At 42.2% G+C, this 268,400-nt stretch overlaps 18 protein-coding genes and 1 long non-coding RNA gene across 49 annotated transcripts in view; 9 read left to right on the forward strand and 10 right to left on the reverse strand.

Annotated features, from left to right (window-relative positions):
- LOC115172591 (calcium permeable stress-gated cation channel 1) overlaps positions 1 to 6,327 on the forward strand; it is a 37,843-nt gene extending 31,516 nt beyond the window's left edge. Inside the window, exons 17-24 of the mRNA XM_029730166.1 lie at positions 467 to 553; positions 669 to 734; positions 851 to 1,013; positions 1,102 to 1,207; positions 1,683 to 1,850; positions 2,005 to 2,117; positions 2,579 to 2,668; positions 2,799 to 6,327. Coding sequence (XP_029586026.1) covers positions 467 to 553; positions 669 to 734; positions 851 to 1,013; positions 1,102 to 1,207; positions 1,683 to 1,850; positions 2,005 to 2,117; positions 2,579 to 2,668; positions 2,799 to 3,002 — 997 coding nt within the window. The 3' untranslated portion in view covers positions 3,003 to 6,327. The remainder of the gene's footprint in view (positions 1 to 466; positions 554 to 668; positions 735 to 850; positions 1,014 to 1,101; positions 1,208 to 1,682; positions 1,851 to 2,004; positions 2,118 to 2,578; positions 2,669 to 2,798) is intronic.
- A 3,492-nt stretch (positions 6,328 to 9,819) lies between these two features.
- Positions 9,820 to 18,531, reverse strand: LOC115172592 (neuroglobin-1). Of its 5 annotated transcripts, XM_029730168.1 has the most exons (11): positions 18,257 to 18,531; positions 17,865 to 18,135; positions 17,638 to 17,759; positions 17,370 to 17,537; positions 17,166 to 17,265; positions 16,912 to 17,043; positions 13,987 to 14,127; positions 13,520 to 13,764; positions 12,878 to 12,986; positions 12,576 to 12,695; positions 9,820 to 12,419 (listed from the first exon to the last, which is right to left on the reverse strand). In XM_029730168.1, exons 8-11 carry the CDS (start codon positions 13,615 to 13,617, stop codon positions 12,267 to 12,269), a joined length of 480 nt encoding a protein of 159 aa, XP_029586028.1. In that variant the 5' UTR covers positions 13,618 to 13,764; positions 13,987 to 14,127; positions 16,912 to 17,043; positions 17,166 to 17,265; positions 17,370 to 17,537; positions 17,638 to 17,759; positions 17,865 to 18,135; positions 18,257 to 18,531; the 3' UTR covers positions 9,820 to 12,266. The 5 variants fall into 5 exon arrangements, with proteins under 5 accessions (XP_029586028.1, XP_029586030.1, XP_029586029.1 ...); XM_029730170.1 differs by having other exon boundaries at positions 13,520 to 13,757; positions 17,638 to 18,135; XM_029730169.1 differs by lacking the exon at positions 13,987 to 14,127 and having other exon boundaries at positions 17,638 to 18,135.
- Positions 18,532 to 18,898: 367 nt separating this feature from the next.
- LOC115172130 (uncharacterized) lies at positions 18,899 to 19,807 on the reverse strand. The gene is made up of 2 exons (XR_003871389.1): positions 19,686 to 19,807; positions 18,899 to 19,330 (listed from the first exon to the last, which is right to left on the reverse strand). It is a non-coding gene; the product is annotated as an uncharacterized LOC115172130 (long non-coding RNA).
- Positions 19,808 to 20,138: 331 nt separating this feature from the next.
- LOC115172594 (basal body-orientation factor 1) lies at positions 20,139 to 57,712 on the forward strand. Of its 3 annotated transcripts, XM_029730175.1 has the most exons (17): positions 20,139 to 20,395; positions 21,065 to 21,108; positions 21,903 to 21,961; positions 23,728 to 25,203; positions 25,305 to 25,412; positions 25,513 to 25,595; positions 25,682 to 26,669; positions 47,928 to 48,180; positions 48,276 to 48,341; positions 52,187 to 52,330; positions 52,437 to 52,517; positions 52,729 to 52,799; positions 54,985 to 55,129; positions 55,747 to 56,240; positions 56,350 to 56,454; positions 57,270 to 57,335; positions 57,416 to 57,712. In XM_029730175.1, exons 7-17 carry the CDS (start codon positions 26,623 to 26,625, stop codon positions 57,513 to 57,515), a joined length of 1,572 nt encoding a protein of 523 aa, XP_029586035.1. In that variant the 5' UTR covers positions 20,139 to 20,395; positions 21,065 to 21,108; positions 21,903 to 21,961; positions 23,728 to 25,203; positions 25,305 to 25,412; positions 25,513 to 25,595; positions 25,682 to 26,622; the 3' UTR covers positions 57,516 to 57,712. The 3 variants fall into 3 exon arrangements, with proteins under 3 accessions (XP_029586035.1, XP_029586036.1, XP_029586038.1); XM_029730176.1 differs by lacking the exons at positions 20,139 to 20,395; positions 21,065 to 21,108; positions 21,903 to 21,961; ... (2 more) ...; positions 25,513 to 25,595; positions 25,682 to 26,669 and adding an exon at positions 47,658 to 47,789 and having other exon boundaries at positions 57,267 to 57,335; XM_029730178.1 differs by lacking the exons at positions 20,139 to 20,395; positions 21,065 to 21,108; positions 21,903 to 21,961; ... (2 more) ...; positions 25,513 to 25,595; positions 25,682 to 26,669 and adding an exon at positions 47,658 to 47,789.
- Positions 29,845 to 42,029, reverse strand: LOC115172595 (ectonucleoside triphosphate diphosphohydrolase 5). The gene is made up of 13 exons (XM_029730179.1): positions 41,252 to 42,029; positions 40,752 to 40,831; positions 40,251 to 40,394; positions 39,792 to 39,867; positions 39,143 to 39,178; positions 34,647 to 34,735; positions 34,463 to 34,542; positions 34,280 to 34,341; positions 33,983 to 34,084; positions 33,060 to 33,203; positions 32,785 to 32,841; positions 31,697 to 31,812; positions 29,845 to 31,574 (listed from the first exon to the last, which is right to left on the reverse strand). The coding sequence occupies exons 1-13, from the start codon at positions 41,529 to 41,531 to the stop codon at positions 31,491 to 31,493; spliced, it is 1,350 nt and encodes a 449-aa protein (XP_029586039.1). The 5' UTR covers positions 41,532 to 42,029; the 3' UTR covers positions 29,845 to 31,490.
- Positions 57,702 to 72,288, reverse strand: LOC115172593 (methylmalonate-semialdehyde dehydrogenase [acylating], mitochondrial). Of its 2 annotated transcripts, none has more exons than XM_029730174.1 (12): positions 72,144 to 72,288; positions 71,396 to 71,437; positions 71,181 to 71,255; positions 68,492 to 68,653; positions 65,124 to 65,202; positions 64,573 to 64,875; positions 64,251 to 64,372; positions 63,309 to 63,498; positions 62,671 to 62,852; positions 62,379 to 62,558; positions 58,843 to 58,941; positions 57,702 to 58,544 (listed from the first exon to the last, which is right to left on the reverse strand). In XM_029730174.1, the coding sequence occupies exons 1-12, from the start codon at positions 72,180 to 72,182 to the stop codon at positions 58,440 to 58,442; spliced, it is 1,578 nt and encodes a 525-aa protein (XP_029586034.1). In that variant the 5' UTR covers positions 72,183 to 72,288; the 3' UTR covers positions 57,702 to 58,439. The 2 variants fall into 2 exon arrangements, with proteins under 2 accessions (XP_029586034.1, XP_029586033.1); XM_029730173.1 differs by having other exon boundaries at positions 71,396 to 71,440.
- A 232-nt stretch (positions 72,289 to 72,520) lies between these two features.
- On the forward strand, positions 72,521 to 76,412 carry gstz1 (glutathione S-transferase zeta 1). 2 transcript variants are annotated; one of them, XM_029730181.1, is made up of 10 exons: positions 72,525 to 72,813; positions 72,993 to 73,055; positions 73,138 to 73,189; positions 73,292 to 73,359; positions 73,465 to 73,545; positions 73,702 to 73,827; positions 74,078 to 74,153; positions 74,250 to 74,302; positions 76,046 to 76,095; positions 76,212 to 76,412. In XM_029730181.1, the coding sequence occupies exons 2-10, from the start codon at positions 73,038 to 73,040 to the stop codon at positions 76,336 to 76,338; spliced, it is 651 nt and encodes a 216-aa protein (XP_029586041.1). In that variant the 5' UTR covers positions 72,525 to 72,813; positions 72,993 to 73,037; the 3' UTR covers positions 76,339 to 76,412. The 2 variants fall into 2 exon arrangements, with proteins under 2 accessions (XP_029586040.1, XP_029586041.1); XM_029730180.1 differs by lacking the exon at positions 72,993 to 73,055 and having other exon boundaries at positions 72,521 to 72,813.
- A 13,500-nt stretch (positions 76,413 to 89,912) lies between these two features.
- Positions 89,913 to 93,836, reverse strand: LOC115172597 (protein TMED8). The gene is made up of 6 exons (XM_029730182.1): positions 93,687 to 93,836; positions 92,537 to 92,648; positions 92,205 to 92,304; positions 92,003 to 92,090; positions 91,472 to 91,765; positions 89,913 to 91,352 (listed from the first exon to the last, which is right to left on the reverse strand). The coding sequence occupies exons 2-6, from the start codon at positions 92,644 to 92,646 to the stop codon at positions 91,135 to 91,137; spliced, it is 810 nt and encodes a 269-aa protein (XP_029586042.1). The 5' UTR covers positions 92,647 to 92,648; positions 93,687 to 93,836; the 3' UTR covers positions 89,913 to 91,134.
- Positions 93,837 to 94,207: 371 nt separating this feature from the next.
- noxred1 (NADP-dependent oxidoreductase domain containing 1) lies at positions 94,208 to 100,204 on the reverse strand. Of its 5 annotated transcripts, none has more exons than XM_029730197.1 (7): positions 100,185 to 100,204; positions 99,902 to 100,066; positions 95,568 to 95,764; positions 95,294 to 95,474; positions 94,977 to 95,131; positions 94,666 to 94,864; positions 94,208 to 94,470 (listed from the first exon to the last, which is right to left on the reverse strand). In XM_029730197.1, the coding sequence occupies exons 2-7, from the start codon at positions 100,054 to 100,056 to the stop codon at positions 94,254 to 94,256; spliced, it is 1,104 nt and encodes a 367-aa protein (XP_029586057.1). In that variant the 5' UTR covers positions 100,057 to 100,066; positions 100,185 to 100,204; the 3' UTR covers positions 94,208 to 94,253. The 5 variants fall into 5 exon arrangements, with proteins under 5 accessions (XP_029586057.1, XP_029586058.1, XP_029586060.1 ...); XM_029730198.1 differs by having other exon boundaries at positions 95,568 to 95,768; XM_029730200.1 differs by lacking the exon at positions 95,568 to 95,764 and having other exon boundaries at positions 95,294 to 95,430.
- Positions 100,205 to 100,315: 111 nt separating this feature from the next.
- On the reverse strand, positions 100,316 to 128,181 carry LOC115172598 (autophagy-related protein 2 homolog B). Of its 13 annotated transcripts, none has more exons than XM_029730187.1 (43): positions 128,095 to 128,181; positions 127,075 to 127,465; positions 126,810 to 126,966; positions 126,490 to 126,642; positions 126,292 to 126,394; positions 125,974 to 126,136; positions 125,707 to 125,886; positions 125,479 to 125,590; positions 124,710 to 124,859; positions 124,434 to 124,576; positions 124,214 to 124,325; positions 123,567 to 123,810; positions 122,647 to 122,809; positions 118,721 to 118,813; positions 118,286 to 118,474; positions 117,832 to 118,105; positions 117,624 to 117,732; positions 117,314 to 117,518; positions 114,785 to 114,927; positions 114,490 to 114,653; positions 114,079 to 114,254; positions 113,811 to 113,961; positions 111,662 to 111,861; positions 109,783 to 109,863; positions 109,535 to 109,641; positions 107,826 to 107,918; positions 107,669 to 107,739; positions 107,505 to 107,581; positions 107,241 to 107,411; positions 106,816 to 106,948; positions 106,510 to 106,715; positions 106,183 to 106,412; positions 105,844 to 105,997; positions 105,528 to 105,719; positions 105,175 to 105,276; positions 104,933 to 105,011; positions 104,579 to 104,798; positions 104,352 to 104,421; positions 104,021 to 104,103; positions 103,734 to 103,855; positions 102,324 to 102,478; positions 102,040 to 102,189; positions 100,316 to 101,898 (listed from the first exon to the last, which is right to left on the reverse strand). In XM_029730187.1, exons 2-43 carry the CDS (start codon positions 127,234 to 127,236, stop codon positions 101,668 to 101,670), a joined length of 6,273 nt encoding a protein of 2,090 aa, XP_029586047.1. In that variant the 5' UTR covers positions 127,237 to 127,465; positions 128,095 to 128,181; the 3' UTR covers positions 100,316 to 101,667. The 13 variants fall into 13 exon arrangements, 12 of the variants coding, with proteins under 12 accessions (XP_029586047.1, XP_029586048.1, XP_029586045.1 ...); XM_029730188.1 differs by having other exon boundaries at positions 125,494 to 125,590; positions 126,804 to 126,966; XM_029730185.1 differs by having other exon boundaries at positions 113,811 to 113,958; positions 126,804 to 126,966.
- Positions 128,182 to 128,489: 308 nt separating this feature from the next.
- Positions 128,490 to 131,963, forward strand: gskip (gsk3b interacting protein). 2 transcript variants are annotated; one of them, XM_029730203.1, is made up of 3 exons: positions 128,490 to 128,625; positions 129,316 to 129,552; positions 129,662 to 131,963. In XM_029730203.1, exons 2-3 carry the CDS (start codon positions 129,316 to 129,318, stop codon positions 129,818 to 129,820), a joined length of 396 nt encoding a protein of 131 aa, XP_029586063.1. In that variant the 5' UTR covers positions 128,490 to 128,625; the 3' UTR covers positions 129,821 to 131,963. The 2 variants fall into 2 exon arrangements, with proteins under 2 accessions (XP_029586063.1, XP_029586062.1); XM_029730202.1 differs by having other exon boundaries at positions 128,531 to 128,625; positions 129,313 to 129,552.
- Positions 131,964 to 139,227: 7,264 nt separating this feature from the next.
- On the reverse strand, positions 139,228 to 141,540 carry npc2.1 (NPC intracellular cholesterol transporter 2, tandem duplicate 1). Its single transcript, XM_029730210.1, has 5 exons — positions 141,426 to 141,540; positions 140,715 to 140,814; positions 140,403 to 140,510; positions 140,147 to 140,319; positions 139,228 to 139,937 (listed from the first exon to the last, which is right to left on the reverse strand). Exons 2-5 carry the CDS (start codon positions 140,797 to 140,799, stop codon positions 139,851 to 139,853), a joined length of 453 nt encoding a protein of 150 aa, XP_029586070.1. The 5' UTR covers positions 140,800 to 140,814; positions 141,426 to 141,540; the 3' UTR covers positions 139,228 to 139,850.
- Positions 141,541 to 141,616: 76 nt separating this feature from the next.
- LOC115172603 (iron-sulfur cluster assembly 2 homolog, mitochondrial) lies at positions 141,617 to 143,649 on the forward strand. Its single transcript, XM_029730209.1, has 4 exons — positions 141,617 to 141,755; positions 142,321 to 142,495; positions 142,721 to 142,836; positions 143,049 to 143,649. Exons 1-4 carry the CDS (start codon positions 141,676 to 141,678, stop codon positions 143,221 to 143,223), a joined length of 546 nt encoding a protein of 181 aa, XP_029586069.1. The 5' UTR covers positions 141,617 to 141,675; the 3' UTR covers positions 143,224 to 143,649.
- Positions 143,650 to 144,018: 369 nt separating this feature from the next.
- Positions 144,019 to 210,992, reverse strand: LOC115172602 (echinoderm microtubule-associated protein-like 5). Of its 4 annotated transcripts, none has more exons than XM_029730205.1 (45): positions 210,517 to 210,992; positions 195,210 to 195,369; positions 188,427 to 188,525; positions 187,938 to 188,006; positions 170,627 to 170,812; positions 169,607 to 169,742; positions 169,357 to 169,365; positions 168,769 to 168,970; positions 168,109 to 168,246; positions 167,640 to 167,896; positions 167,161 to 167,373; positions 166,879 to 167,046; positions 166,094 to 166,200; positions 165,833 to 165,951; positions 165,423 to 165,609; positions 164,112 to 164,217; positions 163,591 to 163,684; positions 160,283 to 160,383; positions 159,990 to 160,183; positions 159,593 to 159,704; positions 159,282 to 159,409; positions 158,380 to 158,521; positions 158,097 to 158,249; positions 157,348 to 157,479; positions 155,148 to 155,236; positions 154,616 to 154,792; positions 154,285 to 154,486; positions 153,981 to 154,107; positions 153,599 to 153,613; positions 153,103 to 153,111; positions 152,807 to 152,885; positions 152,314 to 152,443; positions 150,444 to 150,542; positions 149,976 to 149,996; positions 149,235 to 149,408; positions 148,896 to 149,104; positions 148,341 to 148,498; positions 148,038 to 148,152; positions 147,758 to 147,946; positions 147,417 to 147,589; positions 147,117 to 147,279; positions 146,886 to 146,989; positions 146,185 to 146,338; positions 145,537 to 145,637; positions 144,019 to 145,339 (listed from the first exon to the last, which is right to left on the reverse strand). In XM_029730205.1, the coding sequence occupies exons 1-45, from the start codon at positions 210,711 to 210,713 to the stop codon at positions 145,303 to 145,305; spliced, it is 5,934 nt and encodes a 1,977-aa protein (XP_029586065.1). In that variant the 5' UTR covers positions 210,714 to 210,992; the 3' UTR covers positions 144,019 to 145,302. The 4 variants fall into 4 exon arrangements, with proteins under 4 accessions (XP_029586065.1, XP_029586064.1, XP_029586067.1 ...); XM_029730204.1 differs by having other exon boundaries at positions 169,342 to 169,365; XM_029730207.1 differs by lacking the exon at positions 169,357 to 169,365.
- Positions 210,993 to 213,936: 2,944 nt separating this feature from the next.
- On the forward strand, positions 213,937 to 222,235 carry LOC115172605 (tetratricopeptide repeat protein 8). Of its 2 annotated transcripts, XM_029730211.1 has the most exons (13): positions 213,937 to 214,174; positions 214,881 to 215,001; positions 215,220 to 215,283; positions 215,466 to 215,715; positions 215,852 to 215,896; positions 216,007 to 216,092; positions 216,197 to 216,284; positions 216,540 to 216,650; positions 216,895 to 217,034; positions 217,201 to 217,375; positions 217,571 to 217,693; positions 221,009 to 221,092; positions 221,229 to 222,235. In XM_029730211.1, the coding sequence occupies exons 1-13, from the start codon at positions 214,061 to 214,063 to the stop codon at positions 221,343 to 221,345; spliced, it is 1,518 nt and encodes a 505-aa protein (XP_029586071.1). In that variant the 5' UTR covers positions 213,937 to 214,060; the 3' UTR covers positions 221,346 to 222,235. The 2 variants fall into 2 exon arrangements, with proteins under 2 accessions (XP_029586071.1, XP_029586072.1); XM_029730212.1 differs by lacking the exon at positions 213,937 to 214,174 and having other exon boundaries at positions 214,185 to 215,001; positions 215,498 to 215,715.
- Positions 222,236 to 226,744: 4,509 nt separating this feature from the next.
- Positions 226,745 to 236,814, forward strand: nek9 (NIMA related kinase 9). The gene is made up of 23 exons (XM_029730213.1): positions 226,745 to 227,373; positions 228,077 to 228,254; positions 228,469 to 228,524; positions 228,679 to 228,749; positions 228,913 to 229,018; positions 229,721 to 229,852; positions 229,999 to 230,109; positions 230,314 to 230,378; positions 230,515 to 230,565; positions 230,656 to 230,848; positions 230,960 to 231,104; positions 231,214 to 231,414; positions 231,576 to 231,622; positions 231,804 to 231,965; positions 232,084 to 232,192; positions 232,386 to 232,547; positions 233,379 to 233,546; positions 233,640 to 233,699; positions 233,834 to 234,018; positions 234,119 to 234,280; positions 234,367 to 234,471; positions 234,653 to 234,706; positions 234,854 to 236,814. The coding sequence occupies exons 1-23, from the start codon at positions 227,191 to 227,193 to the stop codon at positions 235,025 to 235,027; spliced, it is 2,880 nt and encodes a 959-aa protein (XP_029586073.1). The 5' UTR covers positions 226,745 to 227,190; the 3' UTR covers positions 235,028 to 236,814.
- A 7,206-nt stretch (positions 236,815 to 244,020) lies between these two features.
- On the reverse strand, positions 244,021 to 247,309 carry LOC115172607 (transmembrane emp24 domain-containing protein 10-like). Its single transcript, XM_029730214.1, has 5 exons — positions 247,046 to 247,309; positions 246,468 to 246,588; positions 245,792 to 245,865; positions 245,018 to 245,144; positions 244,021 to 244,836 (listed from the first exon to the last, which is right to left on the reverse strand). Exons 1-5 carry the CDS (start codon positions 247,223 to 247,225, stop codon positions 244,715 to 244,717), a joined length of 624 nt encoding a protein of 207 aa, XP_029586074.1. The 5' UTR covers positions 247,226 to 247,309; the 3' UTR covers positions 244,021 to 244,714.
- A 14,219-nt stretch (positions 247,310 to 261,528) lies between these two features.
- On the forward strand, positions 261,529 to 264,553 carry LOC115172608 (proto-oncogene c-Fos). 2 transcript variants are annotated; one of them, XM_029730216.1, is made up of 4 exons: positions 261,529 to 261,786; positions 262,477 to 262,704; positions 263,024 to 263,131; positions 263,243 to 264,553. In XM_029730216.1, the coding sequence occupies exons 1-4, from the start codon at positions 261,646 to 261,648 to the stop codon at positions 263,906 to 263,908; spliced, it is 1,143 nt and encodes a 380-aa protein (XP_029586076.1). In that variant the 5' UTR covers positions 261,529 to 261,645; the 3' UTR covers positions 263,909 to 264,553. The 2 variants fall into 2 exon arrangements, with proteins under 2 accessions (XP_029586076.1, XP_029586075.1); XM_029730215.1 differs by having other exon boundaries at positions 261,531 to 261,786; positions 263,240 to 264,553.
- Positions 264,554 to 265,654: 1,101 nt separating this feature from the next.
- The window catches only part of LOC115172610 (jun dimerization protein 2), an 8,186-nt gene continuing 5,440 nt past the window's right edge, over positions 265,655 to 268,400 (forward strand). The window contains exon 1 of the mRNA XM_029730217.1: positions 265,655 to 265,888. Within this exon, the coding sequence (XP_029586077.1) occupies positions 265,801 to 265,888 (88 nt within the window). The 5' untranslated portion in view covers positions 265,655 to 265,800. The remainder of the gene's footprint in view (positions 265,889 to 268,400) is intronic.

Consider the following 268,400-nt stretch of genomic DNA (forward strand, 5'->3'; position numbering starts at 1 on the left):
TCGGTCTCTCTCTCTCTCTCGGTCTCTCTCTCTGTCTCTCTCTGTGCACTACTTCTCTAGTCAGGTTGTCATAGTGATCTCTGTGGAGATAATGATATGCACAATGGTCACTATGCACTGAGGAGCAGAATAGCTCTGCATCCGGAGGAGACAACCTCACACGGCACCTATGAGCACCGTCTCTTTACATAACCGCCCCCACCACCCACCCATGTGTTGTGAAGGCGTGGTGTGTGAACGACTTAATGCAAATCAAATGTTTACAGTTATTGGTGTGAAAAGCTCTGCTCGTGGTAATGAGCCCACTATGAAGTCCCTTTACATTTGAAATAGAGTAATACAATATTTTAATGTTGCTTATTGAATATGAGGGAGTGCAATTGTAACATATACTGCATGTTCCAAACATGTGTTTTGTAACTGCATGTCCTCTGTTGTAATGTGGTCCATGTTGTGGTGTCCTCAGATCCAGTGAGAACCAGATCACCATGCATAAATGCTTTGTGCTGCTGGTGTTCATGGTGATCATCCTGCCCTCGCTGGGTCTCTCCAGGTATGGATATGGAAACATACATTTATAGTTTCCTGCTATGATCATTACAGAGATTACACAAGATCCAAGATCCTATACTTACACTCTAATGTGCCTGTGGTTCTTTCATCTCTAGTCTGGACCTGTTCTTCAGGTGGCTGTTTGATGTCAATTTCCTGGAAGACAAGAATATAAAATTTGAGTATGTTTAATTGTTCTGCCCTCTAATGCCATGGTACCATGCTTAGCTGGCATTGAAATAACTGCCATATACAGCGAACACGCTCCTAGGCTCTGCTTCCTCTCCTCTGTGTGCAGGTGTGTGTTCCTGCCTGATAACGGAGCGTTCTTCGTGAACTACGTGATCACGTCCAGCCTGATCGGCACGGCCATGGAGCTGCTGCGTATCCCAGCTCTGATGGTGTACGCTCTGCGTCTCTGCTTGGCCAAGCCCGGGGCCGAGCGCATCCACGTCAAACGGGTGAGAGGAGCAGTATTTGACTGTATTATTTGTGTGAGTTATTGATGTGACTTTTCTTTTCAAGTGTGTGTTTTGTCGGTCTCTCCAGAGCCAGGCCTATGAGTTCCAGTTTGGTCTGCAGTACGCCTGGACCATGTGCATCTATGCTGTTAGCATGACCTACAGTATCACCTGTCCCATCATCATGCCCTTTGGTGAGTGTGTGTTTGTGCGTGCCTCCTCCTCCCTGTGTGTGTGTGTCCGCTCAGTGTGGAGTGGAAGCCTCTCTCCTGCTACTGTAACATTGGTCACCTCTGCTGCCAGCCTGGTGCAGACTGTGTGAAGTGAATGTGCTGTAGTCCCAGACACTCAGACACAGCGAGCTGGGAGCCAGACGCCCACTTTACTCCTGTCTCTGCCCAGAGCCGCAACAATCCTTTATTTACTACTACTCTCCAGGCCTTGACGCATGCCTTCCACATTGTATCAGTCCTGGGCTCAACTGCATGCTGTCTTTAACCTGTGATTCACACTGTAGCCCAGAGTTAAATTCCAGTAAATTCCGAAGTCAACTGACAGGAATGGGAATTGAATTGACCTCAACCGTGCTTTAGACGGAAGTTCACAATATTATAATAGGTGATTGGCTGTATGTCCTCATCAGTCGGCACTGTAATGTCTGTCTCTCAGGGCTGCTCTACCTGATCCTGAAACACATGGTGGACCGCTACAACATCTACTATGCCTATGTGCCCACCAAGCTCAACCAGCGCATCCACACTGCAGCCATCAGCCAGGTCATCGTGGCGCCCATCCTCTGCATGTTCTGGCTCCTGTTCTTCTCTGTGCTCAGACTGGGTGCGTACTTCCTGGCTCCTGTTACCGTAGTCTATCAAACGGGCCAATACATGTGGGCTAGCCACTGTTAATCAGATATAGCTTAGTGGCTGCTAGAGTGGTCATATGGTGGTAAAGTCTTGATTGTGGTTCTTCTCTTTCCATTGTGCTTCAGGCCCAGTGCATCCCATCACCCTCTTCACTTTTGTGTCCCTGCTCTCCTGCCTTGCCTTCTCCCTCCTTGGCCTATGCCTTAGGAAACAGCCTGACAAGTCATCAAGCTACCAGGTCAGCTACAGTATTAACAATGGGACATAGTGGTGTTTTTAATTTTATTTTACCTTTATTTAACTAGGCAAGTCAGTTAAGAACAAATTCTTATTTACAATGACGGCCAAACCCGGACAGCGCTGGGCCAATTGTGCGCCGCCCTATGGGACCCCCAATCACGGCCGGTTGTGATACAGCTAGGAATCTAACCAGGGTCTGTAGTGACGCCTCTAGGCTCGCAGAGCCTTAATAGCTTTTTTACGATAGGCCTAATCAATGACGTTAGAGTTTAAGTGCTTCAACCATAGGCAATGTCTTTATGGGAAGTGGTGTTTAAGCATCTGCTGTGGCTGTGCTGGTGAGGTTGAATCCCTATCATTTTTTAAGTGAGAGATTATTCTTGACCCCTCCTGGACTTCTGGTGGGTATGGAGCACAGGCCCTCAAAGGCTAAATGACTTCTGTGCGATTGTGTTTCAGATGTCTGACCAGGTGTCTGCTGACCAGCCAGCAGAAGGGGCCTTCGCTAATGCAGAGAGAAGCTCCACCCCCTCCACCACCCCATCTAATGTACCTGCCTCCCTTCAATCACACCACTCTCTCAATTCCTCACAGAGTTGTACAATATTCTCATAACAACAAGATCTGTATGGGTAAATCTCAGTTGTAGTCATTAGTAACTTTTCTCTGTGTCCCTCAGCTGTTTGTGGCATCTGTGTTGCTGGAGCCGGAGCTAGGCCTGACCCCGATGCCCTCCCCAGCCCACCAGGGCTACGGGACCATGGCCAGCTCCCAGGACCGGGAGGAGGAGGAGGAGGAGGACCAGGTTGAAACCGTTGAGACAGAGCTCCAAGAGCCCCCAGACCCCTACTACGCCATGGACAGCCCAGTGTGTAACCAGTGACCCCCGCACCTCCATGCCTACGCCTGTGATATAAGGGAGCGAAAGATGCCACAATGCTGCATATTTACCTTTTAACCTCAGAATCACATCCAACTGCCTCAGCCCCTCTGACTGGACCATGTTTGTGAGACCATTTGGATTGTGTCTTTGGAGGTTCTTTGGAACCCAAGGCTGAAATAATTTCTTCCTCAGCCCTGTGGCGGGGATGTGGAGAAAGGATGCAAGTGGCCTTCTCTCCCTTGGTGTACAGAAGTCAAAGTGACCACACCACAACATCTCTCAAAGCTGTCATCATAAATGAACCATACGGAGGATACTTCAAACAAAAGTGCTGTCGTTTTCTGACTTACTGCTTCATAGTTTTCTCCCTTTCTCCCCTCTATAATTTGCGTGGAATGAATAACTAGCGAGGAAGAACACTGGGACAGGAGTAGGGATGAATTTCACCAACTCAGTGGGTTTTAACCGACTGACCCTACTAGACAGAGTGGTTTTGGCTCTGGTGTGGTAGAGCTCCGTGAGGCAGAGGGTTAGGGTTGCGGGTTGTAATCAAGCCATCTGCAGTGAGAGAACAGGACAGACGGATGGAGGGCAGAGTGGATCTGAGCTCTAACACTCCCTATGGAGGAGACGGCACAAGGAACCCAATGGAACCTGACACTATTGTATTTGTTTGTCAAGGTTGTTATATTTGCTATTCTGTAGAGGGGCAGGCTGTTTGTTTAATAACAATGTATTTATGGTGCCATCCCTTTATTGTTTATTATTGTTTATAAATATTACTGTGAAAAAGGTGTCTTGTTGGACAAGTCCAGGTAGTCAACCATTTCAAAACATGATCTCCAATTTACTTTGATTTTATGTTTTGCATAAATGTCCGGCAGCAAAAAAATAGTCAAGAAAAAATACTAATCGTAGTCTATTGCATCATGTTTTCAGTAGTCCAAAGCAGTCCTCTCCACTGCCTGTTGACAATGCTTTAGAAGAGAAAGGATGTCTGTTCACTGAGTATAACAAACTCAACAGCTTTCTCTAATGCTGCATAAGACTCAGCTGACAGTCTTACAGTAACCTTTGCTAGTGTTGTATTGCGCGTGTTTTGCTGCTCGAAGGAGAGGTTTCCTTGCCAAACTGAATGTAAACTGATTGTGGTTAGTAATCGTGCTCTCTTGCTGTGCCTTGAAGAAAATCACCCTTTCGTCTAGCAATCCAGCATGGCCTGAAATATGCTGCATGGACTGAACTAAAGACCAGGGAAAAGATGAAGACAGACTTAAATGAACAAACACACACAGAGTAGTGTATGACCATAGTTCTATCAAACGCCACCCATAACCAGCTATTATCTTACTCCCATCATTTGTGTGAGCAGCCATCTTCCTATGAATAGTTCCCTCAACCAATAAATACGCAGGGTTTAAATAAGTATTATGCAAAATACTTATTTTCTGTGTAATTTGAGTATTTTCAAATAATGTGGCGAAAGTCAGCTTCTATTTAAAGTATTTTCAAATAATTTCCTATGAATTGCTTTTTATTTTAAACTATTAAACATTTAAAATTAAAATAATACCCCTAGGACCAGGTTCTGGTAAAATATTTGTATTTGAAAATACAATTGTCTGTATTTGAGTATTTTCAAATACTTTACAAATGTCTTTTCAAAATGCACTCTAATATTCAACTGCTAACTTCTAAATACCTACTTCAAAGTGCATTTGAAAGTAATTTAAATACCCAGATCTGACAAGCAGTGTGCTCTAACAGACCACTGAGCTAATGATGTTGACTCATTATGTGCTGACTGGATTTGCTAGTCTCAGATGTCTTTAGAATGTTGTTTTTTCCCCCAATGGAATCATTTGGATTGTGGCTTAAGGTGTCTTGTTGTGGGTGTCACTCTCTGTCTGCAGTTTCTAACTGCTGTATTCTGTGATCATATAGCCAAGCTCTTTGTAGATGAATTTGAAACTTGTTTCTCTGGTGTCTTGGCCCTTCCTACAATGTTATGATAAGTTATTATGTTCGTTATGTTTGTCATCATGCAGCTATTGTGGTTCCTGGTTTTTCCTGAACCCAAAGAAAGCTACAGAATATATAGAATAGTACTCCAAAATTAGAACTGTAAAATTGTTCGCTTAAGAAATGTCACCCAAAGATTCAGATCCAGTGTACTTTTTAGTGCCTCCCTGGGAAGGTTGTCATTTTATAGTCATTGAAGTATATTCTTGATATACCCTGATGTCTTTATTTTGTATAATTTTTGTTGTTATTATAAATAGTGTTTGTTAGAAGTGGTTTTGTGAAACGGACAGAATATTATAGGATACATCTAGTGTGTCTTATAAAAATATAAGTTATTTGTTTAATTTCATTGGGAAACAGAAACGGATCATCCCAAAACGAGTCACTATGTTATGTTCACAGTGTAGGCCTACGCTACCATCTGAGATGTTAACTGTGGAGAGCAACACAGTAAAATCAGTTTGAACAGCACATCAGAGAAACCCTAAACAAGAAAGTGCATCAGCTCACCAAATGTGTGCTCTGGATTTCAGCTTTAGCGTGTCGTTTCACCGGCCATGAAGTTCATATAATAGGCGCTACTTGGTCAATCCGACGTCTGCATTGGCCGTGCAGCATTTCCAGCGGTACGGCCTCTTCAGAAGTCAGGGCATTCATACTTCTTGCGCTTCGTGGAGCAGCGCAGAGCTGTTGTCAAGGAAGTGAGTTTGTGTTTATACAGGACCTCCCGCCCCCACCTACCGTCAAACAATCATGTAAATGCGGAGCTATATGGAGCTCTTCATTGCTACAAAATTTGAGAGGCTACGGTGATGCAGTACAGAGCTCAATTTGGCCTCTGCATTCCTCCGTAGGCTCTGCAATTGCGTCACATCATCCATACGGTGTCTGCTACCACATTTTCAGATCAAGCATAAATTGTCTCTTCCTATTAAAACATGTTAATCAATCATTTTTTTAATGGTGGTCACAACGGTTGAGTAAACATCAAAAAGAAAGCGTGGTTCTTTATGTTCCAAAAACAATGAGTGGGGGGAATGTACTTGTAAAACTCACTGAGATTTGATTCCAAATTAGCTGTGTTGTACCTCTTTGTCATTTGTGCTCATACATCAAATGCTCTTCACATGGGTGCCCTGGCTCTATTTTGGGCATACAGTGGTTTTCCACTTAGGCCAAGCTCTTATTTTCATCCTTTAGAGGAAACTGGCGTGTCCTTACTGAAGTACTACTTATAGATTTCTTTGAATCATTTACTTTTGCAGGGAAATAAAGTAAAACAAACATTCTGTCATCTTGATGTAAATGTGTGGCTTGTTTTTCTTTTTGACCTGAGGTTGAGGAACAGTGGGAGAGTGTGTAGCGCTGTCCTCTGACCGGACAGGCCTGAGCTGTTCTGTGTCAAATGTCTTTGAAGTGCTGTGAGTGCAATTCAAGTTGAATCCATGGCCGCTAGTGCCTCACATCTTGTGTTACAGGGAACAGGCTCCCTTTTCTCCTCTGTCTCCTGTGGTCTGTAGGGAAGGGGATAGAGTCACAAGTTCAGCAGAAGGCGCGGCGCTTCCGGTCAAGGAAAAAGCCAAGGCGGACCTGCTGAGAGTTGACCAGGCTTTTATAGTGGTTTTTTTATATGGTGTGGTTTCTCATGCTGGCCATGAGAAAATGTAGTCTACAATTGACAGAGGCTCGTTGTCCAAGCATGTTTGGATATTCAGCAATGAGTGCAAGTTTCTCACACAGGGTCCAAGAGAGAAGGTTAATCTATAGTACATTGGTCAATTTGCCATCATTTAGAAACATTTTCATAAATGGGTATTGTTCTCAAACTATTGTCCTCAAATGTTCTGATTTGTAATAATGTATGTGCCATACTAAACATTTTTGCATCAAAAATTATATTTTACACTTCCTTTTCAAAATCCCCAGTTTTGTCAAAAGGCATTTTAATGGTCAGCCTGTTGGTGCTGAATCGAGGTTGTGTGGGGAATGAGTTTCTCTGCTGATCAGATTTGTTCACAATGACCATGAATTTGCCTGGCAGCACTATGTCCCATTGTTAATAGGAAAGACTGCGCCCCGGTCAGAGCTGCAGAGACAGGGTTAATGCATGCAGGTGCTCACCTCCCTGATGACCCACTGTTTGGAGAAGTGCTTCTGCATACAAACTAGCCCTGGGACAAGCCTGTGTGCATACTGGAGACCTCATTGGTCCTGTAAGCTTCATGTGGGGATTGTAGGTCGAATAGGGGCAACTCATTGAATGAGGCTGCCTGTCGCCAGAGCAGGGTAGAGGAGAAAGCTGAGTCTCCAATACCACTGAATAACATTGCCCTTAGTGCTGTTTAGGACAAATGTGCATCAGCATCCCTAAAATCTACGCTTGGTGCGTTTATCAATAATAATTCATTTACAGAGACTTTAATAGGGGGAAGATAAACCTATTATTCTGATAAGTTTCTGTGTGGGATAAATCACTGCCATTATGACCCTCATCGAGAGAGAGGGAGAGATGTATAAAACGCCTGACATTTTCCCCTGTCACCACAGGCAACTGCTTGGAGCACGCTTCTTAGTGAAAGGTGAATTCCTTTGGGTGTGTGGCACAGAGCTTTTCCCCTCATCTCAGATGCTCAGAATAGAATGTCTCTACCTCCTGCAGCCCACCATATTGTCATTTCCCCCACGGCTTATGCTGCCTCCTTATTTCCACATGCAAATTCCGCTTAATCAGTTGCTGCTGTTTTCTATTTACATATCTTTAGTTAAAAATTATGTAAAGAAAATATAAGCTGCGCTTTGTTTTTCACCCCCAGATTGCATAAGTTTACAGTAGACTTGTAGACGCAGGCTATAGTTGTAAGTGTACTCAGACAGATGATCAGTGTGTTCCAGGCCAGGCAGGGCTTTGAAGGCCAGAGAGGGGGGACAGTGCTTGCTCTCAGATCTTGGAGGAGATCGATGTGAGATCCAGTGTGGAGCTGTGAAGGTCTTGGCAGGCAGCGTGTCACAGAAGGTGGAGCTCATTAGAGGAACGTTGTCCTGATGAAATGCCACTGTCTCCATCTCCCAGAAGAGGTGTCAAGACCTGTTATCTAATGCAGGAGAACAGTGCCATTAGAGGGGGGCTTCATCTGAGTGTTACCATGGCTTCATACTTCAGTTAGAATATAACCTTTCTAATGTTTAGACTGCAAGTCAGTCAAGAGATCCTACCTTACTGGAACAATGTTCTGTATCCCTGCCTGTACTTTTTAGTGGAGCAATCTGTACCAACAGAGAAAAACATAAGCGCTCTAGCCAATTGAGACACCTCAAGTTAACTGGGAAGTTGGTTGTAAACTCTAAGCTTTCAACTGAAAATATTCACCTGTTTATGACATGTTAACAACACTGTAATACAACTGTCATGAAACAGCCGACAGAAGTGCTATTCCTCTGGTTGCTAAGGTAAGTGTTGCCGTGCAGCAGTGGTGGAGCCATCAGTGCTCAGCTGCCTCCAGGCTGGATGATCTTAGAGTGCTAACCTGATTAGCCCCAGTCTACTAGCCCCCTCCATCTCTCTACAGCCCCCTTCTCCTCTGTATCATATATCAGCCGCCCGCCAGCCAGCACCACTTGAGGAGAGTGTCTGTCTTCCTTCCACTTTGGACCTTTGCTTAACAGTTTCCATGACAACATCCAATCCCCCTTCATTCCAAAACACATTGCGTGGCTGTTGTCTTTTCTGCCTGCTTTTCTCCCTCAAAGTCTCAGGACTGATCCTCCAGCAGCTGTCAGGTATGGTACTGTACAATGTCCTCAAGTGGCCTCATGGGACAACTGTTGATCACTCTGGTGTACAGATACTTACCTCAATTATTCTGTATCCACCCATCTCTTGTGTATACTTTACTATGGCAAGTGGCCAAACCGTCTCTATACCCCTACATATGCCACTGGGTTGTACAGATGCTGCCTCACAAGACCTTTATACCTATAGTGGAGGTGAATGCGCCATAGCAATCCACAGCAGATCAGCTCCATGTTATGTGATGAATCATGTGTTAAACTAAATGTTTTTCTCAGCTCAATCCCCTGAATTTACACCCCAGCCTAAGTGTTACTCCCTTTGAGTCACAGTAGGACAGGCAGTGACTAGCATCAATCAACCAAAATCTCAGACAGAGAAGATGGAGAGCGCTGCAGAGAGACAGATTTGGGACATGTCAGTTACTGCTTTATCACCAGAGCAGACAGCCAGCTCATTGATGTGACTTTTACAATAATGCAAGCAAATTGAATATGCGAATGCTTTGTGGGATAAATTAACCCAATGTGTTGAATGGAGTTTGGGCAATCTGATACAGTACATAACAACTTAGTCCCCATCTCTCTGTCTCTCATCTCTCTCCCGTTCCCTCACGCACGCGCGCACACACACACACACACAGAAAGCTTCTCTTAATAGTTAAACATTTTTATACGTCTGCATTTTAAGGGCAAGAAAGCACATTAGCCATGTAGCGGCTAAGAGTTCTTGGAACCCTGGAGATGTGATGTATGTGACATTTGCATGATTAAGTGGGATGATATTCACTCTGCTCTCTGGTTTTCAGATGAAGTCCCTCTCATCTCTATAGCCACAGGGAAGGGGCCAGCCAGAACACTGATGTTACATAATCCCAAGGAATAGCCAACCAGAGCGAGAGAAATTGTGCATAGTGTGATTGATTACAGACCCTGAACTCAGCATTACTACCATCGCACTGACAAACAAACCAATATAGTGGAAGAAAAACAATAAACATTGTCATCTTTTTTCAGTAGTATGTCCACAAAAGATCACCTTTATTTACTATTAATTGAGTAAGCACACAACACATTACATAAGTATAGGATGGGGTCCATTTTACGAGCTGTTTGGTTGAGGGAGTATGTATTTGCATTAAGTGTCACGTGTTTTTGGTTAAAGGATAGTTGAAATCATTGCTGTTCACAGCTGAGTTGATGAGGTAGACATTGAGACACTCATAAACAGAATATCATGTTATTTAAATGTACCAATGCAATTCACACATACACACAAAACAGGCCTACTCTCAAATCTTTGAAATAGAGACAATACACACAGCAATCTGCCTAGTGCCATGTATAGACATATTAGAAAATGTGTTAAACTCATAGGTCTAGTTTCCTAGATTCAGATGAAGCTTTTTCTTGAACTAAAAAGCACGTTCAATGTAGATTCTCTATTGATAATGCTTTTTGATTCAGGGGAAGGGTTAATCTGGTAAGGGAAACTCATTATGCTAGTTGGAAAGTGGGAGAGAGAAACAAATCTGAATTAGTAGTGCTGCCATGGCCTGAAAATAAAGCTCACAGGTGATTGAACGGAAAGATAAAGTGAGATCTCCTTTAGAAATGGTTGTGTATTTAATGCCAACAGACATCCTTTTAGGGATCACACATTGATAATATGGCAATTATACCGATTGAGGAGAAATGTCTCTCTTACATTTATCATGACTTAAGGATAAAAGCTCACTCATCAAGACTTAAAATGCTTAAGAGCCTTGTCCTGCAAATTAAAAGGAAAATACATGGATTTTACATAAATGTTGTGGTTAACGTAACAGTTTGAAAAAACTGTGTTCGCAATGGCATATAGTCATTCACACACGTAAAACACGTAAATACAAAAATACATTGTATAAAAGTAATCTCAGACTGAAGCAATATTCACCACATATCAGCAGATTAGATATACAGTAGTGTAGTGTTATTATCAAATACTTGGTGTATTATAGCTAACTTGGCATTGTGACTTTCAATGTACAGGAAGATAACGACTGATACACACTGTATAGAAACATATAGGTAAATGTGTTCATAGCAGCAAAAAGGACGTACACATCTCTAACTATCAATGCTTACTACTTCAGGTAGGATGTAGTGAAACTTGTTTATCAATAAATGCTTTAAGGTTGTCCACAGAAAGATACTCCAAGCTCCAAAAGCACTTAACATTGCAGTACTATGAGCATAATAGGGAAGAAAAAAATGTATGAATAAATCCTGGCTTTGTCAATTACCTACTGGGTCCAAAAAGCCAAAATAGACTACTACTATATTTCTGGCCTGTTTACAACTTATGATAGCAATATTTACAATATATAGATACAGTATGTGGTTCAACACCACTTTACATTTACAATTAGTGAAAACTGAATGAGCTTAAACTAAGTCAAGCCCAAAGACCCTCAAGCAGATAATCTACTGTTGAGTTCCATTACATCAATTAGCTAGAACTCAAGAGAGGAGAATAACCATTTATTTTAGAATAAGTAACAGTCAGTTGAAGCCTATTGAAATATTATGGTAATACACATATGGCAACGTGAACTGTACAACCTCTACTGTCAGAGGAGAGGAGAGTGCCACATACACATTTCAGACAAAGGTGCACATGGACACCCTAACAGTCATAGAGATCACATAGAAAAGCTTTAGAATACATGAACAATTCTTGTCATTTTCTGCTGAGCATCATCAAAAGTAATGTGTTTGTTAATAATACCAATGACTTTAAGAATCAAGTTCCCCTCTAAGGATTGTTACACTCCAGGTCATGGACACACACAAAGAAAGGAGAGCATTAGTATGTGCCATTATCAGGTCCCTAGCCTAACTCAAAGATATAACGATAGAATCATGACAATCACTCTAAACAATAATCTTGGACGTACTGTACTTTTGTGATCAATGTTTCTATATCACTGGTTTGATTTGGGAGAGAGCCCATATCGTAGCTGCCCATTCCAGCCAAGTAATACTGCCAATATAGCCAGTGTTTGACAATTGTGTGACTCTAAGATACATCACAAAAACCACCACAATCATTGTAATTATTTGAGTAGATATATCAATGCATTATTTACAAAGCAATTTCAGTTATTACCTTAATTTAACCCTATGCTTCCTCTAATTTGAGGAACTCAAACTGCAGACCAAAGATGGTTGACCCATAACATCCCCACAACGTTATAGCAGCACTCTCTGGCAGCTACAACATCCACAGCAAAAACAGTTAACTCTGAACACCAGGTGATCCGACCATTATTTGTTGTGTCAAGTGTGATAACGCCATTCGTTCACCATATACAGCAATCAAACCTTTATGCTGTGAGTTATACAACCTTACTCCATAGCAACCATGAGGGTGATTAGACAGCAACTGGTAGCAGACCCCAAGTGTATGTTTCAGTCAGTCTTGTGTTCTCCGTTCTTGGCCCATCCTCTGCTCATGGCCGCCACTACGATGGTGTACATGTTGAGCCAGGCCTGACGCAGAGGGGCTGTGTACCCCTGACCCAGACTGCACTGCAACATGTAGAGAAGGGACTCCCCCACCACCTGCAACATACACACACATGCATGCAAATATTATGAATATTGGCATAGATTGATAAATTGTTGCAAGTTTTGTTTCTTAAAAGTTGTATAGTGTACAGTACACACAGTATGACAGTAATGTATTACAGTGAGTGATCAGAGTGACAGTAGTCTTACAGCGAAGGACTGGGTGTTAACCCCGACTGCCTGGTGCTTCTTGCCCAGGTTGAGCAGAAAATCCTCCAAGGTATGGAGGTTGTCCAGGTGACTGACTGCTGCATCGATCACCAACATTACCTGGACACACAAGCACACACACACAAACGCGCACAAGAATGTACGCACATACACACACACAAAACAAAGAAACGTGAACATACACCAACATGCAGCAAGAAGTTAGACATTTCCGTGGATTTGTTTCCATGAATTAGCCATTTAACTGTCAGTTTTAACAGTGATGGTCAGTGCAGAGTTACCTTCGTGACATGGTCCAGGAACTCAGGGCTGGAGAGGCAGTCTTGTGTGGTGCCACAGTTTGTGTTGTAGTGAAAGAGGTTGAGGAGTGCAGGCTCTAGTTCAAACAGTCTGCACAGACACAAAACACAATGCAGTACTGTAGGTGCAGATACTGTAGATACACGTAGTCGTAAGTCACACAATAGTTATGATTTTAATGTCTGGTGTGAGGAAATAGGACTGTCGGCAACAGTTCTTCTCTAGCGTCTGTTTTAGTAGCAGCAGTTCCAAAATAAAGACTATTGCAGCCAGTCGCCAAGCAACAAGTCAAGCCTCCAGTCCCGGTATAGGGAGTGTACGATGCAGTCTCTGTGTTGGTTAAGTGTATTTCTCTCTCCAAGTACTGTTTACTATGGCGACTACATTATTTACACTATATTTGCACTATGCTGGCATATTTTCAGTGTATACAACTGCAAATTGTAATGAATGGTTAGGTTTCAGTAAACTTCCTTACAAAACAAAATGCTGCAGATATTAACAAACACTCTGTTTTGGTACACATACAGTAAAATGAAATCTTCATGGAGGAACACATGCAACTTCTCCTAACTCCTCCATTCCTAACTGCTCAAATAAAAAGCTTTAGCTCAGAACTATACCTGGAGAACATGATGACTCCGTGTGGAACTTTGTTCTTGCCAAGACTCTCCCAGCTGACTCGGATCAGCTCCTTCTCTTTCTCTGTCAGCTTCTCCATGCCCAGGGTCGCTCAATGTGAGGACTAGTTCTCGTTGCAGGAATACGCCAACCTCTTTGCCGGATCAGAGGAAAAGCCTCCGGTCTGGGCAATCCATTACACTGTTGTAGACTCGGCTTGGGAAACCTCTGACGACCCACCTGGAAACTAAGTGTAAGTACAAGAGGGAAGACATAACAGGAAAACCAAAACAATAGAAAGAGGAACTTATGATCGTTGTATGTGCAAATCCCAGCATACCTTGGTTGTGAGACTCTTTTCTCCTCACACGCTACCTGTCTGTGCCAGTGTGTGTGTGTGTGTGTGTGTGTGTGTGTATTTGTGTGTGTGTGTGCAGAGCTGCTTTGGCAGGCACCCTTGTGCACTTACTTGCTCTCTTGCTCACGGTGCATTCAGAGAGAGACAAGTCATCCGCCGCTCTTATCTGTCACACTGACTGCTGTCTCTGTCCCTCCCCCTTTCTCTCTCTCGCTATGCTCTCTCTCCAGCGATGTGGATTTGTTCACCCCACTAAAGAAGGAAAGATTTCTCTCTTTTTATCCGTTGAGTATGTGATGAGCTACAGCTCCTCCTGCAGGTGAACCAAGGGCTGTCAAAAACATCAACCTCCCCACAAATAAACAAACACATATAGGGCGCACCTTGACTTGAACTGTCACCTCCAGAGGAGGCTGGTGAGAGGAGCTATAGGAGAACAGGCTCATTGTAGTGGCATGGAATGGAGTTAAACATGTGGTTTCCATGTTTGATGTGATTGATACCATTACATTCATTCCATTCCAGCCATCACAATGAGCCCATCCTCCTATAGCTCCTCCCACTGGTCATCTCATATAAGGTTAGAGGGCAATGAACTAATGCGGGATAAGTAAACAGTTAATCATAAGCATGATTTTGCGTAATGGGGAATGTCAGACCCCAATTGGGGGCCAAAATGAACATTTTAGAGTTGCTCTTTAACCTTGCTATGAATCTTTCTACCATCAGATAGTTTTATGTCCAAAAACTACACTGAATGAAACTCTGTAGTGCTTCAACCACAGACACTTAATCTGGAGCACTTGAATAATGAAATGTGTGGGAATTTTTATATTGTAGCTGAAGTAATAACAGACTTGAGGGCTCCACCTTTGCAAAAGTATATGGTTATTGTTTAACTGCTTGGAGAGGCGTCTTCTCAGACACTCAGATGACCAAGTCTGGTGGCCAAACTTACAGCATGTCATTACTCCACATAAGAGATGGGTTTTTTCTCAGCCATGCTATTGCCTGTTTTATTGGAATGCTTGCTCAACCGTTTCATTACATAGGTTTTTGCCCACACCTTTAAAGTCGGGATGTAATTAAACAGCCTTGCCCTACTATTCTCTGGGCCAGAGAGGTAATAGTGTTATATTCCATATGATCTTACGCTGTTAGCCATGGCATTCTCTGTGTTTATAGTAACTTCTGTATGGAATACCCAAGATGGTACAAAGCAGTCTCCTGCTGGACCACTGGGGGGTGTAAAGAGGGGAAACATGGTTTCCATGACAACCTCACTGGATCCCTTGAACCTCTGTCATGTGATGTTTGAGCTCTCTTGGAGGTGACTGTATCTGTCATTCAAGCATCTCCAACCGATGTGAACCTTACAGCTGGTTTGATTGATGGGATTTTAGGCCTACTGTACAGTGTAAAATACCATTTAAGGTCCCTCAATGACTTCCATAGCCATCTTTATCCGAATACAGCCAAACATTTGAGGTGGGACTTCACATCACGGTTCTGTGATGGTACCCTCCAAATGACCATATAAACTGGTCTCCATGGAGACAACAAGGTATGGCTCTGGAATGGGTCCTTGCTATCCGGGATCCTTGGGACGTCACTACCCCATTGAAGTTGAAATGTAAAATGGTTATGGTAAGGGTTAAGGTTAGGGTAGGGGTTAAGGTTTTGGTTAGGGTTAGGGTAGGGTTGTCCCTAGGATTCCGGATAGCTGTTAGCCTTTGGAATGGTGGTCGACTGCCAGCTACAGTGTGTCTGCTGTCAGCTTCTTTGAGTGTGTTTCATCAGCCAACTTAAAAATTATATCCAGTAATGTACACACATATTCAGATGTTTCCATCTGGTTAGCAAAATCCCATAAATACTTGGCTGTAACCTGCTTCAGCTCACAGTGGAGGCCAGTATTAAACCCCATTTGATGTGGCAATGGGCAGAGAGCAGTGCACTGACATGCCTTTTGTGATGGCCGATGAATGACTAGACCTATTTACTTAACTGGTACTGTGGCTCTTGAAATAGCCAGAGACCTTAACCAAAGCATCAGAGAAATGTCCATTTCTGACATTTCCTGTCCTTATAGGACCTGTCCATTGGCAAAATATTTATGGCCTTGCATGACAGATTTAATATCGTACTATAATATCCCTTAGATCACTGTCAGCACTTTGATTTATCAGTGAGGGATGACATACTAACTACACCAGGACCATTCAGAATCTGTTGTATTATACTGTAGGCCTACGTTTTGTTTTTAAACTCTTTTTTCCATCTGGTTACTAAGTATCTGTTCTCCTTTGTAATGCCACGCGTATCCCGGCAAAATTGTATATAAGCAAATAAGCCTTTGATAGTCAGTTTTAATAAGGATGAAATATTATGCAGCCATACATTTAATATTCCATAATACCCTGCCATTGTAAAATTCAAAATGACTTATAAATATATAGTTACATAAACCTTTATTCATTTTCTCACATTTGCTCCAGTTAATATCAATTTAAATGCTCCAGAGGCCACATGTCCCTGTTTAGAAAGGTCATAATCCATAACAAACATGTCAGACAGTCAAAGACTGGGTCAACATAGTTAAATTAGACTAGAATTACTTTAGAACATAGTGCTCTTTGAAACAAAATGGCTATATGGAGTTCCATGCCGGGTCGACCTTTTTGATCATACATTTATTTCCACTCTGGTTTTCACGCTCTCTTCCTCTACCTCTTCAATTTTCTCCCAGACGTCTATGTTTCCATCCCTAAATCAGACATGTCGGGTTAGAAAAGGTCTATATTGTAATTACATCAACGTTTTGCTTGGCTGCAGTATTTGTCATCTCTTCACTAAATACTTTATGACAGTCTCCCTGTATTATGTAATGCAACATTGTATAAATGACCAAACCACATGGCGTCCTTGGAGTTCCAGCTGCAGTGGTATTCCTAGTGGTATTACATATTGTATGAATACAACTAACAGTTAGTGGGTAGACACTCTACTACACACCCTTGTTGTCATTGTAGGTACCTTTTCTCCATGTTACTCTCAATACTTCGGTCATCACAATCGTCATCAGATTTGAAGATCGGTGTCGTTTCAAACTCTCATTCAAACCAGCTTCCCTCTGCATAGTCGCTCTGCGTCAGCCTTGGCGTTTTTCTAGAGCAATTACATCAAAAGCAATGGAATAGAAAAGGGGCAGTTAACAGTTCAAAGGCTCTTCTCAAGTGTTTGCAATTCCATAAATGTAGTTTCCAGGTCATTGCAAGCCCATAGTTTACCTGTGACACCTGTTCAAACAGGTAAGGATGGTCAGTGACTCTGGTCTTCATATCCTGTAGCTCCTTCTTATACTCTTTCATCCTTTGTTGCTCAGACTCCCTACAAGTACAGAGCCACATACACATTAGGTAAATAAATACAGTACAACTCTTTAATCAGTCTGTTCTTTTCAGTTTTCATCTAAGGAATTTCCATGTACTCACCGGTGCTGTTTCAGCTTCTCATGGTACACCTCTTTCAGGCTGCTGCGAGGGTCCATGACCTTGGCACGGAGAGCCACTGTCTGCTTCATGGCCTGAGACCTCATCCTGTGTTTCCTCATCAGCTCTGCACTCTCCTGCTCCGTGCTCTCCCTCTGCTCCACATACCTTCTGATGGACCATAGGACAGAGAGAGTAATCCTCATCTTTACTGTGATCTGTGCGAATGAAAGAGACACATCTGATAGTGAAGTTCACAGTTCCCTCTTACCTAATTGCCATACAGCGTTTCCTTGCTGCATCTGTAATGTAGGTGGGAAGCATATCCGTAGACAGCGATGTTAAACCGCCAAAGGAATTGCTTCTCTTCAAAAAGGCACTGACTGTGGATTCCTGAGAACAAAAATAACACAAGGAAACAGACCAAAGCCAAAGTAACAAACATATAATTTCTATACTGAACTAAGTTATATTTGCAGAGTGCTACAGTAAGCTCACTTGTTCTTTTTCAGAGCTGCTCCTGCTTGTTCTTGAGGGCAGGGTTGACGTCCGCAGGTGGAAGGGCTGACACTTGGTCACATCTTTCCTCTGGGCCCTCCTCAAGTCTTCCCTGTGGAAAGCCTTGTGCAGCCTATCAGGAAGGCCAGGACCTCCTTCTTAGTAGGCTGGGAGCTGTGAGGTTCAGGGTTCTCAGTATGAGGTGCTGTGGACTTCCTCAAGTTCTCCTTGGCCCTCGGCTGGATGCATATCGTCCTGCGCAGCTCCTCCTCTACAGAGCATGCAGAATTCAGTGAGAAAAAAACTAGATTTAGAGAGGATAATAATACATTTATAACACCATTTCCTGTACCTTAGCAACATCTCAAGAGATATTGTTTTAGGCAACGCACCTTTCAAATGCTCAGAGACTGCAGGGTCTTTGATTGCTTTAGGTATTGGTTTCCTGACATTGGTGGCCTTGGGTTTTTGAGTCTGTGCCACCATGCTTATCATTTCCATCAGCTTCTCTCTCTTCTTCTCATCTCTCTCTAGGAAGCTGAAGGGCTTCTGCATGGAGAACAGGAAGTCCTTCCTCTGTTCATGGCCTTCCTTCCTCTCAGTGGCGGTTCTAGACCATTTCAACTGGGGGGGCCAAGCTGGGGCCAGTTGTACTGTTAGAGGGGTCCAGTTACATTAGACGTTATTGTTGTCATATCGTTTTCTTCACTGCATTGCAGGCATTAGCAGGCAAAAGAACATGTTCATAATCATCATCGTTGCCACTGTCTAATAACGGATGTAAAAAAAGAACGATAGCAAAAATGCGTTATGTAAAAATTATTTCATACTCCACATTTAGGGGGGGGCACAAGGGGGTCCAAAATTGTTGTCACAGGGGCACTGGACCCCCCCCCCCCCCCCCCCCAGAACCGCTAGTGCTTCCTCTCCCTCTGTCGCACCTGCATCATCTCATCATAGAGGTGCAAAAACACATGGACAAGCACAGGAACAGCACGGAACTTCCTCGGACACTCCGCCTCCTCTTTCTCCTCTTTACTTAGTTGGTGCTGTTCTGTTTCTGTTGATCTTGATGCTGAAGTTGCTGTGATCCTCTCTGTGTAACAGTTGTGACGGATGCCCAGGCTGCAGAGGGTGTGATAGACCTCTCCGATTGTCTGACCTGTTGGGAGGTCCTGGAGTACTAGACCACCTGTCGACGCCTGCTGACAGCATAGAGTTCTGCTGGATCCTTCTCTCCAGGCCCTGTCTCTGTCTCCTCTCTGTCTCCTCTCTGTCTCCTCTCTGTCTCCTCTCTGTCTCCTGCATCTGCTGCTTGTGGGCCTCCTTCATTGCTTGCAGCTGGTGTTGGAGCAGCACCTCTGATATCAGGCAATCCTCCCTGAAAGCCTGATGGTCTACCATGTTCCTCTGCTCCTGCATCCTAGCAGCAGTGTGTCCTCCTGAACCCAACACTCACCAGACAGCTATAGAAAGAAGAAAAAGGAATACATTTTGATTGTATTCCAAAAACACCTCTTCAAGAAACACCTCTCACAGTGAGAAAAACACAGCTATTTTTATTTTCCACAAAACTGACAAATATCAGGAAAGGTTATCTAAACTCCAGCAGCATATGATATGAGCTTGCGCAAGGGTTGCCCTAGCAACCAAACTGCTTCTCCTAACATTAGCAGAGAGGTATGTCTTTGGTGTGAACATAGTACATGCTAAACTGCTGTTTTAGGGCAGAAAAATAGTATTGTTTCACAATGCATAACTACAATCAATTATGAGATGAAAATATAGTGGAATGTTGAAAAATAGATATTAGAAAATAACCTGATGCTCGTGCACGATAGAACTACCGCAGACTTATTCCAGCGCAACATTCTTATCCCCCTCTTCCTGCTTCACAATAAAGACAGTCATATATCGACGTCATACATCCACACACACTGTTACAATGTTATACATTTAGAATTACTGGATAATGTTCAGCAAAACCAATATTTGGCTCCACCCCCTGCAGCCCTCTAACGTTTGATTGGCTGAAGTAAAAGCTTGAGGTATCATGTTCATACATTTTAGGAACACATTTTTAATTCAAGCGGCGTGTTAACTGTATCTCTTGTACATTGTCCTTCTGAGTTTGGTTTTGAATTATGTTTTAATATGAATAGCACCAAAGTGCAGATAACTTGTGAATAAAACTAGTGCGGTTCCTTGTTGTGATTGGTTAAGCAGTACAGGAAGTACCTGCCTCTGTTACATTTGTATAAATATACAACATGGCTGGACTATAGAATGGCCACCGCTGCGATTAGGACATATGCAAGGCGAGTTTAGTCCTGATTAAAAACATCCCAACAATACAGTTGGAGGTGTGTTAGGGTTCGACGAGTGTGTTGCTGTGAATCGTTTTTCAGGAGCAAGAATCATTTGCAGGGGACTCGCGTGTGCAGCAGAACATAGGAAACATGAAAATGAGCTTTATGATGTCATTATATCTGGAGGAGGAATGGTTGGGACCACTATGGCTTGGTATTTAGGTGAGTCGAGGTGATCTCCTGAAGCTGCCAAGAGAGACAGCTCAATCTGCCCCTATAGTTGCCCCCTCTAAACTTCTTTCTATAGCCACAACATCATAAACCCCGCCCATGTCTATAATTTATCTACATAAAATACCATTTTAAACTAAATCTTAACCACACTCCTTAAACCGAACCCTAACCTTAAGTGAAGCACATTTTTTTTTGCCAATTTTTACTTTGTCGCAGTGTCATCTGATTTTGTGGCTGTGTCATCTGATTTTGTGGCAGTGTAATCTGATTTTGTGGCAGTGTAATCTGATTTTGTGGCTGTGTAATCGGATTTTGTAGCAGAGTAATCAGATTTTGTGGCTGTGTAATCTTATTTTGTGGCTGTGTAATCTGATTTTGTGCCTATAGAATTTAGTGGAAACCCCTCTAAAGGAGGAGCCTTCATTTTGCTGCTGATTTACAGCATACCGTATTTGTCTTAGTTCTATGTTGCTTAAGTAAGGTATAATTAAAACAAACATATAGAGGAACTTTTTAATTTCTTGTTCTCTTTAAAACCAAAATGTAGGCTATAACAATGCTTCACTGCTCTGAACATCATATCATTAGATAGTCTGTCTATTTATCATTTTGGACGCAGCATCAATCAGTTTCATAGATCCTCATTATTTTTGACAGGCACGGATCCAAACTTGGAGGGGAAGAAGATTCTGCTGCTTGAGGTAGGCAACAAAAAAGTGATGGACAAGGTCCCAGACGCCTATAGTAGCAGAGTCAGCTCCATCAGCCTGGCTCTGCCACCCTCCTCAGTGGTACACAACCATATTACCAAACAATATTATCATGTTCCCTGAGAAAGTCATCTCTCTAATGGCATTAGCAGATCTGTTTTCCATTGACAGCTAATAGCATCACAAAAATGGAGGAAACCTCTCTGCCAGCAGATACACATGGCTACAATAGTATGAGATTCATAAAGAACAGTAGGAGTGAATAGTTGTTTATATCCAGTTTGGTAGTCAATATTATTGTCAGGGTTGGTTTATCCAGTTCATATGGACAGTATATCTTATCCAATGACAACAGAGCTCTTGTTTAGGTTGCCAGCCTGATGTCTGATTAAGCCTATTTGTGGTCTGGCTCAGTAGAAAAGGTTGTCAGGAGGTCGGTTAGGAATCAGTCCCATTCTGTCTAGTCGCACATGCTTAGCAGGGATCATATCTGGCCTCTAGTCTACATCAGTCATTGATGGGATCCTCTAAACTATTATTCATGTCTCCTTGGGTTTTACTTGACACACTGATGATGAACTGCATGTCAATAAGGAAGTGAAAGTAGTGATTCGGATACCCATCGCTATGTCATGCCCAGTTAAATTGACCTTGCCCACTTCATATCTCATTTGATCAAATTCCTTTAACAAGTCATTATGGGGCTTGTATGCCTCATACATAACATTCCTACATTTTATAGATGAGCATCTTGTATTATATAAAATAGTGTGTGTGCCTTTCAGGTGTTGGAGCATGGGATCACATTATGAGCATGAGATGTAAGCCCTATCAGAAGATGCAGGTCAGTTTTTGGAAACTCCACTCTACCACAAGCTCTAAAGGTATTTTTTGTCTTTGAAAAACCCTTTTATGTAGATCGTTAGAGTTACACCACTATATACTTACTTTCCTTCTCCTTGCATCAGTAACTTGTTTTGCTATAGAGTTTCAGGAAACTGTCATCTCCACTGCCATTTAACCTCCACTCAATCATATACTTTGCTGAACGTGCTGTACAATGCCATTTTCCCCAGGAATGTAGTTGTTCACAACAAAAAGGCAAACGCAATAGTGGTTTAAAACACGCATTTCCTTAATTCCTCTGCCTAATTTATACATCCTCATAGGCCATGCAAATGCAAGGGTGCCCGCAAACCCAAAAGACAGGAGGAGGTACATTTTAAAAAGATGACCAAAACTCCCTGGCTTGGTGAAAGGTTTGGCTTTTCTTCTGGCCTCAGTGGCAGAGTGTTTATTTATTAGGAACACAGTTAATCGGAAGAATAAATCTATTTGGCAGTTTTGACTAGGCATTCATTCTCTGTGTCTACTAATTATAAAGATTCATGTGACAAACAGGAGGCAGGAGATGAAAGATGATGGGATGTATGGATGTCAGCAGCAAAGTGACCCTGTTTTACAGCTGTGGGCGCAGGCTGAGTCCCTTCTGTAAGATGTGGTCAGTTTGTATCAAAGACCAAACCACAGGGTTTCACTCATGGCCAAGGATGTCATCATAAAATACCATATGGTGATTGTGGTGATATACCTCTCCCATAATACCTTAACTGCTCTGCTCCTTTTTCTGCTTGTTTGTTTGCTGATGCATATTACAAGGATAGAGGAGCAGTGCGTTGAGGTTAACCTAAAAAAAGATCCTCACTATCCCAAAAAGTTAACTACTGCCTTAAAAAGGACATATAACCTGAAATAAGGTTTTGAGCAAGGAAAGGTTTCCCTATGAGTCATTAGTAAGCCATTTCCAATGGTCTCTCCCTTGTCTGAGTGTTAGGATGGAAAGATAAACAGGTTTTAAAGCACCCGTTTGGGGATTTCTCCTAGCAAAGAGGACAATAAGTACATAGCAACAAATTTCTTATCAACAGAAGTATTATTTTTCTCCAACTTAAAAACTACTTGCGGTTTGGTTTCATTAAATCTTTCAAGCAGCCAACCACTTGTCACAAGTTGCAAACCCACCACCATTAGTGGTTTTCTGTAGAGTAAAACCCACTACTTTATGTTGGAAAAAAGTAGTTTAGCTGTGTTACTTCTGAAAGATGAGGTCTGTCACCTTGGTAGCAAGCTATCGATCCTACATAAGCATAATCACTTTTCTGCGTTGCATGAACCGTTTCAGAAACCGTCTCAGACAGTCTCAAACTTGATATGAGCCACAATTATGTGTTTTGTTCTGACTCTCAACTGTTTTGGGATACATGAACAAATATTTACTTGCTCAGTAATGTTAACTAATGTGTTACTGTAGCCTACTTATTTGTTGGGCCAAAAATATTGCCATAAATCGACATCACTAATGGCCTTTCATCGTGCTTCAGTAAACTTCCATAGAACCAAGTCAACCATAGAACCAGAAGGGTGTTGGTGACCTTCCTAGAACTTAGTTTGGTACTTGAAGTAGTGGCTGCCAAGTTCTGGCTGCAGATGAACAACTTTGATGTGTTCAGTTCAATGAGGCTGTGCTTCTTTGGCCGGCTAAATATAGGGAAAGGGGGTGCATTTAAAGATAGAGTTGTAGACCACAGGGATAATTGGTCTCTCATTTAGGTTTGGGATGCCTGCTCAGATGCCCTGATTACATTCGATAAGGAGAACCTGCAGGACGAGATGGCATACATTGTGGAGAACGACATCATTGTGGCAGTCCTAACTAAACAGCTGGATAATCTCTCTGGTAAGAAAAGCAGCTTCATGTACAGTCCAGTTGCATTGATGATTTTGACATGAATCCCTCTATGCACCAGCAGTGATGTGACTCTCTCCTTAGGGGACCTCTTGATTCCATTGACATCCTGTTAATGAGCACTGGGTCTGGCAGCTCATGTAATGTCACCACATTTGTTCCATCCTGTCTCTGTGTTTTATTTATTTGTACTTTCCCCAGTGTCTGTTTTTAAAGACCAGTGCAGCTCTTGGACACATCCAGGTTTTTCCTGCTATTTCAATCAAGTGCCATATTCCCTGTGTGCCAGTTAAAGCACTCCATAGACCCAGTGCCATGGGAAGACACGTGCAGTGGTCCAGTGACCTATTTAATATTGACATGTGCTTCCACACCATGAGTGCTGATGTTGTATTGTTGCTGAAATTAGGCAGACTTTTTTGAGGTTCACAAATGAAACTTGAGCACTGCCGTGTGATCGACTGTAAAACTACGTATTTATAAACAGCCTTTTTAACATTTTGCACTAAACAGATTTTCCTTACGTGCATCACGTTGGTCCTCTACTTTCTTTTTTCTTCCTTTGTTCATGATGTTTCTCTGCTTCTGAGGAAGTACATGAAAAGCATGCACTGAGCCAGCTGGTTTTGTAGTAACTCTGCTCTCCAATCACTGCAAGCCAATATTTGTCACTCGTGTTCAGGACTAGTAGTCAATCTGCGGATGGGAACCTCTTCAAGTGGGCAAAGCCAAGCGTAATTCCAGATCCTTTCTTGTTCGGGATGACTGGCTACTGATATTCCAAGAAAGTGGGAGTTTTTAGTGCAACCCCAACATGCTGGCAGCAAGTGGAAAGTGTGGCATGGTCTGCTTGTAGATAAACACTATTAGTCAATCCTATGCGGCAAGCCAAGACCATTTAGAAGATTGTCAATGTGAGCTTCGGCAACTGGTCCCTGCCAGAGAGGGAAACCAGTGGTGTTTTACGAGGTGGTTTGTAGATCCTCCACTGCTTTAGTCACTTACAGCCAAACCTTACTCTCTTTTTTTTCCTTTTTGGAGGAAACAAGTAGCAAAGCCTTAATTAGTGTGACCAATGCTGGTCCTTTCTTGTTTAGTGAAAATAGGGGCACCCATTTGACCTAAAACAATTCTCTGTGGCGAACCCAGGCTCTGCTTTTGACCAGCTTTTTCTCAGTGTTTTGTCTGTCAGATCAGGTGAAGATCCAGTACAAAACCAAGGTGGTGATGTAGACTTGGCCCAAGTCCCACCAGGTAGCTGAATCCATCCCCTGGGTTCAGGTCACCCTGGCCAATGGACAGACGTTTCAAACCAAACTACTGGGCAGTCCAACAGCTGAGTAGTAACTCTTTTGTTTTATGGATGTTGTGAATGTTATTGTTTTTTAGCATTTGACCATGATTCTCTAGGCTATAACCACTGTGATTGGCTGTTTTTCAGATTGGAGCAGATGGGCCAAATTCGATGGTGAGGCAGGAGGCGGGGATACCCACGATCAAGTGGAATTACGACCAATCAGCTGTTGTGGCTGTCCTGCATCTGTCCGAAGTGAGATGTACATCTTACAACCTGTCAATTTCACCAACACACCCTGTATTACCATATAATAACACCTAGAAGGGATACTCATTATTTTCATGTTTTACAGTATATACCCTTCTTATACAGCCAACAGAGAACAATGTTGCGTGGCAGAGGTTCCTTCCAACAGGACCCATAGCAATGTTACCGGTAAGTGTGTATGTACAAAATGCAAATGAGCTTTTTGCTGTTCCTACGTTTTATTTGACATCCCCCCTTCTCTCCTTTGGCTGTAGTTGTCGGGACACAGAGAGCTCTTTGGTGTAGTCGACCAGCCACCGCCGTGCTGAGGAGCTACTGCAGCTAGATGAGGAGAGCTTTGTGGACACCATCAACTCTGCCTTTTGTGAGTCAGGCCTGACCCTACCAAATCAGCTAATGACAATGAGGAACAAGTACCAAAATACAGCAGAGAAAGAAATGGATATCTGATACATCCATATGTGATATGAAAATAACATTTATGAATGGAAATGCTCTTGTTAAAATACCAACAAAAGCACACTGTAAGTGCACCAATGAACCAGTTAGCCAATACCAATGGTTGCACTTGTCACTGTTCTGTCTACACTACATCATACATGTAGACAATGCCAACGTTGCCGGCCTAAAGTTGCTTTCCCAAGCCGGCTATTTTTACTGGTCCTGCCATTGGGGTCACCACGGTTCAGTCATGCTTGCTTTCAGGCCTGGTTCGCTAATTAAACCTGTGGTCTGCCAGTGTTGGTCATTGCTGCATGGAATGGTTTTCAAACTAAGCTAATTCAACAGCACGGCCTGACCAGCTTCTTCTTTTAATTAGCAAGGCTCCTGTAATGCCGCCAAACCATTTTGTTAGAAAGGAAAAGTACACCACTCTGCATTTCTGCACTAGTTTGCATCTTTGTTAACTTCTTCTCTCTAATTGTCTACCACACCCCTCTATCTTTTCTGTACCGCCCCCTTCTCTGTCGGTCTATTCCTCTACCCTCTGTTTCTGCTTCTGTCTTTCTCTGTCTCTTCCTTTCTGCCTTGATCTCTCCCTCTGTCTCTCTCTCCCTCTTTCTTCCTCTCTCCCTTTGTGTCTTCCTGTCTCTCTCTGTCTCTTCCTCTCTGTCTCCCTCTATCTGTGTCGTCTCTGTCTGCCAGTGGCGTGGCCCGGATCGGCCCAAAAAGCCGGGTCACGTTCCACCTGGGCATGGGCCACGCATCAGAGTACATCAGGCACAGGGTGGCCCTCATTGGGTAAGTCAACACTCATCCCGGTGGGACACTGAGTTATAGAACTTCACATCGGTTTGCCTTGGAAAACCGTGACTTGTATTTCACTTGGCATTTCGTAAATAGAAGGTTTATGTGCCCTTATTTACATAAGTATTCACACCCCTTTGCTATGAGCTCCAAATTGGAGTCAGGTGCATTCAATTTCCTTTGATCATCATTGAGATGTCACTACAACTTGATTGGGTTCTTGGTCACCTGTCCGTGTATTTTCTTTCTAAGGAACTACCCAGACTCTGCCTAGAGCTGGTTTTCAGACCAAACTGATCAACCAGACAAGAAAGACCTTGGTCAGGTAGGTGACCAAGAACCCAATGAACACTGACCAAACTACAGAGTTCCTTAGCTGAGATGGGAGAACCTGCCAGAAGGACAATATCTACAGCACTTCACCAATCTGGGCTTTAAGGGAGAGAGCCAGACACGGAAGCCACTCTTGAAAAAAAGAGCACATGACAGCATGCCTGGAGTTTGCAAAAAGGCACATGAAACACAGAGCACAAGGCAAAAGATTCTCTGGTCTGATGAGAATTTTTACTATTTGTCTGGAGAAAACCAGGCAATTCATCCCCCAACTAACACCTTTTTCCTACCGTGAAACATGGTGGTGGCAGCATCATGCTATAGGGATGCTTTTCAGTGGCAGGGACTGGGAGACTGGTTAGGATAGAGGGAACAATGAATGGAGCCAAATACAAGCAAGTCCTTGATGAGAACCTGCGTGAGAGTGCAAACAACAGACTGGGGGTGAATACTTACATTCCAACAGGACAATGACCCCAAGCATACAGCCAATGCAACGCTGGAATGGCTTCTGAACAAGAATGTGAAAGTCCTTGAGTGGCCCAGCCAAAGCTCAGGCTTGAATCCCATTGAAAATCTGTGGAAAGACTTGAAGATTGCTGTTCACCACCGCTCCCCATTTAACTTAACAGAACTTGAGAAAATCAGCAAGAAAGAATGGGAGAAAAATCCCCAAATCCAGAACTGCAAAGTTGATACAGACATACCCAAGACGACTCAAAGATGTAATCACCGCCAAGGTGCTTCTAGAAAGTATTGACTCAGGGGTGTGAATACTTAAGTAAATGAGATATTTATGCATTTCATTCTCAATACATTTGCAAAAAAATTTAAATACATGTTTTCGCTTTGTCATTATGGGGTATTGTGTGTAGATGGGTGATGGAAAAAAATATTAATTTAATCCATTTTGAATTCAGGCTGTAACAAAATGTGGAATAAGTCAAGGGATATGAATACTTTGTTTTATGAAACAAATTTTCTATCATAAATATTCCAATAGATTGTGAAACTGTGATACAGAATGATGCTTGGAAGCTCCCAAAATCATTAACACACAGAGAAAGAAAGACATGCAGGTATAGCGATGTTCATGTAATAACAGAGCATAATATATAACTTTATTAATTTACACTTTTACATTCCATTCACAAAGTCACAGTGGCATATCATCTTTGGAGTCCCGGCAAACTGCCACTGCAGGACCAGTGTACGTGTCACTCGCTTGCAAACGCCATGTTCTGCTCCTGGAGAGAAAACAGATCAAATCTAAAACATCCATTTCCATCCATCCATCCATACTTATCCATCTGCGTATAGCACTAGCAAGTGTTACTAAATCCAATGACTAGCATCTTTCCTGTCTGCATAAAAAGTGGCACAACAAACCTCTGTATGCGATATCTGTAAACTGGGAAACTAAACATTTAATATGGAAAAATGTCAAGCATAACTTTGGGTCTCCAGGGGGGAAAGGCCTTTACAACCAGTTACGGTTGCTTTGGTCTGAATCACTTAGTATGAAATAAAGCCAGTTCACATGAGCGGTCTGTAATAAAAGGGGTGTGAAAACACAAGTCAATACCGCCGTAACGCAGCCCCGGGGCCAGCCTTGCACCCCACCCACACACTTTCGGGTAACGCTAAATTTGGGGCTAAACTTAGCTGCCGTAGTAGTAGGTTCTCGACCATGGAAATTATAGGCAGTGCTGGAGTAAAAAGCCATGTAATCAGAAGAGGGTGGGGTGGGGTCATGGGCAAAGTCAAGGTGGGGATTACTGCTGAGAGATGACCCAACCTTGGGTGTTCAAGAAGAAATCAATTCTACTTGAACAAGTGTTGTGTGATCGAAGAGTTGGGGGTTCACTTTAGTAAAGAGAGAGACAGCATACTTTTATGGCTGGTAGTGTGTTGGTGGCTTGTAGACCGAAGGTGCGTAAGAGAACCACATGGGCAGCGTTAGTTGAGTAGAGTTGTTTCATCAGGTCGATGGCGGCCATCATGGGCAGGTTGGGTCGCTGCCGTTCCGCCTCATATTCCAACAGATGCTGCATGGCCCCTGCACAACACAACACAGAGTTGTGTAAAACAACAGGGGTTACATATCATGGAGCAAAGACTTTCATATTCTGGACCTGAGAACATTTTATTTCAATTTTTGTGGCATTCAGTCAATACATTGGAGCTATTCTGACTTCAAAATAAAACAAATAAAAGATTCACATAACAGGATTTCCATTTCTATGAAAAAGCGATGTACATACAGTCCTTGGCAGAATGGGAGGGGGAAAAAATGAATAAACTTGAGGAAAGCCGGTTCTTTTTATAATCAAGAGCAGCAAGCGTCCTAGCCTGGATTATGGGAAAAAGCTTATGAGAAACTAACCCAGATCCTTCCCGTTAAAGGCCGCCTGGCTCAGGACCTGAGTGAGACAGGCCACATCCCCAAAACCCAGGTTGGCTCCTTGGCCAGCTAGAAGGTGGATGCGGTGTGCTGCATCCCTGCAAAGAAAACTAAAGACCCCCCGTCATGTAAACCTAGTCACTACATCTACGGGGTAGGACCAGAGCAAGCATTCCCTTCAAATAGACAGAAATACCAATAATTGAGCACAGGAATTAACCAACAATTTATTTAGATGCAGTCGATAATGATTTTTATATGACCCTTTTTATACCTTTACAAAATTATATATTTCTGTATTTCATTTTCAATAAATTTGCTAACATTTCTAAAAATAAGTTAATGTTTCGTGTGTAGATAGGTGAGATTATTATTTTTATTTATTTTTATTCAGGCTGTAACAACATGTGGAATAATTCAAGGTATGAATACTTTCTTAAGGCACTGTACCTGTACACCAAGTACACTTTTAATATTGTATTGAAACATACATGTATAATGTATACATGCATTTTACTTGCACCAGGTTTTCATAAAACGTGATTTACATGATCAGTTATCAAGCAGTTCACCTTAAAACTTTGTGAACATTATGCAGCAGAAATAAAGTTTTCTTTTGCAAAGTCAAAGCAGTTACAGTCTGGAAAGTATTTTACTTATACAGGTTTACTTTGTAGTATTATATACAGCAGTAGTTATTGTACACATTTGCTACTGAACATAGCGGCTATTGTTGAATAGGCTAATGCATTGCACGAAGAGCAGTTATACAGCGAAGTTCATTTTGTACAAATTGCACCAGAATTCAAAATAATCAGGATCTGAGATTTAAATATTTGTACAGTTCACAAGAAAATTTCAAACCGTATTAATAAGCACTATGTGTGCCTTGCACCTAGAGCTATATCCGCACAACTGAAATATTTATGGGTTTAATGTCTTTGATATACCTGACATGCTTCTTAGGCTGTATGTATCAGTCTATGGGTGATATAGTACTAGAGGGATATTGAAATGATGATTGATTGCTGAATACAGCAACAAGCCAAAGCTACATTTTAATTTGGAGAGGGTCATGTAGTCTTGTCACGGTTGATCGAACAATGACCATTTAGTGCTCCACTGTAGACAACACAAATAATGCAGACTTTACCAACAGTCAGAAAAACAAAGCACTCACTTTTCTGATTCAATTCAACTGGCCATTCTACACAAAGCCACATCTACTAAGGCTGCACTTTCAAAACATAGGCATCAACGTCATACATACAATAGTATTCATATATCAAATGCAAGACATACTCAGTGAGAACACTACCGTCTCACCCTCTGTGCTTTACTTGCCCCCTGAGTTGTGGCAAATTGGTCACCTCCTTTAACATTGATGAATATGTACAACTCTGTAGACAACATCCAAGCAACAGTTCTCAGCTACAGCATCGGCAGTTAAAGTGTTATGTGCAAAGTATGAGGGGAAACGTTTCTATTTACTTAACTTCAATGATATATTGCTTAAGTCTTGTGAGGGAAAATATCTTGTTCACCTGTCCTACAGTATGATGTACTGGAAATATATTTCCAGATAGAATGAGTTGCAGGCATTCAGAGCTATGACTGAAGGTTGCATTCCTGAAACTTATTTTTTCTCTCCAAATATTCCTTTGTACTTTACAGTGCACTCCAGGACCACAGTAAGCACCAAAGTTCTCTAAATACCTGACTAGTTGCAGTGCTTCTAACTACTCTACATGCTCAAAGGTAGGCAAATAAGACTGCATTTCAGGTCAGACACCCCGAAGGAAGCGTATATATAAACGCTTGCTTTACAAAAATATAGTCAACTCACTAATTATGGATGAAACATACAGTAGAAATAGCTGTCCTTCATTATAAAAAATATAGTGATTTCTTTGTCAACAGTTCTTGGATTATTTGCAGGAGGGTGCTGGGGATGGAGGGGAGGGGTTGGCTGGAGAAGCTTGGCAGTGTTGCTGAGCAGGTGGGAGGGATGGGCGGGGGGGTGCCCCCATTAACAGGCTGTCCCTCTCAGTGCCTGCAGGCAGGTAGAATAGCTGCCCTTAGTGGATGTTGAGGTTGTTGAAGTGATCGAATGTGGCTCCCAAGGCCCAACTTGTCTCAACATTGTTCACCTTCTTGGCGAGCTGTGGATCAGAACAAGAAAAAAAACATACAAAATAAACCATCATGTTAAGTTTTGACCTATTAACCTCTTGGTGCCTGTCCCCTCCCTGTGTGCCCAGTGACCTGTTCCTGACTGTCTCACCTGCAGCACTGTGTTGTCCTTGAAGCCAAAGCCCTCCTTCAACAGGCATGTGATATATGTCATATCCATGCAGAGGAAGGGGCTGATGGGACGGTACTTGGTCATCTTGTTGCACACTTAAACAAAAACAAGACGGCACTATATTAACAACAACTCACATACCACTGACAGAAAGCTGAGAGCACGGGTGGGCGTATATAGAGATATCTTGTGTCATGTTCAAAGTGGGGTCAAGCAGCAGACAACCATTAACCTGTATGCCACATTATAGAAAGCTGGTCATCTTGTTTTGTTTATTTAGTTTGTTTAGCTGACTGAGCAAGGGGGTGTGAGAAGAGTCAAGGGTCTACACATGTTGGTGAATCTGGGGGTGGGAGGCTGAGCCAAACAGACTAGCTGTACACAGCGTGTCTCTCTCAATCTCAGCCCCCGGGTCGGGTTGGGTGTTGTGTGGCTGTCAGGTACAAGAGACAGAGCTCAGAGCTGCCCAGGTCAACTGCCTGCCAACCTGCCCAATGCCAGACGTGTTCATCGAGACCATGTGAAAGTGTTCTCACAATGCAAATAGACTTTACATAACACACCAACTCACTCCTGCTAGCTGTAAATCTAGCACAACACGGGCATTTATTTTGCCACATACTCTAATGGATTAACCAAGGCTGTATGTCCATCTAACGTGTGAGGACACTTTTCACATCACATTACAGTCAATTATGTGTAAATGTCTTAAGTAAATGTCCAAGTGTATATAGAATATTAATGTATTTGTGTATGCTCCAAGAACAGTTAAGAATCAGACATTTCATCTAATGGTCCTTGGTTATATTGGAAATTGCAGAAAAATGTGCCAATGTTAGGTTAGCTGTGTCAAGATGAAGTTTGGCCACAAACAAGGTTGAATATTTGTGTGAGTTCAAACAGCGTGTATTTTTGCAGGCAAACTTTGTGGGGTAAGGAACTGATATTTTGTGAGGCCTTGTGAGATTGTTGGAGTCTAAAATAAACACCAACATTTCTTGATTGTACACTGTGTACTGTATCAATATAGTCGACGTGTCTAAGAGAAAAGCCTAGGACTCTCTCACCTTCTTTGGCTCTCTTCTTGAAGTCCCTGACTTCTACCATACCACCCCGACTGCCATCTGGAAAACAAAAACAAGACTAGCCTACGTTTAGTGATCTGCTACAACAGTTGTCATTTCAATTTTCCAAGCATAATCATGAAAAATGCAGTAAATGTATTTGAGTAGAAAACAATTAAACCATTTATTTTTATTTAAACACTTCATATCATTGAGATTTTACTGGATGCAGACTGAATGGTGATTTTGCAGCTGTCTTGCTCTGTGTGTCTTCTCACCAATGAGGCCTGACTCTACAGCTCTGTCGAAGTAGTAGGAGAAGGCGTAGAAGATGCTGCTGCCCTTTATCTCGAACGGCTGGTGCACGATGCCTTTCACCACCCTCATCACCTCATAGTAGCACAGCTTGTACCCTGCATAGCCTGAAGAGAGATCACATCATTAGTATCTAACACAAGCTGTACTCAATCTTCAAGGTAGGTATCATATTTAGATAACTTTGTAATGTCAGCTTTATGACAACAAAACACCCAATTCAATTGTTAACAATTCAAAATCAGCACCAACAATAAAATATTTATTTTCAAATGAGTGAAATAACTGAGTTCGCTGCATGCTTGTGGTGGAATGCACTGGGAGACCCTGGAGCCTCTTTATGATGTCAAAATGGGGTTGAGGCTATGGGCTCTCAAGAGCGCGACACTCGAAAAACCTTAAAAGTACACTCACAGCACCCTGGGATTGGTTGGTTACAACCAGGGAAACCAAGTGCTGACAAGAGTAGCACTTAGCATAGGCCTGTTGGGTGATCTATTTTTACCACATAATTGTGAGCGGTCAACATCAAGCCTTTTGTTACACAGAGAAATAACATCTCTGGGACTAACCCAGTATCTTTTGGCTACATGACTGTGGTATGGGAGTGTTGCATTATTTGCGGAGTTAACTGACAATTTTCCTCTCATTTAAATACAAGGTTTGCTGTATTATAACTGTTGAAAGTCTGAGTGCAGAGAGAAAGAATGACAAAACATGCATTTTGCACCACAGTGCAGCTGGCTCCAGTGGAAAAATGTTCCCAACTCTTACTCAACTAAACTCTTACATTGAGCTATCTGAGACAGAATAATTGATTTCTAGATTAGAGGATTATTTTTTTTAAATGATGTTATCGAAATGGTATGTTTTATTTTGCGCTTACCATCAGGAATTCCGCTAACTTTGTAAGTGATTCCACCAAAAGTCCAGTCCTCTCTGAACTTCTTGGGTAGACAGGAGCTTGTGAAAACTTTCCACTCCAGACCTGAAAGAATAAACCAGATTGGTTATAGGATTGTCCATTGTCCCCCCGAGGATGACATTTAAATAGTGTGTCTGATTTATAGAAATCTTAAGTGTGTCTTGCAGCATTATACAAATCTATTCATCTGTCATGAACAGATGAATGACTTTGCAGTTAAGCTTGCATATCTAAGTAAATATGCCCATTTTAAATTACCATCAGCTCCCAAAGCCCCAAGAGTTGCCAATCGAGCAGCTACAAGTCCATTTCCAAGGTAGCTGAATGAGGAAAGAAATTCAGAATACATTCATGACAATGCCAAAGTAATGTGAGTATACTGTTTTGCATTGTATGCCATGACATATAAAGTAACTGCTGTACCAATGGTTGATTACTCACCTGTGAGTGTAGAGCTGTAGAGTGTTATTGAACATGTTGATGTTGGCAATGTAACTGGCTGGGGCGGTGAACACTGTTTTCTATGGGAACAGAGAGAGGTGTTCAGTAATATGTAATTAAATAGCAATAGTTCTCTCAATCTTTGCAAAACGTCACTAACAGTGGAGTTCAGTTGAACATTTACCTTTGATTTTGGAAGGAAAGTGATCTGGGTAGATCCTCCACCCAAGTCCAGGATACCCACTGTCTTCCTGGTCTTGGCATACAAGTGACCTAAAGCAAACAGACGGAAAGTCAAACACACAGAATTGGAAATAGAAAACTATAGACAGGATGCTATCCATCATCAACATTATAAACAGAAAGTAGAACATACACATACTGTACATTGACCACATACTGCATTTAGCATTCATTCATATTCTAACCACCCGCCTGAGACAAAGACTGGCATTCTAACAGATGTACAGGGCCTTCAGAGTATTCAGACCCCTTCACTTTTTCCACATTTTGTTACATTACAACCTTATTCCAAAATGGATTAAGTCGTTTTTTTCTACATCAATCTACACACAATACCCCATATTGACAATGCAAATGTGTTAAAAATTAAAAAACTGAAATATCACATTTACATAAGTATTCAGACCTTTTACTCAGTACTTTGTTGAAGCACCTTTTTAAGCAGCGATTACAGCCTTGAGTCTTCAAATCAAATGTTATTGGTCACATACACATGGTTAGCAGATGTTATTGTGAGTGTAGCGAAATGCTTGTGCTTCTAGTTCCAACAGTGCAGCAATATCTAACAAGTAATCTAACAATTCCACAACAACTACCTAATACACACAAATCTAAGTAAAGGAATGGAATAAGAATATATACATTTTAATATATGGATGAGCAGTGACCGAGCGGCATAGGCAAGTTGCAATAGATGGTATAAAATACAGTGTATATATATATATATATATATATATATATATATATATATATATATATATATATATATATATATATATATATATATATGAGTAATGCAAGATATGTAAACATTATTAAAGTGGCATTATTAAAGTGACTAGTGATGCATTTATTAAAGTGGCCAATGATTTCAAGTCTGTATTTAGGCAGCATCTCTCTGTGTTAGGGATGACTGTTTAACAGTCTGATGGCCTTGAGATAGAAGCTATTTTTCAGTCTCTCAGTCCCAGCTTTGATGCTTCTGTACTGACCTCGCCTTCTGGATGGTAGCGGAGTGAACAGGCAGTGGCTCAAGTGGTTGTTGTCCTTGATGATCTTTTTGGCCTTGCTGTGACATCGGGTGATGTAGGTGTCCTGGAGGGCAGGTAGTTTGCCCCCGGTGATGCGTTGTACCACCCTCTGGAGAGCCCTGCGGTTGTGGGCGGTGCCGTTGCCGTACCAGGCAGTGATACAGCCCGACAGGATGCTCTGAGTTGTGCATCTGTAAAAGTTTGTGAGGGTTTTAGGTGACAAGCCAAATTTCTTCAGCCTCCTGAGGTTGAAGAGGTGCTGTTGCGCCTTCACTACACTGTCTGTGTGGGTGGACCATTTCAGTTTGTCCATGATGTGTACGCAGAGGAACTTAAACTTTCCACCTTCTCCACTGCTGTCCTGTCGATGTGGATAGGGGGGTGCTCCCTCTGCGGTTTCCTGAAGTCCACGATCATCTCCTTTGTTTTGTTGACGTTGCATTAGAGGTTGTTTTCCTGACACCACACTCCGAGTGCCCTCACCTCCTCCCTATAGGCTGTCTCGTCATTGTTGGTAATCAAGCCTACTACTGTTGGGTCGTCTGCAAACTTGATGATTGAGTTGGAGGCGTGCATGGCCACGCAATCATGGGTGAACAGGGAGTACAGGAGGGGGCTGAGCATGCACCCTTGTGGGGCACCAGTGCTGAGATTCAGCAAAGTGGAGGTGTTGTTTCCTACCTTCACCACCTGGGGGCGGCCCGTCAGGAAGTCTAGGACCCAATTGCACAGGGCGGGGTTGAGACCCAGGGCCTCAAGCTTAATGATGAGCTTGGAGGGTACTATGGTATTGAATGCTGAACTGTAGGCAATGAACAGCATGCTTACGTAGGTATTCCTCTTGTCCAGATAGGATAGGGCAGTGTGATGGCGACCTATTGGGGCAGTACACAAATTGAAGTGGGGTGACAGGGTGACAGGTAAGGTGGAGGTGATATGATCCTTGACTAGTCTCTCAAAGCACTTCATGATGACAGAAGTGAGTGCTACGGGGCGATAGTCATTCAGTTCAATTACCTTTGCCTTCTTGGGTACAGGAACAATGCTGGCCATCTTGAAGCATGTGGGGACAGCAGACTGGGATAGGGGGAGATTGAATATGTCCGTAAAGACACCCGCCAGCTTGTCTGCGCATGCTCTAAGGATGCGGCTAGGGATGCCGTCTGGGCTGGCAGCCTTGCGAGGGTTAACACGTTTAAATGGCTTACTCACGTCGGCCACGGAGAAGGTGAGCCCACAGTCCTTGGTAGCGGGCCACGTCGGTAGTACTGTATTATCCTCAAAGTGGGCAAAGAAGGTGTTTAGTTTGTCTAGAAGCAAGACGTCGGTGTCCGTGACGTGGCTGATTTTCTTTTTGTAGTCTGATTGTCTGTTGACCCTGCCACATACGTCTCGTGTCTGAGCCATTGAATTGCGACTCCACTTTGTCCCAGTATTGACATTTCGCTTGTTTGATTGCCATGCGGAGGGAATAACTACACAGTTTGTATTCAGCCATATTCCCAGTCACCTTTCCATGGTTAAATGCGGTGGTCCGCGCTTTCAGTTTTGCGTGAATGCCGCCATCTTTCCACAGTTTCTGGTTAGGGTAGCTTTTAATAGTCACAGTGGGTACAACATCTCCTATGCACTTCCTTATAAACTCACTCCCTGAATCAGTGTGAATAGTCCTTATCACGGGTACATCCTGTTTGAGTTTCTGCCTATAGGAAGGGGGAAGCAAAATGGAGTCGTGGTCAGATTTGCCGAAAGGAGGGCGGGGGAGGGCTGTGTATGCATTGCGGAAGTTAGAGTAGCAGTCTTCTTGAGTATGACGCTACAAGCTTGGCATACCTGTATTTGGGGATTTTCTCTCATTCTTCTCTGCAGATGCTCTCAAGCTCTTGTCAGGTTGGATGGGGAGCGTCACTGCACAGCTATTTTCAGGTCTCTCCAGAGATGTTCAATCGGGTTCAAGTCCGGGCTCTGGCTGGGCTACTCAAGGACATTCAGAGACTTGTCCCGAAACCACTCCTGTGTTGTCTTGGCTGTGTGCTTAGGGTGGTTGCCCTGTTGGAAGGTGAACTTTCACCCCCAGTCTGAGAACAAGTTTTCATCAAGGATCTCTCTGTACTCTGTACTGATGCTCCCTTCATCTTTCTCTTGATCCTGACTAGTCTCCCAGTCCCTGCAGCTGAAAAACATCCAAACAGCATGATGCTGCCACCACCATGCTTCACCGTAGGGATGGGGCCAGGTTTCCTCCAGACGTGACGCTTGGCATTCAGGCCAAAGAGTTCAATCTTGGTTTCATCAGACCAGATAATCTTGTTTCTCATGGTCTGAGAGTCCTTTAGGTGCCTTTTGGCAAACTTCAAGCAGGCTGTCATGTGCCTTTTACTGAGGAGTGGCTTCCGTCTGACCACTCTACTATAAATACCTGATTGGTGGAGTGCTGCAGAGATGGTTGTCCTTCTGGAAAGTTATTCAATCTCCACAGAGGAACTCTGGAGCTCTGTCAGAGTGACCATCGGGTTTTTGGTCACCTCCGTGACCAAGGCCCTTCTCCCCCGACTGCTCAGTTAGGCCGGGTGACCAGCTCTAGGAAGAGTCCTGGTAGTTCCAAACTTCTACCACTTAAAAATGATTGAGGCCACTGTGTTCTTGGGGACCTTAAATTCTGCAGACATTTTTTGGTATCCTGCCCCAGATCTGTGCCTCAACACAACCCTGTTTCAGAGCTCTGCAGACAATTCCTTTGACCTCATGGCTTTGTTTTTGGCCTGACATTCACTGTCAACTGTGGGACCAGACAGGTGCATGCTTTTCCAAATCATGTCTAATTAATTGAATTTACCACAGGTGGACTCCAATCAAGTTGTAGAAACATCTCAAGGATGATCAATGGAAACAGGAAGCACCTGAGCTCAATTTCGAGTAACATAGCAAAGGGTCTGAATACTTATGTAAATAAGGTTCTTCTGTTTTTTTATTTTCAATACATTTGCAAGCAAGTCTAAAAACCTGTTTTTGCTTTGTCACGGTGAGGTATTGTGTAGATTGATGGGGAAATATATGTATTTAAACCATTTTAGAATAAGGTTGTAACGTAACAAAATGTGAAAAAAGGGAGGGGATCTGAATACTTTCTGAATGCACTGTAGGTCTGTGGCCACCGAGACGAAGAAGAAGGCTATTGTTTGGGCCATAGGATAGGTTTGAAAAGAAATCTCCTCTTATTACTGCGTAAAAATTGAGGGAATTTTACATGCCATCGTGACCAGATGGTGGCCAACATGACTCAATACAAGACAGTCAGACAAAGACAGGAGTCTTTCACTGCCCGGCAACTGTGTACAGTGTAAACCTCAGAAATGACCCCCCTGACCATTAACACCACCTTAGCAAAACATGAGCAATGCCTTACCTGTCAAAAAGTTCACCGTTACCCAGGCCAGGACTCCTACGAGAGAGAGTCGATGGAGAGTGTAAACATTCACTTGAACAAAATCATGTGCAATTGTTGCCTTTGTAGTCTTGTAGTTGGAAGTTACCATACATATTGCCATTTGAACACATGCATGGAGGACAGACTGAACTGTCAGTTCAGAGATTGGAGTTTTTTTAATATAATTTAGCAGCTGTGTTACATGAGTAATATTTGTCTGACATGGATAGACCAACCCAGGTAATTACTACTGTCTCAGATCTCATGTTATGGCTCTCATAAAGTGAGTCTAATGAATTGCACATCTGATGAAACAGGAGTTAGTGTGGGTATCTTAATGAGTGATGTGGAGGATCACTTAATATTGGGCGTGGGAAGGGAACTCAGACAAGATTATTTAGTTGCTCTATGAGGTAGCAATAGAGCTCTTATAAAAACATGTTATGAGGGCAGAGTTGGTATATACTAACTACCTTGTTTGACAATACTGCAGTGTTTTGCTAATCTAACCAATGTCTGCAATTAAATGATTGAATGAGTTTCACTCTTTACCAACATAACCAAAATACCACAGTAGCATAAAATAAAATTAGAGAGATGTTGGTGACATACCAACAAAATGGCATACCTTCATTTGTTCCATTCATTATGGAGACACTGTTGTTTGGTACAAAGAATGGGGACTCGCCAAAGACTTCCCGAACCTACATAGACAATTTATGATGACAGTGCATATTAACAAAGAACATCCTGAATAAAGACAATAAGAACAAAACATGAAGCTAAAATACCATTATATCTCTTATATCTAGACTCAGGAATCATTCTGAGGCACATTTGTCTGAGAATGACGGAATTTAAAAACCACAAGCATAGCTAGAGTATCCGCATTAATTTAATAATTTAATTTAATTATTCAAATGACATATTCCACTACATTTTGCAGTGATGGCCACCAAAAAGTCGGAAGACTTTTCCCCGTTCTTTCAAGGACACTTGTAAGCACTTAGCGGTTTCTCGTCCCTATCCTTGGAAGGACGCGTCATCCCTGTGCCAAACTGTCTGAGGGGAGAGAAAACGCGCATACCTCATCCAGCAGAGCGTTAGCCTTCTCCTCGGGTAGGAGGCGGAGCCCGGCTGTGGCTTTCAGGACCACCGGGGTCTGCTTCCACTCATGCTCTGGCACCGTCTTCTTGGCCACCTTCAGCAGCGCTCTGATCGTGTTCCCACCCTGAATGGGATAACAGGCATTAACAGATGAGCATGGTCGCCACTGGAACACTTTCAGCATATCCGTGACCAAACTAGGCTGATATGGATATTTCAACAGTGAATGAAGTATATAACGGCATTAACATATTCAGTTGATTAAAGGGTTGATATGTTTTTCCACATATGCTGTTCACATCATCAGGTTTGTAAAATGTAGATCCCAAGAAAGTAAAGATCAGACGTAGTGATAGCATCAGCAGAATCAGTTCATGTAATTATATGGTCTACATCACATTGCAGACTGTAATGTGGACTGTGGACAAACCTCCTAATTCCCCCAATCCCTAAATGAGAAAATGATAGACATGATACATACCTCTTCAGGCTTATCTTTATATGCAGACAGACCAGGCTTCACTGCATGATACATCTCATTGTCCAGAACTGGCAGCTCAACTAAAAAGAGAAACAGTGGATGCATTCAAATGTCAAACAAGATATGAATGTGAAATAACAGAACTCGGTTGCATTTATGTCTGCTTTTAAATTAGCTTTGTTGCCTCAATCACTCCATTACTTTACAATCACTGATGTTTAGACAGAGTAAATACAAAAACAACAAATTCCCTTCTAGAGTCCATTGGAGGTCTGTTTTTAGGGATTTCAGTCACACTAACTACAACTCAGCTGCCTCTGGGTTCCGTTTTGTCCATGCTTGCTCTCTCCCCATGCTGACGGCACATGCTTGTGTTTACACCACTGAGCGAATGACCCAACAGCAAACAGACTCTCTGGGAGACCGCTGATTGTAACGCCCTATTGGCTCCTGAGGTAGAGTGAATGAGATACACAGAAAGAGAGAGAGAAAACACTCACCAGGGTCTTTCTGAATAAACTTGTAGATGTGGATCCGGGTGCCTGTGCTCCCAGCATCGAACATGATTCCATAGAAAGTGCGGCTGTTGACAGGTTGGGAGACCTCAGGCAAGACTTCAGGCACAACTTCAGGCAGGAGGTTTTCGGGCAGGAGGTTTTCCATGTTAGCAGAGTGTTCGTGGTGGACTGTCTGGCGGTGATAGTAGGTTGCCTCCGCTTGGAAGTTCCAAGCCAGAACCCACATGCACATTACTGTAAGGATTAGCATCTGAAGAGGCATTGTTTAAAACCCGAAGAAACACTGATGTTTTTGTAAAAGCTAAGCATAACACGTTACAGTGCCTTTTTCAAGTTAGACTTCTTCAGAGGAGCAGCACAAAATGCAGTGGCAGCAGCTTGCAGAGGTGATGAGAGGGAGGCAACCGGAGAGGCAGAGTGGGTAGCAATGCACACTCAGGACTGTCTGGTCATCTGTTTACAGTATATAAAGACATAAGGGCTTGGTGTGGGGCCACACCATCACAGGCCATCCACCAATCCTGTTGCGTTACATCTCAATTCCTTCAAGTCCCCCCTTCTGAAAGAGCTGGATACTGAATACCTGCTTATCAGAAGATTTTATTCCTAAACTGGGTAACACTAAACCATTTTTTTTCTTAATCTTTAGTGTGCAAACTGGAGCCAAAAATCCCCCTAAAAGAAGAAAGAGGATATATCAAGACATCAAAACGACTGGCTTGCAGAAACTTGCAGCAATGTTCTTAAAATACATTTTATTGGTCTATTTAATTAAGACTTACATGCAAACTTGCCGATTACAAAAAATCCTTCCCTGTATCATGAGTTTTACATGCACACTTCAGTTACTTAAATTTGCCTGATATTTGCTTAATTAGCATGATGTCAGAAATAAGTTATTTTAGAGTAGATTACTTATTTTAAACTCATGTTGCTTGCACTCATTAGTATTTTGAAACAAAACTTTATAACTAAATAAAATATATAATAGTTATTTCATAACTGATTAAAATATTTGTTTTTCTAGTCTTAGTTTTAAAAAAGGGTATAAAGAAAAGTAGATATAGTCTAATATACTTTGGGACTTTATGGTGAGGATATAAAATGGCATTAAAATCATTAAAATTAGAAAACCCCAAATGCTTCAGCAGAATTTTGAAATTCAGACAGAAAATATTAGTCATTGCGGGGTAGAGGAGTTGCAAGATGGATTGTGCATTACCACCTGACAGCCAAAGTAGCGACAGGCAAGATAATTTTCTCTGGGTATGCACAAGTCATTTTTTGTGTGTATTACATTCCGAACCTATCATGACATGTGTGAAAATTACCACATTAAAACATATGCTGCAGCCCTTTAAACCCCAACCAACCTTTCACAAGAGATGTGCAGATGCAAATTGCACTCCAACTTGCATAAATGCTGAAAGAATGTAAGCAATAATCTCACTCCTACTCATCCCTGTGCTAACCACAAGCTTTCCTAGGAAAGAAATTTAAAGCAAGTTTCACAGGAGAGACCATGAAAAGCATGAGTGGCTGCTCTCAGTTTTAGGAATGTGGTTGCCTGGTTGGCAGGCGTCTTTAACCAGTCTATCAGCAAAAGTATTCTAATGTACTGTAATGTTCAAAGTTTCCAGGTGGGAGAGAGGCAATAATCATGGTGTGCTACTGTAGCTCAGCAAAGAGGCCCTTCTATCTCAGAGACCTCATATGAACTGAGCTTTGCACCAGAGTGAGATTTCCTTCACTCAGTCCCCACGAGAAGCTGCAGCAACAGTGAACAAAGACTGGGCTGAAACATGTAGAATTTGTATATTTCTAGATGCAGGCTTGCTGAACTGGTCTCACCCAACTCTGCTTCTGCTACTAATGAAACTGGTTCACCACCCAGTCAGAGGGTGAGTGAAGCATAAACTGTGGAGGCATGTGTCAGCTAGCTCAGCTGGCAGGGTGAAATTGAGCGGGAATGGGGGCGGCCAGTGGTCCTGCAGCAGGACTTGAGGAGGGCAGATAAGAGGTCCACGGAGAGGACATTCCAATCCCGGGACACTCCGCTGTGCAATGCACTGTTCCAACATTGTAATTTGGACTAAAAATATTGCACTTTTCTCCTTCCTTTTTTTCTAAATACTGTGGGTTCTTTTTTCCAATCCTGTGGCTCACCAATATGGTCCGTTCTTCCTATCAAAGCATGCATGTGCTGGACCTCTCATTAACTTTGTGTCAATTTAAGAATATTCTGATCTGGCATGCCATGACAACATTGTAATGCTTTATGAGCCAATTTAACAGGTTGCTGGCTGCTCACACTCAAAAACACAAGATGTCATATTAGAGTTACTTACTCTAGTCCTTACGAAAGCCACGCGTGTCTGCTGTCCCCCCATGCTGCTATCTCCAAAGTCCTTTATGGGAAGACGTATCTTGCCCTGACAAAGACAAAAGTATTCTACTTTATAATTAAGTTTGGCATTCAGACATACAGTAACCTACAGTAAGTACTACTATAGAAAATTATGTACAGTATTTTGATCATTTGCAGTGTTTTGATGGATCTGACACTTGGGAGCTTACTACTTGTACTTATCACACACTATGTTTACAGCATGAGTCAAAACTTACGCCATACCTTCATGATCCAATTACAATGATTTCAGAGGACAGCCATGGTCTGACAAGTTCTAACCAATGGAGGTCAAATAACTAATGTGAGCTGAGCTGCAAAAAGCGAAACTAGAACTGTTCAGTGGTTGTGTTTGAAAACCATGATAAAAATTATATTTTGTTTAATTGACATCTGTTTATTTTTTGTTGTTGTTGAAATAGTTGAGAAAAACAGTAACTTGTAAAGCAAGGTAATTGGTAAATAATATAACAATCTATATGAGAAGTTTTGTTAGCCTATAGGGCTTTAGGGAGGGAGGCATAGACCTACAGAAATGAGGCGGCAGTATGACACAGCACATACTAGTCAAAGGTCCAATAAGAAATCCTCAGTGGTGGCCTATCTTAAATACAACTTTTGATGTTTTGTTGCAACTTCCACAAATGCTTTAAAGCATGAGAGGTGACCCGGGCTTTGTAATCCAAGCCTTGCAATCTATTATTAATATACCGCAATGTTACCCTCAGGAATTTCATGTTTGTGGGTGTCCTACCCCAAAACTCTATTGAAGAGACCTAAACCTTGTCATTACAATTCCAATGATAATGACAGCTTCGAAATGCTCAGGGTTATTTCAGTTCTCTACTCCCTGTCATAGCAATTAGCTTTAAATTTAGTCCCCAAACTCTGCGCATGATGCCAGTGCAAAAAGATATATTCTTAAATTTACAGTAACTACACCCTGAGATTTTATGATTTACTTTTTTGTTCAATGTTTGGTTAAATATTGTTCCTTGGGCACCCTCCAGTTTCTCCAGAAAGCAGAATTTGGAAGCCAGTTCAGCAATGTGGGCTTTGGATTCAAATGACTAACTTTACATTGTTTATTTCAGTTGGTTGAGGTTCTCAAAATCTGCAAAGTCAACTGCAATTTGTTGAATTTTTGTGGATTCTCTGCAATTTATGTAATCCAACAAAACAGCTGTGTGATCCTGATGGCTGTGTAACCTGTCAGAGGTCCAAGGTTCTTCCCAGGACACACAGAACAAAATTCCTCTCAGAGGGGGTGCAAATGTCATTCCATACCAGGGGGTGCACCTCATTCCACATAGACATATGAACAGATCCTTGTGTCATTCGGAAAGTATTCAAACCCCTTGACTTTTTCCACATTTTGTGGAATACCCCATAATGACAAAGCAAAAACAGGTTTAGAAAATGTTGCACATGTATAAAAAAAAAAAACAACTGAAATATTACATTTACATAAGTATTCAGACATTTTACTCACTACTTTATTGAAGCATCTTTGGAAGCAATTACAGTCTTCTTGGATATGATGCTACAAGCTTGGCACACCTGTATTTGGGGAGTTTCTCCCATTCTTATCTGCAGATCCTCTCAAGCTCTGTTAGGTTGGATGGGGAGAGTCACTGCACAGCTATTTTCAGGTCTCTTCAGAGATGTTCGATCGGGTTCAAGTCCGGGCTCTGGCTTGGCCACTCAAGGACATTCAGAGACTTGCCCCGAAGCCACTCCTGCATTGTCTTGGCTGTGTGCTTGGTCGTTGTCCTATTGGAAGGTGAACTTTCGCCCCAGTCCAAGGTCCTGAGCACTATGGAGCAGGTTTTCATTAAGGATCTCTCTGCACTTTGCTCCGTTCATCTTTCCCTCGATCCTGACTTGTCTCCCAGTTCCTGCCGCTGAAAAACATCCCAACAGCATGATGCTGCCACCACCATGCTTCACCATAGGGATGGGGCCAGGTTTCCTCCAGACGTGACGCCTGGCATTCAGGTCAAAGAGTTCAATCTTGGTTTCATCAGACCAGAGAATCTTGTTTCTCATGGTTTGAGTCCTTTAGGTGCATTTTGGCAAACTCCTAGCGGGCTATCATTTGCCTTTTACTGAGGAGTGGCTTCCATCTAGCCACTCTACTATAAAGGCCTGATTGGTGGTGTGCTGCAGAGATGGTTGTCCTTCTGGAAGATTCTTCCATCTCCACAGAGGAACTCTGGAGCTCTGTCAGCGTTACCATCGGGTTCTTGGTCATCTCCCTGACCAAGGCCCTTCTCCCACCAAGAGCCTTGGTGGTTCCAAACTGTGGCATTGTGCTGTGTGACCAAACTGCACATTTTAGAGTGGCCTTTTATTATCCCCCGCACAAGATGCACCTGTGTAATGATCATGCTGTTTAATCAGCTTCTTGATATGCCAAACCTGTCAGGTGGATGGATTATCTTGACTAAGGAGAAATGCTCACAAACAGGTAAGTAAACAGGGAAGTAAAGATCTGGGATCTTTTATTTCAGCTTATGAAACATGGGACAAAAACATTACATGTTGAGTTTATACTTTTTTTCAGTGTATATTATGTTATTCTATGGTGTGTAACCTAGCCCTTAATTATGACTCTCAGATCCATTAGATTACACATAAGTCATAGGGTTAGGGTTTCCATATTTCCGTGCTTGTTCACGGAAAACAGACAGAAGACAGAGTGGACCACCTGTGCTAATTAACTATCTGCTTCTCCAAACATCTGTGTGTAAACGGAAGACAGATGCCACAAAAATACAGTTGGCTCCAACTGTGTTTAAACCAGTTAAAACAGTGTGTATTTTACATTTGTGAAATTACTTTGATGTGATATGAAATTAGAGGAATTTATGTTTCTAGATCCATAGCGCAATTGAGAATCAATTCGCTATTAGATGGAGAATTTGGCTGTTTTGGCTTCCAGAACCAATTCGCCTTTAAACGGAACAAGGCCCTTGGACTATAAGGAGTATCGTTAGGCTCCCTTTAGTTAGTCCATTGTAGAGCTCGCCAGTTTGTAGTCCTCAAAAACAGAAATTAGTTACCTCTGGTTGGTTCAGCCATTCCTATGCAGAAAATGAGTAGGGAAAGATAGGGCTTTGGGATAAGCACCAAAAATAAGGTCCGAGGTTAACACAGGTTTAGGAGATCTTACACGTTCTATGTTCTATGAGATAACATCAGTCAGTTAACATGACCTTTGTGAATTATGAAGCCTTCAGGTGATTTAGGCTATGTGCGGCAGGTAGCCTAGTGGTTAGAGCGTTGGACCAAAAGGTTCCAAGATCGAATCCCGGAGCTGACAAGGTAAAAATCTGTCGTTCTGCCCCTGAACAAGGCAGTTAAAACCCACTGTTCCGTCATTGAAAATAAGAATTTGTTCTTAACCGGCTGGCCTAGTTAAATAAAAGTGCGTTTTCTGATTACATAAATGCTTCAAAATTCACAAAAGGTTATGTTAGCTGATCAAGATTATCGCATAGAACAAAAGCATTAGAGCTCCTATCCCTGTGTTTACCACATTACTTCTTTTCAGCATTTATCAAAAAACCTTAAACATTAATAGTGCTCTCTATAGATGGGTTGCCTGACAACGGTACGAAAAAAGCTTCCATGTGGTAGATGGTGCGTTCAAGACAACTAGGAACTCGGGAAAATACGAAGCCAAATCATGCCGTCAGTGATCTTAAAAACTATTTTTCCCAGTCGGAGCTCGTTTTCTTCCCGAGTTCCCAGTTGTCTTGAACGCACTGATTTCGGATATGTTTTAGTGTGATTGCATGCTCAGTCAAATTTAGCTAGAATAGTTGTGTATACTGTGCACATATGACATTACTTGTTTTTTGTTGTTGCATATAACATTACAGACCTGTTGCAGGTGATTTTGACGTAGGCTGTGAGCATGTCCACACACAGCCAGTGCCATATGACAGCGTTTCTATGGTAACAAAGTTGTAAACACGATTTCCCCAGTGCCTTGAAGTGAAGCTAACCTAGTTAGCCTATACGTATCCCATTCATTCTTAACAGTTAAATTGTAGTATTCGAAACAATGCCCAAGAAGAAAGGAAAAAATGGAAAGAAAAGTAAAGGGTAAGACAATTTTTTCTTTGCGTCGTTATCGCTTGAATTGGCTAACGTTAGCCATGTTAGCTACATGTAGCTAGTTTTACGCACTGTTTGTGTAGCTATCTAATTTACTACAATTCTTTGTCCAAATTGTATGTCTAGAAAAGGAAAGAAAGAAGGCAAACACGAGTCAAAAGTCGATAAAGAGTCTGACATTGAGAAGGCAAAGGCCAATGCTGCTCTTTGGGAAGCCAGGCTGGATGTCACTGAACACTCGCGCGTGGAGTACCGTGAAGCTACCCGCAGGTTGGCACGAGCCAATGAAGAGCTCACTAACCAGCAGTATCGTGCAGAGAAAGACACAGTTGACATAATTGCCTTCTTGAAGAGGAAAGATGCTGAGAAAGAAGAAAAGGTTAACTTTTATCCCCAGATATTTATAATATCCATAATTTATTTTCTTTGGGGGGTTTACTAACATTGTATCTTTTTTTTTTTTTTTTTTTACAGATTACAAGGCTAGAGGGACAACTTAAAAGTAAAAAAAAACAAGCCCTTGAAGAAAATGAACAACTGGTAAGTATTTAGTCTTTGTGAAGGAACAAACTTGGGTAGCCTTCCAAGTAAGTCTTCCATCATTTCAAAGAACAGGGAGTGACTAGACAGTTTACAAAAACAGGTCAGAAATGGACCAGGAACATTAGCATGTTTTAGTAAACATGCTGACATCCCTGCCCAGCATTGTAGTCTATCTAAATCATATTCGTTGTCCTGCAAGCCTCAAGGGTATACATTGTTTGTCTGATGTCATGTACAGCATCTAAAAAATGTGCTGTGTTGTGTCTGAACAACAGTGTTGTTTTTAATCAGGCAGTCCCTATGCTAATTTATAGAAAAAAGAAAACAAACTAAGAAACAAACCCCTACATTTCCAGCCATATAGTCTAAAATTATGGTATATGGTAATGCCATGCAGCTACAGAAAAAAGCGTAATTAAAATGTGCATGGTCTCGAACATACAAACTAGTTTTGATATACTGTAGCCTAAGTTATCCATCCCTCATGTGTCATATGGATTGTTTGTGGTGGTGTGCAACTTTATTTACGTGTTAATTTTGACAGTTGATCTCCACAGACAAAAATACATCACATTGATTGGAGTAAAGATCATAAAAATATCTGTTGCAATGGTTTAACAACAAGGAAATGTGCAGAAATGTGCCGCTTTGGCTAACAGCTGTTTTCCATCTCCATTTCTTACTTCACTGTGGTAAAAATAGGACCCAATAAGCTTTTGAGAAATAAAAGAAGCTCGGTCTGGACCAACTAAAAAAATCCCTATTTTACATGGTACTGTCACATATGCCTATGTAGTACTAATTCTGGAAATACATATTGTTGTGGTTGAGCTAAAGACGTGATTTCAAGACATGCTCCTCAACTCCCTTTGCTCATTGTGAAGTGATAAAATGGTTCATCTTGAAAATTGACTTAGCTAATGGAAACCATTGCATTAAAAGCACTCAAAGAACGTGAGCGCAGTGGCTTTTGTCTCAAAGTAGTCTGACATGTGACTCTGAATGTTGGAAAAAGCAAACAACTACACTGAGTGTACAAGACATTAAGGACACCTGCTATTTCCATGACAAGGACTGACCAGGTGATTCCAGGTGAAATCTATGATCCCTTAATTATGTCACTTTTTAAATCCACTTCAATCAGTGTAGGTGAATGGGGTAGACAGCTTAAAGAAGGATTTTTAAGCCCTGAGACAATTGAAACATGGACTGTGTATGTGTGCCATTCGTAGGGTGATTTAAGTGCCTTTGAACGGGATTTTGTAGGAGGTGCCGGGCGCAACAGTTTGTGTCAAGGACTGCAATGCTGCTGGGTTTCTCATGCTCATCAGTTTCCCATGTGTATCAAGAGTAGTCCACCACCCAAAGGACATCCAGACAACTTGTCGCAACTGTGGGAAGGAAGCATTGGAGTCAACATGGACCAGCATCCATGTGGAATGCTTTCAACACCTTGTAGAGTCCATGCCCTGACAAATTGAAGCTGTTCTGAGGGCAAAAGGGGGGGTGCAACGTCAATATTAGAAAGGTGTTCTTAATGTTTTGTACACTCAGTGTATATCATCAAGAGTTTCACTGGATCAGTGCCATATTTTCATTGCAATTTAAACACTGCATTAGGCAAAGAAAAGACAGATGCATCCATAAGCAAAACTTATGCACAAATCTGGCCATTTGATGATGGAATGGGAGCTTTCTAAAGAAAGCTATTGATAATTTAATTTATCCCTGTCGTAATTTTATAGAATGGCATTTATAGAGTTATCTAAAGAATATCAATTCGGCATAACATTATAATCAAATGGTTGGTAACCTATAATTATGTCATTATATACATGATTGTGGGTGCATGTTTTGCTTGCCTTCAATAACTTCAATAACTTGGGTTGCAAAGGCCATACTTCATCTGAACTTTTTGATTTTCTTCCCAACTATTATAAGTGGTTGTTTTCCTCCTATTCCTGGAAGCTATGGTAATTTTTTTCAGAAAATCTGAATCGGTTCTATTTCTGAAATGGCAAATGCCATGTTACGTACAAATATGAAGTGGATACACACTTAGATGGTGTACATTCTCAAAATGTTCATTGTATACGTAGCTAATAATATTGGTGTATACACTATTTACACCTGCTGTATAAAGTTACATTATTTTCTATGTCTCCAAAATCCAATATGTAACTACAGTTGAAGTCAGAAGTTTACATACACTTACGTTGGAGTCATTAAAACTTGTTTTTCAACCACTGCACAAACTTCTTGTTAACAAACTATAGTTTTGGCAAGTCGGTTAGGACATCTACTTTGTGCATGACACAAGTAATTTTTCCAACAATTACAGACAGATTATTTCACTCATAATTCACTATATCACAATTCCAGTGGGTCAGAAGTTTACATACACAAAGTTGAATGTGCTTTTAAACAGCTTGGAAAATTCCCGAAAATGATGTCATGGCTTTAGAAGCTTCTGATAGGCTAATTGACATAATTTGAGTCAATTGGAGGTGTACCTGTGGATGTATTTCAAGGCCTACCTTCAAACTCAGTGCCTCTTTGCTTGACATCACAGGAAAATCAAAAGAAATCAGCCAAGACCTCAGAAAAAGAATTGTAGACCTCCACAAGTCTGGCTCATCCTTGGGAGCAATTTCCAAACACCTGAAGGTACCACGTTCATCTGTACAAACAATAGTACGCAAGTATAAACACCATGGGACCACGCAGCCGTCATACCGCTCAGGAAGGAGACACGTTCTGTCTCCTAGAGATGAACGTACTTTTGTGTGAAAAGTGCAAATCAATCCCAGAACAACAGCAAAGGACCTTGTGAAGAGGCTGGAGGAAACAGGTAGAAAAGTATCTATATCCACAGTAAAACGAGTCCTATATCAACATAACCTGAAAAGCCGCTCAGCAAGGAAGAAGCCACTGCTCCAAAACCGCCATAAAAAAGCCAGACTGGTTTGCAACTGCACATGGGGACAAAGATTGTACTTTTTGGAGAAATGTCCTCTGGTCTGATGAAACAAAAATAGAACTGTTTGGCCATAATGACCATCATTATGTTTGGAGGAAAAAGGGGGAGGCTTGCAAGCCAAAGAACACCATCCCAACCGTGAAGCACGGGGGTGACAGCATCATGTTGTGGGGGTGCTTTGCTGCAGGAGGGACTGGTGCACTTCCCAAAATAGATGGCTCATGAGGTAGGAAAATTATGTGGATATATTGAAGCAACATCTCAAGACATCAGTCAGGAAGTTAAAGCTTGGTCGCAAATGGGTCTTCCAAATGGACAATGACCCCAAGCATACTTCCAAAGTTGTGGCAAAATGGCTTAAGGACAACAAAGTCAAGGTATTGGAGTGGCCATCACAAAGCCCTGACCTTAGTCCTATAGAAAATTTGTGGGCAGAAATGAAAAAGCATGTGCGAGCAAGTAGACCTACAAACCTGACTCAGTTACACCAGCTCTGTCATGGAGGAATGGGCCAAAATTCACCCAATTTATTGTGGGAAGCTTGTGGGAAGCTTGATGAAGGCTACCCGAAACGTTTGACCCAAGTTAAACAATTTAAAGGCAATGCTACCAAATACTAATTGAGTGTATGTAAACTTCTGACCCACTGGGAATGTGATGAAGGAAATAAAAGCTGAAATAAATCATTCTCTCTACTATTATTCTGACATTTCACATTCTTAAAATAAAGTGGTGATCCTAACTGACCTAAGACAGGGAATTTTTACTAGGATTAAATGTCAGGAATTGTGAAAAACGGAGTTTAACTGTATTTGGCGTATGTAAACTTCCGACTTCAACTGTATATGATTGGTTGTTGCAGGTTGCAGAATACACTCTTAAAATCAATGAGCTGGAGGAGAAGTTTGAGAAGAGATCCAATGAGTTCAGGATGATCCAGGGTGAACTGAAGACTATCAAGGAGTTTCGGAAAAAGAAAGCCCAGATGGAGCAGGAGCTCAATAGTGTGAGAACAACATAGGCAGAAATCTTGCTTGACACCCTGAAGTGCCACTCTTGATTGTGTAGGAGTTCACAGTTCTATCAATGATCATCAACTCTCTACTTTCTAGATTAAAGAAAGCATGTACATTGCAGACAGAGAGCACAAGGAAAGCCTAGCTAGAATGGAGCACAAATTCTTCAGTGAAAAGGTATGATGATAGCTTCAAATTGACACATTATTTTGTACATGCACTTACAGTTCCAAGGAGGTGTTGCCAGTGCTAAATAAACTTGGGGAAAACTAGGATTGCGCTAATAAAAAAGCATTGGATTAAATGGGTAAAGATGTTCAGGTGTAAAAGGCCTAACTGAGCAATAGAGAGGCGGGAGAGAAACAGCGAGTACTGTGTTCCCTTGCAGGTTCGCCTAGAGAAAGAGGCCGAGCAGAGGATCGCCCAGCTGGCTGAGAGGGCCCACAATGAAGCCATAGTGTGAGTGTCTCCGCTGACCAATTACATGCTAATTTTATTCTTCAAACTGCACCTTCAGGTCAAGGAAAAAAAGAGGCAAAATCCATCATTTGTGAGGGAAAACAAGGTTATTGTCTTGACCACACCAGTTTGTCTTCTTCAAGATAGTAGTGTATATCACCTAAGCCAATGATGACATCCCCAGCAGTTCCAGAATGCCTTGCAGGATGGGTGTTCTGGTTTGGAACAGAGTGTGGGGAAGACCTCTGTGCTATATAAACTCAGCAAAAAAAGAAACATCCCTTTTTCAGAACCCTGTCTTTCAAAGATAATCATTGTAAAGGGTTTAAACACTGTTTTCCATGCTTGTTCAATGTACCATAAACAACTAATGAACATGCACCTGTGGAACGGTCATTAAGACACTAACAGCTTACAGACAGTTGGCAATTAAGGTCACTGTTATGAAAACTTAGGACACTAAAGAAGCCTTTCTACTGACTCTGAAAAACACCAAAGGAAAGATGCCCAGTGTCCCTGCTCGTCTGCGTGAACAGGCCTTAAGCATGCTGCAATGAGGCATGAGGACTGCAATAAATTGCAATGTCCGTACTGTGAGACGTCTAAGACAGTGCTACAGGGAGACAGGACGGACAGCTGATTGTCCTCACAGTGGCACACCACATGTAAAAACACCTGCACAGGATCGGTACATCCGAACATCACACCTGCGGGACAGGTACAGGATGGCAACAACAACTGCCCGAGTTACACCAGGAATGCACAATCCCTCCATCAGTGCTCAGACTGTCCGCAATAGGCAGAGAGAGGCTGGACTGAGGGCTTGCAGGCCTGTTGTAAGGCAGGGCCTCACCAGACATCACCGGCAACAACATTGCCTATGGGAACAAACCCACCGTCGCTGGACCAGACAGGACTGGCAAAAAGTGCTCTTCACTGACGAGTCGCGGTTTTATCTCACCAGGGGTGATGGTCGGATTCGCGTTTATCGTCGAAGATATGAGCGTTACACCGAAGCCTGTACTCTGGAGCGGGATCGATTTGGAGGTGGAGGGTCTGTCATGGTCTGAGGCGGTGTGTCACAGCATCATCAGACTGAGCTTGTTGTCATTGCAGGCAATCTCAACGCTGTGCGTTACAGGGAAGACATCCTCCTCCCTCATTTGGTACACTTCCTGCAGGCTCATCCTAACATGACCCTCCAGCATGACAATGCCACCAGCCATACTGCTCGTTCTGTGCATGATTTCCTGCAAGACAGGAATGTCAGTGTTCTGCTATGGCCAGCGAAGAGCCCAGATCTCAATCCCATTGAGCACATTTGGGACCTGTTGGATCGGAGGGTGAGGGCTAGGGCCATTCCACCCAGAAATGTCCGGGAACTTGCAGGTGCCTTGGTGGAAGAGTGGGGTAACATCTCACAGCAAGAACTGGCAAATCTAGTGCAATCCATGAGGAGGAGATGCACTGCAGTACTTAATGCAGCTGGTGGCCACACCAGATACTGACTGTTACTTTTGATTTTGACCCCCCCTTTGTTCAGGGACACATTATTCCATTTCTGTTAGTCACATGTCTGTGGAACTTGTTGAGTTTATGTCTCAGTTGTTGAATCTTGTTATGTTCATACAAATATTTACACGTTAAGTTTGCTGAAAATAAACACAGTTGACAGTGAGAGGATGTTTCTTTTTTTGTTGAGTTTAGTTCTAAAGCCATATGAGGACAGACTAGGGATATACCTTGAATTAGGTGTTCTTTTGTGGTCTATAAACTCTTTTCAACATTGACACTGAATGTGGCATTTATCATCGATTACATTGCCAATTGTAGACCTAAATCTTGGCCATGTATAAAGTTGAAATGCACGTAACCTGTGTTTTCAGACAGAGCTGACATTGACCCAGTTTGTCTCAATTTGGTGACTAAGAGAGAGTGACTCAAAGGAAAATTAAAACCAGATCCTTCCCAGCATTATAAGCTTGGAATTTAATGTCACTTATAATTTTCTCTAGTCTACTACATCACCAGACCGCTCCCTATCCCGCCACCAAACCCAATGCACCACCTTTATGTTGTCTAAGTTACTTTAGACTGACAGATAACAGAGGTGGAAGTGCCAGTTATACCTCAGTTTGGCACCTAACATGAAAAACTGTGCATTCCTTGTTTCCTAAACTAACAGTCAGTTGGATGATGCATCACGTTCAGTGTTCAAGGAGAACGTTCGTCTCAGCGAGGCTCTCAGCTGCCATATGAAGGAGGTAGATGACCTGAGGAAGATGACTGTGTCATTGACTGAGGAAAACACCTCCCTGGCACTGCATAAGGTATACTGGTACCATGGCACGTCAAACAGAGCAGTGGGCATTTTCATGCACTGGCAGCGCCTGGACAAAACCAATAAATTGTATTTATTTATGTGGCAGATCTCCAGTGGACATACAGTATTTTAGATGGTATTTCCCCTGTTTTATTTATTTTTGATGACCCCGTGTTTGTTTTGCTTGCGGCCCCTCTTTCCCCTCACCTCCACAGTACGAGCCAGTATCTCGTGGTTGGTAGGTGTGGTGAGTTTCCACTGGCTTCTGGGTTCCAAGTCATTGGCTTCCCCCCAAGCATTTTTTGCACTGTTTCTCTAAGGCAAATAAATACAGTGTACCATAATCTCATCCCTGATTATGTCGATAAAGCAAGGATACTATGAAGTCACCCCAGCTCAGTATTTCTTCCAATCATTCTTCCATTCGGCAATCATTCTTTCATTCTCAATCCTTCTTCCATTTGACAGTTAAGCCCCGCAAAACATAATCCATTTATCAACATGCCATTTAGTGGCTTTAATGAATTACATTACTTTGGAGAATGCCTTATGTATATTTTCATTATAATCTCAACCCAATTTTAAGACTAACCCCTCAATTCTTCCTATATTTTCCACCCTTAGGAGACCAGTGAGCTGATGATGAAGGAGAATGTGTCCCAGGTAAGGGCCCAGAATGAGGAGATAGCAGAGCTTAGGGGGAAGGTGGGGACGTTGGAGCAGGCCCTGGGGCTCATGGTGGGGGAGTTTGAGAGAGACAAGGAGGAGACGCAGAACCGAGCCCTGGTCAGCACCCAGGCCGGCCAGGTGGAGCTGGATAAGCTGCAGAAGCTGCTGGCCATGAGGGAGAAGGAGATGGGGCGAGTGAAGCGTCTGGCACGCAGCATCGTGGAGCAGCGCACAGAGCTGGAGTGCTTCTTTCAGGAGGCTTTGGGCCAGGTGAAGCAAGAGATCCAGGCTAGCCGGTTGCAGTACAGGCAGGAGGCCCTGGAGGCCTACCGCAGGAGGATGAGTGAGGCTCGGTCAGGCAAACAGGAGTACCCCCGCATCCGCACCTTCCACAAAACCCCTCACAGCACCAACAGTGTCTATACCGACCTGGAAGAGGCAGAGAAGTGGTAAGGCCTGCCTGCGGTCTTTACCACCACTTACCGTACATTTCCCCATTGCTATGGTAGAAACCGTTCCTACTTGGAAATCTATTTTTCCACTACACTTGTGTTTCAGGAACAATCTCCAGAGCAACAAGGTTGACATCTCTGAACTCACATGGGAGCAGAAGGAGAAAGTTCTTAGACTGCTGTTTGCCAAAATGAACGGACAGAAAGCAAGGTAACAGCTAGCTACTACATTGTGTGGGTCCTGTGTTGTCTGCCAGCAGACATGCTCATTGTTAGCTTCCCTATTATCTCATTTCTATTTCTACTGCGTTCTGTTTAGAATGATACCATCAAATTGGAATCATTAAACATGAAAACGAAACCCCTAGCACAATAAAGTGTTGAGAACAAAACACAGTGACACCATAAGAAGCATGAGCTGTGCTGCAGTCTGGGAGAGGGCCTTTATTTGTGACTCCTTTTTAATGTCTTAAACAGCTCTTTTCTCAGCAAAAGAGGATACCATAAAACATCAGTTAGGTTTAAACCAATTTTCTTTTCCGTCCAGCGGCTTAAAAAGAATGAAGAAAGAGTCTGGGCACAATAGTAAAAATAGGGCCGGCCACAGAGTCGTGTGCTTGAAAACAAACATCTGGCCACGCAGATTTGCCTTCAGCCTCTTGGCCCCACTTTACGCACACAAGGGGTTTATTTCGTTTTTGAACGCCTGTGGTCAGGGAACCACCGGTAACATGATTTTCAAATTGAGGGCAGGGGATCTGAATGTATAAGGGGGTATTGGAGGACAGAAATGTACATTCATGGCAATGTCAACATTACCCTGGCATCTAGCCTTGCAAACATACATCATTTGGCAACGTAGGGTGAATTTACAGCAACCCAGTAGAGTATGAATCATGACCTGATGTAACCCTTACAGGGCCTTTCTGCAGTCAACAGCTAGAGAGAACAGGTGCCACAGTATGGTAAAACATGCCTTTTTAAAATGTACAGCATTTCAATGCAACTCTGCAACTTATTTAGCAGGAAACTGAGTCAACCTTTGGCGTTGTCTGCGTCCCCAGAGAGGAACCAGAACGACATTGATCCCGGGTAAGACACAAAAAGATTCCTGATTGTGATTTATCAGACCTTATTGATTTTTTTTTGTTACATAATGACATGTCTTGCAGAATTACAGAGGAGCCGTCCCATGTGACCTTCATCACCCAGGCGTCTGTGTCCAACCTGCCCTCGAACCCCAGCGCCCTGCCGGATATCCAGACCACATGACCTATCCCTGCAGTGTTAATCGGTCTGAGAAATGTGCTGGTCCAAATGAAGTGTCTCTAGAATTATGTGGATGGTTATGTGAAAAATGTTTCTATGGTATTTTCTCATTGTCATCAATTCAAAGCTTACTTGAACTTAGATAGACAGGGTACAAACAGGAGACAGAGACAGATGGACGATAAAGGGTTCAATTTAAACTGATGGCTTTTTATTCAAACGCAACCTGTTCAGGTCTAAATTAAGTACATGAATAACTGCACCACAGCAAGTGTGCATAAAACACATCTCAAATATTCAGATGCACTGAATGTATTGTAATGACCCTGGGTCCCACTTCTGACACCAATGTAATGAACAGGCAGGGAGCAGGTCTCGAACCCTCGACCTTCAAGCCCGAAGTCCGGCGCGCTATCGACTGTGCCGCAAAAGCATGCTCAAGCGGCAGAGTCGATTTCCGCGCTTATAAACCCAGGGTCGTTACAGTATGATTAATAGTGGCATCACATTTGGCAGCAACACATTCATCAACATCATAATGGTGGTGAGGCAGTATATTTTGAACACAGATGTTGCATACATAGAAAAGATATGCGAGTGCTTTACACTGTTTTAACTGCTCCACAGTTATTTGCATTGTTTCCAAAATCGTAACATAGATACCCAGACACATAATTAGTAGAAACGTTCATATAACAAAGGAACTGTCATTCAATGATGAAGCCAAACTATTGATCCACAGTGAGTGAATGAATCTTGAGATACCATTGAAAAAATAAAATCACATCTTGTGTACAAATTCTACATTAAGGCTTGTAAAATGACTATGGGTAATTATCAACTCATGGCGACAGGACTGCACAGTAGTTTTAAAATGTAGCTTCACAAAAGACATGGGGATGTGGGAACGTTCTTTCTCCGGACCCTTTAGCGTCCCATGGTTGGCATGGAAACTGCAGGAGTTTTCACGGTTGAGTCTTCGGCCTTCCATTGTGAAGTAACAGTTTTGATCTGTGTGTAAAACTGGATGCCCTTTAGAAAGCAGAGAAGACATCTATAATAGGATGCTCTGTAACTATGGCATCATGACCGTATTACATAACAGAAATTAAGCTGAAAATTTGGACTCAAGACAATTGGCTTTGATCAGCCATCACTAGTTAAGAGGACTGAGTGTTTTACATCGTTAGTCAGCCACATAAACTCACTGTGTAGAGGCCTCAACCTTCATGTGGACTTTACCCAGCAGTATAACCCCTTATTAGGACCAGTCATACTAACTACTGTATGTCTTCAAACACCTTGTTACCTTATGTCAACTGATACTCACTTGTTTGCCGTAGAAGTTGGTGTCTCCTCTGAAGGAGCCTCGTGAGCCAGTGAAGGAGAACATGGGCAGAGGAACAGGGATGGGAACATTCACCCCAATCTACAAAACACAAACTTCCATTACCGCATTGGAAACAAATACCCCTTCAGAGCAACTGAATGAGTAACTCTGGGAGAAGAAGGTGTACTAAATGCTAGTTCGAAGAACAAACAATGCATGAAAAATGAGTCACAACAAACCGAAAACCATTGCTTGTGTTCACAGTGTTGAAAGCATTGCATGCAAGTGGGACAGAAGAACTAAACAAAACATTTTGTTTTTGAGGCCACTTTTGTTTGTTTTTAAGTCCACTGGAAACTCATGGTTGGTTGAGAATGTTTGAAAATGCAAGAGTAATTTTGGACACGGGAGTCAAGCCTTTTGGCTGAGGGATGGAAAAAACAGCAAACACAGGGCATAGCGGAGGCACGCAGACAAGGTAAAGTATTCACACCCTCTTGACTTTATCCACATTTTGATGTGTTACAGCCTGAATTTAAAATGGATTAAACTGAGATATGTGTCACTGGCCTACACACAATACCCAAAGAGGTATTGTGTGAGGAAAGAAACCACTCAGGGATTTCACCATGAGTCCAATGGTGACTTTAAAACAGTTACAGAGTTTAATGGCTGTGATAGGAGAAAACAGGATGGATCAACAACAAAGTAGTTACTTCACAATAGCCTGTACAGAATAAAAAATATTCCAAAACATGCTGTTTACAATGAGGCACTAGAGTAATACTGCAAAAAATGTGGCAAATAAATTAACTTTATACAGTGGTAAGTATTTGATCCCCTGCTGATTTTGTACGTTTGCCCACTTACAAAGAAATGATCAGTCTATAATTTTAATAGTAGGATTATTTGAACAGTGAGAGACAGAATAACAACAACAACAAAAAACAGAAAAACGCATGTCAAAAATGTTATAAAATGATTTGCATTTTATTGAGGGAAATAAGTATTTGACCCCTCTGCAAAACATGACTTAGTACTTGGTGGCAAAACCCTTGTTGGCAATCACAGAGGTCAGACTTTTCTTGTAGTTGGCCACCAGGTTTGCACACATCTCAGGAGGGATTTTGTCCCACTCCTCTTTGCAGATCTTCTCCAAGTCATTAAGGTTTCGAGGCTGACGTTTGGCAACTCGAACTTTCAGCTCCCTCCACAGATTTTCTATGGGATTAAGGTCTGGAGACTGGCTAGGCCACTCCAGGAACTTAATGTGCTTCTTCTTGAGCCACTCCTTTATTGCCTTGGTCGTGTGTTTTGGGTCATTGTCATGCTGGAATACCCATCCACGACCCATTTTCAATGCCCTGGCTGAGGGAAGGTACATGGCCCCGTCCATCGTCCCTTTGATGCGGTGAAGTTGTCCTGTCCCCTTAGCAGAAACCCCCCCCCAAAGCATAATGTTTCCACCTCCATGTTTGACGGTGGAGATGGTGTTCTTGGGGTCATAGGCAGCATTCCTCCTCCTCTAAACACAGCGAGTTGAGTTGATGTCAAAGAGCTCCATTTTGGTCTCATCTGACCACAACACTTTCACCAGTTGTCCTCTGAGTCATTCAGATGTTCATTGGCAGACTTCAGACGGACCTGTATATGTATTCTTGAGCAGGGGGACCTTGCGGGCGCTGCAGGAGTCCTTCACGGCGTAATGTGTTACCAATTGTTTTCATGGTGACTATGGTCCCAGCTGCCTTGAGATCATTGACAAGATCCTCCCATGTAGTTCTGGGCTGATTCCTCACCGTTCTCATGATCATTGCAACTCCACGAGGTGAGATCTTGCATGGAGCCCCAGGCCGAGGGATATTGACAGTTCTTTTGTGTTTCTTCCATTTGCGAATAATCGCACCAAATGTTGTCACCTTCTCACCAAGCTGCTTGGCGATGGTCTTGTAGCCCATTCCAGCCTTGTGTAGGTCTACAATCTTGTCCCTGACATCCTTGGAGAGCTCTTTGGTCTTGGCCATGGTGGAGAGTTTGGAATCTGATTGATTGCTTCTGTGGACAGGTGTCTTTTTTACAGGTAACAAGCTCCCTTTAAGAGTGTGCTCCTAATCTCAGCTCGTTACCTGAATAAAAGACACCTGGGATCCAGAAATCTTTCTGATATAGAGGGGGTCAAATACTTATTTCCCTCATTAAAATGCAAATCAATTTATAACATTTTTGACATGCGTTTTTCTGGATATTTTTGTTGTTATTCTGTCTCTCACTGTTCAAATAAACCTACCATTAAAATTATAGACTGATCCTTTCTTTGTCAGTGCGCAAACTTACAAAATCAGCAGGGGATCAAATACTTTTTCCCCCCACTGTAGGTCGTCATTGTAAATAAGAATTTGTTCTTAACTGACTTGCCTAGTTAAAAAAAGTTCAATAAAAAATAAAATAAATGTATGTCCTGAATACAAAACGTTATGTTAGGGGCAAAGCCAACACATCACTGTGTACCACTCTTCATATTTTCAAGCATGGTGGCTGCATCATGTTATGGGTATGCTTGTCATCGGCAAGGACTAGGGAGTTTTTTAGGACACAAATAAATGGAACAGAGCATAGCACAGGCAGAAACCTAGAGGAAAACCTGGTTCCAACAGGCACTGGGAGACAAATGCACCTTTCAGCAGGACAATAACCTAAAATACAAGGTCAAATACACACTGGAGTTGCTTACTAAGATGACATTGAATGTTCCGGAGTGGCCTAGTTACAGTTTTGACCTAAATTGACTTATAAATCTATGGCAAGACTTGAAAATGACTGTCTATCAATGATCAACAACCAACTTGACAGAGCTTGAAGAATTTTTAAATAATGTGCAAAGATTGTGCAATCCAGGTGTGCAAAGCTGTTAGAGACTTACCCAGAATTGCTGCCAAAGGTGATTCTAACAAGTATTGACTCGGGGGTGTAAATACTTATGTAAATGAGATATTTCTGTATTTAATTTAATACATTTGCAAACATTTCTAAAAACATGTTTTCACATTGTCATTATGGGGTATTGTTTGTAAACAGGTGAATTTTAAAAACATTTTGAATTCAGGCTGTAACAACAAAATTTGGAATACGTCAATGGATATGAAAACTTTCTGAAGGCATTGTATTTAAGCTTTAAACATTTAACAGGTCCAAAGGAATCCCTTTTGAGTTTAATTTAAGATTTCCCCTTCTGTAATCCTACTAGTAAAATGTATTTCTATGTCCCCCTGTTTTGATAAAAAAGGCACATATTTGCTATTTGCTATTTAAAGTCCACATGGGGCGGGGTGGTGAAGGGAAGAGGGGGTCAGAAGTGTTCGGTTTAGAGCAGAAGCAAATAAGGCTATACTTGCCATGGAAAATAATGGTTGTTGAGTGCATGTTTTAGAATAGAGCTGCAATGTCCTCCTTGTTTAAGGTATAGACATGGTAGAGGGTATGAATGCCTCCATTCTCCCAGGAAAAAGGGACACACACATTGGTCCACAGACACTCACCTGGCCTACATCCACCTTGTGAGTGTATTTGCGTGCTGTGGCTCCGTTGGTGGTGAAGATAGCTGTGCCGTTGCCATAAGGGTTATTGTTAACAAGGCTGATGGCGTCATCCAAGGATTCAGCCTCCAGTACAACCAGAACAGGCCCAAAGATCTCCTCAGTATAGCACTTCATCTGGGGCTAGGAGACAAAAAGGAAATTACATAATTTCAGGATATGGTCAGAAAATAAGATCAGCATACTTTTTGGAAGTACAACCAGAAGATTTTTCCATTTGCATGAACACACTTACTGTGACATTGCCAATGATGGTGGGCCCCACAAAGTTGCCATTCTCATAGCCCTGGACTTTGACGTTCCTGCCGTCGAGCAGCAGCTGAGCTCCCTCATCCACCCCACTCTGAATCAGTCTGTTGACCCTTTCCTTGGCCTGAGGGGAGATCAGGGGCCCCACGTCCACACCTGCCTGGTCCCCTGAGAGGGTTCCCGAAAAACAACCTGCATTGAGAATTCTCCCTCACAGCCACACACACAAACACACATGTACACACAAATACCCCTTCACCCGCAGACACACACAACTGAAAAGCCCAGCCATGGCGAGGGGCCCCCAAAGGCACTCCCTCTAAAATGGCTGTTTAGGTGTTTCCTGTGCAGCCACACAAATTAGTGTTTATGACTGCAAATAAGGGGAATCATTCATTCTTCTCCTCCCCATCAACTTCCCTTCTCAAAGACTTGATGCTGTGAGCTACTCTTAAGCTTTGGCCGTAAATGTTGCCGCAAATTTGCAGCATGAGTGACTCAACAAGCCCTCTCCCAGTTCAGCCCCATCTGAAGTTATGGTACAGCAAGAGGCGAGAGGTGTGGTTAGGGCTCGTGGGTGGCCTCAAGAGAATGAGCAGAGGGCTGGGTGAGAGGTTGCGATACCTGCATTAACTCGCAGAGCTTTTGCACGTTCCACCAGTTCAGGCAGCCAGCTGCGGGCCTCGCCCACAAGGATGGCCGTGGAGAGGGCCATGCAGCGCTGCCCTGCTGCCCCGAAAGCTGCACCCACCAGCTGGTTCAGAGTGGTCTCCTTATTTGCATCAGGCATCACCACACCATGGTTCTTTGCTCCCTACAGCAGAGCATAAGGGTGGGAATCGTTTAGCCTTCTGTCCCTTGATCCGAATACCCATGATCTGAATACCAGGGAAAAGTGATCCAATTCACATTACGTCTCGATCAAACTGACAACTTCATTGCGTTTTGGTACACCAAAGTACATTCATTTCCAATGGAACGCTGCATTGCAGAGGCAGTTGCAGTGAGTTCTGTGTGGTGCATACGTTGGATATATCCAACGTATGCATCAAATTGTATGCATAGACATGACAGAAATAGTAGCAAAAGGTGAATGTTTTTTTGTTGCACACATATCCAGTTAAAATGTTGGATTACATAATGGAAAAAGTTTGACTGCAAAATGTATTATGCAGCATTGATGCAACGACGCTGTCGGTCTGATCGAGGCTTTACACCATGCCTTCAATGTAGTTGCATGCAAATTAGATCAGAGATGGTCTCGAAAGTTCATCCTCTTAAAGAACTTTAGTGAACAAACAATAAAAGTACAATATTGTAAGTGCTTTATATTACGTCAATGCACTTAATTTGTAGATCATTATTGTGGGTATGTGTCAAATAAGATAAATGACACATTTCCACTCAATATTTTCCACAAAGTGTCTGGGCTCTCTGGATCTGAATCCCTGTTTCATCTGTACAGCTAATCAGCCAATGTAGAAAAGAGAAGCAAAGAGGATAAAGTTCAACAATAGTTTTTAAGCCAACACCGCCACCCTCTGTTCATTAATGGCACAAACTCACCATGTTGGACTGTACTCTCTTGCCATTTTTAGATCCCCTCTCATAGATGTACTCTCCGGCTTGGTTAGAGCCCACAAAGCTGATAGCCTTGATGGCCGGATGATCACAGATGAAGTTGACAGCTGGGAAAGATCAGGGCAGGGATTCATTTAGCATACAGCACTGACAGGCCAGCCATAATCTCTCCATTATCTCATTACACTGTAAATGAATGTGAATCATAGCATAGAGACACAATGATAATTTAGTTACTCACATCACCAATGTCTCCAGATATAGCTTAGAGATCAGCAGGTGATGGGACATTTAGCATTTATCTTACCGTCGTGCTGGCCATGGATGATGTTCAGGGTCCCGTCTGGCATCCCAGCATCCTGCAGCATCTTGGCCAACAGCATGGTGCAGGCTGGCACCCGCTCTGAGGGCTTCAGCAGGTAGGTGTTGCCACACACCATGCCCATGGGGAACATCCACAGAGGAATCATGGCGGGGAAGTTGAAGGGGGCGATGCCGGCACACACCCCGATGGGCAGGCGGTAGGTGTAGGTGTCCATGTCTTTTGTGATGGAGGGCAGAGTCTCCCCCAGCATCAGGGAGGTGATGCTGCATGTGTGCTCCACCACCTCTGGAGAGGAGACAGTAGGTGTCATTCAGGTACAGAGAACACTGGGTCAGTCACAGAATGTGTGTGACTATCCCTCATATGGAGACAGTCACATAAGTGACAGACCAAAGAGCTCTTTATACTAGTGACCTAGACACTGAAATAATGCTCTGATTAACCATTTCCTTGGCTGCAACAAGTATTAACAGAGGCTAATAAAGCCTCTCTAAATATTGCCCTTTGGAAAAGCCAGTGCACGTGAGACTTACGCAATCCTCTGAACACATCCCCCTCTGCATCTGCCAGGGTCTTGCCCTGCTCCAGAGTAATGCTCCTGGCAAGCTCTTTCTGGAACACAAGACATACACACCATGAGCTAACACACACTTCAAATCAGTTTAATTTAAAATGAGTAACTCAAGCTAAGCAAAAGCTGCTGTAAACAAATAGTATTTTGTATTTATCTGTATTTGTATTTATTATGGATACCCATCCCCTACTCTTCCTGGGGTCCAGCAAAATTAAGGCAGTTATACAATTTTAAAAACATTACAATACATTCATAACAGATTTCACAATACACTAAGTGCGTGGCCTCAGTCCCCTACTCCACTACCACATATCTACAACACAAAATCCATGTGGATATATAGTGCGTATGTTATCGTGTGTGTGTATGCATGTGTCTGCGCCTATGTTTGTGTTGCTTAACAGTCCTCACTGTTAAATAAAGTGTTGTTTTATCTGTTATTTAAATCTGATTCCATTGCTTACATCAGTTACCTGATGTGGAATAGAGTTCCGTGTAGTCATGGCTCTATGTAGTACTGTGCGCCTCCCATAGTCTGTTCTGGACTTGAGGACTGTGAAGAGATCTCTGGTGGCATGTCTTGTGGGGTATGCATGGGGTGTCTGAGCTGTGTGCTAGTCATTTAAACAGACAGCTCTGTGCTTTCAACATGTTAATACCTGTTACAAATACAAGTAGTGATGAAGTCAATCTCTCCTCCACTTTGAGCCAGGAGAGATTGACATGCATATTATTAATGTTTGCTCTACGAGTACATCCAAGGACCAGCCGTGCTGCCCTGTTCTGTGCCTATTGCAATTTTGTGGGACCTGACCACACAACTGAACAGTAGTCCAGTTGTGACAAAACTAGAGTCTGTAGGACCTGCCTTGTTGATAGTGTTGTTAAGGCAGAGTAGCACTTTATTATGGACGGACTTCTCCCCATCTTAGCTACTTTTTTGTGGTTGTACTTTTCACCCCTTTTTCTCCCCAATTGGTAGTTACAGTCTTGTCCCATCGCTGTAACTCCCGTACGAACCCGGGAGAGGCCATGCATCCTCCAAAACATGACCCTGCCAATCCGCACTGCTTCTTGACATACTACTTGACCCGGAAGCCAGCCACACCAATGTTTTAGAGAAAACACTGTTCAGCTGGCAACTGAAGGCAGCGTGCATGCGCCCAGCCGTCACAAGGAGTCAATGGAGCGCGATGGGACAAGGACATCCCAGCCGGGCAAACCTTCCCCTTACCCGAACGGTGCTGGGCCAATTGTGCGCTGCCTCATGGGTCTCCTGGACGCGGCAAGCTGCGACACAGCCCGGGATCAAACCCGGATCTGTACTGACGCCTCTAGCACTGCGATGCAGTGCTTTAGATTGCTGTGCCACTCGGGAGGCCCCGTATCAATATGAGTTGACTATGACTGTTTAAATCCAGGGTTACTCCAAGCAGTTTAGTCACCTCAACTTGCTCAATTTTCACATTATTTATTACAAGATTTAGTTGATGTCTAGGGTTTAGTGAATGATTTGCTCAATTTCCACATTATTTATTACATGATTTAGCTAAGGTTTAGGGTTTAGTGAATGATTTGTCCCAAATATAATGCTTTTAGTTTTTGAAATATTTAGGACTAACTTATTCCTTGCCACCCATTCTGAAACTAACTGCAGCTCTTCGTTAAGTGTTGCAGTCATTTCAGTCGCTGTAGTAGATGACATGTATAGTGTTGAGTCATCCTTATATATAGACACACTGGCTTTACTTAAAGACACACTGGCTTTACTTGACATATCGTTTGTAAAGATTGAAAAAAGTTAAGGGCCTAGTCAGCTGCCCTGGGGAATTCCTGATTCTACCTGGATTATGTTGGAGAAGCTTCCATTAAAGAACATCCTCGGTGTTCTGTTAGACAGGTAACTCTTTATCCACAATATAGCAGGGGATGTAAAGCCATAACACATACGTTTTTCCAGCAGCAGACTATGATCGATAATGTCAAAAGCCACACTGAAGTCTAACAAAACAGGCCCCAATCTTTTCATTATCAATTTCCCTCAGCCTATCATCAGTCATTTGTGTAAGTGCTGTGCTTGTTGAATGTCCTTCCCTATAAGTATGCTGAAAGTCTGTTGTCAATTTGTTTACTTTAAAATAGCATTGTATCTGGTCAAACACAATTCTTTCCTAAACTTTACTAAGGGTTGGTAACCGACTGATTGGTCGGCTATATGAGCCAGTAAAGGGGGCTTTACTATTCTTAGGTAGTGGAATGACTTTCGCTTCCCTCCAGACCTGAGGGCACACACTTTCTAGCAGGCTTAAATTGAAGATATGGCAAATAGGAGTGGCAATATCGTCCGCTATTATCCTCAGTAATTTTCCATCCAAGTTGTCAGACCCCGGTGGCTTGTCATTGTTGATAGACAACAATAATGTTTTCACCTCTTCCACACTCACATTACGGAATTCAAAATGACAATGCCTTTCTTTCATAATTTGGTCAGATATACTTGGATGTGTAGTGTCATCGTCTGTTGCTGGCATGTCATCCCTAAGATTGTTAATCTTGCCAATAAAAAAATCATTAAAGTAGTTGGCAATATCAGTTGGTTTTGTGATGAATGAGCCATCTGATTCAATGAATGATGGAGCTGAGTTTGCCTTTATTTCCCAAAATTTCATTTAAGGTGCTCCAAAGCTTTTTACTATGATTCTTTATGTCATTTATCTTTGTTTCATAGTTTAGGTTTTTCTTATTTTTATTCAGTTTAGTCACATGATTGCTCAATTTGCAGTACGTTTGCCAATTGGTTGTGCAGCCAGACTTACTTGCCATTCCTTTTGCCTCATCGCTCTCAACCATACCATTTTTCAATTCCTCATCAATCCAAGGGGATTTAACAGTTTTTACAGTCATTTTCTTAATGGGTGCATGCTTCATGCTTATTAGTAACTGGGATAAGCAATTTCATAAATGTATCACATTCAAAGTCTGTTTGCTCCTCATTACACACCACAGACCAACAAATATTCTTTACAACATAGGAATAGTATGGAGGCATTGTGGTGTTTCTTCTTTCTTATCACCTAAGGAACTAGTATCTATCATGCCTAAAAGTGTGCCATTGAGATTAGGGTTCATATTAATCAAATCCATGCTGAATTTGTATGGTACAAAATAATAAAATTATAGGGCATACAGAGGTGGTCTTTGAACCCCAAAACATGACAGAAAAGCAATGTGCATGACGTTAAACGTGCGAATTATGAGATTTGACCTTTGCTTCTAGCGGTATTGTACCATATGTACAACAAGTTCTTGTCCCTGCTACAGACTTACAATGTTGTCCTTGATAAGCTGCTGATAGCGCAGAAAGATCTGTTGGCGTGCCAAGATGGAGGTTTCAGACCAGGAGTGGTAGGACTGTGAGCAGGAGTCCACAGCAGCCAGCATCTCTTCCTGTGTAGCCTTGGGGACGCGGGCTATCACCTCGTTGGTGGCCTGTAACAGTCAGAGGGAAGAACACATTAGTGGGTGAACTGTAACCTGATTATAAAAAACATATTTGATTGGTATGAACTGTGCTCAGCTTGAGCAGATAACTTCAACACATTATGATCTGACACACTGACAAAACCATCAGATAGGGCCATTTCATCAAGAATATTGCAATTTCTTTGACTCTTGAGAGAGCATTAATCTCATTCTAAATCCCTATGATATGAGTAAACTGAAAGCAAAGGAAGGCCGAAGGAGCAAAGTGCCAGCTAACTGACCTTTGAACTTTCATGCAAAAGCATTCTTGAGAATTATAACAACTTGAGATAGATCTCAAGAAAACAGCACACCAATTTATTGCACACCTACAGTACCAGTCAAAAGTTCACACACCTACTCATTCAAGGGTTTTTCTTTATTTTTACTATGTTCTACATTGTAGAATAACACATATGGAATCAAGAAAGTGTTAAATCATGTAGTAATCAAGAAAGTGTTTTATTTGAGACTCTTCAAAGTAGCCACCCTTTGCCTTGATGACAGCTTTGCACACTCTTGGCATTCTCTCAACCAGCTTCATGAGGTAGTCACCTGGAATGCATTTCAATTAACAGGTGTGCCTTGTTTAAAGTTAATTTGAGTAATTTATTTCCTTCTTAATGCGTTTGAGCCAATCAGTTGTGTTGTGAAAAGGTAGGGGTGGTATACAGAAGATAGCCCTATTTGCTAAAATAACAAGTCCCCATTATGGCAAGTACAGCTCAAATAAGCAAAGAGAAATGACAGTCCATCATTACTTTAAGACATGAAGGTCAGTCAATCTGGACAATTTCAAGAACTTTTAAAGTTTCTTCAAGTGTAGTCGCAAAAACCATCAAGCGCTATGATGAAACTGGCTCTCAGTACAGGAAAGGAAGACCCAAAGTTACCTCTGCTGCAGAGGATAAGTTCATTAGAGTTAACTGCACCTCAGATTGCAGCCCAAATAAATATATCACAGAGTTCAAGTAACAGACACATCTCAACATCAACTATTAAGAGACTTCATGAATCAGGCATTCATGGTCGAATTGCTGCAAATAAATCACTACCAAAGGACACCAATAATAAGAAGAGACTTGCTTGGTCCAAGAAACACGAGCAATGGACATTAGACCGGTGGAAATCTGTCCTTTGGTCTGATGAGTTAAAACGTGAGATTTTTGGTTCCAACCGCTGTGTCTTTGTGAGATGCAGAGTAGGTGAATGGATGATCTCCACATGTGTGGTTCCCACCATGAAGCATGGAGGAGGAGGTGTGTGTAACGGCCGTTGCAGGGAGTAGACCAAGGCGCAGCTTGGTTAGTGCTCATCATGAAAATTTATTGAAATGAACACTGAATCAAAAACCAAAGTGCAACAGCTAAACAGTTCTGTCAGGTAAGAATACTAAACAGAAATAAACCACCCACAAAACCCAAAGGAAAACAGGCTACCTAAGTATGGCTCCCAATCAGCGACAACGATGTGCAGCTGTCCCTGATTGAGAGCCATACCAGGCCAAAACAAAGAAATACAAAACATAGAAAAAAGGACATAGAATGCCCACCCTAGTCACACCCTGGCCTAACCAAAATAGAGAATAAAACCCTCTCTGTGGCCAGGGAGTGACAGTGTGATGGTGTGGGGGTGCTTTGCTGGTGACACTGTCTGTGATTTATTTCGAATTCAAGGCACACTTAACCAGCATGCCTCCCACAGCATTCTGCAGTGATACGCCATCCCATCTGGTTTGCGCTTAGTGGGACTATCATTTGTTTTTCAACAGGACAATGACCCAACACACCTCCAGGCTGTGTAAGGGCTGTCTGACCAAGAAGGAGAGTGATGGAGTGCTGCATTAGATGACCTGGCATCCACAATCCCCTGACCTCAACCCAATTGAGATGGTTTGGGATGAGTTGGACTGCAGAGTGAAGGAAAAGCAGCCAACAAGTGTTCAGCATGTGGGAACTCCTTCAAGACTGTTGGAAAAGCATTCCTCATGAAGCTGGTTGAGAGAATGCCAAGAGTGTGCAAAGCTGTCATCAAGGCAAAGGGTGGCTACTTTGAAGAATATAAAATATAAAATATATTTTGATTTGTTTAACACTTTTTTGGTTACTACATGATTCTATATGTGTTATTTCATAGTTTTGATGTCTTCACTATTGTTCTACAATGTAGATATAGTAAAATAGTCAAAATAAAGAAAAACCTTTGACTGGTACTGTATATGTATACTCCTAAAAGTCTAGCTCTTTTTCTTTTACATAATAGTAATGGACCTATAACCTTGGCATTGCTGAAAATGTGGACAATTTTGTGCAGAAACTGGATAAACTGGTCAAAACTCAGGTAACTGATTAACCAGCTAAGTAGACCTTAATCTAGCAGTGCATGCCCATCCAATGTGTTGTTTGTGCATTATTCTGTGCATCAACTAATAAAATACAATGGGTAATACAATTTAGCAGACTATATTTGAGCTCTTTAAGGCCTAGTTACTTACCGGATTGTGAATATCTAACCATTCTGAAGTCTTGGATTCAACGAACTTCCCATCAATAAACAACTTTGTGGTGGGCTGCGGGGAGGCATTTTTAACATGTTCAATTTCTATAAGAAATACAGATGTGTGTGACAGTTAATCCTCTAGTGGTAATCTGTTTGTAGTCATATACAACCACCATAATTCAACTATATTATTAAACTGTTATTACTAACCACTGAGGAGGAGTAACACATGTGCCTGACCTGAAGAGGTACCTGCTGAGAGGAAGCAAGTGGTTAGCTGTAAAGAATAACTAATCCATGAGTTCATGCATTTATTGTGAATAGTATCATATCAAATGTCAGCTCTATAGCATTAGAAGCAAAGGCCTACTACCTACTTCCAGGCCTTCTGTTAGGACGGAAGATTAATGTACAACTATGGCAATCCCAAATATCATTGAAGTGCAACTGGGCTGTGAAGGTGTACCTGGGGATCAATTTTACAGTGATTGTTGTAGGGATTACTAAAAGCCCAAAATGTATCAATTAAACAATGTAGCTGGAGAGCACACATGGGAGTCATAGAGCTGCACAAAGCTTAACAGGCAGCTGCATATGATAAGCACATACTTTTTGCCCATACAAAGAGCAGGAGTCTAAGAAGGAATGGTTCCTTAAACTTAGTGACCTGGAGAATAGTTGAGAACAAGACAAGAGCCAAGCCATATGGCATCTATTACTTTGTAAACAATGTGAAACATTTTGAACACAGGAGGTTGGTGGCACTTTAATTGGGTAGGTCAGGGTTGTGGTAATGGCTGGAACAGAATCGGTGGAATGGTATCAAATACATCAAACACATGGTTTCCATTCCGACTATTATTATGAGCTGTCCTCCCCTCAGCAGCCTCCTGTGCTTTCGAAAGCTGTTAGTGTCTTCATTAACTCTTGGGTAAAGCATTATAACATGAGTTCTTACCCCTTTCTTCAACAGTGATCTCATTACAGTCGTTGCCATGATGAAAATGTGTGTATTGCTTGATTTATCCCAAAAGAATGTCCCAAACCCCCTTCCAGGACCGTGGCCAGGAGACGCACTTTAAACTTACTCCCTCACCTACATGGATTTAAAAGAAGGAAGGGTCTAGAAATATCTGGTCAGTTATTGGCTTAAAATAAGACCGCCCACAAAAATATACATCTTATTGGCTGAAACTACAACGATATTAGCCAATCTCTATGTAAAATTTAAGACAAACCGCCTTTATTAGGAAACACGATCTCAACGCAAGTATTTCATTGGATACAACGCGGATCAGTCTTTTTGACAACTCAACTGGTTCATTTACGTAATGTCTGTCACAGAGTTTATCACCAAATTGTATAATATAGCTACATTGTTACAATGAGTTGGCGCTACATTTATGAAACACGGTGGAATTTATAATACGCGTAATGCAGGGAACGATTGCCAGTTTGTATCATTGCGCATAGGCAAAATCGCATAACTGCCAGCCGTGATCGAAGAATCAGAGTGGATTCTGTGACATGTCATTGTCAAAGTAGTTTATTTGCACAACAGTAATAGTTTATTGTCTCTAGCCTACTTACAACCTGCAATGCGGCTCTCACTCGCATGCCTCACAAAGGTATGCCTATTCTACCAATTCTTGCTTGCAAGTAGACACGTGTGCGATACTAAAATGTGGAAATATTTGCAGAAAGATACTGGGAGAGTGCTTAGTCATAGACCAAAAAAAACAAGGAGGAGGGGTATTTGGGAAAGCATTCTATTGGTTGCTAGAAACTGAGATTTTTTTTTTATTAGCATTAGGAACTTGTAATCGTTGAACGCCAGATCTGTCTGAATACTATGGCAACTCAAACAAAGGTGAATCAATGAGCAAAGTTCAGTAAGATATGATAAAATTGTATTGTTATCACGTCAACTGATTTATTTTTCTCCCCTTTAGCCCATTCTTCATGGATATTTCAGGAGTTCATGTTCTTGGAGGGTTCGAATTGGTAAGTTCCTATGTAGTCTTCTACGTCTCTCCCTACTTTACAGCATTAGAAAATTGTCTGACTTTGACCCTGGAAAGAAATAACCTACTTTGCTTCTTCCAGCTCTTGCTCTGAAAGGTATTGAATTTGACCAAGTCCCAGTCAATCTTATCAAAGATGGGGGTCAGCAGGTAACTTCCTCATACATCATGCTTTTTCATCAGGTAGAGGTAATTAACCTCTATAATGGTATATCAGATATAATGTCCTCACACTGTACCTATTGTATATTTCAGCTTACAGACCAATACAAGGCGTTAAACCCTATGCAACAAGTGCCTGCTGTCCAAATTGATGGCATCACCCTGTCACAGTCGGTGAGTCCAATAATGTTATTGGTTTGTCACTGTTAACAGTTATGTACTTTTTGAGTTACTGATAAAAGTCAAAATTACCTCAAATCTAGCTCCATATTCCCAAAATATAACATTGACTACTGACAATAATGATAAGACCTATCCATTCACACTCAGCTGGCAGTGATCCAGTACATTGAGGAGACCAGACCAGGACCCAGGCTTCTCCCTGCAGACCCAAAGAAGCGTGCCCAGGTGCGCATGATCTCTGACCTCATCGCCTCCGGGATCCAGCCTGTGCAGGTGAGGGAATTACAGCACAAAGAATGTGGGTAAATGAGAGAAAAGAATGCAACAAATTGAAAGCACACCAGTCCACTGCAGATCTCTGACCTTGTTTGCAAAACAAACTAGGTTTACTGTATGGAAGGAAAGAAAAATCAAATGGCAGAACCTCAGACATGCTGATATCATGGTTGAATGACCATTGCAACAATTATGATGGTGATGACTGTAGAGGTACTCAGTCATGTCTGATCATTTTGTATTTCAGAATTTGTACGTGCTACAGAAGATTGGAGCAGAGAAGTTGCAGTGGGCGCAGCATTTCATCCAAAGAGGTTTTGAAGGTGGCTAGAATAGCCTTACATTCAACATGCCACTATAGCTCATCTCCAGACAGCCATTACAGGCCTGACTCCATGCCACTGTGTGTTTCTCCTCAGCCTTGGAGCCCATTCTGAAAGAGACGGCTAGCAAGTACTGCGTAGGGGACGAGGTGAGGGGACACTCGTTCATCACATAAAAACACAGTGGCAGTGTTAAGCTAAGTATCTCAAGTTAGGTTTTTTTATTTTCACACGCACAAGTAAAGTGAAATGCCTTTCTTGCTTGCTCATTCCCAACAATGCAGTAATCAATATCAGTAGTACAAAAAAAATAGAACAAAAACACACGAGAAATAGAAATAAGAACACAAGAAAGTTAGCTATATACAGGGTCAGTGCCAAAACCATATTTACAATGTGCAGGGATACTGGAGTGATAGGCTTAGATTTGTATAGGAGTAAGGTGACAAAGCATCATGGATATGATAAACAAGAGTAGCAGCAGCATACAGTGCCTTCAGAAAGTATTCATACCTCCTTGACTTATTCCACATTTTGTTGTTACAGCCTGAATTCAAAATGGATTAAGTAGATATTTTTCTCACCCATGTACACACAATACCCAGTAATGACAATTAAAATGTTTAGACATTTTAGTAAATTTATTGAAAATTAAGTACAGATATATCTAATTTACTTAAGTCAATACATGTTATAATCACTTTTGTCAGCGTTTACAGCTGTGAGTCTTTCTGGTTAAGTCTAAGAGCTTTGCGAACCTGGATTGTACAATATTTGTCCATTTATTTTTTTTATTCTTCAAGCTTTGTAAAGTTGGTTCTTGATCATTGCTAGATAGCCATTTTCAAGTCTTGCCGTAGATGTTCAAGCCAATTTAAGTCAAAACTGTAACTAGGCAACTCGGGAACATTCAATGTCATCTTAGTAAGCAACTCCAGTGTATATATGGCCTTGTGTTTTAGGTTATTGTCCTGCTGAAAGGTGAATTTGTCTGTTGGAAAGCAGACTGAACCAGGTTTTCCTCAGGGATTTTGCCTGTGTTTAACTCTATTCTGTTTTTCTTATCCTAAAAAACTCCCTTGTCCTTGCCGGTGACAAGCATACCCATAACATGATGCAGCCAACACCATGGTTGAAATATGAATATGGGGTGTGTTGTTGTATTTGCCCCAAACATACCACTTTGTATTTAGTACATAAAGTTCATTACTTAGACTTTTTTTTTGCAGTTTTACTTTTAGTGCCTTATTGTAAACAGGATGCATGTTTTGGAATATTTTTATTCTGTACAGGCTTCCTTTTTACTTAGTATTGTGGAGTAACTAGAATGTTGTTGATCCATCCTCAGTTCTCCCATCACAGCCTTTCAAACTCTGTAACTGTTTTAAAATCACCAATGGCCTCATGGTGAAATCCCTGAGCGGTTTCCTTCCTCTCCAGCAACTGAGTTAGGAAACACACCTGTGTCTGTGTAGTGACTGGGTGTATTGATACACCATCCAAAGTGTAATTAATAACTTCACCATGCTCAAAGGGATATTCATTGTTTACTGCTGAACTTATTTATGCTTGCCATAACAAAGGGGTTGAATACTTATTGACTAGACATTTAATATTTTAATGAATTTCTAAAAATGTCTAAAAACATAATTCCACTTTAGATTATGGGGTATTGCGTGTAGGACAGTGACACAATCTCAATTGAATCCATTTTAAATTCAGACTAACAACAAAATGTGGAAAAAGTGAAGGGGTGTGAATACTTTCTGAAGGCACTGTATATGATGATTGAATGTATGTAAAGTCAGTATGGATGTGTGACGTTGTTCTACAGTAGACCTCACTTTAAGTTGAGGAATTCTTGATTGAACTAAATAATGTTTACCTTTTAGATCTCCATGGCAGACATCTGTCTCGTCCCTCAAGTCTATAATGCTGAACGGTAAGGCACCCTCCATCATTCAGTTAGAACTGGAACAGAACAACACCACAGCATGAGACACATTTTACACTGAACATACAACCCAAATGAAGAGACTTTTTACATTTGCCAAACAGGTTCAAAGTGGACGTTGATCAGTTCCCAACGATCAAAAGGCTAAACCAAACCTTAATGAAGGTAGACGCTTTCAAAGTGAGTCATCCATCTTGCCAACCAGACACACCTGCTGAATTATGTACATGAGAACCCCTCTGACATCTACAGGAGCCAGTAGTGCCATCATCATTGGATACTTCAATAAAATTCTTTGATATGAATCATTTGGTTTCAATCTCGTGACTTGAAATAAGACTAAAATAAAGAATGTTTGGGTTAAGACCATGTATTACTTGTATGATGAGAAGTTGAGTTTGAATATGTACATTGTAACCTCTGATACAGCACGTTCCCCCATCTTGACATATGCCCAACATGACACTGGAACATAGTGGATTTGTGAAGATAAATACAATAGAAAACATGAAAGTGCCCAATACCAGCCCACTGGTATACACATGAGGAAAGTGGAAATGGCTGTCTGCTCTTTGTTTAATAATTGGTTTAGTAAAATAGCTGAAGTTCAACTAATATCATGCAGCAGTTAATTAACCCATGCTTAAAAAACGTAAATTAAATAGAAAGTTCTTTGCTTTCAACACACATTGGTGAGAAAATATCTAGAACACAGGAGAGATGTTTGTTAGATCTGGTGCCTATACCATTTCTCAGATGGGGAGAATGCCACTTGAACATCAATATAAAAAAGTTAACAACCCATAATGTAATGTCAGACACCTGACAACAGTGTGATTAAAAAGGCATAACTTGCACCATAACTGACAATCAACATCCCCCTCCAGGAAAAGAGCAAATCAGGCTAGACTGCTGAAGACTTAATTACATCCAAGCCTAATGTAACAGAGCCATTACACAGAAGAGCAAATACAAAGGACTCAACAGTCCCTGTATGAGTTCTGCCCATGATACATTCACTCATATCATTCAGAATTTGTAAGCCAGACACAGGGATAAAAAGTCACATTTTCCCCCCTTATTCCCCATAAGGCTGTTATATTTTCTCCTTAAGGTCCAGTCTCTTATCTCCAGGTATCTCCACTGTGCACTTCACTGTGTCATTGAAGAAGATCCCGGCGCAGTCTGAGCCCCCAAACCCCAGCAGAGTGCTGTGGGTGTTGGTATGCTCGCCCTGCTTCTGTTTGACAGTGTCTGGAAGGACAGAACCTCCCAGGTTGATCATGCTGTGTCCGGCACGAGGCTTGGCGCAGTGCAGAGGGGATACCACTGAACTCCACATACTGGTGTCTGAAAATAACCTAAAACAGAGGATTTTTATTCAGAGAATTTGAAAATGAATGATGCTGGATTACCATTTTAACTTTCTTGAAAACAAGATAGGGCTGGTTGAGGGTGGACTCACCCACGTTGAAGATCTGGATGTCCTGCAAGACTCCAATAGCACTACAACCTCCACTGACCAGCATCCTGTTGCCTGATACTGGCAGTGATGCATGATATCTGATCACACAGACAAGATAGGGCAACGTTATCACAGTAAAAAGGCATTTCTACATCAATCCATACATCATTGTGTGGATTACAGTAATAAATATAAGATTAACAAATGGCATAGAATTAAATCAGTAATTTAAAAAAGAATGGTCACAATATTGGTCTGTGTGGCAATAGAAACATTGTTTTTCATCATAGTAAATACTTTTTGATGTCCTAGATATCCAAAAGATGAAAAATATCAGATAGGCATTGCGTTTACATATTACAAGGTTGAATAAATATGTTCTCACCCTCGAGGCAGTGATGGCATGATCTCATATTTCACAGCTGTGTACTCCATAAAGCCTTCTGCTAAAATAAAGAAAATTGCATTTGAAGATTAAGTTGTAACTAGCTTTGTGTAGCGTAATCCAAATCACCACTCTTTGTCACAGCCTTACCAAGATGCAAAATGTTGAGGTTGTTCAGGTAGGTTGCAGTCTTCCTGCCACCAAAAATGAGCAACCGGTTGGACAAAAAAGTGCTTAAGAGCCTGTTTTATGTAAACATAAAATGTGTTTGTTAAATAAACACTGTCGTCCTGTAACGGTTAAATACATTAAGCAAAGTATTGTAATAGCACAATGCCTCTACAGAAATATAATCAAGGAACATTGACCCAGATCCCTCCACAATGGATTGGTACCAGAGCTCAAACTCTGGGTAAAAATGTACGGAGCGTTACTGTAGGCCTTGTCTCCAAGACAGCAGCTTGGATGGCACAGGACAATATATAGCGCATTTTAATAAGATGGCACAGGACAAAATCTCTCCCAATTGTTTTTACACAAGTTATCAATATTAGTAAACAGTCGACTCGTCTCACCTATTTCCATTTTCCATAGCGAGTCCTCACAGCGGGATTGGTCATACGCTCCTCCAATGACAATGACCATCTCAGGATCACTCAGACACATGTTATGGCTCCAGCGCTTTGATGGACAAACTGAAAATAAAATATCCTTAATGTTTTATATACAACAGAATATCTGGCATTTGAAATAAATTGCTTATTTAATTGAGAATTCTGTCCGGCTCTGCAATTTGTCTTCATCTTTCCAGTCTTCTCCACAACACTGTTCTCTCTAGATAGCTTTCTTTTCTTGGGACTAGATGCTTAAGCAGTGTCCTTCTGAGGGGTAATAACAGCTTCAGGGGTCCATGCGAAGCGACCCCTTCCCAATCACTATCCGTCTGGGGTTCTTATCCTTCAAATACCATGAAGATAAACACACAGGTGCAATTTATCTCTCCCCTACTTCATGGCCGTGGGAAGATGTTTTGGGTGCTGTCGACAGTTGATTAGTATTTTTCTCGGCACATACAGGAGTAATAAAGGCCTAGTGCACTAATTTGGTGTGATTGGTTTAATTGTATTATTTTTTTGTTATATACAGTACCAGTCAAAAGATTGGACACCTACTTATTCACAGGTTTTTCTTTATTTTTACTATTTTCTACATTGTAGAATAACACATATGGAATCATGTAGTAACCAAAAAAGTGTTAAACAAATAAAAATAGATTTTATATTTTAGAATCTTCAAAGTAGCCACCCTTTGCCATGATGACAGCTTTGCATACTCTTGGCATTCTCTCAACCAGCTTCACCTGGAATGCTTTACCAACAGTCTTGAAGGAGTTCCCACATATGCTGAGCAAACCAGATAGGATGGCGTATCGCTGCAGAATGCTGTGGTAGACATGCTGGTTAAGTGTGCCTTGAATTCTAAATAAATCACAGACAATGTCACCAGCAAAGCACCCCCACACCATCACACCTCTTCCTCCATGCATCACAGTGGGAACCACACATGTTGAGTTCATCCATTCACCTGCTCTGTGTCTAACAAAGACACGGTGGATGGAACCAAAAATCTCCAACTTGGACTCATCAGACCAAAGGACAGATTTCCACCGGTCTAATGTCCATTGCTCGTGTTTCTTGGCCCAAGCAAGTCTCTTCTTATTTTTGGTGTCCTTTAGTAGTGATTTCTTTGCAACAATTCGACCATGAAGACCTGATTCATGCAGTCTCTGAACAGTTGATGTTGAGATGTGTCTGTTACTTGAACTCTATGAAGCATTTATTTGGGCTGCAATTTCTTTCCTTCCAGTGGTGGTCCTCATGAGAGCCTGTTTCATCATAGCGCTTGATGGTTTTTGTGACTGCACTTTCAAAGTTCTTGAAATTGTCCGGATTGACTGACCTTAATGTCTTAAAGTAATGATGGACTGTTGTTTCTCTTTGCTTATTTGAGCCGTTCTTGCCATAATATGGACTTGTTCTTTAACCAAATAGGCATATCTTCTGTATACCACCCCTACCTTGTCACAACACAATTGATTGGCTCAAACACATTAAGAAGGAAAGAAATTCCACAAATTAACTTTTAAGAAGGCACACCTGTTTACTGAAATGAATTCCAGGTGACTACCTCATGAAGCTGGTTGAGAGAATGCCAAGAGTGTGCAAAGCTGTCATCAAGGCAAAGGGTGGCTACTTTGAAGAATCTCAAATATAAAATATATTTTGATTTTTTTAACACTTTTTTGGTTACTATATGATTCCATGTGTTATTTCAGAGTTTTGATGTCTTTACTATTATTCTACAATGTAGAAAATAGTAAAATAAAGAAAAACCCTGGAATGAGTAGGTGTGTCCAAACTTTTGACTGGTACTGTATATTAATTATATTTTAATTGTAATTTATCAGGGGGTGCTGCAGCAACCTCAGGTGAATAGATTGATTTCTGTCTTGTCAGCTTTGAGCAAGGCTTAGCAAATGCTGTCTCCTAGATGTGAGGAGTTGGGGGTTGTAATCTGCAAAGAATGAATCATACATACACTTCAGTTTCCTGTTTTGTTTAATTACCATGCTGTCCCTAGGAGGGGTGCGTCACTTGAGTGGGTTGAGTCACTGACATGATCTTCCTGTCCGGGTTGGCGCCCCCCTCGGGTTCGTGCCGTGGTGGAGATCTTTGTGGGCTATACTCGGCCTTGTCTCAGGGTAGTAAGTTGGTGCTTTGAAGATATCCCTCTAGTGGTGTGGGGGCTGTGCTTTGGCAAAGTGGGTGGGGTTATATCCTGCCTGGTTGGCCCTGTCCGGGGGTATCGTCGGACGGGGCCAAAGTGTCTCCCGACCCCTCATGTCTCAGCCTTCAGTATTATGCTGCAATAGTTTATGTGTCGGGGGCTAGGGTCTATGTTTATGTGTCAGGGGGCTAGGGTTTATGTTTATGTGTCGGGGGGCTAGGGTCTATGTTTATGTGTCGGGGGGCTAGGGTCTATGTTTATGTGTCGGGGGCTAGGGTTTATGTTTATGTGTCAGGGGCTAGGGTCTATGTTTATGTGTCGGGGGGCTAGGGTTTATGTTTATGTGTCAAGGGCTAGGGTCTATGTTTATGTGTCAGGGGCTAGGGTCTATGTTTATGTGTCGGGGGGCTAGGGTCTATGTTTATGTGTCGGGGGGCTAGGGTCTATGTTTATGTGTCAGGGGCTAGGGTCTATGTTTATGTGTCGGGGGGCTAGGGTCTATGTTTATGTGTCGGGGGGCTAGGGTCTATGTTTATGTGTCGGGGGGCTAGGGTCTATGTTTATGTGTTGGGGGCTAGGGTCTATGTTTATGTGTCGGGGGCTAGGGTCTATGTTTATGTGTCGGGGGCTAGGGTCTATGTTTATGTGTCGGGGGGCTAGGGTCTATGTTTATGTGTCAGGGGCTAGGGTTTATGTTTATGTGTCAGGGGCTAGGGTTTATGTTTATGTGTCGGGGGCTAGGGTCTATGTTTATGTGTCGGGGGGCTAGGGTTTATGTTTATGTGTCGGGGGGCTAGGGTCTATGTTTATGTGTCGGGGGGCTAGGGTCTATGTTTATGTGTCGGTGGGCTAGGGTCTATGTTTATGTGTCGGGGGGCTAGGGTCTATGTTTATGTGTTGGGGCTAGGGTCTATGTTTATGTGTCGGGGGGCTAGGGTCAATCTGTTATATCTGTATTTCTCCTGACTTATCCGGTGTCCTGTGTGAATTTAAGTATGCTCCCTCTAATTCTCTCTCTTGCTCTCTTTCTCTCTTCTCTCAGAGGACCTGAGCCCTAGGACCATGCCTCAGGACTACCAGACCTGATGACTCCTTGCTGTCCCCAGTCCACCTGGTCGTGCTGCTGCTCCAGTTTCAACTGTTCTGACTGCAGCTATGGAACTCTGACCTGTTCACCAGATGTGCTACCTTGTCCCGGACCTGTTGTTTTCGACTCTCTCTCTCTACCGCACCTGCTGTCTCTAACTCTGAATGATCGGCTATGAAAAGCCAACTGACATATACTCCTGAGGTGCTGACCTGTTACACCCTCTACAACCACTGTGAGTATTATTATTTGACCCTGCTGGTCATCTATGACCATTTGAACATCTTGGCCATGTTCTGTTATAATCTCCACCCGGCACAGCCAGAAGAGAACTGGCCACCCCTCAGAGCCTGGTTCCTCTCTAGGTTTCTTCCTAGGTTTCTGCCTTTCTAGGGAGTTTTTCCTAGCCACCGTGCTTCTACATCTGCATTGCTTGCTGTTTGGGGTTTTAGGCTGGGTTTCTGTATAGCACTTTGTGACATCGGCTGATGTAAAAAGGGCTTTATAAATAAATGTGATTGATTGATTGATTGACAATATAGACCACTATATGGATAAATGCCTCAGAAAATCAAAAGTAGTGACAGGTCTAGATAATTCCGTAGCAAACTAGTAGAAACCCCTGCCTTTGGAACCCCTGTAACTCACCCTCTGACTCCCAGAGGTGTTGAGTAGAGTATGGGAGAGATGGCTGTTGTGTTCGACTGGGCTGGAGTGTTTTCTTGGGACAAGCTGAGTATTGCTGATGAAACTGGCTTCATTCTTTTTGAGGAAAGAGTTGAATAACAATTGAAGATACTGGTACATTATGTAGATACTGTTTTTATCATTAGACATACCTGCCAAGAGGAATGGAGTATCTGTTCAGTGTTTAATTCATAATGTGACGGGTGTCACATTAACTACACTGAACAAAAATATAAATGCAACATGTTTTATGAGCAGAAATAAAAGATCCCAGAAATGTTCCATATGCACAAAAAGCTTTTTTCTCTCAAATGTAAAAATGCAAAAATTAGTTTACATCCCTGTTAGTGAGCATTTCTCCTTTGCCAAGATAATCCATCCAGCTGACAGGTGTGGCATTAAACAGCATCATCATTACAGGTGCACCTTGTGCTGGGGACAATAAAAGGCCACTCTAAAATGTGTAGTTTTGTCACACAACACAATGCCACAGATGTGTCAAGTCGAGGGAGCATTCAATTGGAATGCTGACTACAGGAATGTCCACCAGAGGTGTAGCCAGAGAATTTGGCCTGGTACAATTGGGACAATCTGCAGTTTTTTGGTGGATAAAAGATGGGATGCCGAACCTTTTTTGTCCTCTGGTCCTTTTGCGAGTCACCCCTTCAGTTTTTCAGGTAGCTATCAGGTTTTTGGTTGTTGAATTGTTTTTTGTGGGCATGCAGCAAACCCCCAATTTGAGCTAGCATTATTCCCAATCTTTATCCTTGCAGTTCACAGCAGAAATGTTTTGTCGGTGTCTTACCCAATATTAGACCTCTGAATTAATCCGAGGTCCTATATTGGGCTATCCCATCTGGACAAGAGGAATACCTATGTAAGAATGCTGTTTATTGACTATAGCCCAGCATTCAACACCATAGTACCCTCCAAGCTCATCATTAAGCTCAAAGCCCTGGGTCTGAACCCCGCTCTGTGCAACTGGGTCCTGGACTTCCTGATGGGCTGCCCCCAGGTGGTGAAGGTAGGAAACATCACCTCCACTCCGCTGATCCTCAACACTGGGGCCCCACAAGGGTGTGTGCTCAGCCCCCTCCTGTACTCCCTGTTCACCCATGACTTCGTGGTCAAACATGCCTCCAACTCAATCATCAAGTTTGCAGACAACACAACAGTAGTAGGCTTGATTACCAATGATGACAAGACAGCCTACAGGGAGGAGGTGAGGGCTCTGGGAGTGTGGTGCCTGCAAAACAACCTCTCACTCAACGTCAACAAAATAAAGGAGATGATCGTGGACTTCAGGAAACAGCAGAGGGTGCACCCCCCTATCTACATCGATGGGACCACAGTGGAGAAGGTGGAAAGCTTCAAGTTCCTTGGCGTACACATCACTGACAAACTGAAATGGACCACCCACACAGACAGTGTGGTGAAGAAGGTGCAACAGAGCCTCTTCAACCTCAGGAGGCTAAAGACATTTGGCTTGTCACCTAAAACCCTCACAAACTTTTACAGATGCACAATTGAAAGCATCCTGTCGGGCTGTATCACCGCCTGGTACGGCAACTGCACCGCCCGCAACCGCAATGCTCTCCAGAGGGTAGTGCACAACGCATTACCGGGGGCAAACTACCCGCCATCCAGGATACCTACAGCACCCGATGTCACAGGAAGGCCAAAAGGATCATCAAGGACATCAACCACCCGAGCCACTGCCTGTTCACCCCGCTATCATCCAGAAGGCGAGGTCAATACAGGTGCATCAAAGCTGGGATCGATAGACTGAAAAACAGCTTCTATATCAAGGCCATCAGACTGTTAAACAGCCATCACTAGCACACTAGAGGCTGCTGCCTATAGCCATAGACTAGAAATAACTGGCCACTTTAAGGAATGGAACTCTAGTCACTTTAATAATGTTTGCATATCTTGCATTACTCATCTCATATTTATATACTGTATTCTATACTATTCTAAGGTATCTTAGTCACTTAACGTTTACATATCTGGCATTACTCATCTCATATGTATATACTGTTTTCTGTACTATTCTACGGTATCTCATTCACTTAATGTTTACATATCTTGCATTACTCATCTCATATGTATATACTGTATTCTATACTATTCTACTGTATCTTAGTCCGTTCCGCTCTGACATCGCTCGTCCATATGTATATAGTCTTAATTCATTCGTACATAGATTTGTGTATATTGGGTATATGTTGTGTAATTTGTTAGATATTACTTGTTAGATATTACTGCATTGTTGGAGTTAGAAGCACAAGAACTTCGCCACACCCGCAATAACATCTGCTAATCACGTGTATGTGACCAATAAAATAACATTTGATTTGATTTGTATCTCTTGTAGCAGGTCCAATCGCCATTGCCACCTAGTGCATGTTCCATTGCCACTGCCAAACAACTCACGGTATTCGGTCTTGGGGGAATGGACGTTCTTATCAAGCAAGACAACCATCTCAGATGATGTTCTGGTTAGCCAGGACGTGAAGCCACAGAGGATTTGGTACTCTGTCTGCCCAAACAATGTACATTAGACCTACATTCATTCGAATTAATAACAATTGCAAAAATGCCCATATAGTGCCTTGCAAAAGTATTCATCCCCTTGGCATTTTTCCTATTTTGTTGTATTACAACCTGTAATTTAAATTTATTTTTTATTTGGATTTCATAAAATGGGCATACACAAAATAGTCCAAATTGGTGAAGTGAAATGGAAAAAATAACTTAATAAAAAACAGACAAGTGGTGCGTACATATGTATTCACCCCCTAAATAAGATCTGGTGCAACCAATTACCTTCAGAAGTCACATAATCAGTTAAATAAAGTCCACCTGTTAGCAATCTAAGTGTCACATGATCTCAGTATATATACACCTGTTCTGAAAGGCCCCAGAGTCTGCAACACCACTAAGCAAGCGGCACCATGAAGACCAAGGAGCGCTCCAAACAGGTCAGGGACAAAGTTGTGGAGAAGTACAGATCAGGGTTGGGTTATAAAAAAATATCCGAAACTTTGAACATCCCACGGAGCACCATTAAATCCATTATTAAAACATTTTAAGAATATGGCACCACAACAAACCTGTCCATAGGACCACTTTAAGCCGTACACTCCACAGAGCGGTGCTTATGGAAGAGTGGCCAGAAAAAAGCCATTGCTTAAAGAAAAAAATAAGCAAACAAGTTTGGTGTTCGCCCAAAGGCAGAGACCCCCCAAACATATGGAAGAGGGTACTCTGGTCAGATGAGACTAAAAAACATTTTGATCATCAAGGAAAATGCTATGTCTGGCGCAAACCCAACACCTCTCATCAGCCCGAGAACACCATCCCCACAGTGAAGCATGGTGGTGGCAACATCATGCTGTGGCGATGTTTTTCATCGGCAGGGACTGGGAAACTGGTCAGAATTGAAGGAATGATGGATGGCGCTAAATACAGGGAAATTCTTGAGGGAAACCTGTTTCAGTCTTCCAGACATTTGAGACTGGGACGGAGGTTCACCTTCCAACAAGACAATGACCCTAAGCATACTGCTAAAGCAACACTCGAGTGGTTTAAGGGGAAACATTTAAATGTCTTGGAATGGCCTAGTCAAAGCCCAGACCTCAATCCAATTGAGAATCTGTGGTATGACTTAAAGATTGCTGTACACCAGCGGAACCCATCCAACTTGAATGAGCTGTAGCAGTTTTAACTTGAAGGAGCTGGGGCAGTTTTGCCTTGAAGAATGGGTAAAAATCCCAGTGGCTAGATGTGCCAAGCTTATAGAGACATACCCCAAGAGACTTGCAGCTGTAATTGTTGCAAAAGGTGGCACTACAAAGTATTGACTTTGGGGAGGGATGAATAGTTATGCATGCTCAAGTTTTCCGTTTTTTTGTCTTATTCCTTGTTTGTTTCACAATAAAAAATATTTTGCATCTTCAAAGTGGTAGGCATGTTGTGTAAATCAAATGATACAAACCCCCCAAAAATCAATTTTAATTCCGGGTTGTAAGGCAACAAAATCGGAAAAATTCCAAGGGGGGTGAATACTTTTGCAAGCCACTGAATATAAGGTCTATATTGCCTGTTTTGAAGGTGCATTACTTGGGAGGGAGATTGGAATGCTGACCTTGTCCAAGAGGCAACAGAGAAATGGAGGAGAGGAGTGTATGGGAAGATTTTGCTCACTGTTTGTGAGGTATGGTCTCCAGCTTGTCATTCTATACATTTTCAATATATACTGAACAAAATAAAAGTAACATGCAACAATTTCAAAGATTTTACTGAGTCACAGTTCCTATGAGGAAAACAGAGAATTTAAATAAATTCATTAGGCCCTAATCTATGGATTTTGCATGACTGGGAATACAGATATGCATCCGTTGGTCACAGATACCTTTAAAAAAAATGGTCCTCACAAGGGGCCTCAGGATCTCACCATGGTATTTCTGTGTATTCAAATTGCCTTTGATAAAATGCAATTGTGTTTATCTGTAGCTTATGCCTGCATGCTGACCACACCGCTCGCGTCGCAAAATAAATGTACACATAAATCATTGCACCCACACTGCTTGTGCGTTTCAATGAGGGTCTGGGTAGCCAGGTTCTAAAATAGAACTTGGGTCTATTTGTGACACATGATGCGCTGCAAGTCCTGCCTCTACCATCTCCTCATTGGTTTTGAAGAGCATATACCCACGTGGGTGATTGAAAGATGAACTGAGGTCCACACTCCACTCCAGTTGGCAGTGGTAATCAGGGGCGAAAATCTGATATCAACTTTGGAGGGGACAATTACATACAATTTTCTCCAGAGCAATTCCTGAGGGGGACACCAAAAGTAGTGCTGTAACACATAGCCTACATTGTAATATGGTAAATGTATATTGAGGAACCAAAGAAATAAGGTGTTTGCCGTACTCCTAACTACCGGTACCCAAAACTACACAACTAATCACAACAGCAATACCATTACCTTTAACAAATCTTAGTTCAGTCACCAGTTTAAGTTGAGAGTGGGGGTATCCATGGCATTTTCCAATTATGTTCCTATTTTACAAGTCAAAAAAATTGAGAACCTTTCATAATGTTGCCAAACAAAGACTCAACAAACTTACCTGAGACTCCCTGTCTCTGCCAGTCTGTCCCTGCATATCTGTCCCCAACTCTGCTGTCTGTGTGCCATCTGTTGCCTGCTCTGCCTAATGACATCATTGTGAAACATTTCCATTAGAATTTCATTTCTTTCTTATGAACATTTTATCAACTAGTCTTTGAGATATTAGGCTACTAGGGTTCTTACTTTGCGTTTTGGTGTACTGAAAAATACTCTGATGTCCGTCTTTTATTTTTCTGCCATTTTTCTACCTGGCTGGCTGGCTGGCTACACACACACACAGTGTGTAGGTTATTTACAGTAGGAGATGGGCTTCTATCATCTTATCTTTTATCATTCTATTTGGGCTTCGATCTGAAAGGTAGCTAGCAAATGTGAAAGGGATTAAAATGACAAGAGTTGACAGCTGTATGAGTTCACCATTTACACAACATATGCTGCAACCTTTTGTAATTTTAATAGTTTGTTTCATATTGGCTGGCTTCCAACAATAGATGAATTTGCAAAGCTAGCGAGCACCAATTCTGTTTCAGTGGTGTTTGCTATAATCTTTGCTACCCGGGTTAAATAAAGGTGAAATAAAATAAATAAATAAAAGTTCCCTTGCAACAATTTAGCTTTTGCAACGAGACCATTAAATATATTTAAGACAATGGTAGAAGAGAGTGTAGTTCTGTTCAGTTTGGACTTCAGTTTATCGCTAACCTTATCGCAGGGACTTTGAAGCACTAACTTACATCATCTGCATGCTGATCTTGGAATAAATTGACGATAGCAAAGATTCCATCTTTGACGAGGCCACATAAATGGAATAGGTACTAGCTAGCTTAATAGTTAATATTTGCGCGCTAGCTCTGCATATTCAGCTAGTGTGTGTGCGCGATTGACTGGATTAACCTCACTTCAGTTATGTTCATTGAGTGCCTTTCAGACAGTAGATACGACCCCTCTGTTACCTTGCCAACTAAGGAACTGGCAGTGGATCAAAACATTGTGAGGCAAAGGGTGGGGGGGTCGCAATCTTTTGAAACTTAAATACGCGCTATTAAGTGTCTATAATCAGCACAATTGCTTTCATTGCGTATTATTGATATTATTTAAATTACATAGTTATGTTTCAGTGATATATTGGGGGGGACAAATCATATTTTTCCAAGGATGGGGGGGTCGTGTCCCCCCCGTCCCCCCCGCGATTTCCGCCCCTGGTGGTAATGCACCTTAAAGTTAGTTGCCAACCTCCATATAAAGTCCAAAGAAGAAGCCTGAAGGTGAGGTTACTAGAAACAAACTCAGTTTACACTTTTATCTGTGGATTAATTGTCAGAGTAGAGGACCTTGTGCATTTCAGGTAAAACAACAACCCAATGTTTATATCCCAGGACAAATTAGCTAGCAGCAGCAAGCTAGCTAGCAAAATTGCCATAAATGTTTAATGCTTTTCGACCTGTCCCCAAATGAATATAGTTGGTTCAGTTTGTTTTGATATTTCAACCTGCATGTCCTGATCATGTCTGGTGTGGGTGGACAAAATCAACATGCGCACGGTCTGGTCAGCATCTACACCGCTCGCACGAGCGTTGAAAAATAAATGTACACATACATGTTATTCAATCATTGTACCCACACTGCTCGCACGCGTCAACGAGCATCTGCGTAGCCAGGCGCTAAAATAGAACTTTGTTCTATTTGTGATGCTCTCCCATCTCCTCATTGGTTTTTAGGAGCGAGGTCCATACAGAAATGGTTTGTCGAGATTGGTATGGAAGAACTTGACTGGCCTGCACAGAGCTATGACCTCAACCCAATCGAACACCTTTGGGATGAATTGGAACGCCGACTGCAAGCAAGGCCTAATCACCCAAAAATCAGTGCCCAACCTCACTAATGCTCGTGGCTGAATGGAAGCAAGTCCCCACAGCAATGTTCCAACATCTAGTGGAAAGCCTTCACAGAAGAGTGGAGGCTGTTATAGCAGCAAAGGGGGGGGGACCAACTCCATATTAATGCCGATATTTTTGGAATGAGATGTCCGAAGAGTGGCCACATGCGTTTGGTCATGTAGTGTATATGCTTTCAGTTCAGAGGGTTATGTTGCACTTAGGTTAACACCAATGCTTTCACATAGAGCCAGCCATTACTGTAACAAGCCTATGCACCGCAAAAGCTTTGATCAAGATATTAATTGGCTGAGACCAAGCTCTCTATACTTGGCTACTTCATAGTACCATGACACAAATGAGGCAGAGCTGTAGAAATGTAACATACCGTAACGCAAATGAGACTCTTTATTGTGAAAACTTATAACAAACAGAAATACATACTGAAAAAGCTGAAACTTATTTTCAGTTGCCTTATATTTTAGCAGCACAATTCATGATCTTTGGAAACATGCACAACACAGACGGATGAGGTACAAACATTTTTGGGAAATTACGTGTGGGCGGCTATAACCAAATATAGAACATGATTAGGTGCATATAGAGCTACAGAACACAGAAACGACACGCACTCAAAATGATCTTCTATCTCTTCTTTAGAGATTGGTGCATAACATTTTACTTTAAAAAGGGACAATCCAAGTCACACATACAGAAATATTTTTAATCTGTTAGTATCTACAATAGTCTCATGTGATTGTCCACCAAGGTCAATCCATCGCCTGACAACCTGCTAACTAAATAGGGATTTGGCAATGTAAATATTGAACCAATTTCACATAATAAAGAGCTTTTTGTGCTAGGGATGGCTTTTATTTGTCAATAAGACAGGCGGTGACCATTTGCTTTAGGATTGGACTGAGAAACATCCAATACACTTTCATCAACATAATTACTCATTCCAATCACAATATGCAGAAAAATAATGGAGTTGTTGTACGGGAATATTGTTTAAGATACTGCACTGGGATCATCATAGAATTCAAGTTGATGTTTCAAAAAAAATATTTGGCAAAATAATTGACATACATGAAGTACACACCAACATTATATGATATCAAACAATGTGAAGACACAAAAAGAAAATCTCCCAGTTCTATGGAGCACCTCTCCTGTTTAAGCTTTTGACCGAGCAAATCATCTTTCTATCAGTGTTCCCTGATTGCTGCCACCACTGAAATTGTGTCTGAATACAATCTATACTATATATAGAATTATACATCTTGAAAATATGGGCAATTTGCCTTAACTCACTGCACAAAACTTTTAAACACACCAAAACATGGCACAAACACAAAGCTTCGTAAAATCTTGCTCTATAAACACAGTAAAACACATGAAAAAAAAAAAAAAAGAATTCGCTCCATAATTCTCTGGTCCTCTCACATTTTAAAAATGGAGCCTCAGAGCGAGTAACACCAGCTGATTGTGATAAAAAATATATGCACCTATAATTAACCCTAAATTATTCTATGGAATCAAAAATAGATATAATTATTTGAAGCGAAGTCATACATTCATATGCAATAGTGGACTGGATCCTCAGGCACTGTAATACACCCTGTAGTACAGAGTCTTATTTCGCCATAGTGAGTAGGAGTTATCAAACTTCAGAAGGTAAGTGCCCTCGCCTGGATACTCATGACTGCCACCTTGCACTGCCATGTGACTGTCCTGACGATACACAGGTAAGATTTCCCCTAGGTTGGAGTTGGCCAATGATTTGGACCCCTTCTCAACATCCCCTGTGTTGACAGGTCCTGCAGGAGACAACAAATAGTCTTCAAGACAACAACCTCAACTAGATGAATACCAGATCTGAGATCAGTTATCAAAGACATTCCAAGCTTTAATCAAACCAAAAGAGATGCTTACTGACCTTCAAGCTCATCTTCCTCATCTTCATCATCACTGGATTCGCTGATGTGGACCGTGATGGCCCGGCTGGTAACAGGGGTCCAGTCAAAGTAGATTCCAAAGCCTATGTCATAGCTATCTGTGGCAAACTCCCAGCACACCCGCTTTCCCTCAGGGACAGTGGGCACATGTACTGTCATAATGTCTCCTCTGTACACAGCCACCACACTGTCCTTCTCCAGTCGCAGCTTGGCCTTGAGCTCCTTCATTGCCATGGACGTCCATGTGGAAGGAGGCTTTAGTGGGGGCATTTGGACTAGAGCACAACCATAGACTATATGTGAGGACAACATGGGAACCAAACCTGAGCAGAGTGTTCAAAATGTGTGTGATAGTGGAGTATCACACAATTAGAGATGCTTTGTCAAATGTACATTTTCAGCATGAGTATTAGTTTATCAGTAAGTTGCGATACAAACATCAGACTCCAGAACATGGATGAAAGATATGAGTTATCTTAAGTGTCAGGAGTTGTGAAACACTAGTGTGTCACCTTTTCTCTCTCCAGGGTTTTGACTATTCCCACTTCGGCTGTTCTCCTCAACATCTCCCCCCATGGCCTGCTGCCCACCAGGAGCCTCCTGATTAACATGAAAACACACACATGCAACAAGTCTATAGGTGCTTCCAGTATATTCATTATTGCCAATTAATTTTATTGCCATATAATTTTTTTAGGCAGACATGATGTTTACCTCAGCTGGCTGGTTGGACCCCTCTGTGTCATTCCTTACATCCATATCAGGGTTGCTTATTGGGTGGTTGGAGTTATTTGAGAGATCTGTGCTCTGGAGCCTGTACACAGACAGATGACCATTCTAATCAAACTTTTAATCACAATTCAACACACAATGCAATTGTGCTTTGAGGCATACATAAAAAAAATAAACTGGCAATGCATTACAAATATTCAACATTTTTGTAATGTATTTAAATTGTATTTAGTTATATCACATGTTTTAGGAATGAAGTACAGTAGCTAAAAAGCTAAATATCAGAGTAGGTATATCAGCAACAGGTGAGTTACCTGTCTAGAGGATTGGTCTCCCAGTTTTTCGACGTTATCCCAGGGAAAGAGGAAACCGACAACGCTGTCAATCTGGATTGAAGCTCCGATGTAGCCTCTAATTTCTCCATCGCTAAAATGAATGCATAAACACTTTTCAGTCTCGCTCTAGGGGTGCATTCGTAAATTCACTCTGGCTCTTTTCACTTTTCAGAGCACTCTCGTCTGTGTGCCAGAGCGCTGAATAACTGACGAATTTACGAACGCTCAACATCCATTGAATATGTCCGGTGTCAGTAAACATTGGCAAAAAAATGTTTTAATTAAAAAGTTTCCAGCAGCAGTTACAGTCACCAACGCTCTGAATAACCAGCTCTGCTAGGGCGAGTAAAATGGTCAGAGTGAGGTGTTCTCTCATCTGTGTCGAAGTAGCTTGCTAGCTAGCCAGTTAATTTGCTAACGCGAAGTGCACATTGAGCCAACCCTGGCACTCCACATAGAATTTAGGAACGCACCCTAAATCGCGTACTGTATTCCCTCCTCCCTATTGCACATACCCGTCTTCGGCACTAAAATGCAGGTTACCATCATATTAGAGGAGAATGTCTGGAAGGCATTCAGATCATGCATCAAAGAAAAAAAAATACAGAAGGATTTAAAAAAATATATATATTATGCTGTATAGCATTGGAAACCAAGACTGTTCTCTGGGCGTGTCTGCCGGTTTTGACCAGCAGAAGTGACTTTTCGTAACAGGATAGGATAACATACACAGCAGGATATGATAATTAGGTTAAGGTTAGGAAAAGCGTTAGCTAAAATTGTCCCCGACGCGACTCGGAACATATAGCTACAACCAGGTCTGCCCTGAGAACGGGTTCCACTAATACGATGCTGCCTAGCTAACGTCAAAATCCGACTGATGCGCGCGCGGTTACAAAGTTACATTGCTAGCTATCTTTTTGGTCACATAATTTCAACATTTGTAACCAATTTGGTTGCTAGTAGCAAACTGCGGAGCAATGACTGCACCCTGCTGAGCTGGACGTATGCTAGCTAGCTAGTATAGCTTTCGTGAAAATTGCTAGCTAGCTGGTCGGATGATCTTCTGACATTCTTTGACACATTGTCACTTGTCAACAAGTTGTAAATAAAAAAATAAAAAACCTACCTCAGATAATCATGTGATAATGATTTGTTGGATTCCTGCTTGGCTAGTTTCAAGTTTTTCTCCGGAAATGTAGCTAACGTTATCTGTCAACTCCGTTCAGACTGCGCAGAAAAATCCCCGTAGGAAAAATAACAGATTTTGGTACTTCCGTAATTTAACGAGTGTGGGCGGAATTTGACGATGTTAATCACGTGATTAACATCATGTGATTAACATCGCACCTGAGGCTACAGTAATATTACCGTGACTGACACGTCAAAATGTTCATTACACTCAGGGAAAATGCAAAGATTTTGTTGAGGGGAAAACTTCATAATTTCGTGTCCAGACCAAGCCACGTCAACTAGGCCTACAGCTTGAGGATTATGATGATGAACACTGAATAAAGCAGTGGCGAAATTATTGCCTGGTGTTGGTTGATGATGGATGGATGGATGGTCCCCATCCTTATTCCTATGCCCTGATGACAACCTGAGATTGTTATACATTTTGAAGGGTACATTAATTGCTCTGATAAAAAATATACTCAATCCCTTTATTCTGTTACAGTTTGAGAGTAAATCAACATCACACAAAATCAGATTTTTTACAATGACTTGGTGTTATGACAGACAGAGTTCCGTCTTTGGGTTTTCCAGTCTCTTTCTTTCCCTTCAGTGGATCCACCATTACTGAATTGTATAGAGCAGAGAGACAACCCTGCATACTGTTATTTCTTGATATGAAGCATGATAATGGTGTCTCCTTAGACTGAACATCAACTAAATTAATCCAGGGGAAAGACCTTGACAACATGGGAGACAAATTAAAAAGTATGGTTAGTTAGCCCAATCATTCATCTGTGGGGTTTTTTTAAGTATATGTTTGTCTTTCTATTCCTGTGTGTTTGAGTTTCAACACAGGTTTCATTAAATATGCAAGTTAACTTTTCTCATAAGAAAAACCCTTTGTACAAAATGTGTGCAAAATGAAAACTCACTCATCTGGTGTCAGGGAAGATGCATAGGAGGAATTGACAAAATTATTCAGGATGAATGCCACAGTGCCTGGACCTTTTAACTGGAACAGCTCATTGATCAGCCCAAGAGCTTCAGTGGATCCCACATTTGCCGCGGTGCACATGTTCAAGAGACTGTACAACAACCCAAACAGCCACTTTGGATCCAGACAGAGCCCACCTAAATATGAAAATGTATCAGATATCCTATCTTGTATGTCTCAATATACCATCAGACATTTACATTTCGTACAGTAAATATGCAGTAAGTGTTCACACCAAGAATTACCTACCTCTCATGGCAAGAGGACAGGATGCATCTATAACTTTTGGGTCTTTCAAAGCCACGGTCACATGACCTCGGGAAAGCCACATGTTGACAGAGTCACAAGCCACAAACTCATACTGTGGTTTGAGAATGAAGCTGTGACCAAGAAGCTGTGCCAATCTTAAAAAAACACAACATAATATAGAATCCAGCAGGTGTGGATGGAGTAATACAAAGATATGAGTTTTTGAGGAAATTTTTTTGGGACAATGATTTGAACAGCAGGTAATATTTCTTGCCAATAACACAAGGGTTTGGGGGATTTTTTAAATTTGTTTTTACCTGTTTAAAGGTACGGCAGAGAGGAAGCTGTACACCAGGCAGTGCTTTGGTATGTGGGATTGGAGTTCTGCACACACCTTGGGTAGGTGAGAGGGAAGGCAACAGAGGAACAGCACATCTGCCCAGGCCACCAATCGCTGGTTGTCAAAGTAACACATGATACCCCTCTTCACAAATTCCTCTGTTATTTACAAGATGAAAATATATTACATTCACTACATTGTTATATTTGTAGTTCATGCCATTTGTTCCTTTCATTTTATTTTTCAATTACCTAGAGTTTCAGGCCTCCTTGAGGAAATGTTGATTTGTGACGGTTTTAGGCCATTCTTTTCAAGAAGCACTTGGACCAACTGTTTTCCAATGTGTCCCCCTCCAAGCACACCAACAGTCAGACCTTTTCCTTTTTTAGATACATTTGATGGCAGTAAAACCATATCTATATCTTCAATTTGTCTTGGTAGGCCAATGCTTTCTCAACAAAAAAGAAAATGGGTTTTACTGTTACTCATATATACAGTACCAGACAAAAGTTTGGACACACCTACTCATTCAAAGATTTTTCTTCATTTTTACTATTTTCTACATTGTAGAATAATAGTGAACACAAACTATGTAACCAAAAAAGTGTTAAACAATTCAGCTCCATCCAAAGATTTTCTATTGGGTTCAGGTCTGGAGACTGGCTAGGCCACTCCAGGACCTTGAGATGCTTCTTACGGAGCCACTCCTTAGTTGCCCTGGCTGTGTGTTTCGGGTCGTTGTCATGCTGGAAGACCCAGCCACGACCCATCTTCAATGCTCTTACTGAGGGAAGGAGGTTGTTGGCCAAGATCTCGCGATACATGGCCCCATCCATCGTCCCCTCAGGACGACTGCACCGTATTATCTCCTTTGCAGAAAAGCATCCCCAAAGAATGATGTTTCCACCTCCATGCTTCACGGTTGGGATGGTGTTCTTGGGGTTGTACTCATCCTTCATCTTCCTCCAAACACGGAGAGTGGAGTTTAGACCAAAAAGCTCTATTTTTGTCTCATCAGACCACATGACCTTCTCCCATTTCTCCTCTGGATCATCCAGATGGTCATTGGCAAACTTCAGACGGGCCTGGACATACGCTGGCTTGAGCAGAGGGACCTTGCGTGGCATGCAGGATTTTAATCCATGATGGCGTAGTGTGTTACTAATGGTTTTCTTTGAGACTGTGGTCCCAGCTCTCTTCAGGTCATTGACCAGGTCCTGCCGTGTAGTTCTGGGCTGATCCCTCACCTTCCTCATGATCATTGATGCCCCATGAGGTGAGATCTTGCATAGAGCCCCAGACCGAGGGTGATTGACCGTCATCTTGAACTTCTTCCATTTTCTAATAATTGCGCCAACAGTTGTTGCCTTCTCACCAAGCTGCTTGCCTATTGTCCTGTAGCCCATCCCAGCCTTGTGCAGGTCTATAATTTTATCCCTGATGTCCTTACACAGCTCTCTGGTCTTGGCCATTATGGGGAGGTTGGAGTCTGTTTGATTGAGTGTGTGGACAGGTGTCTTTTATACAGGTAACGAGTTCAAACAGGTGCAGTTAATACAGGTAATGAGTGGAGAACAGGAGGGCTTCTTAAAGAAAAACTAACAGGTCTGTGAGAGCCGGAATTCTTACTGGTTGGTAGGTGATCAAATACTTATGTCATGCAATAAAATGCAAATTAATTACTTAAAAATCATACAATGTGATTTTCTGGATTTCTGTTCTAGATTCCGTCTCTCACAGTTGAAGTGTACCTATGATAAACATTTCAGACCTCTACATGCTTTGTAAGTAGTAAAACCTGCAAAATCGGCAGTGTATCAAATACTTGTTCTTCCCACTGTATATATACTGTTGAAGTCGGAAGTTTACATACACCTTAGCCAAATACATTTAAACTCAGTTTTTCACAATTCCTGACATTTAATCCATGTAAAAATGTCCTGTCTTAGGTCAGTTAGAATCACCACTTTATTTTAAGAATGTGAAATGTCAGAATAATAGTAGAGAGAATGAATTATTTCAGCATTTATTTCTGTCATCACATTCCCAGTGGGTCAGAAGTTTACATACACTCATTTAATATTTGGTAGTATTGCCTTTAAATTGTTTAACTTGGGTCAAACGTTTCGGGTAGCCTTCCACAAGCTTCCCACAGTAAGTTGGATAAATGTCGGCATATTCCTCCTGACAGAGCTGGTGTAACTGAGTCAGGTTTGTAGGCCTCCTTGCTCGCACACACTTTTTCAGTTCTGCCCACACATTTTCTATGGGATTGAGGTCAGGGCTTTGTGATAGACACTTCGATACCTTGACTTTGTTGTCCTTAAGCCATTTTGCCACAACTTTGAAAGTATGCTTGGGGTCATTGTCCATTTGGAAGACCCATTTGGGACCAAGCTTTAACTTCCTGACTGATGTCTTGAGATGTTGCTTCAATATATCCACATAATTTTCCATCCACATAATTTTCCATCCTCCTGATGCCATCTATTTTGTGAAGTGCACCAGTCCCTCCTGCAGCAAAGCACCCCCAAAACATGATGCTGCCACCCCTGTGCTTCATGGTTGGTGTTCTTCGGCTTGCAAACCTCCCCCTCTTTCCTCCAAACATAACAATGGTCATTATGGTCAAACAGTTCTATTTTTGTTTCATCGGACCAGAGGACATTTCTCCAAAAAGTACAATCTTTGTCCCCATGTGCAGTTGCAAACCATAGTCTGGCTTTTTTTATGGCGGTTTTGGAGCAGTGGCTTCTTCCCTGCTGAGCGGCCTTTCAGGTTATGTCGATATAGGACTCGTTTTACTGTTGATATAGATACTTTTGTGCCTGTTTCCTCCAGCAGCTTCACAAGGTCCTTTGCCGTTGTTCTGGGATTGATTTGCCCTTTTCACACCAAAGTATGTTTATCTCTAGGAGACAGAATGCATCTCCTTCCTGAGCGGTATGACGGCTGCGTGGTCCCATGGTGATTATACTTGCGTACTATTGTTTGTACAGATGAACGTGGTACCGTCAGGCGTTTGGATGAACCAGACTTGGTCTTGGCTGATTTATTTTGATTTTCCCATGATGGCAAGCAAACAGGCACTGAGTTTGAAGGTAGGCCTTGAAATACATCCACAGGTTCACCTCCAATTCACTCAGATGACGTCAATTAGCCTATCAGAAGCTTATAAAGCCATGACATAATTTTCTGTAATTTTCCAAGCTGTTTAAAGGCACAGTCAACTTAGTGTATGTAAACTTCTGACCCACTGGAATTGTGATACAGTGAATTATAAGTGATATAGTCTGTCTGTAAACAATTGTTGGAAAAATGACTTGTGTCATGCACAAAGTAGATGTCCTAACCGACTTGCCAAAAATATAGTTTGTTAACAAGAAATCTGTGGAGTGGTTGAAAAACTAGTTTTAACGACTAAAACCTAGGTGTATGTAAACTTCCGACTTCCACTATATATATTTTTTTTTAAATCGTGCTGAGCTGTTGTGGTAGGTGCACTTGATTCAAAAGTCCTGCGCACCGGGTAGAAAAGTGTTCCCATGAAACAAACTCCACCTACCCGACCGACCGGTAAATCTGTGACTAAATCGAGTGCACCTATGCTCTGCCCAATCGGATAGCTCAAATCACAGTGGCGACAGAGCTTCCATGGCCCTGGCCACAGCGAAGTTTAATAGGCTTCTAACCTACGTAAGATTTAATAACTTTTAAAACCATGACCACAGAGCGACTGTCAACGAATACAGCAAAGAGCTGCCGTTTTTATGAGTGAGTTCATATTCAGCACTGTCTTTATTCAACACTATTACAAAACGCCCTTCTCCGTACTTCCGCTCGGGCTGCAGCTGCAATGAATGAGTAGCCAAGTTTCTATAGCCCAGCGTTTTATTATTATTAGCAGCTCGTCGTGTCGATTTTAATATTAAGGAACATTTAACTTTCTCTGGTCATAGGAACAACATGAATTTGTGCATGAGGCAGATGCGTTGCGACTCGAGTTTCACCATCAAGTGGAAGACGGTGTCCTCTCTCTCTGGTCAGTCTCACCGGAGGAAAGGAGAGAGCAGGGACGGTTGGGAAAAAACGTTTTGAACGGTCATCCAACTCGGAATTTAAAGTCGGAAACTCGGACACCTTTCTAGAGCTCTGACTTTTCGACCTGAAGATCACTGACCTCGTGATTTGATGTTGACTATCAGATGCAGGTACCATACGTCCAGTAAAATAAAAAAAGCGAATATTTTAAATTCACGCTTCACAGTGCCTCACTGTGCTAAACTTATATTTTGTTATCAAAGCTCGAGTTTTGAAATATAATATGGTCTGAGTAACAATATTGGCAGGCCAATCATATAGCCAATATGCTGTGTCAATGTATTAGGCCTACTACCCAAACCTCATTCTTACAAAACTGTTTGTGTGAGGTTAATGTAAAAACAAAAATTAAAATCTGAGCAGTAGAGCTCCGTTTGCTTTTTGACTGCGAAGGTGATCTTGACTCAGACAAGGTTGGTGACCACTGGCCTAGAGTGTTGTACTGTATTGTGTGGGATATTGTGTTGTGAGTTTCCAAGCATACCTCAATGAATATGCAAGTTTGCATAAGAATGCTGCATGTACACATCCACATACAGTCAATCCAGTAGCGCGTGCACGAAGGAATATACATTCTTTTTCATATTCACTTAATCCACACTCGAAGCCAAGGCTGTTAAGATTTACAGTGAAGTCCATCTGAAAAGTTCTGCAGAGTGGAGGATAAAATCAATGTTTCAGTGTTTACTCGACACATTGTATGACAGTGCAATGTTACAATATTGTATCATTATTTACAGAATGGTGTGCGAGTGCAACAAACTTACCAACTCTGTCCCGTTTGTTGCTTGCCCACTGTTTCTATGGTAACCAACCTGTGGGTGTGTCCTATTTGTTTGCCTCCACTGATGACCATTATTATGAAGGGAATAACTGTGGCTTCTCAAGAGGCAAGATATTTCAGTGGACATTAAATAGTTTATTTCCCTTTTAAAGAATATCACATGATTTTAATACAACTTGTGAAGATCAACTGTACAGTTATGTACAATAAACAATATTCTCTTATCACATACGTTACAATTTCCATTACAGTTATAGACATTTTTGCATTGAACCGTTGTCCAAAACAACTCAGGGATGTAGAGCATATTTAAAGGCTGCATCACAATTATCATATCAGCCATCTCCAAAATAAGCACAGATGCCTACAAACAATATTGCAAACATGGGCATGATATTTAAGACTAAGTGGCAGACAGCACAAGACTAAGTAGCAGACAGCACAAAACTAAGTACCAGACAGCACAAGCGGATTTAGGGAAAAGTATAGTGACATTTAAGTGAAATGTGTAATCTAGATGGACACAGACTGCTTCTCAATTTCATATTTATAAAATGTCAATTTAAACATGACCACAAAAAAAATGCTACATAGACAATTGTACCACAAGACTGTAGCCTGCAATGCTCTTATAATGTATTTCAGAGTCACTAAACAGCCATAATCAGAAAAACATCTAGCACCCCCATTTTACTGGTCACAGTTACAACATCAGTTGTAATTGACAATGCTGATCTATACATTTTAACCACAACACACTACACAATGCTGAGAATGTCTTTTAGGATGCTGTCTGCAAGAAATGTTACATAGAATAGTTAGTTATAAAGCCCACACGTATACATGGTACACAGCTTACAGCATCTCGTTGAGATATTAGTGTTATTTGACACAAATTAGGACAAGCGAATGTTGAATATGACAAACTACAGACGTGCTGTACTCATCTCTTTCTGACACCACTCCTCATCTCTGTCCCATGTTAGGATATGATGCACTACTGTTACCATTATGGAAAGATTCAACATTCAAAACAAGCCAGTCCTATCCTATAGCGATCCTATAGCCAAGGTAATCAATTATGATCTACAGTATGGCACAGTGACCTCTGACTCTGCACACTAGCTGCTCTTCCAAGTCCCTCTGTCTAACATATGGTAGTACAACAGCATAATATTACCATGAAGGCACTGCAAGAGAAAATGTGATATAAAAGGTAACACAAGCTGATTCACACTAGCTCCAACCGCCACAAGTCTAATTGTGTTTCATTTACACCGGCGCTGACTTTTCAGCGACACTCCATTTTACCTCAAAAAGTAATTACATCTGCAGAGCCAGATCCTTCCAGCTTGTAATACTCATCGGGCCTTGCAACAGTTGAAGGAGTGTTTTCTTTGAGGGAAAATACACTGCCCTCTGATTCTGAACAACCATCAGTTCAGTCATTGGAAAGCCGTCGGCCATCACTCCTCCCCTTGCCGCCATTTCTGGGATTCTTCCTGGCGTGCGTCTGGGTGAATCTGGTTCCACATGCCCCCCAGCACGTTGGAGGTAGCCTCGGTGGCCATGATGAGAGGCTTGACCACAGATGGGGGGAGCTGCCGAACGACCCCACCCACTGCCCCGGTCATCCCACGCTGCTCGTGCTCACGTGTGGCCGTGTCATAGATGGTCAGAGCAGTGTCCGTGATTCCCTGTGGGGAATACGAATATTGAGCATGATTTATTACAGTCCTGACAGGTAACTTCATCCTGTATTCAATCTTGTAGTGTGTAACACTTTAAGCAGCACTACAAGCAGATGAGATGCAAAATGTTAGCATCATGGAAGTTACCTCTTTTACAACACTGTAAGCATTGGCTACACCTTCCCGGAGATCAACTGGCTGATGAGACAATCTGTAATGAGAGAACTGTTTTATTCTCTTTGTCTCCCTCTCATCGGATCCTGTAGATACCATGTCATAGGCCGTTTCTGCTGCTGCCTGAAGAGCACAAATCAAATAAATAGTTTTGCATTACATGGAGCCTGATAAACTTGTAACACAGAAGTTGAAAATAGATGCAGGACAGTTACAACCTATAGATGTATTTCTGGACTGGGGTGATTTTTCTTTACTTGGATAGTCCGCACCATGCGGTTGGTAAGTTCCAGAGCAGCCATAGCTGTGGAGGTTCCAAAGGAGGCAGTACCACGCTGCAATCCCCGTACAACCCGACCATCCTTCCGGTACTGCTCTATCGGGAGCCACACCAGGTCCCTAAATCCCTGGACTGAACACAAGGAGGAGGAAAAGGAAACGTGTGTTATTTGGTTAATGCAAAAAAGGCTGATTAGATCAGGATTTCTGATTTGACTTTGGTTTATTAAGACATCTACACATTAACATACTCTGATATACACTGAGTGTACAAAACATTCGACCAATGGTCGAAAATGGGTCATTGATGAAAGAGTACTAAGGAGACTGCCACGAATTGTGCAGAGCAACTGATGGGCTACAGTTAGTCAACTGACAGGCCAGTACAAAATTGTTGCCCAAAGACCCATAAAAGAATGCACAACTCGTCATACCTTGACACGAATGGGGTATGGCAGCTGACGACCTTACAGAGTTCCACTTCTTTCAGCAAAAAACAAACTGCATTTGGAGTGGGCTAAGGAACGAAAACACTGGACACTGGAGAATTGGAAAAACATTGCCTGGTCTGATGAATCCTGATTCCTGCTGGTTCACGCTGATGGGAGGACTAGGGTATGGAGAATGAGTACATGCATCCTTCATGCCACATGTGAACATTGCAGGCTGATGGTGATGGTGTGAGGTTTGTTTTCATGGCACACATTGGGCCCCTTGATAAAAGTGGAGCAACGTTTGAATGCCACAGGATATTTGAACATCATTGCCAATCAGGTGCATCCCTTCATGGCAGCAGTGTATCCTCCTGCAAATTGATTTTATCAGCAGAATAATGCCCCATGCCACAAGGCTAGGATTGTCAAGGAATGGTTCCACAAACATGACAGTGAATTCAGCTTACTGCAGTGGCCTTCCCAGTCACCAGATCTCAATCCAGTTGAGCTGTGGGATGAGACAGAACAAGCAAGTCGGAGTGGAGATCCGCTACCAGCCAACTTGACAACTGTGGGAAGCATTGGAGTCAACATGGGCCAGCATCCCTGTGGAACTCTTTCAACACCTTGTAGAGTCCATGTCCCAACAAATTGAGGCTGTTCTGAGGGCAAAAGGTGGTGCAACTCAATATCAGGAAGGTGTGCCTAATGTTTTGTACACTCAGTGCATGTATAACAATAGTCTTTAGGTTGAACCAAAAGCTTAGACTCATTTCCATTGTGGACAAAATGACCTTAGTCATAATATATTGTGTGCTTCTGAGAGGCTTAGACAGAATCCTCTTACAAAAAAACAGTTAGTAATTTCAGGAACAAGCAAAATACTGTCTGAATAATAGGTAAATACATTAGTGCTTCAACACCAGTTTATCAACTTACACATGTCCTACTTACCCAACTGTACCAGCGAGTGGATCGGTCCCACTCCACCCAACAGTCCTGGCAGCTGGTTCTTCTTGATGTCGTTCAGCCATTCATTTATTGCATAGGAAAAGAGCTTATCCACTCCCAACAGTCTGGAAGAAAACCAAGAATGTTCTTATGGTTTCTGCATACTGTATTTTTTATACTAGACATAATAGATTGTGTGTCATCATTTAACATCAGGAATAACCCAATTAAGTGTTGGTACGTCCTGTCATAACAAATCATACTAATATGAAGGTACTGATTAAACCTACCCTTGTCTGTGGCATAATCGCCTTAGTTTCAGCTCAGAGCAATTCAGCTGTGTCAACCCAATCACAATCCCAGCAAACGTTCCCTGAAACAGAGGAGCAGTGCAAGAAACATGTGCAAAATGTGCTACTGCGAGTAAGAAATGCTCCATTTATAAATAATGTGCTTCTGCATTTGAATACTGTCCATCATCAGCGCTTGTTAACCAAAATATTGCGCAATATGTAGGCTGCACAACACAAGTTGTCAAGTCTGTCAACACTGGAATCCCTAATCACAAAACTGAATGTGTTTGTATACAGTATGTTTTTAGAGATTGTTAAAACAACATACTTGCTCCATTGAAACGTGTTTTCCATGGTAATCCAGACGAATAGGAACTTCAGAGGTAAACCAAAACTCTCTGAGGGAAATCAAACACATATTTCATAATTTGCTAGCAAAGCTCAAACACTTCATTATTTGTCTGTAGAACACATATAGTAAGATGAAGATAAGTTATGCCTTAACCCAAATGACATCAGGTGCCTGTCCACCTCTACAGAGTAAGGGACACCTACCTGAAGAAGATGGGCTGGTCAGTGAAGGATGATGCAGTGGCAGCCTCAGCCTCCCCAGTGTCGCTGTTACTGGATAAGGTGAGGCCGTTGATGCTGCAGCTGGAGCGGCTCTGGGCAGGCACAGAGATGATGGGGGCAGGGTCCTGGCTCCCACCTCCATGCTTAGTGAAGCTGCAGGACACCTCTGGGGCAGATGGCTTCTTCATTGAAACACACAGGGCTGCAGACCAACAAATGCATCATTGAGGGTCAACATTTTGCTCGGAGACAAATCATGAAATAACCTATGCCTAAAATCTACTCAATAGGCTACATTGTTCATAATGTACAAGCCTCTAGCCAAGGATATTTTACCTTCTTGATCAGGTGGAGAAAATATCTCAACTTCAGCAGCAAGGTTGGAAAAGAAGTCTTTCAAGAAAAACAATGCATCCTACAAGAAAATAAAAAAGCCAGGGTAATTTCAATAGTATAACTGAAAATGTGTTAAATGAGAGCATGTGAAAGCATTACATTTCCATGGCTTGACATTTTTGGAAACCTCAGAAGGAGGTATGATTAACTGGATAAAACCAGCACGTTTATCTCTGGCTCACTTGATCGATGTTGAGACGAAGGGGCATGAGTGAGACTCGCAGACAGCATTCCAGGGGTGCTTGACCTGTCTCTGCACACATGTGCAGAGCCCGAACTGTTAGCTGCAAGAAAACAAACAAACAAAAATGTAATATTTAGCAAACGTTTTTAGTGACTTACATTCACGTGGGCATACATTTTAAAGTATGAGTGGTTCTGGGATTAAAACCCACTATCCTGGAACCATGCTCTACCAACTGAGCTACAGAGAACCACAAACAAACACATTCAGCATAAACATGCCGTAACCACTATCATGTCTTTAATGTGACCAATCACATGGACATTACTCTACATGCACAATGTCTCTCACCATGTTGGAGTGGGCAGTGCGGGGCATCTCCTTGCTGGAGTAGAGGTACAGGAACTTGTTCATATGGGAGGTGGCCAGTCTGTCTCTGATCTCCAGGTCCTGGACGATGAACACCTGCCGGGACTTAGGCTGGTCCGCCGCCGACCCAGAGGCCACTGGGGCCTGGGGGTAGACTTCATGCTGGAACCGCACCTGGGAAAAGAGCAAGAGGTCCTCAACTCTAGCTTCATACTAAAGGATGCACTTATCATCCCATTTGGCATACATAGCCTACATGTTGTACTGTTACAGGAGAGGGCTTGTGAAGTCCTCTTACCTTGCTGAGCTGGATCTCCATCAGGACGTCAAGGTTCCTGCTCCGCTGGATCTCCATCAGGACGTCAAGGTTCCTGCCCCGCCCTCCTCCGGCCCATCCTCCACCCCTGCCCTGTCTGACTGGGGTCTGGGAGGGGGAGCTGTGTGGGGTACACCTTCAACATAACCCAAACATTAACAGAGGACACTTGATCATCTGTTGCACCTTTCACCATTACTCTACATCCTTTTCTTTCTTTATCCATCCTGTCATTTGACACAATCTCAGTTCAATCACATCTCCTAGTATTGTTGTTGTAATAAAGAACAGTTGAACAGTCCAAAGCACAAACACACTCACCCCCGACTTCTAGCAGGAGAGGAGGTGAATGTGGCGCTCCCAAAGTCCTTCCCTCCGTAGAGGTGCCAGATGACAGAGATCTCCCTGATGAGGTAGCGCACCTCTGGGACAGGGAAGTTCAGGGCTCCCCTGCTGGAGTCGCTGCTGTCCAGGGGCTGGCCAAAGTGGTTGTCTTTGATCTCAATGGAGCCTGGGATCAACTTATTCACCACTGGCTCCTCATCCCGATCCTGAGACAATAAACACACCCTTCACACCAATGCAATAGACAGACTAAATGTACTAGTTATCCAACATGCTGAGTAAATAACTGTATAAGATGCATACTCTTACGTCTGTTCTGGAGCCCGGGGTCTCTAGAATACAGAAGTCGTCGTTCTCTGAGGCCAGGTTAGGGGCAGCGGTGATGAGGGGGGAGCGGAGGGTGAGGTACGTGGGGCTCGGCTCCTGCGGCAGATTCCCACTCTCGTCCGGGAAAAGGAAGAGGTCAGAGCAAGGCAGGTCGAGGTCCTCATTCTGCTCCTCGTGTATTCCTGTAGCGGTTGAGGAGGGAGTGGGACCAGTTGAGTCTAGTCAAACTAACTTCTATGCATTAAGGGAATGTTATATAGTTGTGGTTGTATGTAGTCTCACCATTGCGCTGCAGTGCCAGGATGTGCTGACTGTCTGCCTCCTCCATGGCCTCACTCATCAGGTCCTGCAGCATCTGCTGCTCAGCCTCAGGGAGAAGAGGAGCCTGGGAAGGGGGCCGGCTTGGAGCCTCCGGCTGGCCAGACATAAACAACATTTTAACTCGGCAGACAGCAGAGTCCATATCCTCACTACAGTATTTAGAATCACACTTGTATCTATCTACACAGTCCAGACTGTTCTACTCTCTCAGCAAAAGAGTTTGATATACTGTAATTGTAATGGCTTTGTTGTGTTATAAATGTGCCTCACAATATACAGATAAACCAAATTCTCCACTGACCATTCACTGCTCATCACTCTCAAGGCAACAGTTTGATATAGTGTAATGGCTATGATAAATGTATCTGAGGGGTATAAAAGCTGACCTTTGCACTCTGCTTGGAGCTGGTGCTCTTGGCCTCCGGCCCAGGAGGGGGCAGTAGGTCTCCATAGCTGGCCACGTACTGGATGAGGTTCATCAGAGCAGCACAGGAGTCTGAACACGTTCTGATGTGGATGACATCACTGGAACAGCGCAGCTCAAATCTGGGCTCAGTCTGTTAAAAAACAGTGAGAAGATTGGCTCAACGATGCCGTCTTGTTGTTGGAAACAGGTTTCTCATAGATCAACAGAGTTTGTCAGCTCTTACCAATTCTCTGTCCACTCCAGGTTTGACCGCAGTGATCCTCAGCTCTAATGTTCCCATGTCTACCACCTGCACATAGTCTGGGCGATAACGCAAATGGGTTACTGGTCAGAGCGTCTAAAGGATCTTTGACATTCAAATTGAAAATGTAACAGAAATCAGCTCACCTCGCAATAGATTTACAGAGACGGCATTGCTCTTGTCAGAGAGGAACAAAGCTGCTTCATCCAAAATGATCCTAGAAACAACACAAAATACAGAAACATCCAGTGATACGCCCCTGCTGATTTTATTTCAATGACATGACCAGTGCTGCAACAGTACCTGAGAGAGGAGGATGAGTGGTCTAAGGAGACACTGCTGGAGATGCTGAATGTCTCCACTACCATCAGAGACCTCAGTGGTAGATACAGGGGTCTGCAGAGGGAATATAGCATGTTAAAATACAAACACTGAATACACAGAAAATACAGATGAATTAGGTCATGAACATGACACAGTACATTCGGTAAGTATTTCAGAGTCCATGACTTTTTCCACATTGTTACATTACAGCCTTATTCTAAAAATAATAAAATAGTTTTCCCCCTCAATCTACACACAATACCCCATAACAAAGCAAAAACAGACTTGTTTTAAATATTAGCAAATTTATTAGAAATAAAAAACAGAAATATGACAATCCCATAAGGATTCAGACCCTTTACTCAGTATTTTGTTGAAGCACCTTTGGCAGTGATTATAGCCGCGAGTGTTCTTGGGTATGACACTACAAGCTTGGCACACCTATATTTGGGCAGTTTCTCCCATTCTTCTCTGCAGATCCTCTCAAGCTCTGTCAGGTTGGATGGGGAGCGTCATTGCACAAATATTTTCAGGTCGTTTCAGAGATGGTTGATCAGGTTCAAGTCCGGGCTCTGGCTGGGCCACTCAAGGACATTCAGAGACTCCCGAAGCCACTCCTGTGTTGTCTTGGTTGTGTGCGTAGGGTCGTTGTCCTGTTGGAAGGTGCTCTGGAGCAGGTTTTCATCAAGGATCTCTTTGTACTTTGCTCCATTCATCTTTCCCTTGATCCTGACTAGTGTCCCAGTCCCTAACGCTGACAAACATCCCCACAGCATGATGCTGCCACCACCATGCTTCTCCGTAGGGATGGTGCCTGGTTTCCTCGAGACGTGACGCTTGGCATTCAGGCCAAAGAGTTCAATCTTGGTTTCATCAGACCAGAGAATCTTGTTCCTCAGGGTCTGAGAGTCCTTTAGGTGACTTTGGCAAACTCAAGCAGGCTGTCATGTGCTTTTTACTGAAGAGAAAGTCCTGATTGGAAGAATGCTGCAGAGATGGTTGTCCTTCTGGAAAGTTCTCCCATTTCCACAGAGGAACTCTGGAGCTCCGTCAGAGTGACCATTGGGTTCTTGGTCACCTCCCTGACCGAGGCCCTTCTCCCCAGATTGCTCAGTTCAGCCCGGCGGCCAGCTCTAGGAAGAGTCTTGGTGGTTCCAAACTTCTCACATTTAAGAATGACGGAGGCCACTGTGTTGTTGGGGACATTCAATGCTGCAGAAATATTTTGCTACCCTTCCCCAGATCTGTGCCTCGACACAATCCTGTATTGGAACTCTACGGACAATTCCTTCGACCTCGTGGCTTGGTTTTTGCTCTGACATGCACTGTCAACTGTGGGACCTTATATAGATAGGTGTGTGCCTTTCCAAACCATGTCCAATCAATTGAATTTACCACAGGTGGACTCCAATCAAGTTGTAGAAACATCTCAAGGATGATAAATGGAAACAGGATGCACCTGAGCTCAATTTTGAGTCTTAAAGCAAAGTGTCTTAATACTTATATAAATAAAGTATTTCTGCTTTTTATTGTTAATATATTTACAACTATTTTTTACTTTCACTTTGTCATTATGGGGTACTGTATGTAGATTGATGAGGAAAAAATATGGCTGTAACGTAACAAAACTAGGAAAAAGTCAAGGGTTCTGAATACTTTCCGAATTTACTGTAGTCAGTCAACAGCACCTGTAGTCTAGTGAGCAGCTCCACAGGTGGAGATGAAGGGTGGTGACTGAGGCAGGGGGGTTGTAACCCAACACAGGCTCATCAGACACATTCAGGAAGTCTACGATCTGTTACACACAACCAAGAAACACTGATCAGTCAGGAGTATGGTTCATCTGTTCCAAGGGATGCTTAAGATATGATTAAGATAAGTTGTGGCGTTGAACTGTACACAAACAACACCTTGGATTAACAGGTGCTGAGTTTACCTGGTCATACCAGCACAGATTGAGGGGAACCACTCGGTGCTGGAGTGTGGCCCCTTTCATTCCCACTGCAATCAGGAACTCCTGCAGAGGAAACCCAGACAGTGAGCAAATACAGTTGAAGTCGGAAGTTTACATACACTTAGGTTGGAGTCATTAAAACTAGTTTTTCTACCACTCCACAAATTTCTTGTTAACAAACTACAGTTTTGGCAAGTCGGTTAGGACATCTACTTTGTGCATGACGCAAGTAATTTTTCCAACAATTGTTTACAGACAGATTATTTAACTTATAATTCACTGTATCACAATTCCAGTGGGTCAGAAGTTTACATACACTAAGTTGACTACACCTTTAAAGAGCTTGGAAAATTCCCGAAAATGATGTAATGGCTTTAGAAGCTTCTGATAGGCTAATTGACATAATTTCAGTCAATTGGAGGTGTACCTGTGGATGTATTTCAAGGCCTACCTTCAAACTCAGTGCCTCTTTGCTTGACATCACAGGAAAATCAAAAGAAATCAGCCAAGACCTCAGAAAGAAAATTGTAGACCTCCACAAGTCTGGTTCATCCTTGGGAGCAATTTCCAAATGCCTGAAGGTACCACGTTCATCTGTACAAACAATAGTACGCAAGTATAAACACCATGGTACCACGCAGCCATCATACCGCACAGGAAGGAGACGTGTTCTGTCTCCTAGAGATGAACATACTTTGTTGCAAAAAGTGCAAATCAATCCCAGAACAACAGCAAAGGACCTTGTGAAGATGCTGGAGGAAACAGGTACAAAAGTATCTATATCCACAGTAAAACGAGTCCTATATGGACATAACCTGAAAGGCCGCTCAGCAAGGAAGAAGCCACTGCTCCAAAACCGCCATAAAAAAGACAGACTACAGTTTGCAACTGCACATGGGGACAAAGATCGTACTTTTTGGAGAAATGTCCTCTGGTCTGATGAAACAAAAATAGAACTGTTTGGCCATATTGACCATCGTTATGTTTGGAGGAAAAAGGGGGATGCTTGCAAGCCGAAGAACACCATCCCAACCATGAAGCACGGGGTGGAAGCATCATGTTGTGGGGGTGCTTTGCTGCAGGAGGGACTGGTGCACTTCATAAAATAGATGGCATCATGAGGATGGAAAATTATGTGAATATATTGAAGCAACATCTCAAGACATCAGTCAGGAAGTTAAAGCTTGGCCGCAAATTGGTCTTCCAAATGGACAATGACCCCAGGCATACTTCCAAAGTTGTGGCAAAATGGCTTAAGGACAACAAAGTCAAGGTATTGGAGTGGCCATCACAAAGCCCCAAACTCAATCCTATAGAAAATTTGTTAGGCAGAACTGCAGAACTGAAAAAGCGTGTGCGAGCAAGGAGGCCTACAAACCTGACTCAGTTACACCAGCTCTGTCAGAAGGAATGGGCCAAAATTCACCCAACTTATTGTGGGAAGGTTGTGGAAGGCTTCACAAAACGTTTGACCCAAGTTAAACAATTTAAAGGCAATACTACCAAATACTAATTGAGTGTATGTAAATTTCTGACCCACTGGGAATGTGATGAAAGAATTAAAATCTGAAATGAATCATTCTCTCTACTATTATTCTGACATTTCACATTCTTAAAATAAAGTGCTCATCCTAACTGACCTAAGACAGGGATTTTTACTAGGATTAAATGTCAGGAATTGTGAAAAACTGGAGTTTAAATGTATTTGGCTAAGGTGTATGTAAACTTCCGACATCAACTGCATCCCCGTGTCTGTTCAAAAACAACCTGGCTTTTCTTTCTCAAGCAACTGACTAGTGTTAGAAAACCTGGCACAAGTTATTGTACACTAATAGTAGAATTGTAAGCGGGTTGTACCTACCTTGACATTGCGCTCCATGTTCTGGGAGGAGATCTTGACGGCGACAGACAGCATGCCGTGGTCATCCAGGCCGATGCCCTCCGAGGGGGACGGCCTATCAGGAGCTGCCTCAGAGAGGTAGATGGCCGGCTCCAGCCAATGAGGACGCGTCCTGCAGGGCAGCTTGATGTCGGACACTGGGGTGTCTCCCTCCACCATACCTGGATATAAACCCACAACATGTAACATACACACAGTGGCATCACCATGAACAATGGCATATTTACTCATTTGGAGAGGGGATCTATGAAGTTCCACCTAAAATTTTGATAAAAACGTCAGTTTGACCTGGCATAGCCCTTCACTATCGTACCCGTATACAGGTTGAAAATGGCAGATTTGGACACTGATAAGCGCCTAAATTGGAACGCAGTGGTTGTACAGTAACATGCTATACATGACGTCATATCTTACGGTCGGTCTCAGCTTCACGGCTCTGTATGGGGTTTTGACTGACAGCCATTCTGAACTTGACACCTGCGCCTGACAAGAAGTTGACCCAAATCCTTCCCGCTAATTGGGCAACGTTTGCAAATGATTTGTTGTCCGAGTGAGGGAAATGATGTAAATTACGAGGACTCTGTATTTTCAAAGATGAGATGTTGAGGATTATAATAAATAGCGCTTTGATGTCATACAAGCAAGCTAAACACTATAAGATCATATTTTATAATTTACCTAGACATGTTGGCAATAGAACAAGCTTTCAAATTATGCCCACTTTACCAGATTGCAATTTATAATGGACTGTTTTTTGGATTGCGTAAACAACAGTAATTGTGTAAAGGCGGGATGGAGGGCTGTGTTTAATTATTTTTTTAAATAACTACAAGTGTGCTTGCTCTAGTTCCTTAACGGCACAGCTAGAAGACCTCAAAAAAAGCACCTTATAGTTGAAGACTAAACTTAGAGTGCATTGAAATTACTTAGGAACTGGGCACACTTGAGAACCAGTTAGACCTCTCACTCAAACCAATGTCATTGTTTTGTCTTATGTTGCACTTACCCCACATTTTCCAGGAATATTCTGTCGTGGATGAATCAGAATTAGTTGGGTAACATAGATAATTAAGATGTTTTATTAGTATAATATGCTTATGTGAGATACTTGTCATTAGAAAGTGTCCTTTGGACTCTGGTGTCTTTCATTTGCAAGTTTCCCTTAGCTGGGGCTCAGACACTTGGGGCCCAGAGAGGGGAGAGGTCAGACTTGTCTTCATATGTGAATGTCTCTTTACCTATTCTTAAACCATGTGAAGGGATGGCGTGATTAATGGGGAACCAATTATTTGTCTCCACAATGTCTGTGCGCCGGTCACCCCCCTCAGTGAGCTTGTCCAGGAGTGGGAACAAGAGGTGTTTTACTGAGGATGGGCCACTATGAGATAGCACTGACAAAGGAGATTCATGATGTATTTTGATAAGAACGCCTAAAAAGCATTCCAGAGGACATGCGCTAATGGTTCTGTTCAATACCGTACCAGGGAGGGACAGTTCTAAGGGGACCAGATACTGGTCTATATAATGAACCCTGTTGACATAGCAGTTACTGCCTGCTGTGTTTTATGGATATCTGTCATACAAAACTTAACCTTTGTGACCCATTCTATGTATCTGTGGTTTGTCAATGCACGTTGAAGGGGGTGTATCTTTGCTATAAAATATCTCTGTAGCCATTGTGTAATCACCTTCCTGGTTCATTCGAGAGAGTGCATTATTGAAGGTCAAAGAGGCTTTTGCAAAAGTATCTTAAGTATTAAAGATGTAGTTAACTCGGACTGGTGTGTTTAACTCTCCTCATTTGGTAATGCAGAAATTAGCCACCACAATTCTTACCATGTTACTGAATGTATCCAGAGTATTTTCAGATTTCGTTATCAACCAACGCAGAGAAAAGTACAGTTTGTTTGATTCAGTCTTGTCAGGTGAACTGTTGTGTCCTCAACTTCGGTCTAATAATTTTCCCATAATCTTCAAACTATTCCCTTTTAATTGCTACCATGGTTATGCATATGCTTTCCATATTTCTCCTGTAAGCAACATTTAAATTTAGCATGATCCATATAGGCCAATTTCCACAAGTGTAAAGGGTTAATGTCTCCATTCTTACCTTGGTGATAGAGACAAATGTTACTGTTGTGGAAGCAGATGTAGTGCTGGTCTTTGTAGCCTTCATACTGTGTCACACTGAACAGGACACCATTCTTCACCTCCAACCAGAACTCTCCATGTTGGTTATTAAAAACTGTCCCATCCTGCTGCTGGAAAGAAAAACTAAGATTATTTTCTCATACCAGTTAGCTGGGTATTCTCTGAGGCTGTTTAAATGCAATGTAATTGAGAAATGACAGATCATTGTGACTGTAACTCAGTGTTACCTTTGCATTGGTCTGCAGGGACACTAGGCCAAGGTTGACAGTGAGGATTACAGAGAACAGGCTCTGGGAGGTCTTGCTCTGGGCCTTGGGCTTCTTCTTCCTGCGAGATCTGAAGCACTGCTCAGAGGCAGGGGAGTAGTAGTGCATGGTCTCCTCCTCCAATCCACTGTCCTCCTCTACAGGCACAAAGCACAGGACACCACAGCCATACGAGTAGGCAAGTTGTGGTTTGTTTGAAATGACAGAATAACATTTTACAATGAATATTAGTTATTAGTACTTGGTAAGTGCATCTATATAATACTATTGTACTGAAGAGTGTCCTGCAGACTTGCAGCAGCAGCATATGAAAACCATGAATGAGGATGAGATGTAGCAGATGTTGGTTGTACTATGTGGAGACAGTCTCACCCTCAGGGCCTGTGGAGCAGAATGTGCTGAAGCTGTCTTTGGTGTAGTGTGCAGTGTTGATCAGCTGGCTGGCTACAGATAGCCCTACTCCATACGGAATGTTCTCCACTGTCTCCACAGGCAAGGGAGCGTTGGGCTCCCATAACAGCAGGTCATTGTTTATCCTGCCAGAAGGGGATGGGAGGGTGATTAGTGATATAATAAAATGAATACCATTCACTACAACATTGTAAAGATTTCATTTAGAACATCATCCCTGCCACTGCCAATCACTCATGTTCCCCGTGCACATTACCTGTTGTGCAGTTTCTCATAAAAGGCCTTGTTGGGTAATGATAATTGCACATTTGGCAAGCACAGCTCTAGGATGAAGCGGGAATTGCTCATGGTTTTCTCTTGGAACTCTGTCATCTCAGCCACATCACCAGGAATGACCATCTGAGGAGAGGGGAAGAAATGTTGATCATTAATGTTGCCTTAATTGACCATAATTCCATCCTCCTGATTACAAGCAAAAACTAAAGCAGGAAGTACCAGTGACTCGCTCAATACAGAAGTGGTCAGATGACACGGATGCTACGCTACAGGACTGTTTCGCTAGCACAGACTGGAATATGTTCCGGGATTCATTCAATGGTACTCCCACACATTTACTCGGTATCGGTACCCCCTGTATACAGTTGAAGTCGGAAGTTTACATACACTTAGGTTGGAGTCATTAAAACTAGTTTTTCAACCACTCCACAAATTTCTCATTAGCAAACTATAGTTTTGGGAAGTCGGTTAGGACATCTACTTTGTGCATGACACAAGTCATTTTTCCAACAACTGTTTACAGACAGATTATTTCACTTATAATTCACTGTATCACAATTTCAGTGGGTCAGAAGTTTACATACACTAAGTTGACTGTGCCTTTAAACAGCTTGGAAAATTCCAGAAAATGTCATGGCTTTAGAAGCTTCTGATAGGCTAATTGACATAATTTCAGTCAATTGGAGGTGTACCTGTGGATGTATTTCAAGGCCGGCCTTCAAACTCAGTGCCTCTTTGCTTGCCATAAATGGGAAAATCAAAAGAAATCAGCCAAGATCTCAGAAAAGAAAATGTAGACCTCCACAAGTCTGGTTCATTCAAGATGCTGGAAGAAAGAGGTACAAAAGTATCTATAGCCACAGTAAAACGAGTCCTATATTGACATAATCTGAAAGGCCGCTCAACAAGGAAGAAGCCACTGCTCCAAAACCGCCATAAAAAAGACAGACTACGGTTTGCAACTGCACATGGGGACAAAGATCGTACTTTTTGGAGAAATGTCCTCTGGTCTGATGAAACAAAAATAGAACTGTTTGGCCATATTGACCATCGTTATGTTTGGAGGAAAGAGGGGGAGGCTTGCAAGTTGAAGAACACCATCCCAACCGTGAAGCACGGGGGTGGCAGCATCATGTTGTGGGGGTGCTTTGCTGCAGGAGGGACTGGTGAACTTCACAAAATAGATGGCATCATGAGGATGGAAAATTATGTGGATATATTGACGCAACATCTCAAGACATCAGTCAGGAAGTTAAAGCTTGGTCACAAATGGGTCTTCCAAATGGACAATGACCCCAAGCATACTTCCAAAGTTGAGGGAAAATGGCTTAAGGACAACAAAGTCAAGGTATTGGAATGGCCATCACAAAGACCTGACCTCTATCCTATAGAAAGTTTGTCGGCAGAACTGAAAAAGCGTGTACGAGCAAGTAGGCCTACAAACCTGACTCAGTTACACCAGCTCTGTCAGGAGGAATGGGCCAAAATTCACCCAACTTATTGTGGGAAGGTTGTGGAAGGCTTCACGAAACATTTGACCCAAGTTAAACAATTTAAAGGCAATGCTACCAAATATTAATTGAGTATATGTAAATTTCTGACCCACTGGGAATGTGATGAAAGAAATAAAAGCTGAAATAAATCATTCTCTCTACTATTAACCTGACATTTCACATTCTTAAAATAAAGTGGTGATCCTAACTGACCTAAGACTGGGATTTTTACTAGGATTAAATGTCAGGAATTGTGAAAAACTGAGTTCAACTATACACCTTAGCCAAATACATGTAAACTCAGTTTTTCACAATTCCTGACATTTTTTTTCTCTGGGGTCTTGTCTGATTTCTTTTGATTTTCCCATGATGTCAAGCAAAGAGGCACTGAGTTTGAAGGTAGGCCTTGAAATCTTGAAATACATCCACAGGTACACCTCCAATTGACGTTAATTAGCCAATCAGAAGCTTCTAAAGCCATGACATCATTTTCGGGAATTTTCCAAGCTGTTTAGAAGCAGTCAACTTAGTGTATGTAAACTTCTGACCCACTGGAATTGTGATACAGCGAATTATAAGTGAAATAATCTGTCTGTAAACAATTGTTGGAAAAATTACTTGTGTCATGCACAAAGTAGATATCCTAACTGACTTGCCAAAACTATAGTTTGTTAACAAGAAATTTGTGGACTGGTTGAAAAACGAGTTAATGACTCCAACCTAAGTGTATGTAAACTTCCGACTTCAACTGTATATCCTCATTATTGTTATTTTATTGTGTTACAATATATATTTTTTTACTTTAGTTTATTTAGTAAATATTTTCTTTACTCCATTTTCTTAAAACTGCATTGTTGGTTACGGGCTTGTAAGTAAGCCTTTCACGGTAAGGTCTACACCGGATTTATTCAGCGCATGTGACAAATTTGATTTGATTGATTTGAATTGTCAGTCCTAGCTAAATGTTGATCAATAATTATGTTAAAATTAGTGTTTCAATAATGACGTGTTCCTACCTCCTCATTCTCATACATGACCCGGCGTGAGGAAAAGGGGGAGGGTTCAGCCTTCCCAAAGTCACAGACATCCTTCAGTGAGTGGGCTCCCCCTCCCACCTCCTCTTCCTCACCTGGGGATTGGTCTTCAGCCCCCTCATCCTCCTCAGCAGTCACACGCTCCAGGATGGAGTGGACAGCGGTGGGGTTGACTTTCAGCACCACTCTGGAGGGGCAGGGGAGGGTTAGTAAGGAGTTTAACAACATCTAAGGAATAAGATGTAGGTATGACATGAAGCAGTACAGTACTACATAGACAGATGTACAGTACCTGGGCCAGTCAAACTTCCCACTGTCAGAGATGGTCATGTTTCCATCCATAGTGTGGGAGACCCTGAGGAACCTGCCTGCAGGCTGGTCCTCCTTTTCCTGAAACTTCCCTGTGAAAATTGATGAAAAATTAGTACATGAATGATGTGTATCAAAAATGCTTCTGGTTTTGAGGCTACTCTGTCCGTTAGCAGCTGGATGACACATACCGACTAGCTCCCTGAAGGTGAGCTCCATCTTGGTCTGCTCAGGGGAGCTTTCCCCTGTGAACTCTGTCTTCACCTCCAGGTCCTCCAGCTCCAGGTACAGAACCTCCTTCTGCAGGGACTTCTTAAACCAGGGGCCCCTCTCCTGGTCCAAGCGCAGGTCTGGGATAGGGAAGCGCACCACCAGGCTCAACACAGGGGCGTTGACTGTTATCGACAAGTGGGTGTTGGCCGGAGTACGGCTGTCATCAAGGAAGACCTCTGTAAAGGCCTTGTGCTGTGGGGTGGAAGCAGAAACCAGTATTTGATGTGATGTTGTTTTTCATATTTACTGCAACAACAGTCAGCTCCTTCACACACAAGTTGACAAAAATCTTTACAATGTAGAAATGCTGATATGACTGCTAAAAAGCACTAAAAGAGCCTTGAGACAAAGTAGTGTGAAGACAGTTCTCACCAAGCTGACGTGTTTATTATAGGAGGTGTACATGTGAGAGGCCATCATCTCCGTGGTGACCAGTTTTTGTGGCTGCAGCAGAGAGTTGAGGCGGTCCACGATGCTGATATCCACCTCAGAGCGGACCGCCCCCAACTCCACCTGAAAGTCAGCCTTCCTGGGTATGGTACTCAGACGCACCTGTCCACCCTGGACATAGGAGTGTAAGGGGGTACTGTATCAGGCACTGTACAGAATTAGTTATGTACATTGTGGGCCGAATCCTAACTTGAGATGTAATTTCAATTCCCACACAAATCTCCCTTTGACATTAATGCATAAGTGATGCAAAATTAAGTTTCAGTTACTTGAGGGTCGCTAATTGGGTTGCGGAACTGGGAATCCAATCACAGTGCATTCATTTCAGCTTCTAATCTCACTAAGATGTGCTCTTACCTGCGGCCCTCTGCGTTCAGACAGTTTGTAGTGCAGGTGGAGGCAGGTGGCAGATGGTGCCTCAGCGGTGACAGGGGTGTCAAATGTCAGGAGCTGAGGTAGGACAGACAGAGCGAACATAAATGCATCTCTATAAGCACTGTGGGAGCAAAACTCATGACTCTGATTCCATTTCCATTATTAGCAGCATTTAGGCTGTCCACTTTGAAGAGCTGAGACAGAATGGCTATATAAGGAATGGAACATATAGGACCAGGGCCTGCTACCATTATAACCTATACAGCTGTCAGATGTGGGCGTTATCAAGCAAGAACTGAGATGGAGAGATAATGGTGAAGAACAAGGGAAGCTATTTTCATATAGAGGGAGGGGACTCTATACGTTATGCAAAGACAGAATCCTATAAAGATAGGACTCTGTAATATGAGAATTTTGTATTTTCCATGGAGGGGCTCGGCTCTGTTACGTGTGTAATAGGGTCCTTCCATGGAAGGGCTCGGCTTTGCTACTCTGTATTAAAGTCTATATTGAATTCAAAAGTTCTTGTAAGAGTGTTATATTTTTTAAGCAATATCCCACGACAGCACATGTATGCCTAGATCCCAAAATTGATTTGAACATCAGTTACGATATCAAATCCAATCAAATTGTATGTCACATGCTCTGAATACAACAGTGAAATGCTTACTTACAAGCCCTTAACCAACAATGCAGTTTTAAGAAAATACCAACAACAAACAAAGTAAGAGATAAGAATAACTAATTATTAAAGAGCAGGAGTAAATAACAATAGCGGGGCTATATACAGGGTGTACCGGTACAGAGTCAATGTGTGGGGGCACCGGTGCCAAGGTAATATGTACATGTGGGTAGAGTTATTAAAGTGACTATGCATAGATAATAGCAGAGAGTAGCAGCAGCGTTCTGGGGGGGGCAAGGCAAATAGTCTGGGTAGCCATTTGATTAGCTGTTCAGGAGTCTTATGGCTTGGGGGTAGAAGCTATTTAGGAGCCTCTTGCACCTAGACTTGGCGCTCCGGTACCGCTTGCTGTGCGGTAGCAGAAACAACAGTCTATGACTAGGGTGGCAAAAGTCTTTGACAATTTTTAGGGCCTTCCCCTGACACCTCCTGGTATAGAGGTCCTGGATGGCAGGAAGCTTGGCCCCGGTGATGTACTGGGCCGAACGCACTACCCTCTGTAGTGCCTTGCGGTCAGAGGCCGAGCAGTTGCCAAACCAGGCAGTGATGCAACCCGTCAGGATGCTCTCGATGGTTCAGCTGTAAAACCTTCTGAGAATCTGAGGACCTATGCCAAATCTTTTCAGTCTCCTGAGGCGGAATAGATATTTTGTTGTACCCTCTTCATGACTGTCTTGGTATGCTTGGACCATGTCAGTTTGTTGGTGATGTGGACACCAAGGAACTTGAAACTCTCAATCTGCTCCACTACAGCCCCGAGAATGGGGGTGTGCTCGGTCCTCCTTTTCCTATAGTCCACGATCATCTCCTTTGTCTTGATCACATTGAGGGAGAGGTTGTTGTCCTTGCACCACATGGTCAGGTCTCTGACCTCCTCCCTATAGGCTGTCTCATCGTTGTCGGTGATCAGGCCTACCACTGTTGTGCCATCAGCAAACTTAATGATGGTGTTGGAGTCGTGCCTGGCCGTGCAGTCATGAGTGAACAGGGAGTACAGGAGGGGACTGAGCACGCACCCCTGAGGGGCCCCCGTGTTGAGGATCAGCGTGGCGGATGTGTTGTTACCTATCCTTACCACCTGCCCGTCAGGAAGTCCAAGATCCAGTTGCAGAGGGAGGTGTTTATTCCCAGGGTCCATAGCTTAGTGATGAGCTTTGAGGGCACTATGATGTTGAATGCTGAGCTGTAGTCAATGAATAGCCTTCTCCTCTTGTCCAGGTGTGAAAGGGCAGTGTGGAGTGCAATAGAGATTGCATCATCTGTGGATCTGTTGATGCGGTATGCAAATTGGAGTGGGTCTATGGTTTCTGGGATAATGGTGATGATGTGAGCCATGACCAGCCTTTCAATGCATTTCATGGCTACAGACGTGAGTTCTACGGGTCGGTAGTCATTTAGGCAGGTTACCTTAGTGTTCTTGGGCACAGGGACTATGGTGGTCTGCTTGAAACATGTTGGTATTACAGACTCGGACAGAGAGAGGTTGAAAATGTCAGTGAATACACTTGCCAGTTGGTCAGCACATGCTCGGAGTACACGTCCAAATAATTATTCTGGCCCTGCGGCCTTCTGAATGTTGACCTGTTTAAAGGTCTTACTCACATCGGCTGCGGAGAGCGTGATCACAGTCGTCTGGAACAGCTGATGCTCTCATGCATGTTTCAGCGTTACTTGCCTCAAAGCGAGCATAGAAGTAGTTTAGCTCATCTGGTAGGCTCATGTCCTGGGCAGCTCTCGGCTGTGCTTCCCTTTGTAGTCTGTAATAGTTTGCAGGCCCTGCCACATCCAACGAGCGTCGGAGCCGGTGTAGTACGATTCGATATTAGTCCTGTATTGATGCTTTGCCCATTTGATGGTTCGTCAGAAGGCATAGCGGGATTGCTTATAAGCTTCCGGGTTAGAGTCCCGCTCCTTGAAAGCAGAACTCTAGCTCAGTGCCAATGTTGCCTGGTTGGGGTATGTACGTACAGTCACTGCGGGGGCGACGTCCTCGATGCACTTATTGATAAAGCCAGTGACTGATGTGGTGTACTCCTTAATGCCATCAGAAGAATCCCAGAACATATTCCAGTCTGTGCTAGCAAAACAGTCCTGTAGTTTAGCATCTGCTTCATCTGACCACTTTTTTATAGACTGAGTCACTGGTGCTTCCTGCTTTCAATTTTTGCTTGTAAGCAGGAATCAGGAGGATAGAATTATGGTCAGATTTGCTAAATGGAGGGCAAAGGAGAGCTTTGTATGCATCTCTGTGTGTGGAGTAAAGGTGGTCTAGCTAGATTTTTTCCCCCCTCTGGTTGCACATTTAACATGCTGATAGAAATGAGGTAAAATGGATTAAAGTTTCCCTGCATTAACGTCCCCGGCCACTAGGAGCGCTGCCTCTGGATGAGCGTTTTCCTGTTTGCTTATGGCGGTATACAGCTCATTGAGTGCGGTTTTAGTGCCAGCATCGGTCTGTGGTGGTATGTAGACAGCTACGAAAAATACAGAAATTCTCTAGCTAGATAGAGTATCTCATGATAAGCTGTAGACCACACTACCTCAGGCGAGCAAAACCTTGAGACTTCCTTAGATATCGTGCACCAGCTGTTGTTTACAGAAATGCATAGGTCCCCACCCCGTGTCTTACCAGAGGCTGCTGTTCTATCCTGACGATAGAGTGTATAACTCGCCAGCTGTATGTTCTTAATGTCGTCGTTCAGCCACGACTCAGTGAATCATAAGATATTACAGTTTTTAATGTCCCGTTGGTAGGATATACGTGCTTTCAGTTCATCCCATTTATTTTCCAGCAATTGAACGTTATCTAGCAGGACGGAAGGCATGGGCAGATTAGTCACTCGTCGCCTGGTCCTCACAAGACACCCTGATCTCTTTCCATGAAAACTGTGTTTCCTTCTCTAGCGAATAACGGGGATCTGGGCCTGGTCGGGTGTCTGTATTATATCCCTCCCGTCTGACTCATTGAAGAAAAACTCTATGTCCAGTTTGAGATGAGCAATCGCAGTTCTGATATCCAGAAGCTCTTTTCGGTCATAAGAGATGGTAGCAGCAACATCATGTACAAAACAATTTACGAACAACGCAAAAAAAGAACAGCATGGTTAGCTAAGAGCCGATAAGACGGCAGCCTTCCCACCCAGGGCCATCATGGTCATGTGTTGTAATCGGAGTGCTTGGACACTCTGTGGATGTGAATGGGTGTTGTTGGTGCGGAGGCCTTTACCTCTGTGTACTGGACTCCTCTCGGAGACGCACCGCTTTGAGCCTCAGAGGGGAAGAGACACTCCAGCAGCTCCATATGACCGAGAGACATGTCTGTGCTGAAGGTGCGCAGGCTGGAGCTCTGACAGTGCTCATAGGTCACCTTCATCCCCTGAGCCACACACCTGGAGAGATAGAGGACACATATGAGATCGAGAGCATCTTGACTGGTTGCATCACCGCCTGGTAGGGCAACTGCTCGGCCTCCGACCGCAAGGCACTACAGAGGGTAGTGCGAACGGCCCAGTACATCACTGGGGCCAAGCTTCTTGCCATCCAGGACCTCTATACCAGGCAGTGTCAGGGGAAGGCCCCCCTTCAAAGACTCCAGCCACCCTAGTCATAGACTGTTCTCTCTGCTACTGCACGGCAAGCAGTACCGGAGTGCCAAGTCTAGATCAAAGAGGCTTCTAAACAGCTTCTACCCCCAAGCCATAAGACTCCTGAACATCTAGTCAAATGGCTACCCAGACTATTTGCATTGCACCCAGCCCCTCTTTACACCACTGCTACGCTCTGTTGTCATCTATGCATAGTCCCTTTAATAACTCTACCTACATGTACACACTACCTCAAATAACCGGTGCCCCCGCACATTGACTCTGTATCGGTACCCCCTTATATAGTCTCGCTATTGTTATTTCACTGCTACTCTTTAATTACTTCTTACTTTTATCTCTTATTCTTATGTATTTTTTTTAAACTGCATTGTTGGTTGGGGGCTCGTAAGTAAGCATTTCACTAAGGTCTACACCGGTTGTATTCAGCGCACGTGACTAATAACATTTGATTTGACATATGCAAAATGGAGTTGAGTCAGTCAAGTTACTAAGGAGGTAAAGGAGATTCAAAAATATTAACAGACAATGTCAATAAGATCACCTGAGGTGGTCGTAGGGGCAGGCTTCATCAAAAGCTGCCCTAAACTGGATGAATCCATCTGCGGGGAGCTGGTGAGAGCAGACCATCCTAAAGAAGTCAGCAGCCATGGGGGCCAGGGGGCTGGGGGCAGCATCCGGCAGGGGCAGGGGGTCAATGTGGAGAACACACACAGCCAGGTTCCCCAGTGTCAGCCTGAAGACCAGCTCTGGCCTGGACTCATCACTGTGGGCTTTGGTTGGGTGGGCTGACACACAGGACAAAATGTGTGAATTAATGACTTGTAAACATAAACACTACCATGACATTTCTGTTTTCTCCGGTGTCAAACAATGTTAGATTAAGAAGTTACTGTCTTAAGAACTGAATAGGAATACTGACTCAAACAGCTTTCTTCCTTTAGAAAATTATGTTTATCCATCTGCTCAATTTATTCTAAATGGTAGTGAGGGAGAGTGCATGATGCTGGTTCTTAGGCTACGTTCACACAGGCAGCCCAATTCTGATCTTTTTTCCACCGATTTTTCTTTTGACCAATCACATCAGATCTTTTCACATCAGCTCTTTTTCAGAGCTGATCTGATTGGTCAAAACACCAATTAGCGAAAAAAAATATCACAATTGGGCTGCCTGTGTGAATGCAGTATTACAGGTCTGTCTCAGCAGTTTGTGTTGGAGTGGTGAGTCCCGTGTCAGGAATGGGCTTTCCTGGGACTGCTTCTCCCTCTGTCTGGGCACATCCAGGTAATCGTCCGAGAGGATCTTAGAGGACAAAAGAACAAAGAAATGTACTATGTTACACTCCCCATACCGTTAGGTTAAGCTGCTAAACAATACAACGGACAATAAATACTGTATATTGAGGCATACCGTGGTATTGCCAGTAGACTCTCCTAGGGAGGGGGAGTAGTTACTGTTGAGTGACAGATCCACAGTGGGCGGTTCCCCCAGGGGAGGGAGGGACGACAGGCTATGAGACATGTCCATGTCAGCCATGGAGAAGAAGACATCCTCTGTGCCAACAACAAAGAAGCTAGATCAAACAATTGTTAATGATATCAAGATATGGGCCTACAAAAACAAAAAGCTCAATCCAAATCACCAGGTTATTAAATATAGTAGGTGCGGGTAACAGTTCATGCGAACCTCGGCTGGACACAGTTCTGGTGGTCTGGCTCACGAAAAGGTCAGGGTCGGACTCCTTCTTCAGGCAGCGGTTTAGCTCCATATGGAGCCGATACTCATCCTCATGCTGCATGGGACGGTTCCTCTTGTCCTTCCCCCACTCCGGCCCAGCTTCGCACACAAAAGCAGAGGATTTTAGTGTTTCACTCACCAACGTCTGACGCAGCTCCTTTTAAGAAGCCTCTCCTTCCAGTTCTCTTTTCAGTTCTCTGCTGCCAATGACTGGAACGAACCACAAAAATCTCTGAAACTGGAAACACTTATCTCCCTCACTAGCTTTAAGCACCAGCTGTCAGAGCAGCTCACAGATCACTGCACCTGTACATAGCCCATCTATAAATAGCCCAAACAACTACCGCTTCCCCTACTGTATTTATTTATTTTGCTCCTTTGCACCCCAGTATTTCTACTTTGCACACTCATCTACTGTCAAATCTACCATTCCAGTGTTTTAATTGCTATATTGTATTTACTTCGCCACCATGGCCTATTTATTGCCTTTACCTCCCTTATCTCACCTCATTTGCTCACATTGTATATAGACTTATTTTTCTACTGTATTATTGACTGTATGTTTGTTTTACTCCATGTGTAACTCTGTGTTGTTATATGTGTCGAACTGCTTTACGTTATCTTGGCCAGGTCGTAGTTGTAAATGAGAACTTGTTCTCAACTTGCCTACCTGGTTAAAATAAAGTTGAAAAAAAAAAGATTACAAAAATTCAATTACCATAATTAAACCAACCTGAGCCTGAAAAAACTCCAAACATGTCCAAGAGTAAGTGAATGTGCCGTGGAGATAGCAGCACGATCATTGTGCTAATCTGTCCATCAACATCCAACTGAAAAACAAAAATACTGTTGTAAAGACCAAGACAATAGACATTTTGTGCATTTCAGTGTGTCCAAGTTTCACAGTTGCTGTGCCATTTCAATCATGTGAGAATGCTGTACCAACCTTTGCTCCAGGCATGGTTTGATTCTGTTTCAGGACAAGGGACAGTTCAATTCTGCCACTAAGGTGACCAATCTGCATGGGTTCAAAGAGTGTTGCTGAGGAAACAGGCTCTGTGAACTGGGGGTGTGGCTCACAGATGATTCTAGGGTTCCAGCTGGGGGATAGCTTGGCCTCTGTCTCCTGGGGGGGGGTGCAAAACGGGGGTGCGTTAGTATATGTTCTCTATGCTTCCAAACTACACAGAGGATTATTTTAATGTAGACTCACTGTTGGGGTGGGTGAGGACTTGAAGCCGGCTCTGGCCGCCTCTGAGAACTCGTCCCAGAAGATGGTGACTCCCTCCAGCTGCAAGTTTTTATGTGCAAATGTGGTGGGTTGGTGCACATTTACGCTGGAGCTCTCCTCACCAGTCTCATCACAGTAAACAATCCTGAACAACACAACACAGATAAGGATGTAAGAGCTCATATAGAGTGTAAATGTATCGAAAATGCTAAATAAAATCAGAAATACCTAAGTTAAAGGTATTGGGCACTACTTGAAGATAAATGTGCAAGTAGTTCCCTACTTGTAACCTCAACTTACTTGTTGATGCGCAACTCAAGAGCGATTCCTGTTTTGGAATTTTCTGGAAAATGTTCGATTCTGAGAACAGTGTCCAAAAAAGTCACCTTGACCCTTCTCAGAACTAAAGAAATGACAAAGAAGACATTGTTATCAATCCTCTGATGCTTGGAAAGAAAGCCCACTCAAGTGTTGTTGTATGGTAATGATCTACCACACCCGTCTCTATGGTCTCTGCAAACTTCTCCAATCCCTCCAATGGCTGGAAGCTCTCCCCCAAGTCATCTGTTAGTCTCTGGCTCAGACACTCTTTGGCAAGCTGCATGCTACTCGTCATGAAGCTGGACCAATACATGGGTTCCATACCTGAGGCTAGAGGCACACAAGGGTCAACATTGTCAACATGGTTTATTTATCTGTAGTCGATGTGGAATCGCTAGCTAGTTAGCTGTGTGTGCACTAGTAGCAGCCATAATGCAATGATGATGATGAAGAGACAAACAGAGATGGAGGTGATTGAGGTGTCCCCTCACCCATACGTGGTATGGGTCTGAACACCATCTCCAACCCCTTGACCTCCAGGGCACAGTTCTCCTGCAGCAGGGACGCCCATGGTATGGTCAGAGAGATGGTCTGGATGAAGCCCTCTATTACCTCGAAGGGGGCATCCACTGACTCAAGGATCTCATTTAAAGACTGAGGGGGGAGAAAAAGCTCTCAGGCAAAGGTACACTGTCAGTATGTATGTCAATACAAATCCCATTATTAATATTTGCTTAGCTACATTACAAAGGTTGAACTTACCCACTTGTCCAACGGCACTTGTGCCAGTGATCCAGTGCCTTGATAGAGGTCTAAGCTAAGCTGATCTAAGCTCAGCTTCTCTTGTAGGAAATTGCCCAAATACCGATGCAAAAGGTATCTGCATGCCCGCTTCTTTAAAGATTCAGAAAATGGCCAAGGCATGTTGGTCTGATAATTGTGGTGGCTTCCAAATGGCTGTTGAATTCAGTATTCAACAAATATGTTGTATGGAGAAAAAGGATGTTGGATAACTATATATTTATCTTCAAATAATTTAGCATTGGTAGTATCAGACTTGTCATTCTGATGACTTCCAAAAGACAGGAAAACATCCTTTACACACAGGGAGAAGGAGATCTGTGGCAATAATTTCAACTTCAGTTTGCCGTATCTGCCAATGAGATGGAACATAACATTGAAACTCTCAACTATACATTTGATCACCACATTAGATGACAAGTTACTCAGTACCAGTACCCCATGTACAGTAGCAATATTATTGTCACTCCCAGGAGGAGAGGTAGACAGCATTACTGTTAGTAGTTGCATGTTATTTACACCACCCTCACCCTTAATTCTAAGCTTCGGGCTAAAATCTAAACCGAATGGGTGGCATTATCAGCTAGCTTGCCAAAACTGACTCTGGCATCACGTCATTACTTGCTAACGCCGGGTGTCTGCTCACTTGATAATCCTGTCCATAACGCTAACTGAAAAAATCCGACATCTAGGGTTCTTTTAATGGTTTGACAATACTGCTAGCCCCAAAATAATCTTACAGTTTGATATCAAGGATGTAGTTAGTACGACAAGCTTGGAGGGTATGTCGATGGCTATCAAATTAAATCTCCACAGCATCGACTTGTTGTTTCTTGTCTGGGATTGTTTATTAGTTAGCACCGAGCTAGCATGAACCTCTTTAACATCTTGAATATAGCTCAACTGACATGGTAAGGCAGTATGTTACATGTCATATAATGGGTTCTATATAGCAATTTAATTACAGCTTTAATTTCTCACCTTCTGTATGAATTGTTTACAAACAGTTTCATGACTCCGCACCGTTGACGCTTTCCACGTTCCGCTGTACGTAAAAATACAGGCGGAAGTACACATTCAAACTCCACCCCCCTTCTGCGTAAATCAACTAAAAGTGTTTACTGCGCACATGCTTCTAGCAAAGCCTTTTCATCCACAAGATATTCCACTTTAACTTTTTCGCATGACTTCTGAATAATTGCAATGTTGAAAGAGAAGGTGTTATCACAATGTTTAACTACGGTGGTGTTAAAACAGAACAACTGGCATTGATCAGAAGATTTTGATATCTGAAATTGTGAGTCGTTATTGATTTTCCTGTTTGTGACAATCTTGATTATTATTATTTTAAATGATTTTGTTACTGATATTGTTAATGAATCATTTACAAAGTACGCTTTGGCAATATCTACATTGTTACGTCATGCTGATAAAGCAATAGAAATTAAAATCTTCATGAACAAAATTCTTTGTTGATCACCCGGAAGTACAGTAAAAACAACCACGGAGGAGGTGAGTAACGCAGCTAGAAAAACTAATTTGACAAAAAGAACAATATTTCCTGATACTGTTGAAGTTTACATATATTCATGATTATATCATTGTAAAAACAATTCCTACTACAAAGAGAACCCATAGCCACGGATATTGGCTGCTATTGGCCGTAAGCTAGCTAGCAAGCTAACATGGTGATGATGGTGGACTGTCTTGTCACTGAATGATAAGTGGTAAACAGTAATAACTATGTTATTGGATACTAGCGCTAGTCATACTCTAACTCGTCACAATAGTTTTCACATTATTCATTAATTAATTCAAAAACCATCACAACACACCAGCCTTTAAAGCCCTACTAATATTTGTTAGCAATCACAGACTGGGCCCAGCCACCAAAAAAAGTAAACCCTTGAGCTAACGTTAGGTGGATTCCATGATGGTGGAACTTGCTTGTGTCATCTACCTCCTTGGATATAGTGCGAGGAACGTTCATTTGAAGCTTTACATCTTAGTTTACAATGTATCCGATGACCACAAAAACACATGTATTATTGTATGGTAAAACACTTCTAGTTAAAACAGTTGTACTTAGCTAGGATAAATAAAGGTGGGGGAAAAAGGATTTAGCTACTATACTTCATTTTCTGATTGTACCTTTAACCTCACAATTGTGTCTGGTGTTTTTGTGTGTGTCTGGTGAAGAAGATGGAGATAGACTACCAACCAGAGGACTCACCTGTCTCCTTATTCGATGAAGACTGTATTGATCACGTGAAGGACATGAGGTTGGAAGCAGAGGCAGTGGTCAACGATGTGTTATTCGCCGTGGCCGAAATGTATGTGTCCTCAAATTTGGACAGTGCTTTGGCTGTGGCCTACATTAACGTGGAAACAAGAGAGGGCAATCGCTATTGCCTTGAGCTCAATGAAGCTGGACTAAGGGTGAGGGATATCAACAGTATTTAATTTGTGCCATTATTTAATTTGTGCTGTTCAGCTGTTATTCTATGTAGGCCTACTGGTATTGACCACTCTCTATTTTACCTCACAGGTGGTTGGCTACGCCTTTGACCAGGTGGATGAAAGCTTGAGCACCCAATACTTTGAGACTATTTATTCACTGCTGGATACCCTCAGCCCCGGCTACAGAGAAGCCTTTGGGAATGCCCTGCTACAGCGATTGGAGAGGCTTCAGCAAAATGGACAATGAAAGACAAAATGGAGCTAATGATGTGGAAGTAAAACAAGGGTTGTAGGGACATCAATTGTACTATGTGAATACAAACATAGCAACCTTTCTCATCAGGTTATTGACCAGACATCTAGCTACTACTACAGTACTAATGTACTACTAAAAGGCTCTGCAAGGTCAATCCGACGTCTGCAGTGACCATACTGCATTTATTGCGATACGGCCTCTGCAGAAGTCAGGGCATTTATACTTCTTGCGCTTAGCGGAGTAGAGCAGAGCTGTTATGAAGGAAGTGAGTTTGTGTATATACAGTACCTCCCGCCCCCACCTACCATCAACCAATTATGTCAATGTGGAGCTATACGGAGCCCTCCGCATTGGGTTTCATATTCATGTTATTCACAACAATGATTTAGACCTGCTGTGTCAGTCTGTGACCAGGATTATCTTCTGTCATCATTCACATTCAGGTTTCGTGGCCTTTGTAAAGAACTGTCTGTCAAGTTTGACAATATGTCGCAGTGTTTAACCAACCCCCCCCCCCCCCCCACCCGGCACTCTCACACTTCATTAACCCTGCTTTACCTCTACATAGGTAGATTATAATTTAACTATGTTACTTAAGGGCCTCCCGAGTGGCGCAAATGTCTTAGGCACTTCATCACAGTGCTAGAGGCGTCACTATAGACCCGGGTTCGATCCCAGGCTGTGTCGCAGCCGGCCAGGCACATGCACGCTGACTTCCATCGCCAGTTGTACGGTGCGGCTGGCTTCCAGGTTAAGCGAGCAGTCCGGCTTGGCAGGGTCGTGTTTTGGAGGATGCATGCTTTCGACCTTTGACTCTCCTGAGTCCTCATGGGAGTTGCAGCGATGGGACAAGACTGTAACTACCAATTGGATATCACAAAATTGGGGAGAAAAAGTACCAAAAATATATAAAATATATTCAAATTCAAAATGTATGTTACTTAATGAAGTTGTCCTCTGCTGTCCACTGAAATAAGTATATTTGGCCTTCTATGTACATCAGCGAGTGCATGTCTCATTGAAACAGCCAAAGAGAGAGAAGATGTGGGGATTGTTTTCAAAATCCATCAACCACCGTCTCTGATGTTATGACTCATAAACTGCCTTAACGATTGACGATGGTATGCTCTTTGGCAAAATAATGTAAAGTACAAAAATGTACATAACCCTTGTCTTAGTTACTGAAGTGTTCATTGTTGTCATGGTAGTTAAACATTTATTGTTTGGCACTTTTCATTTAACACTCCTGAGTTTTGAATAACATCGAGAAGGGTCAAATATTATTCAAAACAGTCAAGTGGCCATTATTAGAAGGATTTTAAGGTCTGCTTTTGTTATTTGGGCAAATATAATTTATGCATTTCAAACAAGGAAATGCATTTTCATTTACTATTCACATTATTTTTATGAATACTAAATAGAGATGTTGGTATTGACCTGATAGTTTGAGAAGATGTCAGATGAGGGAGACATTTTTATGAAAAATATGTGAGCTACAGGTTTGTGTGGTTGAATTGAGGACTTCCTGGTGTCTGTCATATTATAGTATATTCTCATTTATGTTTCTCTGTTAAGTACCCCAAGCTATCATACTTTTTAGGCAAACAATTAAAGCACCTGAAGATGAGTTGAAGAGGATGTATCATTGATAAACAAACTGCTTTTAGTTCCTCAGTAAAAAGCACAGAAGATATGAGCGTTTACTACTGATTCCACAACTGAGAGTCAACAGTATTTTAATTCATTCAGATTTTGTGAAGATGCTTGATGATGTTGGCTCCAAGTCCTATCAGTTTTACAGGTCTGGTAATTTTCCACAGTTATTGTAATTTGTGTTGAGAATTTAGTTGTGTGTGAAATAAATGATTGTCCACTGTAGTGTCATTTAAATTGACTTAGTATCAAATCAGTTTACCCTGTAAAGGTAATTAGAATTTTTACTGTCATTGTTTGATGCTTACAGTTGTGCAGACCAACAAAAGCTAGTTAAATACGTTTAATTTCCTTGTAATCTGCAATTTTGTTGCACTTATTGCTTTTGAAATGAGTGGTGTGTGTGCATCGGTTTTACCAAGGTGAATGAGTAAACCCAGTTATCCCATGTAATAAATTCTTAGGATCTTGAAAATGCTGAGGCATGTGTTATGTTCTTTTATTTGGTCATGGGCTTTGAAAGTTCAACAGCACACAACAGCATTTTATTTTGAGACATTTGCTTGTCCTTAATGTTAATCAGATGTGAAGGCAAATTACCAAAAAGGTAAAACTATAATACTACAAAATGTAAGATTAAATAAAGACTATTAGATGTAACTATTAAGACATCTTGATTTTAATATCTAAGTATTGCTGTTTGACAGTACAGAAGAAGAAAAAATCCCCTCCCAAAGTACTGAGTTACAACATATTTAGCAGTCAAAAGGAAATACAGTACATGCCAAATAGCTTTTCAGACCACACAGCAGCCTGTAAAAAATAAGCAAATATCTAGAAAGTTGCACTGCAATGTAAATAAAGTCTAGGAATTGATTGTTCACAGGAACATTAACAGACTCATTCTGATCAATCATTGACACTATTTGGCAGATGACTGAGTAGAATTTAGCAATACTTGGGTCATTCCATCAAATCAGTACCTTTTGGGTAGCGTAACTTGGTCAATATTTTTATTTTATTTCACCTAATTTTAACATTCTGTCATGAAGAGCACATGTTCAACTTAATAAAACAAGTTTTTCCCCATCTCAAAAGGTTAAATAAAGTATATGACTATAGTAAGTACCTATTAAGTGTCAAATAAATTAACAGGGTTGACGATTTCATCTTAAATCAGCCATAAATCCGGTTGTAATGGGGAATGGAAGCTTGTGTGCAACAGGGAGGAAATTGTCAAAGACTCCAGCCACCCAAGTCATAGACTGTTCTCTCTGCTACTGCACGGTAAGCTGTATCGGAGTGCCAAAGACTGAAGAGCTCCTTAACAGCTTCTACCCCCAAGCCATAAGACTGCTGATCAGTTCTCAAATGGCTACCCAGACTATTTACATTGACCCCCTTATCTTATTCTAATCTATTCTTGTTTTTTTGCACTGACTCTCTTGCACAAGCTCCATGTACACTCACTGGACTCTAACCACATACTCACACATACTACACTGACACTCCAACAACACACACACACACATATATTGACGCCACACACACATACATTCACATTCCTTCACATATGTTGCTGCTACTCTCTGTTTATTATCTATGCATAGTCAATTTTCCCCTACCTACATGTACACATTAACTCGACTAACCTGTACCCCAGCACATTGAGTCGGTAGCAGTACCCCTTGTGTATAGCCTCGTTATTTTGATCTTATTGTGTTACTATCTTTCCTTTAGTTTATTTAGCAACATTTTGAATCTTTTTCTCTTTTTTTACTCTGCATTGTTGGTTAAGGGCTCGTAAAGTAAGCATTTCACGTTAAGGTCTACTACACCTGTTTTTATTGGGCACATGTAATACAATTTGATTTGATACATTTGAATGCAAGCTTCACAAGAAAAGTAATTGTTAAAACATTTCTAGCCTGTCTATCTATGGGCAACAGGGTTGATGTGTTATGCCCGACCTGCTCTCTTTTCCACCACAAAACACTAGAAAAATGTCCAGAAAGAGTAGAACCAGCTCTGGTTTTGCGCACACTCGGGCTTGTGCGGTGGAGGAGATCTTCGTGGGCTATACTCAGCCATGTCTCAGGGTAGTAAGTTGGTGGTCTGTTGATATCCCTCTAGTGGTGTGGGGGCTGTGCTTTGGAAAAGTGGGTGGGGTTATATCCTGCCTGGTTAGCCCTGTCCAGGGGTATCGTCGGACAGGGCCAAAGTGTCCCCCGACCCACCCCTGTCTCAGTCTCCAGTATCTATGCTGCATTAGTTTATGTGCTGGGGGCTAGGGTCAGTCTGTCATTTCTGGTGTAATTGTCCTGTCTTATCTTGTTTCCTGTGTGAATTTAAGTATATACGGCAACAAAAATTGGCAAAGAAATTAATACTGAATACAAAGCTTTATGTTTGGGACAAATCGAACAACACATCACTGAGTTCCACTTCATATTTTCAAGCATGGTGGTGGCTGCATCATGTTATGAGTATGCTATCGGCAAGGACTAGGGTATATTATTTTTCTTAAATAAAAAAATGAATACAGCTAAGCACAGGCAGGCAAAATCCTAGAAGAAAACCTGCTTCAGTGTTCTTTCCAACAGACACTGAGAGAGGAATTCACCTTTCAGCAGGACAATAATCTAAAACACAAGGCCAAATCTACACAAGTTGCATCAAGACGGCATTGAATGTTCGAGTGGCCTAGTTAGTTTTAACTTGAAAATGGCTTTCTAGCAATAATCAACAACCAACCAGACAGAGCTTGAAGAATTTTTATAATAACTATATGGTAATTTTCCATGAACAGAAATTGGTGGGACTTGCTTCAACTCTACAAGTATTTTTGTAGTAGTGGAAGCTAAGCACTTAAATATAGTCAAAGTTCAATTTAGTTAAATAATTGGTCTGATTACTTTGATAGAGTACACTATCAGTCTTATTACTTTGGATTATGGGGTAGTTAGATCACATATTTCATCACAAATAACTACACTCAGACTAGCCTACTACACTTTTATACACTCTCCTAGTAGAATACCACAGTATATGCAAACTGTAATAATAGAGTACAGAAGACAAGGAGGCGTTGTTGAAGTACAGTATATGTAAACTGTAATAAGTGTACAACAAGCTAGCGTTGTTTAAAATAAATTAAAATCTTTAATTGTATCCCGAGGGGGGAAGGTAGTGATTGGTAGTAGTTATTACAGTTCTGATTTCAGATTTGAATATCAGAGAAGTAGACCAAGGTGCCATGCCCTTTATGTTATCTACGATGCGTTGTTGGGAAAAGTCACATGTGACAAAAGTCACAATGTTCACTCATTATCTCATGCTTAGAATGTGCTCCCCCATTGTTATAATTAGAAAGTTCTGAAAAGTTCCATGGTGGGAAGTTAGCTAAATGTGTTGATGTGGTCAGAAAAACTGCTATACCTTGTTATTGGTAGTAGATATCTGTTCTTATTTCCAGATTTGAAAAGTAGAGAAGTAGACCAAGATGTCACACCCTCTAGCTGTTTGTCTAACTTATCTAACTCAAAATCTGAGACCCTAAGCTGCAAATATAGAAAACGTGCTGTAGCCTACCTTCAGAGATGGTGGAATTATTTTTGGACGGGGGGGTAGAGGATTTTTCTTTTTCATAATTTAAATATGTTTCTGCTTGTAGTTTTCAAAATGTTTATAGGCTATTTGTTAGTCATCTTGCCCTAGAAGACTAAATAAACCCTTACTCACAAGAATGTCAAATTATAGTTGACATCGTTAAAGTTCTCTGTCATATCTGCTTCTTTCCCGGAGCAAAGACGTTTAGAGACCAGGGAGAAAATGCAATAACAACCAAAACTGGGAATGATTTTCTGTGCAGTCTGAACTGTCTGAACTGTTGAAAGAAAATAAAAAGCTGTGAAAATGACCCAACATGTTTCAGGTAAGATTTCAGTTCAGCTTGGTTGCGCTGATAATGTGGTTGAAATACTATAATCTTTTATGATGCTGATAAAGATAGCACCTCTGGTCCCTAACTGAGCATTCGTATTCTCTCAAGGAAAAAAATAAATCATATTTCTCCACTCCTGTTCTCTCAGCCTGGTCTCAGACCAGACATAACATGGTAAACATAAATTCGGGACACTCAAATTAGAATGATATGTTACCTTTGGTATGGTTACATTAGACAGAAGGTTACTTGAGGTGAACGTCTAGCAACCTTAAGGTTGCGTGTTTGAATCTCGTCAACTCCAGCATTTTAGAATCTCATCAACTTTAGCAACTACTTACTACCTTTTAGCGACTTTGCATGTTAGCCAGTGGCGACCCATCATTCAGGGCAGGTGGGGCTGAGCCCCGCCTGTTTTGAGCACCACCTGTTTAGCTAAAAAATATATATAAATATTTGTTGTTGTTTTTGTTGCCTGTATTGCATGTTATTTTGGCATTAATACATGTCACATATCAGTTTGCATACAATGTAAAAATATATAAATAATGTAGTTAATAAAACACGGTCTGTTTTTTGCTTTCTTGAGTAAGGCAGCTCCAAAATGCAGGTGTTTCAGCCTAGCTCAGTGCTTTCTGTGGTGGTGGGGCAGCCAGCAGAAAACATGGAGCGTAGAGGTTGGTAATGTTCTCTAGTTGCACCGTGATTGGCTCAGTGTTCTGTACTGCCATAGAGTTACAGTACATTAGAAGTGCCCATCCAAGAAGACTCAAGGTCATTGCCACAGATATAATGACGTCAAATCACGTTATATCTACCGTAGCTTTGATTGGACTGATCATGTCAACATCATACTTTCAAAATATTAGCTAGCAAGCTAGACAAGTAGTCATCATCATGAATCACATCGACAATCTACTGGCAAATCCTTTTCAAGCCTTGTCATATGAGGAGAAGTTATAGATAAAATCTATCGGTGCTCATCGGTCATTGGACATAAACATTACACAACAAGTTGGAAATTGCAAATTCAACAATGAGTGGTTTGGAAGGAATCAGTGGCTAACTGCAAGCCTTGCAAAGGCACTCACTAGCCTACTATTCAGTGGAGTGGGTGTGTGGTCCAAGTCTGGGTTTAAGGGTCTCTTTTCCAAGCTTAAAAGGATAAACATTCAACACCAAGAGCCAGAGAAGGTTGAATACATTGGCCATGCTGTCAATCCAGCATGCCTTCTGCCGCATTCAAAACAGTGAGTTCAAGACAACTGAGAACTTGGGGAAAAAAGAGGGTCTCTTTCTAGAGCTCCGACCTGAAAATCACTGACGTCATGATTCAACATTGTTTTTTTCAGTGTTCCCAGTTGTCTTGAAAGCACCATAAATCCAGAGAATGCCACATTTTGATTACAAAGTTTGATGACAAAATTTGCCCACAAGGACCGTCGCGCCACCTTCCTGTTCAAGTGAGCACAGAATAACAAGGTGAGTCCAAAAATGTCTTGTATGCTGCTGCATAAATTATGTAATATGCCAGGGAAATATGTACATTGTAGTTAAGAAAGTAATAGTAAGTGTATGTTGTGTAGTAAGCTGTTAGTAGCCCATGTGCCTCACCCTAATAATTTGGTCCCTTTCCCCCTCATAATTTAGCCTACTGTTCTGACTTGTTGGTGCACAAGTAGCGTATAGCCTGTTTTAGGGAAATGTAATCACCGAATATTGTAAGCGCTTTCATTGTCTGCTTATATCCCCTTTTATTTATCCTATGGTTCTGACTTTGTGTACAGGGAGAATACTGTAAGAATGGCCCATTTTTTAAAATTCTGTTGCTGTACAGCAAAGGTGCTGAACAAATAGTTATATTGACTACGTCTATCCTATCTCGCTCATTAATGTCTTAATTGAAATTACGGATTGCCTCTTATCTGCTCGTCATTCGCTTACATGCTGATGACACCGCTTGCGTCACGTGCGCTTGCATTGCAAAATAAATGTACACATACATGTTATTCCATTGTTGCACCCACACTGCTTGTGCGCATCTGCGTAGTCAGACGCTAAAATAGAACTTGATTCTATTTGTGACACTTGACGCACTGCAAGTTCTGCCTCTCCCATCTCCTCATTGGTTTTTAGGAGCATATATGATTGAAAGATTAACTGAGGTCCACACTCCAGTCCAGTTGGTTGTGGTAATGCACCTTAAAGTTGGTTGCCAATCGTCATATAAAGTCTAAAGAAGAAGAAGCCTGGAGGAGAGATTATTAGAAACAAACTCAGTTTACCGTTTTATCTGTGGATTAATTGTCAGAGTAGAGGACCTTGTGCATTTCAGGTAAAATAACAACCCAATGTTTATATCCCAGGACAAATTAGCTAGCAACAGCAGGCTAACGAGCTAAATTGCCATAAATGTTTAATGCTTTTTGCCTGTCTCCAAATTAATATAATTGGTTCAGAGTTTGTTTTGATATTTCAACCTGCGTGTCCTGGTCGCGTCTGGTGTGGGTGGACAAAATCAACTTGCGCTTGATGGCGCGTGCGGTCTGGTCAGCATGTTATGCCATAGTTTGTACATCTCAATTTTCAGTAGAAACCACATTTGTTTAAGCAAGTCAGCCATATCAGCTATGCTTTTTTAAAAGGCAGTAAATGAGTCTGAATTAACTGTTTCGCTGCCAGACAATGCTCCGCCAGGTGTAGCAGTGGTAGGGATTCACTCTATGATTCTGAAAAGAAAGCCCTGCTGTTAGGACAGCTTTATGTAGGCCTTAACAGTTTGTGGGCACCGTTTGTCACCGTTATAGTGCAACTAATGTATCGTTTAGTGTTGTGTAGTGGGTTTGCTGGCATGCATCTAAAAATGTTTTGGCAAGTTTGCTCCACCAAGACTGGCATGCTAAAATCGCCACTGATGTTAGCTAACCCTTTTAGCTAACCATTCCCTTAACCTTAATCCTTTAACCTAACTCCTAACCTTAACACTAGCTAACGTTATCATTAGCCAACTAGCCACCTTTCGCAACAACAAATTGGAATACCTAACATATTGTATAAATTTAAATTAACATATTGTATGAAATGGATGATGGACATCCACCAATTAATACATACCATACGAAATATAAAATGTAGTGTATCAGATTTACATACAGGAAAATCTGAAATGCGCTGAGATCAGGTTGGTTCCTCAGTCAAAACTTACATTTGGTGTATCATTTTACAGCAAGAAATGATTAATTCAAAATGTGGAAAAAGTCAAAAGGGGTGTGAATACTTTCTGAAAGCACTGTATACACACACACACACTGCTGCTTCTGTGCTTTATTTTTTACTCTTATTATCTATCCTGATGCCTAGTCAGTTTACCCTGCCTTTATGTAAATATCTACATCAAATATCTTGTACCCCTGCATATTGATCTTGTACTCCCTGTATATAGCTTAATTGTGGTGTATTTTATTCCTCGTGTTACTATTTAACTCTGCATCGCTGGGAAAGGCTTGTAAGCAGGCATTTCTACACCTGTTGTAGTCGGTGCATGTGACAAATAAAATGTTCAATGTTTCTTTTGAAAACATTTTTTAAAGGAATAGTTTCACAATATTAAAAATGAGAGTTCAGTTCACGTATGATGAATCACAAATCACATTAAATAATAATCTTCAGAAATTACTTTGTCAAAGCAACAAAATAGCAAGAGCTTTACAATGATGGTGAAAACTTGGAGAAATGTTGGGTTTAAGTGGGTTAAAATCTTCCTATAAGTCACAGATGGTACACAGAGGGACATGACAAATGCTGAATTGTCACTTTAGCAAGTCTTTATTCATATTAAAAATCAGATTTATTGAATTTTCAATTTAGTTTATTTTAAAAAGGGCACTTCATTTATAACAGGCTTTCACAAATCAACATTGGTGCACAATTTCTACTTAAAATATATAAAGGGATGCAAAAGGTAGGCAGGTAGCCTAGTGGTTAGAGAGTTGGGCCAGTAACCAAAAGGTTGCTAGTTTGAATCCCTTAGCCGACAAGGTGAAAAAAACTCAGGAGGAGTTTGGATATGCAAAAACACATTTCCAATTCACACATGCGTATAATACACACGTGTACATGTATGGAATTGGAAAAATATAAGCACCCACAGTTATTAGGTACTCATTTGGTGGAATGACCCACTTATGCAGTTATGAGTAAACAGTTGGCCACAACATTTCAAAATGCCTGTATGAGAAGTTAAGTTTTAAAACGACTGAAAAAGCTACAGTATACATTTAAAACCTACAGAATCAATAGTTAAAATCAAAATTCTTAAATTATAGAATAATTCATGAAATGTGTATGTGGGTTATTCTCAGTTTAAGCAGTTCACATTAGAATCCCTTTTTTAAAATTCCCTTCAGCTGGTACTGCAGACAAATCTCAGCTTACGATCTGGACTGGGAACTTTATGCAGAACAAGTCTTTGCCAGTGTCATCTCTCAGCTCCCATTCAACAACCAGCTTGATCTAGAAATTAAGACAAATTGAGATTTTGTCCAGTATTGGGAGACATTGGATCAGTAATGCACACAAATGCTTCCCTTTTAAATCGACATCTTTGAGGCTATCTTTTTATACTTTAGGGTCACATTGAGGAAATGAAAAGAGGAACATCTTGTTTTCAGCATTCTCAAGAGCATTAAAATGGTGTGTTCAATTATTTCAGGCATACTTACAGAGGGGTACTCAGACTTCACTGGAAGCTGAGTCACATAGTGATAGCTCTGTGCCTTCTGAATGGGGCACTCAATCCCAGACTTGCAGCCGTCTTCAATGGGGATGGGGAATGGAATGGGAACGCCAGCGATCACACCGTGGACAATTGCTTTACTCGTCTGGCTCTCAACCGCTAAAAAAAAGAGGCACAGGAGGGATTAACAAAAATGGCACATTTACTTTCAATGAACAAACATCTGTTGATGATATACTTACCACTGTTGAATGTCACATTGACAGCATAGGCCTGTCCTTTATGGAGCTCACATGGTTGTTTAGGACAAGGTTGGATGTCAACAATCACCACCTTACCAACATCAGAGCCTGGAGAGAACAGAAGACAGATTCCATTGTCACTCATTCTAGTAATGAAACCAAGCCAAAGATTCACACGTTATAAAATCTGTAATTTTGGTACACTACCCTTGTAACTAATAGGTTATACATCATCACCTGACAAGATGACCAAACCAGTCAGTAAATTAAGTAATTTTTCATCAAAGTGCCAACACCTCAATCAAAACTTACCACAATCTACAAATTTCACAGGTTCTGCACAGGTGAGAGCAATAAGGGAGAACAGAACAATGATGGAAGCAGCGTGAAAATCCATAACTGCAATCTGGCCCTGAAAGATGTTAGAGAAAGATTCTTACAGCTGCAGTTTCAAAAACTTGAATGACTACAAATTAGGAAAGCACAGAGACCAGAGCTATATATAGCCATACAGACTGTCTCAACAAGCAAATTCAGCGAGCAAAAGTATTCTCAGTTCATTCAATCATATGACTCGTGTGACTAGTACTAGATCTCTATTTAGCTAGCTAACTCCTCCCAGGAAAAACAGCCCGGATTAGTACATTGTGTAGTCCAGAGGGATATACTACAAAGCAGGATTAATGAGTTAACCAATTTACTTTGATAAACAACCAGAAATAACTATTCATTTTCTGGTATATTAAGAAAGCAACGTTTAGATATGCGTTTTTGCTTGTTGAGTCAATTAGAGCGTGCCCATTTTTATGCTCATCTTCCTAAAAAATAAAGTTATTTCAGAATATTTTGGCAAAATTAGTTGGCTAAGTCATTGATCTTGCTTTTTAGTGTTGTTGTGATGTTTACAGTAACAAATAAACATTCACTAGCTAACTACCTTTCCATCTTCGTTTGGTGAATATACACCGATCTAATATTTAGAGATAAATATATATTAGGCGAACAAAACTTTTAGATACAGACCTCTCTTCTTTGCTTCAGGTGCGTGCTCACAGACACTCCTTACTTCCTTGTCACGAGAAAATGACGTGTATTTACAGTGGCGGAATATTCAAGACTCGCTGACTGGCATGGAAAGTAACGAATCAGATGTTTTATATATTTCAAGAGTAGGCGATTCTTATGACGTTATAAGACACACGATTTTCCTAACCAATCGTTTTGCGTCTCTTGATCTGACACCGCAGTTTCCATTGGGGGCGGCTTTTGTAGAATGTTATGGAAGATGTTATTCGTACTACGACGAGGAGCAATGTTGAGTGCAACAAAGACAATGTCATGGACCCTAACTAGGTATACAATGGGTATTGGAATATAAAGTAATTGCTTAAGAAGGCATATAAACAACTTAATTATATCGACAAGACCACTGTCTTCATATTGCAAAGAAGAACAGCGTAGCTAGCTAACGTTAACCATTAGCTTTATATTGGCTATCACTGTGGGGTCAAGCTTAGCTTACGTCAGCTAGTTGAATAGAATTTTGATTTCTGTTTAAAAAAAATTATGTCATATTATCTAATCAGACAAATTTGTTGGACTTAAGTCAACACTGTATGTATATTGCTCTAACGTTAGTTACAATTGGGTCTATTCAGCTGCCATGAATCGCTGAGCCTTTACATGACCCATTCCTTCTACCAAAGTAGTAGTAGCCAGTAACGTTACCTGTCAGTGTGAAGTTAGGCCTTATGAATCAATATTGTAGGTATAAAGTTGCATTACTTTGTTATTAGCTGGTTAACATTAACTAGTTGATTCGTTTTTATTTGAATGAAGAAATTGTAAGTGTGAAAGTGATGTGAATGCCTTGAGGCTCTTTGGTGTTGTGTTTTGACAAGGCTTTTTTTTCTTTCAGGGCCTCATTTCCCCTTTTCACCAATGGGGTCCAACCAATATTGCTGAGATGTCCCCAAAGGTCTCAACCCCTCTACACAAGTCTCTCACGCTTGAGCAGCAAATCAGCCCAGGAGAAAACAGCAGAGTCCAGTCCAGTTGAAGAGAAAGTATACCTCAGTGCATCATGTGTTAAGGTTAGGGTAATTATTCACAGACAAAAGTATAATATTGTACTCTATAAACAGTATAATGTAACTTATTTAAATCCATCCCCATATGTGTGGGCTATAAAGCTCTAGTGTCTTTCTCTGAGCACTCACTTCCTCTTTCATCAACAGTGGTGGATGATCAAGGGATACTTGGATACTCCTCATGTCAAGTACTGACCTAATTACCCTTTTCTCTGTCTGTGTCTTCAGAGGCTAAGCGAGATCATGGATAAGGGACAGTACCTGAGAATACAGGTGGAAGGGGGAGGCTGCTCTGGGTTCCAGTACAAGTTTATCATTGACAGTACCAGGAACGAGGAGGACAGGTAATTGTCATTGATTAATCTGTCGCTCTGTTGTCATTCAAGAGTGAACTCATTATTGATGAACTGAATGAATGGCATGCAGCAGTAACACAATTATTTGTAGTAACACAATCATTGTTATCTGATCATATCTGTTTATCTCTTTGTCCTCGATCCCTTCCAACACCCTTTTTTTATCCATTCTAAACTCTTTCTCTCCCTCTCTCTCTCAGCGTGTTTGAGCAGGGAGGGGTAGGGGTCATTGTGGACCAAGACAGCCTGGAGTTTGTGAAAGGCTCTACACTGGACTATACTCAGGAGCTGATTCGCTCCTCCTTCCAGATGCTGAAAAACCCTCAGGCAGACCATGGCTGCTCCTGCGGAACCTCCTTCTCAGTCAAGTTATGAGACTGGGTCTGAGACTTGCAGCTTTCAACCCCTCCATCCCTCACTAAGTCATAATGTAGGCATTTTATTTGAAATTATATATTCAGAAACCGTGTGTTCACAGGTGCATAAGTTATTCCACAATTCACAGATGATCCTCATAACAACTCTGCAACTGACAACATTTAAAGAATGCTGTAGCCTATTTTTTGGGAAAGTATGCTTGGTTACAAATTTAACAAAGTGGATGAGAATCAGACGTGCTTGGATGTATTTACAAATTGATGCATTGGTTTTCAGCGTTCTGTTTCACTACGATATTAAATTGATTATATATTTATACTGAATGCAGATTATGCTTTGCGTAGTTTGAAAGTAAAAGAGTGCATCCCATAAAGAATGTAGGTCATGTCTCTATGAATAAAAGTGTCAAAATGACAGCAAATGTATTTGTCTTGGAATCAAATTAATACAGTTCAAAATTTAGGTCATGATGTATTTACCAAGTAAATTGGGAGCTTTCTGATTACATCATAATGATGAAAGAGCAGCTACTGTGAGAAGTGTGGCCAGTCTCAGATAGTTGGTACCTATCATAAGGCATTACCATTTCAAAATAGTTTTGGAACATCAAAATGTTAGTGAATTTCTCATTCTTAATAGGTGTGTCTAGTGTAGGCGGGCTATCATGTCAACATAGTTTGATTATCAAGCTCATTAAACCCTCAAATTCACATAGCTTAGATCGCTGGCTGTATGCAAATAGGATTGATATAGGTTGTTGATTGAGTTAGTACCCCATGAGTGATAAAGAACTTATGTTGTCAATCTTTTTTATTTTTTATAAAAATTTGATTTAAGAAACATTTCACAAAAAATATACAAAACAATATCTTTACAAATTATATTTACATTGATGTAATGTAAATCAAAATATGCTGTAAACACATTTAATCAATTTAACAGAATTATCATAAAACGAGGGAAAACATTTTGCATGTTTCATATTTTCTATTTACCTAGTTACATTCCAGTTGAACAATATCATATCTGGTTACGAGAAACATAAACCTATATCCTTGTAAAAATAGCCACTCCCTTTTAAACGTATATCAATATGTATGCTCTTAATAATGTTATGCCATAGCAGCACACTGAAAAGTGATCAAAAGGAGAAATGCAACAGTGCATTGAAACATTTTCAGCTTTTTTCCTTTGTTTTTTTTGAGGAATTTGGTTGGACAGGGAATCAGGGATTGTCTTTTGATAAGCCATGCATTCCCATTACACACATACACAAAACCTCAAACAAGTATACACACACATTGTATGTTACGGAGGGTTACTGCACAAGCTAAAATATCACTACATTTGAATCAATATGGTCACACACTGCTGGGGGTTTGAGGTTCAACCAGTGGACAACACGGTCACATACACAAACCATCAGGGTAACACAGTGACCAGGTCGGGTATACAGTGCATAGTATGCTTTGGCATGCTGACATCCAGAACATAACTGCGGATGTTACATTCATGAGGAAGGCCACAGGAGTTTAAATCATTTGTAAAAAATTATTAAGAAAACAAAAACTTCTATTAGTCAAAAGAAAAAACTATGGAATTATATAAAACAAACATCAAACCACTCCAAACCTCATCAGTCACTCAGAAGGAGATTAAGGCTAAATTAGTTTGCTACAAGTTTTAAAAATGGCATTTTCATCAGTCACACTAACTCCTGCCAACTGGCAAAACTGCCATTTAGAACATTGACACAAACACTCATACTAAAAATAATCACCATCAAAATTATGTGCAGATGATATGAAAGGAAGTTTTACAACTGTGATGTGATGTTTTGGAGGGATATTTTGCAACGGTAGTGGTAACAATCGGGGCTTATGCTGTAGTGTAAATGAGGCTCACGCTGATGCCCCGAGTGTTGAGGCAGTGAGTCATGTTTACTAGCTGTGTAGTTATCCCACAGCGGAGTGGAGCGGGTTCTTCTCTCTGAATAGGCATGCTGGGAAAAGCCCATGCAGACCCCTGGACTGGACACAGTGGTGGATGGATGATGTGTCACTCCAGGTGTGCCTCTCAGTGAGGGGCATGGACGCACCTCCAGACAAATAGGCTGCAGAGGACACAGAAAAGGGAGAGGAAAGACATTTATTAACAGTCAGCGGTGTAACACTAAGGCATTTCATACAATATTCAAATGTTTATTTAATTGTCAATTGCTACAATGAACTTAAAACATCACTAATGACAATGTTGTAAAATTGAGACAGTTTCAGAGGAATACTGTACTAATAGAAACTGGAGTTCTACCTTCTATCGTCCCCACCAGCACTAATGACGAAGCGATCCCCACTTGTGAAGCGAATATTAGTCAAGTGGGCTGAGTGGCCCAGAAAGCGTTTGTGTTTGGCCTGCAGAGAACAATAAGTGTGTTAATAAAATGAAAATGAATATGTAGGCTACCCCAAAATAACTGTAGCTGAGCATAATTTAGACAGATAATAGATGCATAGGTTAGGTGGAACTGTAGTTACAGTATATCATCATGGTCAATAACATACACACCAACATTACAGAGACACATGAATGGTACACATGAAACCACAAACATAAGCCTGAATCACATTAGTGAAAGTTCACCAATATAATAAATATCTCCATTCATGTCAATGCTGAATGCTACTATAAGTCAAAATGAATATGTAGGCTATTGTACAATTTGATACAATTTGTGAGTCATATTTAACATGCTATAATCAATCCAACAAGTATTAGCAGTTATAAACAATTAACAGTATTTCATTTTTGTAAGTATTGTTAATAAATAGAGCTCACTATTCTATGGCAGAAATGTATGAATTTATAGTTATCTTGGATTGATGAGGTACAATTATCAAACAGAATTCAATATTCACACAGAGACACAGATCAGCATCATAGAACACAGATTATACTTACAAACTTTTCTGGACATGGAAAGTCAAACAGCTTTACCATTCCAAAGTCATCGCCTGTGACGATGTTCAGGCCAGAGTGGGAAACACAGGCACAGGTGACGTCTGCTTTGTCAGTGTTACGGGACCAGATCCCCACAACCTCATCCCCCAGGACACTTGCCAGACAGTGAGACATCACATGTTAGTTAGACAGGAAGTAACTCCAATGATCATGTGGTGCTTTGACTTGGTGTAACCTAGGGTTTCCCCAATTTTTGTTGAGTTCAGGCAATAATTTTGTATGATCTTCTGTGTAGAAAAGAACATCATAATTAATTACGTTATTTCCCCCCCAGTCTGATTTAGTGCCTGGTCAGCTTCACTCTGTTCTAATTAGTCCTGCGCGGCTTGTAGGCATTGAGAGGGACACATGCGTGTTCCTGAGAGTCATATCTTTCCGTGATGGGGTAATAATATTTTGTAGCTTAAACCGTTCAAAAGATAGAGCTACATTTGTAGGAAGAAAAGAGAAACTGCTTTGTTTACTGACGTAACCCTGGTTCTAAGAACCAAGTGCGATTTTTAAAATGTAATTTCAGAGTTTCTCTTGTGACCCCATTTTCAAATCAGGCGACCCCACTAACCCCTGTGTCCCCAGTATTGATTTCATATGGCCCTGTCAGTAGTGAGATTACTATGGAGAACCCAACATAAAACACTCACCTTGTCCATGTGGACCAGGTTATCCTGTCTATGACTGACTGCTCTGTGACATGCTTTCCAGATGGCACCTCGTACACCAGCCGCTTGTAAGCACCAGTCGATATCTGTTGGAGTAACAGTAAATAATAGTCAAATAATACAATAAAACATGATTATTGTGAGTCTTGATTTCATATTGGAGAGTTAATATGCATTTACACAATCATAGATACACAGATCTCGTGCCTCTACCTGAACATAGCAGCTGTCTGCAGAGAAGTCCATCTGCATGACAAAGCTGGGGATGTCCCTGCAGCAGTTAATGCGGTTGAGTTGTGGTCCAAGCGTCAGGTCGTAGAAGTCAACCGCACTCTCACTGGAGCCCACTGCCAAGTAGCGTGAATCTGGACTGAACCTGAGGAAGAAACAGGTTCAGTTCAAAATGTGTCCTCTGAGACTTATTACAACAAAGAGAAGAACACTCAGTACACTCATGAAGGATGAGTTTCCCCCATAAAAGGCTCTGGGTGATTTTGAGAGGGATTCCCCCACCTGATATCTTGGATGGGAGAGCGGCGGTCCCTCTTCTTGCCCCAGATCTTGAGTGAGGTGACCAGCAGGATAATGAATTCTCCATTCTTCATGCCAATGGCCACCATGTCCCCCTCGGGGCTGTAGGCCACCGTACGAGCTGGGTGTCCCAGGTTCACCTTGTTTAGCATCTTCTGTTACCCCAAAAAAGATTCAACATAGAGAAAGTCAACACACAAGGTTCTTCTAGTGCCTCACATACAACACATTAGCAGTAAGAAAGATTCCATCAAATTCAGTTAGCTCTTTATAAACTGAGACTAGCTGGCTGGCTAACAAGTCATAGTAAAGGGGCTCCTGACCTTCTCTGGGATGTCCCACAGCCTCACAGTGCCATCCTCTGCAGCAGAAAGGAACACGTCCCGTGTGGGATGGGTGCCAACGCCCCAGATCGGACCATCCATGTGGCCGTTCACCAGGATGTTGCACGCTGCATTCTTTTCCCCCACCTCAATGATCTCCGCATTCCGGGTTCCTACCAGAATTTTACCCTAGAACAGCAACAAGGGAAATGTGGATGAGGAATACTTGCATGGCTCGTCACCCTATTCTTTATACCCACTGGATGGTGGAATGTCCCACCTTTCCTCTGCATACGGAGCGCACACAGTCTATGATCTGTCCCGTCTCCAGGCGAAAGGCTCTGCAGCGCTTCAGCTCCTGGTCCCACAGCTTCAGAGCACCTCCTTCCTTTGACCTGTAGGGGGCACCAAACACAACACTGTTGCTGTATACTGAAATCTGAGTTTCCATTCAAGTTTCATACTCTCAGTCCTAAATATGTTTATGTAGAAAACTTTGATTAATTAATCCAAGTCAGTTCATTGATTTCACATGACTAACAGCAGTGGTAGCTGGTACAGTGAGGAGAGGAGCAATACTTACGGTCTTTCCTTGCCTCCCGTAACGATGAGGCCATCTCTTAGTGTGGTGTACATGGTGAATACAGGCCCTGTGTGGGCTTTAGCCACTACTCTCACTAGAATGTGCTCCTTCCACACACACACATCCCCACTAATGGTACCTGTAAATGTCAAGTTATTCTGAAACAAAAAAAACAAACCTGCACTAATCTAGTGACCTAAAAGAGCAGAGGAGCATAGCACAGACAATCAAGCAGTATAAGAATCAATTAAATTGCATCGTTAATCCTATTCAATAGGCTTTATACATATAATTACAACATGTATCATATCTGTACACTGTTGTCATACCATTGAAATGAAAGGTAGATTATATTTAAAAAAGTTTTCAACATTAATTCAAGTTAACATTCATAAGATAATACATAAAATAAAGTATAAGTACATCTTAACAATAAGTACAATGTCAAATACATTCTAAGTATACATGTTCCATAGGGAAACTGCAAATGTAGTAACTGGACTGTCCGATTGGGTATCATATGGCAATAACATAGAGAGTGGGGAATGGACTTACAGCTCCAAATGCTACAGAGAGCATGGTCTGCATGCGGGCGTCCTCTATGGAACTCATCACACCCTTCTTGCACAGCAGAGCCCGGCCCGCGAGTGTCCAGAACCTCACATGTTTTATCCCAACAGAAACAAACTGGGTGTCCGAGTCCGGACGGAACTCTGCCACAAAGATCCGTTGAGTGTGTCCCGACCGGCTGGCCACTTTGGCACCTTGAAAATAATGGTGCATTGATAGGTCCCCTACAGAGCTTCTATCTCCCTGTACTCATTGCAGCTGGGCACTAACAGGTGCACCGTGATAAGGTGAATAGCCTGTAATGAGTTGGTGTGAGGTGTTTACCTTCTTGCCACCTCCAGATGGTGATGGTGTGTTCTGGGTCCAGACCCACAGAGAGCAGCAGCTTCCCAGTGGCACTGAAGCTGACCGAGCAGACGCCCCGGGAGTGGAAACAGCGCAGCACAGACAGCGTCTGCTTGTTCATGGCATCCCACACGTGGATGGAGGGCGACGTGGCTGAGGGAGGGAACAACAGCAGTGTAGATTCAAGCTTCATGTATGCTGGATGAAAAGAGGCCAGAAACTTTAGGTCCCAACTAAATCCACAAATGATGAAATTCAATGACTGTGACTTCTTTTAAATATGAGGTTTTTACATTTGCCGGACCATACGACATGTTATAATGGATATTGAATATCAATGGTACATTCATATAAAAAAACTTGTCTTGAATAGAGTACCAATGTAAGTGGGGGTCAAACAAGAGCTACAGGGCTACAAGCAACTGAAGCAATCAAGCAAGTTTGTGTGAGGTGCACACCTGCCCTTCCCATCTAACCCACTAGGTCACAGTCTATCAATATAACACACTGTGGATGTAGTAGAAGGTACCTGGAAAGCTGTCAATCAATATTATCTATGAAGAAGAGAAAGCTATTCTCAATCTACCATAAGAAAAACATCATCAAGGAACGTTTCAAAATTATATATTTCTTTCCACTAGTGCACCGAAACACTCTGTCAGAACAACATCCTCTGCTGTCTGGGACAAACCAAAACTATTGAAATGGCGAAGTTCTTACCTGACATATCACCAGTATCACCTGTATGGAACAAATGTAAAGATGAATTCAATAATTGGAAGATCAATGGCACAAGTAAAACTCTAAAACACTATTTTCGCAGTCCAAGTGTTAATAAGAATATTGTCAGAATACTGTATTGTAGTAGTTTTCCTCATAAAGAGCTAACATGTGCATGGGAACTGTACAAGGACCTCCCACATGCAGCTTTCGATTCTCTCTTTAGAGACTGTTTACATAGCACGTGTTTTTGGTAGGTTTCTGTGGTTTGCAAGGCACACAGCAAGCATGCATGATAATTACTCTTTTATTCAACTGTGTGGAGTTTGCGATTATGCAGGTAAGTTGCATCAGAGCACAGATAAGGGGTGTGGGGGGGGGGGGGGGGTGGTACAGTAATTCCCCAGTAGAACACACAGTTACAGCACATAGGGAAGAAAACATGAGGTCAACCTCTCACAAACATACCTACTTGGCCAGTTGCTACCACGTTGGGGAATTTGGGGTGTTGATTGATAGTCAGGCACAGAATGTCATCACTATGTTCTATATAGAAGCTTTGGCAGGCTGCAAGAAAACACATACACACAGACACACGCACGCGCAACCACGTGCACCCGCCATGCGCACACACACACAAATATGTAAATTGACATCCCTCGTAAGAACAGTAAAGGACAATCAACATATTTAGGATTTCAAAGAACAGCATTAAGGCTCATTCAACAATACTGTAAAACCCTCTTCAGATGAACACAACTCAGCTCATCCCTTCTGTCATGACGTTGCCCTCTTTGGGTACAGCGAGCACAGTTGACCCCCCTCCCTCTGCACCAGCCCTTTTCTATGCACCATCCCCCGACCTCTATACTCCTGACACCAGGCTCTGTAAGAAGAGGTCGTAAATTCCTATGAGGAGATTCTCTCCTCATGGCCACAGTATAGAGACAGTGAGTTTTCATAGACCACACAAAGGAATTCTTCTACCTCATAGAACTTGACAACCGAACAATATTCAGGTTCTGGAGAAGGTATTAAAGATCAGTGAAGAATCCAGCTATGAACTGGTCCGTTTGGTACAATTTTGTGAAACTCATGAGAGACAATACGGCCACATTACCATAATCATGTTTATAGAAGAGTCTCAGGTATGAGACTTACATCGAAATGGTTGTATAAAATTAATGAATAAGGATGGAACTGTTTGTGAAATTCTGTAATGTGATATTGGACTGTTTAATGAAGAAGGAAACTCCAATTCCCTTTGGAGTCTTAACTAAATCAGAGGACTGCCCATGAGCACAGTTATGGTCTGGCGTCATGGGACAGGCCCTTTTCTGCTCTTCCGAATAAAACCCCCACCTAGGTTTTCTACCACCAGACCGAGCTTACCTCAATTACGAGATGGCTAAAGGTTGGAGACCAGCTTACCTTGATAACGAGAGGGCCAAGGTTTGAGAGAAGACCATGCATTTCTCTTGATTAACTTTTAACCATACCACGTGGTTAAACTCTTAGACTATCGATAATGACAGAATAAGAACAAGTCTTTGATATTAATTACTAGTCTGCAGCTCGGAATTCGGAATCATTTAACGCGAAGACCGACAACCGCCGAAACATCTGTCCTATAACGACATTAATGAATGTCACTCTGAACTACCCATTCTAACCACAACAGAGAGAGAGAGAGAGGGCGGACAGACTCTCCAACAGAAACAAACTTTTCAACAGAGATCCCGACGACACACTGAGCGTAAATATATATATCGATTGCAATTGTTCCCGAATGAGTGAGTGTTCATGTGCAAAAGATTAGTATTTCAATTGTTATAATTATCAACTCTGTAGTGCCTTCTCAGCTGACCCACACTCCCCTTTTGTCTAACAAGCCGCCATGCCGGTTTAGCCCACTAGGGCACATTCCTCTATCATTTCCTTGTAACCATATCTACTGTTTGTTATGCATTTCTGTGAATTACTTAGTTAGTAAATAAATAATTTTAAGACAATTGATGTATGGATGACTCATAGTGAAGACTGGGTTCGTGCAGATAACCAACAATTTACGACGTTTGGAATGAGACTGACGTGAGGTAAATAATTCATTCATTCGAAGACTAATTGATCAGATATTAAAATATCTGAAAGTTATATTAGGAAAATTATAACTTTGTAATCTGAATATTTTCCTTGGTGCCCCGACTTCCTAGCTAATTACAGTTACATGATTAATCAGGTTAATCGCGTAATAATAATTACAGAGTTATTTGATAAATATGTCTTCAGTTTTAATGATGCCAAAGACACAACACTTCTCTACTCCAACCCCTCCCACCTGTGGTTAAGTTGAGGACGATGCCGACAGAAGCTGTGTGGTAGATGATATCCGTCCCCTCATTCAGGTAGTGAACGTTGTTGCGGCAGTCATTGCCCCGGTAACCAAAAACCAGATCCAGCACCAGGTCCTGCGGAAGAGTTATGAAAGGGTCAGGATCAAAATCATCTCTATGACAACTGAGGGAGATGAGACCAATTTCTTTTTGAAGGTACAGCAGGGACATCAGTAGCATGTGCTTCCTCAAGATGTGATTATGGTTAAATTAGGGTCCCTGAAGAGGATGTCTGGAGTGGACAAAGCAGAACACAGTTCTTGACTCTAAATTATTGCATTACCAAAACAATGACCAACCCATTTGCTGCATGACAAATACTAATGCAAAAATCTAATTTGATGAGATATGTGGGTTAATATAGGTTGCATCGATAGCTAACATCCATAAAATATTATTTGGATGGGTGTGTTTGTCCTAAGGTAACACCAGTCTCACCTCAATGGGCCGCTTCTTCTTGCCCACATTGTTGGTCTGCAGCTTCTCAGGCTGTGGCAGCGCCCTGCTAACAGGAGGTCTGAAACAGACAGCTAGAATAATAGGAGCAACTGTGTACGACCCCATCGACCCCTCAATCTTTCTCAAGTCAAAGATCCAAAATACAAGTCAAGACTTTTATGAATCATGTACTTGGAGAAGACGTTTCTTGAGCTATAAGTGCTCAATAAGTGAAATGTGGGTCTGAAATATTCAATCAGAAGAACTTAATATGGAACATAGGGGGTGTGTCTTACCTTGACCCTCTTCCATGGCAGCAATAAAAAGGAAAAATGAAACATTAGAACAGGGGTTCTGACAGCACAGCGTTCACAGCTGTCCCACCGACACAGAAGCATAACACACCACTGACAAGGCAGCCACTGAGGACATAAAATACACCCCATTCAGCACCACGGAGTGTCTATAACAACCAGCACCTTTAGCATCTCCATGATAGTCACTAACCGGCACCCACAGATGGGTTGTCAAACCATAGTGTGAAGCAGACATACTTACTTTTATAAACTCTTACACACAGTTCACCAAACAGAAAAACATTTCCAAAACCCAAGTAAAGACGTTCTGTACGGCTTATTTGGACCATAGTTTCTGTAAAATACCCTATATTAACATGCTTTATCAATTGAGATTTGAGATATTTGATATTGAGATATCTCAGGGTTTATATTGTGCCTAGCAAGAGGTACATTTCCCTAAAGTAATGGGGATATCTTGTGTAAAGTCTCTTACCTGATTACCCCCTGCCTTCAAGTAGAATGAAAGAGGAGAGCAGGACAGACAGAGACAGGGGGACAGCCATTGAAGAGAGAAGAAGAGAGAGGTGAGGTTATCCTCTAAGGGACAGTATGAATTCACGTAAAGGCAAAAAAAGAAACGTGATTAAGGAAATCTGGATTTACACAAATTGGGTTGGTGGACCCTTTGGTGTCACTTTGACATATTATGAGATTCCAATTGGATTTGCTTTCACTACACCTCGTTTCAGTTTAAACTGATTGTCTTAAATATTTTGTGTCCATCATGTGCCCAATAAAGAAAGCCTCAAATGAAAAATACATGAAAAATAGATGTGAACACTTGGGTGTCTCTCCAGAGCCCTGTGTTCTGTTACCTCTCATCCACAGATGGCTCCTTCAGCTGCAAGTGGGGTTTGACTCCAGTCATGGGTCGCACGTTGGTGGATAAGGCCTTGATGGTGTAGTTCATCTCATTCTCCCTCGTCACATCACTGTCATAACCTGGCCAATGACAGAAAAGATTAAGATACTAGATCAGAACACATGCTGCCTTTTGCACCATCTATGAGAGGCTAAACATAATAAATATTACAGGGAGGATATCTATATCAGTAGAAATGGACTATATGATGACTTCAGACGGAGACCCAGGTTTGGTTTGGGGTGTGTATTTCTCACCCCCATCATCCTCGCTCTCGATGTCCGACTCCTCACTGTCACAATGTCTGGCTTCCCGGTGCCCCTCGGCCTCATGGGTCCAGATCATGAGGCATGTGTCACCCCCACCAACCGTCACCAGGAGACCATCGTCATGCGTCCACCGCACGTTAGTCACGTGGGTGCTATGGGCCACATAGCGCTTGAACTTTGCATACTTTCCCTGTGGGCAGAAGTAACATTAAGTTAAAATAACATTGTTTTAACATTAGCATTAACATAACAGTGTAAATGTAATACATTCTAGTAAGGGCAATGAGAAGACATAAATACATCATTATAAGTGCCTTACCTTGACAGGATACCTGAATAGCTTGACGTATCCCAGATCATCCCCCGTTGCTAGCACATTTCTGCTGTTGCTAAGGCAGGCAGTGGTCACCTCGGTAATCTCACTGACCACAGGCCAGATCCCCTCACAGGACGTCCCGAGAACACAGGTCCATGTGCTCCAGTCTATCTTTTCTACCTGAAGGAGAGGAAGGGTGGGAGGAGGGTGGTGAGGTGGACAACAGTGATGAGATTTGACACAGCACCAGCCTGACAGCATCTATGATATCTAACCCCTATCTCTTTAATGACCCCCCCCCCTGCCTCAAAAGATGTCTGAACGTCACACAGTATAAGAGGCCTTAAAAACACTATCCCATTTCCACTGCCAGAATTAGAATGATGCTGGAGAAAAATGGGCTGTGTTAATGCTTGAGTGCCCTTACCACGCTGTCCTGTAACATCTCGGGGGAAAAAGTAGGCCAGCCCCACTATAGCCACAACAACGCCATGGGCCATGGCAGGCAGCAGTGTATGTGATGTGCTGTGCTTACCTCTGTAGCAGGAATGGTCTGCTTCTTTCCCCGTGGAGCTTCGAAAAATAACTGTTCTTTAGCACCAGTGTTCACTTGCAGTAGTTTTCCTGTGAATGTGAGAACACAGTTAAGACTGAATCTGATATCAAATTAAACCCCTTTGTGGTTTATAGTAGGGTCATTCCACAAAATGAGTGCCTTTTGCGTCCCTTTGATATTTTAAGTAGAAATTGTGCACAAATATAACATTTTAAAAGCCTGTTATATTAAATTAATTGCACTCATGAAAAATTCAATCAATCACATTTTTTATATGAATAAAGGCTTGCTAAAGTGCCAAAATTATGCATTTTGACTTGTCCCTCTGTCATCCCTGTGTCACTTCTAGGAAGATTTCAACCCACTTAATCCAAAAACGTCTCCAAGTTTTCACCATCATTGTAAAGCCCTCGTTATTTTGTTTTCTTAAAATTATTATTCATTTCATGTTATTAGGAATTCATTTACATCTGTCTCTCATTTTAAGATCAACCCTTTTACTTGAACTGAACTCTCATTTTAATATGGTGAAACTATTCATTTAAAAAAATGTTTTTCAAAAGAAACATTGAACATCTACCGTAATTTCCGGACTATTAAGCGCACCTTAATATAAGCCGCACCCACTGAATTACATGTTTTTTTTTATGAACATAAATAAGCCGCAGGTGCCTACCGGTACATTGAAACAAATGAACTTTACACAGGCTTTAACGAAACACGGCTTGTAACAAAAATAAATAGGCTTTAACGAAACACGGCTTGTAACAAAAATAAATAGGCTTTAACGAAACACGGCTTATAACAAAAAAATTAAAATTAGCAGCAAACTTTAGTTGTCTTTTTGCACTGTGTCAATTCCTCACGCTGCTGTTTCCAACGTCTTATCATCAACTCATTAAGACCAAGCTCCCGTGCAGCAGCTCTATTTCCTTTTCCAACAGCCAGATCAATCGCCTTCAACTTGAAAGCTGCATCATATGCATTTCTCCGTGTCTTTACCATGATGAGGGTGACAAAATGACTACCGTAATCAGAATGATGGGAAGTTTGAGAGCGCTCGATTTAATCTAAACAGTAAACTAAAAAGTTGTTTGACCTTAACCCGTTCGACAATTTCATTGGTCTAATGAAAGCTTCATGCCGCCAAAAAACTGAGCATGTCACAGAATGAGTTTTTAAAAAAAAAAAAAATTTAAAGCGGGAAAAATCCATATATTAGCCGCGTCATTGTTTAAGCCGCGAGGTTCAAAGCTTGGGAAAAAAGTAGCGGCTTATAGTCCAGAATTTACGGTAATAGTCAAATCATAATGTAAAAGCAGGTGAACTGGTCCTATTCTTTTTTACCATTATCTATCCACTGGGCACAGACTTCAGTTCAACATCTAGTTTTGATTTACATTTGGTTGAGTTGTCAACTAACTTGAATTCAACATGAGATCAACAAAAAATGTAATGTCACCATGTCATTGGATTAAGGTTAAAAGTAGGGTAAAAAAAATACATGAAATGTCCTTAAGGCTTTTCCCAAATCCAATCAGTTTTCCACGTAGATTCAATGTCATTTTGCCCACTGGGTGGTGTTTTGTGCTGGAAAACTGAGCGGATCGAGCGTTGCACTTCAACTCTGTTACCCATAGATAGAAAGGCTAGAAATATTTTAGCAATTACATTTTTGGGGTGAAGCTTGCATTCAATTGCCACTCCCTGTTGCACACAAAAAGCTTCCATTCCCCCTCTCAAGAGGGGATTTATATCTGATTTAAGATTAAATCATCAACCCTCTTACGGTCAACCCCATTACTTTATTTGGCACTTGATAGACACTTATATAGTCATTTTTTTATTTAACCTCTTCAGATGGTAAAACTAGATTTTTATGAGGTTGAACATGTGCTCTTTATGAGAGAAAGCTCAAATGACGTGAAATCAAATGTTTTTACACTTCTCAAAAGGCACTGAATTGGTGGAACAACCCAGTAGCATTATCATTCAGTTATCATACTTGGAATAACAAAAATTACTATTCCTTTACCTAGAGATTTAAAATGGATTCCCACACATTGTGAATGAGCCAACAATAAGAATAGCCTGAAATACAATGGCATTGGTCCAGGTCAACTGTCAACTGCAAAGGTCACTGCCACAATCAGTGTAGTTGTTAGACCAACATGTTTACCTCTCTTGTCCCAGTCCAGATGGGTGATGTAGTTGAGGGACCCCTTACACACCCCCACCCTCTTGCTGCTCATCACATTATAGATGTCCACAAAGCTGTCACCCGACGCCACCGCCAGGTACTTCCCTGCACCTGTGTAAACACAGCAGCCATCTTTCAAAAGGGTTTCCTTATCTGTTGTTACAAGTCTGTCAGGCCTTCTGGTCAGCAGCCAAGATAACAACACAAATAAAATAAACTCTGACAACAAACAGTACTCCATATCTACAGTATGTATACGGTCGTCACAATTCTTTCGAATAATAAAACTACTATCTGCCAACACATTGAACAGTGTATAAGAGTGCAGACGTCTATATTGTATAGAGAAGCAATTAGAAGCACTATCAGTGATGTGTTGGGAAACTGGATCCTTTGCATTGTAGATTAAGGTTAACTGGCCATGAGATAGAGAGTTTAGTTTCTAGCTCTCACTTTATCCTCCCCCACGACTCTCTTCCCACTCAGACAGACTGTGTCTCTCCCTGCCTGGCCTTGTTACATACATCAATGTATTTGGGTCAAGCCTGCAGCAATACCTCTTTTCCTCACAGCAGGGGGAAAATATGAATACCTGGCCATATCTCATATATTTTTTCTCTTTCTTTTTAAGACAAAGTCATTTTTTACACTTTGTCTTTCTTTCTGCAGGAAAGAATATGTGGAGGGAATTTGTAGGGATGAGGGAGGGATGGAGGGCAACGTCTGACCTGGTGAGAAGCGTATGTCTGAGATGATGTCCTTGCGGTGGTGGAAAGACACTAGGTCCTCCAGGGTGTCTGCGTTGACGATGAGGAAGCTTCCGTCGTTCAGGCCCACCGCCAGGGCCTTGCCCTCAGGGGAGAAGCAGCAACAACGCCCCCCTATGGAGGAGGTCAGTTAGTATCTCAGAGAGCAATGCACCTAATGACTATAAGAATGCACCACAGAAAGGAAAAAAGGAAGTGAATGAATGTAGCATAGACCTTTCTATTTGAGGGTTGAGTGACTCACCTTTCTTGAGCTTGCGTACAGCCAGCATACAGTGGCTGGGGGACAGGTCCCATATGCGCAGGGTTTTGTCATCGCTGACAGTGGCACAGAGAGGGAGATGGGGATGAGTGGCCAGACCACATACCTCACCCTCCATGTGACCCTGTGGACCCATCAAATAGACAATACCATTCACTCAGTGCAGCTCAATTCAATCTAATCAAGGTACGACAGAGAGGGGTTAGGAACCACATTTTATATCTTCAAACATAACATATTTGATACACTTAGTAAAATAAATACATGGACTACATGCCTAGCATTTTGCGAACACGCATCCACATATTTGTTCTGAGAATTCTTAAGTGCACAATGAAAATCAATGGAGAAGCCTCTCAGAGCTCATTCCATATGTTTCTGTTGCTCGGCTTCACCCATAAGAAATTGCTCATTTGCTCAAGAGCATTTCACAAGAAAATCAATAACATTAGCTCTGGATTTCCTATGGGTCAAATGAGGCCTGGGGAGATAGTAGAAGCACTTGTCTTTGCAAAATGAATTTACAAAATTAAAAGACTGCAGGGCTCATTCATCAGTATTATAAACAGTTTCTGCAACGTTATTCCAGGTACTGTACAGTATTACACAGTTCTACAATGGTTTCCAAAGTGAAGAGACAGTTCCCCTACTGCCAATCTCTCAGTACAACCTTCAACCCAAAATAATGTACCCCCAGCTGACCCCTTCATTACTGACACCTCATTGGCTCCCACCTAACCAAGCTACAAAAACCAGGCTGCCACATCCCCGCCGTCCTGAGTTAAGCACAGCTGGTGCCTGTCGTGTGTGCTGTTCATTGTGACATTTGTGACAGACTGTTGACTTTATAATTACACTGTATGTAACTCTCTGTAACCGCTCACCTGGACCAGCAAGGTGATGGGCCCACTCTTATCCACCTCCAGAATCTCTCCGTTCTTTGTCCCCACCAGTATATAACCATGACCAAGTGATATGGCACGTATAGAAGGGTTGTCCTCCAACAGCAACCCTATAGAGTGAATTATAGGATAAGGACTTTAATTTAACCAGGGGCAGAGGAAGCAATCTTCATTAAAGCTAAATGGATTGAGTGTTTAAATGGATTTCCACTGAATGATTCCTTTGGCGTTGGAACTATGAGCCCAGTATGTAATGTGATTGGCTTCACGGCAGTGGTAGGGTGACCTTTTACCTTTGGAGCCTGGAGCGAGGACTGCTCTCTTGATGGCGTACGTCTTGAGGCATCTCTCAAAGGTGTCATCCCACAGAGCCACTATGCCGTCCTTCCCTCCTGTCACAAATCCCTACAGAGTGGGACATAAACGAGAGAACAGGAGATAGATTAGAATATCTCTTCTTTAATCACTCACACAGCATCATTGTATAAAACTGACATCTGAAATAATACAATCCTACTCTATTCACTGACAATACTACACCATCAGAATAGGAATGGCACAAACAGAGAGCAAAACAGCGAGAGGGGAAGAAAGAAAGAGAGAGAGACACAGAGACAGAGAGAGAGGTGTCATCTCTATTTGACATTTCAAATGGCCAGCGTGTTAACCCCTTCCTTTCCCTTCCAGTACCTTCTCCAGGGCGTGCATACTGAAGACTGGGCCATCATGGGCTTTGACTGTCTTTACCAGGAACATGTCTCTCCAGATACAGATGTCTCCTGTGCACGTCCCAGAGAACACCATCTCCTCTGTCCAGCCATACACAGCACACATCATTGTCTCGGTCTTCCCCATATTGCCCTTACGCCCGATCAGACCACCACCTGAAAGAGAGGTTGTGTCATTAACTCACATGACAACACATCACATCATTCTTTGAGACATTGCTGAGTCAACTCTTGTTTAACTTTGGGGTCTCTTACCTGCTTTATGCCAGAACTTCATATGCTTTACCCCTGCTGTGATGAGCTTGTCTGAACAGTATGGATTCATTTTTATGACAAAAATCTTATCCTTGCTTCCCCTAAAAAATGATTGCAAACATTGCATTAATTCCATTGCACAAAGATACATGGATCTGAAATAGAAGTGGAATAAACTTAGAAGACAGTTAGTGTACAGGGAATCATATTACACCCAATGCGCCTGCAGTTTGGCTGCCTCCCTCCCATATGAACAATAAGGATCAGTGGCCTTTCCTGTCTGGTCCAACGGAGCGTAGTGCGCACTGGGCTGGGTCCCTAATCACTGGCCTTTGTGCTGCTGCATCACTACATGGCACTTACTGAGGCCAGAGCTGTACTGATACCTACTTCATCTCTCTATCCCTTTCAAGCTTTCTCACTCTCCTTCTCTCACTTCCATCCCTCTCCCCCCTCTCCCACTATTTTCCCTCCCAGTCTCCTATCGTTTTCCTCCCCCGCTCATCTTTCTTCCTCCCCCGCTCATCTCCATCTTTCTCTCCTGCCCCCTCTACTCTATCTCTCTGCCTCACCATGCTCCTCTCCCAGCTGAGGACTAGGCAGTGCAGTGCACAAGGCAGGCTCTGTCAGGCCCCATTTCCCTCTGCCCGCCTCACTGCACTGTCCACCAGGGCCTGCAAAGGAGATTAGTGCAGCTCCAAGCTGTCTCTGAGCTGCCACGGGAGCACAGTACACAACAGCTACAGCACGCAGGCAGGAGATGAGCAAGCCTCCACTGCTCTAACTAGCTTGATGGAATTCCAAAGGACTATTTTACCGCTATGAATATTAAGTGCAAAGCCATAGAGAAATAAGACCAGCATTGGGAGAAATCGGAGTGTCCATATAGATGCTAGACAACCATATTTGAATTCCTGGATATTTGATATTTGCTAGTTTGAATTGCCATTCGATTTTACATAATTTTCTTTTTTTAAATGGTCACTTTTAATTTGAGATTATACTCACAGTGAATGTAGCCTAAACCCAGGTTGAGATGGATGGACCAGAGTTCTGCACCAGACATACACTTTAATCATTCAGCTGTGAGTTGGCAGGGCCAAGTGTTCTCTATTAAGAAAGGAACAGCTTTAAGAGTCTGCAGGGTGGTTCCCCTCCCTCCTCTCTTCACGAGAACCCAGGACAGTGCAACTATATCAATGTTGCTCTCATATATAAATGTCCACATTTAAAGTGGAGGTGCTCAAGCTGTCTAGGGAATTAAAGGGAAGGTTTAGATCAGGAGCAATGAAGTACTTCTTGTTATTCTCTTGGCTCCGGAGCTTGTACAATGGCCAAGGGATGGTTGTGATGCTGGACATTGCATGACTGAACATGTATCTTTGGGAATCAGTGTGGGGGTGGATAACTGATTTATCCTGCAGGAACTACTGACCGGATGATAGCTTGTGGACAAAGACCTCACATTTACATGAATAATACCAAACTAAATCTGGACAAAAACTAGTATTATGAGGTCAATCTACAGTAACAGTCAAAAGTTTGGACACACCAACTCATTCAAGGGTTTTTCTTTATTTTTACTATTTTCTACATTGTAGAATAATAGTGAAGACATCAAAACTATGAAATAACACATGTGGAATCACTTAGTAATCAAAAAAGTTTAAACAAATCTAAATATATTTTATATTTGAGATTCTTCAAAGTAGCCACCCTTTGCCTTGACGACAGCTTTGGACACTCTTGGCATTCTCTCAACCAGCTTCATGAGGTTGTCACCTGGAATGCATTTCAATTAACAGGTGTGCCTTCTTAAAAGTTAATTTGTGGAATTTCTTTCCTTCTTAATGCATTTAAGCCAATCAGTTGTGTTGTGACAATGTAGGGGTGGTATACAGAAGATAGCCCTATTTGGTAAAAGACCAAGTCCATATTATGGCAAGAACAGCTCAAATAAGCAAAGAGAAACGCCAGTCCATTATTACTTTAAGACATGAAGGTCAGTCGATCTGGAAAATTACAAGAACTTTGAACGTTTCTTCAAGTGCAGTCGCACAAATCATCGAGCGCAATGATGAAACTGGTTCTCATGAGGACCGCCACAGGAATGGAAGACCCAGAGTTACCTCTGCTGCAGAGGATTACTTCATTAGAGTTACCAGCCTCAGAAATTACAACCCAAATAAATGCTTCACAGAGTTCAAGTAACAGACACATCTCAACATCAACTGTTCAGAAGAGACTGCATGAATCAGGCCTTCATGGTTGAATTGCTGCAAAGAAACCACTACTAAAGGACACCAATAAGAAGAAGAGACTTGCTTGGGCCAAGAAACCCGAGCAATGGACATTAGACCGGTGGAAATCTGTCCTTTGGTCTAATGAGTCCAAATTTGAGATTTTTGGTTCCAAACGTCATGTCTTTGTGAGATGCAGAGCAGGTGAACGGATGATCTCCACATGTGTGGTTCCCACCGTGACGCATGGAGGAGGAGGTGTGATGGTGTGTGGGTGCTTTGCTGGTGACACTGTCAGTGATTTATTTAGAATTCAAGGCACACTTAACCAGCATGGCTACCACAGCATTCTGCAGCAATACGCCATCCCATCTGGTTTACACTCAGTGAGACTATCATTTATTTTCAACAGGACAATGACACCTCCAGGCTGTGTAAGGGATATTTGACCAAGAAAGAGAGTGATGGAGTGCTGCATCAGATGACCTGGCCTCCACAATCACCCGACCTCAACCCAATTGAGATGGTTTGGGATGAGTTGGACCGCAGAGTGAAAGAAAAGCAGCCAACAAGTGCTCAGTATATCTGGGAACTCCTTCGAGACTGTTGTTAAAGCATTCCAGGTGAAGCTCGTTGAGAGAATGCCAAGAGTGTGCAAAGCTGTCATCAAGGCAAAGGGTGGCTACTTTGAATAATCTAAAATATATTTTGATTTGGTTAACACTTTGTTACTTACCTCATGATTCCATATGTGTTATTTCATAATGTTGACGTATTCACTATTATTCTACAATGTAGAAAATAGTAAAAATAAAGAAAAACCCTTGAATGAATGGGTGTGTCCAAACGTTTGACTGGTACTGTATTTATATCATGAGGTAACTCACTGAGAAAACAGAAACATTTTCTAATCTTGTTTTTCATCAGTAAGTGGAGCGTTCCTGAAGTATGTCAACCCTTAGGACTTATCTTGACCTTTGATGTCTCTAGTCTGCCTATTGAGGAGACACCTGCTGAGATCTGAATGGATCATCTGAGATGCCATAACAGCTACTGTACTGTACTAACCTGATGGCTGAGAGCTTCTCCCCCTTCCTCCAGTCCCAAAGGACAATGGTGTGGTTGTCATCCAACCCGACCGAGGCCAGTCTCTTGCCATCCGCTGAGGAAGAACAACAAAACGCAACCTCATTCAATTCAAAATTCACACAGAGAGCCTCTCTATTTACTCTTGTTTTGTGAGGAACAGTAAACTAGCCTGGTATAGGTTTGATCCATGGCAGGTAATGGCAGCTACGCCTCTGTCTGTGGCCAATTATCAGGAGAGAGATGAGAGCCTTTGCCTTGATGCTGCCAGCCTGCCACAGTACACAGACTATCTCCATAAATGGGTTGTTCAGCACGATGCTTCTAAATTGGAACACATTTCAACTCGCCCATTTCCTGTGTGAAGGAAGAGTTATTTTTCTCCATGGCTGACCGAGAATGTCAGGCTAGGTTAAAGCAATAATGAGTTGTTGTTGTGTTCAATGTGTTACATTATCTGGAGAGTGTATGGAAAGCATCTGTAAACAACCCTGGGGTACTACCTGAGAAGTCTAGGGCACACACTCCCAGCTGGTGGAATCCTTTCAACACAGACATGGGTTTCAGCATCTCTGTGTCCCATATATGGATGGAAGAGTCTCGCCCCACCTGGACAGACAGAAGAAACAATTAGCTTCCACTCATCCACAGCAACGTCCACACCCACACAGGGCAATGCAACAGTTCCAGCACAGTGTTAGCAGTAGGACATTATCTTGAGTTCCTTTGCACCAAAAGCATATACAAAAGACGCTCCAGCTTCCAAAGGCATCCTTAGAGGTCAGCCTCTATACCCTTAGGGCCTAGCTACTCTATCCCAGTCTCTGAATATATATAACAAAATGTAATCTACCCCCTAAAAGAGGAAAAATGTATGTATGTATATATATACACACTATATATATATATATATATATATATATACATACATACACACACACACACACTACCTTTAAAAAGTTTGGGGTCAAATTGATCAGAAATACAGTTTAGACATTGTTAATGTTGTAAATGACTATTGTAGCTGAAAACGGCAGATTTTTAATGGAATATCTACATAGACGTACAGAGGCCCATTATCAGCAACCATGACTCTTGTGTTCCAATGGCACGTTGTTTTAGCTAATCCAAGTTTATCATTTTAAAAGGATAATTGATCATTAGAAAACCCTTTTGCAATTATGTTAGCACAGCTGGAAACTGTTGTTCTGATTAAAGAAGCAATAAAACTGGCCTTCTTTAGACTAGTTGAGAAACTGGAGCATCAGCATTTGTGGGTTCAATTACAGGCTCAAAATGACCAGAAACAAATAACTTTTTTCTGAAACTCGTCAGTCTATTCTTGTTCTGAGAAATGAAGGCTATTCCATGCAAGAAATTGCCAAGAAACTGAAGATCTCGTACAACGCTGTGTACTACTCCCCTCACAGAACAGCGCAAACTGTCTCTAACCAGAATAGAAAAAGGAGTGGGAGGCCCCGGTGCACAACTGAGCAAGAAAACAAGTACATTAGAGTGTCTAGTTTGAAAAACAGACGCCTCACAAGTCCTCAACTGGCAGCTTCATTAAATTGTACCCGCAAAACCCCAGTCTCAACGTCAACAGTGAAGAGGCGAATCCGGGATGCTGGCCTTCTAGGCAGCTACAATAGTATTTTTCAACATTAACAATGTCTACACTGTATTTCTGATCAATTTCATGTTATTTTAATTGACAAAAAATTTGCTTTTCTTTCAAAAACAAGGACATTTCTAAGTGACCCCAAGCTTTTTAACGGTAGTGTATATATTTCATTGTTAGCAGTGCTACCTACCTGGCCTGTTGCTACATAGTCCTTGAGGGGGTGTATGGCCAGGCACAGGATGTCATCGTCATGGCCCATGTAGAAGCGCTGGGTGTTCTGCTGTCGGTTGTACACCACCCCCACGGCCGCCACGTGGTACACTATCTCCCCTGTCTGGGTGTAGAACAGGTTGCTCCTGCAGTCGAAGCCTCTGTAGCTGGAGCACAACAACACAGGAAACAATGAGGAAGAACACAGTGTTCACATTTTGGACCTTTTGGCTGTGGGGTTTTAATGGTAGAAAAGATGCTTAGATAAAGACTATACAGATTTTGAAATATTGTGTGTGCTTTTCCGGTTTGCTTAATGTTTTACACAGGTTATGATTTGTTTGTGTTATGTTTGGTGGTGGTATGTGGTGCTGCCTGAGGTCTCCTAACCCGTGGATGAAGTGTAGCTTCAGCCCGCTCCCTGGTGTTCTCTCTCTTTTCTTCATGGCCATCGCACGGTGCTTCTCCTTGGACTGCTCTTTGAGCTGAGGTAGATCTTCTTTGTAAACCTGGACATGGAAATACAATATAAAGCATTTAACTCTCTGACATCTGTTAAGGTTTTTACTCAATCTAATATCGGTTGTTTTTCATATGTAACGTTCATAATGTGTCATTTTCAAAGAGGAGAGCAGGTGTTGTGTCGCTAACCTGCCGCCGATATGTGAGCTGTGTCTCCTGCTCGATCTCTGAGTCCATCTCAGGCACGTCTGACTGGTCCGAGTCCGACTCCTCACTGTTGGAGTCGCCCAACGTCTCTGCAGGAGAGAAGAAGACGACTTCATCAGATCTATTCTACCATCCAGATGCTCACACAACAGTCTGTTTAATAAGGTTAAACACACTAATCCAGAACTAGTAGACAACCAGTATTGAGTCCCATTTCAGCCAAGACTAAGATCACAAATGGGTGAAGATGACAGCTCATATTCATCAAGCAAGCCTTTGAAAAGTCTTAAGCGGTGGACTGCTTGCCCCGTTCCACAGCCCTATTACTCAGACTGAGACATAAAAATACTGATGCAGTGAAACTCGGTTGGCCGTGCCAAGACCAGGCAGTGAGTATCCCTGGCACCGCTAGGCTTTGACTTGCTGGGTCCATTAGGAAAATGAAATGGAATGGCAGTTAGTATGTGGTTTAATTTCACAAAGCGCAGCACAGCCCTGTCTGACCATTTAGTTGAGAAACATGACTTACAAATGAGGACAAGGTTGTAGGAGCTGAATACAAACACAAAAGTGCTCTTCCAGCTAGTATCACTTCAAATGTATATTTGTGGATCTATGACCTTGTGTAGAAAGCTTTTAGCTGGGATAAGGATCATCATTCAAGGGGAAGGGTCACAGAGTCTACCAGACTTGTCTGCACATCAGAGTCATATTCACATTGGGGTAGAATAGAATGAGGCAGTCATCAAAATGGGACAGTCATGTACCTTGAGTTGCTATGTGAAGAGCTTCTTTCGACTTTCTGTCTGAAACAAACTTCCACTGGAACACTGAGTGGTCAGCTCCACCAATAGTTATCACCCACTGGTAGTCATGTGACCACCTGGCATTGGTTATATGGGCAGAGTGACCTAAATACTTTTTAAACTTTGCCCCTGGGATAGAGAGAAGAGTAGTTTTTGGTTAATTTGTAAATGCATAAACATCACATCAACGAATAAATTGACAACATCACATCAACGAACAAAGGAACCAATGGAAATCTTTACCTTTTCTTACACACGGGTACCGTAAAAGCTTCACTAATCCATAATCATCTGCTGTTACTAAAACTTGATTATTAAAGTTGGCGTCAACAGAGTTGATGTCATTGATCTCTGAGTATTTGGGCCATATTCCGTTGACCTCGGGGCCCAACACACATGTCCACGAGGACCACTGCACCAGCTTCAACTCTTCCCTGTTGGTGACCTCTTTACCGCCTGAGTAGAAAGACAATAATAACTCCATCATGTGCAACTAACACATCAAATGAGCAGCACATTAGTCATCATGACATCTTGTCTCATGGCCATACGTCACTGTTGTCACAACAAAGCATAAAGTACATGACACACATAGCAGCAAAATATAATTAATATAAGTGAGGTAATGATACAAGAGAAATCCTGACTTCCTTCCCATAGACAGCAAGACTCTTCACAGTGTCATTTATCTACATGCCGAGACGTCTCATTGACAGACTTACTTGGCATCCTGTAGAAGAGCCTCTTTCCGTTGCCGTCATTGGTCTGCAGATACTTGCTGTCTGTGGACCAGTCCATGTGTGTGATGAAGCTAGTGGAGCCAATGCACTCTCCCACCTTCTTGTACCTCTGCACCACGCTGTAGATGTCCACAGAGTTATCATTGGAGCCCACAGCCAGGTGAGCACCGTCAGGAGAGTACTTCAGCTCATGGATGGCCTCCTTCCTGTCCTTGATGTGGACCACCTCTGTCATGTCTCTGTGGAGCGGGAGAGCGTTATTAGAAAGGTCATTCAATACATTCTTTAAATAACCCTCCTTGAATTAAATTGAATATCCATGCATTCACTAACTGGCATATTGTTAATGAGTAATGAAATTGCAAACAAAAAAGGAAGTTAACATGAAGTTCATATACCAAGCTAATCAGAAAGAACTAGAAGTGCCCTTTGACCTCTGCCCTGTACTCACCTGACCCGTAGGACAGTAAAGGAGCCGTCCTTCATGCCCAGCGCCAGGTGAATGCCGTCTGTGCTCACAGCTGCACAGCGAATAGGCTCCTCCATATTACAGCGAGCTATCAGCGCATGATCTATAAGGCTCCATATTCTACAGAGGGGGAGACAGAGACAGAGGGAGACACAGAGGGAGAGACAGAGGGAGAGAGGGAGAGAGAGGGAGAGACAGAGGGAGAGACAGAGACACAGAGGGAGAGACAGAGGGAGAGACAGAGACAGAGGGAGAAACAAAGGGAGAGACAAAGACAGAGGGAGAGACAGAGACAGAGGGAGAGACAGAGGGTGAGATAGAGACAGAGGGAGAGACAGAGACAGAGGGAGAGACAGAGGGTGAGATAGAGACAGAGGGAGAGACAGAGACAGAGGGAGAGACAGAGGGTGAGATAGAGACAGAGGGAGAGACAGAGGGATGGACAACTTTGTTAGCAGTCACGTGGGTCCAATTCCCTCATGAACCACATAAGTACCTGAAGTGAATGCGTGTACCTATATGTAAACATTGCTTTGGATATACCAGATCATTTCAGTGACTGCATTTGTGTAAGGGACACTGTGGATATAATAAGCATAGACTAGTCCTGGGGTATGACAGTGGTTGTGCTTGGTCACCCACCTGACAGAGCGGTCATCACTGCCGGTCATGGCCAGGGGCTTGGTGGGGTGCACAGCCAGCGCCCACAGCTCCCCCTCACAGTGACCCTGCATGATGAGGAAGGGCTTGGTGCGATCGTGGACCACCACCTCAAATATCTCACTGTCCTGGGTGCCCACCAAGATATGATCCCCCCGCCAACACACGCTGCGCACTGACAACCCTGTCAACACACACATGCATGCACAAACAGTTAAATGGATAACAACATGTAGACAGACACCCACACACAGAATAGCTGTAACAAACAGAACAAGACATAAAGGAATACAAGAGGATTACACAATATGGTGGTTGTTATGGAGACAGTATAGTTTGCTGTCTCTTTGGTAAGTAAATGTAAGAAGGAATGAAGGTATACATATATTCATACATGTATACATATTAATATACGTACATACAGTAAATATGTAGGCAACACTTTGGGCTGAAAAACCAACAAGGGGAATGGAACAATATAATACAGGGACTTCTATGCACATAAGGACAGGGGTAGTACTCTGATTGTCCAGTGTCCTGCACACTGTTACCCACCTCTGCTATTCTCACCTCTAGCTACTGTTAGGCCCAAGACCACAAATCAAACAAAAGAAAGAAGAAAGGAAACAACTATTAGTGACCTAGAATACATCCTCTAGATGTAATAGAAAAGAGTCTAGTGGTATACAAAAGGCCTGTACTAAAGAACAACATGAGAAGAACACCCTGGTTAATTTATCCATTCAGTGCACATTGACATCCTGTGGACTGGCTCTGTGTGGGAAAAGAAGATGAGAAGAGGGGGGGGGTTGTATGTCACCTTTATATCCCTGGTCTGTTTCCCTGAGATCGATGACAGTAATTGGTTTGAAGTTGAGATCCCATAGCCGGACGCAGCCGTCCCGGCCCCCGGTGGCAAAGCCCTCCTCACAGGCATTCATGCTGAAAATCCCTGACTGGAGGAAATGACAGTCTGTCAGTGGGGATGTGCACCATAAATGAGCAAGACAGACTTGTGGTACAGCAACTAGCAACAGCTCTGCTGCAGCAGACACATGTCTAACAAGGCTTTCACAATTATACCGTTGCTGCTGCGTGAAGAGATAACACAACGGTGCATTACATAAAGCGTTTGAACCATTGTTTTTTTTTTCTCATATCTTTTTATTGGCAGGCTCCGGGAGCCGCCTGCTGTGGAACACAGTGATTGGTGGGAAGGATTCCTGTGGTTGAGCCAGCCAGAAGTCTCTTTGGAGTTCAAAGCACAGACATGGACCACAGTAGAGTCCCCTCCCCCACCCGTCCAACCCTGCATTCAGCTGTTGAGCTCACAGATATAATTTAATCCCCAGTAGTAAACTGCTGATCCTTTCCACTGAGCAAAATAAAAGAGAGCCACAGGGGCTACATGGCACACCGTCACCTTGCTAAACATGTCCTCTTGTATGCTTTCATCAGTCGAAATAAACAAAGCTCTATGGATGGAGGAGTTGTTCAGTCGCAGGTCTGTGAGTTGAACATGGATGATGACCTGTTAAATCATCCACTGGATGGATCTAACGATAGCACTAAGGTGGGTGTAGGCAGGCAGGCAGTGTGACTGAGTGAGTTTTGTGTCTGAATGTGAAAGCAGGTCTGTGGCAGATGCGTGGGGGCTGGCTGTAGGGGAATGAAAACCAGCCTGAGCATGAGCCGCAGAGCATGACATCTCTTGATCTGAGAGAGCCTGCTGCTTAGCATTCCCTAAGCTACAGCCCACTACTGACGCATAAACAAGAGACGCCACCAGGAAGTGTGGCAGAACTAAGGCTGGTTGGAACCAGCTACCACACACACTTACCCCGTGGGCTCCTTGAACTGTCCGGATCAGGTTGATGCCCTTCCAGACGTAGATGTCCCCGTTCAAGGCACCTGAATATGTGACCTCGTCTCTGGCACAGGCCAGACAGAGGATGGTTTGGAGATCTCCCGTTTTGCCAAAAACTCCTCGCTTAGGGGTCAGGGCGTTGCCGCATAAGCTCCAAAACTGAACCCAGAAACATACATGGGAAACAGGAGAGAAGAATGAGTTTAATGTGGTGGTTAATAAATAAATCAACCAACTCATCAGTCACTGAGAGTCTTACATTAATAATATCATTCAATACTTGATATGTTGGATTCACATCTCCATCTCAACAAAAAATACAAGTTAAAGCAGTGGTCACTTCCACTCAAGCTACAACCAGCACTGCAGCTGTAATGAATGAGTACAGCAAAGTGTTTCCATAAGCTTGTGTTGTTATTATTAGCGGCTTGTGTATTTTTTAATATCAGGGAATATTTCACTTTCTCTGGTCCCAGGAGTAACAACATGAATTGGTGCATGAGGCAGAAATAATGCAGTGCGACTTAAGTTTTGCCATCAACTGGAAGACTGTGTCCCCTTTTCTCAGCGGAGGGAGGGAGGGAGGGAGGAGGGACAGTGAGTTGGGTGAGAGCAGCCTCATCATTGCTCTCTCCCTCCCCTCAGGCTGACCATCAGATGCAGGCCAGTAAAAAAAATAGGCAGATTATTACTCAGCTGTGCCTCACAAGTAATACAGCAAATGATCTATACTGAACAAAACTATAAACGCAATAAGCAACAATTTCAAATATTTTTACTGAGTTACAGTTCATAAAAGGAAATCAGTCATTTGAAATAAATAAATTAGACCCTAATCTATGGATTTCACATGACTGGGAACACAGATATGCATCTGTTGGTCACAGATACAGTACCTTTTAAAGAAAGGTAGAGGCACGGATCAGAAAACCAGTCAGTATCTGGTGTGACCAACATTTGCCTAATGCAGTGCGTCTCATCTCCTTCACATAGAGTTGATCAGGCTGTTGATTGTGGCCTGAGGAATGTTGTCCCACTCGTCTTTAAAAGCTGTACAAATTTGCTGTCTATTGGGAACTGGAACACGCTACGTACACATCGATCCAGAGCATCCCAAACAAGCTCAATGGGTGACATGTCTAGTGAGCATGCAGGCCATGGAAGAACTGGGACATTTTCAGCTTCCAGGAATTGTGTACAGATCCTTGCGACATGGGGCTGTACATTATCATGCTGAAACATGATAATGGCGGATGAATGGCATGACAATGGGCCTCAGTTCTCATCACTGCATCTCTGTGCATTCAAATTGCCATCGATAAAGTGCAGTTGTGTTTGTTGTCCGTAGCTTATGCCTGCCCATACCATAACCCCACCACCACCATGGGGCACTCTGTACACATCAGCAAATCGTTCGTCCACAGAGTGGTGTGCAGTCCAAATAACTGCACACCACAGGTAATGTCCTACAAGTGGCTAATACACCTAGAACTGAGACTCAGCGCATGACATCGCTACGAGAAACAGGATGAACCGCACGTGGTCTGTGGTTGTGAGGCCAGTTGGACGTACTGACAAATTCTCTAAAACGACGTTGGCGATGGCTTATGGTAGAGAAATTTACATTAAATTCTCTGGCAACAGATTTGGTGGACATTCTTGCAGTCTGCAAGCCAATTGCACGCTCCCTCAAAACTTGAGACATCTATGACATTGTGTTGTGTGCCAAAATTGCACATTTTAGAGTGGTATTTTATTGTCCCCAGCACAAGCTGCTCAAGGTGGATCTTTGTAATGATCATGCTGTTTAATCGGCTTCTTGATATGACATACCTGTCAGGTGGACGGATTATCTTGGCTAAGGAGAAATGCTCACTAACAGGGATGTAAACACATTTGTGCACAATATTTTAGAGAAATAAGATTCTTGTAAGAAAAAAATTGCAGGGATCTTTTATTTCAGCTTATGAAACATGGGACAGTGCACAGTGGCATTGCCATGCTGAAGCAGGAAAGGGCCTTCCCCAAACTGTTCCCACAAAGTTGGAAGCACAGAATCGCCTAGAATGTCATTATATGCTGTAGCCTTAAGATTTCCGTTCACTAAGGTGCCTAGCCCAAACCATGAAAAACAGCCCCAGAACATTATTTGTCCTCCATCAAACTTTACAGTTGGCACTATGCATTCAGGCAGGTAGCGTTATCAACTTCACAATAACAGCACTTACAGTTGACCGAGGCAGTTCTGGCAGGGCAGAAATTTGACGAACTGACTTGTTGGAAAGGTGGCATCCTATGACGGTGCCACGTTAAAAGTCACTGAGCTTTTCAGTACAGGCCATTCTACTGCCAATGTTTGTCTATGGAGATTGCATAGCTGTGTGCTCGATTTTATACCCCTGTTAGCAACGGGTGTAGATGAAATAGCCAAATCCACTAATTTGAAGGAGTGTCCACATGCTTTGTAGCATGCATAGTTTGTCACAGGTCTGTGGAGATCTTCACAATTGCTGTAATAATCTGTGCAGAATCTCGAACGGCATTGGTCTCTTGCACCATATACTGTTAATGTAATCTCAACTGCAATCCAGGTAATTTGGTTCTGCTAATAGATGAAGAAAAGTGCTAACACTTTCTGTTGTATAAATAAACATAATATCTGATATTGTATTCCCATTTGAATGTTGCTGTGCTTTTAAATGTTTGAAAGCAAAGTGACAGACATTTGGGTGACAACTAAACCAAAAACCAAACATTGTTTTTCCATTGGAATTTGGTTGTGCTTTTAGATGGTTCAAAGCATACTGATAACCCACTGGAAATTCAACTAACTTTTGGCTGTCTTTTTAAGTGGGTGAATATAGGTTGTAAACTCATTGATCAAATAGTAAATTATCCACGTTGAAATTACGTAGAGTTCCTGCATATAACATCTCAATTGTAACAACCCCCCCCACCACACACACACAGATACATCTCCGTACACAAGCTAAAGTCTAAATCCTTCACCATTTCCACAGTCGTGAACCCATGCTGGAGGTCAGAGCTGTAGTCAGCTGATCAGCATGCAGACACACATCCTGCCTCAGGACAGATATCACCATCATCACAAAGTCTCCACCACCGCCGGTCACTATCAAGCCCCACAATGGTTTATGAACAAGGTCATTGGGATGCATGGGCACATTCCAGACTGTGGACAAAGTCCATAAACCAGAGAGCCGTTCTGTCTGCATGACGATAAGATCACAGAAGAGATGAGTGTGTGCCATGTTTCCCATGTCAAGACACTGGCACCACTGGCACCACTGGCACCGGTGGCACGTAACAGAGCACACCGAGAGATTAATGTTTTCATTTCTTGCCTATGGAGGATGTCTCCCTTGGCAATATTTATTCCTCTAGCTTTAGCTAGAGCCTGGATCTCTGTTAAATTGGAAAACGCCTACAGGTGTAATCATACTGCACTATACAGTTGAAGTCGGAAGTTTACATACACCATAGCCAAATAAATTTAAACTCAGTTTTTCACCATTCCTGACATTTAATCCTAGTAAAAAAAATCCCTGTTTTATGTCAGTTAGGATCACCACTTTATTTTAAGAATGTGAAATGTCAGAATAATAGTAGAGAGAATGATTTATTTCAGATTTTATTTTTTTCATCACATTCCCAGTGGGTCAGAAGTTTACATACACTCAATTAGTATTTGGTAGCATTGCCTTTAAACTGTTTAACTTGGATCAAACTTTTCGGGTAGCCTTCCACAACCTTCCCACAATAAGTTGGGTGAATTTTGGCCCATTCTTCCTGACAGGGCTGGTGAACTGAGTCAGGTTTGTAGGCCTCTTTGCTCGCACATGTTTTTTCAGTTTTGCCCACACATTTTCTATAGGATTGAGGTCAGGGCTTTGTGATGGCCACTCCTTGACTTTTTTGTCCTTGCCATTTTGACACAACTTTGGAAGTATGCTTGGGGTCATTGTTCATTTGGAAGACCCATTTGAGACCAAGCTTTAACGTCCTGACTGATGTCTTGAGATGTTGCTTCAATATATCCACATAATTTTCCATCCTTATGATGCCAGCTATTTTGGGAAGTGCACCAGTCCCTCCTGCAGAAAAGGACCCCCACAACATGATGCTGCCACCCCCGAGCTTCACGGCATCCCCCTTTTTCCTCCAAACATAACGATGGTCATTATGGCCAAACAGTTCTATTTTTGTTTCATCAGACCAGAGGACATTTCTCCAAAAAGTATGATCTTTGTCCCCATGTGCAGTTGCAAACCGTTGTCTGGAATTTTTTATGGCGGTTTTGGAGCAGTGGCTTCTTCCTTGCTGAGCGGCCTTTCAGGTTATGTCGATATAGGACTCGTTTTACTATGGATATATATACTTTAGTACCTCTTTCCTCCAGCATCTTCACAATGTCCTTTGCTGTTGTTCTGGGATTGATGTGCACTTTTCGCATCAAAGTACGTTCATCTCTAGGAGACAGAACGTGTCTCCTTCCTGAGCGGTATGACGGCTGTGTGGTCCCATGGTGTTTATACTTGTGTACTATTGTTTGTACAGATGAACGTGGTACCTTCAGGCGTTTGGAAATTGCTCCCAAGGATGAACTAGGTCTACAATTTTTTTTCGGAGGTCTTGGCTGATTTCTTTTGATTTTCCCATGATGTCAAGCAAAGAGGCACTGAGTTTGAAGGTAGGCCTTGAAATACATCCACAGGTACACCTTCAATTGACTCAAATTATGTCAATTAGCCTATCAGAAACTTCTAAATCCATGACATAATTTTCTGTAATTTTCCAAGCTGTTAAAAGGCACAGTCAACTTAGTGTATGTAAACTTCTGACCCACTGGAATCGTGATACAGTGAATTATAAGTGAAATAATCTGTCTGTAAACAATTGTTGGAAAAATTACTTGTGTCATGCACAAAGTAGATGTCCTTACCGACTTGCCAAAACTATAGTTTGTTAACAAGAACTTTGTGGAGTGGTTGAAAAACAAGTTTTAATGTCTCCAACCTAAGTGTATGTAAACGTCTGACTTCAACTGACCTCATTTAAGATTTTTTCTTGATTTGTACTATTTTCTACATTGTTGAATAATAGTGAAGACATCAAAACTATGAAATAACACATATGGAAACATCTGACTTCAACTGTACATGCAGGTTTTAAGTAAAGTGTTATCCAAAATCCAAACAACTTTTGAGTCTGTAGATAGTAGAAATATCTCAGCAGTGAGGGCACTGAGTATAGCATAGTGTGTCCGTCGTATCAGACAGCTGTACGTCTGCAGAGGTAAGATAGGAGCCAAGGATGGGCTCCAATATCAAACCAGTCAGCATAGTGCTTTGGTGCTACAAGGGCCAGTGTGTTAACAGGAGGGATCGATTATCAAAGCCAGCATCATCTCAGCCTGTGTTGGAGCCAGGCAGTGGGGATGGATGCGGCATGACTGGGTGCCTTCGGTGCTGGGTCTGATAAGACAGGGAGACGCGGTATCCAGCTAATCCCCGAAATGCTCTGAATTACTACTGAGAGGAGACGAGAGGCTGGAGGGTTTATGATGAGGCCAGAGGGAGAGAGAGGAAGTGAGAGAGAAAGAGAGGGAGTGTGTGTGTGTGTGTGTGTGTGTGTGTGTGTGTGTGTGTGTGTGTGTGTGTGTGTGTGTGTGTGTGTGTGTGTGTGTGTGTGTGTGTGTGTGTGTGAGAGAGAGTGAGAGAGAGCTGTAGTGACAGTTCAGTGGAACACTTAAATTCTGCTTTAGAATAATAAGTAAAACCACTGTCTTAAAGTAGAGGGAGCAGCAAGACCAGCCGATGCTCCCCAGCCAAGACTTGAGTTGAGTCACATACAAGACGAAGGTAAAATAAAGACTCACCAAGCTGTCCCTTCAGTTTGTAATCTGTTCCACTCATTCAACTTATTCAGCTAAAAAAATGCAATTCATTTCCTGCGTTTTTTATTAGTCATGGTCAGAAATTGCTTAGGGCATCATGTCTTGTTTGTTATTTGAAAAATTAGAAACATTTGGTCTTAAAAGAAAAACGCCTCTGGCAGGGGAAATGTTTATTTCCTCTGTTCCTTGGTGAATGTGATTTGAAGCAATGCTAAACAGGTGGGAATTATTAAAGTAAGGCTGCTAATGCCACTAAAGACCATGGCAGAGCTGTCTGATTGAATAGAACAGAGGGCCAAAGTGTGTCCAGAGGAAAGAGTGGAAGCGGAAGCTCTACCACACTATGTGCCTAGCCATGGATCTGCAGAATGTCAGTCAATCAGTAACATGTACCACAGCACTTCCCTGCACCACTACTCAAGGGAAAACCTTGTAATGTGAACAACGTGGAAAGGGTGTAATTCATCATCCAGGCAGGCAGGCACCAACTCCCCCTCCTCACCGCACCATTCCCCCTCTCTGCCTGCCACTCATAACCACCACAGTGACTCTCAATGTCATGGCACTGACGGCTTCACTGAGCATTATGGAAATGAATTACTTATTCTCAATTTTACAGCAATGACTGAATCTCAGTGTAAAGATACTTGCTGACGGACTGGTGCCAGGGTACTATCGGAGGAGGCTTTGAAAGCATCCCTGTTTGCATGCCTCTCGTCTGCCAGTCTAAATCCTCCAAATATAAAGTTCTCCGTAAAAGCTCAGCACAGAATGTGTGCATGAATGTGCTTGAGTCTATAAGAATGTGTGTATGTGTGCCACCTATATGACCTGATGTGTCTATCCAGCTAACACATTTGGTTCCTTGGAAGTTGTGGAAACATACGTGTTTGGTTTCCCATTGGTTCTGGGAACAAATCCATACATTTCTGACATGTAAAACAGAAAGTTTTTTAAACATTCTGTGAATGGAATTGAACATTTAGTCTGTTTTGGGAACGTTCATTTTTAGTTGCAGGGAGGTTCTGAGAACGTTTTACTATGGTTCCCTGAAATTTTTCCTGGGAGGTTTAATTAACGTTCTGAGAAAGGAAATTCTAGGTTATTTTGAGTTTTTTTAATAACTTCCTTAAAACTTTCACTGAAAGTGGCGCAGCGGTCTAAGGCACTGCATCGCAGTGCTAGCTGTGCCACTAGAGATTCTGAGTTCGAGTCCAGGCTCTGTCGCAGCCGTCCATGACCGGGAAACCCATGGGGCGGCACGCAATTGGCCCAGCATCGTCCGGGTTAGAGGAGGTTTTGGTCGGCAGGGATGTCCTTGTCCCATCGCGCACTAGCGACTCCTGTGGCGGGCCTGGCGCAGTGTACGCTGACACGGTCGCCAGGTGTATGGTGTTTCCTCCAACACATTGGTGCAGCTGGCTTCCGGGTTAAGTGGGCATTGTGTCAAGAAGCAGTGTGGTTTGGTTGGGTTGTGTTGTGTTTCGGAGGACGCATGGCTCTCGACCTTCGCCTCTCCCAAGTCCATACGGGAGTTGCAGCTATGAGACAAGACTGTAACTACCAATTAGATACCATGAAATTGGGGAGAAAAAAATAAAATTAAAAACTTACACTGAATGTTTCAATAAGACTTTTATTAACACTGCCAGCTTAGTTTGGGTTAACTGTTTTGAATTATAACCACCGATAGGACACATGGAAATTCATTTGCTAAGGCATTAATCATACAAACAATGTGGCACGATGTCAATGAGATTTGAACCTATGATCTTCTGTTCTTTGTTCATGGAATTAGTCTACTGCACCACCAGGATGGAGCTAGCTTGCCCTGTTTAAAAAAAACTCATACAAAGCTGTTTATATTAGTCTATTCAAACAGACCCTATTTCAAAGGAAACAAGCACTCATTAAGATCAGGTGTGGCCAATTAGTGGACGTGGCAAACACACCTGATCACACTTAACAAGATAGACGATAAGAGAGTTTTGTTGATTCTGAGAACGGAATGTATATGTTTTCAATAACATTCTTAGAACGTTCTTTGAACGTTAGTAATGTTTTGTCTTTTTTATGGAAAGTTTTCTTAATGTTCTGAAAACATGACTTTAAATAGAACTACAAGGAAACCTGGTGGAAATATTATGCTGAAGTATTGAAATTCCCACAGGAGGATGTTAAACGTTCTCTGAGCTATTTGAGAACATTCACAATGCCAAGCCTGTTGGAGAACATTCCTAGAACATTAACAAAAACACAATTAAATGTAACCATGTTTGAACTTTTAGGAAACGTTCTGTTAATGTAATGAAATACCCAACAAAAACTACGTTCTTTTCTCAAATTCCTTAAATGTGCTGAGAATTTTCCAAAGCCAAGCAACTATCCTGCACCATTCCCAGAAAGTTGTGGGAAGGTTGTATGTAAAATAACCATAGGACAACCACGACCTCACCAAGCTCTAAGAAACATATGGTTTTCAGAATGTTAAGTGTGAGCTGGGTATCACCTAATGGTGATAGACATACGTGAAGGAGCTGCTTAATCAGCTATAGAGGCAAACTAATCATCTATCAACCAGACGTGTGCGTGTCTGCAAGTCCCAGGCACAGGGCTGCCAAGCAAGATCACAGTCAAAGCCAAATCAAATGACCTACTGATCGCAAAATGATTTTAGCTAATGGTGGATCCTCTTGCTTCCCTCTTGTTTTTTTGTGTTGAGGTGGGAGCGGCAGACGTAGTCCCAGAAACTATGTTTTCCTAGGACTGTAGTGAGGGGATTATTGGGGCTAAATCTCCTGGATGCATTGAGTGCTATAATCGCTGAGTGAGCACAGGGCTGCAGAGCAGATGTCACACGGTCCGCAGGGTAAAGGCTTGGGAATTATGTGGGATGATTGCTGGATTGCCTTGGCATCAGGAGATAGAGCGGGAGACAGACAAAGAGAGAGACTTAGAGAGAGAGGATTGCTTTGCTGCATAGGGGTTCTGTGCGCAGGGTTGTGGGAGAGGGGTATATTATCATGAGGGATGGGGGTGGGAGCACCTTCACAATACAGATAAGGTAGACAAATGCATATTCCAATGATAAACACACAATCACACACAGAAGCACACTCAATTAAATTGAAAAGATATCATGAAAGCAGAAGTTCCCTGTAATATGATACTTATCTAAAGACAACAATTTGGTCTAAATTCCATTTGGGGGAATAAACATCCTCTGTGGTATAGTGTTTAATGACCATTTAAGTGGAACACCATGAATCTAATACAGAGCACCAAGGCTTTGCAGAGATATGGGTGCTTTTTTTATATAAGATCTCCTTGATGACAAAAGTAGAAAAATAAGTATTCTTTAAACAGGATTGAGTGCAGCAGGAACACTAACCACGTTTTCATTGACAGTTTTTATGAGAGTAAAGATATATCGTCAATTTGTTTTTATCATGACAGGTGTAATGGAAACAGGAAGTTTCAGTACAATTTTATAAATCTCGACCAATCATTTGTTCGTTCAACATGGTGGGATCTATTAGCGCTGGTAAAATTAATAATGCAAGAAATGGCGGTGGAAACATTGTCGTGACTTTACTTTCATTAATCTGATGACTGTTATTTATCGAATCAACTAACTATGTTTAATTGTTACCCGATTAAATGAATAATGTAACAATTAACTCATTAGGAATTTGGGGCACCACGAGAGCGGTTGTTTAAAGAGTTACCATCTCACGAATTAAACACTAAAAGGTCTTTACCTATCACATCCATAAAACAGTCAACGTATTAATCATTGCCTCTTATCATATCATCATTCTGAACAGTCTTAACCTCCTATATCTGCAAAAAAAAACAGCCTTACTCATGATTCAGTACTACAGAAATTGGTTTAATTATTGATTTATTAGCTAACTAAATGATAACACAGGATAAACATACACACTTAATACATTAGGAAAAGGTCCCTAGCGGACTGACACAACATATGGCGGCTTGTTACAAAGAAGACGAAGAGGGAAGGAGAGAGAGAAAGAGACACTTATCGTTGATACATTTTAGGAACTACTCTCACAGTAATTATATACTTTGCACACGAACTTCGCCCGTTTGGAGTAAGAAATCATGAATGTATTTACGCATGAATGCCTTCGTTCGCCGTTTTTTCTCTGTCGGAACCAGGCCATCTTAGGAAGGGTGTTGGGCCTTTTCGCGGGACGCTTGTGAGGCTCTGATTGTCCCAAAAGGGGTCCCCCCCACCCTCCCTGGTTTAAATGTGAATGTATTTATTTGCCAATCCTTTTATGCACTCTGGTCGAAAGGGATGGTTCCGTCAGGCTGACACGCTCTCTGACCTCACTCAGAGCGCGGCTACTTACTATGCACAATTTATAGGAGATAAATTATCTCATGGCTCCTAAAATCCCATTCCAATCTTAACAGAATTACTTTCATAATTTTTATATTCATATACAACACTTCGTACATGTAGTGTATATACTTTTCAAGTTACAGTATTTCCCTTATAACACTTTTAATGCCATCACAAAATAACAACCCATATGAAAGCATTATTCTTTAGCTCACCTCTGACCCTTCCCCACATTCTCTGTTAGGAATATTTTTCCAGTATTCGCTTTAGAACGTGTTAAGAGTTTCGGCGGAAAAGGTCTCTGGAGATAAAGCAACATTGCTGTGTTAATTTGGAGAGGGTTGTTCTCTGAATCTCCTCTCCTTTAATTTATGACAGGGTGTGAGCTGTCAACCCCCACCAGCTCTGTCCTCCCCTCCCCTCTATGGGTGAGAGATGGTCTGGTTACTGTCATCCATTGTCAAGCTGATCTGACCCATTCGGATCCTCACAGGACAGTCATGACAACGCCTTTATGCGCAAATGTCAATATAATAAACATCATATCAAAGTAAAATTGGAGTCACACGATGATATGGTGTGTGGTCCACCCACTACTACTCAGAAAACCATGCAGTTTATTAGGCTATATGAAATAAGTTATGATGAACTTCACAGGGTGCTGAAAGTCCACGGTGATAAGCTTGATGCTCCATTCCAATAAATATCGAGGGTCTTATTCTGGTGACCGATGTTTGACTACCATTTGACCTTATCATGTAAACTAGTGTCATGACGTTGGCCTCTTTGGGTACAGGGAGGACAGTTGACCCCCTCCCCTTTGTACCATCCCCCAACCTACCTTCCCCAACCACCCAGGCCCTGTGTGAAAGGGTTGTAAAAACTCTAAGAGGAGAATCTCCTGCCACATGTTTCATAGAGAGACAAAGGAAATTCTTCCAACTCATAGAATTAGAGAACCGAGCGACATTTGTGTTCTGGAGAAGGTATGGAAGATTGGTGAAGAATCCAGCTACGAACTGGTCCGCTTGGTACAATTTTGTGATACTCAGAAGAGACAATATAGCCATATAACCATAAAACTGTTTATATAATAGCCTCAGCGATGAGACTTGCATCCACATGGTTGTATAAAATGTATTAATAAGGATAAAGCTATTTGTAATACATTGAGATGCTATGTACTGATGTTAATGTGATAGAATTGTATTTCTGTACCAAGCTTAACTCAGTCATCGGCACGCCCCCCAGGGACACAGACAGGACCAGGCGTCATGTGACATGTTCACTATAAAACTATACCCTGATTTACTTTCTTCAGACCAGGCCTCCACTCCATTAGTGAGTTGGCCAATAGGTTTTACCATCCAATTCCTCTACTGAAAGTGAACTACACCACGTGGTTAACTTTTAGACTATCGAGACCGACAGAATAAGAACAAGTCTTTGATATTAATTATTAGTCTGCAGCTAAGTAAATTATATCATCAAACGCGAAGACCAACGAAACACCCATTCTATAACGACATTAATGAATGTCGCTTGGAAAGATCCATTCTAACCGAGAGAGAGAGAGAGAGAGAGAGAGAGAGAGAACTCTCCAACAGAACGACTCTTCAACAAGGATCCCGACGACACACTGAGCGTAAATATATATTGATTGCAATTGTTCCCGAATGAGTGAGCGTTCATGTGCAAAGGATTAGCATATCAATTGTTAATATTAATGAACTCTGTGTGCCACAGCTGACCTTTTATGTTCCATTGTTCAACAGGCCGACCTGCCTGTTTAGCCCACAAGGGCACATTCCTCTACCAATTCTTTGTGACGATAATTACTGTTTGTATGTTTTCTGTTAATTACTTAGTGTAGTAAATAAATGATTTTAAGACAATTGATGTATGGATGATTTTAGTAAAGACTGGGTTCGTGCAGATACAACAATTTACGACGTTTGGAATGAGACTGGACGCGAGGTAAAATACACCATTTAAACCAGAAGATAATCAGCCTATACTATAATATTATAATATAGGAAAGTTATAGTAGGAAAATTATAACTTTGTAATCTGAATATTTTCCTTGGTGCCCCGATCTCCTAGTTAATTACAATTAAACGATTAATCAGTTTAATCGCGTGATAATAATTACAGGGAGTTAATTGATAAACATGTCTTCAGTTTAATGGTACCCCAAAGACACGACACTAGCCTACCCGCACAGACTATACCCACACTGTATCTACCAGCTGTTGGCTAGAACGCACGTGCCAAGTCTAGAGTATGCACATTTGCTATTTAACGCAACAACCTTTGTGACAAAACTATCGGTAGAGTTGAAAATGAGAAGGAAAAACTTTGAACATTACATTTTTATTCGGAACATGAAAACTTAAGCGAAAAGCTACATTTTGTGTTCACTACATCATCACGCACTGATTTTTATCCACAACAAGTCTGTTTGGTGGAAACACACCACTAGTGGGAAAATGCACATATTATCTTTATGCAGATTTTTTTATATTCACATGAAAATCTCGCCAGTTGGATGGAAACCTAGTTACTGAAAGGGTATGTCCATACAGCGGAGTATAAGAGACACTGCTGAATTCTCCTTTAAAAATACAAACATTTTCCTCCTCTGCAAACAACATCCAGGACATCAATATCTGGAGGTGTGGTAGGAAGGCCCGGAAAATCGTTGAAGACTCCAACCACCCAAGCCACAGACTATTCTTTCTGTTTCCGCACGGCAAGCGGTACCGGTGCATCATGTCTGGCACCAACAGTCTCTTGAACAGATTCTATTCCCAAGCAATAAGACTCATAAATAGCTAACGACATAGCTACACGGACTGAGTTAACCTTGTATCCTCATTGACCTTTTTTGTCTCTATGCACACTCACATGGCCCTAGTAGGCCCCACACACACACACTCACTCACTCACTTCATCCATAATCTTCTCACTCACACATAACATGCACATACATTTATACTGACTCTACACACCCACTCACTTACAAGCTTACTCTGTTTATCTTAAATCCTGATGTCTAGTCACCTTACCCCTATATATATCTACCTCCATCACTCCAGTAAAAAGAAGAATTTACATACAGTACCAGTCAAACGTTTGGACACACCTACAGTTGAAGTCAGAAGTTTACATACAACTTAGCCAAATACATTTCGTTTTTCACAATTCCTGACATGTAATCCTAGTAAAAAAATCCCTGGTTTAGGTCAGTTAGGATCACCACTTTATTTTAAGAATGTGAAATGTGTCACGGCTGTCTAAAGGATCGGACCAAAGTGCAGCATGGTTGTAGTTACACATATTATTTATTCCGTGAAACGTTGCAGTACACAAATAACTTGAATAACAAAAACAACAAACCGTGACGCAGAGAGAAATAAACACTACTCAAAAGATAATCACCCACCAAAAACAGGTGGGACAAACATCAGCTTAAATATGACCTCCAATTAGAGACAACGACAAACAGCTGCCTCTAATTGGAGATCATACCAAACAAAACCAACAGAGATATGCAAAACTAGAAACTGAACATAGAAATACAAAACATAGACAAACACCCCCTGTCACGCCCTGACCTACTCTACCATAGAAAATAACAACTTACTATGGTCAGGATGTGACAAAATGTCAGAATAATAGTAGAGAGAGATTGATGTATTTCAGCTTCTATTTCTTTCATCACATTCCCAGTGGGTCAGAAGTTTACATACACTCAATTAGTATTTGTTAGCATTGCCTTTAAATTGTTTAACTTGGGTCAAACGTTTCGGGTAGCCTTCCACAACCTTCCCACAATAAGTTGGGTGAATTTTGGCCCATTCCTCCTGATAGAGCTGGTGTAACTGAGTCAGGTTTGTAGGCCTCCTTGCACGTACATGCTTTTTCAGTTCTGCCCACAAATTTTCTATAGGATTGAGGTCAGGGCTTTGTGATGGCCACTCCAATACCTTGACTTTGTTGTCCTTATGCCATTTTGACACAACTTTAGAAGTATGCTTGGGGTCATTGTCCATTTGGAAGACCCATTTGCGACCAAGCTTTAACTTTCTGACTGATATCTTGAGATGGTGCTTCAATATATCCACAACATTTTCCATCCTCATGATGAAATCTATTTTATGAAGTGCACCAGTCCCTCCTGCAGCAAAGCACCCCCACAACATGATGCTGCCACCCCCGTGCTTCACGGTTGGGATGGTGTTCTTCGGCTTGCAAGGCTCCCCCTTTTTCCTCCAAACATAACGATGGTCCTTATGGCCAAACAGGTCTATTTTGTTTCATCAGACCAGAGGACATTTCTCCAAAAAGCACGATCTTTGGCCCCATGTGCAGTTGCAAACCGTAATCTGGCTTTTTTATGGCGGTTTTGGAGCAGTGGCTTCTTCCTTGCTGAGCGGCCTTTCAGGTTATGTCGATATAGGACTCGTTTTACTGTGGATATAGATACTTTTGTACCTCTTTCCTCCAGCATCTTCACAATGTCCTTTGCTGTTGTTCTGGGATTGATGTGCACTTTTCACACCAAAGTACGTTCATCTCTAGGAGACAGAATGTGTCTCCTTCCTGAGCGGTATGATGGCTGCGTGGTCCCATGGTGTTTATACTTGCGTACTATTGTTTGTACAGATGAACGTGGTACCTTCAGGCGTTTGGAAATTTCTCCCAAGGATGAACCAGACTTGTGGAGGTCTACAATTTTGTTTCTGAGGTCTTGGCTGATTTCTTTTGATTTTCCCATGATGTCAAGCAAAGAGGGACTGAGTTTGAAGGTAGGCCTTGAAATACCTCCACAGGTACACCTCCAATTGACTCAAATGATGTCAATTAGCCTATCCTAAACTTCTAAAGCCATGACATCATTTTCTGGAATTTTACAAGCTGTTTAAAGGCACAGTCAACTTAATGTATGTAAACTTCTGACCCACTGGAATTGTGATACAGTGAATTATAAGTGAAATAATCTCTCTGTAAACAATTGTTGGAAAAATTACTTGTGTCATGCACAAAGTAGATGTCCTAACCAACTTGCCAAAACTATAGTTTGTTAACAAGAAATTTGTGGAGTGGTTGAAAAAAAAGTTTTAACGTCTCCAACCTAAGTGTATGTAAACTTCTGACTTCAACTGTACTCATTTAAGATTTTTTCTTTATTTTTACTATTTTCTACATTGTAGAATAATAGTGAAGACATCAAAACTATGAAATAACACACATGGAATCATGTAGTAACCAGAAAAGTGTTAAACAAATAAAAAAATATTTTCTATTTTAGATACTGCAAAGTAGTCACCCTTTGCCTCGATGGCACGTTTGCACACTCTTGGCATTCTCTCAATCAGCTTCATGAGGAACTATTTTCCAACAGTGTTGAAAGAGTTCCCAGATATGCTGAGCACTTATTGGTTGCTTTTCCTTCACTCTGCGGTTCAACTCCTCCCAAACAATTTCAATTGGGTTGAGGTTGGGTGATTGTGGAGGCCAGGTCATCTGATGCAGCACTCCATCACTCTCTTTCTTGGTCAAATATCCCTTACACAGCCTGAAGGTGTGTTAGGTCATTGTCCTGTTGAAAAACAAATGATAGTCCCACTAAGCGCAAACCAGATGGGATGGCGTATTGCTGCAGAATGCAGTGGTAGCCATGCTGGTTAAGTGTGCCTTGAATTCTAAATAAATCACTGACAGTGTCACCAGCAAAGCACCCCCACAACATCACACCTCCTCCTCCATGCTTCACGTGGGAACCACACATGCAGAGATCATCCGTTCATGTACTCTGCGTCTCACAAAGACACAGCGTTTGGAACCAAAAATCTCAAATTTGGCTCATCAGACCAAAGCACAGATTTCCACCGATCTAATGTCCATTGCTCGTGTTTCTTGGCCCAAGCAAGTCTCTTCTTGTTATTGGTGTCCTTTAGTAATGGTTTCTTTGCAGCAATTCCACCATGAAGGCATGATTCACACGGTCTCCTCTGAACAGTTGATGCTGAGATGTGTCTGTTCTTTGAACTCTGTGAGGCATTTATTTGGGCTGCAATTGCTGAGGCTGGTAACTCTAATGAAGTAACCCTCTGCAGCAGAGGTAACTCTGGGTCTTCCTTTCCTGTGGCGGTCCTCATGAGAGCCAGTTTCATCATAGCGCTTGTTGGTTTTTGCAACTGCATTTGAAGAAACTTTAAAAGTTATTGAAATTTTCCGCATTGACTGACCTTCATGTCTTAAAGTATTGATGGACTGTCATTTCTCTTTGCTTATTTGAGCTGTTTTTGCCATAATATGGACATGGTCTTTAACCAAATAGGGCTATCTTCTGTATACCACCCCTACTTTGTCACAACACAACTGATTGGCTCTAACACATTAAGAATGAAAGAAATTCCACAAATTAACATTTCAGAAGGCGCACCTGTTAATTAAAATGCATTCCAGGCAACTACCTCATGAAGCTAGTTGAGAGAATGCCAAGAGTGTCCAAAGCTGTCATCAAGGCAAAGGGTAGCTACTTTGAAGAGTCTTAAATATAAAATAAAACTTTTTTGTTAACTACATGATTCCATATGTGTTATTTCATAGTTTTGTTGTCTTCACCATTATTTTACAATGTAGAAAATAGTAAAAATAAAGAAAACCCCCTTAATGAGTAGCTGTGTCCAAACTTTTGACTGGTACTGTATATCTCTTGTAAGGCTTTGATATGATCACTGCGATAAAGCAAAAAAGGCCAAGAGGAAAGGAAAGGAGCGCATTACCGTTAAGTTCTCTACAGAACTTTCTGAAACATTATGGTAATCAGACACAAGACATCATACCTTTTCAAAGAATAGTCTACGATGGACACCATATCTGTGCGTGCTAAACATCCAACCTATTCTACATTCTAACACACTTTGATAGCTTGAGGGCCTTCAGTAAGCTAGTTTTGTAAGGTATGAACTTGATTTAAACAGTACCTTGATATGTTTGACACCACAGCTAACAAGCTTGCTTGGCTGGTACAAGTCCCACGATATGTCAAATATCTGTGGAAAAGATCACATAGTAAGTTTAACTTTGTACAATTAAATGCATAACATACTGTGCAACAAATACTTTACAATATTTGAATGTCATCTTCAATTAGCATCATTGTACAAGATCTAACACAAACACTTCAGGTGTGTTAGTGTGTGTATGTGTGTGTCTGTGCGTATTTTGGTTGAATAAAAAGACAGCTGCATACATTTAATCTTTTGAACATTTCATTTCATTAGCTTAGTGTCTCCTCAGCCATTGTTGGGAATGCTAATGATCAATCAGGCTTAACTTGTTTATGTGCGTCTCCTTTGGGCCCATGCTCCTTCCTGCTCCATCCTTGCGGCATTTCTAACTACAGTAATTGAGGAGATCGATCTGGGCTTGGTGCCTGAGACAGAGAGAGGAAGATGGTGTCGTATAGTTACCCTGTCAGTGTGGCCAGGAGCTGCTGCCAGCACCTTGCCCCTCCTCCAGTCCCACACACAGATTGTGTTTTTGGAGTCCAGACCCACTGAGACCAAACACTGCAAAGGAAAAAGCATTTTATGAAACAGAATGTATGGTACAGACCACAGCCTACTCTAAACAACACTATTTTACTTGACACTCATATGACTCATGACTACAATAAAAGAAAATATAACATTGGCTGTATACAGTAAAAGTTTCCATGCCTCTGGCTCTGGATGGGAGCCCATCTGTATGATTCTGCTGGAAGAGGCTCCTATAGCCCAGTGAGTAGGCAGCAGCAGCAGGAGAGGGGATGCTTATGGAAATCCAATCCATCTCTACTCTGCTGCACCTTGCTCTGTTTGGTGGTGGGAGGAAACTTTGATCTGCCATTGAATCAACGTTTGGGCAAATCCACGTGAGGGGATGAGAAGTGTTTGAGAATACTGTATTTTAATGAAGGGTAAAGCTTCACCCCATGATGAAACATTGTGAAACTGTGGGTATTCATTCAGCAAAGAAGGGTGAGATTATCTGGATCAAAAAGTTTGCATGTGTCAAACCCTAATCTGTTTTACCTGTCTTGTGTTTGTCTCCACCCCCCACCAAGTGTCTCCTATTTTCCCCATTATCCCGTGTATTTATACCTGCATTTTGTGTCTGTCTGTCGCCAGTTTGTCTTGTTTTGTCAGGTCTTACCAGCATGTTTCTTCATTTCTCTAGGTCTTGTTTTCTAGTCTTCCCGGTTATGACCTTTCTGCCTGCCTTGACCCTGAGCCTGCCTGACGTTCTGTCCTTTTTTTGACTCTACCTTCAGACTACTGCATCTGGGTCATAACCTGAGTCGTGATGGTATGAACTGGCCATGACTAACCCAGCAGACTCCGACTAGCTCCGCAACACTGTCTGCCTGCAAGGAGCCACCATTGGAAGACACGAGGAGCTACTTCAGAACCTTATGGAAGGACTCCATGCCTTGGCGGAACGCCATAACCAGGGTTTCAACTCATTACTGGAGCAATTCCGCGGACTATCTATCGGGCAGCAAGCCACAACGGAAACCTCCTGGATGCTCAGTGACCCTGCCTACCAGCGGTGCTTTTCCCCAGCCTACCCCAGCTTCCTGAAGAAACCCGCATACCACCTCCGAAGCGCTATGTTGGGGATCCTGGGACCTGCCCAGCGCTCCCTCATCTTTGAGCTGCAGCCCTCTTAATTTCCTTCAGACCATTCAAAGATAGAGTATCTCATAATGCTGATGTCTGGAAGGGCGCTCACCTGGGCTATGGTTGTGTGGGAGCAACAATCCGCCATTTGTATTCATCTGGAGGATTTCATAGCGGAGGTGAGAAAGGTGTTCGATTCTCCGGTGTCTGGGATAGAGGCGGCTCGGAAGCTACTTCAACTACGTCAAGACTTCCGTAGTGTGGCCGACTACGCAGTAGACTTTTGCACGTTGGCAGCCAAGAGTGCCTGGAACCCAGAGTCCCTGGTCGACACCTTCCTTCATGTATTATCGGAGGAAATTAAAGACGAGCACGCAGTTCTGGAGTTATGCATGGACCTCGACTCCCTCATAGCCTTGACCATGAGGATCGATGGGCGCCTACGGGAACACAGGAGGGAGAAGAGGTCTGTTCTCGGTCACACTCGCTTGTCCATGGTTTCTCCCTTGCCTCCGAACAACCCTGGAAGTCCTTGACTCCTGCATTCCTGAGAGAATCTGAAGTCACCTGTGTTTCCTCGGGAATCATTGGGGACTGGTGACTCGTCTCTTCCAGAGCCCATGCAGCTGGGCAGGGCTAGATTGTCTCCCAATGAACATTTACGCAGGCTGAGCTCCAACAGTTGCTTGTATTGTGGTATTACAGCACATTATATATATCCACCTGTCCAGTAAAAGACCAGGCTCATCAGTAGGTACGAGTACGCTGGTGGACAATACTGGGAGTCTCCAAACTCCTATTACTCATACTTCATTCTATCCTGCTAAATCTCTCCGGGTGCTCATTGACTCTGGGGCTGACGAGAGCTTCATGGACACTACCCTGGTATCTGAGCTGGGTATCTCCACATAACCCCTAACTATTCCCATGGACGCCAGAGCATTGGACGGACGCTCCATTGGCAGGGGCACTCATAGTACGGTTCCCATTAACCTGTGAGTGTCGGTCAATCACAGTGAGTCCATATAGTTTCTACTAATTGAATCTCCTCATGTTCCTGTGGTTTTGGGATTTTCATGGCTCCAGAGGCACAACCCCCTGATCGACTGGGCTACTAGTTCTATCCTGGGTTGGAGCCCGTTCTGCCACGCACATTGCCTTAAGGCAGCATAGCTTGCCCAGGGACGTCCTCCTGCAGGCTTGGGAAAAGCCTTGGATCGCTACGCTGTTCCCGCAGAGTACCAGGACCTCTGGGAGGTTTTCAACAAGACTCGCGCCACATCACTTCAGCTGCATCGTCCCTATGATTGCGCCATTGATCTCCTCCTGGGCACCACACTGCCTCGGGGGCGGCTTTATTCCCTGTCTGGGAATAAGGCCATAGAGGACTACATTTGAGGACTCTCTGGCTGCAGGGAGCATTCGTCCTTCTGCCTCCCCAGCGGCGCAGGGTTCTTCTTTGTGGAAAAAAAGGACTAAACCCTGTATCGAATACCGGGGCCTCAATGACATCACAGTAAAAAAAAACAACCACTCCTCTCCTCAGCATTCGAGCCTCTCCATGGGGTGAACATATTTTCGAAGTTGGACCTTCAGAACGCCTACCACCTAGTTTGGACAGCCTTCAACACTACGCGAATCTGGTTATGTTGTTCGGACTGACCAACGCTCCCGCAGTGTTCGATGCCCTGGTCAACGATGTGCTCCATGACATGTTAAACCGGTTGTGTTTGTCTACCTCGACAACATCCTTTCTTTTCCTGTTCGGCTCAAGAACATGTCCTCCACATCCAACAAGTCCTCCAGCACTTCCTGGGGGAACCAGCTGTTTGTCAAAGCAGAGAAATGTGAATTCCATTGCTCCATTATCTCCTTTTTGGGATACGTCATCACTGCAGGGAACGCTCAGATGGATCCTGACAAAGGTGAGAGCGGTGGTAGATTGGCTGAGTCGTGATAGCATGAAGCAATTGACAAATGATTCAGAAGGGCTGTTTAAGCATTGTGGATACAGCTTACTTCTGTTTGTTATCAAATAAATGGTTGGCAGCACAGCCCATGAGTAGTTTACGGCCTGCAAAATAGTTTACAAAGTTGATATATATTTTTTTTAAAGGTAGCTCCGGTAATATGAGTCCTAACTTTCTAATGGTTTGACCTGGAGGCAATCTTTTTGCATGGTGCAACGATGACACGATCACAAAGCTGTGCTCTCTTCAGAGTATATATATAATATATTATGGTAGGCTACTCTGCGATACAGCAAAGCATGTTCTAACAGGTGAGGTGCAAAGGGAAGTGAACACTAACACGCTCTCCAGTGAAGAGGAAGTTCAGTAAATATTGTAGGACAGTGGAATGTTGATAAAACTGCTTCTTTATTGTTGACAGTAAAAATGCGTTATGGCCCTTATCAGGGGTTTACAGCTTGGTCTTGGTGGGGTAGCTCAAAGGGTTTATTGCTTGGTCTTGGTGGGTTAGCTCAAAGGGTTTACAGATTGACAAATGAAGGAGGCTTTTATACACTGAGTATACAAAAAAATTAGGAACACCTGCTCTTTCCATGACATCAAGTCAAATTGTATTTGTCACATACGCCAACAGACACCTTACAGTGAAATGCTTACTTACAAGCCCTTAACCAACAATGCAGTTTTAAGAAAAATACGTGTTAAGTACAAAATAGATAAGTATAAAATAACAAATAGTTAAAGAGCAGCAGTGAATTAACCGTAGCGGGCTATATACAGGCTATATACAGGCTATATACAGGCTATATACAGGCTATATACAGGCTATATACAGGCTATATACAGGGGGTACCGGTACAGAGTCAATGTGGAGGCTATATACAGGGGGTACCGGTACAGAGTCAATGTGGAGGCTATATACAGGGGTACAGAGTCAATGTGGAGGCTATATACAGGGGGTACCGGTACAGAGTCAATGTGGAGGCTATATACAGGGGGTACCGGTACAGAGTCAATGTGGAGGCTATATACAGGGGGTACCGGTACAGAGTCAATGTGGAGGCTATATACAGGGGGTACCGGTACAGAGTCAATGTGGAGGCTATATACAGGGGGTACCGGTACAGAGTCAATGTGCGGGGGCACAGGTTAGTTGAGGTAATTGAGGTAATATGTACATGTAGGTAGAGTTAAAGTGACTATGCATAGATAATAACCAGACAGTACGCAAATAGTCTGGGTAGCCATTTGATTAGCTGTTCAGGAGTCTCATGGCTTGGGGGTAAAAGCTGTTAAGAAGCCTTTTGGACCTAGACTTGGCGCTCTGGTACCGGCTACCGTGCAGTAGCAGACAGAACAGTCTATGACTAGGGTGGCTGGAGTCTTTTTGACAATTTTTAGAGCCTTCCCCTGACACCGCCTGGTATATAGGTCCTGGAGGGGCGTATTTCTAGGATTAACCTAGACTGACCAGGTGAATCCTTTTGAAAGCTATGGTCCCTTATTGATGTCACTTGTTAAATCCACTTCAATCAGTGTAGATGAAGGGGAGAAGACAAGTTAAAGGCCATGTTCTGTTATAATCTCCACCCGGCACAGCCAGAAGAGGACTGGCCACCCCTCATAGCCTGGTTCCTCTCTAGGTTTCTTCCTAGTTTTTGGCCTTTCTAGGGAGTTTTTCCTAGCCACCGTGCTTCTACACCTGCATTACTTGCTGTTTGGGGTTTTAGGCTGGGTTTCTGTACAGCACTTTGAGATATCAGCTGATGTAAGAAGGGCTATATAAATAAATTTGATTTGATTTTTAATCCTTGAGACATGGATTGTGTGTGTGTGCCATTCAGAGGGTGAAGGGGCAAGACAAAATATTTAAGTGCCTTTGAACAGGGTATGATAGTGGGTGTCAGGCGCAACGGTTTGAGTGTGTCAAGAACTGCAACGCTGATGGGGATTTCACTCGCAACAGTTTCCTGTGTGTATCAAGAATGGTCCACCACTCTAAGGACATCCAGCAAACTTGACACAACTGTGGGAAGCATTGGAGTCAACATGGTCCAGTATCCCTGTGGAACGCTTTCGACACCTTGTAGAATCCATAACCCGATGAATTGAGGCTGTTCTGAGGGCAAAAGGGGGTGCAACTGAATATTAGGTAGGGGGTGTCCCTAATGTTTTGTACACTCAGTGTATATTCCTACTGTGATTAATCACTGAACCCATAGAGACCATTTTGAAACAAATCCTTAAAATGTAAATGTGGAACTTTTTATTTGCATTGAATGACAAAAAAGTGCTTTTATCAATGTCAGCTGTCATCTGGAAGGGGCAATTTGTATTTTTTTTTAACCTTTATTTAACTAAGCAAGTCAGTAAAGAACAAATTCTTATTTACAATGACAGCCTACCCCGGCCAAACCCAGACGATGCTGGGCCAATTGTGCGCCGCTCTATGGGACTCCCAATCACGGCTGGATGTGATAAGGCCTGGAATCGAACCAGGGACTATAATGACACCTCTTGTACTGAGATGCAGTGCCTTAGACCGCTGAGCCACTTAGACCGCTGGAACATAACACAGTCCAGACAATGTTGACATGACCAGATCCGTAGAGAGGACAGAAAGAGATCAGGAGACTCAGTGAACACAGAGGCATTCAGAGCCAGACCCTGTTATAGTTTTAGACTGTCACATCCTATCTCAATCCCCAGACAACTCTATCCAACCAGGAAAATGCATGGGCTAATTTTCATGGTGTAGCTCTGTAAACAGTGGAGGTAGAACTGCTCTGAGGGGCCCTATGGGAGACTCAGAGGGGCTCACCAAGATAAAACTGAGTGCTTGATCCATGAAATATAGATTTTTGAATTTCCAGCAAATACTAGACAGCAAACGACTAAATAAACCCTGAAAAGTATTCCTCTGTGGAGAGTTGGAACATTTCAGTGGAAGGAGTATACATGAAGTTGTTATAACACCTATCAATAATGCCTAATGCAAATTATACTAGTTCCTCCTATACTGTAAGTAACTTATATGAAAACGCAACGGCCGAGGGGGTGGGGGTTGCAGAATGTTAAATATGGCATGAAGAGCTGAAATACATTAGCAATTGTGTGCACAGAGAAAACAACACCATAAGTAACTATACACTCTTCTACTGTAGTACATTGCTACTCCAGTCATCAAAGCTCTGGCCCCTGTACTGTTTGTGCTGCTCACCTTAACTTCACAACGTGCTGCCAAACTCTGTGAGTCAGTGGATGAAAGAGATTCCAGCTGACTCTTAACGTTAAACCTCTCTCTCACACTCTCTCTGTCTCTGTATAGCCTTCCTGCTAAAACCACTGGAGTAATCACAGATGTGTCATTTAGAAACGCAACCCAGTGGGCGAGCCGAGCAGGAGCGCCACTGCCATGCCAGAGCAGAGGAGGCGCTAACAGTCATGTAGCTGCTATATTCATTTCTTACTGAACTATTCAGGTTAATCTGATCATCTGCAATTATCCTGAGTCTTTTCCCCTACATCTGTCACTTGATGTAGTACAATAATACGAAAATCCGTATTTTGTATGAGCACACAGCATGGATACACATAAGGAAGTGTTGTCTCATAACTGTACCTGTCCATCGAGGTCGAAGGCCAGGCAGGCGATGCCGTGTGTGTGTGTGTCCTTGAGGATGGACACGGTCTGTACGGTGTAGGAATCCCACACACAGATGTAAGGCTCCTTGCCCACCTGTCCCGTGGCTACCAGCACACGCTCCGGATGCAGAGCTAAGCTGTAAGGAGAGAGAGAGATAGTCAGAAAAATAAAGAGGCAGAGAGAGAGAGAAGGGGGAAGAGAGAGACAGAACCCAGAGAACCCAGCTGCACATTCTAAAAGAGACCAGTGAGTCTATAGTCTATAGACCTAATAATCAGTGATTATCCCTTTCACGGCAAGCCTGGGTGTGGACAGAGCAGAGAGCGGAAGCTATTAGGCTGAGCTGCCATGTTAGATCTGCGACAGGCCAAGGCAGGAACATGGTGAATCAGAGGGGCAGCTTTACCCCCCGGAGGTGCAAGTGTTCTAATTAACCCCTTCATGCTCAGATACACTCACAATGTCATCCTTAATCTTTGGATGTTTTACACTCCAGGGCATGGCAGGAAATAGCCTACCCACTGCCCTATTTCAGGATTTATCATCCTCTGACCCCAGCCGTTTGCCCCTTCACCTGTAAGTCGCTCTGGATAAGAGTGTCTGCCAAATTACTAAAATGTAATACTCACCTGCCCAACTGCTCCTTACCTCTCCCTCCCCTTGCCCCTCTCTGCTCCCTCTACTTTCCCCCTCCACCCTCCATCAGGGCTCGCTCCACATCTGAGCAACAGCCTGCCGTCTGATGTATGTAGCATCCCCCTTCCAGCAGCCGCCAGTCACGTTCCAGGCAGGGCTGAATGAGTCACTGGGCAATTCTTCTCCTTGCCTTGTCCTGTTATATATTTCATGGTGTGACGTAGCTCCCTACATTATAATCAGGGCTCCTGTTTTGCCAACTGCACTCAACAACTTCTAATCCTGTATCTTTGTATTCAGATAGCAGGCCAGAGATCTACCGCACCAGCATGCTGCTGACTCCCGTCAACTCAAAGGGGGGAGGCGCCAGGCAGTTCTCGGTTTCCTCGGGTTTCTCTGGGAAACCAGGCTTCTCTGTGTCAGGAGGTTATTTTTCATATTTTATTGTGACACTCAATTTGCATTTGAAATGGGCTCCCGTGACTATTCTGCTCGCTCTGTCACAGCTCTGGAAATCAGTGACGGTCGGTACCTTTTTTTCATGAGCCTGGCCTTATTTCTATTACAGCACATTGGATGACTGTCATTCATATTCCATTCACCCACTTCAATGTAACAGCGACAGGTTTAGGCTACTACATGATACTCAAATTTTCCCTATACCCATCATGAGGTTGCTACAACCTAGCCTATGAATGAACGTTTACAATGTAGGTACACACAGGTCGAGAGAAAATGTTGTGTGACATATTCAATACCCCCTTGCACACTCTTGCCTGCATCTAGCTGATCTAGGGTGTAATCATTAGTCCAACAGTTGCAAACGAGAGTTTCTATTGGATCCCGAGGAGCGCAGCAGTCTTAAGACACTGCATCTCAGTGCAAGAGGGATCATTTCAGACCCTGGTTCGATTCCAGGCTGTATCACAACCGGCCGTGATTGGGCGGCGCACAATTGGCCCAGCGTCATCTCGGTTAGGGTTTGGCCGGGGTAGGCCTTCATTGTAAATAAGAATTTGTTCTTAATAACTGATTTGCGTAGTTAAATAAAATAAAATAAATGTTTATCCCCGTTCCGTTTGCTTCCGTTTAAGAAACATTTTTCAACAGAATCGGCGGAATGAATAAACCCCTGATCAACCGTAAACACAATTCACTTTCATAGCAGCTACATTGTATTCCTTCTTGCATCTACGCACTCTCCTCCTCTCACCTTTTCCCTTCCCTTGTGAATTTCATTGCACAACACATCAGCTGTATGTGACCAGGCAAAAAACCTTTCCAAGCCAAACCATATCATAACCGCTACACACAGCGTACATCGTTGTCACCATATTAGCTACAGTAACTTTCTAGTCAACATTGCTAATAGAACTAACATGTTAGTAAACCTGCTACAACCATGCAGTAACGTTACAATTTACAGTCAGTAAGCAGTTTAGCACTTACACCGACGGGCCCGTGGCAATAAATTATTAAAACCAAAAGCTTACCTTCACTTGGAAGAGTTCCAGTGTTGTGTTGGATAGTCATAGCCAGGTAGCTAAGATAGCATCCCTCTGTTTGAGCAGAGTAGGCTAAATTAGCTATCTGCATTTGCTAGCTAAGTAAGTGAAACTGAAAGTGAAGAAAAACTATTGTCTTTCTCTCCCTGAGTCAACTACTCACCACATTTTATGCACTGCAGTGCTAGCTAGCTCTAGCTTATGCTTTTAGTACTAGATTCGTTCTCTGATCCTTTGATTAGGTGGACAACATGTCAATTCATTCTGCAAGAGCTCTGATAGGTTGGAGGACGTCCTTCGGAAGCTGTCATAATTACTGTGTAAGTCTATGGAAGGGGGTGAGAACCATGAGCCTCCTAGGTTTTGTATTGAAGTCAATGTACCCAGAGGAGGACGGAAGCTAGCTGTCCTCCGGCTACACCATGGTACTACCGTAAAGAGTGATGTTGAGGCTACTGTAGACCTTCATTGTAAAACTGTGTTTTTAATCAATTATTTGGTGATGTGAATATATTTTGTATAGTTTTATCTAAAACGGATAACTGTTTTAGTGTTATTCCTCTATTCAGCCGTGGTGCTGTGTTAGTGATAGGCCAGGGATGGGCTAAGAGTCTTGAGGAACAGGGCAGTGTTTAATGTTTTTCTCACCCCTCACCCTCTCATCTCCCCTTCCTCCCCCTCCCAATTCTGGGAACACAATCCAGCCTGGCATCACTTTTCAACTCCTCTTGTATGAATTACATAATCATATCCAAGCAGCTAGAAATAGTAGTCAGAGGAAGATAATATGATTGGTGCTCTTTGAGATACAGGAGAACAGCACATGAAAATGCTTTTGAAACTGTATGTGTGATGTAGTCATCAGATAAACAGCACACTGATATCAATACCATACATTCAGCAGCTTTATTCAGTACACAAATTAAACAAAGAGAAGGACATTGGATCCCAAAGCCTAGGACCAAGAGGCATGGAGAGGCAGCCTTTAGTTATCATGCCCCCAGCTTCTGGAATAGCCTGCCAGAGAACTTCAGGGGGGCCAAAACTGTGGAGATATTTAAAAGAGATCTTAAAACATATTTTTAGCTTTGCTTTTCCTTTTAAGTTGTTCAGTTTGTGTCATTCTTTAGTTTGTTATCTTGTTTGTTGTGTAGTAAATATTTCAGCTTTTATTTGAATTGTTTTTTATTAGATGTTTCCTGTAAAGCACATTGTGTTGCATTCCATGTCTGAAATGTGCTGTATAAATAAAGCTTGATTTGATTTGAATTAGCCTTTGTACATTGTACCTTACATTTCTGAATGCAAACATTGCACTTTGCATTGCTGATTACAAACTGTGCTCTGAATATTCCTGAATACTCAAGGTCAGGGACAGAAAAAAAACAATTGTGATTCAGAAATTCTACATTTCCTACAGGGAGGTTGCATTACTCTAGCCAAATAGCACTATGACTCACTGTCTTTCTACACAACAGACTCGGAGAACCTCAGCTGCAGGGACAGGGGACTTTCATTCTACATCTGAGGGTGGAGAAATGTCCTTATTAAGGAAATCCCAAGCAGAGGTCTGTGTTTTCCTCAGAGCAGCTGGAGAGTGTGTGGGGAGACGGGGGACCCAACGCCAGTGAAGGCTGTCCCACATGGCCTTTTCATTACCAGTGACAGTGAGGGTTGAGACAGGTGCATTAATCTCTCCTCCTCCCAACTCTATCCACATAGCTGTGGACAGATGGGACAGGCCAAATTGCAACCCACCCTGTAAAGGCAGAGGTTAGCTGGGGCACACCACTTCAATCAAGACTCTGCCCCTAGGGCTGTTCTACTAGTTTATAAAGATAGGGCATCTCTTGACTCATAGATTGTTTTATTCCTTAGTCGATTTACAGTCAAACCTCTCAGAGTTTTCCTTCTCCTGTACTGACATAATGTGACAAACAACTACAGACAGTACAATAGAAAAACTCATCCCATTCCTTCCGGCAAAATAACGTCACCGCTTCAATTGCATTTCTATCAACTAATGAGATAATGGACAGGGCTGGATGGTAGTGCAGCGCTGCAGTGCTCTGGTTTGACAAATGGCTGTTTGATGTTGCTGGCTTCCACTTGCCAAGACACTCTGAGTGGAGGAAGGCAGGCAAGCGTGTTGGGCTGGATAACTGCAGTCATTGAGGTGGGTGCTGGGTGCCACTGCTACACTGTTGGGATGGAGGAAGTGAATAGGGCATGTTGAGAGGAAGCAATGTAAACCCCAGGGATAGTGACAATGGTTTAGGGACTTGGTATGGATGATGGCCCATCATCATGGTGACATAGAGCTACGGCATGGGAGGAGTCAAAGATAATTCAGGGCCAGACAAGGGATCATTTATCTTAAGCGTTTGATCAGTGGAGGCTCGGCATTCATTAGGAAAAAGGGTTTCACTGAAGCACGGTGTGCATACTTGTGTGCGTGTGTTTTGTTTCGTTACACAGCAAGTCTGCTAATTGTATAAATCTTCATTCATTCCTCTCAAATAAGTATTGTTGCTTAGGGACAACTCAATTATCTTGACATGGCTAATAAATTAACAAATTATGCTGTCAAATCAGCAACTACATCAACCTATCTTTCTTGAATCCAGGCCCCTACATTAGTAGTTTACTTCAAGCAAATTGTATTTATCAAATAAAACATTTGTCTCTTGATTGATAAGAGTACAAAATGATTATTAAGGTATATTAAAACGGCAGATATGATGCTTCACAGCCACCCACACACGCACCACTAATCACGACTTGTTTCGTTTCCAAGTCAGGTTTGATCCACACTGAAGGAGCAGTCACCTTGCCTGCTCTTGTCCAGGATTATAAGGAAGTGGAGGATTAGCACATTTTTAAAAGTCAGTATTTATCTTCCTTGGCTTCTACAAAGCATGTTTAATCCGCCCACCAATAACACACCATGTACTGCACCTGTCTGTCTGTGGTGAGGCTGCTCTAAACTATAAATATAAAAAAAGAGGCAAAATTGAGTCTTTCCTATTGATTGAGATCACAGCTTGTGGCACAAACGCAAGACAACACCTCAAAACACAGTTTATCTTTTTCTACAGCTTGGTGTAGTTTGGGGAAGATGCTGGATCATGCTATTTTCTAAATAAACAGTCCAGCATTCTGGAGGATCTTAATTGGACTAGACAGATATGCTCTTTAGAGTGCACAATGGCATTGTCCCACCAACAGCCTCAGACCTGTCAATCCACACAAAGCACCTGAAAATAACACTCAACTTCAGAAGCTTTTCTCTTGTGCAGTCATGCATCAAAACCACATACTATGATGACAAGGATTTAATTATGTATGTATGCGCGTGTGTGTGTAGGGGAAGGGGGTTCAGGATGTGCTCGAAGAGGGATGCCGGTATGGGGGGGTTGAAAATACTTGAGCTTTATAGCAGCACTAGCTAAGATAAGCAGCTTTGGATAATAAACAAATGGATGACTGTAGTACTAGCGTAGGCTTTGGGATTTTGAACAGGGGTGCACCAACCAGGATACAGAAATGGATAGCCAACCTGATGAGTGTGTGCTGGAAAACCAGTAAGAGAAAATGGCTTGTCCCCAGCTATTAGCATCACCGTAATAGGCTCAAGCACATACGCATGACTTCACCCACATCGTGTGTGTACCATATGTGCTGAAGCTGTAATGAACACGAGGGGAGACAGAGAGATGGTTTCAAGCGCAGGGCGCAGCAGGTGATTGTTGAAAAGGACCACAGGAGGAGGCAGGTAGCTGGGTCCAGGGGCAGGCAGAAGGTCATACACAGGGGGTCCAAAAAGGTCAACAGTACAGGCAGGGAAAAGGCTAGAAACGTAGTCCGGGAGATCAGGCAATAGGTAGATAACAGGAAATCCGATACGCTAAAGTACAGGCAGGGAATAGGCAAAAGGCACCATTAGTGAAGCAGGCAAAAACTATCATACACAGGAGGCGTAAATCACAGGAACCCATCGCTCTGAAAGCCGTGTGTCACAAAACAAACAATAACTCATAGTGATGGGGTGCAAAGAACTGAACTAAATAGTGTGTGATAATGACATACAGGTGTGTGAACAGGTGATTATAATTCAGGTGAGTGGGATCTGGAGAGTGGGCTGCGTTCAGGGGATCTACGTGTTTGAGAGTGTGAGCTGGAGAGTGGGCTGCGTTCAGGGGATCTAGGTGTTTGAGAGTGTGAGCTGGAAAGTGGGCTGCGTTCAGGGGATCTAGGTGTTTGAGAGTGTGAGCTGGAAAGTGGGCTGCGTTCAGGGGATCTAGGTGTTTGAGAGTGTGAGCTGGAGAGTGGGCTGCGTTCAGGGGATCTAGGTGTTTGAGAGTGTGAGCTGGAGAGTGGGCTGCGTTCAGGGGATCTAGGTGTTTGACAGTGTGAGCTGGAAAGTGGGCTGCGTTCAGGGGATCTAGGTGTTTGAGAGTGTGAGCTGGAGAGTGGGCTGCGTTCAGGGGATCTAGGTGTTTGAGAGTGTGAGCTGGAAAGTGGGCTGCGTTCAGGGGATCTAGGTGTTTGAGAGTGTGAGCTGGAAAGTGGGCTGCGTTCAGGGGATCTAGGTGTTTGAGAGTGTGAGTTGGAAGCAGACGTTACGGAACCTATGTGTTGTTTTATATACATACTGTATGCATAGCACACCTATCCTGATAAAGAATGACACATTACATTTGTACTGCACAACCACTTCTCTATAACCTCAACTATTACTGTGTGAGCATAATCACTTCAATCTCACCACATCCATCACAAGGACAACACATCTGAAGTCAGGGGGAAGTGTCAGACAGATGTGTCAGGCATTCCTGTTTCAAGCTAACGCTTGCTCCAAAAAAGGCAGCAGCCTCACCCGAAGTTGAGAGTTGCAAGCTCCTGCTAATAAGATAATGGGTTCAAGAAGCGCTGAAATGCAGTAGATCCTATTGTTGGTGGAACAGAGAAATGAGGCAAGATGAGAGTGAGTAGCTAGTCATTGCTCAGAATGACTATAAATCCTACACATCCTCAGAAAGAGCCAAGTAGTACTGCAGCACCTTCTCATCAGCATAAAGAGCATCACGAATCCACACAGATTAACCCTTACACCCGTGCGAATTGGCCTATATGAATAGGGCTAAATTGAAAGGTTTCTTACAGAAGAAATGCATAACCACGGTAGCAATTAAAAGGGAACAGTTTGGAGATTATGGGAAAATGATTAGACTAAAGGTGTGGACACAAGAGTTCAGCTGACACAAGACTGAATCCAAACATTTACTGTACTTTTCCCCGCATTTGTTGATAACAAAATCCTGAAAACACTCTGGATACATTCAGTAACATGATAAGAATATTGTTGGAAATTTTGAGGTAGGTGTAACATAAGACAAAAAAATGACAAGGGTTTGAGTGAAACGTCTATCTCGTGTTTCCAAACTCAAAACTATGTCATTTCAATGCACTTTTTTTGACTCAAAGAGTCTTCAACTATAAGGTGCCGTTGAGCTATCCTAGTTGTGCTGTTGAGGAACTAGAGCAAGCAAACTTGTATTTGTTTTGATTGGAACACAGCCCTGCATCCATGCCTTTACACAATTACTGTTGTTGCTTACGCAATCCAAATACAGTCCATTATAAATCGCAATCTGGGTCAGGTGGGCATCATTTGAAAGGTTGTTCTATTGCCAATATGAATAGCTGCATTACAAAATACGATCTTACAGTATTAGGCTTTCACAAGGCAATTCAGAGAAGCAGATGATCATTTTGGTGCTCATAGAATGGAGTTATGAGTGCATTCAGATGTGTGGTCCACAGAAAATGTTCCTCACAATACAACAAAGTAGGCTCATTCTGTTCAGATAAACCCAGGGTATAACGTCATGTAATCTTGTAACTGTACATCAAACATAGTGATCATAAACATTGACCCTGTATATGACATGAGTTTTATGACATGCGAAGTGCACATTTGGATTCAGGAGTGTTTGGCTTGCATGACATCAAATCGGTATTTATTATAATTATCGAAGTATCGTCTTTCAAAATACATCAAGTCCTCGTAATTTCCAGAATTTCCCTCACTCAGACAACAAAAAATGTGCAAAAGTTGACCAATTGATGGTGGTAAGTTCAGAACGTCTGTCAGTCAAAACCCATACAGAGCTGTGAAGCGGAGACCCTGACCTCTGATGTCAGGTATAGCATGTTACTGTACAGCTACTGCGTTCTAATTTAGGAGCTTATCAGTGTCCAAATCTGCCAATTTCAACCCGTATAAGGGCACGAGCTACGAATAACATTAGAAATGAGTGCATACACATGGTAGATGGCCACACAGAGCACACATAAAGTATGAATGAAGAGGAAGGTAGAGAGAAAGAGAGAGGAAGAATGACAGCAAGACAGACAGACAGAGAGAGAGAGAGCGCAAGTAAGAGTGAGTGATGAAGTGGAGTGGGGTAGTGAGAAAGGGGTAGAATAATGGAGAGAGGAGAGCTTGCCTCTGATAAATATTGTGTGGCTAACCGAGACACAATGCTTGCCCACCCCTCCCCCACCCTGCTCTATGCTAACATGTCACTCACAGCTGATGTAATCTAATCCTGCCAACACCGTGACACCGTTCCTTTACATTCCTCTCCTTCTCTCTGAAAGAGATCCTACTCTAGTGTGTTTAGTATTTCAGTGACTGCAACCGGTGCTCTGATGAACCCCGGAAAAATCCATTCCTGACTTGAAATTCCTCTCCATGCCTTGTGCTATAGTTCACCTTCTTCAAGAATCACTTTAGGGTATTACACCACCAACCTGTCTTTATCTTTGAACACATCTGCTTGTAATTGAGTTTAGCGCGTGTGTGTGTCCATGGGAGATGTTTTTAGGTATGATTCCCTAATAATTTATAGTTGAATAAACATATTAAACATTTTAAGTTTAGTGAATTTCTGCCTACGCTTTCTCAAGTTGGAGCTAAGTTTGGGCCAACAATTTTTTTTGTTGTTCAGGTAACACTGAAAAGTTGAAAAACTATACTGAAAAAATATATAAACCCAACATGCAACAATTTCAAAGATTTTACTGAGTTACAGTTCATGTAAGGAAATCAGTCAATTGAAATATATTAATTGGGCCCTTACCTATGGATTTCACATGACTGGGCAGGGGCACAGCCATGGGTGGGCTTGGGATGGTATAGGCCCAACTACTGGAGAGCCAGGCCCAGCCAATCAGAATGAGTTTTTCCCCACAAAAGGGCTTTATTACAGACAGAAATACTTCTCAGTTTCATCAGCTGTCTGGGCGGCTGGGCCATGAAACATGGTACCAACACTTTACATGTGCGTTTATATTTTTGTTCAGTATAGCAAAAGTCTGTGGATCCAGCTAATTAGTCAAAATGTTTTGAAACAACTAGATTTTTCTTTAATGTCTAATTATGTTAGAGAAGGTATTCCCAAACTGGGGTAAGCATAATAAAAATGTGATTCACATTTTAAAAAATATATTAAAGATATATATATATATATATATATATATATATATATATATATAATATATATATATTTGGTTGAAGTCGGAAGTTTACATACACCTTAGCCAAATACATTTAAACTCAGTTTTTCACAATTCCTGACATTTAATCCTAGTAAATATTCCCTGTCTTTGGTCAGTTAGGATCACCACTTTATTTTAAGAATGTGAAATGCCAGAATAATAGTAGAGAGAAGGATTTATTTCAGCTTTTATTTCTTTCATCACATTCCCAGTGGGTCAGAAGTTTACATGCACTCAATTAGTATTTGGTAGCATTGCCTTTAAATTGTTTAACTTGGGTCAAACATTTTGGATAGCCTTCCACAAGCTTCCCACAATAAGTTGGGTGTATTTTGGCCCATTCCTCCTGACAGAGCTGGTGTAACTGAGTCAGGTTCGTAGGCCTCCTTGCTCCCTCATGCTTTTTCAGTTCTGCCCACAAATGTTCTATAGGATTGAGGTCAGGGCTTTGTGATGGCCACTCCAATACCTTGACTTTGTTGTACTTAAGCCATTTTGCCACAACTTTGGAAGTATGCTTGGTGTCATTGTCCATTTGGAAGACCCATTTGCAACCAAGCTTTAACTTCCTGACTGATATCCACATAATTTTCCTCCCTCATGATGCCATCTATTTTGTGAAGTGCACCAGTCCCTCCTGCAGCAAAGCACCCCCACAACATGATGATGCCAACCCCGTGCTTAATTCTTCCTGCTGCCGCAGATACGGCTGGGACAATGCTGGGGGAAAAGGCAAACAAAACCATACAGACAATGTCTTCATCAAACAACACTGTTTCACAATGCATCAGTGACATGGCAGAAGATGTTTTGAAACAATTACTGCTTCGCATACAAGCCAGTTATATGCGTTACAGCTGGATGAGTCAACAGACGTAGCGGGCCTGGCACAGTTCCTGGTATATGTCCATTACATTTATGGGGGACAACATGAGAGGATATTTTTAAAGTACTGGACAGCTTTGTGACATCAAATGGACTTTGGTGGTCAAGATGTGTTGGTATCTGTACTGGTGGCGCAAAGGCCATGACAGGGAGATATAGTGGAGTGGTAACGCGCGTGCAAGCAGTTGCTCCTGCTGCCAAGGGAATGCCTGACATCTTGAAAGACGTTTTGGACGCTACAGTGAAAATGGTTAACTTCGATAAAGCAAGGCCCCTGAACTGTCGTGTATTTTTTGCATTATGCAATGATATGGGCAGTGACCATGTAACGCTGGTTATCAAGGGGCAAAGTATTGGCACGTTTTTTTTTTCAATTGAGAGACGAGCTTAAAGTTTTCTTTACTGACCATCATTTTCACTTGTCTGACCGCTTCATTGATGACGATTTTCTCATACGACTGGCCTATCTGGGTGATGTTTTATCTCTCCTGAATGATCTGAACCTAGGATTACAGGGACTCTCCACAACTATATTCAATGTGTGGGACAAAATTGAGGCTATGATTAAGAAGTTGGAGCTCTTTTCTGTCTGCATTAACAAGGACAACACACAGGTCTTTCCATCATTGTATAATTTTTGGTGCAAATTAACTCAAAGTTACGGACAATGTCAAATGTGATATAGCGAAGCACCTGAGTCAGATGGGTGCGCAATTAAGCAGGTACTTTCCCGAAAATGGATGACACAAACAAATGCCCTGCCTCCAGTCCACTTACCGATATCTGAACAAGAGCGCCTCATCGAAATTGCAACAAGCGATTCTGTGAAAATTGAATTTAATCAGAAGCCACTGCCAGATTTCTGGATAGGGCTGCGCTCAGAGTATCCTGCCTTGGCAAATCGCGCTGTTAAGACACTGATGCCCTTTGCAACCACGCACCTATCTGAGAGTGGATTCTCGGCCCTCACTAGCATGAAAACTAAATACAGGCACAGACTGTGTGTGGAAAATTATTTAAGACTGAGACTCACTCCATACAACCCAACACTGCAGAGGTATGTGCATCCTTTCAAGCACACCCTTCTCATTAACCTGTGGTGAGTTATTCACCATTTTTGATGACCAACTAAGGTTTTATATGGAAGATGGCTAAATAAAAAGCAAAATGATTGATTATTATATTATTTGTGCCCTGGTCCTATAAGAGCTCTTTGTCACTTCCCACGAGCCTGCTGGTTACAAAAACTAACACTCATTCTTATGTTTAATACATGTATTATATAGTGTCTATGTGGCAGGCTTACAATGATGGCAAAACATTTTGTTTGAAAGTGCTAGACGGGGTACGCAGCTGGAGGTTGAATGTTTGAAGGGGTACGGGACTATAAAAAGTTTGAGAACCACTGCGTTAGAGGATAGATAACACTTGCTGGAGTGGATAGACAAGACGGTACCACAAAGTACTATGCTGGGTGCGACTCAGTGAGAGTGAACAGGGTCACAGTCAGTCCAATGAAATGGCCTGTCATTCATGTTTCAAAACATTAGCTAGCTCTCCTCAGTCAGTCAGTCAGACTGGGAAACCGGCAGACACAGGACGCCACAAGGCAAGATAACATCAGGAGGGTAAGCAATTAATTCATCCAGCACACAAAACACTAACAAATCTAAACATACAGTAGTTACAACACAAACAAACAGAAGAACTGAATCAAGTCTGAATCTGTCTCAATTAAACACAGACTGACTTCAAGTAATGAAAGTTAGACTCCCTTCACTGTAGAGAGACCTGTCTCTCTTGTGGCTGTTTCTTCTGTAGAAAATGAAAACACAGCACAGTGAGGAAGGAGATGACTCCCAATGCTATTTGAGGAGTCTTGCAGTTCTGTCTTCTGTGTCTGCTCGACATTGCTTCCCCTGAGCCCTCACCTCTGAGGCAACCAAAACACAGTCATCTGCACACCCCACGACTGTATTAGCTCATCAAGCTAAAGTCTAAATATTAGCATGACGAGCCAACACAAGTCTTCAGGTATCAGACAAGGCCACTCATGGCATGAGCTTATTTCACTGAATTACCTCCAATTCACATATGCTTCTGATACGTGATATGAGATGGCTCAACTCCTCTGTAGCTCAGTTGGTAGGGTATGGTGCTTTCAAATTCAGGACAGTGGGTCCAATTCCCGGGACCATCCATATGTAAAATGTATGCATGCATGACTGTAAGTAGCTTTGGATAAAAGTGTGTGCTAAATGGCATATACTATATTATTATATTACTCCTCACAGCATTTGAACTGAAGCACTTCACACAGAAGGCAAGGCAATGCAAGGTCTGTCTCTCTGTTGACCAATGAATAATGGAGCAGCAGAACAGCTGACTAACGACACTACAGTATATAATCCTAGTCATCTCCAGGCCAACCCACACAATGACAACACAGCCACTGGAGCAGTGGACACAGGTCATTCAGTATACGGTCATTCATTGTATGGAGCAAGCTGCTGCAGTTTTTCCCCTAGAAGTGAAAGATAGTGATTATAAAATTATAATAAAGAATCTTTCCTCAAGAGGTTGGCTGAGTTCCTCCCCATTGACGTGACTGATTGGAACGATCATAGGGATGTGGGTCTCTGTGTCCTTTCAAGTTAACCTGACTCACCATCAAAAATATCTATTTGCGAATCTCAGACTACAGACAACATTCCCTGAAAGACCTTCAAGTCCATCCATTCCCATTCATCCTGAGAGTTATGATGGGTCGCTGAGCAGTAATCATGGGTTTTAAGGGTGGAATAGTGAATGCAGAGTGGAGTTACTGTATTTCACGTTCCACTGTGACCAGCAAGAAATGGACTATATAAAAAAAAGTATGTGGACACCCATTCAAATTAGTGGGTTCAGCTATTTGAGCCACACCCATTGCTGACAGGTGTATAACATCGAGCACACCGCCATGCAATCTCCATAGACAAACATTGATAGTAGAATGGCCTTACTGAAAAGCTCAGTGGCTTTCAACGTGGCACCGTCATAGGATGCCACCTTTCCAACTAGTCAGTTGGTCAAATTTCTGCCCTGCTAGAGCTGCCATGGTCAACTGTGTGCTGTTATTGTGAAGTGGAAACATCTAGGAGCAACAGCGGCTCGGCCGCAATGTGGTACACCACAAAAGCTTACAGAACAGGACCTCCGAGTGCATAAAAATTGTCTGTCCTTGGTCATAACACTCGCTACCAAGTTCCAAACTGCCTCTGGAAGCAACATCAGCACAAGAACTGTTCGTAGGGAGCTTCATGAAATAGGTTTCCATGACCAAGCAGCCCAGACACAAGCCTAAAATCACCATGCGCAATGCCAAGCGCCGGCTGGAGTGGTGTAAAGCTCGCCACCATTGGACTCTTGAGCAGTGGAAACGCGTTCTCTGGAGTGATAAATCACGCTTCACCATCTGGCAGTCTGATGGACGAATCCTGGTTTGGCGAATGCCAGGAGAATGCTACCTGCCGGAATGCATAGTGTCAACTGTAAAATTTGATGGAGGAGGAATAATGGTCTGGGGCTGTTTTTCATGGTTCAGGCTAGGCCCCTTAGTTCCAGTGAAGGGAAATCTTAACGCATTCAATGACATTCTAGACGATTCTGTGCTTCCAACTTTGTGGCAACAGTTTGGGGAAGGCCCTTTCCTATTTTAGCACGACAATGCCGCCATGTAAGAATTTGTTCTTAACTGACTTGCCTAGTTAAATAAAGGTTTAAAAAAACAAAATGCAGAGGTCCATACAGAAATGGTTTGTCGAGATTGGTGTGGAAGAACTTGACTGGCCTGCTCTGAGCCCTGACCTCAACCCCATCGAACATCTTTGGGATGAAATGGAATGCCGCCTGCGAGCCAGGCCTAATCGTCCAACATCAGTGCCCGACCTCGCTAATGCTCTTGCGGCTGAATGGAAGCAAGTCCCCGCAGCAATGTTCCAACATCTAGTGGAAAGCCTTCCCAGAAGAGTGGAGGATGTTATAGCAGCAAAGGAGGAACCAACTCCATATTAATGCCCCTGATTTTTGAATGAGATGTTCGACGAACAGGTGTCCACATACAGCAAATAACTTACCTCAAATGCCATAAGTTATGTAAAATAAATCCAGTTTAGAATCATGAGATAAAATGTCTCACCTCCCCATAGGAGGACCCTTTGAAGAACCCCTTTTGGTTCCACAGAGGGTTCTACATGGAACCCAAAAGAGTTCTACCTGGAACCAAAAAGCGTTCTCCTATGGGGACTGCCGCAGAACCCTTTTGGAACCCTTTTTTCTAAGAGTGTATTGTATCAGATATGATACAGTAACTGCATCTTTTCAAAACAAAATTATTACATCATTACTCCCACCCAAGCCTCTACTTTTAATGAAGTTGCTGTCCATCCAGTAGGTGCTGAAAGGCAGTTAGCTCACAAGTTGAGCTCAGTGTGATGTTTTCACAAACTATATCATTTTGACTCGTTGAAACTGTATAGTTATATATTACAACTCATAACCTCGATTCAATATAGACTTGTAGGCAAAGTATCTCCTCGCCAGAAATAGAAACTTGATCAGTTTGGTGTTTTTATTTGATGCCACCTCCTCGTGTTTTATTTTTGTATCTCGGCATATCTGAATGAATGAGTTTCTGCAAGTGCGATTACCTGATTATGTCATCGTTGTGGCCCAAGTAAAATTTTTGCTTGTGTTCCCGTGTGTTATACACTACTCCCACACCGGCGACAAAGTAGACAATTTCCTTGGCAGCTGTGTAGTACAGGTTGTTGCGGCACTGATGTCCCCGATACCCGTAAACCCATTCTAGTCGCAGGTGACAATTCGGAGCGGTCCTGTCAGCCATGTCCGTACTTCTTCTCTGTCTCGAGTATTTGATATTTCTTCATTCACCGAGAAGGATTTCATTCAATCCCATATCTCTTAGTTCCACTGGAAATGCATTGTATCCGGTACAAGCGGTTATAGCGGGCATTTGTGTTCCATGTGCATAATAGTCTCACTAAATCTAGTTTTACTTTGAGATAATATGCTTATCTTTAATTCAAAATAGTTAACTATGCAGTTCTGTTCATATTAAAAAGCAAATATCTACCTCTACTTCAGCCTTTGGCTAGTTGCCCCGCTCGACACAGGTCGAAGCTCTAGTCAAATCCTATAAGATGGAGTTTTCGCGTTTATTTACAAGCACCGCCCCAAAATGTGATCTACATTTGTGATAGACCAACTATCTGTCCAATCACATCCCCAAATATCTATTTATCGTTTGAAGGGATGTTCACGGACCAATGGCAATCATTAGAAAGGGACAAACGTCAGCCCCTAAAGAATGCACTTTAACCAATGGCTCTAACCCTGGCTAACCAATGGTGTGTTGACAATACCAGGATGCTTTTGACAGCTGTCAATCCAAGTAGGCGCCGTTTACTATTTTACCCTTTTGCACATATCTTTAACATTCTAATAGTAGTTCCTCTATCCATGCATAGGCTTTAACCAATAGAAAGAAGGTCTACATACGTGTTTAGGAGACTATAAATGATGTTGTTGTCATAAAAATTGAGATTTAAAAAATGAACTGTATTATATATTCACCAACTGCATGTTTTTTTTTCAGATAACACATGCGTTCAGGTATGTTACTTTTGCTCGCCATCCTCTCAGCTTCTACTTTTTATAAAGTCGCTGTCCACTCTGTGGGTGCTGAAGTGAAGGTCACAGAATGTAGTGCTCTCAAAGCATTTTGTATTATTCTGTATGTAGATTCTGCCAAACAAATGTAGTATATGTTATGTTTCGTATGGTGTGGATTAATATATGTTACGCTTCGTATGGTATGGATTAATTTCTAGGTGTCCATCGCCCATTTTGATGGATATGTTATGAATTACAATTCGTATTATATGTTATGAATTTTCAAAACGTACCATATATTACGAATTCGCAAAACGTACTATATGTTACGAATTCGCAAATGAATGATATGTTACGAATTCTAGCTTGGTGGCTGCAAGTTCCCGGACATTTCTGGGGGGAATTGCCCTAGCCCTCCGATCCAACAGGTCCCAGGCGTGCTCAATGGGATTGAGATCCAAGCTCTTCACTGGCCATAGCAGAACACTGACATTCCTGTCTTGCAGGAAATCACGCACAGAACGAGCAGTATGGCTGGTGGCATTGTCATGCTGGAGGGTCATGTCAGGATGAGCCTGCAGGAAGGGTACCACATGAGGGAGGAGGATGTCTTCCCTGTAACGCACAGCGTTGAGATTGCCTGCGAATCCGACCATCACCCCGATGAGACAAACCCGCGACTCGTCAGTGAAGAGCACTTTTTGCCAGTCCTGTCTGGTCCAGCCACGGTGGGTTTGTGGCCATAGGCGACGTTGTTGCCAGTAATGTCTGGTGAGGACCTGCCATACAACAGGCCTACAAGCCCTCAGTCCAGCCTCTCTCAGCCTATTGTGGACAGTCTGAGCACTGATGGAGGGATTGTGCATTCCTGGTGTAACTCGGGCAGTTATTGTTGCCATCCTGTACCTGTCCCGCATGTGTGATGTTCGGATGTACCGATCCTGTGCAGGTGTTGTTACACGTGGTCTGCCACTGCGAGGACGATCAGCTGTCCGTCCTGTCTCCCTGTAGCTCTGTCTTAGGCGTCTCACAGTAAGGACATCGCAATTTATTGCCCTGGCCACATCTGCAGTCCTCATGCCTCCTTGCAGCATGCCTAAGGCACGTTCACGCAGATGAGCAGGGACCCTGGGTATCTTTCTTTTGGTGTTTATCAGAGTCAGTGGAAAGGTCTCTTTAGTGTCCTAAGTTTTCATAACTGTGACCTTCATTGCCTACTGTCTATAAGCTGTTAGGTCTCTGGCCTGCTGGCCCCCCTACTTCTGCGGAAGCACAGTTCCCGCTCAGCCCAGTCAAAACTGTTCGCTGCTCTGGCACCCCAATGGTGGAACAAGCTCCCCCACGACGCCAGGACAGCGGAGTCAATCACCACCTTCCGGAGACACCTGAAACCCCACCTATTTAAGGAATACCTGGGATAGGATAAAGTAATCCTTCTAACCCCCCCAAAAAGATATAGATGTACTATTGTAAAGTGGTTGTTCCACTGGATATCATAAGGTGAATGCACCAATTTGTAAGTCGCTCTGGATAAGAGCGTCTGCTAAATGACTTAAATGTAAATGTAAATGTTAACGACCGTTCGTTCCACAGGTGCATGTTCATTAATTGTTTATGGTTCATTGAACAAGCATGGGAAACAGTGTTTAAACCCTTTACAATGAAGATCTGTGAAGTTATTTTGATTTTTACGAATTATCTTTGGAAGACAGGGTCGTGAAAAAGGGACGTTTCTTTTTTTGCTGAGTTTAGTTGCAAAGTAGCTATAAAGTAGTAAGTAGTTGAAAAGTTGCTAATTAGCTAAAATGCTAAAGTTGTCCATGATGAGATTTGAACTCACAACCTTCTGTTGTTATACGACCAACCAACCACCCATCCAACCGACCGACCAACCAACCAACCAACCACCCATCCAACCGACCGACCAACCAACCAACCACCCATCCAACCGACCGACCAACCAACCAACCAACCACCCATCCAACCGACCGACCAACCAACCCCCCATCCAACCGACCGACCAACCAACCCCCCATCCAAACGACCGACCAACCACCCATCCAACCGACCAACCACCCTGCCTTAAGTAACCATCTGTCTTATATAGCGATACCAACCGTAACATATCATAGTAGTTAAAGCATCCCAGATATACGTTTACTATGTTACATCTAGTCTATGAGACCAAGCTGAGTGCATACCCCTTGAAAACAAAGACAGGCAGTACACAAAAGTTATTGAGTAAACGCACTGATCTTGCTTCACTTCAAATAATAATATTGTTCTCACGGTAAATGCCAAATAAATCAATGCAGCATTGGGTGAATGCGACGGGTGGGCAGAGTTCGCATTGTAGAATGGATGGAATGGTAATACAAATTGCACACGCCCGCCCGGCGTGCCGAGGGGGCTCAATCAAGTGCACCTACAAGAGGATCTTCACTGTCCTACGTTGCGGTGAGTGACAGGACGCTTGCTGCTTAAGCAACAAGCTTAGCGCTGATAGCTAAACGTACCTACCTCTTAAATTATTTTAGCACCACTGACAAAGAAGACGAAATGGAGGTGCCGATGGATCCCTTGTTTCTTGCATGGAGCTACTTTAGAAGACGGAAGTTCCAACCATGTTCAGATATTTGTTCGAAGTTATTAGAGGACAGTCCATACGACCAGGTTAGAAATAGCTAAACTAGTATTTTAGCTCTGCTAGCCAACTCCAGGCATGAATCCAATTTAGCTAATGGTAATAGCTATCAGTAGCATGCTTGCAAAGTATTCTTAGACATTTTCTGAATCATTGCCTATTCCTCTACTGTATTGCCAGAGATACTCTGCCGTTGCTTGCTAGCTAGCTGTTGTTTTGCTAGCACGTTGTTAGCTAGCTAGCTATTGGTGGCATAAAAAACAAGAACTTGTTAGCTAGAGGGTTATCGTCATATCTGGCAAGTTTTGACCTTATTGTGACCCACTTTCGATTTGCGCTATCACTATTTAATCTCACCTTTAGTTAATCTAGCTACTCTTAACTCCAATTGTCTTGAAATGTGCTTGCTATAGCCTAGCATAATTTTTGCATCAAATCTGTCTTCACCTCTTTTCTCATAATTTCACTCACTGCTGTCTTAAAAGGAACCTGACTCCTCATCACATATTTCTGAGGTAACCTCTTCCTGCTGTGCTCCTTTTATTCTGTGTCTCTTGACATGCTCCTTCTAAACCTGGCATGTTTCGAACATGTTGAAGTACAAATAGAACGGGTAGAGAAATTAATTAAATATCACAGTAGCACATCGGTGTTGGAGTTCCCTACCTTGTAACATCAATATAAACATAATTTTCACATTGTACAATCAAATCTACTACCTTTGATCTTGGGCAGGCTGCATGGAGTCTGAAGACCCGTGCTCTGACAGAGATGGTGTACATTGATGAGGTGGAGGTGGACCAGGAGGGGATCGCTGAGATGATGCTGGATGAAATCTCCATTGCCCAGGTTGCTCGTATGTCTGAACTCTAAACTTTCCCAGAGGGACACGAGTTCTTCATGGGCAATAAAAACTCCTGAGCATGACTATAGTCATCTGCAGAATAGCCTACTGAGCCTACCAGTTCAGAAAATCAATATCAATAATATATTACTATTCTGAATCTGTTCTGGTAAAATCTCTCCAAAATGTTCTCAGCTCTTTGAGTGTCCTGTAATGAAGCTGTCTTTCAGGCCCTGGGACATCACTGAGGCGTCCTGAAACAAGCCATGGAGGTGGACCTACTCCAGCTATCAGGTATGTGACCTTTTATATTTACAACTATCTTGTATACGTTAGGTAAGTATTCCAAGCATTACCCCTACTGGAATTGTGTTATTACTGTAACAATATTTCTGACAATGAGTTGTGAGGAGCATTATGTACCCTGGAAAAGCATCAGGTTAGTTCTGAACTGAGCTTTTTTGTCCTGAATCTAGGCCCATGACCCAATCTGGACGTCCAATTACAGGGTTTGTGAGGCCCAGTACCCAGTCTGGCAGACCAGGGACAATGGAACAGGCCATTAAGACCCCGCGCACGGCACACACTGCCCGCCCTGTCACTGGTGCATCTGGGAGATTTGTCCGGCTGGGAACAGCCTCCATGTTAACCAATCCTGAGGGGCCATTTATAAATTTGTCAAGACTCAACTTGGCTAAATATGCCCAGAAGCCCAATTTATCCAAGGTAAGACTGATTTAACTAATGTACTGTAAGGAAATGAACAATGTCTCTCAAAACATACGTGTCGTAAATGTATTTATTGTGGTTATTCGCCTTCAATACGTGTTATGACTGCTCTGTTGTTTTTTTCTGCCCCCAGACCTTGTTTGAGTACATCTTCCATCATGAAAATGATGTAAAAAATGTGAGTTATAAATACAGATATACAGTATGTCTTTGGCTTTTCTTGCAGTTTTTGTTTTTAAGTTTCAGTCTAAAGCGATTTGTACCTCCCCTGTCATGTTTTGTGAACAGGCTTTAGACCTGGCTGCTCTGGCCACTGAGAATGCTCAGTTCAAAGACTGGTGGTGGAAAGTCCAGCTGGGGAAGTGCTACTACAGGTCAATTTTTAGCTGATTACTTAGATCTCAAACAACTGTTAGTATACAATGCATACTATACTACCACTACAGTTCTACTACATTGTAACTGTTTGTATTAACAGACTTGGTTTACACCGGGAATCAGAAAAACAGTTCCGATCTGCTCTCAATCATCAGGAGGTGGTGGACACATACCTCTATCTGGCCAAGGTAACAACATACAACTTACAATGTCCCTAACACTCTTTTAACACTGTAAATACTGTGTAACTACACTGTATACAGTATAGATTAATCATCACACAAGGCTTCTCTGTAGCAGATAAAACCTGGTGGTGTGTCACTCAATGACGAGTTGTTTCTATAAGTTCAAATAGGTTTATGTTTTTTATATCAACCTACTGACCTATTTGTCTTCATTAGTACACAAATGACAAAAATTGTTCTGTTATGCCACTAAAACAGGTGTATCAGCGGCTTGATCAACCTATAACTGCACTGAACCTCTTCAAGCAAGGTCTGGACCACTTCCCTGGGGAGGTTACTCTCTTAACAGGAATTGCTCGCATTCATGAGGCACGTAACATAATTCCTTTGTTGTTTGTTTGTAAAGAGTTCTCTTGCTTAAAGAAACCACAGGTTGAAATCATCATGTCAAATGTGTAACCTGAAACGAGCAGCTGATTGCCTAGGAATTTAGAGCCTAATTGTTTTGCAGCTCTAGTAGCTATTGAATTACTCTACTGTAAAATGAGAGAACAGATGCAGGTTGATCAGGAGGTCCAAAATCAGTCTTTATAGTTATCTGTGTCTCGAACAGGAGATGAATAACATCACCTCAGCCACAGAGTACTACAAAGACGTCCTGAAGCAGGACAACACTCACGTTGAGGCTATCGCCTGCATAGGCAGCAATCACTTTTACACGGACCAGCCTGAGATCGCCTTGCGCTTTTACCGGTTAGTCACACGCGCACACACACACCACCCCCTTCAAATCCCTCATCTAACTTTGATTGTGTGTGTGTGTGATTTAATAATTCTGACAATTTCAGTGGATACACATGCCTTGCATGGTTGCATTATTTCAGAGTTGTCTTTTCCCTCTAACCCTCCTTCCCTGTAGACGGCTGCTGCAGATGGGGGTATATAATTGCCAGCTATACAACAACCTGGGATTGTGCTGCTTTTATGCCCAGCAGTATGATATGACCCTATCCTCCTTCGAGAGGGCTCTGGCCCTGGTGGCCAATGATGAGGAGCAGGCTGACGTCTGGTACAACATTGGACACGTGGCCGTGGTGGGTTAGTGTTAACTTAGCACACACAGATGTTAGTTACTGCATCAAGTTACTCTATAGCACCCTCTTCTGTATGCCAACTGGTTTCTCTTGGACAGGATCCACATCTGGCTGAATGCTTGAACAAATAGCATGCTATCACTTATTCTTTGCATTTCTGTTTATGCTACTTGCATCTTATGTTTCTCTCCACAGGGAATAGGAGACCTGACTCTGGCATACCAGTGTTTTAAACTGGCCTTGGCCTTCAACAACGACCATGCTGAGGCCTATAATAACCTGGCTGTGCTGGAGCTACGCAAGGGACACATTGAGCAGGTGAATGAACTGGGGTTTTTAGATCTTCAAATATAATTTTTATCAAATGATAGTTCTGATAAGAGTATTGAGTATGAATCTGTTATAAATTATATGCTTTCTTTCCAACTGGAAGAAACTTCTTCTAAATCAAATCAAAGTTTATTTGTCACGTGCGCCGAATACAACAGGTGTAGACCTTAGAGTGAAATGCTTACTTACAGGCTCTAACCAATAGTGCAAAAAAGGTGTTAGGTGAACAATAGGTAAGTAAAGAAATAAAACAACAGTAAAAAGACAGGCTATATACAGTAGCGAGGCTATAAAAGTAGCGAGGCTACATACAGACACCGGTTAGTCAGGCTGATTGAGGTAGTATGTAGATATGGTTAAAGTGACTATGCTTATATGATGAACAGAGAGTAGCAGTAGCGTAAAAGAGGGGTTGGCGGGTGGTGGGTGGCAGGACACAATGCAGATAGCCCAGTTAGCCAATGTGCGGGAGCACTGGTTGGTCGGCCCAATTGAGGTAGTATGTACATGAATGTATAGTTAAAGTGACTATGCATATATGATAAACGGAGAGTAGCAGCAGCGTAAAAAGAGGGTTTGGGGGGCACACAATGTAAATAGTCCGGGTAGCCATTTGATTACATGTTCAGGAGTCTTATGTCTTGGGGGTAAAAACTGTTGAGAAGCCTTTTTGTCCTAGACTTGGCACTCCGGTACCGCTTGCCATGCGGTAGTAGAGAGAACAGTCTATGACTGGGGTGGCTGGGGTCTTCGACAATTTTTAGGGCCTTCCTCTGACACCGCCTGGTGTAGAGGTCCTGGATGGCAGTTAGCTAAGCCCCAGTGATGTACTGGGCCGTACGCACTACCCTCTGTAGTGGCTTGCGGTCGGAGGCCGAGCAATTCCCGTACCAGGCCGTGATGCAACCAGTCAGGATGCTCTCGATGTTGCAGCTGTAGAACCTTTTGAGGATCTTAGGACCCATGCCAAATCTTTTTAGTTTCCTGAGGGGGAATAGACTTTGTCGTGCCCTCTTCACGACTGTCTTGGTGTGTTTGGACCATTCTAGTTTGTTGTTGATGTGGACACCGAGGAACTTGAAGCTCTCAACCTGCTCCACTGCAACCCTGTCGATGAGAATGGGGGCGTGCTCGGTCCTCCTTTTCCTATAGTCCACAATCATCTCCTTAGTCTTGGATAGGTTATTATTCTGGCACCACACGGCCAGGTCTCTGACCTCCTCCCTATAGGCTGTCTCGTCGTTGTCTGTGATCAGGCCTACCACTGTTGTGTCGTCTGCAAACTTTATGATGGTGTTGGAGTCGTGCTTGGCCATGCAGTCATGGGTGAACAAGGAGTACAGGAGGGGACTGAGCACGCACCCCTGTGGAGCTCCAGTGTTGAGGATCAGTGTGGCAATGTGTTGCAACCTACCCTCACCACCTGGGGTCGGTCCGTCAGGAAGTCCAGGATCCAGTTGCAGAGGGAGGTGTTTAGTCCCAGGATCCTTAGCTTAGTGATGAGCTTTGAGGGTACTATGGTGTTGAACACTGAGCTGTAGTCAATGAATAGCATTCTCACATAAGTGTTCCTTTTGTCCAGGTGGGAAAGGACAGTGTGGAGTGCAATAGAGATTGCATCATCCGTGGATCTGTTTGGGCGGTATGCAAATTGGAGTGGGTCTAGGGTTTCGGATAATGGTGTTGATGTGAGCCATGACCAACCTTTCAAAGCAGTTCATGGCTACGGACGTGAGTGCTATGGGTCTGTAGTCATTTAGGCAGGTTGCCTTTGTGTTCTTGGGCACAGGGACTATGGTGGTCTGCTTGAAACATGTTGGTATTAGACTCAATCAGGGTCATGTTGAAAATGTCAGTGAAGACGCCTGCCAGTTGGTCAGCACCTTGAAAGCGGCAGCTCTACCCTTTAGCTCAGTGCGAATGTTGCCTGTAATCCATGGCTTCTGGTTGGGGTATGTACGTACAGTCACTGTGGGGACAACGTCCTCGATGCACATATTGATAAAGCCAGTGACTGATGTGGTGTACTCCTCAATGCCATCGGAAGAATCCCGGAACATGTTCCAGTCTGTGATAGCAAAACAGTCCTGTAGTTTAGCATCTGCTTCATCTGACCACTTTTTTATAGACCGAGTCACTGGTGCTTTGTGCTTTCATTTTTGCTTGTAAGCGGGAATCAAGAGGATAGAATTGTGGTCGGATTTACCAAATGGAGGGCAAGGGAGAGCTTTGTACGCATCTCTGTGTGTGTGGAGTACAGGTGATCTAGATTTTTTTCCCTCTGGTTGCACATTTAACATGTTGATAGAAATTTGGTAGAACTGATTTAAGTTTCCCTGCATTAAAGTCTCCGGCCACTAGGAGCGCCGCCTCTGGGTGAGTGGTTTCCTGTTTGCTTATTTCCTTATACAGCTGACTGAGTGCGGTCTTAGTGCCAGCATCTGTCTGTGGTAGTAAATAAACAGCCACGAAAAGTAAAGCTGAGAACTCTCTAGGCAAGTAGTGTGGCCTGCAATTTATCACAATATACTCTACTTCAAGCGAGCAAAATCTAGAAATTTCCTTAAATTTTGTGCACCAGCTGTTGTTTACAAATATGCACAGACCGCCCACCCCCCCTCGTCTTACCGGAGTGTGCTGTTCCATCCTGCCGGTGTAGCGTATATCCCGCTAGCTGAATATCCATGTAGTCATTCATCCACAATTCCGTGAAACATAAGATATTACAGTTTTTGATGTCCCGTTGGTAGGATATTCGTGATCGTATCTCGTCTAATTTATTGTCCAATGATTGCACGTTGGCGAGTAGTATTGACGGTAACGGCAGCTTTCCCAGTCGCCTTCGCCGGGTCCTGACCAGGCATCCGGCTCTTTGTCCTCTGTACCTGCGTCGCTTCCTCTTGCAAATAACGGGGATGTCGGCCCTGTGGGGTGTTTGGAGAATGTCTTATGCGTCGTCTTTGTTGTGGAAAAAATCTTTGTCTAATTCGAGGTGAGTGATCGCTGTCCTGATATCCAGAAGCTATTTTTTGCCGTAAGATACGGTGGCAGAAACATTATGTACAAAATAAGTTACAAATAACGCAAAAAAAAACATAGTAGCACAATTGGTTGGGCGCCCGTAAAACTGCTGCCATTTCTTCCAGCTTGCTCTTCTGAAGTATTATCCACGGTGGTTCTTTTCCATATGATACAACACATTATTTAAAGTCTTTAGTGTACTGCTAATGATGTTTTTGGTATTGAGTCTAATTCAGAATGGTTGTTTTTGTTTTGATGTCCTTTTTTTTTTTTCTTTCACAGTCCAAAGCTTTCCTCCAGACCGCTGCATCAATTGCCCCTCACATGTATGAGCCACACTTTAACTACTCCACTCTGTCAGACAAGGTAACCAGACACTTCATCTGCACTTTTATTTCAATTTCAATAAAAACACATTGCCTGGTATGCCTGGTATAAAACACTGTTTTTAGTCATGAGTGATTATATGAATTGATATGCTGTTGTCTTCTGCTGTGTCCAGATTGGAGATCTGCAGAGTAGCTACACGGCAGCCCAGAGGTCAGAGGATGCCTTCCCTGAGCATGTAGATACCCAACAGATCCTGAAACACCTGCGCCAGCACTTTGCTGTGCTGTGACCTACTGACCGACACACCTGACTTGACAGTCCAAACTTCCTGTGTGATAACTTACTTAGTTGTCGTAGAGTGCTGCTATTGAACAACAGTGACTGGCCTCATGTTCTGGTTAGACATCATCACAATCTACAGAAAAACATTCTTCTGTTAGATGATGGTATCCAGGCTAAATGATACAAAGGGCAATTTGGCTTGGGCAACTCACTGCACAGACATTATTATAAAACAGTCATTTACAACTGCCTGGCCCAATGCAGGTCTTATTAGTTGTAATTGAAGTGTTTTATTTGCAGCCAAGATTGTTTCAGCTGTTGGTTCACATACATGTGTAATAGTATTTAAGGTACTTTTAATCACCGATAGTGAATGTACATAATAATGTATGAACATGGAAGAAACACATATTTACTACAGTACATATATTTATACTGCTATATTTTTATAGTGTATTCAGATGTAAACCTGGGATGTCTTTTGGTATTAACATTACTCTTGTCATTTGTAGTCTATCTTGTTTGCAAGGAGAAAACTATAGAAAACATATTTTTTTTAAGATGCAGAACTAATTAAGTTGTTTAACTTTACAGTATGACAATTTCTTTTATCAGATAAAATGTTATGTACAACGTAGTTACATTTGATTCCAATGCTTATTATTTTGAATGTATGTATTTACTTATTCAAATTATGGAAATTATACAGTAATTTCTAAGCTTTTCTTTGATTTTATTTCACATATCCATTTCAATGGATGTGTACACAGCATCATTCCAGGACTTTATGGGATTTATTTTGGGATGGATGGCCGCACAGTCCTCCATTCCATGGTGATCATTGGGCTGTCTCATGCCAGTACCTTTTAAACCAAATTAAATGTTACTTTCACGACATTCTGGTCTTATCCAGAATGATAATGGTACAGTGGAAACATTAACCAAGTACCGCTTGACATGTTGGTCTACACAAATACATAGAAGATCATGCATGATTATACCTGTATCCAGTCCATTGACTTGTGCAGCTCTTACCCCTGAGTCAGCTCACTCCCATTAACCCATGTCCAGGTGCCCTCTGTATCCTCTTCCTCCTTCAGTCCTATCCATAACCCTTTCATGTGCATGGGTTTGGCGTTAAACTGCACTTTGTGTATCATCTTACTTATGAATGCCTGAGCAAACAAACACAACAAGCCAGGAAAGAAGCTGAATGAATCATTGATAACTATGGCTTTTGGACAATCTTTCTCTTGTACGGTGCTCTCAAACCATTACAATGTAGAGGGGCCTACTCCATGGAGTGGGGTCCTTTACAGCGTTCTACAAAGACACATTGCATAAAACTTATGAAAATGATAGAAAGTTCTTCTTCTATGCTGACCTGGTATGTACAGTTGAAGTCGGAAGTTTACATACACCTTAGCCAAATACATTTAAACTCAGTTTTTCACAGTTCCTGACACTTAATCCCAGAAAAATTACCGTTCTAAGGTCAGTTAGGATCACAACTTTATTTTAAGAATATGAAATGTCAGAATAATAGTATAGAGAATTATTTATTTCTGCTTTTATTTCTTTCATCACATTCCCAGTGGGTCAGAAGTTTACATACACTCAATTAGTATTTGGTGCATTGCCTTTAAATTGTTTAACTTGGGTCAAATGTTTCGGGTAGCCTTCCACATGCTTCCCACAATAAGTTGGGTGAATTTTGACCCATTCCTCCTGACAGAGCTGGTGTAACTGAGTCAGGTTTGTAGTCCTCCTTGCACGCATAAGTTTTATCGGTTCAGCCCACAAATTTTCTATAGGATTGAGGTCAGGGCTTTGTGATGGCCACTCCAATACCTTGACTTTGTTGTCCTTAAGCCATTTTGCCACAACTTCGGAACTATGCTTGGGGTCATTGCCTATTTGCGACCAAGCTTTAACTTCCTGACTGATGTCTTGAGATGTTGCTTCAATATATCCACATAATTTTCCATCCTCATGATGCCATCTATTTTGTGAAGTGCACCAGTCCCTCCTAGAGCAAAGCACCCCTACAACATGATGCTGCCACCCCCGTGTTCACGGTTGGGATGGTGTTTTTCGGCTTGCAAGCGTCCTTTTTTCCTCCAAACATAACGATGGTCATTATGGCCAAACAGTTCTATTTTTGTTTCATCAGACCAGAGGACATTTCTCCAAAATGTATGATCTGAGGTGCTAAATAGAATAAGTACATTAAAGTTACCAGTCTCAGAAATCGGCAATTAACTGCAACCCAGATTGCACCTCACAGAGTTCAAGTAACAGACATATCTCAACATCAACTGTTCAGAGGAGACTGCGTGAATTAGGCCTTCATGGTCGAATTGCTGCAAAGAAACTACTACTAAAGGACACAAATAATAAGAAGAGACTTGCTTGGGCCAAGAAACATGAGCAATGGACATTAGACCGGTGGAAATCTGTCCTTTGTTCTGATTTTTGGTTCCAACCGCACTTAGTGGGACTATCATTTGTTTTTCAACAGGACAATGACCCAAAACACACCTCCAGGCTGTGTAAGGGCTATTTGACAAAGAAGGAGAGTGATGGAGTGCTGCATCAGATGACCTGGCCTCCACAATCACTTGACCTCAAACCAATTGAGGCAAAGGGTGGCTACTTTGAAGAATCTAAAATATATTTTGATTTGTTTAACACTTTTTTGTTTACTACATGGTTCCATTTGTCAAGAAAATCCCTTGAATAAGTAGGTGTATCCAAACTGTTGACTGGTACTGTACTTAGAGAGAGAGAGAGAGATGCAGAAACAAGCTGTTGAACAAGGTTGGTTAAATTATGAATAATGCCAGTTTGGAACTGTACTCACTTACAATGCACAAAATATGACAATAAACGTCACGCTTCCAGATACAGCAACACTTCAACACCCCACCCCTCAACCTCTCTCTCACGCTCACCTGGTCTTTCACCTCAGTTTTAAATGATGGCCCATGTCTTACCTGCTTCTCCCAGCTAGCTACTAGAACCAGGTGAGCTCCATGACTTAAACAGTCTTTTCTCGCCTCTCCCCAGAGTTTAGCAGATCCCATCTTGGCAAACATAGGCCAGAGCTTTCCTCTGTGAAGACAATGTTTGTTAACTAGTCAATAGATCAAATCCTAAGTAGGGTGTCTCACACAAAGTTATCTCACCAAGTGAAGATATTTGGGACTGCAGTTGTGTCTTCTCCTTGCGAAGGCTCTTAATCGGCTACTGAAAGTTATCGTTGCTGGTTGTCTGTTGCTTGAATTCTATCTCTTGTTGGTGAAGGCTATTGAGCACTCTGTGTAACTTTCTCTGGGCCTACTCTTTAGAATGAATCACATTTTGTGCACTGGCAGCACCATTGAGGCCATCTCCATTTTGAAGTAGTCCATTTTCTTCTTCTACTACTTTGGTGAGTTGGCAAACAAACTGAAAGGGTGCACACTGCCACCTAGATGATAGACAAATTTCCCATTATAGTAATGTGTTGGAGGGGCTTTCAAGTGGATTTTTCCAGTCATATTTGGTAGATACTACCTTCCTACTTGGTTATGAACACAGCATAAATTTAGTGTAATGATGCATTCATAACTGAGTGGAAAGGTCCTATTTATCACATTCAGGGGTTAAAGTAGATTGAAATTCTTACGGTACTGGACACCCAAGTGCACGCACGCATTTTTTTTATACTACCAAAAATACAGGGTAGCCTACTCTGTTGACAACAAACAGATCAATAAAAACGATGTTGTCTGATCCATGTATAATTGGCCTACGAAAAGTGGAGACACAAATACAATATGAAGTCCATCACCTGGAAGAGGAAATTATTATTGTGGCATTGACCCAATGACAAAGTGAATATGGGGATATGGCCGAAGTTCTCCGCTGGTGCCCATACTGTTCCCTCAATTAAATTAATAATTTTGAAAACTAAAAGACAGATTGGAATCTTTTCATTGTCATCTCTTAGTCTTTTTATTGTAAAATCTTAGCCATTTGCTTTCCAAACAGTTTTCCCGCGATTGTGTTTTTAATATTTTGCAATATGCCCGGCTGGGTCTGTTTGCTTTTCACTGACAGTCGCAACTCAACAATCATCTATTATTTGGTATTTGCAGCTCGCATAGCCCACAGTCCCTCCGACTGTGGGCTATGCGATTTGTAAAAAATCCCGTTTTTTTTGGTTTATGAAGCTAATGATCCTCTGTGGCCAAATCATACTTTCTGGTGCAGTAGCCTATTTTTAAGGATTTTATTTATTTATCTATAGACAGGAGTAAGCCAATTAGGCTATATACTTTTGCCAATGTAATTACATTTACTTTAGGGAAAGCTTCCCTTAGCCTTATGGACACGCCGCCTATGCCTTTTAATGTGGCATAAACACAACCAGTCATTATGTTTATGTCTGATTGTCAAACAATCACTTAACAAATGCGCTCCTATAGGCCCCCCGCGCACATTCGTCCACTCACAAAGTAATATCAGCATCCAAACCCCAACAGTGCACTGATGAATGGAAAGACATATCTGTTACAAAAGACCTACGTGTATTGTAATAACATTCTATGATTGTCATTAGGCCTACTCTTGTAGCCTGAATTGATGCATCCTCTGTTGTCCACGCACTCATCTCCGCCTTGTCCGCGAGCGTCTCAGCCAAATATCTCTGCCTTGTCAAAATATAAGTGTGCTCCTCAAACCGCGACACAATTTGTTGCATATACCACCACCTGGTTTCGAGTCAATTCGCACATTTTGAATGGGCCTAGAAATGTCGTAATGTTAAATAATGGTGTAGCCTATAGATTTTTGGGCATGTTGTGATAGGCTCGATTTACCGTAACCGCGTACCCCCACTATTTATTTTGCTGGGACGCCATACAGGACCGTCCCGCCTTACTTTCACCCATTACCATATTATGAACGCAGCATAACTAACTTGAGTGTTTCCGGGTACTAGCCTATGTCAAAGAGAACATATCATATTGTCAAGAGAGTCAACTAACCGCTCTGACAATACAAATACATGTTCGCAAAGGCGGACGGCAGGCGGAAGGGGGTGAGCTCAAGCGTGAACATTCTAGCCAATGAGAGGGGAGATACGCACGTGAACGACAGAGACAACACCGATATAAAATATATTTTTATCAAAGTTACTGGATGGCACGTGCGTCCACTTATATCAGTACATTTGTAACAACCTAAACATTACGAAACTTATATTCGATCAAATAAGACTCTCGTAGTAAATTAGCAATTACATTTTTTTTTAATAAATTCGACACTCTCATAGACTTCCATTAAAAAAATCCCGACTTGGTCTGCTTATCGCTGTATTCTTGTGCGGACAGATTTTGGGCGGAGTTGAGCCTCTCGCTTCGCCTCTCCATCTTTGCCTATGCATGGACATGGAAAAGATGGACTCCTTATTGCGCTGTGGCACAGTCTAGTGTGCGGTACTGTCAGCTTCCTAAATGTAAAGTTAGTAAAGTGGGTAAACTGCAGACAGTAGACAACTTAGTAACGAGTATCAGATCAGGAGAGATGGTTATTGAAATACTGCGCATTAACGTTAACGTCCAAAGGTTTCGAAGGAGACTAGGCCAAAAGATTTCCTGGTAACTTGGTAACTGTAGCTAGCATATCAACAACACTATTGCAACTCTGTTGCACGCTATTGCTGCAGTTTAATATTCTGTGCAGCAGCCTAGCCTATTCCTAGCTGGAATTCTACTCCCCCAAATTGGATTTTAAGGAAATATATTTTACGAGTTTGTTTACGAAATTAATTTGTAAATAGTTGACGAGCTTTACATATACTCAAAATGTCACTTGAAGACTACGAAAGGCATTACGCCTCGCTATATTCAGATTCTGGGAGTGAATCTGTCGCCAGTGGGCGATCAACGTCAGTATACAGCGGCGAAGAAGAAAAGTTACATTACATTCCAATCCGTATCCTTGGAAGAGGGGCATTTGGCGAAGCAACCTTATACAGACGAACAGAGGTAAGCAGGTCAAGATCTATTTCTACAATTCTTGGAGAGATCACAGGAATATGCTAGTGTATGTCACTGCCACACACACACACACACACACTGTTTTGTTAAGACCAATTAGGCCTGTTTATTAGTGATCTACAATAGCTTCCCCTGCATGCTGTGTGAATCTCTCACCAAACATGGCAAGAAGCCTCTGAGACAGTCTACTTTAGTTTTCATACCCCAGTGGGAAATGCTTGCATGAGAGCAAGATTTATTACATTTTCAAGCCATTTGACAAAACTGCTATTATCCCCATAACTTTGCACAACTAGAGCAATGTTTAAGTCAAAGCATGGTTTGTATTTATGTGAAAACAGCAGGAAATCGACAACCTTTTGTAAAGGTTAAACCTTTTAGTTTACTTGCTGAAATAATAGTTTGTTTGATTAGAGCCTACATCATGTATAGTACATTATTAGGGATATACCCTGTTTTAGCATCTGTTATTATTATCTTATTTTTATCCTATCACATTTTCTATTAGCAGTAGCACAATAGAAAAATAAAAGGAATACAGTTCATTTTGTTTAACTTTGAGGAGGCCATTGCAGTAAAGTTGTGCTGCCTGAGGTCTCTCAGAGCGCTGTTTGTTTTAGCCTTCACAGTGAAAGTCTTTCTGATCTCGTACTGACCGTTCTCTGTCTGTTCCCTGTCTATCGATCCACAGGATAACTCTCTGGTGGTGTGGAAGGAGGTGGACTTGAACTGCCTCTCAGATAAAGAGCGTAAGGATGTCACAAATGAGATCAGCATCCTCTCCATCCTACAGCACAACAACATCATAGCCTACTTCAACCATTTCATGGACAAGGACACTCTGCTCATTGAGCTTGAATACTGCAATGGTGAGATATGGCAGCATCTTATCACTTGGAGTTAGTGTATTTGTATGAAATACTTTTGGGATATTAAAGATGTATTATTAAGTGTCTTTATTCAACATAATACTTTGTGTGATAGGATAAGGATATTGATATTGGCTCAACTGAAATATGATTGCTCCAATTGTCTGGCATTTACAGTAACAATAGAAAAAAACAACTGTCTTTTCAATTTCAGGAGGAAATCTTTATGATAAAATCAACCAACAGAAGGGGAAACTCTTCACTGAGGAGGTATGAAAATGAAACCCAACATGTTGTAAGAATGTATTGTACCTAAGGACACATAATGGCTCTGACTTGGCCCTAGTTAGGAACAATGGTGAACATTTAACTCAATCTTTTCCCCACCAGTTTTTAATATCTTAAACATCTTAAATACTCCCAGGTTGTCATATGGTACCTGTACCAAGTCGCCTCTGCAGTGGCTCACATTCATAAGGCTGGTATCCTGCACCGGTAAATACCAGGGTTGTGTCCGGGCTTTACTCGTTTATTGTGCTACAATATGCTTTGATTATGTGTATTGTATGTAAGCTGGGTTGGTTATTAATACAACAGTTCTCATTGTTTGATCTGGTCACTATTTTATTTTCTGACCTATTTTATTCTTCTCCTGAAGGGATATCAAGACGCTGAATATCTTCCTAACTAAAACCAACCTTATTAAGTTGGGTGATTACGGGCTGGCTAAGAAGCTTGACTCACAGTTTGCCATGGCTGAGACTGTAAGTTACATTGAAGTATTAACCTGGAAAGCTGCGCTTTTCTGGTCTGTTTTACGTTAACCAAGCAGATCTCAGTTACATAGAGCTGCAGAAAACGAACTCACAGCCATTATAGTTACTACAGAGCGTATTACAGAGCTATTACAGAGTGTATGCTGATCAAATTCAGTTAACAGATTTGGTGGGCAGACTGAGCACTCAACCAAATCAAGTCCTGAGAGCAGTGTGGCTGTTCTGTCCCTTTGTGGGCATGGTCTACATGTCTCTCCCTGAGTGTACCGAAGCCTGCTGTATCTGTAGACAGCTTCATCCATGGACGTTCACTCTGCCACAGGGACATGACTTCTGTGTGATGGAGGCAGTCGTCAGAATTGGCAGCAGCGAGTGTGCATCTAATTGTCTGTTGTGACCTTGAGCAGTGCCATTATTTTCTGACGACGGCCCATATGGATAGCTAGAGCATGTGTCATAGAGTATATTATGAGGCTGCGCATGTCTGCTGCTTTGAATATAAATTGCTTTCGTTACAATACCCTTTTAGAATCCATGGTTTTTCATACCCATAGTTTTGTCATTCTTTGATTAGGACTCACTCAAGATATTTTTATTTGCAAGTGTTTTGTGCATATTCACATTTAATTTTGTGTAAGGTATAGATAACATCTAAGTTACTTTTTTGTGCATTTTCCTGTATAAATCTAGTGTGTAGGAACACCATACTACATGTCTCCTGAACTGTGTCAAGGCGTGAAGTACAACTTCAAATCAGACATCTGGGCTATGGGCTGTGTCATTTTTGAAGTCTTAACTCTGACTAGAACATTTGATGCTACGGTATGTGCCCTGCTTATTCTTTACCCCCATTGTCTAATGCTATTATCATTTGTTCTAATGTTAAATACATGGCATTGACTGATTATGCTCTGTTGATGTCACTTTAATGCATTTCCAGTTGTCTGTTGCTGCTTGTGTCCATGTAGAATCCGCTGAACCTGTGTGTGAAGATAGTGCAGGGAAACTGGACCATGGAGGTCAACTCTGATGTGTATTCCTCGGCGCTGATCAAGCTGGTGTACGAATGCTTAGATCAGGTGAGGAACCCGTCAGCAATGTGTACAGTATACTGTCATTTCAGTCTTTCATGGCTGTCATCGTCAGTGCGATAGAATTTAGCATCAGCCAAAGCATACACTGTATGTAGGAAATCAGTTGATGTAAGATATTACCACACATTTTCTACATGCAGAAAGATGTGTGATGGATGGTAATGTAATGTAAGATACATTGATTTGCAGGATCCAGAAAAGAGACCCACGGCTGAGGAAATTCTGGACCAGCCAATCATCTCCTGCTGCAAGCAGTGAGTCTGGTGAACTGGGGAGAGAATCTGGTGGGACGCCTGAAAGATTGAGAAGATGGTGTGATTGTTCAAATAGGTGTAGAGACATCTTCAAAAATGCTGTTTTCATTGTGTAAACAACCTCTTTTTGTTTCAGGGAGCTTGAGGACAGAGTTGCCTTGCTGAACTCAGCAATGAAAAAACCAAAGTATGTTGAACACATTCTCACCTAATCATGTAAATGTGGTATTTGTAAGATGATTTTGTTTAATTAAGTTATTTTGTGACTTGTCTATAGGTTGAGCACAGTGACTGAGAGCCCTGTTGCTGTAGTGACAACACGCTCTAGGGAGGTGTATTTCTGGGGAGGGGGGAAGTTCACACCCCAGAAACTGGATGCCTTTAAAGGAGGCAGTGGTGCCCAGCATGTTTGTGCAGGGGAGACCCACTTTGCTGTGGTTACCGTGGAGAAAGAGCTGTACACTTGGGCTGTGAGTACCATGCTGTTCCTTTAAGTCCAAGGCAGAAAATACATTACAACAACTTTAAAGTTGTTTTTGTTGATTAAACATGTGCTCTTTGATGTCCTGCTTCCATTTTAGAGTGTCCAAGGTGGGGCCAAGATGGTGGGCCAGCTGGGCCATGGAGACCAGGCCTCGTACCGGCAGCCACGCAAGGTGGAGAGGCTCCAGGGAAAGGCCATCCGTCAGGTCGCGTGTGGAGCAGATTTCACCGCCTGTGTCACTGGTGAGTTGTGTGTCTGAGTGAAACAATTCAGACAGCAATTTGCAACCCTGTGCTATACAATACGATTTGGTCTTGTTTGAGGACATGCTGTTGATGTGTTTGGTTTCAGATGAGGACCAGATGTACATGTTTGGTTCTGACTACTACGGCTGTATTGGAGTGGAGAACGAGCAGGGCATGGAGGTGCTAGAGCCCGTGCTGTTGGACTTCTTTGAGGAGCGACCTGTCAGGCAGGTGTCCTGTGGGGACAACCATGTGGTTGTGCTGACCCACAGTGGAGATATCTACTCCTGGGGCTGTGGAGAGCATGGTATGTACCAGAGCGTTGATACTGAGCGACAAGGTAGTACTGCATGTCTACCACCATGCCTCTCTCAAGCTCCATATCCTATCCGTTGTCCCCCCTTATCTTGGCCAGTAGATGGCGCTATGATGATGTGGAACATAATTCATTTCAGTTATTTTCCTCAGGGCGTCTTGGCCTGGACTGTGAGGATGACTTTAACTCACCCATGCAAGTAAGATCCTGCCCTTTCTTTTTCAGCAGAGAGCTTGAACACATATCCTGTAAATATGCTTATGGAGAAAGGGGCAATGACGTCTCAATTTTATTGTCGAGACAAATGAATGGAAATGTGTTTGAGTCCACCATTTAAATCAGTAGGCAGCATAATGTTGTGTATTGTCTGGCATTCACAGGTGGAGATCCCCAAAGGAGCCATTATCTCATCTGTGTCCTGTGGCCTTGACGGAACCTTTTTCTTGACAGAGTCTGGCAAAGTCCTGGCCTGTGGGAACAACGATCTGAACAAGCTGGGTCTGAACCTGGGAGTCTCTGGCCTCAAAAACCTTCCTGGAGAGGTACAGCACCACATTCCTCATCCCAAGATCCACTCACAGGCTCTTCTCATTCCTTTAAAATAAGGAATAACACCAGTAATGGTGAAGAATTTAAGTTTTCCTCCTTTTCCAATGTCAGGCCTACCAGGGGATACCATACACCACCACACTCACTCTGGTCAAGCAGCTGGCCAGGTATAAGATCCAAGTCATTTCAGCTGGGAAGACTCACACAGCTGCCATTGACGGTACAGCGACCAGACTCTCCTGTCTCTTTCTTTGAGCCCCCAATTATTATATATTTTTAAACATTTTAGTCATTTAGCTGACGCTCTTATCCAGAGCGACTTACAGTTAGTGCATTCATCTTCAGATAGCTAGGTGGGAAGTATATTGATTTTTATATCAAAACATGGTTCTGACTGAACTCTGACATTGCAGAACGTGGGCGGCTGATGACCTTTGGGTGCAACAAGTACGGTCAGCTGGGTGTAAAGGACTTCAAGAAGCACCAGGGTGTCCAGCTGCTGTTGGGGTCTTTCGGGGGGAAGGTGGTCAGCAAAGTGTCTTGTGGAGATGGCTTCACCATCGCAGCCACGAAGGGTCAGAAACACAACTAAACTTGAACATTCTCTGTTGCAGCATGTTGTTGTCATATACTGTTGACTGTGTACAGTGCATTGACTTTTTCCACATTTTGTTACTTTACAGCCTTATTCTAAAATGGATCAAATAGTTTTTCCCCTCATCAATCTACACACAATACTCCATAATGACAAAGACATTTTGACAAATGTATACAAATAATGTAAGTATTCAGACCCACAATCTTGTCTCGGAGCTCTGCGGACAATTCCTTCGACCTCATGTCTTGGTTTTCGCTCTGACATGCACTGTCAACTGTGGGACCTTATATAGACAGGTGTGTACATTTTCAACTCATGTCCAATCAATTGAATTTACCACAGATGGACTCCAATCAAGTTGTAGAAACATCACAAGGATGATCAATGGGAACAGGATGCACCTGAGCTCAATTTTCGAGTCTCATAGCAAAGGGTCTAAATACTTATGTAAATAAGGTATCTGTTTTTTCTTTTTAATACATTTGAAAAAATGTCTAAAAACCTGTTTTTGCGTTGTCATTTTGGGGTATTGTGTGTAGATTGATTTGAAAAAAAAATACTTTTATCCATTTTAGAATAAGGCTGTAACAAAATGTGGAAAAAGTCAAGTGGTCTGAATACTTTCCGAATGCACATAATTTCCTTGCTTTATTCTGTTAGCTGGGAGTCCTCTGACCGACATGAGTAGGACTCAAAATGATGGAGAATACTGGTTGCACCTCAGGAACAGGATTCCTGTTTCAGGTGCTGGAAGGATATTGGCTAATTATCTGTGGACCAATAGATTATTTCTCTCTGATCCTTTCAGACAATCAGATCTTTGCCTGGGGAAACGCAGGAAACGGACGCCTGGGAATGCCCGCTGACAAGGGCTTTGGCTCGGAGGTTTGCCCTGCTTTACCACGACCCATTTTCGGCTCCCTCCACCATGTACCAGACCTCTCCTGTCGCGGCTGGCACACCATTCTCATCATGGGTTAGCCACTAGCCACTTACTTCTGTTCTAACACCAGCTAATCATTTGTTGAAAAATACTGTTGAGATTGATTGATTCTGTTCTCTGTTTCAGAAAAGGTTCTCAACTCTAAAACTATACGCTCAAACAGCAGTGGACTTTCAATTGGCTGTGGTAAGTAAGATGGCCATGGTCTCTCTGGTTACATTATCATTACATTCACAATCTGAACATGTACAAAGTTTGATACCAGTGTGGTAATGTACTGACCATGTGGTGTGTCCTGGTGTTTGTCGGTGCACACTAAGGGCTAGGCCAAGCCTCTACCACAACTGTGGATCTGGAGAGTGAGCCAGGCTCAGAGACAGGGCTGCGTGAAGGGGGCCTGGGGGGCACTAAGGAGGCTGACACAGACGAGCGACGCATCGAGACCTCCATGATGTCTTTAACCAACCAGACCGGCGACAGCTCCTGCCCCTTCTGGCTGCGCAAGGTTTGGAATCAAAACCACAAAGCATAATGAAAGCCAAAACAGAGAGGGTTATGGCCACTGAATGTTGTTTGTGTCCCTCCCTGTCCATCCTCCCTAACAGGAACTACAGGATGCAGAGTTCATCCCGATGCCAGAGGATTTCAGAGGCTCCATGCCTGGCCCAGTGGCTCCTTCTTTCCCCGAGAGCATCACACTGCCTTACGAGGAGCTGCAGGAGCTGAAGGCTGCAGCCGCTGCTGCCGCCACTGAGAAAGAGCTCCCGGTAATGACCACCGCATGTCTGGATCCTCGATACTTGACTACATCCCCATGCCAATGCCTCAACCTAACCAAGTGTTGTTTCTTTAGACTGCTCGTATGGGCTGTGACAGGGTCAACGGGTTTGAGGAGGCAGGAGCCTGTAAGAAAGGGGAGGCGCCAACTTGCTGCAGAGGAAGCAGTGAGGTAGCACAGGTATGTGCAAGATAAGCCCTTACACACATTGTAACAGCCCAAGACTGCACCAGACAGTAGTCTGTGAACATATCGCAACAACTACAGAGAAACACAGAACAAACACGAGCAGCTGCGATATGTTCACAGACTACTGTCTGGTGCAGTCTTGTGCTGTTACAGTTGCTATTTTCTTTTACAGTTGCGAGAGACAGTCAATCGTCAAGAGGCAACCATCCAGTTGTTACAGAAGCAGGTAAGCGTTACTCACTACAGACTGTCTAGCACCTGTGAGCAAAGTTGTGTAGTAACACCGACTCGAGTCCCTATTCTGTAAAACCGCTCAACTCCATTGCTATGCAGACAGATACGTGTTATCAAGTGTTGTTCTCTATGATAACAGTTCAGTGATCAGCTCAAAGAGAACGAGAGACTCTGGACAGCAATCAACCGTCTGACCCTGCGAGAGGCAGGAACTGAAAATAACTGCAACCACCAATCCGGTCACAGGCCTGTGGAGGGACAGGGAGGAGCCTCCAATCATGACGGGGACAGATCTGATGGGGCAAATCCGTGAGAAAAAATCCTGAATCTGTGCTATACTATGCAATGAGTGGGGGTGGCTCTGTGCAGTTAAGTCCATCCAAACAGGTCCTGTAGATGGAGTGGCTAGGCCATATTGAGAAGAGGAATATGTTAGGAAGCCAGTTCCATTGGTGAACGGCAGGGAGAAGTAGGTTTAAGAAATTACAAAAGGGATGAATAGTCTGAGAGTCAATTGTGTTCTCCTTAACTAGGAACAGCTAGCTGATTAATGGATGCCCACTGACCTCATCCACTTGCAAGAGAGGTCTCGCTTCTTTTCACATTGCGTTACATCATATTTCTTCGATATAATCCAATCTGCATGATAACGTTGTATAAATATACATGAGAGATACCCCGTATGAACACTTCCATGTTGTAAGCTATAATTAAGTGATGGTGACAGGAAAAGGCCTACAGAAACTGATCTGCAGTGATCTGGACACAGACAGATTGACATCTTGGCTTCATTCAACATTAAGCAACCAACTTCTTGCAGTGTTATGTAGGCTAATGTGAAATATGAGTAAATACTTTGGTAGTAATGATGATGTTGTCACTGACTGACCACTGTCAACTGAGGTCTAGGATTGCGTTTTGTCCCACATTTTAATTGATGATCACAAGTGGGCACAGCTTACTGTAGAGAGAAGATCGTTTTGGTGTTCTTCCATTGTTTTTGATATATATATCCTCCTGTTTTATCTTGCAGTTATTTCTTGTGGTTATTAAAACCAATGTGAATTTAAAGTACTGCTTTTTTTGCTCATTCCTCTGGAAAGCCCTGAGCCCTATTTTTGATAACCTACCAATGTTCTTCATATGTGATGCTGTTCTTAACAAAATACTAAATACTAACTAAAAGGCATATCAAATAGAGCCTAAGAAAGCTATACCAGATATAGTATATTTTATATTAAATTTACCAAAGATGTGTTTAGTTTTAACATTTAAGTATTTACAATGTTGTGTCTTTCATGAACAGCTTGCTATACTGTATCTGCAAAAATGGCATGTGAAATGTGAGGTTCACTTTTCAAACTACTGATTCATTATATACAATCACTTGTCTTTTTATTGCCTTAAGATGATAACCTTGAATTTGTTTGAACTAGTATTTAAAGTGGAGGAAATAAACCATCAAATTGCAATCTTCCTTCTGTAATACTTAATGTCATGAGAACAGTTCAAGTCGTAGAATTTGAGAAAAGCTTGTTTTCGTAAACTTCATGGTAATACTGTGTTTTTTTCTATTACATTTTTCCTGTTTTTGAGTATTCATTTAATCATTATTTTTACACTATTTGTGAAAAGTGTAATATTCAGATTTGGTGTATTTCTTTACTCTGGGTGGTGTGTGTGTGTAAGTTTTTAAGTGTCCTTTACCAACGGCTTATAAGCTTGCAACTCTTTTGGTTAGTGTGCAGTTAATTGATACAGTACAACACTGGTGGAAGTTTCTTTGTCCATGCAAGATAAAAAGATGTCCCTATTCCCTAGTGCTTTTGCATACTCTTTAAACCAAAGATTGTGTTGTGATGAATTGTGCACAAAATATAAAACAAAATGTGCCTTTAGAATAGGATATGCATTTTATACATTTTGTTTGATGTTGATATTATGCCTATACTGTGTTTATTTTTGCAATCCATTTTGCCAATGGCTTATCTGACCCTATGCAATTGAGTGGGTGTAAGATGTTACAGTTGTCTGACTTTCCACCATTCACAGAGGAACCTTTGTTTTATGCTTCATGTAAAAATAAAACACACAAACCATTTTGGTCTAATGAATTCAATGTTGAACCAAACACTGCAGACAAAGCAAAAAAAAAACGTTTTTTATTCATTTAATTTGAACCCTTTTGCATACTGTCATTAATTTTGTTAGGCAGTGTCAGACACTGTATTTCTAGTATTTACAATTAGGCATGACATTTAAATAGTTACAAGTTTACTGTAGTTCCCCCCACTTTCAAAGGCAGTGTGAAAAATAATGAATGCAAACTAAAAACATGGGGCGCAACTTGGGATGGGGGGAAAATGTCGTCGTCCCCACATTCTGAAGTTGCATTTTTGTCCCCCCCAGTGTTAGCATTGGAATGTGATACAGGACCATGCGGACGCCTCTGAGCGGTCGGATAGGCTGTTTGGAGTGTTTGTCCGACTGGATAAACAAAATATACACACATATATATATATATATATATATATATATATATATATATATACTGCTAAAAAAAATAAAGGGAACACTTAAACATCACATCCTAGATCTGAATGAAATAAATAATCTTATTAAATACTTTTTTATTTACATAGTTGAATGTGCTGACAACAAAATCACACAAAAATAATCAATGGAAATCCAATTTATCAACTCATGGAGGTCTGGATTTGGAGTCACACTGAAAATTAAAGTGGAAACCACACTACAGGCTGATCCAACTTTGATGTAATGTCCTTAAAACAAGTCAAAATGAGGCTCAGGAGTGTGTGGCCTCCACGTGCCTGTATGACCTCCCTACAACGCCTGGGCATGCTCCTGATGAGGTGGCGGATGGTCTCCTGAGGGATCTCCTCCCAGACCTGGACTAAAGCATCCGCCAACTCCTGGACAGTCTGTGGTGCAACGTGGCGTTGGTGGATGGAGCGAGACATGATGTCCCAGATGTGCTAATTGGATTCAGGTCTGGGGAACGGGCGGGCCAGTCCATAGCATCAATGCTTTCCTCTTGCAGGAACTGCTGACACACTCCAGCCACATGAGGTCTAGCATTGTTTGCATTAGGAGGAACCCAGGGCCAACCGCACCAGCATATGGTCTCACAAGGGGTCTGAGGATCTCATCTCGGTACCTAATGGCAGTCAGGCTACCTCTGGCGAGCACATGGAGGGCTGTGCGCCCCCCCAAAGAAATGCCACCCCACACCATGACTGACCCACCGCCAAACCGGTCATGCTGGAGGATGTTGCAGGCAGCAGAACGTTCTCCACGGCGTCTCCAGACTCTGTCACGTCTATCACATGTGCTCAGTGTGAACCTGCTTTCATCTGTGAAGAGCACAGGGCGCCAGTGGTGAATTTGCCAATCTTGGTGTTCTCTGGCAAATGCCAAACGTCCTGCACGGTGTTGGGCTGTAAGCACAACCTCCACCTGTGGACGTCGAGCCCTCATACCACCCTCATGGAGTCTGTTTCTGACCATTTGAGCAGACACATGCACATTTGTGGCCTGCTGGAGGTCATTTTGCAGGGCTCTGGCAGTGCTCCTCCTGCTCCTCCTTGCACAAAGGCGGAGGTAGCGGTCCTGCTGCTGGGTTGTTGCCCTCCTACGGCCTCCTCCACGTCTCCTGATGTACTGGCCTGTCTCCTGGTAGCGCCTCCATGCTCTGGACACTACGCTGACAGACACAGCAAACCTTCTTGCCACAGCTCGCATTGATGTGCCATCCTGGATGAGCTGCACTACCTGAGCCACTTGTGTGGGTTGTAGACTCTGTCTCATGCTACCACTAGAGTGAAGCACCGCCAGCATTCAAAAGTGACCAAAACATCCGCCAGGAAGCATAGGAACTGAGAAGTGGTCTGTTACACTGTGTTGTTTAAGTGTTCCCTTTATTTTTTTGAGCAGTGTATATATATATATATATATATATAATAATAATAATTATGCCCCCCCACTTCTAAAACGAAAAGTTGCGCCCCTGCTAAAAACTACTCCAAAAGCCAAAATTCTTGATGTTCTTTCAAACAAACATGTTATTTTGCTCTATGAAAATGTATTTAGTTTTGCATGCTTTTTATAAACATAAAAAATATGAAGCATTGCAAATGATTTGGCTTTTGTTAGTGGCAGAGGGCGGTGAGTTGCTTTTGCCAGCTGCGGTGGCGGGAGGTGGAGGGTGGCTCTTGATGTTCTTCTGACACTTGGGGATATGTTGCTCTGCTGGACCTGGGGCAAACTGGCAAGCACAGTGAGGGCAGGTCAAGTGTTCATCATTGTCTTGGATAGGTGGTTGGCCCTGCACAGCACCTGTTGCTGGAACATGGACATGGCACAGATTGCGAATGAATGCCTCATTTATGCCTCCAGTTGTTCTTCTTTAGCTGTAAATCAAGGCCAAAACCATATTTACCAGAGGTGCATGTATAAGAAATTAGAAAAATACCATTATTTCTTCAGTAAGATAAATACGTTTTGGGAAAACTCCAGATAGGTAGGCCGGTCGAATCTAGCTTTCTGGTCGGCTGGACCTACCTACCAAGCAGATAGCTAGGTCCAGCTGGCCGGTTAGACAGCTAGGTGCGTCTGGCTGGCCAGCCAGATACCTGGGTCCTAGCTATCTGGCCGGAATTTGGCCCCCATAAGAGTATAGTTGAAAATCCCTGTCATAGCCTTTCTAAGGATAGCCTTTCCACTCCCTATTTAATATTGCTCTTGAGACTGACTGGTTCGAACCAGGTTTCCTGCATGTCACAATAATGTGTTAACCCACTTAGCTAAAAACCTATAGGGATAACACACTTGGGGGAGCACCCCACAGTTTGGGAACCACTGATGTAAAGGACAGCATGCTGCTTGCCCGAGTAATGCTTTCCCTTGATTCAGCTCATATGGAGACTCGAACTCAGGACCTCTGCCTCGAAAACATGTGACGGCCCTCCTGAAGTGTTCCAACCCATGTGCTATTATAAAAGGCCTTCTTCAATTGCACAAGGAGCGACACTTCAGGCTGAGTGAGTTTCACAGATCTCCATCTGCTACACTAATACAAGTCTTCCTGATCCAGCAAGGTTACTCATCAAAGGAGTGTGATTATGTGATCCATGCCTATGTGATGAGAACCTTGCCTGAGACCTGAATACATGTTTTAGTTTGTGTTACACATGGCCACTAGTGTGTGTCCCAAGTTCAAATGTAAACCGACTGTATAAATTTGGGGGCATGTCAAGTACACATGAAATATTCATGGGCATTTAGCTAGCTTGCTGTTGACTAGTTCTACCTGAGAGATAAACGTTTGGTTGTTATTTTACTTTACACGTATATTATCCTTTTTTTTGCTGGATATTTGTATTTTTTGTGTTTTGGGTGACCCGGAGTCATACACAATTGTGTGTTTCTCTACAATGATTAATCCACAGATAAAATTGGAATCCTAGTTAGTTTTTAGTTCATCTTTGATAAATCTCTATTTGTTTGTCTTTCAAGCACCCACGTTGGTTTGTATGCTTGTGAAAACCAATGAGCAGATGGGAGAGCCGGGATGTACAGCGCGTCAAATGTCTCAAATAGAACAAAGTTCTATTTCAGCATCCGGCAGCATTGACAAGCACGACCAGTGTGGATTAAATTATATATATATATTAATAAAATGTACACAAATGTATTTTGCAATGCTTGTGCATACAACACGGCCAGTTTGGTTTCCCTGTTAGATGTGTTCGTTTCAAGTCTGCAGCAAGGGTATTCATTATAAGGGTAACGTGACTGACTAGCTTAAGACTTTGTTAGCCTGCTTAGCTAAAGCCTAGGTATTGGTCCTGTTACTTGGATGAGTCTCTTCAAGGAGGAGGTCAAATAAGCTAGTGGCAAGGCCTCCAATGTTTTGGAGATACCTCTACCTGAGGTAGAACAAAACACAACCATGTTTTTTCACACCTCTAATATCTCCCATTTATGAAACGGATGCTAGTGTAAAAATGGTTTACTGCAAAAGTGGTAGAATGTATAGATATGGTGAGACACCCCCTAAACTAAAAAATATCTGAAAAATGCCTGGCTAAAGGGGGATGGGCCACATAAACTCATGTCACTAGAGCCAGACCCATTTGTTTTCTTGGGTCCGTTACCGATTCTGATTTTTTGGGGGGACAAAACTTACAGATACCAAAATATCTGCTGATATACTGTCTTACAGCGGGGAAATGAAAAAGTGTAAATATTGGTTATCTGTTGAATTATCTTCCGATACCAATATAACAGTAAAAGGCCAATATCAGCCGATAATACATACAGTTGAAGTCGGAAGTACATACACCTTAGCCAAATATATTTAAACTCAGTTTTTCACAATTCCTGACATTTAATCCTTGTAAAAATTCCCTGTCTTAGGTCAGTTAGGATCACCACTTTATTTTAAGAATGTGAAATGTCAGAATAATAGTAGAGAGAATGATTTATTTCAGCTTTTATTTTTCATCACATTCCCAGTGGGTCAGAAGTTTACATGCACTCAATTAGTATTTGGTAGCATTACCTTTAAATGTTTTAACTTGGGTCAGACATTTCGGGTAGCCTTCCACAACCTTTCCACAATAAGTTGGGGGAATTTTGGCCCATTCCTCCTGACAGAGCTGGTGTAACTGAGTCAGGTTTGAAGGCCTCCTTGCTCGCACATGCTTTTTCAGTTCTGCCCACAAATGTTCTATGGGATTGAGGTCAGGGCTTTGTGATGGCCACTCCAATACCTTGACTTTTTTGTCCTCAAGCCATTTTGCCACAACTTTGGAAGGATGCTTGGGGCTATTGTCCATTTGGAAGACCCATTTGCAACCAAGCTTTAACTTCCTGACTGATGTCAATATATCCAGATAATTTTCCTCCCTCATGATGCCATCTATTTTGTGAAGTGCATCAGTCCCTCCTGCAGCAAAGCACCCCCACAACATGATGCTGCCACCCCCGTGCTTCACGGTTGGGATGGTGTTCTTCGGCTTGCAAGCATCCCCCTTTTTCCTCCAAACATAACGATGGTCATTATGGCCAAACAGTTCTATTTTTGTTTCATCAGACCAGAGGACATTTCTCCAAAAAGTACAACCTTTGTCCCCATGTGCAGTTGCAAACCGTAGTCTGGCTTTTTTATGGTGGTTTTGGAGCAGTGGCTTCTCCTTGCTGAGTGGCCTTTCAGGTTATGTCGATATAGGACTCGTTTTACTGTTGATATAGAGACTTTTGTACCTGTTTCCTCCAGCATCTTCACAAGGTCCTTTGCTGTTGTTCTGGGATTGATTTGCACTTTTCGCACCAAAGTACGTTCATCTCTTGGAGACAGAACGTGTCTCCTCCTGAGCGGTACGATGGCTGCGTGGTCCCATGGTGTTTACACTTGCGTACTATTGTTTGTACAGATGAACGTAGTACCTTCATGCGTTTGGAAATTGCTCCCAAATGAATGAATCAGACTTGTGGAGGTCTACAATTTTTTTTCTGAGGTCTTGGCTGATTTCTTTTGATTTTCCCATGATGTCAAGCAAAGAGGCACTGAGTTTGAAGGTAGGCCTTGAAATACGTCCACAGGTACACCTCCAGTTGACTCAAATGATGTCAATTATCCTCTCAGAAGCTTCTAAAGCCATGACATCCTTTTCTGGAATTTTCCACAGGCACAGTCAACTTATTGTATGTCGACTTCTGACCCACTGGAATTGTGATACAGTGAATTATAAGTGAAATAATCTGTCTGTAAACAATTGTTGGAAAAATTACTTGTGTCATGCACAAGGTATATGTCCTAACCGACTTGCCAAAACTATAGATTGTTAACAAGAAATTTGTTGAGTGGTTGAAAAACAAGTTTTAATGACTCCAACCTAAGTGTATGTAAACTTCAACTGTATAAAACTTTGATCAACTTGTAATGATAGTTTGTAAACTTGATACACATACAATGAATGCAATTTTTACCATATTGAAACTGAATATGTAAATATTGAATTTGAATGTTTAATCAAATTTAAATTGAATTTTAAAACTGAATGCTATACTCATTCAATTCAGTTTCAAATCATGAAATACAAGATCAATTAATGTATTCAATTATTCAATTTGTGAATTACAAATTCCAAAATATTTAATTCTATTTCAATATCCTAATATAAGTGAAAAAGTATGGAATTTAAATACAATTTCTGTTGGAATGGAAATAGTTCCATTAATTTGGAGTGAGGGTCTATTTTGACTCATTATTGGTGGTGTCACAGCTTCTCCTCTGTTGACAATGGATTATGGAATGTTCCTTCCTACAGGTTCTGCCAGCTGTTCTTCAGGGGACCTGGAGATGCAGTTCTTGTAGACAGGAGATCCCCAGGTGCTGATGGAGAACGTGCCAATGTGTTTCACAGAGAAGGAGAGCAAGGAACTTTGCAATGGGAGGCAGTCCATCATCAAGCCCAAAGTGGAGGTGAGAAGTACACCACCTCTCGTAAGCAAAATTATTGTACCCTTCAATATTTCCTTAATTTAAATTATCAACTCATTCCTATTTATTTCCCTCCTTAGTTTTTCTCCTCATGCAACTTCCCACCAGGAGTACCTTCAAGAGCAGATTGAGGTGAGCATGAATAGTCTGTACTCTTGCACTATCTTTTAAAGACAATGGTTTTCCTGTTGCCTTCTTTGAAAGAACAATCAATAGGAAGGATCAATATCACCAAATAAGTTGTGTATGGATATGAGAGGTAATTCCTCTTGGTCGGTATGTGTTTTATTGATGTTTTTTTAATTCCCTTCATCTCAGTTATTGCGTTCAACTGGCATGGAGGGACATGGCCTCTTAATGTACTTAAAGTCCTCGCCTCCTTTGCATGTCGTGGTGAGTCTCATTTCAATTCATTTTTTATTCAGTAGTCATACTTTGTAGAAGTTGCTCATTAGTTCCTTATGGTACAATTAGTGTCATGGTCAAGTATAATTGGTGTTAAGTCACCAACAGTTGCAAGCAAATTCAGTGACAGCCTCCGTAAGCTCTATCTTCATGCCAGCTGCACTTCCAGTGTGCCCACGGCCACCCATCCATTGCCCAGATGGTAAATGTACATCACTTGAATGACCAAGAGGTACCGCAATAGACATACACTGAATAACAATTAGCTAAACTGTTTAATGATGCTGTCACTGCAGACTTCTGTAAAACAGCACTTTGCTCCACTAAATATTCCTCTTAACAAAATACCAATGAGTCTTGCTCCACAATCAGAATTTGCTCTATGCCAAACTTAATTTTACTTGGAAACAATTTTTTCACAGGAACCACCCAAACCAAACTTAAGAAAACCGAAAAGAATGTACAAAGCATGGGAACTATATGGAAATAGATGTCTACATTGTCAAATAATCAAATATTAATTTCAATATTATTTCTGCCAAGAGATTTCCCTCAATAAATGAGAAATGTATTGTCATCGCTGATATTTAAAAAAAAAAAAATGTAATGCCTTTATAGCTACAGAAAAATACAAAATAGACACCCAAAATGAGATCAAAGTGAAAACGTTTTTTAATAAAAAACAACCATGTACCTGACATACTGGGGAAATGTTATTTTCACATAACAATATCTGAATGTTTGAAGGGGAGTTTTTGTGCACTCACTATGTTTATTTTCATACAGTATTAGTCATTTACTACAACAACAAAAATAGTAACAAGAATATTGCATGAGACAATATCAGACCAATATGTATCGAAGTACATTCGGTTGTATTTCTAATAAAAACAAATAGTGCCAGAGATGAGGGGCTGGTAAAAAAACTGAAGCTGAAAGACAAATTTTACATTTAAATTGTAAAGAGAGCCCCCCCATCCCCCAAAAAACCTATTGTTTCACAAATTGTACAGCAAACACCATTTCCCAAAAGTCCTCAGCATGATGGTCCTTGTTTCATTGATGGGTTTACTCAATCAGCTTCTTCGCCTTGAAGAAACGCCGCAGGTAGAAGACCTGCCATGTTGCCAGCCCAATTAGACAGCACATAGAAAAGATACTGAAGTACAGGACACGCGTGTTGGTGGATTCTGCAATGTGAGGGAAAATATATTTAACTGAATAACAGGTGTGAGTTCATTTAAACCAAGGTTTTACTCCTTTCACAAGACCAGCCAAAGAAAGATTGTGAATCATATGAAACACTGAACATTTTCTGGTAGAGTGGAAACTTGGACCACAAGTTGGACTTTTCTTTCATACATCACTTACCATTTGTGTCCCTCATTTCCTCTTCACGCTTCTTCATGTAGGCAAAATCATTCACAATGGACTCCGATAAGTCCTCGAGGCGTCTTAGTTCAACTTCTAGGGGCTTCAGCTTCTCAACTTTTGCAATCTGAAAAGAGCACCATACATAATAAACCCATGATTATGCACTGGTTGGTTTGAGCCTTGAATGCTGATTTATTTTTTTATTTCACCTTTATTTAACCAGCTGATTGGCTGACAGTCGTGGTATATCAGACCCTATACAAAACATATATTTTTACTGCTCTAATTACATTAGTAACCAATTTATAATAGCAATAAGGCACCTCTGGGTTTGTGGTATATGGCCAATCTACCACGGCTATGGGCTGTATCCAGAATAGCCCTTAGCTGTGGTAAATTGGCCATATACCACACCTCCTCGTGCCTTATTGCTTAATTAACCACTGGATAAACTTAATCACATTAATAGGGTAGGACATAGAATTAGTGTATGACATTTGCATTGTGGACTGGATAAAGATCTGTGTGAGCATGCAAGGATGTTTAAGTCTTCATAATGCACAGCAGCTACAATGCTTTCAGAAGTTGACAGTTAAGAGAAAGTTAGTCTTTCTTAATTTCCAATACAAACAAGAAATGGAGAAAGCTTAGCCATCTTTTTCACATTGTTTGTATTTTCTAATATTGAGACCTCATGCTGACTCATGGCAAGCCACAACAAATCTGACCCAGATGGACCTGGAGAAAGGCGGATGGGCAGTTGGCACTTACCTCTTCGTAATTCTTTGCCTCCACACCATGCTTCATGTCTAAATTGACTAGCTGGTCTGGGACCCTTCCAGTACCTAGACCACAGAATGAAAATACTTATTGTACAGGGGCCAAACATTCCAGGAAATGCAACCTGCTCTCAGAGCATTTCATAATATGTATGTAAATTCCCCACAATTATTTTTGTATGATATGGTACGATTTGTAAATGCCACGAATTTGCTAAATGTATGTTATGAATTCCAATTTGTTGTTGCTAACGTTAGCTAGGTAACTAAGGCAAACGTTTGCTAGCTGCTAACGATAGCTGCTAACGATAGCTAGCTGGCTAAAATGAGTTGGGTTAAGGTTAGGTTAAAGGGTTAGCTAGTAGTTGCAAAGTAGCGAAAAAGTAGTTGCAAAAAGTAGTCTGCGTTATACGCCCTCTCATCCACCATCCCTTCCTCCTTTTGTTCTTGCTTTAAGTTGCCTTCTGTAACCATACCGAACACAGCACATCATACTAACTTCAGTGTTACGTCTAGTCTATGAGACCAGGCTGGGAAATGACTATTTCCCACTTCCAAATCCGGGCCAGTCTGCAAATTTTGTTTAATCATATATATACTCCAAGCTTTTAACTTAAACAACCCAGGCCCATTGCTACATTAGACCACATCTGGTTAAAAACACTCACCTAGGGGGGATTTGCTTTCAAAGCAAACCTCAAACATATCATAGTCCTCTGTTGTAAAGGCAAACTTTCCCTTTGAAGCATCCTCCTTGGAGTACAAGGTGTGACCTGATGAATCTGTGATCTGAAATGGAAATAATTAAACATGTGGTAGGTACATTACACATGTTTGACCCATATAGACACATGCATGAATCAAAGTCAACTAGCTAACGCGTTTACATTTTTAAACATTAGGTACATCATGTTTAATACTTGCATCTAGATAGTGATGGCTATTGAAGTCCTTTGCAGTATTCAGTTAAACCAAGCTGACAGCATTTTATTTTGCTAGCTAACTAACTACATTAGCCAGTGGCTGTTCTATACTGGTTAGCCGTACCGGTTAGCCGCTAGTAGCTACTTAACCCAGACCTGCCCAGTGAAAATCTAACTATTGGCATTGTTCGATACTAGCTAGCTGGTGTAAGTTACATATTCGAGGCTTCCAAGTCAAAAAGTTACGCTAACACTGATTTGATTGCAATGATTTGATACAGTCTAGCTAACGTTAGCAAGCTAGCTAGCGTTCTACGTGTTACCTTGAGATTGGTTTTCGCATTTGGTTGGTCGCTAACTTCGTATTCGCCTGTAACCAGCACGTCTTTGTGGATCTCTTCCCGCAAACATTTTCTAAGATTAACCGGTAAATAGAACGTAATAGAAAAGGTCGAATCAAAAATTACAGAAACAAGTATTAGTAATACACAAAATCTAGACATGCTGTAGCTGGCTCTGTACGCTACAGTCAATCACCACCAAGCTAGCTCGATACTAAATGATACAAAAACGAAAAATAAATTATGCTCAGTTCCGGGTTACGTCACGTGATCTCCTTCCCCGCAGCCTTTTTCTACAAGCGCAAATTGCGCACCATCGTCAACATTGTCAAAAAAACGTCATACTGTTGCTGCTTTGTATCCATTGTATTTTCAGTTACTTGACTTGCACCGTTTTCTGGTAATAACTACTAAATAAATGCAAATACTAATAATGTTATTTACTGGTAGATCGCGCCGGGGGCGGCACCGGGCGCCTGCACATTTTTGGGGGAATGGTGACATTTGCGCGATCGGTTTTATATCGCTCATTTGCACGTCACGTCAATGATATCATGTCACGGTGTGGGACTGTGGGTGAATTAACCTTTTCGGAGTGGGCACCCTGATTCTAGTTTGTGAGCTAGGCAGGCTACTGCCTGGGAAGGTCTCCCACTCAGAAGTAAAAGATGGGGAGGGGAAGCCCGAGGTAGGGGAGCGGGGGAAGTTATCAAATAGCGCACCTCTAACTTTGTACAGTACTAATGCAATTAGTAAAATCAGTCACAATACGATATGCTACCAAATAAACCACAATGCATTCATAATACTGAGAATATATAGTTTCCTCCTGGCTACCCCAACCCTGGTCAACAGCTCCGCACCTCCGCAGCTAACTTCCAAGTCTCCCCAGCTTCTCCACCCAAATCCAGATAGCAGATGTTCTGAAAGAGCTGCAAAACCTGGACCCGTACAAATCAGCTGGGCTAGAGAATCTGGAACCTCTCTTTCTAAAATTATCCGCCGCCATTGTTGCACCCCTATTATTAGTCTGTTCAACCTCTCTTTCGTGTCGTCCGAGGCAGCGGTCATCCCCCTCTTCAAAGGTTGGTGACACTCTAGACACAAACTGTTACAGACCTATATCCATCCTGCCCTGTCCTTCTAAGGTCTTCGAAAGCCAAGTTAACAAACAGATCACTGACCATTTTGAATCTCACCGTACCTTCTCCGCTGTGCAATCCGGTTTCCGAGCTGGTCACGGGTGCACCTTAGCCACGCTCAAGGTACTAAACGATATCATAACCACCATCGATAAAAGACAGTACTGTGCAGCCGTCTTCATCGACCTGGCCAATGTTTTCGACTCTGTCAATCACCGTATTCTTATCGGCAGACTCAACAACCTTGGTTTCTCAAATGACTGCCTCGCCTGGTTCACCAACTACTTCTCAGATAGAGTTCAGTGTGTGAAATCGGAGGGCCTGTTGTCCGGACCTCTGACAGTCTCTATGGGGGTACCACAGGGTTCAATTCTCGGGCCGACTCTTTTATCTGTTATATATCAATGATGTCGCTCTTGCTGCAGGTGATTCCTGGATCCATCTCTACGCAGACGACACCATTCTGTATACATCTGGCCCTTCTTTGGACACTGAGTTAACAAACCTCCAAACGATCTTCAATGCCATACAACATTCCTTCCGTGGCCTCCAACTGCTCTTAAATGCTAGTAAATCTAAATGCATGCTCTTCAACCAATCGCTGCCCGCACCCGCCCGCCCGACTAGCATCACTACTCTGGACGGTTCTGACATAGAATATGTGGACAACTACAAATACCTAGGTGTCTGGCTAGACTATAAACTCCCCTTCTAGACTCACATTAAGCATCTCCAATCCAAAATTACATCTAGAATCGGCTTCCTATTTCGCAAACAAAGCCTCCTTCACTCACGCTGCCAAACATACCCTCATAAAACTGACTATCTTACCGATCCTCGACTTCGGCGATGTCATTTACAAAATAGCCTCCAACACTCTACTCAGCAAACTAGATGCAGTCTATCACAGTGCCATCCGTTTTGTCACCAAAGCCCCTTATACCGCCCACCACTGCGACCTGTATGCTCTCGTCAGCTGGCCCTCGCTACATATTCGTTGCCAGACCCACTGGCTCCAGGTCATCTATAAGTCTTTGCTAGGTAAAGCTCCGCCTTATCTCAGCTCACTGGTCACCATCACACCCAACCGCAGCACGCGCTCCAGCAGATATATCTCACTGGTCATCCCCAAAGCCAACACCTACTTTGGCCTCCTTTCCTTACAGTTCTCTGCTGCCAGTGACTGGAATGAATTGCAAAAATCGCTGAAATTGCAGACTTATATCTCCCTCACTAACTTTAAGCATCAGCTATCTGAGCAGCTTACCGATCGCTGCAGCTGTACAGAGCCCATCTGTAAATAGCCCATCCAACTACTTACCTCATCCCCATATTGTTTTTATTTACTTTTTATTTTGCTCTTTTGCACACCAGTATTTCTACTTGCACATCATCATCTGCACATCTATCACTCCAGTGTTAATTTGCTAAATTGTAATTACTTCGCTACTATGACCTATTTATTGCCTTACCTCCCTAATCTTACTACATTTGCACACACTGTGTATAGATTTTTCTATTGTGTTATTGACTATAAGTTTGTCTATCTCATGTGTAACTCTGTGTTGTTGTTTTTCTCGCACTGCTTTGCTTTATCTTGGCCAGGTCGTAGTTGTAAATGAGAACTTGTTCTCAACTGGCCTACCTGGTTAAATAAAGGTGAAATAAAAAAATAGCCTATGTTGCTATGTTGCTTGTAATGCTATTACACATAGGGCGACAATATTCAATTTTCTGTCAAACTAGCTTACATATCATTGGATATAATTTCACACAGTTTCATCATGATGATGTGTGTAGCCTGCAGCAAAAAGATTACAACCTAACTAGCATATTATTGATTTGGTTAACTTTCATTGAGGTGACATCATAAAAGTTTTCTTTGATTTTATTGACTAGGTCCTGAGCTCAGTAAGGTGATTTTCCAATGCTGTAGACTAACTTAAAAGACGTCTATATTATGCTGATATTTTGCATCTTTTGTGATATATTGAGTCTTTTGGGGTGTCTTTTGCCTAGAATTAGCCAAACATGTTGTATGGTTCGTTTGGTTACTATTCTGTAAGTTTGATAAACTGTGCATAATGACATGTATATTTAATTGTGCAGCAAATGTATTTAGGGTGTCAGACTAATGTACTGTATTTCAATACAAATTCACGGGAACTTCTGAAATATTTTGGCGCACCCTCTGGCAATGGCCAGGATGAGGAGCCATGTACCTCCTCAGTCAAACAGGCCTCTTCAGAAATGATCTCGGAGCCTCAGGTTGTGAAGCAATCCACCTCCTCAACCACACAGGTGTCTTCACAAATGTTGTCTGAGCCTGAGGATGAAGACCCATTTGCTTCTTCAGGTGTGTTTGTGCGCACACGTGTGTGTGTGTGTGTGTGTGTGTGTGTGTGTGTGTGTGTGTGTGTGTGTGTGTGTGTGTGTGTGTGTGTGTGTGTGTGTGTATGGGTACACGCACATGTGTTCATGTGTGCATCCCTGCATAACATAATTATTTTTTTTTTAAATCCTTTTGAAAAGTTTTAAGTTTCCATATTGTAGGTAGCAATGATGACTTTATTATTACTGGGTATGTACAGTTGAAGTCGGAAGTTTACATACACCTTAGCCAAATACATTTAAACGTTTTTCACAATTCCTGACATTTAATCCTTGTAAAAATTCCCTGTTTTAGGTCAGTTAGGATCACCACTTTATTTTAAGAATGTGAAATGTCAGAATAATAGTAGACAGAATGATTTATTTCAGCTTGTATTTCTTTCATCACATTCCCATTGGGTCAGAAGTTTACATGCACTCAATTAGTATTTGGTAGCATTGCCTTTAAATTGTTTCATTTGGGTCAAACGTTTCGGGTAGCCTTCCACAACCTTCCCACAATAAGTTGGGTGAATTTTGGCCCATTCCTCCTGACAGAGCTGGTGTAACTGAGTCAGGTTTGTAGGCCTCCTTGCTCGCAAGCGCTTTTTCAGTTCTGCCCACAAATTTTCTATAGGATTGAGGACAGGGATTTGTGATGGCCACTCCAATACCTTGACTTTGTTGTCCTTAAGCCATTTTGCCACAACTTTGGAAGTATGCTTGGGGTCATTGTCCATTTGGAAGACCCATTTGCGAACAAGCTTTAACTTCTTGACTGATGTCTTGAGATGTTACTTCAATATATCCACATCATTTTCCTCCCTCATGATGCCATCTATTTTGTGAAGTGCACCAGGCCCTCCTGCAGGAAAGCACCCCCACAACATGATGCTGCCACCCCTGTGCTTCACGGTTGGGATGGTGTTCTTCGGCTTGTAAGCCTGCCCCTTTTTCCTCCAAACATAACGATGGTCATTATGGCCAAACAGTTCTATTTTTGTTTCATCAGACCAGAGGACATTTCTCCAGAAATTACGATCTTTGTCCCCATTTGCAGTTGCAAACCATAGTCTGGCTTCTTTATGGCGGTTTTGGAGCAGTGGCTTCTTCCTTGCTGAGTGGCCTTTCAGGTTATGTCAATATAGGACTCGTTTTACTGTGGATATAGAGACTTTTGTACCTGTTTCCTCCAGCATCTTCACAAGGTCCTTTGCTGTTGTTCTGAGATTGATTTGCACTTTTCGCACCAAAGTACTTTCATCTCTTGGAGACAGAACGCGTCTCCTTCCTGAGCGGTATGACGGCTGCGTGGTCCCATGGTGTTTATACTTGCGTACTATTGTTTGTACAGATGAACGTGGTACCTTCAGGCGTTTGGAAATTGCTCCCAAGGATGAACCAGACTTGTGGAGGTCTACAATGTTTTTTCTGAGGTCTTGGCTGATTTCTTTTGATTTTCCCATTCCCATTTTCTGGAATTTTCCAAGATGTTTAAAGGCACAGTCAACTTAATGTTTGTAAACTTCTGACCCACTGGAATTGTGATACAGGGAGTTATAAGTGAAATAATCTGTCTGTAAACAATTGTTGGAAAAAATACTTGTGTCATGCACAATGTAGATGTCCTAACCAACTTGCCAAAACTATAGTTTGTTAACAAGAAATTTGTGGAGTGGTTGAATAAAGAGTTTTAATGACTCCAATCTAAGTGTATGTAAACTTCCGACTTCAAATCTATGTGGGATGTTCCACCAATATAAATGCTGTGAGTAACGTGTGTAAACTAATGCCCATGTGCTCTCCATTAGAAATTCCTGTAACAGCATCCCCACCAATCCTGCTGCTGAGGATGAACCACTGTCTTCAGACCCTGCTGACTGGCCTTCAGTTCTGACTGACAGAATTCAGACACAACTAGTTTTCAGAGCACTACGTGACGTACCACCTAACTTTGTTTTCCCAAGGAATGAGAGTGATGGAAGAAGTTGCCAACACCAGTATTTCAGGAAGACCTTGGTGAGTGGTGAAAAAATCCCTAGAAGTTGGTTGGTGTATTCTGAAAGAAACAACAGCCTCTTCTGTTTCTGCTACAAAATATTTTCTAAGAATAAAATGAATTTAGCAAACTCAGGACTAACAGACTGGAAACATGCAAGTTATTTGCTGACTTCACACGACAGCAGTCCAGAACACCAAAACTGCATGACAACATGGAAATAACTGGCAATGAGGATCTAAAAAGGGGAAACAATTGATAAGCACAAGATGGCACTTATGGAAGCTGAGAGGATAAGATGGAGAGAGGTGTTGACACGTCTGACTGCTATTGTGCAATCTCTGGCAATTAGAAATCTGGCGTTAAGGGGACACACAGAAACACTGTACTCTCCATCAAATGGAAATTTCCTCAAAGAGGTTGAACTGATGGCACAATTTGATCCAGTCATGAAAGCGCACCTTAACCGTGTCCAAAAAGGGACCTCGAGTCACACCACCAGGTACCTGGGCCACCAGATGCAGAATGAACTCATTGATTTGTTAAGCAGCAAGGTCATTTCAATAATGGTGAGTGACATCAAGCTGGCAAAATTCTTCTCTATCATTCTAGATTGCACCTCAGATGTCAGCCATACTGGACAGTTGTCAGTTGTGATTAGAATTGTGTCACTGAAGGAGAAGCCCCACATAAAGGAACCTTTTATGGGGTTTTTGGAGGCAGAGGAGTCCACAGGCCAACATTTGGCATCCCTGATTTTCAAAAGATTAGAGGAGCTAAAAATAAAGGTGTCCAAGCCACACTCCTGGAAATGAATCCAAGAGCTCTTTTTGTGCCATGTGGGGCTCACACATTGAACCTGGTTGTGGCTGATGCTGCTAAAAGTTCTGTCGATGCCACAGGTTACTTTGGCATCTTACACAAACTGTACACCTTGTTCTCAGCCTCCACACAGCGATGGACCATCCTGAAAAAACATGTGGACATGACTTTGAAGATGTGGACTGAGACAAGGTGGGAGAAGCGATGACAGAGGCACTGATTGAGGTGAAGGATCAAACCAAAGACTCTGTGATAAAGCTTGAGGCCCAGTCCTTGTCAGAGGAGGTGGGATCATACCGCTTCAGCATCTGTACAGTGGTGTGTTATGACATCCTGAGCCAGATCCAACATGTGAGCAAGCTGATGCAGTCTCCCAGTATGCATGTGGATGTTGCAGTCAGTCTTCTCAGAAAGACAGAGAGAGGTCTCAGCGACTACAGGGCAACAGGCTTTATGACTGCACAAACGTCAGCCAAGGATATTTGCAAGGGTATGAATGTAGATGCCGTTCTACAATAAAAAGGTCTGAGGTCTACAAGCGGCACTTTTCATACAAATAATTGAGTGATGCCCTGAAGAAGCTGGAGGTGCTATTTTTCAATGTCGTTGTTGATTCTGCAACCTCAGGCCTTCAGAAAAGATTTTCCACATTGGAAACTGTAGGACAGAAGTTTGGAATGCTGTCAACCTTCCAAAGTCTCTCAAATGAGGAGCTGGCAGAACAATGTGAGGCCCTTAGTATGACACTGCACAATAAAGAACACTCAGACTTAGATGGCAGAGAGCTTGCACAGGAACTGAAGAACTTGCCTGACTTGCCATCGAAGACCATGACCCTGCTTGAGCTGCTGATATTTATACATGAAAGGGAGCTTTCAGAAATGTATCCATATTTGTGGACTGCTCTCAGACTTTGTCTTACTCTTCCAGTGACCGTAGCTGAAGCAGTGTCACGACTTCCGCCGAAGTCGGTCCCTCTCCTTGTTCGTTCGGCGGTTGACGTCACCGGTCTTCTAGCCATTGCCGATCCACTTTTCATTTTCCTTTTGTTTGTCTTTGTTTTACACACCTGGTTTCAATTCCCCAATTACATGTTCATTATTTAACCCTCTGTTTTCCCCATGGTTTTTGTGCGTGTTTGTTCGTTGTTTAGTGGTCGAGATTTCTGTGAGCGGGTGTGTTTCTCTGCACGGAATGATTTTGTTGTTTTATTCGAGTAAAGGAAGTTTTTTACTCAGTTTTGTATCCTGCGCCTGACTCCGTCCTACCCGCTGCACACTGACACTTGACAAGCAGAGAGGAGCTTTTCAATGCTGAAGCTCATCAAATCCTACCTGAGGTCCACCATGTCACAGGAACACCTTAGTGGCCTTTCTGTCATCAGTATTAACCATGCAATTGTTGGACAGATTTTTTATGATGATGTAATTGATGACTGTGCATCAAGGAAGGCAAGAAAGGTCAGGGTTAAGATGGCAGTTGTGTAATTTAGTTTGTGTGTTTCTTGTTTGAAGTGCAAAAGTGTAATAATCAGGTTCTCTTCTTTATAAGTGTGTTATTCTCTTTGTGTATTTGTGTGATATAGGATTTGTGCAGTTTAGTTTTATTTGTGTGTTTTTTGTTAGCAATAGGGTAAAAGTGTAATAATTTGATTCTCTTTTTATTCGTATTTATATACTACAATTTGTTTCTATTTGTCTTTGTTACTTCCTTTTGATATTTATGAGTCTTATTTTTGTATATAGAAGCTGTTTAGAAGCCTTTTGGATCTAGACTTGGCGCTCCGTTACCGCTTGCCGTGTGGTAGCAGAGAAAACAGTCTATGACTAGGGTGGCTGGAGTCTGTGACAATTTTAGGGCCTTCCTCTGACACCGCCTGGTATAGAGTTCCTGGATGGCAGGAAGTTGGCCCCAGTGATGTACTTGGCCATACGCACTACCCTCTGTAATGCCTTGCGGTCGGAGGCCGAGCAGTTGCCATACCAGGCAGTGATGCAACCCATCAGGAAGCTCTCAATGGTACAGCTGTAGAACCTTTATAGGATCTGAGGACCCATACCAAATCTTTTCAGTCTCCTGAGGGAGAATAGGTTTTGTCGTGCCCTCATCACGACTGTCTTGGTGTGCTTGGACCATGTTAGTTTGTTGGCGATGTGGATGTCAAGAAACTTGAAGCTCTCAACCTGCTCCGCTACAGCCCCGTCGATGAGAATGGGGTCAGGCTCGGTCCTCCTTTTCCTGTAGTCCACAATCATCTCCTTTGTCTTGATCCCGTTGAGGGAGAGGTTGTTGTCCTGGCACCACACGGTCAGAACTCTGACCTCCTGCCTTAGGCTGCCTCGTCGTTGTCGGTGATCAGGCCTACCACTGTTGTGTCATCTGCAAACTTAGTGATGGTGTTGGAGTTGTGCCTGGTTGTGCAGTCATGAGTGAACAGGGAGTACAGGAGGAGACTGAGCACACACCCCTGAGGGGCCCCGTATTGAGGATCAGTGTGGCGGATGTGTTGTTACCTACCCTTACCACCTGGGGGCAGCCCGTCAGGAAGTCCAGGATCCAGATGCAGAGGGAGGTGTTTAGTCCCAGGGTCCTTAGCTTAGCGATGAGTTTTGAGGGCACTATGGTGTTGAACGCTGACCTGTAGTCAATGAATAGCATTCTCACATAGGTGTTCCTTTTGTCCAGGTGGGAAAGGGCAGTATGGAGTACAATAGAGATTGCATCGTCTGTGGATCTGTTGGGGCGGTATGCAAATTGAAGTGGGTCTAGGGTTTCTGGGATAATGGTGTTGATGTGAGCCATGACCAGCCTTTCAAAGCAGTTCATGGCTACAGACGTGAGTGCTACAGGTCGGTAGTCATTTAGGCAGCGTACCTTAGTGTTCCTGGGCATAGTGACTATGGTGGTCTGCTTGGAACATGTTGGTATTACAGACCCAGACAGGGAAAGTTTGAAAATGTCAGTGAAGACAATTGCCAGTTGGTCAGCGCAGTACACGTCCTGGTAATTTGTCTGGCCCTGTGACCTTGTGAATGTTGACTTTTTTAAAGGTCATACTCACATCGGCTGAGGAGAGCGTGATCACACAGCTTTCCGGAACAGCTGATTCCCTCACGCATGTTTCAGTGTTACTTGCCTCAAAGTGAGCATAGAAGTTATTTAACTTGTCTTGTAGGCTTGTGTCATTGGGCAGCTCTCGGCTGTGCTTCCCTTTGTAGTCTGTAATAGTTTGCATGCCCTGCCACATCCGACGAGCGTCGGAGCTGGTGTACTACGATTCAATCTTAGTCCTGTATTGAAGCTTTGCCAGTTTGATGGTTCGTTGGAGGGCATTGCTGGATTTCTTATAAGCTTCCTGGTTAGAGTCCCGCTCCTTGAAAGCAGCAGCTCTACCCTTTAGATCAGTGCGGATGTTGCCTGTAATCTTTGGCTTCTGGTTGGAGTATGTATGTACAGTCGTGGCCAAAAGTTTTGAGAATGACACAAATACACATTTCCACAAAGTCTGCTGCCTCAGTGTCTTTAGATATTTTTGTCAGATGTTACTATGGAATACTGAATTATAATTACAAGCATTTCATAAGTGTCAACGGCTTCTATTGACAATTACATGAAGTTGATGCAAAGAGTCAATATTTGCAGTGTTGACCCTTCTTTTTCAAGACCTTTGCAATCTGCCCTGGCATGGTGTCAATTAACTTCTGGGCCACATCCTGACTGATTGCAGCCCATTCTTGCATAATCAATGCTGGGAGTTTGTCAGAATTTGTGGGTTTTTGTTTGTCCACCCGCCTCTTGAGGATTGACCACAAGTTCTCAATGGGATTAAGGTCTGGGGAGTTTCCTGGCCATGTACCCAAAATATTGATGTTTTGTTCCCTGAGCCACTTAGTTATCACTTTTTCCTTATGGCAAGGTGCTCCATTATGCTGGAAAAGGCATTGTTCGTCACCAAACTGTTCCTGGATGGTTGGGAGAAGTTGCTCTCTGAACATGTGTTGGTAGCATTCTTTATTCATGGCTGTGTTCTTAGGCGAAATTGTGAGTGAGCTCACTCCCTTGACTGAGAAGTAACCGCACACATGAAGGGTCTCAGGATGCTTTACTGTTGGCATGACACAGGACTGATGGTAGCGTTCACCATGTCTTCTCCCGACAAGCTTTTTTCCGGAAGCCCCAAACATTCGGAAAGGGGATTCATCAGAGAAAATTACTTTACCCCAGTCCTCAGCAGTCCAATCCCTGTACCCTTTGCAGAATATCAGTCTGTCCTTGATGTTTTTCCTGGAGAGAAGTGGCTTCTTTGCTGCCCTTCTTGACACCAGGCCATCCTTCAAAAGTCTTCGCCTCACTGTGCGTGCAGATGCACTCACACCTGCCTGCTGCCATTCCTAAGCAAGCTCTGTACTGGTGGTGCCCCGATCCCACAGGTGAATTAACTTTAGGAGACGGTTCTGGCGCTTGCTGGACTTTCTTGGGAGCCCTGAAGCCTTCTTCACAACAATAGAACCGCTCTCCTTGAAGTTCTTGATGGTCCAATAAATGGTTGATTTAGGTGCAATCTTACTGGCTGCAATATCCTTGCCTGTGAAGCCCTTTTTGTGCAAAGCAATGATGACGGCACGTGTTTCCTTGCAGGTAACCATGGTAGACAGAGGAAGAACAATGATTCCAAGCAGTACCCTCCTTTTGAAGCTTCCAGTCTGTTATTCGAACTCAATCAGCATGACAGAGTGATCTCCAGCCTTGTCCTCGTCAACACTCACACCTGTGTTAACGAGAGATTCACTGACATAATGTCAGCTGGTCCTTTTGTGGCAGGGCTGAAATGCAGTGGAAATGTTTTTTGGGGATTCAGTTCATTGGCATGGCAAAGAGGGACTTTGCAATTAATTCTTAATTCAACATTCTAGAGTATATGCAAATTGCCATCATACAAACTGAGGCAGCAGACTTTGTGAAAATTAATATTGTGTCATTCTCAAAGCGTTTGGCTACAACTGTACAGTCACTGTGGGGACGACATCATCGATGCACTTATTGATGAAGCCAGTGACTGGTATACTCCTCAAGAATCCTGGAACATATTCCAATCTGTGCTAGCAAAAAAGTCCTGTAGCTTAGCATCTGCTTCATCTGACCACTTTTTTTGACTGAGTCACTGGTGCTTCCTACTTTAATTATGCTTGTAAGCACGAATCAGGAGGATAGAATTATGGTCAGATTTGCCAAATGGAGGGCGACGGGGAGCTTTGTACACGTCTCTGTGTGTGGTTGCATATTTAACATGCTGGTAGAAATGAGGTAAAACAGATGCAGTTTCCCTGCATTAAAGTCCCCGGCCACTAGGAGCTCCGTATCTGGATGAGCGTTTTCCAGTTTGCTTATGGTCGTATACAGCTCATTGAGTGTGGTCTTAGTGCCAGCATCGGTGTGTGGTGGTAAATAGATAGCCACGACGAATATAGATGAAAACTCTCTCCGCACATAGTGTGGTCTACAGCTTATCATGAGATACTCTACCTCAGGCGAGCAAACCTTGAGACTTCCTTAGATATAGTGCACCAGCTGTTGTTTACAAATATACATAGACCATTGTCTTACCAAAGGCTGCTGTTCTATTCTGCCAATATCCTTATACGGAATTCCTCCTGTGCGAGATTGAGAAAGCATGAGAACTCTGGTGTAGACTATAACTGTCATTATATTAATGGCGTAGGCTAATATTATACTGCCATGCTGTATGATGTAATTCAAATCATATACAAATCAGCTACAGTTGAAGTCGGAAGTTTACATACACTTAGGTTGGAGTCATTAAAACTCGTTTTTCAACCACTCCACAAATTTCTTGTTAACAAACTATAGTTTTGGCAAGTCGGTTGTGACATCTACTTTGTGCATGACACAAGTCATTTTTCCAACAATTGTTTACAAACAGATTATTTCACTTATAATTCACTGTATAACAATTCCAGTGGGTCAGAAGTTTACATACATTAAGTTGACTGTGCCTTTAAACGTCTTGGAAAATTCCCGAAAATGGGAATGGGAAAATCAAAACAAATCAGCCAAGACCTCAGAAAAAACATTGTAGACCTCCACAAGTCTGGTTCATCCTTGGGAGCAATTTCCAAACGCCTGAAGGTACCATGTTCATCTGTACAAACAATAGTACGCAAGTATAAACACCATGGGACCAGGCAGCCGTCATACCGCTCAGGAAGGAGACACGTTCTGTCTCCTAGAGATGAATGTACATTGGTGTGAAAAGTGCAAATCAATCCCAGCATCAGCAAAGGACCTTGTGAAGATGCTGGAGGAAACAGGTACAAAAGTATCTATATCCACAGTAAAACGAGTCCTATATCGACATAACCTGAAAGGCCACTCAGCAAGGAAGAAGCCACTGCTCCAAATCCGCCATAAAGAAGCCAGACTACGGTTTGCAAATCCACATGGGGACAAAGATCGTACATTTTGGAGAAATGTCCTCTGGTCTGATGAAACCAAAATAGAACTGTTTTGCCATAATGACCATCGTTACATTTGGAGGAAAAAGGGGGAGACTTGCAAGCCAAAGAACACCATCCCAACCATGAAGCACAGGGGTGGCAACATCATGTTGTGGGGTGCTTTGCTGCAGGAGGGACTGGTGCACTTCACAAAATAGATGGCATTATGAGGGAAGAAAATTATGTGGATATATTGAACCAACATCTCAAGACATCTCAAGAAAATTATCTGGATATATTGACATCAGTCAGGAAGTTAAAGCTTGGTTGCAAATGGGTCTTCCAAATGGACAATGACCCCAAGCATCCTTCCAAAGTTGTGGCAAAATGGCTTAAGTTGTCACGTCCTGACCATTGTAAGAGGTCATTTGCCATAGTGGAGTGGTCAGGGCGTGACAGGTGGTTGTTTTGGGTGGTTTTGGTGTTTTCTGTTTCTAGGTGGGATCGTGCTAGAATTCTATTTCTATGTTTCGTTTTCCATGTTTTGGCCGGGTATGGTTTCCAATCAGAATCAGGTGTCTTTCGTTGTCTCTGATTGGAAGCCATACTTAGGCAGCCTGTTTTCCTTTGGGGTTTGTGGGTAGTTGTTTCCGTTTAGTCTAGTGTACCTGACAGGACTGTTTGTTGTTTTGTTGTTAAAGTGTATTCATTAAAGACAAAGAATGAGCACTATACACGTTGTGCCTTGGTCTCCATTCAACGACCCCTATGACATAAGTACAAAAAAGTCAAGGTATTGGAGTGGCCATCACAAAGCCCTGACCTCAATACTATAGAAAATGTGTGTGCAGAACTGAAAAAGCATCTGCGAGCAAGGAGGCCTTCAAACCTGATTCAGTTACACCAGCTCTGTCAGGAGGAATGGGCCAAAATTCACCCAACTTATTGTGGGAAGGTTGTGGAAGGCTCCCCGAAACATTTTTGACACAAGTTAACAATTTAAAGGCAATGCTACCAAATACTAATTGAGTGTATGCAAACTTCTGACCCACTGGGAATGTGATGAAAGAAATAAAACCTGAAATAAATCATTCTCTCTGCTATTATTCTGACATTTCACATTCTTAAAATAAAGTGGTGATCCTAACAGACGTAAGACAGGGATTTTTTACTACGATTAAATGTCAGGAATTGTGAAAAACTGAGTTTGACTTACCAACCAGATTTGTCAGTTCTTAGAATGCTTTAGCGGCCTATAATTATCCTATAATAAAACATATAGACATTTTTTAAAGTAATTCTAAGCAGGAAGCCTATTGTGTAATGATATGCCAAATGTCATGTATACTGAGCTGTAAATCATATGGAGACAACTGCATTATAGGGAAATTGAAGTGTGCTGTTATTTGCACCAAAGAAATAGCACAGTCCGTATGTATGAATGGGCATGCTACACATGACACTTTCCTCTGGTATTTGTTGAATAAATACATTTGAAAAATGCAATATAATTACCTGGGGGTAAATGACAATAATGAGCAACTCGGCGATGATATTGAGTATTTGGCAAATGTTTATCTAAAATATGCTAAATGTGTGTTTCATTGTCCAGTGGCTCCCCTCTATAGAGATGGTACAGCCTCCGTTCATTCATAAAAGTCTGTCAGAATATAAAAGGAGGGGCTTGCACACGAGTCTATCAGTTACCAGGTATAAACCTGGAATAGAAGCTGCTGAAAAAAATCCATTTGAAGAGAAGGGTGATTCATCTATTAGCTAAGGATATTTTAAGACATGTTTCTCAACCCTGACTTCGATTCAATGTCTCGCTGTAGCACTGAATCTCCTGTTGGGGACACCCTGACGTACTATCAGAAGAGGCAAGACGACTCTATCTCCAGCTCCTCAGCTTCGCCATCAGAGAGTAATGCACAGGTATGAATCAATCAAGTGGTGATGCCTGTGATGCAATGATGTATAATATTCAGACGCAACGATGTCAGCGATTATTAATTGAAATATGGTTGACTTTCATCATTTATCAGTGTTAATCTCTATTAACATTAATGTGTGTGAAATATTAATAGGAAATCATTGATATTGATGTATTTGTCGAAAATGCTGGGTGGGTAAATGATTCTACCATATTATTCCTATTGATATGATAAATACTCTTCTTCCTATTCCAGAAGAGTGTGAAATTGAAAATGCAACACCCCACAGTGAGAGAGGATGAAAATTGTGTATATTGTGATTTACACGTCCTCAGACCAAATATGTAGCATGTCGATGCAGCAGTTCATTGAGAAAAATAAATCCATTCAGGAGCCTCCACAACATCTCTGCGTCAGTGTTGACGTCAGTAACAGTGATAAAGTCAAATATCGATTCAGAGGAGACTATTTTTAGATGGCTAGATATATTTTAAGAGAACCCATATACGTAGTACATGCCATGACAATACAGCATAGAGTCACAGACATCCCCAATCCGAATGTGGTAATTGCCTTATGTCTCTGTTATTAGAATAAAATGTGTTTAATGACACATTTTGCAGTAAAATAATTAAGCTAATTGTGATTTAAAAAAATCATCAGTTGTAAATGAACTTGTATCACTTTGCAGGAGCTCTGCCCAGACATGGATATACCAGCCACTCCATTTGTTCCAACAGTGACTGCAATTTCCACAACCCCGGATTTGCAGTGGATGGTCCAGCCGACCATTATAACGTCTCTCTCCCCATCTCTGAGTAGCAAACAAACCAATGAAGCAAAGAGCTCTCACCAGTCAACACCCAAAGCGGGTGAGAGCAGGGGAAAAAACACTGGCAGAAAGGGGAAAACCGAGCAGGTTAGAGCACTTTTCTGATTGCAAATCAAACAAAAAACATTCACTTGTGTAAACATCTAAATCAATATGAACAGTGCAGCAGCAGCAGCAGCAGTGCATGCTCTCCAAAAGCAGTGTATTTGACTGCGTGCTGAGCTCAGGCAGTCCATTTGTATTCAGGTCACAGTGAGTCTGCAACAATGGTCTATTTTTAGACGCATTGCAGAGAAAGATGCTTTTGCTACACTCCAGAAGGGGATTTGGCAACGGAATGTAGGATATTAGGAGATGAAATGGACTGATTCTTCAAGGTGCAAGTGTTTTTCTCTGAACCCCACAGTTATCTCCAGAGGAAGAAGAGAAGAAGAGGGTGAGGAGAGAGAGAAATAAAATGGCTGCAGCCAAGTGTCGCAACAGACGGAGGGAACTCACAGATTCACTGCAAACTGTAAGTTAACCCTTGGAAATCATGTTAATCACAGTACCATCATTTTAAACAGTGATCTATGGTTATGATTTAGATTTCCTGTGTTATTTTTGGGGGATATTTTCGAAGGAGACTGATCAGCTGGAGGAAGACAAAGCAGCTCTGCAGACAGAGATAGCCAACCTCCTCAAAGAGAAAGAGAGGCTGGAATTTGTCCTCGCTACTCATAAACCTGTATGCCAAATTACAGAAGAATTGGATTCCATCTTCCAGGAGCCCAGTAGGTCTCCAGATCTCCCCCCCAGCCCAGAGGGGGGTAAACTCTCTGAGGACAGTGCTCAGGAAGCCCCCTCGCTCCAGGACATGGACATCCTCAATGACACGTCCACAGCCATCTCTGGAAACTCCAACATCCTACTCTGTGCCAGTATTGAAGTGAACATCTGCGACCTTGAGCCCTCTTTGGACATGAAGGAGGGTCTCCTGGACAATCTGCTGCCCAGCATGGAGGAGGAAGTCCCCACAGAGACTGCCCACTCTGTCCCAGATATTGACCTGAGTGGCTCCCTTGGGGTTACGGACTGGGAAACCCTGTACAAATCTGTGTCTAATGACCTAGAGCCCCTGAGCACTCCTGTTGTGACCTCCACCCCCACATGTAGCAGCTACCTGTCCGTTTTCACATTCTCCTGTCCCGATCTCGACTCCCTTGGAGTGGGTTTTGAAGGTCGCAAAAGTGGAGGGGGCAAGGCTGAATCTGTTGATATCCTCAACTCTCCAACCCTGTTGGCCTTATAATGTAAGCAGAGGGAGTTGATTGGTTTATCACTTTAGTTGGTTTTCCTGACTGTGATAGGATATCAGAGACTTGCTGTGTTTTCAGCACTTCAGTTTTATTATTACACTCATGAAATGTTTTTGACTAAGCAAGTATAAACTTCTTCCAGATACAATTGATATAGCTAAGATCATGGCTATACACTTTACTGATAGGGATTAAGTATGTTCTGGTTTTAAACGCATGCAGAGGAATTCCAAATAATTGTCATATTTCATATATGTTTGATCTGGTACTAGATCTATGCTGTATTGTGGAAATGACTGTAAGGTTTTGTGCTTCAATGGGAATAGTATATCAATAGCTATGAATGTTGTGTTAAAGTATACATCCATGTTGGTAGGTACATACCTTCAACGTCATCAACTGTGATTTGACCTCATTGTTACAATGTTTAGAGTTTTCAATGAAAACATCCAGTGCTAAATTTATCAAGATGTAAATTATGATAATTTATTTTTTTACCTTCGATTTTGACTTGTTTGTCAAATTAAAAAAGCAAAATGAGCATCGATTGCTGATTGATACATTTTCAAATTAAATATTAATTCAAAGTGATGTTGGGTGCTTTATTGATTGCAAAATATTAAATCACTCATACCAGCTAGTGTCGCTCCATTGAGTTTTACAATTAATGTATATATTTTTTCAGATAAGAGAAATTGTATGGTCACCAGAAAATCTACTGAACAAAAATATAAACGCAACATGTAAAGTGTTGGTCCCATGTTTCATGAGCTGAAATAAAAGATCCCAGACATTTTCCATACGCACAAAATGCTTATTTTTCTAAAATGTTGTGCACAAATTAGTTTGCATCCCTGTTAGTAAGCATTTCTCATTTGCCAAGATAATCCATCCACTTGACAGGTGTGGCATATCAAGAAGCTGATTAAACAGCAAGATCATGACACAGATGCACCTTGTGCTGGGCACAATAAAATGCCACTCAGAAATTAGCAGTTTTGTCAAACAACACAATGCCACCGATGTCTCAAGTTTTGAGGGAGCATGGAATTGGCATGCTGACTGCAGGAATGTCCACAAGAGCTGTTGCCAGATAATTTAATGTTCATTTCTCTACCATAAGCCGCCTCCAACATAGTTTGAGAGAATTTGGCAGTACGTCCAACCAGCCTCACAACCGCAGACCACATGTAACCACGATCGCCCAGGACATCCACATCTGGCTTCTTCACCTGCGGGATTGTATGAGACCAATACTGAGGAGTATTTCTGTCTGTAATTAAAGCCCTTTTGTGGGGAAAAACTCATTCTGATTGGTTGCCCTCCCAGGCCCACCCATGGCTGAGCCCCTGCCCAGTCATCTGAAATCCATAGATTAGGGCCTAAATAATTTATTTCAATTGACTGATTTCCTTCTATGAACTGTAACTCAGTAAAATCGTTGAAATTGTTGCAAGTTGCGTTTATATTTTTTTCACTATGGAAACAACTCGCATTGAATTTGATTTGGATGTTCCTCTTGTTAGTAGGTCCTCTTGTTAATTATTGTAGAAAAGTGGATAAAAGTCTCTCTCTCCTCTCTGTGTGTCCTTTTTCTGTGTGTGGAATAGAGAGTGTGAGTGAATTAAACAAGAATGGTGTTTATAAAATTGTTTATAAATATTGTCAGGTATTAAGAGCGAATCCCAATTGAGGTATGTGGGCTGACAACATGGTCTATCCTGCTCTGTACTGGGTCAGTGGGGTGGTTTGTTTTCTGGTTTCTAGGGGAGGAGCGGATAGGATTTCCCCACTTCTTCCCCCCACTTTAACGTCTAGTTGGCATAACTGATAATTTCCGCATTCCCAAATCCTCCCAGATAGAGCTAACTATTTAAACGGGCCGATGCAACGATTTCCACTTTTTAAAATCTACTGTCGACCTTCAGCTGACCAGAAGAAAGGACAACTGTTGCACTCGGAATCAAAGTCAGGTAATAGACAGCTTCGTAGTCGAGAAACATTGATTACACTGGGGCTCCACGCTGGATGAGTTGCCAGTGTGAGCAGAGCAGCCCATTAACTTTTCAGTGGATCATTGTGCACAATCCTTGCATTTGTGCAATCCCGTTCTTTCGTTCTCTTTGGTTTGGGCAGCACTGTACTGTAAGAATGTATGGGTATTATAAACGTTATTCGTGAGACATAACTTTTACACTCAATGCTTTTCTTTTGTTTATGATGCACGCTTGCAAGGTTGCAGTCCTACACGTTTATTCAACCCAATAAACAAGTCGTTCTCTACAACTATGACTTATTAAGAACATCCTTCATAACATGTAGTATAACATTGATCTAGCACTTGTCTTAGATGCATTTGCTCGACTGTCTTCGTTTCATCACTGCAAAAGTCAGTTACGTAACATGCATGCCTTACTGAAGAATAACTTCCGCTTTAAAAATGAGTCATGATGACTCAGAAGTGTATCATTATTAACCGAGGTTCACTTTTCTTGTTTCTTTGTAACTACGGGCTTTCAAGAGTGTTACAATAACGTGATGGAATTTTGACAATGTATCAATGTAGTATTACAATGTTACTTACATTTGATTTCACACTGTTACACAAAATATTTTTCTTACTTCGATTTATCACGTAGCCTAGTCCAAAAAAATGGCTTCTAATAAACAGTTTAATTTAGCAACAATTCAGTTACTTTTAGGTTACTGAATGTACTTTTACCCAGATTTTAGCAGAGATGCAGAGAAGTATGTTTAGTTTTTTAAAAGAACCATCAGTCAGTAGGATACAGTGCCTTCAGAAAGTATTCTTGCCCCTTGACTACAGCATACATTCTAAATGGATTAAATTAAATACATTTTTTAAAATGTTTGCACATTAATTGAAACTTAAATACAGAAATATCTAATTTACTTAAGTATTCACACCCCTGAGTCAGTACATGTTAGAATCACTTTTGGCAGTATTTTGGGGTAAGTCTCTAAGAGCGTTGCATACCTGGATTGTACAATATTTACATTATGTTTTGTATTCAGGACAAAAAGTTAATTTCTTTGCCATTTTTTTGTTGCAGTTTTACTTTAGTGTCTTATTGCAAACAGGATGCCTGTTTTGGAATATTTTTATTCTGTACAGGCTTCCTTCTTTTCACTCTGTCATTTAGGCTAGTATTGTGGAGTAACTACAATGTTGTTGATCCATCCTCAGTTTTCTCCTATCACAGCCATTAAACTCTAACTGTTTTAAAATCACCATTGGCCTCATGGTGAAATCCGAGTTTTCCTTCCTCTCTGGAAACTCAATTAGGAAGGACACCTGTATCTTTGTAGTTACTCAGTGTATTGATACACCATCCAAAGTGTAATTAATAACTTCACCATGCCCAAAGGTACACTACCGTTCAAAAGTTTGGGGTCACTTAGAAATGTCCTTGTTTTTGAAAGAAAGCACATTTTTTTGTCCATTAAAATAACATCAAATTGATCAGAAATACAGTGTAGACATTGTTAATGTTGTAAATGACTATTGCTGGAAACGGCAGATTCTTTTATGGAATATCTACATAGGCGTACAGAGGTCCATTATCAGCAACCATCACTCCTGTGTTCCAATGGCACATTGTGTTAGCTAATTCAAGTTTATCATTTTAAAAGGCTAATTGATCGTTAGAAAACCCTTTTGCAATTATGTTAGCACAGCTGAAAACTGATGTCCTGATTAAAGAAGCAATAAAACTGGCCTTCTTTAGACTAGTTGAGTATCTGGAGCATCAGCATTTGTGGGTTCGATTACAGGCTCAAAATGGCCAGAAACAAATAACTTTCTTCTGAAACTCGTCAATCTATTCTTGTTCTGAGAAATGAAGGCTATTCCATGCGAGAAATTGCCATGAAACTGAAGATCTCGTACAACGCTGTATACTACTCCCTTCACAGAACAGCGCAAACTGGCTCTAACCAGAATAGAAAGAGGAGTGGGAGGCCCCGGTGCACAACTGAGTAAGAGGACAAGTACATTGGAGTGTCTAGTTTGAGAAACAGACGCCTCACAAGTCCTCAACTGGCAGCTTCATTAAATAGTACCCGCAAAACACCAGTCTCAACGTCAACAGTGAAGAGACGACTCCGGGATGCTGGCCTTCTAGGCAGAGTTGCAAAGAAAAAGCCATATCTCAGACTGGCCAATAAAAATAAAAGATTAAGATGGGCAAAAGAACAGACACTGGACAGAGGAAGATTGGAAAAAAGTGTTATGGACAGACGAATCTAAGTTGGGTGAGGTGTTCGGATCACAAAGAAGAATATTTGTGAGACGTAGAAAAAATGAAAACTGCTGGAGGAGTGCTTGACGTCATCTGTCAAGCATGGTGGAGGCAATGTGATGGTCTGGGGGGGTGCTTTGGTGGTGGTAAAGTGGGAGATTTGTACAGGGTAAAAGGGATCTTGAAGAAGGAAGGCTATCACTCCATTTTTGCAACGTCCATG

Source organism: Salmo trutta, chromosome 33 (assembly GCF_901001165.1).
Source record: "Salmo trutta chromosome 33, fSalTru1.1, whole genome shotgun sequence".
Taxonomy (NCBI): Eukaryota; Metazoa; Chordata; class Actinopteri; order Salmoniformes; family Salmonidae; genus Salmo; species Salmo trutta.

Bases quoted from the DNA above. Each gene is read 5' to 3' on its own strand.
- noxred1 (XM_029730197.1), bottom strand. From the start codon at position 100,056: ATGGACTTCACTGTAAATCTTAACAGCCTTGGCTTCGAGTGTGGATTA. The intron at 95,765-99,901 runs GTATGCTTGGAA...TTGTTGAGAAAG, and splicing joins AAACTTGCATATTCATTGAG to CATTGGCCTACCAAGACAAA. The intron at 95,132-95,293 runs GTAAAAACAAAT...TGTTTTTTTAAG, and splicing joins TCTGCCGTACCTTTAAACAG to ATTGGCACAGCTTCTTGGTC.
- LOC115172594 (XM_029730175.1), top strand. From the start codon at position 26,623: ATGGGCCACGCATCAGAGTACATCAGGCACAGGGTGGCCCTCATTGG. The intron at 52,331-52,436 runs GTGAGAACAACA...TCTACTTTCTAG, and splicing joins TGGAGCAGGAGCTCAATAGT to ATTAAAGAAAGCATGTACAT. The intron at 56,241-56,349 runs GTAAGGCCTGCC...CTTGTGTTTCAG, and splicing joins CTGGAAGAGGCAGAGAAGTG to GAACAATCTCCAGAGCAACA.
- LOC115172603 (XM_029730209.1), top strand. From the start codon at position 141,676: ATGTTATGGAAGATGTTATTCGTACTACGACGAGGAGCAATGTTGAGT. The intron at 142,496-142,720 runs GTTAGGGTAATT...CTGTGTCTTCAG, and splicing joins TCAGTGCATCATGTGTTAAG to AGGCTAAGCGAGATCATGGA. The intron at 142,837-143,048 runs GTAATTGTCATT...TCTCTCTCTCAG, and splicing joins ACCAGGAACGAGGAGGACAG to CGTGTTTGAGCAGGGAGGGG.
- LOC115172605 (XM_029730211.1), top strand. From the start codon at position 214,061: ATGGAGGTGCCGATGGATCCCTTGTTTCTTGCATGGAGCTACTTTAGA. The intron at 217,035-217,200 runs GTTAGTCACACG...CCTTCCCTGTAG, and splicing joins ATCGCCTTGCGCTTTTACCG to ACGGCTGCTGCAGATGGGGG. The intron at 217,694-221,008 runs GTGAATGAACTG...TTTCTTTCACAG, and splicing joins GCAAGGGACACATTGAGCAG to TCCAAAGCTTTCCTCCAGAC.
- LOC115172598 (XM_029730184.1), bottom strand. From the start codon at position 127,236: ATGCCTTGGCCATTTTCTGAATCTTTAAAGAAGCGGGCATGCAGATAC. The intron at 123,811-124,213 runs GTAATACTGCAT...CCTGTGTGTCAG, and splicing joins CAAACTGCTGAGACAGACCT to CCCACCCAACCAAAGCCCAC. The intron at 114,255-114,489 runs GTGAGACTGTCT...TTGTGCCTGTAG, and splicing joins CTGCTCCACAGGCCCTGAGG to AGGAGGACAGTGGATTGGAG.
- nek9 (XM_029730213.1), top strand. From the start codon at position 227,191: ATGTCACTTGAAGACTACGAAAGGCATTACGCCTCGCTATATTCAGAT. The intron at 229,853-229,998 runs GTATGTGCCCTG...GTGTCCATGTAG, and splicing joins CTAGAACATTTGATGCTACG to AATCCGCTGAACCTGTGTGT. The intron at 231,623-231,803 runs GTAAGATCCTGC...TGGCATTCACAG, and splicing joins ACTTTAACTCACCCATGCAA to GTGGAGATCCCCAAAGGAGC.
- LOC115172597 (XM_029730182.1), bottom strand. From the start codon at position 92,646: ATGGAGAAATTAGAGGCTACATCGGAGCTTCAATCCAGATTGACAGCG. The intron at 92,091-92,204 runs GTAAACATCATG...CATGTTAATCAG, and splicing joins GGTCCAACCAGCCAGCTGAG to GAGGCTCCTGGTGGGCAGCA. The intron at 91,353-91,471 runs GTCAGTAAGCAT...TGTCTCCTGCAG, and splicing joins TGAGGAAGATGAGCTTGAAG to GACCTGTCAACACAGGGGAT.
- LOC115172607 (XM_029730214.1), bottom strand. From the start codon at position 247,225: ATGTCTAGATTTTGTGTATTACTAATACTTGTTTCTGTAATTTTTGAT. The intron at 246,589-247,045 runs GTAACACGTAGA...TTTCCATTTCAG, and splicing joins ATGCGAAAACCAATCTCAAG to ATCACAGATTCATCAGGTCA. The intron at 245,866-246,467 runs GTGAGTGTTTTT...TCTGTGGTCTAG, and splicing joins TGAAAGCAAATCCCCCCTAG to GTACTGGAAGGGTCCCAGAC.
- gstz1 (XM_029730180.1), top strand. From the start codon at position 72,784: ATGCGGCTCTCACTCGCATGCCTCACAAAG. The intron at 72,814-73,137 runs GTATGCCTATTC...TCTCCCCTTTAG, and splicing joins CACTCGCATGCCTCACAAAG to CCCATTCTTCATGGATATTT. The intron at 74,303-76,045 runs GTGAGGGGACAC...TTTACCTTTTAG, and splicing joins AGTACTGCGTAGGGGACGAG to ATCTCCATGGCAGACATCTG.
- LOC115172593 (XM_029730173.1), bottom strand. From the start codon at position 72,182: ATGGCAACGACTGTAATGAGATCACTGTTGAAGAAAGGG. The intron at 65,203-68,491 runs GTAAGTCTGTAG...CTTGTGTTCCAG, and splicing joins AGCTTATCAAGGACAACATT to AAAGAGCTTGCCAGGAGCAT. The intron at 62,853-63,308 runs GTATCGCAACCT...GAACCCTCTCAG, and splicing joins AGCTCTGCGAGTTAATGCAG to GGGACCAGGCAGGTGTGGAC.
- gskip (XM_029730203.1), top strand. From the start codon at position 129,316: ATGGAGATAGACTACCAACCAGAGGACTCACCTGTCTCCTTATTCGAT. The intron at 129,553-129,661 runs GTGAGGGATATC...TTTACCTCACAG, and splicing joins TCAATGAAGCTGGACTAAGG to GTGGTTGGCTACGCCTTTGA.
- npc2.1 (XM_029730210.1), bottom strand. From the start codon at position 140,799: ATGGATTTTCACGCTGCTTCCATCATTGTTCTGTTCTCCCTTATTGCT. The intron at 140,511-140,714 runs GTAAGTTTTGAT...TGTTCTCTCCAG, and splicing joins TGTGAAATTTGTAGATTGTG to GCTCTGATGTTGGTAAGGTG. The intron at 140,320-140,402 runs GTAAGTATATCA...TCTTTTTTTTAG, and splicing joins CAATGTGACATTCAACAGTG to CGGTTGAGAGCCAGACGAGT.
- LOC115172595 (XM_029730179.1), bottom strand. From the start codon at position 41,531: ATGCCTCTTCAGATGCTAATCCTTACAGTAATGTGCATGTGGGTTCTG. The intron at 39,179-39,791 runs GTATGCCATTTT...TCTCTCTCGTAG, and splicing joins AATGAATGGAACAAATGAAG to GAGTCCTGGCCTGGGTAACG. The intron at 33,204-33,982 runs GTAAGCGCAAAA...ATCTCTCTTCAG, and splicing joins AGTTAGCGGAATTCCTGATG to GCTATGCAGGGTACAAGCTG.
- LOC115172592 (XM_029730168.1), bottom strand. From the start codon at position 13,617: ATGGAGAAGCTGACAGAGAAAGAGAAGGAGCTGATCCGAGTCAGCTGG. The intron at 12,696-12,877 runs GTAACTCTGCAC...TTGTGTGTCCAG, and splicing joins TCCTGGACCATGTCACGAAG to GTAATGTTGGTGATCGATGC. The intron at 12,420-12,575 runs GTAAGACTACTG...TGTATGTTGCAG, and splicing joins TTAACACCCAGTCCTTCGCT to GTGGTGGGGGAGTCCCTTCT.
- LOC115172602 (XM_029730204.1), bottom strand. From the start codon at position 210,713: ATGGCTGACAGGACCGCTCCGAATTGTCACCTGCGACTAGAATGGGTT. The intron at 168,247-168,768 runs GTGGGTGACCAA...CCCCCTCTGTAG, and splicing joins AGTGATGACCGCTCTGTCAG to AATATGGAGCCTTATAGATC. The intron at 160,384-163,590 runs GTTAGTACAGTA...ATCATTTTTTAG, and splicing joins GAGAAGCTCTCAGCCATCAG to GGGAAGCAAGGATAAGATTT.
- LOC115172608 (XM_029730215.1), top strand. From the start codon at position 261,646: ATGTTTCTCAACCCTGACTTCGATTCAATGTCTCGCTGTAGCACTGAA. The intron at 261,787-262,476 runs GTATGAATCAAT...ATCACTTTGCAG, and splicing joins CATCAGAGAGTAATGCACAG to GAGCTCTGCCCAGACATGGA. The intron at 263,132-263,239 runs GTAAGTTAACCC...ATATTTTCGAAG, and splicing joins TCACAGATTCACTGCAAACT to GAGACTGATCAGCTGGAGGA.